The following is a 288,358-nucleotide window of genomic DNA, read 5'->3' on the forward strand; positions in this document are numbered from 1 at the left end:
AGCCATGGCTCATGCCCACCTTTGGAGCTTTCATAGGCAGTGCCTTGCCATCTGTGAACGCAAGGAACAGGAAGCTCCTATGGCAGGCCTGTCCCTCTCCTTGTGCACCCTGCAACAATGGTCTCTTGCCTCTCTGGCAGACCCAGGCATTTTTCCGGACTCCCTCCCAGCTAGCTGTGGTGCACTAACCCCCTCAGGCTGTCTTCACGCAGCCAATCCCAGTCCTCTCCCTGGGGTCTGACCCCAGTCCTCTCCTTGGGGTCTGACCTCTGAAGCCTCAGCACCCAGCCCCCATCCCTCCCAGTGGGTGAGCAGACAAGCATCTCAGGCTGGTGAATGCTAGTTGGCACCAATCCTCTGTGTGGGAATCTCTTCACTTTGCCCTCTGCATCCCTGTTGCTGCTCTCTCTGAGGCTTCACAGCTCCCCCCCACACCCCATTCCTGCCAGTGAAAGGGCTTCCTAGTGTGTGGAAACTTTTCCTCCTTCACAGCTCTTTTCTAGAGGTGCAGGTCTCATCCTGATTCCTTTGTCTCCTTTTTTCTTCTTTTTTTCTTTTGCACTATCCAGTTACATGGAGATTTTCTTGCCTTTTTGGAAGTGTGAGGTTTTCTGCCAGCGTTCAGTAGGTGTTCTGTAGGAGTTGTTCTACATGTGGATGTATTTTTGATGCATTTGTGTGGAGCAAGGTGTTCTCCATGTCTTATTCCTCCGCCATCTTTGAAAAACTCCTTCTAGTATATTTTTCACTTCAGTTATTGTGTTGTTCATCTCTGTTTGTTTGTTCTTTAGTTCTTCTAGGACTTTGTTAAACATTTCTTGTATAGTCTGAATCTGTACCTCCATTCTTTTTCCAAGATCTTGTATCATCTTCAGTGTCGTTACTCTGACTTCTTTTTCCAGTAGGTCGCCTATCTCCACTTCACTTAGTTTTTCTTTTGGGATTTTATCTTGTTCCTTCATCTGGGACATATTCCTCTACCATCTCATTTTGTCTAAGTTTCTGTGGTTGTGGTTTCTGTTCCACAGGCTATAGGACTGTAGTTCTTGCTTCTGCTGTCTGTCCTCTGGTGGATAAGGCTGTCTAAGAGGCTTATGCAGGCTTCCTGGTGGTAGGGTTGGTTCTTGCCCTGACTTTGATTCTTATGATAATCTCTGTCTTCTCTAAGTAGCCAAGGCTGTAGAAACAGGTTCTATCCATAATCAGGAAGTTATGCCTTTTGAAGGAGCCATGTTGTTAGGTCCTTTGACTTATTCTATGTAATGTGGGATTATATACTTTTGTGGTAGGCAGAATTCTGTAATAACCACCAATAATGCACCCTTTTGTATAATCCTTTGAGTTGTGTATAAGGCCTGTGAATATGATGCACAGTGACTCCCATGGTTACTAATCATTTACCTTTTAAACAAGGTTATCCTAAGTAGGCCTGGCCTAATAATGTGAGCCCTTTACTAAAAGGTAAAACATTATAAAGATTCTCCTGCTGATCTTGAAGAAGAAAACTACCATCTTCTGGAGGTGGTGAATAGCTTGTAGAAGATGAGAGTAGCACCCAGTTGCCAGCCAGAAGGAAAGTGGGGACCTCAGTCCTACAACCACATGACACAGTATTCTGCCAACAACCAGTGAGCTGGAAAAAGGACCCTGGGCCTTAGATGAGATTTCAGCCTTGTCAAACTTGATTTCAACCTTGTGAGACCCTTAGGAGGGAATCCAACTACACCATGCCTGGAGTTCCAACCCACAGAAGCTGTAAGATAATAAATGGTTGTTGTTTTGTGGTAATTTGTTATCCAGCAATAGAAAACTAATAATACAACTTTCAACTGTATTTTATTTTCACAATCATGGAGTGTCATAAATTTTTGATCACTTAGATCCATAAACCCAATGAAATGATGGTTAAAAAAGTGAGAGAAGGAAGCTTTCAAAGTTATATTTCAGGAAAGTAGGACTTGCTACAGACCAAAAGAAGAATCCTTTTGCCCTTTCCTTGTCTACATACTGGGAAAAAATGTCTGCTGTTTAATTTTTCAGGGATCCAGAATATCAAGGGTATCTAAACCACTTCAAGTCCTTGGAATCCTTCCTCAAGCAAGTCAGGTGTTGTCTTTCTATTATGTACCCATATATTGGTCTAAAGGGTTAAGACCAGTCAGAAGCATCTGTGTACACACAATGGGGGAATCATTAATTAATAGACTAGCAGCGTTTTAGATACCTTCTCTTATTTACCATTTTTCAATAAAAGATTTATGGCCTCTTCATCTCAAAATTCTACAGTCTAGTAGGGGGAGGCAAGAATAAATATAAAGATTTAACAAAATTAAATAATCAGTGCATAATGTCAGAAGAAAGTATAAAGTACCAGTTGAGTGGTGGAAACTAAGTTTCCACAGAAGGGAAAGATTATTTTAAGCTACATTATTCAGGCAGAGCTTCATGGCATAGCTAGGACTTAATAAGTATAATTGTTTTAATTCAATAAGTATAATTGAATAGAGGGAGAGAAGGAGGAATGATGTTCTGATGAAAGAAAATGATGTGTGAACAATCATGCAGATAAGAAGTAATGTGTGTTTGAGGTCAGTGAATAAATAGACCTGCTTGCCTGGAAGGGGAGAGTATGTTTGTGAGTGACAAGGTTGTAAACGTAGGTTGGTGCCAGATTGTGGAAGACTTTGAATATCAACTTAAAGAGTAAATTCCACAGGCATTACATGCTCTGTCATCTTGAGGAGGACACTATTAATTTTCATTTATACGTCTCTGTAAAATTGAAGAAGGTAGTTGTTATACCTCTCTTCCTCCGTAGCAAGAAAAAGAGAAGAGTTGGGCTTTACCACTAGAAGGAAAGAGTCCCGATGACAGAGATGATATCTCCACTGCTCTGCACTGAGAAGGTCATATCAATAGTACTATTTCACTTCTGGATACTATATTTTAGAAGGGGCACTAACCAAGTAGAGCAAGTCCAGGGAAGACCTCAAAGCAAATTATATCTCTTATGAAAACTTGGGTTTTGGAGGTGAATTGGCATGTCTTGCCTTACGGGATGATTGATTACCCCTTATGTTTTTGATAGGCTTTTAGGAATAATGCCTTACATGGAGGAGACTTCATTGAGTGTTGCCTTTGCAACCTCAACTATGATAACCATTGAACTGCTTTCATTTTTCCTCAAGCATCAGCAAACAGCTATTATAAATGGAACCTGTTTAATATATACTGAGCAAAAACCATTTCTGAACTAGGGGCAGCAGCTGCTGGTGGTGTGTGTGATTGCTTGAGCCCTCATAATTTCAGGCTTAAAAACTACAGATATTATCAGAATCTAATATCACACCTCTTCTCTTAAATAAGACTCCAGAGACATAATTTGATTGTATCACTTGCTAGTTCTACAAAAAACAACAACAAAAATATGCTTAGGTTTCTGTTCTATTCTTAAGGCCACTCTTCACTACATGATTGAGGCTACTTAGTAAAAATTTAGAAACACAGAGTGCTTTCAAAATTAAATGGGAGCAGTGGAGTAGAAGCTTGTTGAAATGGAAAGAGTGCCAAAATGTAAACAAATGATCTAGGTTCTTATCCTCACTCTGCTGTTTTCTTAATTTTTTAAATTGAAGTATAGTTGATTTACAATATTATATTAGTTTCAGATGTAAACATTGTGACAATATTTTTATAGATTAAACTCAATTTAAAGTTAATATAAAATATTGGCTATATTCCCTCTGCTGTACAAAATATCTTTGTAGCTTATTTATTTTATACATAGTAGTTTGTGCATCATAATCCCCTACCCTTATTTTGCCCCTCCCCCCTCCCTCTCTCCACTGGTAAGCACTAGTTTGTTCTCTATATCTGTGAATCTGTTTCTGTTTTGCTGTATTCATTCCTTTGTTTTATTGTTTATATATAAGTGATAACACAGTATTTGTCTTTCTCTGTCTGACTTATTTCACTAAGCATAATATCCTACAGGTACATCCATGTTGTTGCAATTGACTAAATTTCATTCTCCTTTATGGCTGAGTAGTTTTCCATCATATATATATCTCACATCTTCTTTATCCATTCATTAGTTGATGGGCACTTGGGTGGCTACCAAGTCTTGGCTATTGTAATAGTGCTGCTATGAACACTGGGGTGCGTGTATCTTTTTGAATTAGTGTTTTCATTTTCTTTGTATATATATCTAGGAGTGGAATTGCTGGGTCATATGGCAGTTCTATTTTTAGTTTTTGAGGGACCTCCATGCTGTTTTCAATAATGGCTGCACCAATTTACATTCCCACCAACAGTGTAAAAGGGTTCCCTTTTCTCCATATCCTGTCCAACATTTGTTATTTGTAAATAGTTTGATGATAGCCATTCTGACAGATCTGAGGCAGTATACCCCTGTGGTTTTAATTAATTAATTAATTTATTTATTTTTGGCTGTGTTGGGTCTTCGTTTCTGTGTGAGGGCTTTCTCTAGTTGCGGCAAGCGGGGGCCACTCTTCATCGCGGTGCACAGGCCTCTCACTATCGCGGCCTCTCTTTTTGTGGAGCATAGGCTCCAGACGCGCAGGCTCAGTAGTTGTGGCTCACGGGCCCAGTTGTTCCGCGGCATGTGGGATCTTCCCAGACCAGGGCTCAAACCCGTGTCCCCTGCACTGGCAGGCGGATTCTCAACCACTGCACCACCAGGGAAGCCCACCTTGTGGTTTTGATTTGCATTTCTCTGATACTTAGCAAGGATGAGCATCCTTCATGTGCCTGTTAGCCATCTGTATGTCTTCTTTGGAAAACTGTCTATTCAGGTCTTCTGCCCATTTTTTAATTGGGGTGTTTGAGTTTTTTGAGCTATTTATATATTTTGGATATTAACCCCTTGTCAGTCTCATCATTTGCAGATACTTTCTCCCATTCCATAGGTTGTCTTTTCCCTTTGTTGATCGTTTCCTTTCCTGTGCAAAAGGTTTTCAGTTCAGTTAGGTCTCATTTGTTCATTTTTGCTTCTATTTCTTTTGCTTTAGGAAACTGATCCAAGAAAATGTTGCTGTGATTTATGTCATAGAGTGTCCTGCTTATGTTCTCTTCTAGGAGTTTTATGGTTTCAGGTCTTACAGTTAGGTCTTTAATCCATTCTGAGTATATTTTTGTATATAGTGTGAGGAAATGTTCTAATCTCATTCTTTTATAAGTAGCTTTCCTGTTTTCCCAGCACCACTTGTTGAAGAGACTGTCTTTTCTCCATTGTATATTCTTGCCTCCTTTGTCATAGATTAATTGACCATAGACACGTGGGTTTATTTCTGGGCTCTCAATTCTGTTCCATCAATATATGTGTCTGCTTTTGTGCCAGTACCATGCTGTTTTGATCACTGTAGCTTTGTAGTATAGTCTGAAGTCAGGGAGCATGATACCTCCAGCTTTGCTTTTTTTTCCTCAAGATTTCTTTGGAAATTTGGAGTCTTATGTGGTTACCTATAAATTTTAGGATTTTTTTTTCAGTTCTTTGAAAAATGTCATGGGTGTATGGATATTTTAAAAATATTAATTCTTCCAATCCAAGAACATGGTATATCTTTCCACTTCCTTATATCATCTTCAATCTCCTTCATCAATGTTTTTTAGTTTACAGAGTATAGGTCTTTCACCTCATTGATTAAATTTATTCCTAGATATTTTATTCTTTTTGATGTGATTTTGAATGGGATTGTTTTTTTTTTTACTTTCTCTTTTTGATAGTTCATTATTACTGTATAGAAATCTACAGATCCCCTTCTCTACCTTTTAATGTCATCTTTTATATCTTCATGTTTATCACTTCACTGATTATTGTAGTTATAATTGCTTTTACAATCTTTGTCTTTTAATATTCTTGCTAGCTTATTTAAGTGGTTGTACCACAGCCTTTACTATATATTTGCTTTAATAGTGGAATTTTTCCTTTTCTATAAATTCTTACTTCTTGTTCTTGCCTTTTTTTTTCCACATATAGAGGACACTTTAACATTTCTTTTAGGGTAGGTTTAGTATTTGATGAACTCTTAGGTTTTCTTGTCTGAGAAATTATTTATCTCTCCTTCAATTCTATGTGATAATCTTACTGGTTAGAGTTTCCTAACATTGCAGGTTTTTTCCCTTTCATTACTTTAAATATATCTTTCTGCTCCCTTCTGGCCTGCAAAGTTTCTGCAGAAAAATCAGCTGATACCCTTATACAGGTTCCCTTTTATATAACTCTTTGTTTTATTCTTGCTTCCTTTAGAATTTTCCCTTTACCTTATCATTTGCCATTTTAATTATGATTTGTCTTGGGGTGGGTCTCTTTGGGTTCATTTTGTTTGGGATTCTCTGTGCTTCCTGTGCCTGGGCATCTCTTTCCTTCTTCAGGTTTGGGAAGTTTTCTACAATAATTTCATCAAACACATTTTTGGTGCCTTTCTCTCTCTCTTCTCCCTCTGGGTCCCATATAATGTCAACATTGGTACACTTGATGTTGTATTAGAGGTCTCTTAAACTGTTCTCATTTTTTATTTGTTTTTCTTTTTGCTCTTCTTATTGGTTGATTTCCATCATTCCATTTTCCAGATCACTTATTCATTCTTCTGTATCACCTGCTGTTAATTCCTTCTAGTATGTTTTTCATTTAATTTACTGTATTATTCAGCTCTGACTGGTTCCTTCTTATATTGCTAAATGTGTATTATGTTGTTCTGGATGGAATGTTTTATATATACTTATTAAATCTTTCTTGTCTAATGTGTCAATTAAGACCAGTGCTTCCTTATTGATTTTCTGTCTTGATGATCTGTTTATTGGTGTAAATGGGGTGTTTAAGTCCCCTAGTATTGTTGTGTTACTTTCAATTTTTCCCTTTAAGTTTGTTAATATTTGCTGTATGTATTTACATACTTCTATCTTGGGTGCAAATATATTTACAATTGTTATAGCTTCTTATTGAATTGATCCCTTTTTCTTTATGTAATGTCCTTTGTTGTCTCTTGCTAAGTTATTTGTTTTAAAGTCTATTTTTCCTGATAATAAGTATTGCTACTCCAGCTTTCTTTTCATTTACATTTGTATGGAATACCTTTTTCCATCCCCTCACTATCAGTCTGTGGGTGCTTTAGATCTGAAGTGAGTCTCTTGTAGGCAGCATATAGATGGTTCTTGTTATTTTATCCATTCAACCACTCTGTCTTTTAATTGGAGCATTTAGTTCATCTACATTTAACATAATTACATATAGGTATGTAGTTATTGCCATTTTGGTTATTGTTTTCATGGTGTTTTGTGGTTCTCTTTTGTGCCTTTCTTCTTTGCTCTCTTCCCTTGTGATTTGATGACTAACTTTACTGTTATGCTTGGATTATTTTTTCTTCTTCTGCATGTATCTATTATAGATATTTGTTTTTTGATTGCATGAGGTATATATATTTAAGTTGATGATCCTTTAAGTTCAAACACATTCTAAAAACTGCCTTTTCACTCCGCTCTCCACGTTTAATGTTTTTGACATCATATTTTACATCTTCTTGTCTTTTGCATACTTAAGCCCTTATTGTGGGTGTAGATAATTTTACTAATTTTTGTCTTTTAACCTTTCTACTTAAAGAAGGTCCTTTAACATTTCTTGGAAAGCCAGTTTAGTGGTGCTGAACTCTTTTAGCTTTTGCTTGTCAGGGAAACTCTTTATTTCTCCTTCAAATATGAATAATAGTCTTGCCTGGTAGAGTATTCTTGGTGTTAGGTTTTTCCTTTCATCATTTTGAATATACCATGCCACTTCCTTCTGGCCTGCAAAGTTGCTGCTGAAAAGTCCGCTGATTGCCTTATGGGAGTTCCCTTCCATGTAACTAGTTGCTTTTCCCTTGCTACTTTTAAGATTTTCTTTTTATCTTTAATTTTTGTCATTTTAATGACAATGTGTCTTGGTGTGGATCTCTTTGTTTTCATCTTGTTTGACTCTCTGTGCTTCCTGGGCCTGGCTGTCCATCTTCCTTTCCAAGTTAGAGAAGTTTTCAGCTATTATCTCTTGATATATATTCTCTGCCATCTTTCTCTCTTTCTTCTCCTTCTGAGACCCCCTATAATGCAAATGTTAGTATGCTTGATGTTGGCACAAAAGTCTCTTAAACTATCCTCATTTTTTTAAATCTTTTTTTCTTTCTATTCAGCTTAGTTGAGTTCCACTGCTCTGTCTTCCAGTTTTCTGAGCCATTCCTTTGAATTATCTGATCTATTGCATATTCCTTCTAGTTACTTTATTTCAGTTATTCATTGAATTCTTCGTGTCTGTTTGGTTCCTCTTTATGTTTCCTAACTCTATGTGAAATTTTCACTCATCCCAAGTTTGTTGAGCACCTTTATAATCATTAAATTGAACTCTTTATTGGGTAGATTGCTTATCTCCCCTATGCTTAGTTCTTCTGGGATTTCATCTTGTTCCCTCATTGGAACATATTCCTTTGTTACCTCATTTTGTCTAATTCTTAGTTTTTATTTCTATATATTAAGTAGGGCAGTTACTTTTCCCAGTCTTGGAGAACTGGCTTTATGTAAGAGATGTCTTATGGGGCCCAGCATCACACTGCCCTCTGGTCACCAAAACTATATGCTCTAGTGGTTCCCCCTATGTGGGCTCTTCTGTTGTGGCAAGGCTGACTACTGTGGACATGCCAGTAGGTGGAGATGGTCCCTGGCCCAGTTGGCTGCCATCCTCTGCCTCCTGCAGAGGCACTAACCCACTGGTGGTTGTGACCAGTCTCAGGACAGCTGCTTGCAGGGACCAGGGAATTCCTGGGCTGTTGCTGGACCACTAGTAGATGGGGTTGTGTCCCCACATTGCTACCTTCCTGGCCTGGTGTGTCCTGCGACTGGTGTGTCCTGGGACTGGTGCTGACTGGCTTGTGGGTGGGCAATACCCATGTGCTAATGGGCTAGAGTGAGCACTCCAAAATGGCACTTGCCAGCATCAGTGTCTTTGTGGTAGAATGATCTTCAAAATGGCCACCACCAACATCTATGTCCCCATAGGGAGTCCCAGTTGCCTTCTGCCTCTCTGGGAGGCTCTCTAAAATCAACAAGTGTATTGGACCCATATTCCTTTCCACTTACTGCTTCCATGCTGGGCCTCAGAGTGTGTGATCTTTTCCATGAACCCTTTAAGAGCAGAGTCTCTTTTTCCTACAGCCCTCTGGCTCTCCTATATGCAAGCCCCACTGATCTTCCAAGGCAGATATTCTGGATGCCTGTCTTCTAGGTGCAGGATCCTTTAGCTGGGGTGCCCTAAGTGGGGCTTGGACACCTAGATCCTTTGGGAGAAGCTCTGCAATTGTGATTATCCTTCATTTATAGGTCACCTACCCAGGAGTGTGGGTCTGACTATACCACATATCTGCCCTTCTTATCCTTCTTGTTGTGTTTTCATTTTTTTATCTTTTGTCATGGAAAATATTTTTGTGCTAATTTTCAGGTAGTTCTCATCAATACTTGCTCTGTAAATAGTTGTAATTTGCGTGTGCCCATGGAGGAGGTGAGCTCAGGATTTCTGACTCTTCCACCTTGGTCACAACCCCACCTTATCAAGCTTTAAATCAGAAAACATCTGGTGTCTTATTTATCAGGTTCACCCAATGTAAGTCCCAAACTGGGAAGGTGCCCCAAAGGAAGTACAGTTCCTTGCAGTCTTGGCATAGAATCTGTAATTCAATATCTAATATACATTAGAGATTATCCCCATGCCAGTTGTTTATCACTTAATCTCTGGAAGTACTTTTTTTCCTAAGTGTGCACACCCTCAGTTTTTTTCATGGAATCTGGTTGCAAAATAATATTCAGTTTACATGACTAGTGTTCATAACCAAGTGTCTTATTATACAATCTATGACATAAATTAAGACATACATACAATGTGCCATGTTTGAGTATATGCATGAACACATGTACTTGTGTCTTTCAATTCAAGTGTTATATAATCATACAACCATATAATTAATATTTATGTTTTATTATTGCAACATACAAAATAGGCAGATCTGACCCTGAGAAAAGTTTTGAAGCAACAGGTTTGTCTGACACCTCTTATACCTCATTAAAGGTTAATCTTCATATGACATGCCTGCCTGTGCTCCCTTTCAATAAGGCTTTCATTTCAAGATTTCACTCTATACCCATACTGGTGATGGTTTTTATCATAAATGGATGTTGAATTTCTTCAGATGATTTTTCTGCATCTATTGAGATGATCACATGATTTTTTTATCTTTCTGTTTGTTAATGTGATGTATCACATTGATTGATTTGAGGATGTTGGAGCATCTTTGCGTCCTTGAAATAAATCCCCCTTGATCATGATGTATGATCCTTTTAATGTGATATTGAATTGGTTTGCTAATGTTTTGCTGAGGATTTTTCCATGTATGCTTATCAGGGATATTGACCTGTAGTTGTCTTTCTCATGGAATCCTTGTCTAGTTTTGTTATCCAGGTAATGCTGGCTTCATAAAATGAGTTTGGAAGTTTTCTCTCCTTTTCTATTTTTGGTAGAGTTTGAGAAGGATTGGTGCTAAGTTGTCTTTGAATGTTTCATGGAACTCCCCAAGAAAGCCATCTGGTTCTGGATTTTTGTTTGTTGGGAGGTTTTTGATTAGGGATTCAATCTCCTTACTATTAATCAGTCTGTTTAGATTTTCTATTTCTTCATTATTCAGTCTTGGAGGGCTGTATTTCTAGGAATTTATCCATTTCTTGTAGGTTGTTCAGTTTACTGGTGTAAGTCTCTTGGTCCTTTGTATTTCTGTGATATCAGTTGTAACGTCTCCTATTTCATTGCCGTTTATATTTATCTGAGTCTTCTCTTTTTTTCTCCTGGTTTGTCTAGCTAAAGTTTTATCAATTTTGTTTATGTTTCCAAAAGCTACCTGGTAGTTTCATTGATCTTTTCTGTTATCTTTTTAGTCTCTAAGTAATTTCTGCTCTGATCTTTGTTATTTCCTTCCTTCTACTAATTTTAGGCTTCATTTTTTTTCCTTCTTGTTCTGTTTCCTTGAGGTGTAAAGCTATGTTGTTCATTTGAGATCTTTCTTGTCCCTTGATATAGGCATTTATCATTATGAACTTCCCTCTTAGTTTCTTTTACTTCACTGCATACATTTTATGTTGCATTTCCATTTTCATTTATCTCAAGGTATTTTTTAGTTTCTCTTTTGTTTTTTTCTTTGACCCACTGGTTGTTCAGTCACATAGTAGTAAATCTCCACATACTTGTGAATTTTCCAGTTTTCTTTTGTAATTGATTATTAGTTTCATGCTACCATGGTCAGAAAAGATGCTTGATATGACTTAAATCTTAAATTTAATGACTCATTTTGTGGTCTAACATATGATCTATCCTGAAAAATGTTCCATATATGCCAGAGAAGAATGTGTATTCTGTTGCATTTGGTTGGAATATTCTGCACGTTTCTGTTAAGTTTATTTGGGTTAATGTGTCATTTATTGCCAATGTTTCCTTATTGATTTTCTGACTGTATTATCTATCCATTGAAGAAAGTTGGGTATTAATCCCCCCTAAAATTATCATGCTGCTCTCTATTTCTACCTTTATGTCTGTTAACATTTCCTTTATATACTTAGGTGCTCCTATGTTGGGTGCATACATATTTATAAATTTCATATCCTTTTGTTTGACCACTTTATCATTATATAATGACTTTCTTTGACTCTAATTTCAATCTTTGTCTTAAGGTATATTTTGTCTGATATAAGTATAGCTACCCCAGCTTATTTTTGGTTTCCATTTGCATGAAATATCTTTTATCATCCTTCCACTCTCACTCTGTGTGTGTCATTAGATTTGAAGTGTGTCTCTTCCAGGCAGCATATAAATGGTTCTTATGTTTTTATCCATTCAGTCACTCTTTGTCTTTTGATTGGATTGTTTGTTTCATTTACATTTAAATTAATTATTTATAGATATGACCTTCCATTTTGTTAATTATTTTCTGGCTGTTTGCAATTTTTCTGTTCTGTTCGTCTCTTGCTGTCTTACTTTGTGATTTGATGATTTTATGTAATAGTATGTTTTGATTCATTTCTCTTTATCTTTTGTTTATCTACTATACAGGAATTAAAGAGGTTCTCATGAGGCTTATAAAAACAACATATATTTGTAACAGTTTATTCTACACTAGTGACAGTTTATGTTTGAATGCATTCTAAAGCTCTACATTTTTACTCCCCCCCCCCAATTTTTATGTTTTTGATGTCACAAGTTACATCTCTTCATTTATTGTATCCTTTAAATTATTGTAGTTATAGTTATTTTTACTACTTTTGATTTTTAACTTTCATACTAGCTTTATAAGTGATTAATCCACTGCCTTTACAACATTAGATTATTTTTAATTTCATTATACATTTTACCTTTTTTGTGATATTTATACTTTCTTTTGTTTTCCTGTTAGTAATTAATTTTATTTTGTTTCGGCTTAAAGAAACTTTTTAACATTTCTTGTAACTCCAGTCTAGTGGTGATGAATTCCTTTAGCTTTTGCTTGTCTGGAAAATTATTTATTTCTCCTCAATTCTGAAGGACAGCTTTGTTGGGTAGAATATTTTTGGTTGGCATTTTTTTCTTTCTTTCAGCACTTTGAATACATTGTGCCACTCTCTTCTGGTCTGCAAAGTTTCTGCAGAAAAATCTGCTCATAGTCTTTGAGGGTTCCCTTATATGTTACAAGTTGTTTTTCTCTTGCTGATTTTAAGTCTCTCCTTGTCTTTAACTTTTGGCACTTTAATTATAATATGTCTCAGTGTGGTTCTCTTTGGGTTCATCTTATTTGAAACTCTCTGGATGTCTGTTTCTTTTCACAGGTTAGGGGAGTTTTTAGCCATTATTTCTTCAAATAAGTTTACCACCCCTTTCTCTCTTTCTTCTTCTCTGGGACTCATATAATACAATTGTTGGTCTGTTTAATGTGATCCCATAAGTCTCTCCAGCTATCGTGCCTGTTTTAGTTTCTTTTTTTTTCCTTTTTACTGCTTTGATTGAGTAGGTTTTACTGCCCTGTCTTTGGGTTCATTAACCCTTTCTCCTGCTTCATCTAGTCTGTTGTTGAACCCTTCTACTGTATTTTTTAGTTCAGTTAATTTCTTTAATTCTGTGACTTTCTATTGATTATTTTCTTATATTTTCTATGTCTTTGTTGCAATTGTCAGTTTGTGTTTTCCTTGTTCTCCTGAGCTCAGTGAGCATCTTTATGACCATCATTTTGATCTCTTCCTCAGGTAAATTATTCATCTCTATTTCATTGAGGTCTTTTTCTGAGGTTTTATCTTGTTCTTTCATTTGGAACATATTCTTCTCTTTCTCATTTTCCTTGACTCTCTATGTTGGTTTTTGTGCATTAGATAAAACAGCCATTTCTCCTAGTCTTGAAGGAGTAGATTCATTGTAGGCTCTTAACCTTTTCATTCAACCCTGACCTAGCTTTTGGTTTTCCCCAACCTTTAGGATTGTCCAAGCAGCTGACTTTATTTTTTGTTGGTCCCATTAGTTGTGTGTGTGGCAAGACATATCATTGTCTCAAAGGTGAGGATGTCAATCAGCACCTAGCTTTAGGCTGATTGGAAGCCAGATGCTCAGGCAGCAGCTTTAAAGTATGCAAGTATACCTCTTTTAAAGGAAGACTGGGAGATGGGCATTTATGTCTGCTCCCTCTTCCCTGAGGCCTGGGGTAATAGCCAGCTAAGAACTGTTTCTTTCTTTACTACTGTCCCACTATACTTGCGAATATAAACCCCACTGGCCATAAGAGCCAGGCTATCAAAGGATGTGTCCTCTGTGTGGCAGACACAAAAGATGGGCACCAGATGTGTACACAAGCTGCTTTCTCGGAGACACTGACATCCTGGGGTAGGGTGGAGAGAGACCACAAAGATGGTATCCACTAGCCTCTCCAGTTTCTAAAGAGGACTGTAGTGGGCCCCTTACTGTGTGTTTAATTAGAAGCCCATCTCTCAGGCCACAGCTATGAAGATATAAGCATCTTTTACTAAAAGACTGGGTGCCTCAGTCTGTTGCTTCTCTGTTGTATCCTGGAGGTTGTAGACAGTTAAGAACTCTTTCTCCATTTATAATGCTCCTGTGGGACTCATGAGCATATGCCCCACTGACCACTAGAGCCAGGCCATCTAGAGGTGTCCCCTTGCCGGCAGCTTCAACAATTGGGGTATTAGATGAGTGTACAAGCTTCTTTCTGGGAGATGGCAGTGACCTAGAGTGAGGCAGAGGGAGAGTGCAAAATTGGCACCCACCTCTGGAGAGTATTTCAGTAGGCCCCTAGATGTGTGTTAAATTAGATGCCTAGCCATCAGACTGATGATTTAAGATAAGCAAATAAGGCTCTTTCACAGAAAGTCTGGATACTTTTCAGTGGCTGCCTCTGTGCTGGGCCTTGGGGTAAGTGAGTCCGCATAAGCTCTTTAAGAACTGTTTCTCAGTTTGTTATATAGACTTGCAGATCTCCTGGACACAAGGCCTGTTGTTTTTCAAAGGTAGATGTCTGGAGGCTCATCTCTCAGGTGCAGGTCTTAAATGTTAGGGTACCAGATGTGAGGTTAAATCCCTTTGCTCCTCAGGGAGAAGCTCAGAGTTGTGATTTCCCTTCAGATTATGGGTCACTTCACTAGGAGTGAGGTTTATGGAAAGACTGTGTCTCACCCTCTTTTACCTGCTTTGATGTGGGTTTTTTCTCATTTGCTCAATGTATAGGAGTCACTCAGCTTGTTCCTCCCCAAGTCCCCAGAGGAAATTGTTCCATGTGTAGCTGTAGATTCAGTGTGTCCTATATCTCCATCTTGAATGAGAACTTCTGTGTTTTATTTTCTAGTGTAAATATTTCCCTTTAAGAATCATGTGTATTTTCTATTTTGCAACATTCTTTGTTAAGATTTCATGTTGAAATAGGGCTATTTACACACTACCAACATAAATTAATCACAGAGGACACAATTTACCCCATTCAGAGATCTAGAATGCTTTTGCAGTACTTGATTCCAAATAGCCATCCCCTAAATAGATGAGATTTGAAGCTCACTTAATTAAGGAGTAACTCTAGCCTCACCTCACAAAAAAAAGTCAAAACACATTTAAAAACTCAAGAAAGTAACACTTTTGATAGATTTGTAGTTACTCGAGGCATGACAGTTGTCCTACTTCCCATGTCCCTATTCTCATCTGAGGCATAAATCTAAATTTAGTGTTTTCAGTCAATAAACAGATATTTATTTAGTACTAATTGTGTACATAGCTAGGTGCTGTGGGGGAATACTGTGAAAAATAGTTATAATGCATATGAGCTGGGTAGATAAAGCATGCAGAGTTGAAAATAAAACTAACAGTTTACAGCTAAAGAATGTATATGATGGGTGTTAATTGCAATATCAACTGTCCAATATTGGATTAAGGCTCTTCTCTGCAGAGCACAGCTAGCCTTTAGGGAACCTTGATGTGTATTACAAGTTTCCCCCTTTGGGCATTAAGTTAGAAAAAATAGGCTCTCCTGAGCAGACATAAGCCCCTTGGGAGCACAACTTAGAGAACTGACTATGTATGTCTTTAGGTGAAGAAATAGGAGCCATTTCCACCAAAGGAAATATAGCCTTACATGGGCCCATAGCTTAAAAGGCAGAGTACAACTGAATTTTAGTCCCCATTTGTTGTGTAACCTGTTCACCTTTGCTCAATTGCAAAATCATATGTTGTGATGTTGCACTTCTATTCGGCTTTTGGAATGACAGAAATACCTTGAAATAATCTACAAGGTTGTTTACTTCATTTCCTATTTATTTATCATTTTCAGTTAAGTGTCAATGGAAAAAGTGAAAAGAATTCAAACAAAGTAAAAAGGTTAAAGTTATAACTTGGTTACTTTATTAGTGAAAGAATAGAATCTGTGAGCTGAAATGGGATTAGAGTGCTATCTATGCCTCTGTATTAGAGTCAAGAGTAAATGTAAATCTGCTTATGTGTTAGACAGAAATTAAGGACCTTTGCTAATATGCCTGTGTTCAGGATACTTTTAAAATATCATCCTATTTTTTCTTGAAAGTGTTTAGAAGCATAGTTTTTTTCCTATTTTTTCTTGAAAGTGTTTAGAGGCATAGTTTTTTTAAAGTATATAAAAAATTTAACATTAAAGTGAATTTTAGTTGTGAAAAACTGTGAACTTGTCTCCTTTGTGGGAATATATAAACTCTGCAGAACAGAAATTAAGAGTAAATTATTAACATTTGTGACATTGAGGCCAGGATAATGGATTTTCTTTCTAAGTTCATTACTCTATGGACCAGTCAGACTGTATTGAGAGCCTGTCAGACTGTACTGAGGACACCCTGATAGACATCTCAATTCCTCATATTGCACTTCAGGAAAATATAGTGGGCAATTTTCTTGCAGAATTCCTAGATTCCACAGTGACAGCTGAAGTATAAATTGTTGGTATAAGTGGCTCATAGCATTGCAATGTGTGTAGTGACAATTTCATATTGCCAGCTTTAGACCAGTGAAACTCACCTAGTTTCAGACACAAAGTGCTATTTCAGTACACTAAATAACAGTCTAAAAGAACCATTGAAATTCACCTTCATAAGGTGGGCGATTACTAACTGGTTAGAGCATAGTGTTTTTCAAAATAGTTTGAGAAATTTTTTCTGGGAAAAAACAACAAGATGTGCGTGAAAATGTTCTATCTTCTGACCTTCAATAGGGGAATCATAAGATGCCCCCAAGGTTATGGCACAAATGTCTCAATAATATACAAGGTTAGAGAGGTCTACTCTTTATAAATATATAGTTTGTTCTGGGACATGATGTCTGCTGGTGCTTTGTTGTTATTGTTAGACTTTCAGTGCACATGTTCTCTTTCTTGAAAAAGTTCTCTGTTCCTTGGGAACAATCTTTCATTTGTCCCTGCATGCCTCCTCAGTGGTTAATATAGTACTTAAAACAATACTGTAGGTGCTGAGTCCATGTATGGTGATTTATTCATCAATAGAGTAAAGGCAAATGTGTAACAACTCTTCTAGTTTAGAGAGGCTCATGACTTTAAGTTGGATAGTCTCTAATAGTACCAATAATGTCACATACATCTTGAAGTTTTCTATCAGTGTTAACCATTGGTTTCTATGAAACTTTAATTTTTAGGACAAAATTACCATCCAAATATCCAAGAACATAGCCAATGTTTCTAAAGAGGGGGAATGTGGGTGTAGACGGGGGGACAGGAATCTTCCTTCTGAGGGACTGCGCTGAACAGTGCAGACTGTTTAGCATGGCTGACTCCTTCCCACTAAATACCAGTGGTGCTCTACAGTTGTTTTGATAAACAATGATGCCCCTATATATTTCCATACTACACAGTCGGAATTGAGGGCTGCCTCTGGTTGAGATCCACTGACTCAGTGACACATTATTAATTTGCATTTGATTTTCGCTTATGTGTGTATCTACTGTGTTCTGGAACCTGTTCTAGTAGCCAAGAAGGGTGCCAAGATGAATTTTATGCAAAGTCTTTAATTTCCATTACCTTTCATACTAGAAGGGAAACAACATATGTCAGTAAAATAAGCACAACATAAGGAAGATATAAGTGAAAAGAGTGAAAAAAACATAGAAGAGACTGAGATTGGTATTTGAAGGAGGCTTAGGATTTTAAGTGAGAGGAGATGGGGAAGCTTTTGGGTGTGGAACATAGCATACCAAAGGCACAGACATGGGAAAATTCAAGATGTTCACAAGAATGTGAATAGTTTGGTTTATTTGAATAGAGGGTTTCTGGAATTGAAATGAAGCCAGATTATGAAAGATCTTGAGATCCAATTAAAGTTTTAGGTGTTAATTTGTAGAGTGGAGAGCCATTGAAGGCTTTTGAGCAAAGGAGGAAAATTAATCGGAACACAGGCAATTCTTAACGAAACATTACTATTATAGGCTAGGTATGTAAATAAAGACAATAAATTGTTTTAACATCTTTTGTCGAAAGCTTTTTCTCCATCTATTGAGATGAGCATATGCTTTTCCTCCTTCAATTTGTTAATATGGTGTATCACATTGATTGATTTGTCTATATTGAAGAATGCTTGCATTCCTGGGATAAACCCCACTTGATCATAGTGTATGATCCTTTTAATGTGTTCTTGGATTCTGTTTGCTAGTATTTTGTTGAGGATTTTTGCATCTATGATCATAAGTGATATTGGCCTGTAGTTTTCTTTCTTTGTGACATCTCTGTCTGGTTTTTGTATCAGGGTGATGGTGGACTCATAGAAGGAGTTTGGGAGTGTTCCCCACTCTGCTATATTTTGCAAGAATTAGAGAAGGATAGGTGTTAGCTCTTCTCTAAATGTTAGATAGAATTCACCTGTGAAGCCATCTGGTTCTGAGCGTCTGTTTGTTGGAAGATTTTTAATCACAGTCTCAATCTCAGTGCTTTTGATTGGTCTGTTTATATTTTCTGTTTCTTCCTGGATCAATCTCGGAAGGTTATGCTTTACTAAGAATTTGCCCATTTCTTCCAGGTTGCCCATTTTATTGGCATAGAGTTGCTTGTAGTAATCTCTCATGATCCTTTGTATTTCTGCAGTGTCAGTTGTTACGTCTCCTTTTTCATTTCTAATTCTACTGACTTTTGTCTTCTGCCTTTTTTCTTGAGGAGTCTGGCTAATGGTTTATCAATTTGGTTTATCATCTCACAGAACCAGCTTTTAGTTTTATTGTTCTTTGCTACTGTTTCCTTCAATTCTTTTTCATTTACTTCTGATCTGATCTTTATTATTTCTTTCCTTCTGCTAACTTTGGGGTTTTTTTGTTCTTCTTTCTTATTTGCTTTACGTGTTAGGTTAGTTTGTTTATTTGGGATGTTTCTTGTTTCTTGACGTAGGATTGTATTGCTATAAACGTCCCTGTTAGAACTGCTTTTGCTGCATCCCATAGGTTTTGGGTTGTCGTGTTTTCATTGTCATTTGTTTCTAGGTATTATTTGATTTCCTCTTTGATTTCTTCAGTGATCTCTTGGTTATTAAGTAGTGTAATGTTTAGCTTCCATGTGTTTGTATTTTTTACAGATTTTTCCCTGTAACTGATCTAGTTTCATAACATTGTGGTCAGAAAAGATACTTGATACGATTTCAATTTTCTTAATTTTACCAAGGCTTGATTTGTGACCCACAATATGATCTATCCTGGAGAATGTTCCATGAGCAGTTGAGAAGAAAGTGTATTCTGTTGTTTTTGGATGCAATGTCCTATAAATATCAATTAAGTCCATCTAGTTTAATGTATCATTTAAAGCTTGTGTTTCCTTATTTATTTTCATTTTGAGTGATCTGTCCATTGGTGAAACTGGGGTGTTAAAGTCCCCTACTATGATTGTGTTACTGTCAATTTCTCCTTTTATGGTTGTTAGCATTTGCCTTATGTATTGAGGTGCTCCTCTGTTGGGTGTATAAATATTTACAATTGTTATATTTTCTTCTTGGATTAACCCCTTGATCATTATGTAGTGTCGTTCTTTGTCTCTTCTAATAGTCTTTTTTTTTTAAAGGCTATTTTGTCTTATATGAGAATTCCTACTCCTGCTTTCTTTTGATTTCCATTTGCATAGAATATTTATTTCCATCCCCTCACTTTCAGTGTGTATGTGTCCCTAGGTGTGAAGTGGGTCTCTTGTAGACAGCATATATACAGGTCTTGTTTTTGTATCCATTCAGCCAGTCTATGTCTTTTCTTTTTTAACATCTTTATTGGAGTATAATTGCTTTCCAATGGTGTGTTAGTTTCTGCTTTATAACAAAGTGAATCAGTTATACATATACATATGTTCCCATATCTCGTCCCTCTTGCATCTCCCTCCCTCCCACCCTCCCCATCCCACCCCTCCAGGTGGTCACAAAGCACCGAGCTGATCTCCCTGTGCTATGTGGTTGCTTCCCACTAGCTATCTATTTTACGTTTGGTAGTGTATATATGTCCATGCCACTCTAACTTTGTCCCAGCTTACCCTTCCCCATCCCCATATCCTCAAGTACATTCTCTAGTAGGTCTGTATCTTTATTCCCATCTTTTGGCTGGAGCATTTAATCCATTTACATTTAAGGTAATTATCGATATGCATGTTCCTATTCCCATTTTCTTAATTGTTTTGGGTTTGTTATTGTAGGTCTTTTCCTTCTCTTATGTTTTCTGCCTAGAAAAGTTCCTTTAGCATTTGTTGTAAAGCTGGTTTGGTGGTGCTGAATTCTCTTAGCTTTTGCTTGCCTGTAAAGCTTTTAATTTCTTCATCAAATCTGAATGAGATCCTTGCTGGGTAGAGTAATCTTGGTTGTAGGTTTTTCCCTTTCATCACTTTAAATATGTCCTGACACTCTCTTCTTGCTTGCAGGTTTTCTGCTGAAAGATCAGCTGTTAACCTTATGGGGATTCCTTTGTATGTTATTTGTTGTTTTTCCTTTGCTGCTTTTAATATTTTTTCTTTGTATTTAATTTTTGATAGTTTGATTAATATGTGTCTTGGCGTGTTTCTCCTTGGATTTATGCTGTATGGGACACTCTGCACTTCCTGGAATTGATTTACTATTTCCATTCCCATATTAGGGATGTTTTCAACTGTAATCTCTTCAAATATTTTCTCAGTCCCTTTCTTTTTCTCTTCTTCTTCTGGGACCCTTATAATTCTAATGTTGATGCATTTAATGTTCTCCCAGAGATCTCTGAGAATGTCTTCAATTCTTTTCATTCTTTTTTCTTTATTCTGCTCTGCAGTAGAACCATTTTATCTTCTAGGTCACTTTTCCATTCTTCAGCCTCAGTTATTCTGCTATTGATTTCTTCTAGAAAATTTTTAATTTCATTTATTATGTGGTTCATCATTGTTTGTTTGCTCTTTAGTTCTTTTAGGTCTTTTTAAACATTTCTTGTATTTTTTCCATTCTTTTTCAAAGATTTTGTATCATCTTTACTATCATTACTCTGAACTCTTTCTCAGGTAGACTGCCTATTTCCTCTTCATTTGTTTGGTCTGATGGATTTTTACCTTGCTCCTTCATCTGCTGTGTTTCTCTGTCTTCTCATTTTGCTTAACTTACTGTGTTTGGCATCTCCTTTTCACTCGCTGCATGTTTGTAGTTCCCGTTGTTTTTGGTGTCTGCCCCCAGTGCCTAAGCTTGGTTCAGTGGGTTGTGTCAGCTTCCTGGTCGAGGGGAATGATGTCTGTTTTCTGGTGGATATGGCTGGATCTTTTCTTTCTGGTTGGCAGGACCACATCCGGTGGTGTTTTTTGGGGTGTCTGTGACCTTCTTATGATTTTGTGCACCCTCTCTGCTAATGTGGGGTTGTTTTCCTGTCTTGCTAGTTATTTGGCATAGTGTGTCCAGCACAGTAGCTTGTTGGTCATTCAATCGAGCTGGGTCTTGGCGTTGAGATGGAGATCTCTGGGAGATCTTTTTCCATTTAATATTATTTGGAGACAGGAACCCTCTGATGGACCAGTGTCCTGAACTCAGCCCTCCCACCTCAGAGGCAAAGGCCTGACACTTGGCCAGAGCACCCACATCCTGTCAACCACACGGCTCAGAGGAAAAGGGAGAAAAAAAGGAAAGAAAGAAGAAAAAAAATAAAATAAATTTATTAAAATAAAAAATAATTATTAAAAATTTTAAATAATTAAAAAGTAATAAAAAAGGAGAAAAAGAAAGAAGGGAGCAACCAACCAAAAAACATATCCACCAATGATAACAAGTGCTAAAATCTATACTAAGCAATACAGCAAAAAGGGACAGACGGAACCATAGGACAAATGGCAAAAGCAAAGCTTTACAGACAAAATCACACAAAGAAGCATACAAATACACACTCAGAAGAAGAGAAAAAGGAAATATATATATATATATATATATATATATATATATATATATATATATATATATACATCTTTGCTCCAAAATCCACCGCCTCAATTTTGGGATGATTCGTTGTCTATTCAGGTATTCCACAGATACAGGGTACATCAAGTTGACTGCAGTGATTTAATCTGCTGCTCCTGAGGCTGCCTGGAGAGATTTCCCTTTCTCTTCTTTGTTTGCACATCTACTGGGGTTCAGCTTTGGATTTGTCTCTGCCTCTGCATTTAGGTCGCCTGAGGGCATCTGTTCTTTGCTCAGACAGGACGGGGTTAAAGTAGCAGCTGATTAGGGGGCTCTGGCTCACTCAGGCCAGGGGGAGGGAGGGGTACGGAATGTGGGGCAAGTCTGCGGCGGCAGAGGCCAGCATGACATTGCAACAGCCTGAGATGCAGTGTGTGTTCTCCCAGGGAAGTTGTCCCAGGATCACGGGACCCTGGCAGTGGTGGGCTGTACAGGCTCCCAGGAGGGGAGGTGCAGATAGTGACCTGTGCTTGCACACAGGCTTTTAGGTGGCTGCAGCAGCAACCTTAGCATTTCATGCCCGTCTCTGGTGTCTGCGCTGATAGCCACAGCTCATGTCCACCCATCTCTGGAGCTCGTTTAGGCAGTGCTCTGAATCCCTTCTCCTCCCGCCCCTTGAAACAATGGTCTCTTGCCTCTTAGGCAGGTCCAGACATTTTCCCAGACTCCCTCCAGGCTAGCTGTGGTGCTCTAGCCCCCTTCAGGCTGTCTTCATGCAGCCAACCCCAGTCCTCTCCCTGGAATCTGACCTCTGAAGCCCAAGGTTCAGCTCCCAGCCCCCACCTGTCCCAGTGGGTGAGCAGGCAAGCCTGTCCGGCCAGTGAGTGCTGGTCGTCACTGATCCTCTGTGCGGGAATCTCTCCACTTTGCCCTCTGCACCCCTGTTGCTGAGCTCTCCTCTGTGGCTCCGAAGCTTCCCTCCTGCCACCCCCCGTCTCTGCCAGTGAAGGGGCTTCCTAGTGTGTGGAAACTTTTCCTCCTTCACAGTTCCCTCCCAGTGGTGCAGGTCCCGTCCCTATTCTTTTGTGTCTGTTTTTTCTTTTTTTTTTTTTTTTTTGCCCTACCCAGGTATGTGGGGAGTTTCTTGCTTTGGGGGAAGTCTGAGGTCTTCTGCCAGCATTCAGTAGGTGTTCTGTAGGAGTTGTTCCACATGTAGATGTATTTGTGATGTATTTGTGGGGAGGAAGGTGATCTCCACGTCTTACTCTTCCGCCATCTTGAAGGTCTTCTCTGACAATAAATTTAGGTGGTACAATCATAAATAAAGAATGAAAAGAAATGCTGCTTAGGCAGCTGAAACGCCTGCCAATGGCCAACTAGATTGGTATGCAAAAATGAGGAAAATAGCTTTTCTTTAAATCAAGTATAGCAAATAGTTTTCAAGTGTTAATATCCATTGATTGGTTAGTGGCTGTTGGCTGTGTAAAGCAGTATGTCAAAAAGGATTCTATGGTTGAATCCTAGCTTAAGAAGTGTGTGATGAGCAATTAATTATACCTGACATGGGAATGGAGTTGAGGAGTGTAAGAACGAATGCCATATGTTTGCCATCCCTACTTAGAGAAAAGGCTTTTGACCAAACAGGAATCTAGATGGCAGCTACCAGAAAATAGTACGAGGCACTTCAGACACCTGCTACAGTCACTAGACTTTTATAGACTTCATTCAAGCTTAGTATGAAAAGATATATTGGTCCTATGGCTTTTTTCCAGTAATAAATAGCTGCATACATAGATTATAATTCATTATTAAGTGGTGTCTACCAAAGGTAAAGAGCACAATTTATATAGAAAATGTAAATCATTGGGAGTTTCAGAGCCCGATAGAAGAATGGTATGAGTTTGAAATCACAAGAAGCTACATTGCTGATTTATTTACCCGCTTGGTAATGGTAAAACCTGGTTCAAGCTAGTTTGCTCTATTTAAAGCTTTAGTTCTGTCACTGATCTGAGACCTACTTCATTTACATTCCATCTGTTTTCTCTTTTGTCAAATGAATTTCTAATGGCAATGGATTCTGAAGTGCTGTTTAATAATATAGTCTAAAAGCTGCAACCCCTCATCCCTCCAAAAAAGTAAAAAAAAAATCAAAATTGAAATTCATGCAATGACTTCTAACCCCTGAAGTTTATGCCATGTGTTTTGGGGGGAGGTAAGGGGTTATATAGGTGGAGGATAGGGTGGATATTTTGTCTTGATTTACTTCTTTTTCTGGAGTAGGACAGCAACAGAGAACAGGGATTAGGAAAACACCAATTTAAGTAGGGGATTATTTATGGATTCTTTGAATATGTGTTTTCTTTACCTTCTTATTTTCCAATCCTATAGGATCATTGCCATCTAACTTCTCAGTCAGACTTCATTAAAAAGAATCTGGGAAGAAGTAGGAATTAAGATGGTGATCAATAAAGTAGATTTAATTCCAGTCCATCTGGAATTAAACCCATCCAGTCCAGGGTTTGTCCCCTGAGATTCATCCATTTTGTACAATTACTTCAGTTATTTTAGATATTGCATCTTTATACATGCCTTTCACCAAAATAAATTTAAGAAAATGTATTGTTTTATTATTGTTGACTCTTATTTACAAGTTTTTAACACTTGAATTTTCAGAATGCGTGTACGTATTTGTCCCTGTTTTTAAACTTCCTTCTAAGTTTATTTTTTCTGGGCTAGTTTGTCATTTTTTTTTAAAGTAGAAAACAAGTGAGCATTAGTTATTTGTTAATTAAAACACTTTCTCATTGCAATGTCTTGTGTTTCTATGAAAAGATAGTTAAAATGCTTTATATAATGCCTCAATATATGTTAAACATCGAAACAGTATATGGACAGGTGTGAGCTGAAGTATAGAGTGGCAGTGTAAATTCCACAGCTGACAGCAGTAGATATTGAAAGGATTTGCAAAGGACCCAAGATCAGCTTTTCTTATTTTACAATTTTACCTAGGATCTGTTTTGTAAATGACTCATGTTGAGGCAAAGAGGTATCCTCTAGGCAGCAGCAAAATTGGATCTCAACAAGTTTTGTTTTCAACATTTAATATCCACTTTGTGACTAGTTTATGTAAACATTTTAAATCAACCTCCCCAACCCCACCTCGAAATTTGACATTTGATAATTATTTTTTGGCATTCTTAGAAACATCTTTATTACAAGTGTTCTTACACACTATGCTATGAGCATTACAAAATGTGTATAACTACCATTCACTGATAATACACTCTTCTCTAAGTAGTATGAAAGTAGCATTCTTCCAAACATTTTTATTAGAAATGTTCTTAAACACCACTCTACATACATTGCAGAAAATGTATAACTTCCATTGACTGATATAACACTGATCTTTACATAGTAAGCAAGTAGTGTTCTTAGAAACATCTTTATTACAAGCGTCTTAAACACTTCACCACATGCATTGCAGAATGTGTAGCTACCATTCACTGACATTACACTCTTCTCAAAGTATTATGCAAGTAGCAGACATTTGATAAATAACAACATAAGCCATTCAAAAATTAAGAAACGTATCTGCTGCAAAATGCACATATATACATACACACAAATTAACATGCCCTCTTGGATTTTCAGCTATATATTAAATGTCTATTATGCATTTACTTTGAATTACCTATGCTTGTGGTTTCATTAAAGAAGATAACAGTGAGAATTGCCTTTGCGTGTTATTTAAAATAGCTATTTTAAATATAATTCTCAATATTTAGGTAGAGTTTTACCATAGCTTGCTGGTTTTGTTTTGAAATTTCACACCATATGTTTTCCTTCAAGCCAGTTTATTTCTATTATCTTCTTACTGAAATTTAAAATAAGTTCTCTCAGATTTATTTAGCATATTTCTTATGTATGACTGTTGTTCTGTAACATCAAATCAAGGTGACAGTTTTCTGTTGGTGCCTGGTTTATTTTGTACATTTGAAATTCCTGGCTATCTATGGATTCTAATTTTGTAGTGTGCTCATAGTAGTATGTTTAGGTTCTATCACGTACAGTGTTAATGACTTGCTGATTTGAAGAAGCTCTCAGTTAAAATGCTAACAATCATTTGTTGCTTTAAATACAGTAAATGAAGGACTTTTGAAATGCATTTGATGTCTTTTGGGGCCTTTTTTTTCTATTTCACATATGTACACTTCCTTATAAAAATATAGATAGATGGGATTTTCTTAATTGCTGAGTTTCAGAAAATTTGTAATGCTTTTGGCTATACATGCATCTCTTTAATTTTCATTTGTGGTATTGGTTTAAATAATTTAAATTACCAATCTCTGACTAATACAACTCAGCAATATATAGATTTTTCCCTGAATTATTTTAAGTATTTTTCCTATCTTTCAGATAAAGTCATAGCACATACAAATAAGAATCTGAATTAGACTCAAAATAGCATTGTATTAATCCACATACAGTATGGTGGATTGCAGGAACATAAAGCATTGATTGGTTAAACCGGATTACGTGCTGCTTATAGTTGTAGGAAATACTGGGTTGCAATTTCATTGTGTAGGACATGTGTGTGAAGACATTGCCCAGTCACTCAAATTCATTCTGATCTCTCACCTCTCTGATTAACAAATGCCTACCATATTTCTTATTCATTTAACTCTTGGGCATATTTCTTTGTGTGTCATACATTTTATTAATATTTTGTGTGTTTTTGCTTATAAAATTATAAGTTCTTTAAATGCAGAGATTGTGTTGTGTTTCTTCCTGTCCCCCACAATTTTTAACAACTTCTGTTTACATAGAAAGCATTCACTAAATCTTTGCTGAACAAATGAATGAGTGAAATTAGGGAATGATGAGCTGTACAGATGGATTATGATCATTCCAAAACTTCACAACTGTGGATAGCTGGCTGCACTTAGATTATTCTGAGATTGTGATCAGCTGTCTCTTATATCTTCGAGGATGCCATTCTAGAAGATATATTTTGGGGTCTCGTAAAAGCCATTTCCAATCTTAGGTCATCTCAATTACTGAGAGAAGTAGTATAGCATATTGGTTAAGAGCATGGGATCTAGAGTTAATGTTCTTGGATTTAAATCCTGACTCAGCCAATTTACAAGCTTATGTGTCCTTAAGTAAGTGATTTACCTCTCCTCGAGTCATTTTTTTACATCTGTAAAGTGGGGAGAATGATAGTTCCTCTGTCATAGAGTTGTTTTGAGAATTGAGTTAATATATGAAAAGTGCTTAGAATAGTGACAAATATTAGTTATTATTATAACAGTGGGTCTTATAGCTTCTTAAGCTAAAAAATTTCTCCAGTTATTTTTATTGATAAACAAAACACACAGACTAATCTTGATAGCTTATTTCAAACCCCATAAATATACAATGGGGTTACAATTATATTATATTACGCATACACGTGACAAAATAAATTTAAAATTTATATCAATACAAGTGCATGCATGAACATATTCATACACACACAATATTTAAGAATAATACTGTGACCCAAGTTCTAAATCAATACTGTTCATAGTAATTTGTGATGAAACAAAGTGAAATGGATTAAAAATGGCAACTCTGGATAGGGGAGGGTGTGTATGCCATATAAATCAGCTTGAAAGTCACAAATGTTCAGATTGATAATTTAGTATTCAATAATAAAACCCATCCTTGGCAATAATTTGAACATCACCACTATGTCTGCGATAATGTATATAAAAATACAGATGGTTTTAAAACCTAGAAGACTGTGTGACAAATATTGAGAATGAGCTATCTGCCTTTAATCTATGGTCTCATTTTTAAGGGACATGCTGATTGACTGTGGAATTTTAATCAATTCTTAGGCTTCCTAAATATCTCCTTGGATATTTGCAATGGATTTTATGCATCATGGCATTTAGCCTCTTTAGCCTGCATGTTTCCTTAAAGAAATGACCATGTCTCTGTTTAGCAAAGTTTTCATGCTTATAGCCTGACATATGTTAATCAAACAAGCTTGTTATTTATGTCATTAATGGCTCAAAATGTCACATGTATAAATGAAGCCCAAAATGATATGTATGGACTTCATCCAAAATCTAGTGATCCAAGGATGCAGACTATTGGTTAGTGAAACTATGGAACTTGTTTGAGGTCCATAGACATTATCTGGTCCATATCCTTCCTAAGTAAGTTTTAATGAAAGGGTTTGAAAAAGCAAAGGCAAAGTAACCTAGTAGAAATAAGTGACATTTACTATATCAAATACTAAGTCACCTACAGAGAGCAGGTTAGTTTAATAAATTTGTATACGTCACAATTCCTTAATTTATTTTTGCAGTCTTGTTGACAGTATATTATATTCTAGTGCAAATACCTGCTGTGGTTCATAAAACATAATGTGGAACGTGGTGTGTATATAATATTCTGAGCAATATAATTTACTCTCATACATACATGAGGAGTAAAGGAAAGCTAAAATCCTCTCTGATAAGTCATCCAAATTTCAAGTGTAGTTATTACTGAGTGACGTTTCATGTACACATGAGCACCATCCATAAAAACGGTTATCTCATTCTACTGAACATAACTATATAATTTTCCCCTAGACAATTGTTACTATTAAAACTTACCCATACAAATTTCAGTTTATCTTTTTATCATATTTAATCACTGTAATGAAATAAGTTCACTAAAGTCTTCTATAAATTAATAGGAATATTACCGTGAGTAATTTAGCTTTCAAATTTCTTTGACATAGTTACACAGTTTCCCCTTGATATTTCTAATTTAGTAATCAAACATTTATTTATCTTCCTTTAATGAAAGGAAATAATAAACTTGAAAAATAAACTTAGAGAAAGACACTCAAGTTTAGGTAGATACTTTGCACCTGTCTGAATAATATTGCTGGTTATTTTCTACATTGGAGCAGAGGTTTTCTCTATTATGAAGCTCCAAGTGGGGGAAATGGGAAATCTGAAAAATATCTACAATGATAGACGTTGGGTTATTCCAGGTGACTTCACTTCTTTAAATTTAAAATGCAATAAGAAACCTTGCTAATTTATGAGTAATCAAGGGTAAGGCCTGCCTGAATATGTAGCAGTAGAGAATTACACAAATTTAAAATAAAAGAAATATACTTGTATGCCTTTAAAGGGCAGATTATAATGAGAATGAAGCTAACAAAGTAAATTAATAGAGGTTATTAGTAAGCTTTGCTTTAATAAATAGATAAGAATGCAAACATGATTTAATTAGCATATCAGCATAATTAAATATATACTTGTAACGTACTTGACAAGTTTTTAAAAGCAGTTTAAATATTCCTCATGAAATCTTATTTACATTATCTTATTAGTTAGCACATTTTCTAAAGGTGTTGTAAAGGTAAACATTTCCATGACTTAATAATTTTAAAAAAACAAAGTAATGAAATCTGTATTCATTAGCTTATACTATTATTTCCCAGAGTATTAACTAGCCATGCTCACTATCACAGGGATATTCAATATCAAATTTCAAACAAATTATAGGTTAATATTTTACTATTTCCACTATACTCCTACTGTTAATGTGGATAAGCATGATAATTTCATAATTTATTTAGACTTCTGATGATTTGATTCATAGCTCAGCAGCCTTTCATGTCAGGTTATATTAATTTATTTTCTCCATCATATAATACATTGTATCATGTTATTTCTCATTCCTCTAATTTCTTCTCTCTAAATAGATCTAAATAGATACGGCAGAAGCAGTTCACTAAAACATATATCTGAGAAGTTTGGATATTTTTTCTGTTTTGAATATAGTTTTGAAGCCGTTTACCCAAGAGGTTGTACCCTTCCAAAATTGTTCACATATATTAACTATATAGATTTGTTGTTGATAAAATTCCAAATATTAAAGCACTCACAAATCAAAAACTATATTTTATCTCATTTCAATTAAGTCCTTTTTAGGTAGTATTATAACAGATTTTAAATATGTTTCAGTTATCCTCTCTGACTGTACTTGCATATTTAATAGCATCTCTTTTGTTAATTAAATTTTGTACCTAAGCATTTCTGTAAAGACCTACAAAACTTTGTCCTTCCTAAGCCTTTCTCACTAAAGATGCTGAATGTAAAATAGAGTGGTGGAATAGAAAGTGTAAACAGCTCATTGATAACGACAAAAGAGCCACAAGCAAGTCTATTCCAGTAGAATTGTGTAGTTATTGTCACAAGGATGTATAGTCTCTACTTTCCTTGACATCTCCTAAAACTCTTTTGTGTCTTATTTCAGAGTTGGATTATAGTTTTCTTGTATATGGAGAAAACTTTGAAAGAGCAGAAATAAATGGGGAGAAACTACTTAACATCACCCGGCAAAAACTTAATGAACTCGGCATAATCCGGACTGACCACAGGGATATCATATTAAAAGCAGTCGCTAATATTTATAAAAAGGTGAGTATAGCACTGTACTATTATTGCCGGTCTTTCTAGTTCAGAAAAAAGTGAATTAAAGGGAAGAAGTGTGCTACATGGTATACAGTAAATTGCAGGGGTTTTTTTGCCTTTCCATTTCAAAAGTAATTTTGACTGATATGGTCTCTAATTACTCTCCTTAAGAATTCTGTGGGCCCCGCTCATTCCTATATTTGAATCATGGCACTCTCTGAAGTGGTTGCTGTTTCTTGCTCTTCCTTGAGGAGTATGTGTCCCATCGTTCTTGGGAAAACTCAAGGATAATCTTCAAAAAGATACTTTCTCCCAGAAATGAATGTCAGAGATGAAAGTTCTTGGAAATTAGCTCAAAAATTCCTATAAGATCAAAGGATGAAAAAGGCAGCTATATCTACTGAGGCTCACAATGAATCAAAGAATAATGAGGGAGTTATCAAGGCCAGATACGATATTCCAGACAGCTGTTTTTGCACCTAGAAATAGAATTGCCATTTTATATAATAGTCAAGTCAACCAAAAACTCACTAATAAATACAAAGGGCAAACCTATAACTATTTAATAAAGATAAAGAAAGCTTGGAGCTTTTCATTATTTCAGGACTGTGAATATGCTAAAATCCACCCATCAATTCAACAAATATTTATTGTGGACATTTGATTACTTGAGTAACTCAAGCAATGTTATATGCTTAATTGTGTCTAATGAGTTTCATTTGACAGGCTTAAAAACAATTTATTTCTAAGAGATTTTAAAATATTCTAATATGCCATATCTCTTTTGGGTGAATTTTATCCTTCCACTTTTTCTGTAAGCAGAGTGTGTACTCCTTTTAAAAATAAAAAGTCTCTGTGTATCTTTTCCTTCATAGTCTAGTTAGACTTTACAAGACTATGACAATATGTGTATTTGGTTACACTTTGTATCCTATTAAGTTACGAATTCAACTGAGACTATTAACTAACAAACACCATGAGAATCCTTGCACACTGCCTGAACAAACTGCGGGGCAGTCCAAAAAGGGCTCAGTTTTAATAACAATCACTTAGATTATTTAAACACCAGTTTATTTATATATGGAAGGCTTATACTAGAGACTATTGATTATATTGAGAGTTCAAGTAGTTGTTCCCTACAGAGCAGAATACCATTTGAAAACATGTGATGAGGGAAAAACTCTAAAAGTATCAATTTCTCCCTATTAGCCAGCCATTCTCTAGAATACCTTGGCATCAAAACTCAATTGTTCCTTGTTCTTAGAAAATATCGTAAATTAATTTTTGTGATTATGCTACCATATTACCCACCCCCAGCAGCATGTTTCAAAGGAGCTTCCTCTGATGAAAAAGGAAAAGGGATTTGCAATGCATACATTGGTACTTCTGTCAAGTTTTTTGAGATATATATAAACTTGAAGATCTTAAAAAACTATACCCTCTAAATGTTCCATGACTATGTTTATCTTGCATGGGATCTGTCTGACTAAAGATGTTGTATCTAAGTAGCCAAGCTATAAACTGTATTTCATTGAATTTAAGATGCTACTGTTGAGGTGTGCCATGATTTCATTTACCACTATGATAGAAAATAATGCTAACAATTAAGCTAGTCCAATGCTTTCTTTGCACGTGGGTAAGCAATTGTATCCTGATTTTAGAGATATTATAGTACAAAAAACTCTCCTCCTCCAGTGAAATATGGTATTATATAAGTCTATATGGTCCCTAAGGCATGGGTTCTGGTAATATTTTGTAATATCAAACTGAAAAGGAACATAGGTTCTTGGGGTCATAGAGAGATGTGTTTTTATGTAGCTGGTTGAGCAATGACTTTTAGTAGGGCTATTTCTGACCCAAATTCTGAGCCATGTATCATATCATATCTTAACTGGACATTTGGAGATTCCAGGATAGAACAATCATAACTCTGTTAGAAGGAAAGTGTTCAAGAGAATGTGAGCTGGAAATAATCAAACAGAAAAAGTGGTCAGGTGACAGGCTCTGAATAGTAAGTGATTTCTTAGGGGAGAGGAGTATTTTTTTTTTATTTTTTATTTTTAGGCTCTCATGGAAGAATGAAACTTGAAAAAAATGAGAGGAGAAATCAGCAATCGTAAAATATAACTATTATCCTTGGCATATGTTTAATAAAACTCCATCATAATTTCTTTAATGTCAAATGGAAAGTGGATACATGGACCACATGCCTATAGATTTTAAATATGTTGTAAAAGATAAAATTAAGAATTAGAGGCCAATAACACTGATGAACATAGACACAAAAATCCTCAACAAAATACTAACAAACCGAATCTAACAATACATTAAAAGGATCATAAACCATGATCAAGTGGGATTTATTCCAGGGATGCAAGGATTTTTCAATATACACAAATCGATCACTGTGATATACCACATCAACAAATTGAAGAATAAAAAATCATATGATCATCTCAATAGATGTAGAAAAAGCTTTTGACAAAATTCATCATCAATTTATGATAAAAACTCTCCAGAAAGTGGGCATAGAGGGAACCTACCTCAACATAATAAAGGCCATATGTGAAAAAACTACAGTTAACATCATACTCAACAGTGGATAGCTGAAAGCATTTCCTCTAAGATCAGTAACAAGACAAGGATGTCTGCCCTCACCACTTTTATTCAACATAGTTTTGGAAGACCCTAGCCAAGGAAATCAGACAAGAAAATCTGTTGCATTTCTATGCACTAAAAACAAAAGATCAGAAAGAGACATTAAAGAAACAATCACATTTACCTTTGCATCAGAAAGAATAAAATACCTAGGGATAAACCTACCTAAGGAGGCAAAAGCTCCATACTCTGAAAACTATAAGACGCTGATGAAAGAAATTGAAGCTGACACAAACAGGTGGAAAGATAGACCATGTTCTTGGAAGGGAAGAATCAATATTGTCAAAATGACTACACTACCCAAGGCAATATAGAGAGTCAATGCAATCCCTATCAAATTACCAATGGCAAAAAAAACTAGCAATGGCATTCTTCACAGAACTAGAACAAAAATCTTAAAATTTGTATGGAGACACGAAAGACCCCAAATAGCCAAAGCAAATTTGAGAAAGAAAAATGGAGCTGGAGGAATCAGGCTTCCTGATTTCAGACTACACTACAAAGCTACAGTCATCAAAATAGTATGGTACACACACAGAAACAGAAATATCGATCAATGGAACAGGATAGAAAGCCCAGAAATAAACCCACGCACCTATGGTCAATTAATCTATGACAAAGGAGGCAAGACAATTCAATGGAAAAAAGACAGGCTCTTCAATAAGCAGTGCTGGGAAAACTGGACAGCTACATGTAAAAACTGAAATTAGAACATTCTTTAACACCATACACAGAAATAAACTCACAATGGATTAAAGACCTAAATGTAAGACCAGATACTATAAAACTCTTAGAGGAAAATATAGGCAGAACAGTCTTTGACATAAATCACAGCAATATGTTTTTGATCCAACTCCTAGAGTAATGAAAGTAAAAACAAAAATAAACAAATGGGACCTAATTAAACTAAAATGCTTTTGCACAGCAAAGGAAACCATAAACAAATGAAAAGACAACCCACAGAATGGGGGAAAATATTTGCAAACAACCAACAAGGGATTAAACTCCAAAATTTACAAACAGCTCATGCAGCTCTATGTCAAAAAAACAACCCAATCAAAAAGTGGGCAGAAGGGGACACCTCAAGATGGCAGAGGAGTAAGACGTGGAGATCACCTTGCTCCCCACAAATACCTCAGAAATACATCTACATGTGGAACAACTCCTACAGAACACCCACTGAACACTGGCAGAAGACCTCAGACTTCCCAAAAGGCAAGAAACTCCCCATGTACCTGGGTAGGGCAAAAGAAAAAAGAAAAAACAGAGACAAAGGAATAGGGATGGTACCTGCACCTCTGGGAGGGAGCTGTGAAGGAGGAAAAGATTCCACACACTAGGAAGCTCTTTCACTGGTGGAGATGGGGGATGGGCGGGGGGGAAGCTTCAGAGCCATGGAGGAGAGAACAGCAATAAAGGTGCAGAGGGCAAAACAGAGAGATTCCTGCACAGAGGATCAGTGCCGACCAGCACTCACCAGCCTGAGAGGCTTGTCTGCTCACCCACCAGGACGGGTTGGGGCTGGGAGCTGAGGCTCAAGCTTTGAAGGTCAGATCCCAGGGAGAGAACTGGGGTTGGCTGTGTGAACACAGCCTGAAGGGGGCTAGTGAGCCACAGCTAGCTGGGAGGGAGTCTGGGAAAAAGTCTGGAACTGCCTAAGAGGCAAGAGACCATTGTTTCAGGGTGTGTGAAGAGAGGGGATTCAGAGCACCACCTAAACGAGCTCCAGAGACAGGCGCAAGCCGCAGCTCTCATCACGGACACCAGAGACGGGCATGAAATGCTAAGGCTGCTGCTGCAGCCACCAAGAAGCCTATGTGCAAACACAGGTCACTATCCACACCTACCCTCCCGGGATCCTGTGCAGCCCACCACTGCCAGGATCCCGTGATCCAGGGACAACTTCCCCGTGAGAACACAGGGCGTGCCTCAGGCTGTTGCAACATCACGTCGGCCTCTACCGCCACAGGCTCGGCCCGCAATCCGTACCCCTCCCACCCCCTGGCCTAAGTGAGGCAGAGCCCCCTCATCAGCTGCTCCTTCAACCCCGTCCTGTCTGGGCGGAAACAGACGCCCTCAGATGACCTAAACAAAGAGGCGTGGCCGATCCAAAGCTGAACTCCAGGAGCTGTGCATACAAAGAAGAGAAAGGGAAATTTCTCCCAGCAGCCTCAGGAGCAGCAGATTAAAACTCCACAATCAATTTGATGTACGCTTCATCTGTGGACTACCTGGATAGACAACGAATCATCTCAGAATTGAGGCAGTGGACTTTGGGAGCATCTGTAGACTAGGGGTTTGCTTTCTGCATCTATTTTTTTTTCTGGTTTTATATTCATTTTCGTTTAGTATTTAGAGTTCATTATCATTGGTAGATTTGTTTATTCATTTTGTTGCTCTCTTCCGTTTTTTTTAATATACATATATGTATTTTTTTCCCTTTTTCTCTTTTCCTGAGTGTGTATGTGTATACTTCTTTGTGTGATTTTCTCTTTATAGCTTTGCTTTTACCTTTTGTCCTAGGGTTCTGTCTGTTTTTTTTGTTTGTTTTTTGTATAGTTTTTAGTGCTTGTTATCATTGGTGGATTTGTTTTTTGAATTGGTTGCTCTCTTCTTTCTTTCTTTCTTTCTTTTTTATTACCTTTTAATATTTTTTTAATTTTTTTTATTTTAATAATGTTATTTTTATTTTTCCTTTCTTTCCTTCTTTTTTTTCTCCCTTTTCTTTTGAGCCATATAGCTGACAGGGTCTTGGTGCTCTGGCCGGGTGTCAGGCCTGTGCCTCTGAGGTGGGAGAGCTGAGTTCAGTACATGGGTCCAGCACAGACCTCCTGGCTTCACGTAATATCAAACAGTGAAAGCCCTCCCAGAGATCACCATCTCAATGCTAAGACCCAGCTCCACGCAACAACCAGCAACCTACAGTGCTGTACACCCTATACCAAAAAACTAGCAAGACAGGAACACAACCCTACCCATTAGAAGAGAGGCTGCCAAAGATCATAATAAGGTCACAGACACCCCCAAAACACACCACCAGACGTGGACCTGCCCACCAGAAAGACAAGATCCAGCCTCATCCACCAGAACACAGGCAATACTCCCCTCCACCAGGAAGCCTACACAACTCACTGAACCAACCTTAGCCACTGGGGGCAGACACCAAAAACAATGGGAACTACAAACCTGCATCCTGTGAAAAGGAGACACCAAACAGAATAAGTTAAGCAAAATGAGAAGACAAAGAAACACAGCAGATAAAGAAGCAGAGTAAAAACCAACCAGACATAACAAATGAAGAGGAAATAGGCAGTCTACCTGAAAAAGAATTCAGAGTAATGATAGTCAAGATGATCAAAAATCTTGCATATACAATGGAGAAAATACAAGAAATGTTTAACAAGGACCTAGAAGAACTAAACAGCAAACAAACCATGATGAACAACACAATAAATGAAATTTAAAATTCTCTAGAAGCAATCAATAGCAGCATAACTGAGGCAGAAGAATGGATACGTGACCTACAAGATAAAATAGTGGAAATAACTACCACAGAGCAGAATAAAGATAAAAGAATGAAAAGAATTGAGGACAGTCTCAGAGACCTCTGGGACAACAATAAACGAACCAACATTCGAATTATAGGGGTCCCAGAAAAAGAAGAGAAAAAGAAAGGGACTGAGGAAATATATGAAGAGATTATAGTTGAAAAATTCCCAAATATGGGAAAAGAAATAGTCAAGCAAGTCCAGGAAGCACAGAGAGTCCCATACAGGATAAATCCAAGGAGAAATATGCCACAACATATATTAATCAAACTATCAAAATTAAATACAAAATAATACTAAAAGCAGAAAAGGATAAACAACAAATAACACACAAGGGAATCCCCATAAGGTTAACAGCTGATCTTTCAGCAGAAACTCTGCAAGCCAGAAGGAAGTGGCAGGACATACTTAAAGTAATGAAAGGTAAAAACCTACAACCAAGATTATTCTACCCACCAAGGATCTCATTCAGATTTGACAGAGAAATTAAAACCTTTACAGACAAGCAAAAGCTAAGAAAAATCAGAACCACCATACCAGCTTTACAACAAATGCTAAAGGAAATCTCTAGGCAGGAAACACAAGAAAAGGAAAAGACCTACAATAACAAACCCAAAACAATTAAGAAAATGGTAATAGGAACATACATATTGATAATTACCTTAAATGTCAATGGATTAAATGCTCCAACCAAAAGACATAGACTGGCTGAATGGATACAAAAACAAGACCTGTATATATGCTGTCTACAAGAGACCCACTTCAGACCTAGGGACACATACAGACTGAAAGTGAGGGGATGGAAAAACATATTCCATGCAAATGGAAATCAAAAGAAAGCTGCAGTAGCAATACTCAGATCAGACAAAATAGACTTTAAAATAAAGGTTATTACAAGAGACAAAAAGGACATTACATAATGATCAAGGGATCAATCCAAGAAGATATAACAATTGTAAATATTTATGAAGCCAACATAGGAGCACCTCAATACATAAGGCAAATGCTAACAGCCATAAAAAGGGAAATCGACATTAACACAGTCATAGTAAGGGACTTTAACACCCCACCTTCACCAATGGACAGATCATCCAAAAAGAAAAAAAATAAGGTAACACAAGCTTTAAATGACACATTAGAACTGATGGACTTAATTGATATTTGTAGGACATTCCATCCAAGAACAACAGAATACACTGTCTTCTCAAGGGCTCATGCAACATTCTCGAGGATAGGTCATATCTTGGGTCACAAATCAAGCCTTGGTAAATTTAAGAAAATTGAAATCATATCAAGTATCTTTTCCCACCACAATTTTATGAGACTAGATATCAATTACAGGAAAAAATCTGTTAAAAATACAAACACATGGAGGCTAAACAATATGCTACTAAATAACCAAGAGATCACTGAAGAAATCAGACAGGAAATCAAATAATACCTAGAAACAAATAACAGTGAAAACACAACAAACCAGAACCTATGGGATGCAGCAAAAGCAGTTCTAAGAGGGAAGTTTATAGCAATACAATCCTATCTCAAGAAACAAGAAACATCTCAAATAAACACATTACCTTACACCTAAAGCAATTAGAGAAAGAATAACAAAGAAAACCCAAAGTTAGCAGAAGGAAAGAATTCATAAATATCATATCAGTAATAAATGAAAAAGAAATGAAAGAAACAATAGCAAAGATCAATAAAATAAAACCTGGTCCTGGGGCTTCCCTGGTGGTGCAGCAGATGAGAATCTGCTTGCCAATGCAGGGGACACGGGTTCAGGCCCTGGTCTGGGAAGATCCCACATGCCACGGAGCAACTAGGCCCGTGAGCCACAATTACTGAGCCTGCGCGTCTGGAGCCTGTGCTCCGCAACAAGAGAGGCTGCAATAGTGAGAGGCCCGCGAACCGTGATGAAGAGTGGCCCCCACTTGCCGCAACTAGAGAAAGCCCTCACACAGAAACAAAGTCCCAACACAGCCATAAAAAAAAAAAGCCTGTAAAAGTGTGTTTAGTTAAAAAAAAAAAAAAAACCTGGTCCTTTGTGAAGGTATACGAAATTGATAAAAATTATCCAGACTCATCAAGAAAAAAGAGAGAAGACTCAAGTCAGTAGAATTAGAAATGAAAAATGAGAAGTAACACCTGACACTGCAGAAATACAAAGGATCATGAGAGATTACTACAAGCAACTGTATGCCAATAAAATGGACAAGCTAGAAGAAATGGACAAATTCTTAGAAAAGCACGACCTTCCGAGACTGAACCAGAAAGAAATAGAAAATATTAACAGACCAATCTCAAGTACTGGAATTGAGACTGTGATTAAAAATCTTCCAAACAATAATTGCCCAGGATCAGATGGCTTCGCAGGCGAATTCTATCATATATTTAGAGAAGAGTTAATACCTACCCTTCTCAAACTCTTCCAAAATACCGCAGAGGGAAGAACACTCCCAAACTCATTTTCCAAGGCCACCATCACCCTGATACCAACACCAGAAAAAGATGTCATAAAGAAAGAAAACTACAGGCCAATATCACTGATGAAAGTAGATGCAAAAATCCTCAACAAAACACTATCAGAAAGAATCCAACAGCACATTAAAAGGATCATACACCATGATCAAGTGGGTTTTGTCCCAGGAATGCAAGGATTCTTCAATATATGCAAATCAATCAATATGATACACCATATTAACAAATTGAAGGATAAAAACCATATGATCATCTCAATAGATGCAGAAAAGGCTTTTGACAAATTCAACACCCACTTATGATAAAAACCCTCCAGAAAGTAGGCAAAGAGGTAACTTTTCTCAACCTAATAAAGGGCATATATGACAAAACCACAGCCAACATCATTCTCAATGGTGAAAACAAAAACCATTTCCTCTAAGGTCAGGAACAATATAAAGTTGTCCACTCTCACCACTATTATTCAAAATAGTTTCAGAAGTTTTAGCCACAGCAATCAGAGAAGAAAAAGAAATAAAAAGAATCCAAATTGGAAAAGAAGAAATAAAGCTGTCACTGTTTGCAAATGACATGATACTATACAAAGAGAATCCTAAAGACTCTACCGTAAATCTACAAGAGCTAATCAATGAATTTGATAAAGTAGCAGGGTACAAAATTAAAGCAGAGAAATATCTTGCATTCCTATACACTAATGATGAAAATTCTGGAAGAGAAAATAAGAAAACTCTCCCATTTACCATTGCAACAAAAAGAATAAAATACCTAGGAATAAACCTACCTAAGGAGACAAAAGACCTGTATGCAGAAAAGTAAAAGACCCTGATGAAAGAAATTAAAGATGATACAAACAGATGGAGAGATATACCATGTACTTGGATTGGAAGAATCAACATTGTAAAAATGACCATACTACTCAAAGCAATCTACCGATCCAATGCAATCCCTATCAAACTACCAATGGCATTTTTCACAGAACTAGAACAAAAAAATTCACAATTTTTATGGAAACACAAAAGACCCCGAATAGCCAAAGCAATCTTGAGAAAGAAAATTGGAGCTGGAGGAATCAGACTCCCGGACTTCAGACTCTACTACAAAGGTACGGTAATCAAGACAGTATTGTACTGGCACAAAAACAGAAATATAGATCAATTGAACAGGATACAATGCCCAGAGATAAACCCATGCATAGGAGGCAAGAATATACAATGGAGAAAAGACAGCTTCTTCAATAGTGGTGCTGGGAAAACCGTACAGCTACATGTCAAAGAATGAAATTAGAACACTCCCTAACACAATACACAAAAATAAACTCAAAATGCATTAAAAACCTAAATTTAAGGCCAGACACTATAAAACTTGCAGGCAAACATAGGCAGAACACTGTATGACATAAATCACAGCAAGATCCTTTTTGACCCACCTCCTAGAAAAATGAAAATAAAAACAAAAATAAACAAATTGGACCTAATGAAACTTAACAGCTTTTGCAGAGCAAAGGAAAGCATAATCAAGATGAAAAGACAACCCTCAGAATGGGAGAAAATATTTGCAAATGAAGCAACTGACAAAGGAGTAATCTCCAAAATTTACAAGCAGCTCCTGCAGCTCAATATCAAAAAAACAAACAACCCAATCCAAAAATAGGCAGAAGACCTAAAGAGACATTTCTCCAAAGAAGATATACAGATTGCCAACAAACACATGAAAGGATCCTCAACATCACTAATTATTACAGAAATGCAAATCAAATCTACAATGAGGTATCACCTTACACCAGTCAAAGTGGCCATCATCAAAAATCTAGAAACAATAAATGCTGGAGAGGGTGTGGAGAAAAGGGAACCCTCTTGCACTGTTGGTGGGAATGTAAATTGATAGAGCCACTATGGAGAACAGTATGGAGCTTCCTTAAAAGACTAAAAATAGAAATAGCATACGACCCAGCATCCCACTACTCGGCATATACCCTAAGAAAACCATTATTCAAAATAGCCATGTACCACAATTTTCATTGCATCTCTGTTTACAATAGCCAAGATATGGAAGCAATCTACGTGTCCATCAACATATGAATGGATAAAGAAGGTGTGGCACATGTGTAAAATGGAATATTACTCAGCCATAAGAAGAAATGAAATTGAGTTATTTGTAGTGAGGTGGGTTGACCTAGAGTCTGTCATACAGAGTGAAGTATGTCAGAAAGAGAAAAACTAATACCATATGCTAACACATATATATGGAATCTAAAAATAATAATAATAATAATAATGGTTCTGAAGAATCTAGAGGCAGTACAGGAATAAAGACGCAGATGTGGAAGATGGACTTGAGGACACGGGGAGGGGGAAGGGTAACCTGGGATAAAGGGAGAGAGTGGCATGGACTTATATATACTACTAAATGTAAAATGGCTAGTGGGAAGAGCCGCATAGCACAGGGAGATCAGGTCGGTGCTTTGTGACCTCCTAGAGGGGAGGGATAAGGATGGTGGGAAGGAGACACAAGAGGGAGGAGACATGGGGATATACGTATATGTATAGCTGATTCACTTTGTTATAAAGCAGAAACTAACACACCATTGTAAAGCAATTATACTTTAATAATGTTGTTAAAAGAAAAATAACCCAGGTTCTTAACATTCCGGTTTGCGCAAGAATGCTTGAATACATACCACTTCATTAGTCCTATGGGCAAAGGACAGAGCCCTGGGCTTTGCAAGGACCTGTCCTCCTTGTGGGCTTCTCTCTTTTACATGGAGAGCCAGCTTCTCCCTTGTTGATGGGCCAGGGGTAATCCTTCTGCTTATGTAACAAGCCCCCTTTCCTCTACAGAGGAAATGAGCTCTTGGACTCTGCAGTGAGCCTCTGACACTTCTAACTGCACCTCATGTGGGGTCAGAGTCAGGCATCCTCTCTGTCATGATGCTCCCTTGCTCATGACTGGGTCCATGTCCCTCAACTCCAATTCAGGGCTGGCTGGCCCTGTTTATTGCATTTGGAATCTTTCTCCTTACAGATTTTGTTCTGTCCAGCTTTTACCCTCACAATGTTTGCTCTCCACACCCAATGCTCTCTCCAGTTCAGTCAGTATTTGTTTTCTGCATCAGCGCTCTTCCTTTCTAAGTGTTTACCTGATGGCAGTATTTGTCTTTCTTGCTCACTTTCAGTTCTTTTTAATTCTCTCACTGTTGAATTTCTTTTAAAAGTAGCTTTGGAATAAAAGAAGGACAAATTAGGGCTATGGAATCAAGAGATACCAACCAGTGTGTATAAAATGGATAAGCAACAAGGATATATTGTATAGCACAGGGGATTATAGCCATTATCTTATGATAACTTTTAATGGAGTATAACCTATAAAAATACGGAATCATTATGCTGTATATGTGAAACTAGTATAATATTGTAAATCAGCTACACTTCAATAAAAAATTCTATCTCCCTGGGGAAAAAAAAATGGGCAGAAGACCTAAATAGATATTTCTCCAAATTAGTTATACAGATGGCCAAGAAGCACATGAAAAGACACTCAACATTGCTAATTATTAGAGAAATGCAAATCAAAATGACAATGAGATATCACCACACCCCTGTTAGAATAGCCATCATCAAAAAGTCTACAAATAATAATTCTGGAGAGGGTGTGGAGAAAAGGTTAACCTTCCTACATCATTGGTTTGGTGGGAATGTAAGTTGGTACAGCCACTATGGAAAGCAGTATGGAAGTTCCTTAAGAAACTAAAAATAGAGTTACCATATGATCCAGCAATCCCACTCCTGGGCATATATCCAGATAAAAACATTGTTCGAAATGATACATGCACCCCAATGTTCATTTCAGTGCAGTTTACAGTAGCAAAGACATGGAAGCAACCTAAATATCCATCGACAGATGAATGGATAAAGAAGATGTACTACAGGGCTAGAGGAGAAGATGGTGGAAGAGTAAGACGTGGAGATCACCTTCCTCCCCACAGATACATCAGAAATACATCTACACGTGGAACTGCTCCTATAGAACACCCGCTGAACGCTGGCAGAAGACCTCAGACTTCCCAAAAGGCAAGAAACTCCCCACGTACCTGGGTAGGACAAAAAAAAGAAAGAAAAAACAGAGACAAAATAATAGGGTCAGGACCTGCACCAGTGGGAGGGAGCTGTGAAGGAGGAAAGGTTTCCAAACACTAGGAAGCCCCTTTCACGGGCGGAGACTGCTTGTGGCAGAGGGCGGAAGCATCAGAGCCGTGGAGAAGAGTGCAGCAACAGGGGTGTGGAGGGCAAAGTGGGGAGATTCCCGCACAGAGGATTGGTGCCAACCTGCACTCACCAGCCCGAGAGGCTTGTCTGCTCACCCGCTGGGGTGGAGGGGGGCTGGGAGTTGAGGCTCGGGCTTTGGTCGGATCTCAGGTAGAGGACTGGGGTTGGTGTCGTGAACACAGACTGAAGGGGTTAGTGCACCACAGCTAGCCGGGAGGGAGTCCGGGAAAAAGTCAGGAGCTGCCGAAGAGGCAAGAGACATTTTCTTCCCTTTTTGTTTCCTGGTGCGCGAGGAGAGGGGATTAAGAGCGCTGCTTAAAGGAGCTCCAGAGATGGGCGTGAGCCGCGGCTATCAGCGCGGACCCCAGAGACGGGCATGAGACACTAACGCTGCTGCTGCCGCCACCAAGAAGCCTGTGTGCGAGCACAGGTCATCCACACTGCCCCTCCCGGGAGCCTGTGCAGCCTGCCACTGCCAGGGTCCTGTGATCGAGGGACAACTTCCCCGGGAGAACGCACGGTGCACCTCAGACTGGTGCAACATCATGCTGGCCTCTGCCACGGCAGGCTCGCCCCGCACTCCGTACCCCTACCTCCCCCCGGCCTGAGTGAGCCAGAGCCTCTGAAGCAGCTGCTCCTTTAACCCTGTCCTGTCTGAGAGAAGAACAGATGCCCTCAGGCGACCTACATGAGGAGGCGGGGTCACATCCAAAGCTGAACCCCGGGAGCTGTGCGAACAAAGAAGAGAAAGGGAAATTTCTCCCAGCACCCTCAGAAGCAGGGGATTAAAGCTCCACAATCAACTTGATGTACCCTGAATCTGTGGAATACCGGAATAGACAACGAATCATCTCAAATTGAGGAGGTGGACTTTGGGAGCAAGATATATTATTTTTTCCGCTTTTCCTCTTTCTGTGAGTGTGTATGTGTATGCTTCTGTGTGAGATTTTGTCTGTATAGCTTTGCTTTCACCATTTGTCCTAGGGTTCTGTCCATCCGTATTTTTTTTTTTAATTAAAAAAAATTTTGTCTTAAAAATTATATTTTTATTTTTTAGTTTAATAACTTTATTTTATTTTATCTTTATTTTATTTTATCCTCTTTCTTTCTTTCTTTCTTTCTATTTTTTCTCCCTTTTATTCTTAGCCGTGTGGATGAAAGGCTCTTGGTGCTCCAGGCATCAGGGCTCTGCCTCTGAAGTGGGAGAGCCAACTTCAGGTCACTGGTCCACAAGAGACCTCCCTGCTCCACGTAATACCAAAATCTCCCAGAGATCTCCATCTCAACACCAATACCCAGCTTCACTCAACAACCAGCAAGCTACAGTGCTGGACACCTTATGCCAAACAACTAGCAAGACAGGAACACAGACACATCCATTAGCAGAGAGGTTGCCTAAAATCATAATAAGGCCACAGACACCACAAAACACCCCACCAGACGTGGACTTGCCCACCAGAAAGGCAAGATCCAGCCTCATCCAGTAGAACACAGGCACTAGTCCCCTCCACCAGGAAGCCTACACAGCCCACTGAACCAACCTTAGCCACTGGGGACAGACACCAAAAACAACAGGAACTATGAACCTGCAGCCTGCGAAAAGGAGACCCCTAAGATAAGCTAAATGAGAAGACAGAAAAACACACAGCAGATGAAGGAGCAAGGTAAAAACACACCAGGCCTAAAAAATGAAGAGGAAATAGGCAGTCTACCTGAAAAAGAATTGAGAATAATGATAGTAAAGATGAACCAAAATCTTGGAAATAGAATAGACAAAATGCAAGAAATATTTAACAAGGAACTAGAAGAACTGAAGAGGAAACAAGCAACGATGAACAACACAATAAATGAAATTAAAAATACTCTAGAAGGGATCAATAGGAGAATAACTGAGGCAGAAGAACGGATAAGTGACCTGGAAGATAAAATAGTGGAAAAAAACAACTGCAGAGCAGAATAAAGAAAAAAGAATGAAAAGAATTGAGAACAGTCTCAGAGACCTCTGGGACAACATTAAACGCACCAACATTTGAATTATAGGGGTCCCAGAAGAAGAAGAGAAAAAGAAAGGGACTGAGAAAATATTTGTAGAGATTATAGTTGAAAACTTCCCTAATATGGGAAAGAAAATAGTTAATCAAGTCCAGGAAGCACAGAGAGTCCCATACAGGATAAATCCAAGGAGAAACACACCAAGATACATATTAATCAAACTATCAAAAATTAAATATAAAGAAAACATACTAAAAGCAGCAAGGGAAAAACAACAAGTAACACACAAGGGAATCCCCATAATGTTAACAGCTGATCTTTCAGCAGAAACTCTGCAAGCCAGAAGGGAGTGGCAGGACATATTTAAAGTGATGAAGGAGAAAAACCTGCAACCAAGATTACTCTACCCAGCAAGGATCTCATTCAGATTTGATGGAGAAATTAAAAGCTTTACAGGCAAGCAAAAGCTAAGAGAATTCACCACCACCAAACCAGCTTTACAACAAATGCTAAAGGAACTTCTCTAGGCAAGAAACACAAGAGAAGGAAAACACCTACAATAACAAACCCAAAAGATTTAAGAAAATGGGAATAGGAAGATACATATTGATAATTACCTTAAATGTAAATGGATTAAATGTTCCCACCAAAAGACACAGACTGCTTGAATGGATACAAAAAAAAATACAACCGTATATATGCTTTCTACAAAAGACCCACTTCAGTCCTAGGGACACATACAGACTGAAAGTGAGGGGATGGAAAAAGATATTCCATGCAAATGGAAATCAAAAGAAAGCTGGAGTAGCAATTCTCATATCAGACAAAATAGACTTTAAAATAAAGACTATTACAAGAGACAAAGAAGGACACTATATAATGATCAAGGGATCGATCCAAGAGGAAGGTATAACAATTGTAAATATTTATGCACCCAACACAGGAGCACCTCAATACATAAGGCAAATACTAACAGCCATAAAAGGGGAAATCAACAGCAACACAATCATAGTAGGGGACTTTAACAGCCCACTTTCACCAATGGACAGATCATCCAAAATGAAAATAAATAAGGAAACACAAGCTTTAAATGATACATTAAACAAGATGGACTTAATTGATATTTATAGGACATTCCACCCAAAAACAACAGAATACACATTTTTCTCAAATGCTCATGGAACATTCTCCAGGATAGGTCATATCTTGGGTCACAAATCAAGCCTTGGTAAATTTAAGAAAATTGAAATCGTATCAAGTATCTTTTCCGACAAAAATGCTGTGAGACTAGATATCAATTACAGGAAAAGATCTGTAAAAAATACAAACACATGGAGGCTACACAATACACTACTTAACGAAGTGATCACTGAAGAAATCAAAGGGGAAATCAAAAAATACCTAGAAACAAATGACAATGGAGACACGACGACCCAAAACCTATGGGATGCAGCAAAAGCAGTTCTAAGAGGGAAGTATATAGCAATACAATCCTACCTTAAGAAACATGAAACAACTCAAATAAACAACCTAACCTTGCGCCTAAAGCAATTAGAGAAAGAAGAACAAAAAAAACCCAAAGTTAGCAGAAGGAAAGAAATCATAAAGATCAGGTCAGAAGTAAATGAAAAAGAAATGCAGGAAACTATAGCAAAGATCAATAAAACTAAAAGCTGGTTCTTTGAGAAGATAAACAAAATTGATAAACCATTAGCCAGACTCATCAAGAAAAAAGGGAGAAGACTCAAATCAATAGAATTAGAAATGAAAAGGAGAAGTAACAACTAACACTGCAGAAATACAAAGGATCGTGAGAGATTACTACAAGCAACTCTATGCCAATAAAATGGACAACCTGGAAGAAATGGACAAATTCTTAGAAATGCATAACCTGCCAAAATTGAACCAGGAAGCAATAGAAAATATGAACAGACCAATCACAAGCACTGAATTTGAAACTGTGATTAAAAATCTTCCAACAAACAAAAGCCCAGGACCAGATGGCTTCACAGGGGAACTCTATCAAACTTTTAGAGAAGAGATAACACCTATCCTTCTCAAACTCTTCCAAAATATTGCAGAGGGAGGAACACTCCCCAACTCATTCTACGAGGCCACCATCACCCTGATACCAAAACCAGACAAAGATGTCACAAAGAAAGAAAACTACAGGCCAATATCACTGATGAACATAGATGCAAAAATCCTCAACAAACTACTAGCAAACAGAATCCAACAGCACATTAAAAGGATCATACACCATGATCAAGTGGGGTTTATCCCAGGAATGCAAGGATTCTTCAATACATGCAAATCAATCAACCTGATACACCATATTAATAAACTGAAGGAGGAAAAACATATGATCATCTCAATAGATGCAGAGAAAGCTTTCGACAAAATTCATACCCATTTATGATAAAAGCCCTGCAGAAAGTAGGCATAGAGGGAACTTTCCTCCACATAATAAAGGCCATATATGACAAACCCACAGCCAACATCATCCTCAATGGTGAAAAACTGAAACACTTTCCATTAATATCAGGAACAAGACAAATTTGCTCACTCTCACCACTATTATTCAACATAGTTTTGGAAGTTTTAGTCACAGCAATGAGAGAAGAAAAAGAAATAAAAGGAATCCAAATCGGAAAAGAAGAAGTAAAGCTGTCACTGTTTGCAGATGACATGATACTATACATAGAGAATCCTAAAGATGCTACCAGAAAAGTACTAGAGCTAATCAATGAATTTGGTAAAGTAGCAGGTTACAAAATTAATGCACAGAACTCTCTTGCATTCCTGTACACTAATGATGAAAAATCTGAAAGTGAATTTAAGAAAACACTCCCGTTTACCATTGCAACGAAAAGAATAAAATATCTAGGAATAAACCTACCTAAGGAGACAAAAGACCTGTATCCAGAAAATTATAAGACCCTGATGAAAGAAATTAAAGATGATACAAACAGATGAAGAGATATACCATGTTCTTGGATTGGAAGAATCAACATTGTGAAAATGACTCTACTACCCAAAGCAATCTACAGATTCAATGCAATCCCTATCAAACTACCAGTGGCATTTTTCACAGAACTAGAACAAAAAATTTCACAATTTCTATGGAAACACACAAGACCCCGAATAGCCAAAGCAATCTTGAGAACGAAAAATGGAGCTGGAGGAATCAGGCTCCCTGACTTCAGACTATACTATGAAGCTACAGTAATCAAGAGAGTATGGTATTGGCACAAAAACAGAAATATAGATCAATGGAACAGGATAGAAAGCCCAGAGATAAACCAATGCACATATGATCACCTTATCTTTTTTTTTTTTAACATCTTTATTGAAGTATAATTGCCTTACAATAGTGTGTTAGCTTCTGCTTTATAACAAAGTGAATCAGTTATACATATACAATATGTTCCCATTTCTCTTCCCTCTTGCATCTCCCTCCTTCCCACCCTCCCCATCCCACCCCTCTAGGTGGTCACAAAGCACCGAGCTGTTCTCCCTGTGCTATGCGGCTGCTTCCCACTAGCTATCTATTTTACATTTGGTAGTGTATATATGTCCATGACACTCTCTTACACTGTCACATCTCACCCCACCCCCTCCCCATATCCTCAAGTCAATTCTCTAGTAGGTCTGTTTCTTTATTCCCGTCTTGCCACTAGGTTCTTCATAACCTTTTTTTTTTTTTTCCTTAGATTCCGTATATATGTGTTAGCATACTGTATTTGTTTTTCTCTTTCTGACTTACTTCACTCTGTATGACAGACTCTAACTCCATCCACCTCATTACAAATACCTCCATTTCATTTCTTTTTATGGCTGAGTAATATTCCATTGTATATATGTGCCAAATCTTCTTTATCCATTCGTCTGTCGATGGACATTTAGGTTGCTTCCAGGTCCTGGCTATTGTAAATAGAGCTGCAATGAACATTGTGATACATGACACTTTTTGACCTATGGTTTTCTCAGGGTATATGCCCAGTAGTGGGATTGCTGGGTCGTATGGTAGTTCTATTTGTAGTTTTTTAAGGAACCTCCATACTGTTCTCCATAGTGGCTGTATCAATTTACATTCCCACCAACAGTGCAAGAGTGTTCCCTTTCCTCCACACCCTCTCCAGCATTTATTGTTTCTAGATTTTTTGATGATGGCCATTCTGACCGGTGTGAGATGATATCTCATTGTAGTTTTGATTTGCATTTCTCTAATGATTAATGATGTTGAGCATTCTTTCATGTGTCTGTAGGCCATCTGTATATCTTCTTTGGAGAAATGTCTATTTAGGTCTTCTGCCCATTTTTGGATTGGGTTGTTCGTTTTTTTGTTATTGAGCTGCATGAGCTGCTTGTAAATCTTGGAGATTAATCCTTTGTCAGTTGCTTCATTTGCAAATATTTTCTCCCATTCTGATGGTTGTCTTTTGGTCTTGTTTATGGTTTCCTTTGCTGTGCAAAAGCTTTTAAGTTTCATTAGGTCCCATTTGTTTATTTGTGTTCTTATTTCCATTTCTCTGGGAGCTGGGTCAAAAAGAATCTTGCTGTGATGTATGTCATAGAGTGTTCTGCGTATGTTTTCCTCTAAGAGTTTGATAGTGTCTGGCCTTACACTTAGGTCTTTAATCCATTTGGAGTTTATTTTTGTGCATGGTGTCAGGGAGTGTTCTAATTTCATACTTTTACATGTACCTGTCCAATTTTCCCAGCACCACTTATTGAAGAGGCTGTCTTTTCTCCACTGTATATGCTTGCCTCCTTTATCAAAGATAAGGTGATCTATAGATCAATGGAACAGGATAGATAGATCACCTTATCTTTGATAAAGGAGGCAAGCATATACAGTGGAGAAAAGACAGCCTCTTCAATAAGTGGTGCTGGGAAAACTGGACAGGTACGTGTAAAAGTATGAAATTAGAACACTTCATTACACCATACACAAAAATAAACTCAAAATGGATTAAACACCTAAATGTAAGGTCAGACACTATCAAACACTCAGAGGAAAACATAGGCAGAATACTCTATGACATAAATCACAGCAAGATCCTTTTTGACCCAGCTCCTAGAGAAATGGAAATAAAAACAAAAATAGACAAATGGGACCTACTGAAACTTAAAAGCTTTTGCACAGCAAAGGAAACCATAAACAAGACCAAAAGACAATCCTCAGAATGGGATAAAATATTTGCAAATGAAGCAACTGACAAAGGATTAATCTCCAAGATTTACAAGCAGCTCATGCAGCTCAATAACAAAAAAAGAAACAACCCAATCCAAAAATGGGCTGAAGACCTAAACAGACATTTCTCCAAAGAAGATAAACAGATTGCCAACAAACACATGAAAGAATGCTCAACATCATTAATCATTAGAGAAATGCAAATCAACACTACACTGAGATATCATCTCACACCGGTCAGAATGGCCATCATCAAAAAATCTAGAAACAATAAGTGCTGGAGAGGGTGTGGAGAAAAGAGAACACTCTTGCACTGTTGGTGGGAATGTAAATTGATACAGCCACTATGGAGAACTGTATGGAGGTTCCTTAAAACCTAAAAATAGAACTACCATATGACCCAGCAATCCCACTACTGGGCATATACCCTGAGAAAACCATAATTCAAAAAGAGTCATGTACCAAAATGTTCATTGCAGCTCTGTTTACAGTAGCCAGGACATGGAAACAACCTAAGTGTCCATCATCGGATGAATGGATAAAGAAAATGTGGCACATATATACAATGGAATATTACTGAGCCATAAAAAGAAACGAAATTCAGTTATTTTTACTTAGGTGGATGGAGTTAGAGTCTGTCATACAGAGTGAAGTAAGTCAGAAAGAGAAAAATAAATACAGTATGCCAACACATATATATGGAATCTAAGGGAAAAAAAAAAGGTTATGAAGAACCTAGTGGCAAGACGGGAATAAAGACACAGACCTACTAGAGAATGGACTTGAGGATATGGGGAGGGGGAGGGGTGGACTGTGACAAGGTGAGAGAGTGGCATGGACATATATACACTACCAAACGTAAAATGGATGGCTGTTGGGAGGCGGCCGCATGGCACGGGGAGATCAGCTCGGTGCTTTGTGACCACCTAGAGGGGTGGAATGGGGAGGGTGGGAGGGTGGAGATGCAGGAGGGAGGAGATATGGGAACATATATGTATGTATAACTGATTCACTTTGTTATAAAGCGGAAACTAGCACACCATTGTGGGACAATTATACTCCAATAAAAATGTTTAAAAAAAAAATTAGGGCAGAAAGCAGGAGACCACAAAGCTCAGAGGCACTATGCTCAATGAACTTAGTAGAGAAATAAGCAAACTGCAAACTACACTTGTCTTTGTGAATTTAGGGGGATTCTTAATGACACAATATTCACTATTAAATATCAATTATTATTTAAAAACAGGAAAATAAAAAAATAAATAAATAAAATAAAATGATATTTTGCCTTACAAAATATGAGAGGATTATTTCTTCTACATCCTTGACAACATTGTTTATAACTAATCTTTCTAATTTTTGCCTATCTAATAAACATAAAGTGACATCTCAAAAAAAAAAAAGAAGATGTACTACATATATACAAGGGAATATTTTTCAGCCATAGAAAAGAATGAAATAATGCCATTTGCAGCAACATGAATGGACCTAGAGATTGTCATACTGAGTGAAGTAAGTCAAACAGAGAAAGACAAATATCATGTGATATCGCTTATATGCAGAATCTGAAAAAAAAAATACAAATGAACTTATGTACAAAACAGAAACAGACTCACATACTTAGAGAATGAACTTATGGCTACCGGTGGGGAAGGGTGATGGGAGGGATAGATTGGGTGTTTGAGATTGATATGTACTCACTGCTATATTTAAAATAGATAACCAACACCTACCTACTGTATAGCACAGGGAATTCTGCCCAATACTCTGTAGTAATCTAAATTGGAAAAGAATTTGAAAAAGAATAGATACATGTATATGTATAACTGAATCACTCTACTGTACACCAGAAACTAACACATTGTTAATCAACTATACTCCACTATAAAGTAAATATTTAAAAAAATAATTATAGATAAAAAGAAATGATAATAAATAACCAGATTTTTCAGCACACTTTTTATTACAATTTTGTAGGACTCAAATATGGTTTATATATGTTTGGAAAGTGAGAAATCAGGTTTAGAGATATAATTTTGAAAGCTAACACCATATCAGCTGATAGCAGAAACCCTGGGAATTGTTGCTGAAGAAGATCAGAAAGCTCAATTTGGAGATTTTGAGATAATAATCTTGATAATACTATTTGACTTTATGTAGCAAGGAATCATTTATAAACTACTATCCCATATTCTAGTCTGATTTTAACAACTTTGAGAGATAAGAAAGAATGCTAGACATTCTATATCACACACAAAATTAAAAAATTTTTTTAAATGATGTGGTGAAAAAAAAAAGGAACATCAGGGATAGATGCTATCATACCCATTTTATAGTTGAAAAAACTAAGGATCATAGAGTTTAATTGTCTTGCTCCATGATTGCTCGATGAATAAACCATGAATATGGATCTAGAATTCAGGTCTTCTGGCTCAATATTCTTACCACCTTATCGAAGCAGGAAGCAAAGAAAGGACTAAGAGGGGTGAAGGAGGGAATGAATGAGAGGGATCTAGAGGCTCTCAGAAGAACCAGGAAATCACTAGAAGTTAAGGAAGATATATCTGAGGAGGGCATTGTCATCAGAGTCAAATGTTAACAGAGAGGTAAAAGAAATTTTTATCACAAATTTCTGGGCAGTAAAGTTTGAGGCAAAATAGTTTACTACATTAAAAATGAAGTATACCATGTGTAAAATAGATAGCTAGTGGGAACCTGAGGTATAGGACAGGGAGCTCAGCTCGGTGCTCTGTGATGACCTAGATGGGCAGGATGGGAGGGGGGAATGGGAGGGAAGTCCAAGAGGGAGGGCATATATGTATACATATAGCTGATTCACTTCGTTGTAAAGCAGAAACTAATGCAACATTGTAAAGCAATTATACTCCAATAAAATATGTTTGACAGGGAGATATAGGTCAACCAAATATAACAAACTTGTTTGTGTTACTTCTGTTTGGGCCTTTTAAAATATATCATTTGCTTCATGGGCTATTGTTATTATTAGGTTTGCATATTTTAAATCAGCTAAACAAAAGAATTATTGAATTTTCATACTTACCCATATTCATCTTTTCTCGGTTAAGAAAATAGTACCATGTATTACTAAAAACCTCAGTAGGACTTTTATGTCCCTGGTGGAAGGTCCTTCCTTCCTAGAAAGACAAAGAAGCATTTACTGTCAGATGCTGATGTATAATCACATTTTTTATTTTTTACTGTATAGCCCCATGCAGTCAGAAAATATTTAATGGATTTGTCATCAAAGCATGAAGTTGCAAAACTTTCTTTAGTGGATTTACCATTTTTGCTATTGGGTTTTCTCTTCTCTTTAATTACAAAGAACAGTACTAGGCAAGAACAGTATCGAAGGAAACAGGAGATTTTTGATGTTATGTATGTTTACAGATATGTTCATACTCATTTAGCAGTGTGGACACAGTAAATTAATTTGGATATACATCAAAAGGTAACCACTGAGGTTTTATACCAGTTAATAAAATAAATGAAAATTGGGTTTCATATAATTAAAGTTTAAGTTATGCGAAGATACTTACTGACAAGTACGATAAGGTTATATAAGTAGAAATTCAGCTCTGGGACAGCAAGGACTATGTCTCTCAGAGGAGTAGGGATGTTTCTTTTTCTGGAATGAAATAATAGGAATTAATTGAACTACAACTCTCCAATATGTCCCCTTAAGATAACAGATCACCATATTTAACTATCAGTGCCATTTAGAGAGACTGGAGAACTTTTCGAGGATTTACAATTAATCTTCTACTCTAGTAAAAATAGCAATTGGTAAATAATCAGTAGAATATAATTTTTGCAAAAATAAAAAATAGAAGGAATGGTGACAGTCATATTTCACAAAGTCCATATTGTAATCCATTTTTTTTTTCTTTTTGGCCACATCGTGTGGCATGCGGGATCTTAGTTCCCTGACCAGAGATTTAACCCGTGCCCCTTGCATTGGGAGTGTGGAGTTTTAACCACTGGACCACCAGGAAAGTCCCTGTAATCCACTTTATTACATGAAAAATTAATTTATTTCTGTGTTGTTTTTTGAATCTGTCCTCAAGCCTAGTTCATGCTTAAATCTGAGACAGAATGCATCACTCTATAATAAGAAACCTAAGTTTTGACTTCCTGTCTCCAGCTTTTCAGTACAGAAAATGCTATCAAGTGTGGGTTAATAGTTTATTTTATGGGTTATTTTCTTGTATCTGGGAAATTCTGAAAAAAGATAAAGAAAAGCACTCTCTTTTCTTTTTGCCACCATTGCTCACTTTTATGTATAATCTCATGTACTTTGAAGTTTGGAATAGAACACTACACATTCTGAAAGTTATTCATATATGACTCTTCCTGAAATATTGAGTAAAGGGATATAAAAAATGCCTGCCTTTACTTCCATGGTAGAACTAATTCTTAAAGTACACTTTAAAAATTCCAGTGAAATCAGACTACCAAGCAGTGTTTTCATATACTCAGGCTATTGTTACCTCTTTCAACCCTGTGAAATATCAAGGCTACTGTACAGCTTCCTTTTAAACATATCCCGTTGCCTCTTAGTCCCACGTTGCTATGGCAAATAGTTGTAAGTTATTAACTATGTTAGAAGAATGGAATGTGATTTAAATAATGACAAAGCAGATGGTTTCCTGCTCAGCAGTTAGAAGGAAAGATCAGTAACTGACTTCTTGGCTTCAAGACTTAACTCATTCATGTTAATTTTACCTGCAATGACCTTCTTTGAAGCTTATCTAAAAACAAAATCTAAAAACCTTTGTTTCCCATCTCAAAACATAAACCTTTCTGGCATGCACAAATTTTTCATTAAAATGCCCTTTATTCCTTCTTCTTTTCAAGTACAATGAAGTTAGATTTCAATAGCTTTAAACAGATTAAATAGGAAAGAAAAAAACCATCAGTTAATTTATTTACCAAGTAACCCAGAGCAATGTGTGTTAATGAATAGCAACATTTGAGGAACTTACATTATTAATGAAAGATCCTTAAGTGTACTGGTAAAGAAAATACCTAGATGTGAAAATAATTGGGACTGCTTATGAATGTAAACTAGACATAGTTTTACTCTGCTTTCTGTGATACCACTGTTATGGATAAGTAATTGTATGTTCTAAAACATTATCACTTTTTCTATTTTCTTTTCATTCACTATGTTATAATTATATTGAAGTTGATCTAAACTCAGTACTCAAATACTTAAGCCTTTTCACCCAGAGATAAATGGATGGCTCTCTGTTCTGTGAAGGGAGACTATGCAACTAATTTTCATATCTGTTAACTTCTACAGTTCTTGCTTTGCCTTACCATCAGTATATGTTCAAAATTGAAGTTCATCTTCCTGTCTTTCTATTCTTCAGCATTCCAAGGGGGGGGGGGAACCTTAAATAATTATAAAGCTATGCAATTCAAATAACCTTCTCTTTTTGGTCTTTCTTCTACAATCTCATTTTTCTAACCCTATCAATAGAAGTTAAAGTTAAATATAAGGACTAAAGACGTGTAATTTAAAAATTAGTTCCTGGCCAACTGTTTGACTAGATGTCTGGCTCCATAGCAGCAGATTGCATGGTAAGCTGAAAGTTAGGGAAATTATGTTAACTCTCTCACTAGGTAATTTATCACTTACATAGCCTATAGAGCAGGAAGTTCCTCAAGTTCACTCATAGTTAAATTCCAGAATTCGTAGCTGGTTGACTTTTATATTGACTCTGAGGTAAGTTACAGTTGTGATGGGGTACTTGAATTATTTGGACAGCTGCTGGAAATGTCATTCTATTAATAGCAAGACATGTGTCTGACTATGCCTACCATTCCCTTCCTTCATCACTACTTACTAACTATAAGATAACATGGTCACTCTCTCCCAAGGCTTCTGTAACTTCTAAATATTTCTTCTTTCATAGTCAGAATTTGGATCAAAGAAATAGTTTTTATCATGGTTTTCTTTTCTGAGAAATGAAATTGACAAGAGTGCAAGTCTCCAGACTCAGGTGAATTTTATCTCAGGCTATGGGGATGGGAACTAAATACATATACATGTTATTTCAGAAGACAAATCAGTAATCTTGAATGGGAGAGGTGCCAGAAGCTTGAGAGATGACATTTTTGATCTTAAAGATCTTAGTTTCAAAGTTTCTCCAAACATAAATATTTTATAAGATGTAGAAATGTTGCTTGGTTATAAATAGAGTCAGATCAATTTGTAGATGATTAAATAACTGCAGTAAGATAATATCATTTAATGCATTTAAACAATTCCCACAGAAATAGAATTAAAATCCAATGTGCAGTAATTACCCACATAATCCATCTTATCTTTGCTTTTTTAACAGCTTAACTTCTTTTTGAAAGTTTTGATTTTCTTTTCCTTTGCTGTATTTTCTTCATGAATTATTATTATTTTTCCCTTTAGAACAAAGTTGAAGAGCAAGCTATGCAAGGAGAAGATCAGGTAAGAAAACAATTGTAACAACAACAACAAAATCTATTGAGGAGGATTACATCAAAAAATAATTTGTTGAAACACTAACGACCTAAATATGATGAGATGGATATACACAGCTTTATAATTTCATGGTTCAAAGTATAGTTACTAAATTGCTTTGGAATTGCTGCTATTAACAGCTGCCTATAATGTGGGAAAAAAGTGAGTCAAATGGGATCTTTTCATTTCCGTACACTAAATATCCAGCTGGAAACATCTGGATGACTAACTGGTTCACTTTGCATGGGGACTATTTAATTCTGTTACTGTAAAAGTTTTAGCACCTGATCGCTTTTGGCTCTGGGCTTTTGGATGTCCTCGTCGTTGTATACATTGTCCTTTCCCTTCTCTTCTGCACTGTTTAAGCTGTGTGCTTGTGTGTGTGTGTGTGTGTGTGTGTGTGTAAGATATGGTGTATAATGTCCAAGTTATTGCTGGACAATTATGTTATTTTGTGTTTTTACTAGTGTGTAAGAGTTATTAAGCAGTGGGAATTTTCTTTTTTCTTTTTTCCATTTTCTTGTAGGGGGTATATCTGTTTACCAGAGAGTTTCTTATGATTGATTTACCATTGTACTAAAGATGTGTTTTGCAAATGAGAAAAGTTTGCAAGTGAATATATAGAGGGACTATTAAAACATGGATATATTTCGTCAGAGAGACACTGATTTATCCATTTTCAGTCACAAAATTTAACAGAAAAGAATCATTAAATATGGTTAGCCATGGCAAGTATGGAAAGTACACTTACTCATTTGTAAATTTCCTTGTATGTAATAAGCTTAGTTTAGGTTGTTTATGTACGATTGTTTATGGATGCTTAAACATATGTCATTATCATCCTTGGTGGGATATGTAAACACTCAATTAGAAAACTTGATGATCCCTTATTAACAGTGAATAAGACTGATATCTAGAACCTAACCTTGATTGTAAAGAGTTTCTGTTTAGCTACTTTTGAGGATTGATATAAACTCTCTCCTGAGTTCTGAGATTCTTGGGGATTTCCATATTTTCTGGTTTTAATCCCTTTCAACCTACTGTTATAGTACATAGTTTTAGTGTCTATTGTAGTGCCCAATAGGAACATACAAATATATTTGCAACTGTAAACTAAGTGTTGTTGAATTTAGAGTCCTAAAGTGAAATTTTATCAAAATACTGTTTGAGTTCATCTCATCTTGGGCCATCGTGAGTGTATAGGAGCCTCAAAGAAATCACATCTCTAAATTATTCAACAGAGTGTGTCTTCGAATTTAGGCTCTAGAATCAAGCTGCCCGGATTTATATTTCAGATAAAACTTATCAGCTGTGCCCTTGTGCACACTACTCAGTGCCTCAGAGCTTCTGTTGCTTTATCTGCAAAATGGAGATAATGCTAATGCTGAAAATTGTAAATGTTGCCAGAGATAATTATTTTTAGTATTTTTGTATATAATGTTTGGTAAATATTAACTACAGATGCTATTTATCTCCCTCCTCTTTCGCTTCCTTCCACTCCTCTGCCAACTCCTCCACCTCCTCCTCATTGTTGTTATTATGATTATTATTATTGTTATTTGATAGCTCTATCCTATTGTTACATAGCTCTCTGCTCCAATCCACATTGCATAGTTCAGCCAGAATAATCTTTCCTCGGCCTGATCTTCAAACACTCCCTTGTGCAAAAAACTGATTAAAATCAGACTGCCAAATCTACCGTTAATGGTCCCTTGTGAATATAATGGCTATCTGTAATGCCAGCTCTCCAATTCATTTATCAGCATTCCTAACTTTCCTAATTTATTTCAAGGAATTAAATCCTCTTGCTGTTGTGAGTCAAAAACAACAGGTGGTAATAATGAAGAGGAAAGGAGGCCAGTCATTTTGAAAACTTATGATGGTAACAATAAAAGCAATAATGTTAACAGTTTACATTTGTAAGCTTTGCCATCTGTAAAACACTCACATATATATATATGTATTATATATGTATAACTATATATAATTTTATACATAATTATATAACTATGTAACTATATATGTATAAATATATATACATAGTGATATGCATATATAACATACTGATTATATATTATATATATGATATATATAATATATATAGCACTACATAAATTATACAGTGATATATATATATACAGATATATATATACACACACACACATATATATAACATACTTTCAGGCTTACAAAATGCTTTGGGTATTAGAACAAAACATGAGGAGTCTTTTGAGAATACCATCAGCCTTCTTAGAACAGATTAGTGGATTCCAAACTGATGGTTAGTCCTAGTGGTGTACTGGGGATAAGACTCTTCAACTAGGAGTTTGTGAGGAGGGGTCATACCAAATGAAAAGAAGAGTTTGAGGAGAGGGACAGAAATTAGAAAGCACAATGTATGTTTGGGGGATAAGGAAAGACCATAGCCTTTCCTATAGGGATATAAAGGAAGATTAGACTGAAGAGTCGATGTGGACAACTGTAATGCTTTGGCTTTCTAAGAATAGAAGATGTGGAGAAGTCAAATTCTAATATAGGGTCCTAACCCCTTGACTCGTAAGATGCAAAGAGACTACCTTGGGCTTTGTGTACAGAGTCATTTTATAGGTTCCTTTTCCCTCAAATTTTGGTAATACTGTACTTCATAGATAAGAAAAATGACACAGTTACCTTTGCGTTTGTCACATGTCAAAACAGTTAAGATTCTTATTACTCTTGGATATTATGCCTTTTTTAGATGGCAGGAGTTTGTGTTTACTCTTTTCTGCATCTGTATACCAAAGTCTAAATTTTTAGGCACAATGAATGGAAATTAATATAAAAAGTGAAATGATGAGACAATGGTGTGCTGGTAAATGTTTAACAACTCTGGCTGTCTGGAAGAAACAGGCATGAAATATAAGTATACATATAGATATAGAATATTTTAATATATATGAACAAGTATTATATATATTTTACTGATACTAGAGATATGTAGCACCTAATTTACAAATAATAATAAAATAGGCAGTATCCTTTATTGTAAATTCCTTATAGCCAATTGATTTTCAGGGAATGCTTTCATTGATTTTTGATGAATTCTTATATTGTAGCCAACTATGTTTGCAATTAACAAAATAATGAAATTTTGCCATGAATGTTAGGTGATATTTCTGTTTATGTTAGTGACTTAAACAAACTGGAATAATGAATATGTGTATTCAAAGTTCATTCTTTCATCAGTAATGTGAGTTCCTTCTTTGTTGATTCAAATGATAGTTTTGAAACTCAGAAGAATATTCAATTTTTTGTGACATTCACCAATACAATGGCTATAGACCTGACAGTCACACTCCTAAGTTTAATCTGCATTATTAACATTTCTCCATCACTTTCATAAATCTAAACAGTGAACAAAACAATTAATCAAGATGATTTGTAGAATCAGAAGTTTGTCAATTTCCATTGTGTGACTACTATTCCCTCTATGGCTCAATCTACCAACATGATGGAGTTGGGAAGAAATGTACAGTAGCACACCAACATACACATACAATACAGTAGATATAAATGGCTCAAGAGGACAGATAATAATAAATGTGGTAAAATAATAAAGTGATGGTGAATTTTGAGCGTTTATTCCTTTGTTTTTTAACATTATTTATTTAATTATAAGTTTATTTAATTTACTTATGCTTAACCATGGCTGTGTTTAACAACCAGCTTGCAGAATTCCTGACAATTTACAAATTGCCTCTAGCAAGCCAGCTTTAGCACACCACTGAAAAACAGAGTCATTGATTCATTAGAAATCTGTAAGGTATCCTGGGTGTTATCAAGCATGTTTTTTTTTGAGATATAATTAACATGACATTGTGTAAGTTTAAAGAGTACAATGTATTGATTTGATACATTTATATGTTGATATATAATTACCAGTGCAGTGTTAGCTAATACCTCTATCATGTCAGACAATTATTTGTGTGTGTGTGATGAGAACATTTAAGATCTAGTCTTTTAGCAGCTTTGAAGTGTATAACACAGTACTGTTAACAATAATCACAGTGCTGTACATTAGATTTCCCAGAACTTACTCATCTTCTAACTGCAAGTTTGTACCCTTTGACAATCTCTCTAATTTCCCAACCCACCACCCGCCCCAACTCCTAGTAACCACCATTCTAATCTCTGTTTCTGTGAGTTCAGCTTTTTTTAGATGCAAATCAAAACGACAATGGGATATCACCTCACACCTTTTAGAATGGCTATCATCAAGAAGACAGGCGATAACAAGTGTTGACGAGGATGTGGAGAAAGAGGAACGCTTGTGCATTGCTGGTGGGAATGTAAATTTGTATAGCCACTATAGAAAACATTATTGAGTTTTCTCAGAAAATTAAAAATAAAACTATGATCCAGCAATCCCATGTTTACTGTAAGATTATTTACAATAGCCAATATACGGACTCAACCTAAGTGTCTATGAATGGATGAATGGATTAAGAATGTGTGGGGCCTATATATATATATATATATATATATATATATATATATATATATATATATATATATATATGCAATGAAATGTTATTCAGCCATGAGAAAGAATGAAATCCTGCCATTTGTGAGAACATGGATGGACCTTGAGGGAATTATGCTAAGTGAGATGTCAGAAAGAGAAAGACAAATACTGTACAGTGTCACTTATATGTGGAATCTAAAAAAGCTCAACTTGTATCAAGCATGTTGAGGCACTGAACATTGTTAATCATACAGAGGAGCTCACTGTAGGAAAGTAGCAGTTGTTAAAATGATTATTACCTATAAATCCTGCAAGAACCCAAAGTCCTGCATATTGAAGAGTATCTTTAATATTGATTATTTGTGGTATTTTTATAGCATCTTTCTTTAGGAAACTTTCAATAGATTTTAAACAATAAATGCACCACCAAGTATTACAGGAGTAGGAAACATCAAGTTGGGAAAACAAATGAAGAAGAATGGGGAGTCTGAATTGGAAGAGGAAGCAGGAGGCATCTATCTCAATAGTAACACTGAAATAAGTATATCCAGGTGTGTTAGTTTTCTAGTGCTGCCATAATACATTATACAAACTTAAGGGCTTACAACAACACTAGTTTATTATTTTAGAGTTTTGTAGATCAGAAATCCAATATGGGTCTCAGTGGGCTAAAATCAAGGTGTCTGCAGAGCTGCTTTCCTTTCTTGACTTACTAGAGGAGACTGCATTTCCTTGTTCATTCAGGTTGTTGGCAGATTTTAGTTTCTTACTGTTGTAGGGCTGAGTTCCCTTTTGCCTTGCTGGCTGTCAATTAGAGTAATTCCCAGCTTCAAGAGGCTACCAACATTCTTTGCCTCATAGTCCCCTTCCTTCATCTTCAAAGCCAGTAATGGCTGATTGATCTTTCTCATGCTTTGAATCTCTCCTGCCTCTTCCCCTATTGTGACATCTCTGTGACCTCCTTTTCTGTCTTCCTCTTCTGCTTTTAAAGGTCCATGTTATTGCACTGTTCCCATGCAGATGATCAAGGATGTTTTCCCCATTTTTAAGGTCAGCTGCTAAGCAACCTTAATTCCACCAGCCACCTTAACTCCCCTTTGCCACATGATATAACACATTCACAGATTCCAGGACATTTTTGGCAAGGGGTGGGGTATTACTCTGCTTACAAAATCAGAGCTTTACTATCAGTAAAATTTTAAGTCACTGATCTTTATTTCTACTTTCATTCCTATTGATTTTAAAGAATGATGGCCTACCACTCTTTTCTTTCCATTTATCCCCTAGGAATGCCTGTTCTTAGACATTTTATTCGCCCATAAGTGTAAATGGATAAAAGTTCACTGTTAGCAGAAAGGCTACATTGTATTTAGATTAAAATCTCTCCATCTTTTACCACAAGCAGAAGATTTTTAATTTTGCGTGATTTCGGACAAGTTATTTAACTTCTCTGGTCTTCAGTTTCTTCATACACTGAATAGAGATACCTGTTATTATGATTAGAATCCATTATTTCATTAACTACTTTCCATTTGAAGTAAATTAAGTCCTGGGTCATCAATTTTGTACCATGTCTATAATGCATACTTACAGCCAAGTGATTATATATCACAGTAAAAAAAAAAATCTTACAAAGCATTGCTTTCTTCAATTAATGGATCTAATTTACACAATTGACATATCTAATCTAGTGTAATAATTTTAAGAATAAATTAATATATCCTTGCAACTGTTAATGAAGACTTTTCATTGGTTATCAGTAACAGCTAATAAGGGGTTTTCTTGAACAAAGACAGTATTTACATTATGGTATATTTGGTTATTTAGCCATGTAAAACTTTAGCTTATAATAAAGGATAAGCTTTAATTTTACTTGGACCATTTAATCTCACTCTCATTTTTAAAAAATTTTTTATAGGAGTAGAGCTGATTTACAATGTGTTAGTTTCAGGTGTAAAGCAAAGTGAATCAGTTATACATATACATATATCCACTCTTTTTTAGATTCTTTTCCCATATAGGCCATTACAGATTATTGAGTAGAATTCCCTGTGCTATACAGTAGGTCCTTTTAGTTATCTATTTTATATATAGTAGTCTGTATATGTCAATCCCAAACTTCCAATTTATCCCTCCTCCCACCTTACCCCCTGGTAACCATAAGTTTGTTATCTACATCTATAACTCTATTTCTGTTTTGTAGATAAGTTCATTTGTGCCCTTTTTTTAGATTCCACATGTAAGCGATATCATATAATATTTATTTGTCTTTCTCTGTCTGACTTACTTCACTCAGTATAACAATCTCTAGGTCTATCCATGTTGCTACAAATGACACAATTTCATTCTTTTTTATAGCTGAGTAATATTCCATTGTATATATGTACCACATCTTTTTTATCAATTCCTCTGTTGATGGACATTTAGGTTGCTTCTATGTCTTGGCAATTGTAAATAGTGCTGCAATGAATATTGTGGTGCATGTATCTTTTCGAATTATGCTTTTCTCCAGATATATGCCCAGGAGTGGGATTGCTGGATCATATGTTAGCTCTATTTTTATTTTATTAAGGAACCTCCATACTGTTCTGCATAGTGGCTGTACCAGTTTACATTCCTACCAACAGTGTAGGAGGGTTCCCTTTTTTCAACACGCTCTCCAGCATTTATTGTTTGTAAATTTTTTGGTGATGGCCAATCTGACAGGTGTAAGGTGATAATTGATTGTAGTTTTGATTTGCATTTCTCTAATGATTAGTGATGTTGAGCATCTTTTCATGTGCCTCTTGGCCATCTGTATGTCTTCTTTGGAGAAATGTCTATTTAGGTCTTCTGCCCGTTTTTTGATTGGGTTGTTTATTTTTTTGATATTGTGCTGCATGAGCTCTTTGTATATTTTGGAGATTAATCTCTTGTCAGTTGCTTCATTTGCAAATATTTTCTACCATTAGAAAGGTTGTCTTTTCATTATGTTTATGGTTTCCTTTAGTGTGCAAAAGCTTTTAAGTTTGATTAGGTAATATTTGTTTAGTTTTGCTTTTATTTTCATTACTCTAGGAAGTGGGTCAAAAAAGATCTTGCTGTGATTTATGTCAAATAGTGTTCTGCCTATGTTTTCCTCTAAGAGTTGTATAGTATCCGGTCTTGCATTTAGGTCTTTAATCCATTTTGAGTTTATTTTTGTGTATGGTGTTAGGGAGTGTTCTAATTTCATTCTTTTACATGTAGCTGTGCAGTTTTCCTAGCACCACTTATTGAAGAGACTGTCTTTTCTCCATTATATATTCTTGCTTCCTTTGTCATAAATTAGGTGACCATAGATGCATGGGTTTATCTCTGGACTTTCCATCCTGTTCTATTGATCTATATTTCTGTTTCTGTGCCACTATTATACTGTTTTGATGATTGTAGCTTTGTCGTGTACTCTGAAAGTCAGGGAGCCTGGTTCCTCCAGTTCCATTTTTCTTTCTCAAGATTGCTTTGGCTATTCATTGTCTTTTACGTTTTGTTACAAATTGTAAATTTTTTGTTCTAGTTCTGTGAAAAATGACATTGCTAATTTGATAGGGATTGCATTCAATCTGTAGATTGCCTTGTGTAGTATAGCCATTTTGACAATATTGATTCTGCCAATCTAAGAACATGGTCCATCTTTCCATATGTTTGTGTCATCTTTTATTTCTTTCATCAGCATCTTAGTTTTCTGAGTACAGGTATTTTGCTTCCTTAGGTGGGTTTATTCCTATGTATTGTATTCTTTTTGATGCAATGGTAAATGGGATTGTTTCCTTGATTTCTCTTTCTGATCTTTCATTGTTAGTGTATAGGAATGCAAGAGATTTCTGCGTATTAATTTTGTATCCTTCACCTTTACCAAATTAATTGATGAGCTCTAGGATTTTTCTGGTAGCACCTTGAGGGTTTTCTATGTATAGTATCATGTCATCTGCAAACAGTGACAGTTTTACTTTTTCTTTTCCAATTTGGAGTCCTTTTATTTCTTTTTCTTCTCTGATTTCCATGGCTTGGACTTCCAAAACTATGTTGAATAATAGTGTCAAGAGTGGACTTCCTTGCCTTGTTCCTGATCTTAGAGGAAATGCTTTCAGTTTTTCACCACTGAGAATGATGCTTGCTGTGGGTTTGTGGAAATCATCTTTAACTTTAAAAATTCTACTACTTGAAAACTCCATATGCAATTAGTTACAAAGCCCTGCTGGTTTTTCCTTTGTTGCTCTCTTTGAATCTGTCTCTTCTTTTCCATTCTTACTGATGAGGTACAAAATGTGTCTGTGAAAGCTAAAGGCTCATGAACAGAGATGGGAGTCATAATCAGGAAGGCTGAGGAGTAATAAGATCCTGTGCATCAGGTGATGAGGTCCAGGAAGTGAGATGTATATCCAAGGAGACGAATAGTGAACATAATGGTGTTTTTTAAAAGCATGGTATTTGTTGGATAGATTGTGTTTCTGGTGACAAGGAACAGGAAGTTAAGTGTTTGAAATTTGTTTGCCAGGATCTAGGATTAAGGAAAATGCTCACCACGTATGCCTCTGTTCTTTGAGACTTATTCCAGCCTTAGAGCTTTGGGAAATAAGATAGTTATAAGGAAAGTAAATATACAGGATGTGAGACTGCATTCCTCTATAACTCTGCTTAGCTCTTCTAAAGATGTATGAAAATTTCCTTTGCTTTATTAAAAGAAATATTACTTTTGCCCTTTAATGATACTGACATTTGAACATATATGAAGTATAGTAACATTTCTATGTAAAATATTTAGCTATTGCTAGGCAGTTCATCCCCATAGACCTGGATATTTTAGGCCATTCTACCTCTCACATGTTATCTTTTGGCAACCATTTAATGGCACAACTACACTTTTGGAGCATAACTGATCCTTTAGAAGTAATATATTTTCTGAAGTACAGTGTAATGATTAAGTGTACAGTGTCCAGAATCAGACAATCTGGATTTGAATATTTCTAATAGCTTATTTTTGTGAGCTTGGGAAGCATTAATTATTATTTTAATCTAATATTTGTTGACTAATTTTTATGTGTCAGGCACTGTGCTAAATAACATGAGTTATTTTATTTAATTCCATTTGCTTTTTTTGCCTCAGTTTCCTGCTTTGTAAAATGAAGTTACTCATAGTTTGTATTTCATTGAATTATAATGAGGATTATATGTGTTAATGTAATGCAGAGTGCCTGACTCAAAAATAGCACAATATTAGCTGTTATTATTATGATGATTATTATTAGTCAATTCCAGTCTTCTTTCATTTTTCAAATTTGGTAGCAGCTAAAAATCCTTTTTGAATGTTCTGGTGCCTACAAAATTCAGCAGGTGCTGACCACATGTTGTTAACTGATCCTGATAAACAGAATAAAGCATGCTACTTTTTATATACATAAGGTCGCAACCTCCCTCTTACCTAATGGTCTGTCTGAGTTCGTAGGAACTTATTTTTATATTACTCTACTTTCAGATTGTTCTAAAAACCTTGGTAGCTACTCCAATGGCTCTAACTTTTTTCCAGATAAGGTAAAATGAGAAGGTGTGACCTATGAAATTTGCTTTGTTTAAAAAATTAGATCACATTAGGTTCATTTGTTTCTTATTCGGCCTCCGTGTTTATGAACCCATAAGTATTTATTTTCATTGTTTAATTAAAAACTGTAAGATTTTCCCTACTGTAAAGTGGCAACTGACATTTCATGAATTACAGCTGATACAGGTCTTCCTTAGGTAGGCTTTAACTATATCTTAGACTTCTTAAACATTTCATTAAATTTTTAAAACTTGCATATTAATGTAATGGTAGTTCTATTTTTACCATTCAAAGAAAATAACCAGTTTTACATCAGAAGCTCTCTAGGGTGTCCTTTTTTTCCAGTATTATTGGACTTTTCCCTATTAAGTCCAAATCCATCCAAATATTAATGATTTTTGTGCTCTCATTTCCTATTTCCATCCCCATTCACCTATACTGCAAGCCCCACCATCCCAATACTTCTAGTTTGGATAGTGGGGTGGCAGCTATTAAAAAGAAAATAGCCTTTCCATGAGTTTCCTGTCAAGAAAGCACACATTAGAATAGATACATGGATTCACCCAGCTTCTAATGCCACTTATCCACATATGACACCTCAAGAGGAAGACAATAGGAGGTGAGTAGTTCATGTCCCTTAACACATGCTGCCAAACCCAGAATTTGAACACTTATCACTCAGTAGTATAAGTCATTCATAATCACAAACTACCTGAAATCAAAAGATCCACACTATATTATGTGTGTCACTGAGATGTTACTGGAAGCCAACTGTGATCATATGAAATCTTCCATCCCCAAATAACTTCCAAAGCACTCCATCATGAGTAGACTTGAAATATTGCAAGGCTCAGCTTTTACTTTTTATATATGAAGTTTGTTCTCTTTACCTTAGTTCAGTTGGTTGTGGCTCAACTTCTTCTGTACAGTTATACCCTTACTTGCTGTTCTTTAAATGCACGTTGTGACAAAGATTATTGAAATGTGTGAGATCGTGTCATCAGAGTTCATTGCTTGATTAATTTGTTTCCTATGTGGATAAAAAAACTCTTAGTTTTCCTATCTCCATACAGAAGTGAAAGGGCTTTTTCAGTATGCTTTCTCAACCACATACTCTATTATTATTAAATAGTTACTTTTTAAAATCTCTATTTTATTTGAAAATAGAAATGTGTCATTGCACCTAAAATCATCTAGTACCTGGCAGTTCAGTCTTATGACGTGATAGTTTGAGTGCCTTCCAGCTTCTGTTTTTATTAAGTTCATAATGTATCTTTGGAGGTACAATTAGTATAGACATTTTGTAATTAGTTTTATCACTTTCTCTGAACAATGTGGAATCTTACTCTGACATATGGAAAAATATAGCATGGATGATAAATTATTAAAAATACAATTTAAGAAAAATACAGTGGAGTGTGCTATTCTGAAGTCCTGTTACTTGATTTGAAGTATTTTATTTTAAATACAATTGACTATTCATGCATGTATTTCTATCTGTACTACATTTGTGGGAATAGCATCCCCAATCATAACTATAGAATTAGGGAACTAAATACATAAATGCAATAATAAAATCAATCCTTGTCCTGAAAGGCTGATCTGTGTTGAATATCATCTTATTATTTATAAAGTTAGTGTTGTTCAGAAGGACTTAGCCATTTCTCACTGTTAGTCTTTGTACACACTGTTACCGTGGTTTTCAATAATCTGCCTTAAGGGACTGATGCCATCAAGATGGTTGAGTAGGAGACCCCCGCCTCCATCCTTCTACAAAGACTAACAATTAGACACATCCACAAACATAAACATCTCTGGGAGAGCTCTGGAATCCAATTAAGAAATTTCAGCAACACACTAGAACAAAAAATTTGAGAATAATTACACAAAAAGGTAAGGAAAACTGCTTCATTTTGCCTGTATCATCTGATTACCAATCTGCCATTACTCAGCACCAAGAAGGAACTCCCCAGCTAGAAAGAGTTCCCCTTGCATGGAAAGGAAGAGTGGGGTGAGACAACTACTTCCTCAGTCTTTCAAGAATGCTTAGTGGGGAAAGGTAGTCTCTTCAATAAATGGTATTGGTAAAACTGGATATTCGAATAAAAAGAATGAATTGTGGCCTCTATCTTATACCATTCACAAAACTTAACTCGAAATGGATTAAAGACTTAAATTTAAGACTTTCCTAGAAGAAAACATAGGAAAAATGCTCCTTGACATCAGTCTTGACAACAAGTTTTTAGATATGACACCAAAAACACAAGCAACAAAAGCAAAATAAACAAGTAGAACTACATCAAACTAAAAAGCTTTTGCACAGCAAACTGAATAATCAACAAAATGAGAAGGCAACCTACAGAAAGGGAGAAATATTTACCAACCATTATCAGATAAGAGGTCAATGTCCAAAATATATGAAGAACTCAGATAACTCAATTGCAGGAAAACAAATAACCCCACTAAAAAATAGCAGAAGACCTGATAGATATTTTTCTAAAGACTACATACAAATGGCCAACATGTACACGAAAAGATGCTCAACATCACTGATTATCAAGTAAATGCAAATTGAAACTACAATGAGATATCACTTCACACATGTTAGAATGGCCATTATCAAATAGAAAAGAAATAACAAGTGTTGATAAGGGTGTGAAGAAAAGGGAACCCTTGTGTGCTGTTGGTGGGAATGTAAATTGGTACAGCCACTATGGAGAACAGTATGGAAGTTCTTCAAAAAATTAAACATGAAACTACCATATGATCCAGGAATCCCACTTCTGGGTATATATCCAAAGAAAATGAAATCACTACCTTGAAGATATATCTGCACCCCCAGGTTTATTTCAGCATTATTCACAGTACTCAAGACATGTAAACAACCTAAATGTCCATTGACAGATGAATGGATAATGAAAACGTCACACACACACACACACACACACACACACACACACACAGTAGTATTATTCACACATGTAAAAGGAGGAAATCTTGCTATTTGGAACAACGTGGGTGGAACTTGAGGACATTATGCCATGTGAAATAAGTCAGACGTAGAAAGATAAATACTGTGAGATCTTACTTACATGGTGAATCTAAAAGAAGCCAAACTCACAGAGTAGAATGGTGGTTAAAAGGGGCTTGGAGGTAGAGAAAAGGAGATGTTGGTCAATTAATACAATGCTGATTAAGTTCTGGGGATCTAGTACACAGCATGGAAACTATATTTAACAATACTGTGTCCTATACTTGAAAGTTGCTAAAAGAATAGATCTTAAATGTTCACAGGACACACAAAAATGTAATTATGTGAGGTGATGAATGTGTTAAGTAACTTTAGGGTGTTAATTGTTTCACAATATATACATGTATCAAATCATCATTTTGTATACCTTAAACTTGCACAATGTTACATGCCAATTATATCTCAATAAAGCTGGGGGGAAAAAGAGAAGGAGAGTTGATGGTAAGAATGTCTGTTTAACATAAATAGCCTTAGAGTGACTTTGTCATGTGCACTGTATATAACAAATCTCTTCAATTATGCATAGAAATGCTTTCTTTTAGGAGTAAATTATTAGGATGATAACACTATTGAATAAATGATATTAGCAAGTGGAAGCTCTGCATTTAAAATAACTGCAGGCAAAGAGGTAGAGACCTAGGTGAAATAAGTGTAAATAAATTCATTTGTATTATTTTTTATACTCTACATATTAGTGGTATCATGTAATATTTGTATTTCTCTGTCTGACTTACTTCACTCAGTATGCTAATTTCTAGGTCCATTCATGTTGCTGCAAATGGCAGTATTTCATTCTTCTTAAGGTTGAGTAATATTCTATTTTATATGTATACCACATCTTTATCCATTCGTCGATAGACACTTAGGTTACTTCCATATTTTGGCTACTGTAAATAGTGGGGCTATGAATATTAGGGTGTGTATATCTTTTCGAATTAGAGTTTTTATCATTTCCAGTTATATGTCCAGCAGTGGGATTACAGGATCATATGGTAGCTCTAGTTTTAGTTTTTTAAGGAACCTCCATACTGTTCTCCATAGTGGCTGAACCAATTTACATTCCTACCAACAATGTAGGAGGGTTCCCTTTTCTCCACACCCTCTCCAGCATTTATTGTTTGTAGACTTTCTGATCATGACCATTCAGACCAGTGTGAGGTGATACCTCATTGTAGCTTTGATTTGCATTTCTCAATTAGTGATGTTGAGCATCTTTTCATGTGCCTCTTAGCCATCTGTATGTCCTGTTTGGAGAAATGTCTATTCAAGTTGTCTGACCATTTTTTGATTGGGCTGTTCATTCTTTTGGTATTGAGTTGTACGAGCTGTTTGTGTATTTTAGAAATTATCCCCTTGTCAGTTGCATCATTTGCATATGTTTTCTCCCATTCTGTGTGTTGCCTTTTTGTTTGGTTTATGGTTTCATTTGCTGTGCAAAAGCTTATAAGTTTGATTAGGTCCCATTTGCTTACTTTTGCTTTTCTTTCTTTTGCCTTGGGAGACTAAGAAAATATTAGTACTATTTATGTCAGAGTATGTTTTGCCCATGTTCTCTGCTAGGTGTTTTATGGTGTCATGTCTTATATCTAGGTCTTTAAACCATTTTGAGTTTACTTTTGTATATAGTGTGAGGGAGTGTTTTAATTTCACTGATTTACATGAGGCTGTCCAGATTTCGCAACACCACTTGCTAAAGAGACTGTCTTTTCTCCATTGTATATTCTTGCCCCCTTTTGTCAAAGATTAATTGACTGTAGGTGTGTGGATTTATTTCTAGGCTCTCTATTCTGTTCCATTGATCTATATGTCTGTTTTTGTGCCAATACCACCCTGCTTTGATTACTGTAGTTCTGTAGCATTGTCTGAAATGTTGGAGGGCTATTTTTTCCTCCAGGTTTGTTCTTTTTCCTCAGGATTACTTTGACAATTCTGGATCTTTTGTGGTTCCATACAACTTTTAGGATTATTTGTCCTAGTTCTGTGAAAAATATCATGGGTAATTTCATAGGGATCACATGCAATCTATAGATTGCTTTTGGTGGTATGGCCATTTTAACAATATTAATTCTTCCAATCCAAGAGCATGGGATAACTTTCCATTTCTTTGAATCATCTTCAATTTCCTTTATCACTCTTTTATAGTTCTCAGCATATAGGTCTTTCACCTCCTTATTTAGGTTTATTCCTAGGTATTTTTGTTTGACTTGATTTTTACAGGGATTGGTTTTTTACTTTCACTTTTTTCGTTAGGATAAATTCTTTCTCTTTCTTAGTGTAAATTGTTAGTGTAAATTTCATTGTTAGTGTAAAAATTACAACGGATTTCTGTATATTAATTTTGTATGCTGCTAACTTGCTTAATTCATTTATTAGTTCTAATATTTTTGTATGGAGTCTCTAAGGTTTTCTATAGCCTATCATGTCATTTACATATAATGACAATTTTACCTCTTCCTTTCCAATTTGGATACCTTTTATTTCTTTTTCTTGTCTGATTTCTGTAGCTAGGACTTCCAGTGCTATATTCAAAAGAAGTGGTAAGTGGGCATCCTTGTCTTGTTTCTGAATTTGGTTGGAAGGCTTTCAGCTTTTTACTGTTAGGTATTATATTTTCTGTAGGTTTGGAGAAAACGGCATTTGTTATGTTGAGGTATGTTCCCTCTATGCCCACTTTTTGGAGAGTTTTTATCATAAATGGATGTTGAATTTTGTCAAAAGCTTTTTCTCAGTCTCCTGAGATGATCATGTGCTTTTTATTCTTCAGTTGATTAATGTGGTCTATCACATTGTTTGATTCGCAGATATTGAAAACTCCTTTCATTCCTGGGGTAAATCGCACTTGACCATGTTGTATGATCTTTGCAATGTATTGTTGGGTTTGACTTGCTAATATTTTGTTGAGGATTTTTGCATCTATGTTCATCAATGATATTGGCCTGTAATTTTCTTTTTTTTCGTGATATCTTTCTCTGGTTTTGGTGTCAGGGTGCTGCTGGCCTCATGGAATGAGTTTGGGAGTTCCTTCCTCTGCAGTTTTTGATAATAGTTTGAGAAGGATAGGTGTTAACTCTTCTTTAAATGTTTGGTAGAATTCACCTGTGATGCCATCTGGTCCTGGACATTTTTTTGCTGAGAGTTTTTTATTTTATTTTTTAACATCTTTATTGGAGTATAATTGCTTTACAATGGTGTGTTAGTTTCTGCTTTATAATAAAGTGAATCAGCTATACATATACATATATCCCCATATCTCTTCCCTCTTGCTTCTCCCTCCCTCCCACCCTCCCTATCCCACCACTCTAGGTGGTCACAAAGCACCGAGCTGATCTCCCTGTGCTATGCAGTTGCTTCCCACTAGCTATCTATTTTACATTTGGTAGTGTATATATGTCCATGCCATTCTCTCACTTTGTCCCAGCTTACCCTTCCCCCTCCCTGTGTCCTCAAGTCCATTCTCTAGTAGGTCTGCATCTTTATTCCCATCTTGCCCCTAGGTTCTTCATGACCTTTTTTTTTTAGATTCCATATATGTGTGTTAGCATACGGTATTTGTTTCTCTCTTTCTGACTTACTTCACTCTGTATGACAGACTCTAGGCCCATCCATCTCACTACAAATAAATCAATTTCGTTTCTTTTTATGGCTGAGTAATATTCCATTGTATATATTTGCCACATCTTCTTTATCCATTCATCTGTTGATGGACACTTAGGTTGCTTCCATGTCCTGGCTATTGTAAATAGAGCTGCAATAAACATCGTGGTACATGACTCTTTTTTGAATTATGGTTTTCTCAGGGTACATGCCCAGTAGTGGGATTACTGGGTCGCATGGTAGTTCTATTTTTAGTTTTTTAAGGAACCTCCATACTGTTCTCCATAGTGGCTGTATCAATTTACATTATTTGCTGGGAGTTTTTTAAATTACTGATTCAATTTTGTTACTGGTAATTGGTCTGTTCATACTTCCTACTTCTTCCTGGTTGAGTCTTGGGAAATTGTGCACTTCTAGGAATTTGTCCATTTCTTCTAGGTTTTCCATTTTGTTGGCATATAGTTGCCTGTAGTAGTCTCTTATGGTCCTATGTATTTTTGTGGCATCGGTTGTGACTTCTCCTTTTTCATTTCTGATTTTATTGATTTGGGCCCTCTCCCCTTTTTCCTTGATTAGTCTGGCTAAAAGTTTATCAATTTTGTTTATTTTTAAAGAACCAGCTTGTAGTTTTATTGATATTTTCTATTGCTTTTTAGTCTCTATTTTATTAATTTTTGCTCTGATTTTTATGATTTTGTTTCCTGCTACCTTTGGGTTTTGTTAGTTCTTCTTTCTCTAGGTCCTTTATATGTAAGGTTAGGTTGTTTATTTGAAATTTTTCTTGTTTCCTGAGGTAAGCTTGATTGCTATAAAATTCTCTCTTAGAACTGCTTTTGCTGAGTCCCATAGGTTTTGGATTATTGTTTTTTTCATTTTCATTTGTCTCTAGGTAATTTGTCATTTCCTCTTTGACTTTTTCAGTGATCCATTTTTTGTTTAGTAGCATACTGTTTAGCTTCCTTGTGTTTGTGTTTTTTGCAGCTTTTTTCTTGTAGTTGATTTCTAGTTTCATATCATTGTCATCAGAAAAGAAAATGCTTGCTATAATTTCTATTCTCTTAAATTTGTTGAGGCTTGTTTTTTGGCCTAGCATGTGATCTCTCCTGGAGAATGTTCCATGTGCACTTGAAAAGAATGTGTATTCTGCTGCTTTTGGATGGAATGCTCTCTATATATCAATTAAGCGCATTTGATCTAATGTGTCACTTAAGGCCAGTGTTTCCTTACAGATTTTCTGTCTGGATGTTCTGTCCATTGATGTAACTGGAGTGTTAATGTCCCCTACTATTATTATATTACTGTCAATTTCTTGCTTTATATCCGTTAACATTTGCTTTATGTATTTAAGTGCTCCTATGTGGGGTGCATATGTATTTAGAATTGTTATATCTTCTTGGATTGATCCGTTGATCATGATGTTGTGTCCTTTGTCTCTTGTAACATTCTTTATTTTAAAGTCGATTTTGTGTGATATAAATATTGCTACCCCTGTTTTCTTTTGACTTCCATTTGCATGGAATACTTTTTTCGTCCACTCACTTTCATTCTGAATTTGCTTTTAGATCTGATTTGAGTATCTTGTAGGAAGCATATATATGGGTCTTGTTTTTGTATCCACTCAGCCACTCTATGTCTTTTGATTGAAGCATTTAATCCTTTTACATTTAAAGTAAATATTGATATGTATGTTCTTATTGCCATTTTGTTAATTGTTTTGGTTTTGTTTTTATAGTTTTTTTTTTCATTTCTTCTTGTATTCTCTTCTCTTTTGATTTGATTACTGTCTTTAGTGTTATTTTTTGATTCCTTTTCTTTTTGTGTGTGTGTGTGTGTATGTATATATGCATGCATGTGTATGTATGTGTGTGTGTGTGTGTGTGTATATATATATATATATATATATATATATATATATATATATATATATATATATAGTAGATTTTTGGTTAGTATTTACCATGTTGTTTCAATATAGCCATATTAAATCACATACACACACACAGACTAATGCATTTTAAAAACCCTGCATTTGTATTCTCCTCCCCTCATGATTACTATTTTTGACATCATATTTTACATCTAATTGTTCTGTGTATTCCTTAATTGCTTATTGTGGATATAGATGACTTAATAATTATTTCTTTCAACCTTCCTAATAGCTTTCTGTGGGGATGATTTCCTACCTTACTGTATGTTTGCCTTTACTGATGAGCTTTTTCATTTTGTAATTTTCATGTTTCTAGTTGTTGCCTTTTGTTTCTTGCTAGGACATGTTCCTTTAACATTTCGTGTAAACCTGGTTTGGTGGTGCTGAACTCTTTTAACTTTTGATTGTCTGTAAACTTTTGATCTCTCCATCAAATATGAGTGAGAACCTTGCTTGCTAGAGTATTCTTGGTTATAGGTTTTTCCCTTGAATCATTTTAAATATATTGTGCCACTCCTTTCTGGCTCATAGGGTTTCTGCTGAAGAGTCAGCTGATATAGCCTATGGGTATTCCTTTGTAGGTTATTTGTTGCTTTTACATTGTTGCTTTTAATATTCTCTCTTTATCTTTAATTTTTGTCATTTTAATTACAACATGTCTTGGTGTGTTCCTCATTGGGTTAATCCTGTGTGGGACTCTCTGCACCTCCTAGACTTGGATATCTGTTTCTTTACCCAGGTTAGGGAAGTTTTCAGCTATTATGTCTTAAAATATGTTCTCTGAACCTCTCTCTTCTCTTTCTGGGACCCCTGTAATGTAAGTATTAGTGCACTTGATGTTGTCCCAGAAGTCTCTTAAACTGCCTTAATTTCTTTTCATTCTTTTTTCTTTTTTTCTTTTTTTTTGGTTCAACTTCAGTGATTTCAACTTCTCTGTCTTCTAGCTTGATGGTCCATTCCTCTGTATCATTTAGTCTACTGTTGATTTCTTCTAGTGTAGTTTTCATTTCAGTTGTTGTATTCTTCATCTCTGTTTGGATGTTCTTTATATTTTGTAACCCTTTGTTAAAAACTTCTAACTTCTCACTGTGTATGTCCATGCTTCTCCTGAGTTTTTGGTCACCTTTATAATCACTACTCTGAACTCCTTCTCAGGTAGGTTTCCTATCTCCACTTCACTTAATTCTTCTGGGGTTTTATCTTGTTTCTTCATCTAGAACATGTTTTTCTGCTGCCTTATTTTGTCTAATTTTCTGTTTTTATTTTTATGCGTGTGGTAGGTTAGTTACATTTCTTGACCTTGGAGAAGTAGCCTTCTCTAGGAGATGTCCTATGCATTCCAGAAGCACACTCCCCTGCTAGTGGACAGGGCTGGGACCCAGCTGGTCCCAGGGTAAGGTCTAGCCTACTCTGAGCATACTGGATCTGTAGGCTGTGGGACTGTGGTTTTCTTGCATCTGGTGTCTGTCCCCTGGTGGGTGAGGTTGGTCCAGAGGCTAGAGCAGGCTTCCTGGAGGCAGGGTGGGTGCCCAGGTTATTCTGAAGCTTGTGCCTGCCCACTAGTGAGTGAAGCTGGGTCCTGGCCCCTCTGCTGGGCAGAGTCATGCCTAGAGGCATGTCTAGAGGCAGCTGTGAGTTCAGGAGGTCTTTAGGTAGCCTCTCTACTGATGGGTGTGGCTCTGTCCCCACCCAGTTAGTTCCTTGGCCTGAGGCATCCCAGCAGTGGCACCTACAGGCTGTTGGTTAGGGCCAGGTCTTGGCACTAGTGAGCTAGAGGGAGGATTCCACAATGGTGTCTGCCAGCACCAGTGTCCATGTGGTAGAAGGTGCTCCCAAGAATGGCTTGCATAAGTGTCTATTTCCCCAGGGTGAGCTGCAGTTGCCTCCTGCCTCTCCAGGAGACTCTCCAAGGCCAGCAGATAGATCTCACCCAGGTTTAAAGCAAATTACTGCCTTTGCCCTGGATCCTGTTGTGTGTATTTTGTGTGCACCCTTTAAGAGTGAAGTCTCTATTTTCACCATTCCTGTGGGACTCCTAAAATTAAGCCCCACTGACCTTCAAAGCCGAATGCTCTGTAGGCTCATCTTCCTGGTGCAAGACCCCTAGGCTGGGGAGCCCAATGTGAGGCTCAGAGTTCTCACTCCTGTAGAGAATCTGTGCAATGTAATTATTCTCCAGTTTTTGGGTTGCCCACCCAGGGGTATGTGACTTGACTATATCATGAGTCTGCCCCTCCTACCCATCTTGTTGTGGTTCTTTCTTTATGTCTTTAGTTGTAGAAAATCTTTTCTGGTAGGTTCTGGTCTTTTTCATCAATGGTTGTTTTGCATATAGTTGTGATTTTGGTGTGCTTGTGAGAGGAAGTGAACTCAGGATCTTTTGCCATCAACTTGGCCGATCTCCTCCTCTGTCAGCTTTGATGGGATAAAATGTGTTTCTCAGAGCTAAAGGATGTGCACATGGCATTTCTTTCTACTATTATTATTGTCATCAATTCTTGAAAGCTCTATACTCTCTAACTACTGAAGATCATATACTAACAAAAAGTAATTAACTATCAACTAGACAAAAGAATTGACTTATTTCATTTCATGAGTGATAATAGCATCTGAAAAGTCTGTAGTTCAAACTTTAATAGAAACATGAGGGGCTGTGTTTTTTGGTTCTCAGCATGCTTATAAGATCACAAAGAGTTGAAGTAAATAAATATTTCTTGTGGCACACTATGACCTTCATAGTTTCAAAGGAAATTCAATATCGTAGGGCAAGCTAACACTTGAGAAACCCTTTTGTCAGACACCTTTATTACTTTTTTCATATGTTTAATTAATAAAGAAAATTTCCCATTAGTGTGCTATTATATATGCCTTTAAAATTTTGAAACAAGAGCCTCTCTTTCACAACTTAAATGGCATTATTTGCTATTACTCTGCATGCTAAAATAATTACCAGTTTGGCAATCCTGGTGTTTCATTTATCAATTCTAGACATTCCCAAAGTATAAGTTACTTGACCTAGTTGTATTGGACTTACTGAAAAAAAGGTTTGCTCTCTGTAAAATGATTTTTAAACCAAAAAAAAAAAAAAAAGAAAACATATATCTGATATGATTTTCACTCTTTAAAGGAGGTCTAGTGTAGGATCATACAAAAAAAGAATACTATTTATCAATTGTTTAATCTTAACAGAATTTTCAAAAACTACATTTGAAAAGTCAATTCAAATTTACTTAGAATATCAGAGGGGCTAGCTGTTTGATTTCTTTGAAGTTTCCTTAGGACTGCAATTAGATAAGCCACCATTTAGAATTTGGTGGTTAATTCCTAAAATATTGTGATTCTTTTTGGCATATACTAATTGTATATAAACAATAGTTCTTTTATGCATAATATTTGATATCTTTAACAATACTATACATGGATAAAGCAGGTGTTATTATTATCCACATTTTAGAGAGAAACAAAAAAGAAACCAAGGCTCTGAGACATTTAAGTGATTTGTACAAACTCAGATCTCACACCAGACCTAGATGTCTTTCCATTTCACCACACCAACAAATGGCATGCATCAAAAAATTCCCATCTTTCCCTGTCCCTCCAGGACCAAATACACTTAATAATGTAGTAGAAGGGGAGCACTGAGCATCAGGAGACCTCTGTTTCCAGGATAAGTTCTTCTAATAATTAGCCATGTAATTTTGGGAAACCATTTATGTAAGTTGGCAAATTAAAATATTCTTAACACATTTTTTACTGGAGATGTATTACAGCCACAGGCGTTAGTTTCTGCAGAAATCCCCCAGTCAATAATGTGTTACGACTACAAAGTCAGGAAATAAATCCCATTAATTCTTTAAAATTACTGGAAGATGTGTTTCAGCTGACCAAAGATGAATAAAAATAAATAATTCAAGAACAGAGAGGCTGTGGTATAAAAGAACTGACAATGAGGAATGAAACTAGTAAAGTGTAGTTTGTCAAAATAATCTTCATTAATATGGTTATAAACTTAACAGAAAATTTTGAAAAAAATCTTGAAAGATAAAGTATACACCTCAAATAACATTAATTTATTTTAACATTAATGATAATAGTTTGTATTTAAAATTCAAGATTGTAGCAATAGAAGATGAAGAATGTTGGGAAGCAGAAGATGAAAGTAAAAGCATACTTATGTTTATATGTTAAATGTTGGCATTGATACTTTCAATCTGACATCCATAAGTAAGAAAACCAGTAGCCATAATTTTCTGTTACTTTCTTCTTCATATGCTAAAACCATTTGAAAAAAGGAAAAATGCCCAAATACACATATTACTTTGCCAATCAACAAATGTAAAGCAAGCTTATGTGCAGGCAGTGGATACTACCAAAACAAAGCTATTCATCAGAAATCTGGAAGATGACCTATGATTAGGTTGGTTCGCAATATTTAGAGTGAAACACTAAGGTTGAACATCTGAACATATTACATGACAAACTTTACATTAGAATGAGAAGTTATATTAATATGATATTTTCACATAATATCTTATTGGACCCAGGCCAGAAATACTTATAAACTTATCTCTTCCATAATTGAATAAAATTTCCCTGAACCTCAGAATTTCAAAGACTAAAAGGGTAAATCCTTTTTGCTAGGTGTCCTCACTACTTAGTAAATCACAAATTATTTCCTGACCATTAAATATGGAAGCTAGAGTAACTTCTTCCAAAGAAGAGGCTACATGGCGCTATTATTGCAATTCTGTGGTTATTTCTGATAGCCATTTGATGAGACTCTGGACAAAGTGTGATGAAGGGGAGTGTATGTATACACGTTCGTGCAAAGATGAAATAGGTAAATGAGACAAGTGTCTAATCACTTGAAGTGGTACATTTAATACCCAATTAATAATCTTACAGCTTCTGTATGTTTAAATTAGATAGGACTACACACATTTTACAGGGCTCTGAGATAAATGAAAAGTAAGGATTCCCTTTCCTATCTCTTAGATCTATACACAATCCTGTCCAGAATACAAAGTAGTGTGGGTTTTCCCCTTACAAGATTATACTCTAAAAAGAAAATGAGGTAGGTGTACTAATAAGGCAGTACCAGAATTAACATGTCCTAATTATGGACAGGTAATTTTTGCCACATTCTAAAATTACATACCTCAGTATTTCCATGGATGAATCTTACTGTTTTCATACACTTTAGATAATTACTACCATGAGTGATATAAGTATTACCAGAAACAATATGTAAATAATGAACAGTGTCTGATGGTAATTTTGCATCCCTCTTACATGACTTTGGCTAAATGGTGTTGCTGTTGAACCTATTCCATATTTATAGTGTGTTAGATAAGTGCTGCCTTATATCTTTCCCCCAAACTCCCACTTTAATTTCAGAATGACAAAAAGATGCCTACCAGATTCAGAAAACAAAGTGAACATCTTGAGCATGCTATGGACCGTGTTCTTTTCATGATATCGGAAAGAAGAAGGGCACGTACTCTACATGGCACTTATGAACAACCGCCTTATAACATTCTTACTGCTGCTCTTGAACTGATTAATATGGTCAAGATGATACTAAACATTCTGGAAAGGTAATTCCTAATATGTGATCTATAAAGCTTTAAGATAGTTGCATTTTCCGCTCTTTTTCCCCTCTTAAGAAAACTTCTGAATGAATTGGATTTTATTTCCACAGTATCTTTCAAAGACAGTTATAGATTTTTATTGATCCTCTGAATATTTCCCTAGAATGAAGAACACTGTTATATAAGTCCCTTTAAATGATCCAATATTTGATCATCTGACTTTTTATAGAAAAAAATCATTTTACAGAAAAGTTATTTATTTTACAAAGGATTCACTTTTCTACTGCTTCATTAGAAAGAGAGCTTGTTTCTCTACAGTCTTTCAGGGATGCATGAAAGTTACAACAGAGTTTTAAATTACCACATCTGGGCAAAATAGTTTTTTTTTCATATATATATAAATTACATTAGGGATATTTTATAAACGAGTCAATCCTATTCTTAAAACTCTGTATTACTAAGAGAAGGCTACAGAAATCAAAAGCTAATGATTTCTAATCTTGTTTTGATAATAATCTGCAGGTAGTCTATTAATATTTCAATTTTGAAATTGTCGTTTTTCTCAAAGACTATAGTCAACTCTATATCCTACACACAAATGAAGCATTATATGTATATTTATTTCTAGGCTTTTTGCTTCCCCTATTGGAAAGTATTACATCCCAAAGATAGAGAAATTAGATAGTAAAAGAGGGAAGCATGCTTTTATGATCAAGCAGAGAGGTATAAGAGGGAGAAGTAATGACACTTTTCTCCTCCCTCTTTGTTACTTGCTCTCTTACTGATTATCATTTCTTTTCATTGCAATTCATACTTGATTGACAAACCCATTTTGTTCACATAAAGAAGGGATGAAGTGACTGACCCACTTGTTCAAAAAATTTCAAATTGAATGTTAGAAGAAATTTAGGACATTCATCAGTTCCTCTACTTCCTCTCTTCTGAGAGCCTTACAAATATCTATCTGGTAACAAGCTTAGACAAAGGAAATAATGGAATCCTTGGAATAAATTCAACATAAAGAGAATAGGGAAAAGGATAATGGGCAGACAGCAAAGATAGCTGCAGGACTGGGTAGTGACAACAAAAAGACCCCCAAAATGAATATAATCTGCTTCACTGATGTTTGATAATTCACAGTATTAAATTTTCTCATTTAATTAAAGTAGTCTCATTACAAAATTCACATCATGGTCTCAGTATTAAGAAGCACTCTTTGGTACAATTTCACTACATCACCAATTTGAGAGCTTTTTTACTTTCATCACTGGAACCAGGGAAGACTAAACGGGGCTTATATTGCTCCTGCAGTATTTTGTATTGAGTAGTCCTTCAGACAATTAGTCAGATTCCTCTTTCATAAATTATATAATCTATACAAAGTGACCTCATATAACAGCTTTTGAATATGGCAGATTTATGGATCATCTTAGCATCTTCTTTTTCCAACTGCTTGAAGATTTTAAACTTCAATTTACAACATAACAGATTCTCATGGTTCTTGCTTAAGAACTAGTGACTATTAATAAGAGTTATTCAAACTAACCATTTTACTAAGCTGAGCACTTATTGAACATTCTATATATTATCTTTGAACACATAAAATATTATGAATGAAATACATTAAAAAAACCAATGATGTGTTTTGCACTGGTCGTGGTTGCTATGAAACACCTTAGTACTTTTAAATTTCTTAGCTTTAATTGCTTTTGATTTTCCAAAGCCCTCCTAGGAAAGTCCAAATACCTTGAAAATTGTGTCAGGGACTCATCTGGCTCATTTCTGATCAGAGAGTCACATGGATTTTAAGAATTGTTGGGGCTCAGCCTAATTGCATTTCCTATAGATTAATTAAATTTCCCTTATCTGTGTGTCAAGTGGAGGAATTGGAGTATCAGTTGGAGGAATTGTTCCTTCTTTTCTCTCAAGTAATCAAGTAATTGTGTCAGTGGGAAAAATTATCTCTATGGTTTACCCTAAAATTGGCCTAATCTCTGTGTTTCTAAAAGAAAACATGGGAAAGATTCTGTTAAAATGTAAATTTTCCATTATTAGCATTAATTTTTTTTTCAAATTGTAATCCAAAATAGTAATTTATTTGATTTAATCAAATATATGATTTCAGGCCTAAAATTTATTTCAACTTTATTAGAAAGAAGGATATAAATCTGGTGAGTCACCTTGGTGATAGAGATAATAAGTATTTTTCAGAATTGAAATGAATTCAGGAGTTTAATCAAGATGTCATCATGGTAAAAGAGGGAAATGTACTTATATGACCTCTTTCCAGGAACAGTTTCCTCTTCGTTGAGTTTTCCTAAAAGATATTATCCTTTTTTGTGAATTACTAGAACTTTTCAACTGAACTACAGTGTACAAAAAATTGACTTTACCAGCATTATAAGCTTAGATACAGATGAGAGAGCTACATTTAAGTTCTGCTTTATTAGTAATAGAATAAACATTTTAAGATTTATTAGAGAAGTTATGGGTATTAAAACGTTCTTAATTATGGTACTACATAGAAATCTTAATCTGTTCACAAGGATTTCTCTCATTATGTTATATTTCCATTAGTCATTAAAATTTTAAGTGGCTTACTTATTTGAGGTAAACAGATTTGTGACAAAATTTATTGAGGAGGGTAACGTAGTAACTCAAGACCACTTATCAAAGCATAACTACCCAAGATTCTACTTCTAAGGAAATATAAATTGAGCATGTTTCACGTTAAGAATTAAGGGATAGTGTGGGGTGAGGTGGTAGGTGGGTGACCCAATATTTTCTTGCCTATTTGCTCATTTTTTTGGTCCAGAAATAAATAAGATGGAAAAAACTGCCTAGGGAATTTTGCTCACATGTTTCATATCCTGGACATAGTTACAGGAGATTATCCTATGGATCTGGCAGATACTTTTGCCACATAAATTTATAAACTTATTATAAGAACAGATTTGAATCATTGCCCATGCTCTTATGTGTTTTATAGATAGACCTCCAGAAAATGGCACTTTCATGTAAAAACCAGGGATTGTAATCTCCTAGGAATTTGGGGAAGGAGTTATAAATTACTTTTTCTTGCTAATTCTTAAAACTAAAATTTCACTTCCCATGTGAGAGTAAATACGATTTCAGCATTTTAATGCTTGTTAATTTATTTTACAAATGACATTCTGAAAATTGTTCTCCATTTTTAGATTATAATGCTGATTATTTTCCAAAAAAGTTATGTAGGTTTTATCACCTAATTCAAATTATTACTTGTGATTACATGTCCTCCAAATCACAGAAGTCTAAGAGTTATGCTAGACAAAAGTAATAAACCCAAAAGTTTTCAATTGATTATAGTGCCCTAAGTAAAATATATCTTTTTTTTTTATTTGTGGCAAATAAAATGAATTGCCAGATACAGCCAATCTATTTTTCAAGGGGTAGATAATCTACTTGTGGATTACATACTTAATTAATATTTGATACTTTTCCTTCTTCCTTTTGTTCTTTTCATGTAATCCTTTGTATAGTAAGCTAGCCAAGGAAAGTAAAAAATTAAAAAGTTACCTACTCTGCCTTCCACCTATTGATAGCAACTTGAAAACAGGAATAACTGCTGTAAATTGTGCACCTATCATCCTACCACTTTATCGAGGCCATAGATATATTACATTGATCATCTTCCGTGTAAGCTTTCTGTTATTTTTTGATGTAACTTTGTGATGTTTAGAATTTAGATGACCCTTGGCACTTTTACAAAGTGATCTAAAGCTCTACATATTGTGGATTATAATTTTCACTTTCCTAAGGTATAAAGCTGTGGTACTCAGTGAAACTGAGATTGATGGAATCTCTTGTCATCTTTCCCTGGCAGCCCTCCATTTGATTGCATGTCAGAATTTTCCAGTCTGAAAAACCACCTCATTAAACGTATTACATTACTGAAACATTTCTCTGAACAGGTAAGACATAGATTTGTTGTACTGTTCTCCATATACCCCCATATACATTTATTCACCAAATCTTGTAATTTTATAGTTATATAAAATATAGATATACAGTTATGTAAAATTATAGATATACTATCTCCAATAGTACCTATATAACTTTTCTTTTCTTTAACATTTCCAGTGCCAACACTGAAATTCAGATCCATATTTTTTTTTAAAGCACTTTTCTTTTTTATAGCTACTTTATTTATTTATTTTTATTTTATTTTTGGCTGTGTTGGGTCTTCGGTTCATGCGAGGGCTTTCTCTAGTTGAGGCAATTGGGGGCCACTCTTCATCGCGGTGCGGGGACCGCTCTTCATCGCGGTGCGCGGGCCTTTCACTATCGCGGCCCCTCCCGTCGCGGGGCACAGGCTCCAGACGCGCAGGCTCAGTAGTTGTGGCTCACGGGCCCAGCTGCTCCGTGGCATGTGGGATCTTCCCAGACCAGGGCTCGAACCCGTGTCCCCTGCATTAGCAGGCAGACTCTCAACCACTGCGCCACCAGGGAAGCCCCCATATTTTTTTTATATAGAGGTAGAATATTAGTATAGCTACTAATGGATTTGTCAACTCAAATCTCTTTTCTATTCAACTCAAATTTACCACTATTGCTTCATTATTCTAAAATAACTATTAAACTGATCAGAAACCTTCAGACTTTCACCATTGTCCAGGGAGTGTAGGCTAAACTTGTTAAACTACCATTCACAACACTCCTTAGTCCATACTCATCTATTGTCTTATCCTTCTCTTTTATGTGATCCCTGTACTACCAGTAGGATCTTTTACTCATTCATCCTTAAATGTTTCATGTATGATTCCATCTTTATTCTTTTTATCATAATATTTTCTCCACCTCAAATTTACTACCATGACTTCTTATCAAAGTAACACACTTCTTTTAAAGAGTGGTTAGTTCATTCATTTATTTGTTCATACTTCCATTCATCCATTCATCAATCAAACAAGATGACTCCATTCTTTTGTAGTTACTATTTTCTAGAATTTAACATTGTAAGCTTGATTTAATTCCATAATCATTTGAGGGTTGGCTATATGCAGATACATGTTCTAGGCTTCATTGAGGAGTCATGAGTGAATAAAATAGAATTCTTTCCCTCAAAATTTAGTAGAACAATGAGATATTTAAACAAGTAATGTTTATTTTTTAATAAATATATTGTATCTTAACAATTAGATTTTAATTCTTTTGAGATCAGGGATTATCCTACATTATTTTACATTGATTGTTCAACACAACCTTTTGTACATAGTGTCTAATAAATATTTCATGATGATTAAACATACCAAGGAATCCTGAAGCAGTATTCATTAACACAGGTATTGTGTCCACGTGAATTGAATTTCCTTTATCAGAAATGACTTCAAAGACTGGTTATGTGTGGGAATTTTTAATAATAATAACTAATACTTACATAGCAATTATTACTTGTCAGGCACTTTTCTAAGCATTAGATATAATAACTTTTTAAAATCTTCAAATCTTCATTTCAAGCCTGTTGACTGGCTGAAATTTCTTCAGGTCACGGTGAATATAATGAGAAGACTAAGAAGAATGCAGGTCACAGAGGTCCAACTATTTTCTGCATTAATCTGCAGATGGGTTTTTTGGTTCAAGGGGCCTTTTCTCAGATCAGTGTCTACCATTTCTTGTTTTACTAAGGGAGAAAGAACCATGGGGACTTTTATATCTTACGAGAAGCCACAAAATTAGACTGATGCTTTCAGCAGTCGCTCCAGATTCTTTTTTTTTTTTTTTCAGGCCAACCATCCCACTGAGAAAAATTAGAAAATATGGACAAAATAAACTCTTCTCTTTGAGGGCATCAAAGAGTTTAAGGCAAAGTGCACACATAAATACAAGGCTATGGCAACAGTGAAAACAAAGGGATGGAAAAAGATATGCCATAAAAACAGATTTAAAAAAAAAACAAACCTGGCCTAGTTCCTAGTTATACTAATATATATATATATATATATATATATATATATATATACACACACACACACACACATATACAAAGTACTTACATGTATGTATGTACTTGATACATACACATATATACATATATATGTGTATATATATATACATACATATATGAAGTAAATTTTAGAGCAAGAAACATTGTAAACTAATACTGTATCGCATAATTAAAATTTGCTAAGAGAGCAGAACTTAAGCGTTTTCAACAACAAAAAAGTAATTATATGAAATGATGGATGTGTTAAATTACTTGATTGTGGGAATGCTTTCACAATGTATATGTATACAAATCATTACGTGTATGCTTTGAATATATTACACTTATTTATCAATTAGACCTCAGTAAAGCTGGGGAAAAGGAAGGCAAGAGAAATCACAGTGAGAATTTTAAAATATTTTGAACTGAATCATAATGAAGACATGACATGGCAAACTTTTGACATGAAGTTTAACTTGTATTTAAGGAGGATTCATACCTTTCAATGTATTTAATAGAAAAGAAAAAGAGCTAAAAATCTATAATCTAAATATTCATCTCACAAAGCTACTACAAGAACAGCAAATTAAATCCAAAATAAATATAGAAAGAATAAAACATACTTAAAATAAATGCAGAAGGTAATGAAATAGAAAGTAAACAGTAAGCTAAACCCCTCAAATTTTATTATTTGAAAGTGAAAAACTCTGACCAAATTTTTAAAAACCCACAAATAAAATATTAGGAATGAAAAGGGGATACCACTAGAGATTCTACCTACATAAAGTAGTACATAATACTCTTTTTATATCTTGTATGTGGAAAATTTGACAATGTGCATGAAATAGAAAAATTCCTAGAAAAACATAATGGAAAATTGACATAAAAAGAAACAGAAAATCTGAATTGTCATATACAATAAAATCTTACTAATTAATTGTCATCCCTGCACCAGCAACATTACATCACTGGGATCTTGTTAAGACGGCTGACCCAGGTCTCACACCAACCTACTGAATCAGTATCTAAATTTTAACAAGATCCTCACGTAATTCATATATACATGTATATATATAAATGTTTGGGAAGCATTGTATTAAATACATTGAATCCATAGTTATAAACCTTCACAGAAAGAATGCTCTTGCCTAGATAACTTCATCTATGAATTCTTCAAAACATTTAAGAGTGAAATAGCACTAAACCTATTCAAACTCTGCCAGATAACAAAAAGAGTGAGAGCACTTTCCAACTAATGTTATGAAGCCATTGTAACGTTATTACCAAATTTTATAAGGACATTACAAGAAAGGAAATTTATAGATCAATCTCTCCCATAAACAAAGAAACAGCAATCTCAAAAAATAACAAATTGAGTCCAGTGATACATAAAGATTATAATATATCACAGACACATTAGCATTATTCCAGGAATGCAAGGTCAGTTGAACATTTGAAAACCAATTAATGGAATTAACCAGAGTAAAAGAATAACAGTGAAATATTATATAGCCATCTGAAAAGATGTAGAGAAAGCATTGAGTAAAATTCATCATCTATTCATGATAAAAACTCTCAGCAAGCTTAGAATAAATGGGAATTTCCTTTATTTGATAAACGTTATCTACAAATAAAGTATAGCAAATATCATACTTAATGGTAAAATATTGTAAACCTTCTTCCATGAAATTAGTGATGGTATAAATATGTCCACCATTATTATTTTTATTCCACATTGTATTCCAGGGCCAAGAATATGCAATAGGACCAGAAAAGGAAAGGAAATGTTTAAGTGTGGGAAAGGAAGAAATGAACCTATCATTGTTCTTACATGACAGAACTGTGTACTTGGAAAATTCAAATTATTCTGAAGGTTAAATATTAGAATTGATCAGTGAATTCAGCAAGATTGCTGAAAGTCAAAATACTAAAATCAGTTTCACTTCTATATACTAACTTCAAATAGTTAGAGATGAAATAAAAATCACAATATGCCATTTTCAATAGCATACAAAACATCAAATACCTAGGAAAAATATGCAAAATATATGGAAGATCTCCTTATTGAAACATATAAAATATTATGAGAGAAAGTAGAGAAGGCCTTAATGAATGAAGGAATGTCTCATGTTCATGGATTGGAAGATTCAGTATTTTAAATATATTGGTTCTCTTCAGAATGATCTATAGATTAAATGCAATTCAAATCAAAATGCCAACAGGATTTTTCTGTGTAGATTGACAAACTGATTCTAAAATGTGTATATGAATTCAAGAAATCAAGATATAGCTAAGTTAATGTAGAAGAATTAGAAGTTGGTGGACTTATACTACTGCATATCAAGACTTATTATATATCTACATTAAGACAGTTCCATATTGGCAAAAGACAAGCACATAGACCAATGAAGCTGAATAGAGTATAAAGAAACATCTGACACTTATATGGATACTTGATTTATTATTACATGCACTTAGGAGCAGTGGGGCGAGAATGGTCTCTTGATTTCTACCTCACACCATAGTAAAAAATCAGTATTAGGTGGATTGTAAATCTAAATGTCAATGATAACATATTATGGTAGTTTAACAACTCAAACAATACACAAAAAAGTATCAATACTAACCATAAAAGAAAAGATTGATAAATTGGACTTCTGTTCTGTTAATAAAAAGAACTTCTGTCCGTAAATGATATTGAGAGAGTAAAAACACTGGCTACAAAATGTGAGATGGTACTTGCAATCAATATAACCAAGAAAAGATTTAAAACTTGAATTTACAAAGAGCTTTTACAAAGCAATAAGAAAAAAAACAACTTACTGAGAAAATGAGAAAAGACCTGAATGAACACTTCACAAAAGGATATACTGAAATAACAAAAAAAATATGTGGAAAGGTCTTCAATCTTAATCAGGGAAAATGAAAATCAAAACAATGTAGGTAGCACCACACACAAGAAAGACTAAAGTTACAAAGACTGACAATACTAAGTGTTATGGAGGATGTGGAGTAAAAAGTTCTCATACACCGTTTGAGGGAGTATAATTTGGCATAACCACATAGGAAAACAGTTTCAGAGTATCTATTAAATGTGAACATACACATTATATCATACAGCATTTCTTTCCTACGTATATACCCAACATAAACATATACATTTGTGCACCAAAATTTACATTCAAAGCAGGATTATTCATTATAGTCCCAAACTGGAAACAACCCAAAAGTACCTCAACAGTAGCATGGATAAATAAATTATAGTATATTCATACAATAGACTACTAGATGCAATGAAAAAGAGCAAATTATAAATCTTAAAAATGTATTCAATGACAGAAGCTAGACACAGATGAACATATACTGTATTATTTCAATTATATGAAGTTCAATACAACAAATCTAAACCATAGTGTTGGAAGTCAGAGTAGTGGTTACCTTTGGGAAAGGGAGGGTGGTAGTGACTGGAAAGGGCATGAGAAGGGTTTTTACAGTGCAAATTATTTTCTATTTCGTGATCCAAGTGATGGTTTTACGTGTGTTCTCACTTTGTGATAATTCATTTATCCATACAATTAGGATTTGTATACTTTTCTGCATATAGCCTGTATTTTAATAAAACTCCGTATTAAAAGATTTTGCATGTGTATTCCTCAAAATAGTCCATGTCTCCTTTTGGATGTAACTTATCCTTATGTTATTCGTGAGAAGGACACCCCTATAAAGAGGTTTATTACATGCTAGCTTGCCAGAATACATGAAATCCCAATATCAGTAATCATTTTGGGGGGACTCTGGTCCCTGATTTTGCCTAGATTTCATGGTATGCAAATTAGAAGATTTACTTAAACATTATTTTTTGGTCTTGATTTTGAATGGAAATTTTTCCTTAAATATTCGTGAAAATATTTGATTATGTTGTCTAAAGCTTTCCCATAATCTCATAATCATGTTATTTAAAAAAATATAATTTGTAGGAACCTTTCACCTAGGAGATATAACAGAAGGCATTTCTTTTGCATAGATAGGAGTCTAATTTTTCAAAGACCAGTCGTGTTCACAAAAATAAAAGTACTGATTTTTTTCCTAAAATTTCTAAATTTATTTTTGTATTTTCCTTCTGAATACTGATGAATGGCATTGAATACTTAATTGAGGTGGTGATAGTTTTCCAGACAGCTTTGTCTCTTTATTCTTCAAGGAATGTTACAGGGAATATTATTCTATATGTCATAACTACTGTCATAAAAATAGCTAAGTACACCTGGCTATTGTTATACTTGTGCATTCTGATTTATTGTGCTTTCAAGTCACTTTTCATTGATGAAGGGAGGGAAGAAGCAGAAGAGAATAAATTAATTAAATAACTTTTGTTAGGATCATGATTTTAATCTGTGTGGCGAATATTTTATCATCCTTAATGAATCACATTATATTCCAGTGTTAAATTTACATCGTATTCTTCAATTAAAATAAGCAATTTTCTTTTCATTGTATTGAAAGGCAGGAAAGAACTTTACAAATTTTCAGGTGTTTCAAAAGTAATTGTTATCACATAGTAGCAGTGTTCAGAGTTGCCTAGTTGGTGAAGAATCAGGTTCTCTCACTAAAAATACTTTAAACTATTTCCTGATATAGTTTTTAATATGGAACATTCTTTTTAAAACACAGCTTCATTGAGATAAAATTTATATACCGTACAATTTACCAATTTAAATAGAACAATTATATGCCTTTCAGTAGATTCAAAGTTCTGTAACCATCACTATACATTTTAGAACATTTTTACCATTCTTCAAAATACCCAATCCACATTATCAGTCACTCCCCATCTCCCCATACACTACCACCATCATGACCAACCCAGCCCTAGGCAACCACTAAGCTACTTTTTAATCTCTATAAATGTTCCTGTCATGCACTTTTCACATAAATGAAATTTTATGTTTGTTTTTTTGTGACTGGCTATTTTCAATTAGGATAATGCTTTCAAGTTTCATACATGTTCTATCATGCATCAATACTTCGTGCCTTTCATTAAAAACTAAATTTTATTTATTCATTCATCAGTTGATAGACATATGGGTTGTTTCTACTTTGTGGCTTCTATGAGTAATGCTGCTGTGAACTTCATATACAGGTTGTTAGGTCATGTGTTTTTATGCCTTTTGGACATATACCTAGGAGAAAAATTGCTAGGTCAAATGGTAACTCTGTGTTTGACTTTTCGAGAAAGTGTTAAATTGTTTTCTAACGTGTCTACACCATTTTACATTCCCACCAACAGTGTATCAGGTTCCAATTTCTCCATATCCTGGTCAACATTCATTGTTGTTGTTGTTTTTTAAATTAGTTATCTATTTTATACATATTAGGGTATATATGTCAATCCCAATCTCCCAATTCATCCCACCACCACACCACACTCCCTCTTTCCCCCTTTGGTGTCCATACGTTTGTTCTCTACATCTGTGTCCCTATTTCTGCCTTGCAAACACTCATTGTAATATGACATTTTTATTATAGCCATCTCACTGAAGGTGTGAAGTGCTATGCCATTGTGGTTTTGATTTATTTCCCTGTTGGCTAATGATAAGGGCACTTTTAGCAATTTTTATATTTTCGTTGGAGAAATGTCTGATCACATATTTTGCCCATTTTATAATTGGCTTGTCTTTTCATTACTGACTTGTAAGGGTTCTTTATATATTCTGGATACAGATCCCTTATCAGATATATGATTTGCAAAATTTTTCTGACATTCTATAGGGTTTCTTTCACTCTTGATGGTGTTCTTTGAAGCACAGAGGTTTTTAATTTTTAATGTTCAATTTCTTTGCTTTTTTCCTTTGCTGCTTGTGTTTTTGGTTTTTCATATTAGAAACTATTTTCTAAACTAAGGTCATAAAGATTTATGCTTATATTTTCTACTAACAGTTTTACAGGTGTAGCTCTTATATTTAAATTTATGATCAATTTTGTGTTTATTTTTTGTATGGTGTGAGGTAGGAGTCCAGCTTCATTCATTTGCATGTAGAACCCAGTTCTCCTAGCACCATTCGTTGAAAAGACTATTATTTCTTCATTGAACTGTCTTGGTACTATTGTTGAACATCTATTAACTGCAAATGTAAGGATGTACTTCTGAACTCTCATTTCTGGGCTATTAATCCATGTGTATACCTGCATGCCAGTACCACACTATCTTGGCTACTGTAGCTTTGTAGTAAATTTTAAAATTGATTAATTATGAGTCCACCAACTTTGTTTTTCTTTTTAAGGATTGTTTTCACTATTCTATATATTTTGCATTTCCACATGAATTTTGTGACTAGCTCACCAATTTCTGCCCCCCCCAAAAAAGAAGTAGCTAGGATTTTGGAAGAGATTGCATTGAATCTGCAAGTCAATTTGAGCAGTATTGCCATCTTACCAATATTAACCCTTTCATTCCATGGACAAGAAATATCTTTCCATTTATTTAGGTCTTATATAATTTCTTTTAACAATTTTTGTATTTATTGGTATACAAGTCTTGTACTTGCTTGTTAAATTTATTCCTAAGTATTTTGTTCTTTTTGGTGTTATATTAAATGGAATTTTCTTCTTAATTTCATTTTCATATTGTTTATTGCTAGTGTATGAAAATAAAATAAATTTTTATATATTGATCTCGTATCTTGCAACATTGCTGAACTCCTGTACTAGTTCTTATACTTTTTTAGCAGATTCCTTAGGATTCTCTATATACAAGATCATGTCCTTATTCATGGTTTATAATCTGTTTAATTATTGTGGGAATTGGTTTGCTAGTATTTTATTGAAGAATTTTATGTCTATATTCATAAGGGATACTAGTCCATAGTTTTCTTATTATATCTATGTCTGATATTACTATCAAGATAATTCCAGCCTCATAGAATGATTTGAGGAGTGGGTTTTTTTTCTCTTATATTTTTTGGGACAGTTTGTAAAGGAGTGGTATTAATTCTTTTTTAAACATTTAGTACAGTGTACTAGTGAGCCATCTGGTGCAGGATTTTTCTTTCAGTGACTCAATCTCTTTAGTTGTTATAGATTGTTCATATTTTCTCTTTCTTCTTGAGACAGATTCTATAGTTTGTATCTTTCTCAAATTTGTCCATTTTATTTTATTTACCTAATTTGTTGGCATACAGTTCTTAATATTTCCTTATAATGCCATTTACTTCTGTAAGGTCAGTAGAAATAGCCTCTTTTTATTTCCAATTTAGTAATTTCAGTTCTCTATCATTTTTTTTTGATCAGTCTAGCTAAAGTCTTGTAAATTCTGATGATCTTTTCAAATACTCAAATTTTAGTTTGTTGATTATCTGTATTGTTCTTCTCTTCTCTCATTCATTAATTTCTTTATTTTCCTTTCTTTTTATTGAAATATAGTTGATGTACAATATTATGTTAGTTTCAGGTGTAGTGCATAGTGATTTACCTTTTTCATACATTATGAAATTGATCACCATGATAAGTCTAGTAACCATCTGTCTCCATACAAAGTTATTACAATATTATTGACTATATTCTTTATTCTGTGTATTACATCCCCATAATTTTATAACTGGAGGTCAGTATCTCTTAATCCCCATCTCCTATTTCACCTCTGCCATCAGCCTCCCCTCTGGAAATCACTAGTTTGTTCTCTGTATCTATCAATGAGTCTGTTTTCATTTTGTTTTGTTTGTTTGGTTATTTTGTTTTTTAGATGCCACATATAAGAGAGATCATGAGGTATTTTTCTGTTTCTGTCTGGCTTATTTCATTTAGCATAATACCCTCTAGATGCATCCATGTTGTTGCAAATGGCAAAATTTAATTCTTTTTCATGGCTGAGTAATATTCCATTATATAGATATAGATAGATAGATAGGGAGTAATATCTCATTTTATAAAGATATAGATACACCTCTCTCTCTCTCTTTCTCTCTCCATATATATATATATTTATATATATATCACACTTAGGTTTCTTGTTTCCATATCTTGGCTACTGTAAATAATGCTGCAATGAACATACGGATGCATATTATCTTTTCAAATTAGTGTTTTTGTTTTCTTTGGATCAGAAGTGAAATTGCTGGATCACATGTCTGTTCTAGCTTTAATTTTTTGAGGAAACCCCATACTGTTTTCCATAGTGTCTGCATCAAGTTACATTCCCACATACAGGGCACAAGGGTTCCTTTTTATCTACATCCTCACCAACACTTGTAATTTGTTGTCATTTTGATAATAGCCATTCTGACACGTGTGAGGTGGTATCTCCTTGAGGTTTTGATTTGCATTTTTCTGATGTTAGCAATGTTGAGCATCTTTTCATGTGTCTGTTGGTGATCTGTATGGCTTCTGTGGAAAGATGTCTATTCAGGTCCTGTGCCCATTTTTAAAATTAGATTGTTTATTTTTTGATGTTGAGTTGTATAAGTTCTTTGTATATTTTGGATATTAAACAATTATTGGATATATCATTTGCAAATGTTCTCCCATTCTTTAGGTTGCCTTTTCATTTTGTTGATAGTTCCATTCAGTGTGCAAAGGCTTTTTAGTTGGATGTAGTCCCATTTGTTTATTTTTTCTTTTGTTACTCTTACCTGAGGAGACATATCCAAAGAAGTATTACTAAGACTGATGTCAAAGAACATACTTCTTATGTTTTCTTCTAGGAGTTATATGGATTCAGGTCTTACATTTAAATCTGTAATCCATTTTGAGTTTATTTGTATATGGTGTGAGAAAGTAGTCCACTTTGATTCTTTTGCATGTAGCTGTCCAGTTTTCCCAACACCATTTATTGAAGAGACTGTCTTTCCACAATTATAATATCTTGCCAGTTTTGCTGTAGATTAATTGGCCATCAAAGCATGGGCTTATTTATGTACTGTCTATTCATTCCATTGATCTATGTATCTGTTTTTGTACCAGTACAATACTGTTTTCATTATTGTAAATTTGCAGTATAGTTCGAAATCAGGGAGCTTGATAACTCCAGTTTTCTTCTTTGTCAAGATTGCTTTGGTTATTCAGGGTCTTTTGTGTTTCCAAACAAATTTTAGAATTATATGTTCCAGTTCTGTGAAAAATGCCATTGGTATTTTGATAAGGATTGCATTGAATTGACAGATCACCTTGGGTAGTATGGTCATTTAAACAATATTAAACCTTCTAGTCCATGAGGACAGTATATTTTTTCATTTGTTTGTCTTTTCTTCAGTTTCTTTTATCAGTATTTTATAGATTTCAGAGAACAAGTCTTTTACTTCTTTCATTAGATTTTTTTCCTATGTATTTTATTTGATGCAATTGTAGATGTGATTGTCTTCCCAGTTTCTCTGTCTGAAAATTCATTATAAGTGTATAGAAAAACAGATTTCTGTATATTTATTTTGTATCCTGAAACTTTATGGATTTTATTTATTAGTTCTAATAGTTTTTGATAGCTTCTTTGGAGTTTTCTATATAGAACCATGTCATCTACAAACAGTGACTATTTTACTTCTTCCTTTCCAATTTGGATTCCTTTTATTTCTTTTTCTTTTCTGATTGCTGTGACTAGGAAATCCAATACTTTGTTGAATAAAAGTGGGCAGTATAGGCATCCTGATGTTAGATGAAATGCTTTCAGCTTTTCACCATTGAGTACAATGTTGTTGGTGGGTTTGACATATATGGCCTTTATTATGTTGAGGTATGTTCCCTCTATAACCACTTTGTTGAGGGTTTTTATCATGAGTGGCTGTTGAATTTTGTCAAAAGTTTTTTCTGCATCTATTGAGATGATCATGATTCTTATGCTACAGTTTGTTAATGTGTTGTATCATGTTGATTCCTTTGTGGCTATTGAACCTTCCTTGAATCCCTGTGATAAATCTTACTTGATCTGTAGTATCCTTTTAATGTATAGTTGAAATCAGATGACTAACATCTCTTTGAGGATTTTTACATCTATGTTATCAGTGATATAGTCCTCTAATTTTTGTGTGGTGTCCTTGTATTGTTATGGTATCAAGGTGATATTGGCCTCATAGAATGAGTTTGGAAGAGTTCCTTCCCCTTCAATTTTTGGAATAGTTTGAGAGGGATAGGTGTTAACTCTTCTTTAAATGTTTGGTAGAATTCATCCATGAAGCTGTCTAATCCTATATTTTTGTTGCTGTTGTTGGGTGATTTTTTTTTTATTGCTTATTCAATTTCATTACTGGTAATCAGTCTTTTCATATTTTCTATTTCTTCCTGATTCAGTAATGGGAGATTCTATATTTCTAGGAATTTATCCATTTCTTTTTGGCTATCTATTTTATGGGTATATGATTGCTTCTTGTAGTCTTTTATGAGCTTTTGTATTTTTGTGGTGTCAGTTGTAAATTCTCTTTCATTTCTGATTTTATTTATGTGGGCCCTCTCTTTTACTCGATGAGTCAGGCTAAAAGTTTCTCAATTTTGTTTATTTTTTCAAAGAACCAGCTATTAGTTTCTTTCTTCTTTTCTATTGTTTTTCTTAGTCTCTATTTCATTTATTTCTGTTCTGATATTTATGATTTCATTCTTTCTACTAACTTTGAGTTTTGTTTGTTCTTTTTCTGATTCCTTTAGGTATAAGGTTGATTATTTATTTGAATTTTTTTAAATTTCTGAGCTAGGCTTATATTATTATAACCTCAAGTCTTGGAACTGCTTTTGCTGTGTCCCATAGATTTTGGATCGTTGTGTTTCCCTTTTCATTTGTCTCCAAGTAAATTTTTTATTCCCTCTTTGATTTCTCCAGTGACACATTGGTTGGTTAGCCTCCATTTGTTTGTGTTTTTTGCAGTTTTTTTCTTGTAGTTGATGTCTAGTCTCATAGTGTTGTGATCAGAAAAGATGCTTGATATGATTTCAGTCTTCTTAAATTTACTGAGATTTGTTTTGTTGCCTAGAATGTGATCTATACTGGAGAATGTTCCAAGTGCAGGTGAAAAGAATATGTATTTTGCCACGTTTGGATGCAATGTTCTGTACATATCAATTCGTTTCATCTGAACTAATGTGTCATTTATGCCACTGTTTCCTTATTGATTTTCTGTCTGAATGATGTGTCCATTGATGTAAGTGAAGTGTTAACATCACCTATTATTATTGTGTTACTGTCAATTCCTTCCTTCATATTTGTTAATGCTTGCTTTATATATTTAGGTGCTCCTATGTTGTGTGTGTATATGTTTACAATTGTTATATCTTCCTGTTTGATTGATGCCTTTATCATTATGTCTCTTGTTACAGTCTTTGTTTTAAAGTCTGTTGTGTCTGGTATAAGTATTGCTACCCCAGCTTTCTTTTCATTTCCATTTGCATGGAATACCTTTTCCTTACCCTCACTTTCAGTTTGTGTGTGTCTTAAGATCTAAATTGAGTCTCTTGTACGTAGTATGTAGGTGAGTCTTGTTTTTGTTTTTTGTTTTTTAAAATTCATTTAGCCACATTATGTCTTTTGACTTGAGCATTTAGTCCATTTACATTTAAAGTAACTACTGATGGGTAGGGTATAGACTTTCTGCCATTTAAAAATTATTTTCTGGTTATTTTTGTAGTTCTTTTTATTTCTTTATTCTTTTGCTCTCTTCCCTATGTTTCTCTTTAGTGCTATTTTTGGATTCTTTTCTCTTTTTTGTGTGTATCTATTTTATAGTTTTGGTTTGTGGTTAACATGAGTTTCATATATAACTATATATATGAAATAATCATATAATCATATAATATACATATGATTAAGTTGATGATATCTTAAGTTTGAACACATTCTAACAACCTTGCATTTTTATCCCCTCCCTCATTTGACATCATATTTTACATCCTTTTGGCTTTTGTTTCACTTAAGTACATATTGTTTATATTGATGATATTACCACTTTTGTCTTTTAACCTTCCTACTAGCTTTATAAGTGGTTGAACTGCTACCTTTACTGTATGCTTGCTTTTTCAGTGGGAATTTTCTTACATAATTTTCATATTTTCCAGTTGTGGCTTTTTTTTTTTTTTTTTTTTTGCTTAAGTAAGTCCCTTTATCCCTTCTTATAGAGCTGGTTTAATGGTACTGAACTCTTTCACCTTTTGCTTGTCTGTAAAACATTTTATCTTTCTTTCGAATCTGAATGGTAGCCTTGCCAGGTAGAGCATTCTTGGTTTTAACTTTTTTCCTTTCATCACTTTTAATATATAGTGCCACTCCCTTCTGTCATGCAAAGTTTTTGCTTTAGAACCAGCTGTTTTTATTATGGAAGTTCCCTTGTTTGTAACTATCTGTTTCTCTCTTGATGATTTTAAGAGTCTGTCTTTATCTTTCATTTTTGCCATTTCAATTATAATGTGTCTTGGTGTGGACCTCTTTGGATTTATCTTGTTTGGGACAGTCTGTGCTTCCTGGACTTGGAAGTCTGTTTCCTTCCCCAGGTTAAGGAAGTTTTCAGCTATTATTTCTTCAAGTGGATCCCTTTCTCTCTCTCTTTTCCTTCTGAGACCCCTATAATGTGAATGTTAGTGTGCTTGATGTTGTCCCAGAAGTCACTTAAACAGTTCTCATTTTTTGAAATTCTTTTTTTCTGTTCAGCTTAGGTGATTTCCACTACTCCGTCCTCCAGTTTGCTGATCTATTCCTCTATATCATCTAATCTACTGTATATCCCTTTTAGTGTATTTTTTAAAATTTCAGTTATTTTATTTTTCATGTCTATTTGGTTCTTCTTTATATTTTCTAACTCTGTTAGCTTCTCAGTGTGTTCATCTATTCTTCACCCTTGCTTATTTGCATCTTTATGATTATTACCTTGAACTCTTTCTTAGGTAGAGTGTTTATCTCTCCTTCATTTAGTTCTTTTTCTTAGGTTTTTTCTTGTTCCATAGTTTGGAACATATTCCTCTTTCTTTTCATTTTGCCCAGTTCTCTATTTTGATTTCTATGTGTTAGGTAGGTCAGTTATGTCCCTGATCATGGAGAATTGGCCTTATATAGTTGATATTCTATGGGACCCAGGAGTATGCTCCTTTCTCATCATCAGATTTATATATTCTAGGGGTATTCCCTACAATATGTAGGGGTGCATGTGCCCTTTTGTTGTGGTGGAGCTCCCTACTGGGGGCACACTGGTAAGTGGGGCTGACCTCCAACCTTGTTGGCTGTGAGATTGTGCCTTGTGAAGTGGATGTGTGCCAGCTGGAGGGTGGGACCAAGTCCCTGCATGACTTGTGTGCAGTCTGTTGGGGCATGGAGCTGGTGTTGTCCCTGCTGGTAGGAGGGGCCAGGTTACTTTGCTACTGTTTGTGTCACCTGGAGGGGCACAGGGCTGGTGCTAGCCCCCTAGAGGGCAGGGTTTTGTCCACACACAGCTCTCACATATGGTCTGGGTAGTGGGGGAGGCTCAGGGCCTGGTCCCTGGCACTAATAGCCTAGAGGGAGGATTCCAGATTGGAGATTTCTAGTGCTGGTGCTATCACGGTAGAATGAGCTTCCCAAAATGGCTGTTAGCAGTGTCTCAGTCTCTGGGGGCACTGTCATTTGCCTCCTGTGCCTCCAAGAGGCTCTCCAAGATCAGCAAGTGGGCCTGACTGAGGCTTTTTTCAAACTATGCCTCTGAAATGGGACCTGGAGTGTGTGAGACTTTGCACATGCACTTTAAGAGTGGAATCTCTGTTTCCTATAGCCCTTTGATCTCCCAAACTTAAGCCCCACTGGTTTTCAAAGTCAGGTGTTCTGGGGGCTTGTTTTCCTGGTGCAGGACTCCTGGGCTGGGGTGCCAATGTGGGGCTCAGAACCCTATCTCCTTGGGGAGGACCTCTTCTATTGGGCTATTCCTCTCATTTGTAGATCAGCAACCCAAGGGTGTGAGTCCTAACTATACAGCATCTCTGCCTCTCCTGTCTCCTTGTAGTTCCTTCTTTATGTGTTCCACTGTATATAACTTTTTTTACTAGTCTTCATGTAATTCTTATAGATAGTTGCTCTGTAAGTATTTGTAACTTTGGTTTGTCCAGGGAAGGAGGTAAGTTCAGGTACTTCCTACTCTGCCATCTTGACCATCTTCCATTATTTCATTAATTTTTGCTCTAAACACTATTAATTATGAGACATTCTTAACTGCTTAAGTCAATCAGTCAATCAATACATGTGCTTCTTGAATGCAACATGCATGTATATTCCCATTTTAAGTATTATGAATATAGATTCATCATGACTCTTGATTTCAGGAATTTTGAAGCATGAAAGATGTATTCAAAGGAATTTGCTTATATTATAGGCATTTGCAGGAATAAAGGGTAAGGGCTCACAGTTATGAGACTTCTATAAGACTGTACATTGGGTAGTAATTGTACCAATTCCTCAGGATGTTTGTATTTATGTATTAATTTAGGTACATCACATGTTCTATGCTATTTACTTGAGGGTGTCAGTGGACAGACATTGAGTGCCACGTGGCACAACCACAGTCTGTAGGTGGATTATTTTTTTTTTTAATTTTCCACATGCTGAAAACATTTGGAATGAAAATCAGAATGCCTTCAGCTGAACTTGAGTAATTTTATAAAGCTGTTGGTGCTTGTAAGTATAGGAAGAACAGAAATTTAAGCATGTGCTTAAATATTAATAAAATAATGTTTGTACTGTGCTCATAGTATGATGGAAAAAAGATGCCATATATGTGATATATAGTCTACTATAAGAACTGTGAAATGGTAAAAGGAGGAGGGACATAAGAAGAGACTGTGTTTTATTCTGGATCCTATGAGTAGCAGAGAAAGGGAGGGAAGAAGGAAGGAAGGAAGGAAGGGAGGAAGGAAAGGAGGGAGGGTGGGAGGGAGGAAGAAAAGTAGGTTGGAAGTTCTAAAACTGAAGTACAGTTCTCAAAAAATTTTGTCAATGCCAATGGGGAGTCTACAATCCAGTCACCTGTCAGAGATGTCCTGCATCTTCTATGAATGGAACTGTGTTAGTATCCCTGTAATGCTCAGACATTGCCTGGGGGAAGCCTATAAGAATAATGACCTCAACTTTAACTGGATGATGGATTTCAGAGTGTAGCAGCTGAGGCTATTTGTCAGTTATGCTCCTTGAAGTAGGAGCTCTGAGAATCATGTTTTCATAGCCACCATACAGTGGCTACTGGCAAAGACATTATTGTTCTCAGGGACTAATGACTTTACTTAGTATCTACCAAAGTGAGCCAACCATGGTAAAACTTTTATGTAAAGTCTGAATATGAATTGTATTTCGTGAGAGCAGATATGGCCTCTGAAACAGGCCATTAAACCTTCTCTAGAGCCCTAATTCCTCAGAAATCCTTGACTTTAGCAATTCCATTTAACTGATAGGATCATGATCTAGAAATCAGTGTCATTATACCTCACACACATATGCTAGCATGATCCTGTTGAATCAGCCTTTTCTCAGAAAAGGGGAGGGGAAGCAGAATTAAACCCCTTGTGGAAATAAAGTACAATATTCCCCAGGTTCATTTGTATGATTGTCTGTCAAAGAGAGAGGGACCCAGAATGAAAACGACCTAGGATATAGTTACTTCTTCCTGCCATATTTTTGTTCTTTTCTGCTCATGCCTTGGAGGATTTGTGTTCAGTTTAAGTACAGGTGCTTTCTTTTCATATTCTAAACCTGGATTTACCTTGCATTCGTTTTTTGGACAGTGTCCCAATTTAAGCCAAGGAGACATTCTCAAGGGCCCATAGGAGCATGCAGTAGTTTATCTTTTATCTTGGACAAAAAATACTAGAAGGAGAGACCAAATGACTGGAACCAGTTCTAGATGATCCCATGGTAAAATCTCTGTTTTACTTGTGTATTCATGATTCTTCTCTCTATATATGGTATACCTGTGTAAGTAAGCACTGACACTAAAAATATACCTGACAAATCAGAAAAAAAATAGAATTGTAGAAATACCTGATAAGTGCAGAAACTGAAAGGTGACCTTCATTTTGAGAGGAACATCTGATATCTGCCAATAGCATCTGAAAGTTTTGAACTGGTCTTTACATCATTTTTTCTTTTTTTTAACATCTTTATTGGAGTATAATTGCTTTACAATGGTGTGTTACTTTCTGCTTTATAACAAAGTGAATCAGTTATACATATACCTATGTTCCCATATCTCTTCCCTCTTACGTCTCCCTCCCTCCCACCCTCCCTATCCCACCCCTCTAGGTGGTCACAAACCACCGAGCTGATCTCCCTGTGCCATGTGGCTGCTTCCCACTAGCTATCTATTTTACATTTGGTAGTGTGTATATATATATCCATGCCACTCTCTCACTTCATCCAAACTTACCCTTTCCACTCCACGTGTCCTCAAGTCCATTCTCTACGTCTGTGTCTATATTCCTGTCCTGCCCCTAGGTTCCTCACAACCATTTTTTTTTTTTTGGATTCCATACATATGTATTAGCATGCGGTATTTGTTTTTCTCTTTCTGACTTAATTCACTCTGTATGACAGACTCTAGGTCCATGCACCTCACTACAAATAACTCAATTTCGTTTCCCTTTATGGATGAGTAATTATCTATTGTATATATGTGCCACATCTTCTTTATCTATTCATCTGTCGATGGACACTTAGGTTGCTTCCATGTCCTGGCTATTGTAAATAGAGCTGCAATGAACATTGTGGTACATGATGCTTTTTGAATTATGGTTTTCTCAGGGTATATGCCCAGTAGTGGGATTGCTGGCTCATATGGTAGTTTATTTTTAGTTTATTAAGGAACCTCCATACTGTTCTCCATAGTGGCTGTATCAATTTACATTCCCACCAACAGTGCAAGAGGGTTCCCTTTTCTCCACACCCTCTCCAGAATTTATTGTTTGTTGATTTTTTGATGATGGCCATTCTGATGGGTGTGAGGTGATAACTCATTGTAGTTTTGATTTGCATTTCTCTAATGATTAGTGATGTTGAGAATCCTTTCATGTGTTTGTTAGCAATCTGTCTATCTTCTTTGGAGAAATACCTGTTTACGTCTTCTGCCCATTTTTGGATTGGGTTGATTGTTTTCTTGATACTGAGCTGCATGAACTGCTTGTAAATTTTGGAGATTAATCCTTTGTCAGTTGCTTCATTAGCAAATATTTTCTCCCTTTCTGAGGGTTGTCTTTTCATCTTGTTTATGGTTTCCTTTGCTGTGCAAAAGCTTTTAAGTTTCATTAGGTCCCATTTGTTTATTTTTGTTTTTATTTCCAATTCTATAGGAGGTGGGTCAAAAAGGATCTTGCTGTGATGTATGTCATAGAGTGTTCTGCTTATGTTTTCCTCTAAGAGTTTTATAGTCTCTGGCCTTACATTTAGGTCTTATTCTAGTTTGAGTTTATTTTTGTGTACGGTGTTAGGGAGTGTTCTAATTTCATTCTTTTACATGTAGCTGTCCAGATTTCCCAGCACCACTTATTGAAGAGACTGTCTTTTCTCCATTGGATATTCTTGCCTCCCTTATCAAAACTAACGTGACCATAGGTGCATGGGTTTATCTCTGGGATTTCTAACCTGTTCCATTGATCTATATTTCTGTTTGGGGGCCAGTACCATACTGTCTTGATTACTGTAGGTTTGTAGTATAGTCTAAAGTCAGGGAGCCTGATTCCTCCAGCTCCATTTTTCTTTCTCAAGATTGCTTTGGCTATTCGGGGTCTTTTGTGTTTCTATAGAAATTGTGAAATTTTTTGTTCTAGTTCTGTGAAAAATGCCAGTGGTAGTTTGATAAGGATTGCATTCAATCTGTAGATTGCTTTGGGTAGTAGAGTCATTTTCACATTGTTGATTCTTCCAATCCAAGAACATGGTATATCTCTCCATCTTTTTGTATCATCTTTAATTTATTTCATCAGTGTCTTTTAGTTTTCTGCATACAGGTGTTTTGTCTCTTCAGGTAGGTTTATTCTAGGTATTTTATTCTTTTTTTTGCAATGTTAAGTGGAAGTGTTTCCTTAATTTCTCTTTTAGATTTTTCATCATTAGTGTATAGGAATGCAAGAGATTTCTGTGCATTAATTTTATATCCTGCTACTTTACCAAATTCATTGATTAGCACTAGTAGTTTTCTAGTAGCATCTTTAGGATTCTCTATGTATAGGATCATGTCATCTGCAAACAGTGACAGCTTTACTTCTTTTCCGATTTGGATTCCTTTTATTTCTTTTTCTTCTCTGACTGCTTTGGCTAAAACTTCCAAAATGATGTTGAATAATAGTGGTGAGAGTGGACAAGCTTGTCCTGTTCCTGATCTTAGAAGATATGGTTTCAGTTTTCCACCATTGAGAATGATGTTGGCAGTGCGTTTGTCATATATGGCCTTTACTAGGTTGAGGTAGGTTTCCTCTTTGCCTACTTTCTGGAGGTTTTTTATCATAAATGGGTGTTGAATTTGTCAAAAGCTTTTTCTACATCTATTGAGATGACGATATGGTTTTTCTCCTTCGGTTTGTTAATATGGTTTATCACATTGATTGATTTGTATATTTTGAAGAATCCTTGCATTCTGGGGATAAAACCCACATGATCATGGTGTATGATCCTTTCAATGTGCTGTTGGATTCTTTCTGCTAGTATTTTGTTGAGGATTTTTGCATCCATGTTCATCAGTGATATTGGCCTGTAGTTTTCTTTCATTGTGACATCTTTGTCTGGTTTTGTTATCAGGGTGATGGTGGCCGCATAGAATGAGTTTGGGAGTTTTCCTCCCTCTGCTATATTTTGGAAGAGTTTGAGAGAGTAGGTCTTCACTCTTCTCTAAATGTTTGATAGAATTTGCCTTTTAAACCATCTGGTTATGGGCTTTTGTTTGTTGGAAGATTTTTAATCACAGTCTCAATTTCAGTGCTTGTGATTGGTCTGTTTATATTTTCTAATTCTTCCTGGTTCAGTCTTGGAAGGTTGTGCTTTTCTAAGAATTTGTCCATTTCTTCCAGGTTGTCCAATTTAATGGCCTGTAGTTGCTTGTAGTAATCTCTGATGATCCTTTGTATTTCTGCATGTCAGTTGTTACTTCTCCTTTTTCATTTCTAATTCTATTTATTTGGGTCTTCTCCCTTTTTTTCTTGATGAGTCTGGCTAATGGTTTATCAGTTTTGTTTATCTTCTCAAAGAACCTGCTTTTAGTTTTATTGATCTTTGGTCTTGTTTCCTTCATTTCTTTTTCGTTTATTTCTGATCTGATCTTTATGATTTCTTTCCTTCTGCTAACTTTGGGGTATTTTTTGGTTATTCTTTCTCTAATTGCTTAAGGTGTAAGGTTAGGTTGTTTATTTGAGATATTTCTTGTTTCTTAAGGTAGGATTTTATCACTATAAACTTCCCTCTTAGAAATGCTTTTGCTGCATCCCATAGATTTTGGGTTGTTGTGTTTTCATTGTCATTTGTTTCTAGGTATTTTTTTATTTCCTCTTTGATTTCTGCAGTGATCTCTTGGTTATTAAGTAGTGTATTGTTTAGCTTCCATGTGTTTGTATTTTTTACAGATTTTTTCCTGTAATTGATATCTAGTCTCATAGCGCTGTGGTCAGAAAACATACTTGATAGGTTTTCAATTTTCTTAAATTTACCAAGGCTTGAGTTGTGGCCCAAGATATGATCTATCCTGGAGAATGTTCCATGAGCACTTGAGAAGGGAGTGTATTCTGTTGTTTTTGGATGGAATATCCTATAAATATCAGTTAAGTCCATCTTGTTTAATGTATCATTTAAAGCTTGTGTCTCCTTATTTATTTTCATTTTGGATGATCTGTCCATTGATGAAAGTGGGATGTTGAAGTCCCCAACTATGATCGTGTTACTGTTGATTTCCCCTTTTATGGCTGATAGTATTTGCTGTATGTATTGAGGTGCTCCTATGTTGGGTGCAAAAATATTTATAATTGCTATATCTTCTTCTTGGATTGATCCTTTGATCATTATGTAGTGTCTTTCTTTGTCTCTTGTAATAGTCTTTGTTTTAATGTCTATTTTGTCTGATATGAGAATTGCTACTCCAGCTTTCTTTTGATTTCCATTTGCATGGAATGCCTTTTCCCATCCCCTCACTTTCAGTCTGTATGTGTCCCTAGGTCTGAAGTGGGTCTCTTGTAGACAGCATATATACGGGTCATGTTTTTGTATCCATTCAGCCAGTCTATGTCTTTTGGTTGGAGAATTTAATCCATTTACATTTAAGGTAGTTGTTGATATGTATGTTCCTATTACCATTTTCTTAATTGTTTTGGATTTGTTATTGTAGGTATTTTCCTTCTCTTGTGTTTCCTGCCTAGGGATGTTTCTTTAGCATTTGTTGTAAAGCTGGTTTGGTGGTGCTGAGTTTTCTTAGTTTTTGCTTGTCTGTAAAGATTTTGATTTCTCTGCCAAATCTGAATGAGATCCTTGCTGGGTAGAGTAATTGCTTGTAGTTTTTTCCCTTTCATCACTTTAAATACGTCCTGCCACTCCCTTCTGGCTTGCAGAGTTTCTGCTGATAGATCAACTGTTAACCTTATTGAGATTCCCTTGTATGTTATCTGTTGTTTACCCCTTGCTGCTTGTAATATTTTTCCTTTGTATTTAATTTTTGATAGTTTGATTAATATGTGTCTTGGCGTTTTTCTCCTTGGATTTATCCTGTGTGGGACTCTTTGCCCTTCTTGGACTTGATTATCTATTTCCCTTCCCATATTAGGGAAGTTTTCAACTATAATCCCTTCAAATATTTTCTCAGTCCCTTTCTTTTTCTCTTCTTCTTCTGGGAACCCTATAATTCGAATGTTCATGTGTTTAATGTTCTCCCAGATGTCTCTGAGACTGTCCTCAATTCTTTTCATTCTTTTTTCTTTATTCTGCTCTGTGATAGTTATTTCCAGTATTTTATCTTCCAGGTCACTTATCCATTCTTCTGCCTCAGTTATTCTGCTATTGTTTCCTTCTAGAGAATTTTAAATTTCATTTGTTGTGTTGTTCATCATTGTTTGTTTGCTCTTTAGTTCTTCTCAGTCCTTGTTAAACGTTTCTTGTATTTTCTGTATTCTATTTTCAGGATTTTGGATCATTTTGACTATCATTACTCTGAATTCTCTTTCAGGTACACTACCTATTTCCTCTTTATTTGTTTGGTCTGGTGGGTTTTTACCTTGCTCCTTCATCTGCTGTGTGTTTCTCTGTCTTCTCATTTTGCTTAACCTACTGTGTTTGGAGTCTCCTTTTCACAGGCTGCAGGTTTGCAGTTCCCGTTGTTTTTGGTGTCTGCCCCCACTTGCTAAGGTTGGTTCAGTGGGTTATGTAGACTTCCTGGTGGAGGGGAATGATGCCTGTGTTCTGGTGGATATGGCTGGATCTTGTCTTTCTGTTTGGCAGGCCTGCATCTGGTGGTGTGTTTTGGGCTTTCGGTGACCTTATTATGATTTTAGGCAGCCTCTCTTCTAATGGGTTGTGTTGTGTTCCTGTCTTTCTAGTTGTTTGGCATAGGGTGTCCAACACTGTAGTGTGGTGGTTGTTGAGTGGAGTTAGGTCTTAGCATTGAGAGGGAGATCTGTGGGACAGCTTTCACCATTTGATATTACATGGAGCCGGGAGGTCTCTGTTGGACCAATGTCCTGAACTTGGCTCTCCCACCTCAGAGGCACAGGCTTGACACACAGCTGGAGCACCAAAACCCTATCAGCCACACGGCTTTTGGGAAGTCTGAGGTCTTCTGCCAGCATTCAGTTGGTGTTCTGTAGGAGTTGTTCCACATGTAGATGTATTTCTGATGTATTTTTGTGGAGGAAGGTGATCTCCACGTCTTACTCCTCCACCATCTTGAACATCTCTGGAACTCTTTCTAATTTTCTTTCATGATTAATTCTGGATCATCCCTTACTATTATGCCTCTCAGTTTGCTTACTTGGAAACTAACATGTCACTCTCAACAGTGAAAGCTTGAGGGAAGATTGTGAAGTAAAAATACATACTGCTGCCTAGAAAGGCCTAAGAAGTTTGTCATTTCTCAGATGAAATTGCATTTCAGCAAGGTGAAGTTATTATTTTTTTTTAATTTTGAAAGTGTTAAGTCACAGAATGAGTAGCAGAAACTAGGTCTTTTAACTACAACTCACCATCTAGTGCTCTTTCCTACCACCAGGTAGGAGGTTTTTCATCAGTGTCTTCCGTTTGAAACCCTCCACATGACTGGAAGACTTTTCACATGACTACTTCCCTGAGGTGCTGTCCTGCCTACAAGAGTTTCCCAAGGAAGCACATCACCTAAGCTTGTTCTTTTTAGAAGGCAAGACCCATACTTATTTTTCTACAATCCGCCCCTTTACATATCTCCTCCCACCGCAATTTAAAATGTTTTGTGCCCCATTAACTTGGGGCTCTGTATTTGAATTCCAAAAATGATAAGGGCTAATCTGAAATAATGTATTAGTTTCCTATAAAAGGAATCTAACACAAAGGAATTATTCTAAAGAAAGAAGTTCTCAGGTAAGCCTCTAGATGAGATATTTTAGAGGGTGGATTTTGTGAAATTCCATTTACCATTTTATGTAATATAGCCCTTAATATATTTGATCCATGTTTTCCTGCCTAGCTCAATGAAAATATTATATTTTTACAATTCCTCATCCTTAATCCTTTTCTCTAAAAGGCTTGTCTTGCAAGGAATAAATTGTTTATATAACAGTTATGTGTGGCCTGTCTAAAATACTCTTATATCTGGATTTCTAAGTTCTTGAAGTTCATTAATTTAAGTTTGGAGGAGTAAACTTATTAGTTGCCTTTATTTATTCATTCATTCAACAAATACTGGTTGCATACTGTGAACAAAGATTGTGGAGGATATAATGTAAGTTGAATTTGGATTCTTCCTTCAAGGAACTTATTGTGTAGTAGAGGCTATTTTAGATAACATTCACACAAGATTTTTGTAGATATTATTGTAATCCTTTGCCTAAACTATTTTTCTGTCTTGTTTCTCTAATTTACTTTCAGACCAGCTGCTTCACATAAAAATGTTTCTGCAACTCCTCAAAATTGTACTTTTTACTCTAAATCTAATTTATCTTTAAGATATAAAAGTGGTAGCATTGTTTGCAATTAAAAAGATTCTCATTAAACATACTTCCAGTAATTATTGTATGTGTGACAGCCTTTCATATGGTTACCCTATCAACACCTTAATATTAACATTTCCAAAATTAAATGGAAAATGTTCCACCAAACTTTGATATTCCTTTGCATGCTATCAACCTCCTCCTATTCATCTCTTAGACTGTAACATTTGAATTACTCTTTTCTTATACCCTATATATTTGATGAGATTTTAATTCATATGTGTTTTTCCTCTGCATCATGTCTCATGTCTTCTTTATCTCTTTTGTACTCTAGTCAGGATGTAACTAGATTATCCTGCAGTAATAAAGGAACACCAAAATCTCAGTGGCTTAAAGCAAGTGTCAGCATACTTTTTCTGTAAATGGCCAGATAGTAAGTATTTTAGGATTTATGAACCAATTGGCAAAATTGAGGATATTATGTAAGTACTTATATAAGAAGAGAGAAAAATTTTCACAACTTTTATTGAAAAAATTCAATATACAATTATTATTGAGTACAATGTTTTATAATACAGGTCTACCAATAAGAAGAATGTAATTCTTTTTACACAGATAACATTTCACTTAATAGGGATTCAAAGTTGGTGTTCTTTACCATCAACATTTATTGCAAATGTTCACTGTTAGTGCTGATGTGTGATGAGATTTTACATATTTCATCTAGAAAATGTGTTTTCACAGAGATAGGTATTACCTAATATTGATATTAATCCAAAAGCATATGATTTTAATTGAGCATACTAATTACTGGGAAGATATTTATAGAATTCCATTAGATTTTTCTCTCAATGTTTATTATGGCATAAAATTACATTGCAGACTAATCACTTCCAATTAAAGGTTAGATGGAAGCTCATTAATTGCACAGTTAAATGGCTTTTGAAATGCTGAAATTTCCTTTGCACTTACATCAAGATCCAAAAATGTTGCTGGGACTGCAGTTTGGATGCATAAAATACATCTACTGCAAATTTGCATGAGAATAAACATTTCATTTTTGTTTTAAAAATTAACAATACTGGAAGCATATGAAGTGACTTGATATTACTTGTGATTCAAACAATATTAATTGGCAGTAAGTGACTTTAATGTTTCTCATGTAAGTGCTCTTTTGGCTTGCACTTTTAAGTTGAGTTTACTAAGAAATATTATGAAGTCTACAGCAAAAGCTAATTTCCAAAGTCATTTAGTGTTTGATAATAGTAGTTGGGTGCAGTTCTCCTCACTCAGAAAAATCTCAATCTTGGTCCAGAGTTTTAAAAATCACAATAAAACTTTACTACTGCTAATCCATCAAACTTCTGTGTAGTAGCACAAGTCCGGATATTCAGCTCATATTTCTAACAAAAATTCACAAACCTGATGATGGTGAAGTCCATGAGAGTTAATGAAATTCACTCTTGACACTATTGGTTCAGTAACACACAGTATTTTTAATTATTTTCTGTAAAGTGTCATCTAATGGGTAATGTGATAAATAACTGTAGGTTTTAAACATTTTATTTACATTTTCACAAGCTTTGTAAGTTTACCCAACTAGTCTTTTTTTTCCCCCACACATTTTTATCACCATCACATCTTACCAGATTCCACTTCAGGTTTTACTGAATTAGTGTTTTCTTAACTTGTTTGAAAATATTCTTGCCTATGGTAGTTCTATGCAGACTATTCATAGAGACTAATTATTCATTAGTCTCAAATTTGACTCCTTAAGTCAACAGCAACAACTGAGCAGTATCACTAACATTTGTCAATACATCAAGAGCCAAGGAAATGTACTTTAACCATTGTTGCTGTCAATGATTTTCTTTCTTTTTTGTGTGAATAAATTCTGTTGTGATAAAATAGTCTGTTTTAAATTTTCTAATTTCTTGACTATTGCTTTCCTGTGCATTGAGAATACTGTTGTAAGTACTAAGTCTGGTAATATCAAAATACATTTTATTGTTTTAGCACCACTATAGTGTCATTGCCTAATAAACAAAATGCCTTGCCATATAATTTGATAACAGAATAATTCATACTCCAAAAGCATGACTTTCAAAGACTACTTTTCACTTTGTTGCTTGTTTTAACATGATGGGTATCCACTAGTAATAAAAATGAAATGAAATGAAATGCCATAGTACAATAATACACACTGCACTTGAAACATGGTCAATTTATAACTGCATCACTGTGATTTGTAATATGCCAAGCAGCAGTGCAAAACAATGATAATGCTACATATGGTCTCTATTGCAGCTATTCACTTGTTTAGAGTGTGAAAACAACAATAAGTAATACATGAACAAATGCACATGGCTCTGTTTCAATAAAATTTTATTTATGGACATTGAAATTTGAATTTCATATAATTTTCACTTGCCATGAAATATTACTTTTCTTAATTTTCGAACATGTACAAATTTGAAAAACATACTTAGCTCATGGGCTGTACAAAAACAGGCATTGTGCTAGATTTGGTTCACAGAATTTAGTTTGCTGATCCCTGGCTTCAAGTATCACTGGTTTGTTTCTTCCTCTTGCTCTACAAATAAAACACTGGTTGGCAGAGGGTTTCTACTCACTGTAGTTACTTAGAGGTCCATGCTTGTGGAAGCTCCTTCTCAGCACATGCTTACGCAATCACGAAGGCAAGAAAAGGGAATATGTTGAATTGTACACTAAAGCTTTCAACCAGAAAGGATACTCACTGCGTTTGTTCACATTTTATTAGTCATAGCATGTCATATAGGCTCTCTTACCTTCAAATGGAGCAAGTAAGTGTGGAAGTGCAGCCCTATCATTTGCCTAGATGGAGGAGAAACTATCATAATAGGTCATGCCTTTGCTTGTTTGTTTTTTCAGTTTTAAGCCACTGAAATATCAATAGCATGTTTTTTTTTTAACATCTGTATTGGAGTATAATTGCTTTACAATGCTGTGTTAGTTTCTGCTTTATAACAAAGTGGATCAGTTATACATATACATATGTCACCATATCTCTTCCCTCTTGTGTCTCCCTCCCTCCCACCCTCCCTATCCCACCCCTCTAGGTTGTCACAAAGCACCGAGCTGATCTCCCTGTGCTATGCGGCTGCTTCCCACTAGATATCTATTTTATGTTTGGTAGTGTATATATGTCCATGCCACTCTCTCACTTTGTCCCAGCTTACCCTTTCCCCTCCCCATATCCTCAAGTCCATTCTCTAGTAGGTCTGCCTCTTTATTCCCGTCCTGCCCCTAGGTTCTTCATGACCTTTTTTTTTTTTTTTTTTTTTTTTTTTTTTAGATACCATATATATGTGTTAGCATGCGGTATTTGTTTTTCTCTTTCTGACTTACTTCCCTCTGTATGACAGTCTCTAGGTCCATCCACCTCACTACGCATGTTATCTAATCTACCATCCCTGCTTCCTATCTTACTCTATTCTAACTTAATCTTCACACTGGCACATCGATTTTCTTAAAGCACAGCTTTAATTATATCATTGGCTTCATAGTGCCTTCAGATAAAAAAGTTCTGATTATATCATTTAGGGTCTTCCATAAATTGGGTCTAAGGAGCATTTCAAGTTATATTACACATTTACTGCTTAAAAAATACTCTTTAAGTAAAATTCCATTTTATCTAGAATGGTGCCCATTACTCAAACATACCCCCCTTGTAATTCATTATACTACATTCTTTACCTGGAATTTCTAATGGAAGTGGGTACCCTGACCAAAAATGGGAAACCTACCATCTGTAAGTCCATTGAAATTTAAGAACCCTGAAAAAAAGTAAAATGAAGTATTACTCATACTCTGGCCTAAAGTGAACAATGGAGAACTCAGTGAGAAATGAGCAACTAAGATTTAAATAAGTAACTGTTGCCAAATAAGCATCCCCTACCACTGCTCCACCACCTTCCTCCAGCACTTATCAAAAATATTACTTAAGACATTGCTTACAGTACATGGTTCTCAGTAGCTACAACCTCACATATCACTCTCTTGTGCTTATAGAAGGAAACAAAGACTTATAAACACTCAGTATATGCTAGGCACTGTATTAGCCATTAAGGATGCTGAGATGAAACAGTCCTTATCCTAAAATAGGGGTAGGTAATCTGTGCAGCATGAGAACATCAACTTTGGGGACAGGAGGTATAGAAGTAGGAACTTGGGACTATTGAAGACAAGATTTGTGTATCCAATCCCATGAACTCAGACCTGAAAAAGTCCCTAATGAATGCCTGTCTAGTTTGTCTGCCTCACTTTACGTGTGGAAAAGAGAGACCTGGATAAGGGAAGTTACTTTCCCAATATTACTAATCCACGATAATTACTGAAAAAGTATAGGGCACCTAATTCTCAGAACAATGCTCATAAATAGCTATATGATTCTCAGGTAACATTAATGACTTCCAGCTCCATTTCACCAGTGGTATATTCATCAGCATATTGGTACTCTCAATGAGATTACATACACACTACTTGCAAGGTCAAATCCCACTCCAAATATATTGGCAAAGTAGAGATGCAGATAAATCATGAGAGTTGCTTGGAGTCTTCTTTAAGTCCTTTCCATGTACTGACTAGTCAACCAGTGGCAGTCATGCTTTAGCTCTCTTACCAACTGGCTGCTACATAAACACTTTATACTACATGACAAGCACTGTGTGTATGTTAATTTATTTAATCTCCATGATAGCTCTATGAGATAGGTATATTATCCTAATTTTACAAATTGTGAAACTAAGGCATGAGGAGTTAAGTAATTTGCCTAAGGTCACACAACTGTTACATAGTGGGACAAAGATTTTGAACCCAGGTGGTCTTGCTTTAGGTCAGGGATTTTCAAACTTGGCACTAATGATATTTTGGGCCAGATAGTTCTTTGGTGTTGGGGAGACTGTCTTGTGCATTGTGGGATGTTCAAAATGTCTCCAAACATTACCAAAATTTCCCTATGGAACAAAATTACCTCTGACTGAGAATCATTCTACTAGAGTCTGAACTCTCAACCATCATTGCCTTTAGACAGTATTTCAAAATCCTTTACTTTGACGGATATTTACTCAATGAAATACTGCTAAAGCTGTGAACATATATTTATAAAATACAAATATTTAAGTTGATATTTTTTGTATTCATTGTTAACTGTTGTTTTCTATTATTCTGAGTTCCTTCTAGAGATTGAATAACTAACTTTGCATAGTCTTCATTTAACCTGTTCAGTTTGGTTTATGTGAGAGTGAAATAATCTCTATGAACATCTACGAGTAGTTTTATTCTTTTCTCAATTCATAAAATTACTTAGCTTTAACTCAAACTTTGTTTATCATGTATATAAGAATATTTTAATTTGTCTCTTTCATTCCATCTTACCTCCATTTCAAACATAGTAATGGAATAGCAGCAAGACTTATGTGATTTTGCCTACTGATTTCTTTTTCTCTATCAAGATTAATTTTTTTTTAAAGGTGGGAAAAGGATAAAGTACAAAGGCTTTATCTCACTCAAAGCTTAACAACAAAAAAAGGGGGAATAAGAAAAACCTACCCTTTCTGTGTTGTTTACGTTACTTCCCACTTTTTTCCTTCCCCTCTCTCAGTCTTGCTTCCTTTCCCTCCTTTCTCATTTCACCAATATTAGGGCAATAGTTCTGAAAATATTTACAGACATTAATTTGATGCTTAGATCCCCAGTCTTCAAACACAGTTTCAGAGCAGACCTAAAATAAGAACAATAAAATCTGGTAAATTATTTGAAGATCACATAGCTTCATTTATCTTTGAGTAGGACTATGCTAGTATGAAGTCTTCAAATAGCTCTAATTTAGGGTTCAAAATAATGGAAATATGGAGAGTTTAGGAGTGAATTACAAAAAATCTAATTATTTTTATCTCATTTTCAACTTCTATAAATCTTAGAAAATAACTTGTTCAGATCTGCTCTTGACAAGGACTCTGCACTGTCTGGAAAGTGTTCATACCTTACCTTCTCCTTCTGCTCCTAATTTCCTCTTTCCATAATCATCCCTTTATTTCTCTTACACATGAGTTTTAAAATTTTAAGTCAGTCAGGAATGTCATCAGAGACCAGTTTCTCTTAAGTATCAATTTATCTGTTATTGTAATCTCTACAGAGATTAGATTAAAATGACTTTAAAAACCTAGCACACAGGGGAAACAATGGTTAAGTTCTAAACAATTCTGTAGTCTGCCAGGTGGAAAAAAAGAGTAGAGATAAATTCATTTATCAAAGCAAAATGGAGAGCTAGGTCAATGAGGTTTGGTGACAGCCATTTCAAAAATAACAACAGAACCAAGTTTTTGGCTGTATGAATAAGCACAATCCACAACAAGCCTAGAAGAGGAGATTCTAAGTCTCTGTAATGAGAGTGTAAGCGGTGAATAAACATGATCGAAGCCACAGTTCTTGATTAATCAATATTGACTTTGAAGAAAAACCAAGACAACTTGATTGAAAAATGATCTCTCATGTGATTTCCAGAAAGATGTATCTGCAACTAAAAGATCATGAACTTTTCAGCATCTCTGTTGAGCAATAAAAATTAAAAGTAGGGTAATATTTGGATCAATCAATCATCTGTGAAGGACAAAGCCTTTTTCACAGAAAGAGTCAGGACCTTCTACATCAACTGTCCTCAAACCATAAAGTGGGAAAGTATCACCTAGGGAGCTAATACAGCCTACTTCCTAGGTCTCACCCCACAGGTTCTGATTCACTGTCAGTGGTTTTCAACTTTACCTCATGTTATAATTACCTGAGGATCTTTTAAAAAATGCTGATGTTCATCCCCAGCCCCAGATATTTAAGATTTAGTTGGTATGAGATGGAGCCTGGCTTTCGTTATTTTCTAAAAGCTCCTCAAAATTATAATGTGCAGCCAGGGATGGGCACCAGGCTTTTAGTTGAGGCCTACAAATCTACTTTTAAAATAACATCCACTAATTGAGTCTGATGCATTGACTATACTTTGTATACTGCTAGGCAATTTTGTGTACCCACCATATCACGAACCTGCTATTCTAAGCAGCACATTTACTAGGTGCTGTGTGGTTTGTGGCCTCCAAACAAGCCTTTACTATTCATCATAATTCCTAGTTGTCATAATGATGAAAAGCAGCACATATGATCCAAAGCAGTCATCAATCCAGAACTATTTTAATTTTAGGTGTCATACTTCCCCTTCTATCTCACATTATTATACAGATATATATATATATATATATTTTAACATCTTTATTGGAGAATAACTGATCTACAATGGTGTGTTAGTTTCTGCTTTATAACAAAGTGAATCAGTTATACATACACATATGTCACCATATCTCTTCCCTCTTGCATCTCCCTCCCTCCCACCCTCCCTATCCCACCCCTCTAGGTGGTCACAAAGCACCGAGCTGGTCTCCCTGTGCTATGCGGCTGCTTCCCACTAGCTATCTATTTTACATTTGGTAGTGTATATATGTCCATGCCACTCTCTCACTTTGTCCCAGCTTACCCTCCCCCCTCCCCGTATCTTCAAGTCCATTCTCTAGTAGGTCTGCGTCTTTATTCCCGTCTTGCCCCTACGTTCTTCATGACCATTTTTTTGGTTTGTTTCTTAGATTCCATATATATGTGTTAGCATACGGTATTTGTTTTTCTCTTTCTGACTCACTTCACTCTGTATGACAGACTCTAGGTCCATGCACCTCACTACAAATAACTCAATTTCGTTTCTTTATATGGCTGAGTAATATTCCACTGTATATATGTGCCACATCTTCTTTATCCATTCATCTGTCGATGGACACTTAGGTTGCTTACATATCCTGGCTATTGTAAATAGAGCTGCAATGAACATTGTGGTACATGACTCTTTTTGAATTATGGTTTTCTCAGGGTATATGCCCAGTAGTGGGATTACTGGGTCACATGGTAGTTCTATTTTTAGTTTTTTAAGGAACCTCTATACTGTTCTCCATAGTGGCTGTATCAATTTACATTCCCACCAACAGTGCAAGAGGGTTCTCTTTTCTCCACACCCTCTCCAGCATATATTGTTTGTAGATTTTTGATGATGGCCATTCTGACCGGTGTGAGATGATATCTCATTGTAGTTTTGATTTGCATTTCTCTAATGACTAATGATGTTGAGCATTCTTTCATGTGTTTGTTGGCAATCTGTAGATCTTCTTTGGAGAAATGTCTATTTACGTCTTCTGTCCATTTTTGGATTGGGTTCTTTGTTTTTTTGATATTGAGCTTTGTGAGCTGCTTGTAAATTTTGGAGATTAATCCTTTGTCAGTTGCTTCATTTGCAAATATGTTTTCCCTTTCTGAGGGTTGTCTTTTCGTCTTGTTTATGGTTTCCTTTGCTGTGCAAAAGCTTTTAAGTTTCATTAGGTCCCATTTGTTTATTTTTGGCTTTATTTCCATTTCTCTAGAAGGTGGGTCAAAAAGGATCTTGCTGTGGTTTATGTCATAGGGTGTTCTGCCTACGTATTCCTCTAAGAGTTTGATGGTGTCTGGCCTTACATTTAGGTCTTTAATCCATTTTGAGTTTATTTTTGTGTATGGTGTTAGGGAGTGTTCTAATTTCATTCTTTTACATGTAGCTGTCCAGTTTTCCCAGCACCACTTATTGAAGAGGCTGTCTTTTCTCCACTGTATAATCTTGCCTCCTTTATCAAAGATAAGGTGACCATATGTGCATGGGTTTATCTCTGTGCTTTCTATCCTGTTCCATTGATCTATATTTCTGTTTTTGTGCCAGTACCATACTGTCTTGATTACTGTAGCTTTGTAGTATACAGATATAATTTATATGACATATTTTGAAGTACAAATAACTATACAAACTAAAGACACTTTAGTATTTAATATTAATAATTGTGACTTAATACCTGCTTTGCAGGTGGAAGCAGTTCGGTGTTGATGGACACGGAAAACATACCAATAAACTTCAAGATGTATTCTGAAGTGGTGTGTTTTATTTGCTCATCATTAATTTTGCAAACTACCATGGCAGCAGAAATGTTTTTCCAGAAAGAAGAGTTCTACTCATAACATAGAATGTATAACTGTCTCCTTTGTGTCTTGCTTTCCTGAATATACATATGTTTGATTCAGGGATTCTTTTTAACTTCTCCATAGAATGATTGTTTCCTTCAAAATTAAAGCTGTATAAAAGAGAAGCCCCAAAATGATACTTTAATTAGTTAATCTTCATCAAAATCTGAAATTTGTCTTGACATAAAACCAAATGATACTAGCCTTTTGCAGGTTTCCATCTGATGTTAGGGTAGAATTTGGTTCTCTTTCATTTTTTGCTTGTATATTCTTACCTTTATACCCATAATAAATATTCCATAGTGATGAAACTTGAATTTGTGACTATGAGATCTGTTTTATGAGTGTTCTGTACTATTTACATGTTTGTTTTAGGACTCAAATTCTTGTCTTCACTCTTTTACCTTTTCGATTCTAAGGTCTTGGCAGTCAGCTTTCAACCTGAAAATGCCATTCATCATCTAATAGCATAAAAGGGTTAATACACAGAAATGTTGCAGTGGGAATTCCAACTCAAATATACATGCCAGTCAACTCTGCTTCAGGAGAAAGTTACTATAGAAATTCATTTAATATATATCATTTGCATAATACCTAGACAATTAGATATTCCTAAGTCTCAGAAATGTGGAGTAACAAAATGTAAGGTTGAAAAAATAGCTTTTTCATAAAATATAGAAAGCTAACACATTTTTATATTAGTTAAAAGAGCATTAGGGGCTTCCCTGGTGGCGCAGTGGTTGAGAATCTGCCTGCCAATGCAGGCAACACGGGTTCGAGCCCTGGTCTGGGAAAATCCCACATGCCGCGGAGCAACTAGGCCTGTGAGCCACAACTACTGAGCCTGCGCGTCTGGAGCTTGTGCTCCGCAACAAGAGAGGCCGCGACAGTGAGAGGCCTGCGCACCGCAATGAAGAGTGGCCCCCGCTCGCTGCAACTAGAGAAAGCTCTCGCACAGAAACGAAGTCCCAACACAGCCAAAAATAAATAAATAAAGAAAGAAGCTTTCATTTAAAAAAAAAAAAAAGAGCATTAGTAAATGTCATTTAAAACATGGAAGAGACTGCTTTCCTGAAAGAAAATTGCTTGTTTGATTATGGTATACATATAGTATATAGAAGAAATATTGATCCTTCTTCCAAGAATACGTTTTTTTACATTTTAAGCCATCACCAAAAAGCTATCAAAGGGAAATTTAATGCTTGAGGTGACTGACTTAGAATGGAAGATTATTTAGACTAATGTTTTAGGGGAGAAGTACATTTTTGAGTAACAACTTCAGTGAATTGGTTTATTAAATATCAAAGTAGTTAAGATAGCAGCTCTAGCAAATGTATGAGTGCAATAAATTCAGTGGACCAAATCTTCTCATTAACAATGTGTGGAAAAAGTATTCAGAGTAGTTATAATTTCATCATAAATGATATGCTTGTTTTCATGAATATGGTCTCAAATTTGAAATTTTAACAATGATGCTCTAAGGTAGTAGTTCTCATCAGCATTACCTGGCAACTGGCAAGTTGTGTGGCCTTGCCAGAAACTAAATGAAACTCTGAGGATAGAGCCCAGAAACCCTCCAGATGATTCTGATGCAGACTAAAGTTTGAGAGCCACTGCATTATGGTCTTTTCTTTTTTTCTTTTCATCTAATTTAATGTTGTTTGAGAGAAAGTTAAATAAGTTTAAAATGGCAGCAATTGGTCAAGATTCCTTCATTCATTTCTAAAGCTAATTTGGCACAAGATTTATATTTGTTATTATTTGTTGATGAATAAACTACTCTCTATTGAAAAATTTTACAAACATTTTTGCTCATTTAAAGAATATACAGTCAATAACAAAATTTGTATCTTGCATTTTATGCATTGGAAGATAGAGGTCATTAAACAATATATTACTTCATCCAACAGAATTAGAAAATTGGTTTAACAAAACAATAATGATGTGCCATGCACTGTGCTAATTATTTTTCATGCTTAATTCTTACTTTCACAATAACCTTGCAAAGCAGATATTATTATCTCCCTTTAATAGATTATTAAATTGGAGTTCAAGCAACATAACATAGTTAGTCACCAGATTTGTCTGAGCCTACTGGTTTTTCTCATAAAAGGATGATTTTTCAGATTTCAGCAGCTTGCTGCTTTGAATTTCAACACATTTGAGATGATGTAAACATACTGCCCATCATATAGTTTATGGAAACTTGCTTTTAAACAGGCCAGTTGAAGATACCTCATCTAAAGGAAGAATCCTTATTTTCCTTTTTATTTATTAATTGAGATAAAATTCACATAATATAAAATCAATCATTTTTAAAGTGTATAATTTAATTGCATGTAGTATATTCACAATGTTGTGCAAACATCACTTCTATCTAATTCCAAAACATTTTCATCACCCCAAAAGGAAACCCTGTACCCTTTTCCCCCTCTCCCCAGCCCCTGGCAACCCACTAACCTACTTTCTATCTCTATGGACTTTCTTATATTCTGGATATTTCATATAAATAAATTTATGCAATATATGATCTCTTGTGTCTGGCTTCTCTCACTTAGCATAATATCTTCAGGCTTATTCATGTTGTAGCATATATTCATTCCTTTTTATGTCTGAATAATATTCCATTGTATATATATGCCACATTTTGTTTATCCATTCATTTGTTTATGGATATTTGATTTGTTTCTACATTTTAGCTATTGTGAATAGAGCTACTGTGAACATTAGTGTACAAGGTTTTGTTTGGATATCTGTTTTCAATTCTTTGGTGTATATACCTAGAAGTAGAGTTGCTGGGTCATATGGTAATACTATGTGTAGATTTTTGAGTAACTGACAAAGTGTTTTCCACAATGGCTGTACCATTTTTTTCTTCTTTTTATTAGTAGACTTTATTACTTAGAGCAGTGTTAGGTTTATAGAAAAATCTAACAGAAAGTAAAGGGAGATCCTATGTACTCCCTCCCCTCCAAAATTTCCCTGATTATTAACAACTTGCATTGTTGTGGTATATTTGTTACAGTTGATGAATTAATATAGAAAACAGTATTATTAACTAAAGTCCATATATTAAGGTTCACTCTTTGTGTTGTACATTTCTGTGGGTTTCACCAAATGCATATATCAGGTATCCACTGTTACAGATTCATATAGAACAGTTTCACACCCCTAAAAATCCCCTCTACTCCACCTATTCATCATTCCCTCCTATCCTCTCCATGGCAATGTCTAAAACATTTTACTGTTTCTATTGTTTTGCCTTTTCCAGAATGTCATATAGTGGAATCATACTGCGTGTACATTTTCAGGCTGGCTTCTTTTACTTAGCTCTATGCATTTAAGGTTCTTCCATGTCAATTTAGGGTTTGATCAATTTTTTTTTTACTACTGAATAATATTTCATTGTATGTATGTACCACAGTTTTTTTTTAAAACCATTCACCTAAACAAGGTCATTTTTGTTGCTTCTAATTTTGGGCAATTATGAATGAAGCTGCTATTAAACATCTGTTTAAACATTTTGTGTGAATAAAAGTCCTCAGCTTATTTGGGTAAATACCAAGGACTATGATTGCTAGATCGTATGGCAAGATTATGTCTAGTTTGTTTTTTTTTAAGAAACTTCAAACTGTCTTCCAAAGTAACTACATCATTTTGCATTCCTACCAGCAATGAATCAGAGTCTCCATTGCTGCACATACTCACCAGCATTTGGTAGTGTGTTTTTTTGAATTTAAGCCATCCTAAGAGGTATTTAGTGGTATCTCCTTGTTGTTTTAATGTTCAATTCCTTAATGATGTATCATTTTGAACATTTTTACAGATGCTTATTTTCCATCTGTAAGTTTTTTAGGTGGGGTGTCTGTTCAGATCTTCTGTCCACTTTTGATTGAGTTCCTTGTTTTCTTATTGTAGTTTTGAGTTCTTTGGATCATATATGTGTTTTGTATATACTTTCTCCAAGTTTATGGCTTCTCTTTTCATTCTTTTAACAGTGTCTTTTCCACAGCAGATGTTTTAAATTTTAATGAAGTCTAATTTTTAACTTTTTCCTTTCACTGATCATGCATCTGGCGTTGTATCTATGAACTCATTGCCAAACACAAGGTGACCTAGATCTTCTCCTATGTTATCTTCTAAAAGTTTTATAGTTTTGGGTTTTACATTTGTATCTGTGATCTATTTTGAGGTAGTTTTTGTCAATCTCTGGATTCATTTTTTAATTTTTTTGTAGGTGGATGTCCAGTTGCTTTAGCTTGTTGAAAAGACTACCCTTTCTCCATCGGATTATCTCATTCTTTGTCAAAGATCAGTTGACTGTATTTGTGTGGGCCTATTTCTTGGCTCTCTATTCTGTTCCACTTATCTATTTGCTTATTATTTTACCTTTTCCACACTGTCTTGATTACTGTAGCTTTATTGTAAGCCTTGAAGTTGGATAGTGTCAGTCCTTTGACTTTGTTCTTCAGTATTGTATTGGCTACTCTGGACCTTTTTTGCCTTTCCATATGAGCTTTAGAGTCTGTTTTTATCCACGAAGTACCTTGCTGGGATTTTTATTGGATTGTGTTGAATCTATAGATCAAGTTGGGAAAAACTAACATGTTTACAATACTGTGTCTTCTTATTCGTGAACATGGAATATCTCTCCAGCTATTTAGGTTTTCTTTGATTTCTTTAATTAGCATTTTGTAGTTTTCCTCATATAGATCTTGTATATATTCTGTTAGATTTATGCCTAAATACTCACTTCTTTAGTGCTAATGTAAATGGTTCTCCCTTTTAAATTTCAAGCTGCAATTGCTCATTTTTGGCATATAGGAAAGCAATTGACTTTTGTGTATTAACCTTGTATCCTGTAACATTGCTATAATTGCTTATTAATTCAAATAATTTTCTGTCATTTTTTTCTACACAATCATGTCATCTGTGAACAAAGAGTTCTATTTCTTCATCTCAAACTGTATACCTTTTATTTCCTTTTTCTTCTTTTATTGCCTTGACTAAGACTTCCAGTACAACGTTGAAGTGGAGTGGTGAGAGAGGACATCTTCACCTTATTCCTGATCTTAAAGGGAAAGCATCTACTTTCTTGCCATTAATATGATGTTAGCTGTATGTTTTTGTAGATTTTCTTTATGAGGTAGAAATAGAAAAGTATCCCTCGTTTCCTGAGAGTTTTTATCATGAATGGATGGGTGTTGAATCTTTTCAAGTGCTTTTTCTGCATCTATTAATATGATCATATTATTTTTCTTCTTTAGCCTATTGATGTGATGGATTACAATAATTGATTTTCAAATGATGAACAGTCTTGCCTACCTGGAATAAATTCCACTTGGTCATGGCATATAATATTTTAGTACATTTTAAATTCAATTTGCTAATATTTTGTTGAAAATGTTTACATCTATATTCATAAGAAGTATTGGTCTGTGGTTTGTTTTATTTTTTTTCTTGCAATCCATCTGTCTGGTTTTAGCACTAGGGTAATGCTGGCCTCATAGAATGAGAAGGGAAGTATTTCCTATGTTTCTGTATTCCAGAAGAGATTGTAGAGAACTGGCATATTTTCTTTCTTAAAAGTTTGGTAGAATTCACCAGTGAAACTATCTGAGCCAAGTGCTTTGAGTCATTAATTACTGATTCAATTTATTTAATAGACATACCTCTACTCAGATTATCTATTTTTCCTTATGTGAGTTTTGGTAGACGGTATCATTCAAGGAATTGGTCCATTTCATCTCATTTATCAAATTTTTGGGCATAGAATTATTCATACTATTCCTTTATTATTCTTTTCATGCCCATCGGATCTGTAGTAATGTACCCTATTTCATTTCTGATATTAAATTTGTGTATTTTTTTCTTAGCATGGCTAGAAGTTCACCAATTTTATTGATTTTTTTCAAAAAACCAGAGTTTGGCTTTATTGATTTTCTCTAATGACTTCTTGTTTACAATTTCATTTATTTCTTCTCTGATTTTTATTAGAGAGCAATGTACATATTTCAAAATGGTTACTTTTCTTTTCTCCTCCCTGAAATTCAAGGGGAATTTTCTCAGATCATCACAGTGAGAACCTGGTGGGGCTCCTGGAGGTAAATTCACAAAAGTGGGTTTCCCTTAAGACTGGGCCCCATCAGAAGTTTAAACTCTCAAGCTAGCCTACACTAAGCCCCTAGCATTTTGTCAATTACAGTTTAAAATGTTTCTACTGATACTGACTCCAGTTGAGGTTCTGCTCTCAGTAAGCTGTGAGTCTCTGTACCTACTTGTCTGTCTCTCCAGTTTGAGGGGAAGCATTTGCTATGTGACCTCAATTCTTTGATCAATGTAAGAAAAGTTGTTGATTTTCAGTTTGTTCAGCTGTTATGCTTGTTGTGAGGATGGGAATAATGACTTTGTAGCTCTTTACATGTTAGACCAAAAAATGAAAATGTCCCTGCTGCACTATTTTACATTCCCACCAACAAGGTATGAGGGTACCAGTTTCTCTAAATTTTCACCAATACTTTCTAATTTCCATGTTTTTGATTACAGTCATCCTAATGAGTGTGAAGCAGTATCTCACTGTGGTTTTAATTTTTATTCCCTAATGAATAATCATGTTTAGGATTTTTTCATGTGCTTCTGGGCCCTTTCTATATCTTTTTAAGGGAAATTTCTATTTAAGTCCTTTGCCTCTTTTTTAATAAGGCTGTTCCTCTTTTATGGTTTTGTTGTTGAATATTATATATTTTTTTTTATACTGAGCCCTTTAGAATGGGATTAACAACTTGATCATTTAGATTGAACAGTCCCAATGACTCACCACTATTCCATGAATAGAGACCCTTTTTTGATGTAATGATGATAGTTCAGTTTTTTCTGCCATTCAGTACCCTGAGATGGGAAACATATGAGTATTAATGCTATTTTTATTATCTTATCATTATATTATCTTTGGCTACTGACCATCTGGGGTGATCTGAGGTGCTCTTAGGTAACAATGCAATCTAAGCAAAGTTTTAATTATCTTTACCTTTAAACCTGCACCATCTGTATAATCATTATGGAAATAAGCTGTAGCACACTACCATATTTCACTTTAACTTCCATTTCACTGCTATCTAGCAAACGTTCACTATTAACAGCAAATATATTTCTTGATAACTATTATGGATGCACATTAGCAGTCTATAAGTTCTTTTACAGCATTAGCTATGATTTATTGTAGCAATCCTTTCCCTACCAACACGTACAGATTTCTCATTTGTCCCATTCATCTGCTAAGCAGTTTTGTGTTTGCCTATTCTTATATTCTCAGATAATTTCAATATTACTTTCTCAAAAATCTAGATGTTCTTAAACATATAACCTTCTGTCTGAGTTCCTTTATACTTTCCACCACATATTCTAGTATTCGTCAGGGACTTGTTGTTTGGTCAACTCATGCAAATGAATACCTTCTACAAGGCCTCCCTCACGACATATGTTTTTGCTTTATCACTCAGGTGACCATTATAAGCACAAGTTATTGTGCTATACTACTGAGATAATATCAAGATCTTTAACTTTATTCTAAATGGCCCAACATTGCTCTTATTTTATATTTTCTTTCTGTGGTCACCTATCATATATCATTGACTATTTATTGTGGCTTTTATTCTGCTGCCATGTTTTATACATAGTAGTATGGCTTGAGTGCTTAAGTGTGGCTCCGTTTCTCAAATTGGGTGTGAATTTATGATTACTTTCACATTACAAGAACGTTCTATAGAAACTACTGGTGCCTCTAGCTTTAATTTAGCTAGCTGCCAATGACCTCCTTCCCAGGACTTCCAATTTTCTAGCAAGCATAGATGGTTGGAAACAATTTGGTGGTTACAGAAACCAGAGAGAGGGGCTGAATAGTACTCCTAGAATGGTTTGTTCCTAGTGTATATCTACAAGGAAATATGAATTTTCTGAAATATTTTCTGAGATGATGAAAGAGAGTGCATGACTTTCACTATCCATATCTAACAAAGAATAAGGAAATTGAGGTTCAATCCAGTAGAGAAGTGAAAAAAAACTTTTTTTTGTTCTAATTTTATATGTGATGATCAAGAATTACATAAAACAAAAGTTACTATGTATTCAGTAGTGCTATTAAATTAATCTTTATTAATTATAAGAGCATCTACATATATTTGGTAAGGGTAACATGAAGGAAGAGTAGCAGACATACGTTGAACCAGCACACAATAAATAGAGAATACAATTTTTTTTCCAAGCACAACTAAGACATTTTATAAAAGCTGACTGACCATGTACTAGACCACAAAGGAAGTTTCTACAAATTTCAAAGTATGTGTATCATACAAATCACAAGGCAATAATATATAAATCAATATGAAGATAATAGAAAATAAAAACAAAATAATCCACTTGATTTTTGGAAATTTTAAAAAACACAATAAGAGAACTTCTAAATAATTGATGACTAAAAGAAATTAAGAAACAGAGACAAAAAGCAGTTAAAACTCTATATTTTAAAGCATTAAGATGAACTAAAGTGATTCTTAGAAGAAAATTTCTCCTGTGAGAAACTCATATTCAAAAGCAAGAAATATGGACAATAGTGAGCATTCAATGAAAGAAGTTACAAAAAGAATAAAGTAAATCCCAAAAGGAGAAAACCAAAGATAAAAACAGTAATTAATGAAATAGTAAACAAGTTATAGAGCTGATAAACCAAAAAATCCCAATGAAATAGAGAAATCTCTGGAAAAATATTTTTGTAAAATGCACAATATAATCTATGTGAAAAGCTCATACACTCAGATTATGTAAGAACTAGAAATGTTTTTGGAAAACATCTATTTCCTATCCTACTATTTTTCTTATGAAAAAACTGTTGCTCAATATAGCAAATAGAAGTGCACAAAGCGAGATGTCTATCTGATGACTGAACCAGCAGCAAAACTTAGGTCCAGTAAATCCTAGTACAGCACTTTAAAAAAATTACACTACAGTTTATCTTATGCCCTTTGAGTAAAGTAGTGTAAGGTCTTATACAAATGTTAGCTTTAACTTGAGTCAAACAAGTAAATTGGACAGATAAATTGAGTCCAATTTATATGTCAAATGAGGATATCAATACATACTTTCATACATATTAGGTTGGTTGTAAAAATAAGATGTGAAATTATATTATTTTAGTATTATTTTTATGGCTCAGATAAATTTGATATCTGCTTATATCAGGATCATTTATTAGTTATTTTCATAACAATTCCTATCTCTGGGACTTTACAGGGTTCTAGAAATGATGAAATGATACCTTCTTAATGGATGCCATTGCACTGTGTTATTTCAAAATTTCTATGCATTCTCCCTTGCCAATGTCATCTTAGCACTTACCACTAACTTAGGTCGGCCTTGATTCGTCCCCCCGAAAGAGTCAGAGAATTTTTGGCATCACTAAAGGTAGTACAGAAAGCCATAAAATATATATTGGGAGGCAATGGGAAATTTTAAATATAGATTGAATATTAGATATTAGTTGAAATTACTATTGTTATATGTGATAATGGTATTGTGGTTAGTAGGAGAATGTTTTTCTTCTTAGGAGATGCATGCCAAGCTACTTAATAGTGAAGTATCATGACGTCTGCAACTTAATTTGAAATGACTCAGCAAACACACATGCACGTACAAGCATATTAACATACATATAGAGATAATGCAATTATCACAAAACATTAATAATTGGTAAATCTATATGAAGAGTCTCCAAATACCCTTCACCCAGCCTTTACTAATGTTAACATCTTACATAGTCTAGTATAATTGTTAAAACCAAGAAATTAACATTGGTACAAACTATGAAACAAACTATAGGCCTAATTTGGATTCTACCAGTTCTTCAACTAAAGTCCTTTTCCTTTCCAGGATGCAATTCAGTATACCACATTGTATTTACTGTTTATTCCTCTTTAGTCTCTTCCCATATGTGATAGTTTCTCAGTCTTTCTTAGAATTTCATAATCATTGACAATTTGAAGAATACTGGATATATATTTTATGGAACATCATCAATTTGGATCTGCTTGATGTTTCCTCATGATTGGATTGAGGTTATACATTTTATGTGAGTTTTTAATTTATTTTATTTTAAATTTACATGCACTAAAATAGATTCTTGTGTAATTATATGAATTTTAATACATATATAGATTTATGTAACCGTCAGACCTCAAGATACAGAACAATTCCATCACCCCTCAAAATTCCTACATACTATACTTTGTAGTCACAACCTATCTAACCCTAACCCTTGACAACCACCGAATTGTTCTCTATTAGATTTTTTTTTTCCTTTTAAAAAGTCAAAATAATGGAATCATAAAGCTTTTACTCTTTTAAGACTGACTTCTTTCACTGATCATAATGCCTCTGAGATTCATGCATGCTATTGCATGCATCAACAATTCATTCATTTTTATTGCTGAATAGTTTTCCATTGTGGGAATATACCAGAGTTTGTTTATCCAGTCACTTGTTGAAGGACATTTGTGTTGTTTCCATTTCTCAACATTATAAAAAGAGCTGCTATAAACATATGTGTACAGGATTTTGTGTAACATGAGTTTTTGTTTCTCTCAGATAAATACCTAAGTATGGGATTGGTAGGTTATAAGGTAAGAGCTTGCTTAACTTCATAAGAAACCACCAAACTATTTATCAGAGAGACTGTACCATTTTTCACTCCCACCAGCAATGTATGAGAATTCTGGCTGCTTCCCATACCTTTCCAGGACTTGGTAACATCATAATTTTAAATTTTATCCATTCTAATAGGTGTATAGTAATATCTCATCATTAATTTACATTTTCCTAATGGCTAATATGTTGAAAATCTTTTTATCTGCTTATCTCAAACCATATATCCTCTTTCATGAATTGTTTTCTTAGGCCTTTGGCCTTTATTTCAATTGGGTTTGTTTTCTTACTCTTGAGTTTTGAGAGTTCTTCATATATTCTGAATACAAGTCCTGTTTTTGAATTTGGATTTTCAGTAGGTAGCTTGTCTTTTTATTTTCTTAACATGTGTCTTTCATAGAGCAAAAGTTTTACTTTTTATGGAGTCTAATTTATCATCTTTTTTCATGTATCTTGTTTTCTATGTTTTCTTTCAAACGTTTTATACTTTTATGTCTTACATTTATATTTATGAACTATTTTGAATTAATTTTATGTGAGGTCTGAGCTTTAAATTGAAGTTCATATTTTTGCATATACATGCTCAATTTTTATAAAATGATTTTTTGAATATATTACCTTTCTCTTTCTCTGTCTGACTTACTTAATTTAGTATGATATTCTCTAGGTCCACTCAAGTTGCTGCAAATGGCAACATTTCATTCTTTTTCACAGCTGAGTAACATTCCATTGTATATATGTTCCACATCTTAAGTCAATCACCTATTGATAGGCACTTGGGTGTTTCCATGTCTTGGCTATTGTAAATAGTGCTTCTATGACTATTGGGTTCATGTATCTTTTCGAATTAGAGTTTTCATCTTTTCGAGATATATGCTCAGGAGTGGGATTATTGGATCATATAGTAGTTCTATTTTTAGTTTTTTTAAGCACCGTATGTTTTAACCTCTGTACTGTTTTCCATAGTGGCTGAATCAATTTACATTTTCACCAACGGTTTAGGAGGGTTCCCTTTTCTTCATACGCTCTCCAGCATTTATTATTTGTAGACTTTTTGGTGACAGCCATTCTGACAAGTGTGAGGTGCCACCTCATTGTGGTTTTAATTTGCATTTCTCTAATGATTGGTGATGTTGAGCATCATTTCATGTGTCTGTTGGCCATCTGTATGTATTCTTTGGAGAAATGTTTATTTAGATCATCTGCCCATTTTTGGATATCACATATGTCAAATCTAAAAAATAATAAAAATGAATTTATACAAAACAGAAACAGACTCACAGACATAGAAGACAAACTTATGGTTACCAAGAGGAAAGGGAGGTGGGGGAGGGATAATTTAGGAGTATGGGATTAAGAGATACAAACTACTCTATGTAAAATAGACAAGCAACGAGGATTTCCTGTATCACACAGGGAACTATATTCAATGTCTTGTAATAACCTATAATGGAAAATAATCTGAAATATATATATATATAACTGAATCACTTTGCTGTATAACCTGAAACAGAGTATTGTAAATCAACTATATTTCAATAAAAAATATTGTCTTTCTCCATTGATTTGCCTCTGCGCCTTATGAAAAATCAGTTCACTGTATTTGTGTGTGTCTATATCTGTAGTGTCTATTCTATTACATTGAACTTTGTACTTAACCTTCACCATTACTACACTGCCTTGACTATACTACCTTTGGAATAAGTGTTAAAATCATGTAGTGTGGTTCTTTCAACTGAATGCTTTCTCAAAATTTTTCGGTTCTTTTAATTAATTTTTCTTTTCCTATAAATTTTAGAATCAAATTGTCTATATTTACAAAAGTTATGCTGGATATTGATTGAAATTGCATGCAAACTTTAGGTAAATTTGAGGAAAATAGACATCATTACTACAATTGGGTCTTTCAATCTATGAACATAGATATTTCTCCATTTATTTAGGTTTTGTATAAAATGTGATAAATTTTTTGCATGTGTTTACTTGTGTCTTACAACCTTGATAAACTCATTTATTAATTCTAGGAGTCTTTGTGTGGATTCCTTGATGTATTGTATGTACACAATCATGTCATCTGTGTACAGGGATTTATCTGAAAAGGTGTTGTGAGAGTGTGAATCCTTGCCTGGCTCCCCATCTGAAGGGGAAATCTTTCAATCTTTCACTCACTATTAAGTATGGCATAAGTCATAGGTTTCTGGTAAATGTTCTTTATCAGATTGATGAATTTCCCTTCCAGTCCTAGTTTTCTAAGAGAGATACTACCATAAAAAGGAGTTGTATTTTGTTAGGTATTTTGTGCATCAACTGATATGATCGTATAGATTTGTTTCTTTAGCCTGTTAATATAGTGGATTACATTGATTAATTTTTGAATATTGAATCATACCTCAATTCCTGGAATAAAAACAGCTTGGTCATATAGTATTATTCTAGATTATTGCTGAAATCTATATATTAATATTTTATTGAGGATTTTTCATTTATTTTCATGAGGGCTATTGGTCTATAGTTTTTTCTTTTCTTGATTGTTTTCATTTGGTTTTGGTATCAGAAAATGCTGATGTGAAATGCTGACTTCATCAAAGGAGTAATGAACTATTCCTCTGCTTTATGTTCTGGAAGAGATTATATAGAATTGGAGTTATTTATTTTTAAACTTTTGGCACAATTTACCAGTGAAAGCATATTGGCTTGAAATATCTTGGGGGAGATTTTTAACCAAGAATTTGCTTAATATTATCCAATTAGATCATCTATTTCAATTTGAGTACGTGTGTGTTTTCAAGGAATTTCTCCATTTCCTATAAGTTGCTATACTTATGTGTATTTGATTGTATGCCAAATTTCCTTAGTCCTTTTAATGTATGCATAATATGTAGTGATATTGAAAGTCTCATTGTTAATACTGATCATCTTCTCTCTTTTAACCAATCTTTGATCTTTTCAAAGATCCAGCTTTTGCTTTTATTGACTTTATTTTTATTTTTCTGTTCTCATTTTTTTAAAATAAATTTATTTATTTATTTATTTATTTTTGGCTGTGTTGGGTCTTCGTTTCTGTGCGAGGGCTTTCTCTAGTTGCGGCGAGTGGGGGCCACTCTTCATCGCAGTGCGCGGGCCTCTCACTGTCGCAGCCTCTCTTGTTGAGGAGCACAGGCTCCAGACGCGCAGGCTTGGTAGTTGTGGCTCACAGGCCTAGTTGCTCTGCGGCATGTGGGATCTTCCCAGACCAGGGCTCGAACCCATGTCGCCTGCATTGGCAGGCAGATTCTCAACGACTGCGCCACCAGGGAAGCCCTGTTCTCAATTTTAATTATTTTTTGTTCTTATCCTCAGTTATTTCTTCCTGCTTGTTGTGAATTTTATTTTGTTCTTATTTTCTAGTTTTTTTTTAGTTGTAAGTTCAATTTATTGATTGGAAATATTTTTTCTTTTTTGAAGTAGTAAGACCTATGTGTGTTTCTATGATGCATAATAAAGTCATTAAAATGCTGTTTTTTAATTCAGTTTTTTGAGATATAAGTAACAGATTAAACTGTAAAGTGCTTAAAGTGTGCAATGAGATGATTTGATATATGTATACATTGCAAAAGGATTCCCACAATCGAGTTAATTAACACATACATCTACTCACATATTAACCTTTTTGTTTTATGAGAGCATTTAATTTCTACTCTCATAGCAAATTTCAATTATGCAATACAGTGTTATCAACTATATTAACCATGTTATACACTAGATCCTCAGACCTTATTCATCTTATAACTGAAATATTTTACCTTTTTGCCAACACCTCCCTATTTCCTCCAACCTGCAGCCCCTGGTAACCACTTTTCTACTCTCTGTTTCTGAGTTCAAAATGTTTTCCTTTTTTTAGATTCCACATATAAATAATACCATGCAATATTTGTCTTTCTGTCTGACTTATTTCACTTAGCATAACACCTTCCAGGTTGATCCATATTGTCAAAAATGACAGGATTTCCTTGGTTTTTAAGGCTGAATGATATTCCTGTGTGTGTGTGTGTGTGTGTGTGTGTGTGTGTGTGTGTGTGTGTGTGTGAGTGTGTGATAATATTCTTAATCTGTTCACTGTTGACAGACACAGGTTGTTTCTATACCTTGACTATTGTGAACAATGATGCAATGCATGGGAACACAGATATCTCTTTGAGATACTGATTTCATTTCCTTTGGATATATACCCCAAATTGGGATTGCTGGATCACATGGAAGTTCTATTTTTATTTTGTGAGGAACCTCCATACAGTTTTTCATACTGGCTGTACCAGTTTACATTCCCACCAGTAGTGTACAAGGGTTCCCATTTCTCCACATCCTCACCAACACTTGTTATCTCTTGTCTTTTTGATAATAGCCATCCTAACAGGAGTGAGATAATATTTCATTGAGGTTTTAATTTGTGCTTCCCTGATGATTATGATGGTGATCACCTTTTCATTGTCTTCTTTGGAAAAAATGTCTATTCAGGTCTTTTGCCCATTTCTTAAATGGGATATATATATATATATATATATATATATATATATATTCTATAGAGTTTTATGAGTTTGTTGTATACTTTGGATATTAAACCCTTATGGGATATGTGGTTTGCAAATATTTTCTCCCATTCCATAGGTTACATTTTCAGTTTATTAATGATTTCCTTTGCTGGAGATTTTTAACTTGATGTAATCTAACTTGTTGATTTTTGGTTTTGTTGCCTTTGCTTTTTGGAGACAAATCCAAAAAATCATTGCCAAGACCAATGTCAAGGAGCTTATCCCCTATGTTTTCTTCTAGGAATTTTACAATTTCACATCTTACATTCAAGTACTTATTCCCTTCTGAGTTGATTTTTGTGTATGATGTAAGAAAAGGTTTCAGCTTTATTCCTTTGCATTTTGCTACTCAGTTTTCCCAGAGCCATTTACTGAAGAGACTAACCTTTCCCCATTACATATTCTTGGCACCCTTGTCAAAGTTCAAATATGTGTGGGTTTATTTCTGGGCTCTTGATTCTGTTCCATTGGTCTATGTTTCTGTTTTCATGCCAGTATTAATACAATGCTGTTTTGATTACTATAGTTTTGTAATATAGTTTGAAATCAAGAAGTGTGATATCTCCAGTTTTGTTATTCTTTCTCAGGATTGCTTTGATTATTTGGGATCTTTGTGTTTCCATACAACTTTTAGGATTGTTCTATTTTTTTGAAAAAAATGGCATTGGAATTTTAATAGGGATTGCATTGAATCCATAGATCATTTGAGTAGTATGGACATTTTTAACAATAGTTATACTTCCAATTCAAGAACATGAGATATCTTTTCATTTATTTGTGTCTGCTTCAATTTCTTTCATTGATGCCTTATAGTTTTCAGTGTAGAGATCTTTCACTTCCTTGGTTAAATATATTACTAAGTATTTTATTGGTTTTAATAATATTGTAAATTGAATTGTTTTCTTAATTATTTTTCAGATAGTTCATTGTTAGCGTATAGAAATGTACCTTATTTTTGTGTATTGATTTAGTATCCTACAAATTTACTGACTTATTAGTTTTAACAAATTCTTAGTGGAACCTTCCATATATAAGATTATGTCATCTTCATAGACAATTTTTACTTTTTCCTTTGCAATTTAAATGCTTTTTATATCTTTTTGCTTGGTTAATTACTCTGGTTAGGACTTCCAGTACTATGTTAATTAGAAGTGCTGGTAGTGGGCACCCCAGTCTTATTCTCAATTTAGAGGAAAAGCTTTCAACTTTTCACTATTGAGTATGATATTAGCGGTGGGATTAATATTTATGGCCTTTATTATGTTGAGGTACATTCCTTCTATATCAAATTAGTTGAGAATTTCTATCATGAAGCAATATTGACTCTTTCAAATGATTTCTCTGCATCTTTTGAGGTTATTTTATGATTTTTATCCTTCATTTTGTTAATGTGGTACATCACAATTATTATTGTGTAGATGTTGAACCATCCTTGCATCCCTGAAATAAATCCCACTTAATCATGGTGTATGATCCTTTAAACTTATTGTTGAATCCAGTTTGCTAATATTTTGTTGAGGATATTTGCACCTACATTAAACACTGATAATTGACCTATAATTTTATTTTCTTGTAGTGTCTTGTCTGGCATTGGTATCAGGGTAGTGCTGGCCTTGTAAAATTAGTTTGGAAGTGTTCCCTCTCTTTCCTATTTGTTAAAAACTTGAGAAGAATTTGTATTAGTTTTTCTTTAAATGTTAGGCAGAGTTCACTAGTGTATCCATCTGATCTTAGAATTTTCTGATTAGAGGTTTCTGATTACTGATTTAATCTCCTTACTAGTGCTTTTTCTGTTCAGATTAGTTCATGATTCAGTCTTGGTAGGTTGCATGTTTCTAGGAAATTATCAATTCTTATTAGGTTGTCTAATTTGTGGCCTTATAATTGTTCATAGTAGTCTTTTATGATCCTTAGTATTTCTGTGGTATCAGTTGTAATTTCCCTCTTTTGTTTATATTCCTTATTATTTGAGTACTACTTAATCTTTTTATTGCTTAATAATATTCCACTGTATGGATATATTATGTTTTATCAATACTTATCCATTCATTTGTTGTTTAGACATTTGTATTGTTCCTACTGTTCAGGTATTATAAACATGCTGTAATGAATTTCGAGATACAAGTTTTTTCATGGACATGTTTTCATTTCTGTTGGGCATATAAGTGGAAGTAGAATTGCTAGGTCATATGAGAACTCAATGTTTAACTGTTTATGTAACTGCCATAAACTTTTTCAAACTGGCTGTGTTTTAATTTCTCCACATCCTTACCAACACTTTTTCTTTCTTTCTTTTTTATTATACCAATGCTAGTATGTGTAACATGCTATCTCATAGGTTTTTTTTTCCCTGAGGCCTAATGATGTTGCGGATCTTTTCATGTGCATATAGTGTATTTGTATATATTCATTGAAGGACTATCTGTTCACCTCCTACCCATTTTTAACTGAGTTGTCTTTTTATTATTGCATTGTAATGGTTCTTTATGTAATCTAGGAACAAGTCATTCATCATATATATGATGTGCAAAATTTTCTGCCTTTCTGTGTGCTTTCTCTTCCCTTCACATTTTTTAGTACAATTTTTTAAAAAATTATTTTTATTTTGATGTTGTCTAGGCTACCTATTTTTTTTTCTTTTGTTACTCGTACTTTTGTTATCATATCTAAAAAACCATTACCTAATCCAAAGTCACAAAGATTTACACCAAAGATTTCTTCTAAGCATTTTATACTTTTAGCTCTTAAATTTAGATTATATATCCATTTTGAGTTAATATGTGTATATGGTATAAGGGTAGGGGCCCAAACTCATTTTTTTTTGCATGGGGAAATTCAATTTAACCAGCATCATTTTTTGAAAAGAGTTATTATATCCACATTGAATTACCTTGGTACCCTTGTTGAAGAACAGTTTACCATAAATGTGAAGATTTATTTCTGATTTCTCAATTCTATTTCATTGATTTTTATGTCTGTCTGTAAGCCAGTGCCATGCCATCTTGATTATTGTAGTTCTGTAGTAAGTTTTGAAATTAGGAAGTGTGAATCTTTTAACTTTGTTTTTCTTACTGAAGATTATTTTGGCTATTCTGGGTCTCTGAATTTCTATATGAATTTTACAATCAGCTTGTCAATTTCTTCCAAGAAGTCAGCTGGGATTTAACAAGTTTTGTGTTGAACTTATAGATCAGTTTGGGAAGTATTGCTGTCTTCTAATAATATTAAGCCTTCTGAACCATGAACATGAGATACCTTTACATTTATTTTAGGTGTCTTTTAACATCTTTCAACATATTTTGTAGCTTTCAGATTATAAGTATTTCACTCCTTGTGTTAAATTTATTCCTAATTATTTTATTATTTTCAGTGGCATTATTAGTGGAATTACTTTCTTGATTTTATTTTTGGTTTGCTTATTGCTCCTGTATAGAAATATGCTTGATTTTTTAATAATGATATTGTATTCTCCAAACTTGCTTAAATTGTTTATTAGTTCTAATAATGAAATTTTACTTTTTTCTTTACAATCTCAATGCATTTCATACCATCTTCTTGCCTAGCTCCTCTAGCTAGAACCCTCAGTAAGAAGTTGTAAGAAAGCACATCCTTATGTTTTTCCTTATCTTAGGGTAAAAGCATTCAGTTTTTCACCATCAAGTATGATGTTAGCTGTGGGATTATTGTAGATGCCACTTATCAGATTGAGGAAGCACCTTTCTATTCCTAATTTTTTTAAATTGAGGTATAGTATATTTACAATATTATATTAGTTACAGATGTGCAATATAGTGATTCAAAATTTTTACAGATTATACTCCATTTAGTTATTACAAAATATTGGTTATATACCCTGTACTATACAATATACCCTTGTAGCTTATTTATTTTATACATAGTAGTTTGCACCTCTTAATCTTCTATCCCTATTTTGCCGCTCCCACTTTTCCTCTCCTCTCCCCATTGGTAACCAGTAGTCTGTTCTCTGTATCTGTGAGTCTGTTTCTGTTTTGTTATATTCATTCCTTTATTTTTTAGATTCCACATATAAGTGATAACATATTTGTCTTTCTCTGTCTGACTTATTTCACTAAGCATAATACCCTCCAGGTCCATCCATGTTGTTGCAAACAGCAAAATTTCCTTCCCTATTCCTAATTTCTTGAGTGTTTTGTTTTTTACTAAAATGAAGGAATGTTGAATTTTGTCTAATTCTTTTCCTGTATCTTTTCAGATGTTCTGTGGTTTTTTTTGTGTGTGTGTTTTCTTTTTGTACTTTATTATTTTGATGTGGTTCATTACAGTAATTGACTTCTGTATTTTTTTTTTTTAAAGACTGTCAACCCCCTGTCAGACGCTACTATATTTTTATTTTTTATTAGCTACTGAGTTAACTTTTTAAATTCCTGATGTGTATTTTTCAAAATTCCATACATAGTCAAAGCCTGCAGTGACCACTTGGGGTACATACATCTGTGGGGGTTTGATTTTTTTTTTTAAACATCTTTATTGAAGTATAATTGCCTTACAATGGTGTGCCAGTTTCTGCTTTATAACAAAGTGAATCAGTTATACATATACATATGTTCCCATATCTCTTCCCTCTTGCATCTCCCTCCCTCCCACCCTCCCTATCCCACCCCTCTAGGTGGTCACAAAGCACCGAACTGATCTCCCTGTGCTATGCGGCTGCTTCCCAATAGCTGTCTATTTTACATTTGGTAGTGTATATATGTCCATGACACTCTCTCACCCTGTCACATCTCACCCCTCCCCCTCCCCATATCCTCAAGTCCATTCTCTAGTAGGTCTGTGTCTTTATTCCCGTCTTGCCACTAGGTTCTTCATGGCCTTTTTTTTTTTCCTTAGATTCAATATATATGTGTTAGCATACTGTATTTGTTTTTCTCTTTCTGACTTACTTCACTCTGTAGGACAGACTCTAACTCCATCCACCTCATTACAAATACCTCCATTTCATTTCTTTTTATGGCTGAGTAATATTCCATTGTATATATGTGCCACATCTTCTTTATCCATTCATCGGTCAAAGGACATTTAGGTTGCTTCCATATCCTGGCTATTGTAAATAGAGCTGCAATGAACATTTTGGTACATGACTCTTTTTGAACTATGGTTTTCTCAGGGTATATGCCCAGTAGTGGGATTGCTGGGTCGTATGGTAGTTCTATTTTTAGTTTTTAAGGAACCTCCATACTGTTCTCCATAGTGGCTGTATCAATTTACATTCCCACCAACAGTGCAAGAGGGTTCCCTTTCCTCCACACCCTCTCCAGCATTTATTGTTTCTAGATTTTTTGATGATGGCCATTCTGACTGGTGTGAGATGATATCTCATTGTAGTTTTGATTTGCATTTCTTTAATGATTAATGATGTTGAGCATTCATTCGTGTGTCTGTTGGCAATCTGTATATCTTCTTTGGAGAAATGTCTATTTAGGTCTTCTGCCCATTTTTGGATTGGGTTGTTCGTTTTTTTGTGATTGAGCTGCATGAGCTGCTTGTAAATCTTGGAGATTAATCCTTTGTCAGTTACTTCATTTGCAAATATTTTCTCCCATTCTGATGGTTGTCTTTTGGTCTTGTTTATGGTTTCCTTTGCTGTGCAAAAGCTTTTAAGTTTCATTAGATCCCATTTGTTTATTTGTGTTCTTATTTCCTTTTCTCTAGGAGCTGGGTCAAAAAGAATCTTGCTGTGATTTATGTCATAGAGTGTTCTGCCTATGTTTTCCTCTAAGAGTTTGATAGTGTCTGCCCTTATACTTAGGTCTTTAATCCATTTTGAGTTTATTTTTGTGCATGGTGTCAGGGAGTGTTCTAATTTCATACTTTTACATGTATCTGTCCAATTTTCCCAGCACCACTTATTGAAGAGGCTGTCTTTTCTCCACTGTATATGCTTGCCTCCTTTATCAAAGATGAGGTGACCATATGTGCATGGGTTTATCTCTGGGCTTTCTATCCTGTTCCATTGATCTATATTTCTGTTTTTGTGCCAGTACCAAACTGTCTTGATTACTGTAGCTTTGTAATATAGTCTGAAGTCAGGGAGCCTGATTCCCCCAGCTCCATTTTTCATTCTCAAGATTGCTTTGGCTATTCGGGGTCTTTTGTGTTTCCATACAAATTGTGAAATTTTTTGTTCTAGTTCTGTGAAAAATGCCAGTGGTAGTTTGATAGGGATTGCATTGAATCTGTAGATTGCTTTGGGTAGTAGAGTCATTTTCACAATGTTGATTCTTCCAATCCAGGAACATGGTATATCTCTCCATCTATTTGTATCATCTTTAATTTCTTTCATCAGTGTCTTATAATTTTCTGCATACAGGTCTTTTGTCTCCTTAGGTAGGTTTATTCCTAGATATTTTATTCTTTTTGTTGCAATGGTAAACGGGAGTGTTTTCTTAATTTCACTTTCAGATTTTTCATCATTAGTGTATAGGAATGCAAGAGATTTCTGTGCATTAATTTTGTATCCTGCTACTTTACCAAATTCATTGATTAGTTCTAGGAGTTTTCTGGTAGCATCTTTAGGATTCTCTATGTATAGTATCATGTCATCTGCAAACAGTGACAGCTTTACTACTACTTTTCCGATTTGGATTCCTTTTATTTCTTTGTCTTCTCTGATTGCTGTGGCTAACACTTCCAAAACTATGTTGAATAATAGTGGTGAGAGTGGGCAACTTTGTCTTGTTCCTGATCTTAGTGGAAATGGTTTCAGTTTTTCACCATTGAGGACAATGTTGGCTGTGGGTTTGTCATATATGGCCTTTATTATGTTGAGGAAAGTTCCCTCTATGCCTACTTTCTGCAGGGCTTTTATCATAAATGGGTGTTGAATTTTGTCGAAAGCTTTCTCCGCATCTATTGAGATGATCATATGGTTTTTCTCCTTCAATTTGTTAATATGGTGTATCACATTGATTGATTTGCATATATTGAAGAATCCTTGCATTCCTGGGATAAACCCCACTTGATCATGGTGTATGATCCTTTTAATGTGCTGTTGGATTCTGTTTGCTAGTATTTTGTTGAGGATTTTTGCATCTATGTTCATCAGCGATATTGGCCTGTAGTTTTCTTTCTTTGTGACATCTTTGTCTGGTTTTGGTATCAGGGTGATGGTGGCCTCGTAGAATGAGTTTGGGAGTGTTCCTCCCTCTGCAATATTTTGGAAGAGTTTGAGAAGGAGAGGTGTTAGCTCTTCTCTAAATGTTTGATAGAATTCACCTGTGAAGCCATCTGGTCCTGGGCTTTTGTTTTTTGGAAAGTTTTTAATCACAGTTTTAATTTCAGTGCTTGTGATTGATCTGTTCATATTTTCTATTTCTTCCTGGTTCAGTTTCGGCAGGTTGTGCATTTCTAAGAATCTGTCCATTTCTTCCAGGTTGTCCATTTTATTGGCATAGAGTTGCTTGTAGTAATCTCTCATGATCTTTTGTATTTCTGCAGTGTCAGTGGTTACTTCTCCTTTTTCATTTCTAATTCTATTGATTGGAGTCTTCTCCCTTTTTCTCTTGATGAGTCTGGCTAATGGTTTATCAATTTTGTTTATCTTCTCAAAGAACCAGCTTTTAGTTTCATTGATTTTTGCTATTGTTTCCTTCATTTCTTTTTCATTTATTTCTGACCTGATCTATATGATTTCTTTCCTTCTTCTAGCTTTGGGGTTTTTTTGTTCTTCTTTCTCTAATTGTTTAAGGTGCAAGGTTAGGTTGTTTATTCGAGATGTTTCCTGTTTCTTGAGGTAGGCTTGTATTGCTATAAACTTCCCTTTTAGCACTGCTTTTGCTGCATCCCATCGGTTTGGGGTCATCATGTCTCCATTGTCATTTGTTTCTAGGTATTTTTTGATTTCCCCTTTGATTTCTTCAGTGATCACTTCGTTATTAAGTAGTGTATTGTGTAGCCTCAATGTGTTTGTATTTTTTACAGATCTTTTCCTGTAATTGATATCTAATCTCATAGTGCTGTGGTCGGAAAAGATACTTGATACGATTTCAATTTTCTTAAATTTACCAAGGCTTGATTTGTGACCCAAGATATGACCTATCCTGGAGAATGTTCCATGAGCACTTGAGAAAAATGTGTATTCTGTTGTTTTTGGGTGGAACGTCCTATAAATATCAATTAAGTCCATCTTGTTTAATGTATCATTTAAAGCTTGTGTTTCCTTATTTATTTTCATTTTGGATGATCTATTGGTGAAAGTGGGGTGTTAAAGTCCCCTACTATGATTGTGTTGCTGTAGATTTCCCCATTTATGGCTGTTAGTATTTACCTTATGTATTGAGGTGCTCCTATGTTGGGTGCATAAATATTTACAATTGTTATACCTTCCTCTTGGATCGATCCCTTGATCATTATATAGTGTACTTCTTTGTCTCTTGTAATAGTCTTTATTTTAAAGTCTATTTTGTCTGAGATGAGAATTGCTACTCCAGCTTTCTTTTGATTTCCATTTGCATGGAATATCTTTTTCCATCCCCTCACTTTCAGTCTGTATGTGTCTCTAGGTCTGAAGTGGGTCTCTTGTAGACAGCATATATATGGGTCTTGTTTTTGTATCTATTCAGCCAGTCTGTGTCTTTTGGTGGGAGCATTAATCCAATTATATTTAAGGTAATTATCGATATGTATGTTCCTATTCCCATTTTCTTAAATGTTTTGGGTTTGTTATTGTAGGTGTTTTCCTTCTCTTGTGTTTCTTGCCTAGAGAAGTTCCTTTAGCATTTGTTGTAAAGCTGGTTTGGTGGTGCTGAACTCTCTCAGCTTTTGCTTGTCTGTAAAAGTTTTAATTTCTCCATCAAATCTGAATGAGATCCTTGCTGGGTAGAGTAACCTTGGTTGTAGGTTTTTCTCCTTCATGACTTTAAGTATATCCTGCCACTCCCTTCTGGCTTGCAGAGTTTCTGCTGAAAGATCAGCTGTTACCCTTATGGGGATTCCCTTATGTGTTATTTGTTGTTTTTCCCTTGCTGCTTTTAATATGTTTTCTTTGTATGTAAATTTTGACAATTTGATTAATATGTGTCTTGGCGTGTTTCTCCTTGGGTTTATCCTGTATGGGACTCTCTGTGCTTCCAGGACTTGATTAACTATTTCCTTTCCCATATTAAGGAAGTTTTCAACTATAATCTCTTCAAATATTTTCTCAGTCCCTTTCTTTTTCTCTTCTTCTTCTGGGACCCCTATAATTCGAATGTTGGTGTGTTTAATGTTGTCCCAGAGGTCTCTGAGACTGTCCTCAGTTCTTTTCATTCTTTTTTCTTTATCCTGCTCTGCAGTAGTTATTTCCACCATTTTATCTTCCAGGTCACTTATCGTTTCTTCTGCCTCAGTTATTCTGCTATTGATCCCATCTAGAGTATTTTTAATTTCATTAATTGTGGTTTTCATCGTTGCTTGGTTCCTCTTTAGTTCTTCTACATCCTTGTTAAATGTTTCTTGCATTTTGTCTATTCTATTTCCAAGATTTTGGATCATCCTTACTATCATTATTCTGAATTCTTTTTCAGGTAGACTACCTATTTCCTCTTCATTTGTTAGGTCTGGTGTGTTTTGACCCTGCTCCTTCATCTGCTGTGTGTTTTCCTGTCATCTCATTTTGCTTATCTTACTGTGTTTGGGGTCTCCTTTTCACAGGCTGCAGGTTTGTAGTTCCCGTTGTTTTTGGTATCTGTCCCCAGTGGGTAAGGTTGGTTCAGTGGGTTGTGTAGGCTTCCTGGTGGAGGGAACTAGTGCCTGTGTTCTGTTGGATGAGGTTGGATCTTGTCTTTCTGGTGGGCACGTCCACGTCTGGTGGTGTGTTTTGGTGTGTTTGTGGCCTTATTATGATTTTAGGCAGCCTCTCTGCTAATGGATGGGGCTGTGTTCCTGTCTTTCTAGTTGTTTGGCATAGGGTGTCCAGCGCTGTAGCTTGCTGGTCGTTGAGTGAAGCTGGGTCTTGATGTTGAGATGGAGATCTCTGAGAGATTTTCGCTGTTTGGTATTACATGTAGCTGGGAGGTCTCTTGTGGACCAGTGTCCTGAAGTTGGCTCTCCCACCTAAGAGGCACAGCCCTGATGCCTGGCTGGAGCACCAAGAGCCTTTCATCCACACAGCTCAGAGTAAAAGGGGAGAAAAAATAGAAAGAAAGAAAGAAAGAGGATATAATAAAGTGAAGTAAAGTAAAGCTATTATAAAGCAAAGCTATACAGACAAAATCTCACCCAGAAGCATATACATATACACTCACAAAAAAAGGAAAAGGGGAAAAATTAATATATCCTGCTCCCAAAGTCCACCTCCTGAATTTGGGATGATTAGTTGTCTATTCAGGTATTCAACAGATGCAGGCACATCAAGTTGTTTGTGGAGTTTTAATCTTCTGCTTCTGAGGCTGCTGGGAGAGATTTCTCTTTCTCTTCTTTGTTTGCACAGCTCCTGGGGTTCAGCTTTGGATTTGGACCCGCCTCTGCGTGTAGGTCACCTGAGGGCGTCTGTTCCCCGCCCAGACAGGACGGGGTTAAAGGAGCCGCTGCTTCAGGGGCTCTGGCTCACTCAGGCCGGGGGGAGGAAGGGGTACGGAGGAGGCGGGGTGAGCCTTCGATGGCAGAGGCGTCGTGACGTTGCAGCAGTCTGAGGTGCGCCGTGCGTTCTGGGGAAGTTGTCCCCAGATCCCAGGACCCTGGCAGTGGCAGGCTGCACCGGCTACCGGGAGGGGCGGTGTGGAGAGTGACCTGTGCTCACACACAGGATTTTTGTTGGCGGCTGCAGCAGCCTTAGAGTCTCACGCCCTTCTCTGGGGTCCGCGCTGCCAGCCACGGCTCGCGCCTGTCTCTGGAGCTCGTTTATGTGGTGCTTTGAATCCCCTCTCCTCCCACACCAGGAAACAAAGAGGGAAGAAAAAGTCTCTTGCCTCTTCGGCAGCTGCAGACTTTTTCCGGACTCCCTCCCGGCTAGCTGTGGTGCGCTAACCCCTTCAGGCTGTGTTCACGCCGCCAACCCCAGTCCTCTCCCTGCGACCAAAGCCCGAGCCTCAGCTCCCAGCCCCCGCCCGCCCCAGCGGGTGAGCAGACAAGCCTCTCTGGCTGGTGAGTGCTGCTCGGCGCTGATCCTCTGTGCGGGAATCTCTCCACTTTGCCCTCTGCACCCCTGTGGCTGCGCTCTCCTCCGTGGCTCCGAAGCTTCCCCCCTCTGCTACCCGCAGTCTCCGCCCGTGAAGGGGCTTCCTAGTGCGTGGAAACCTTTCCTCCTTCACGGCTCCCTCCCACTGGTGCAGGTCCCGTCCCTATTCTTTTGTCTCTGTTATTTCTTTTTTCTTTTGCCCTACCCAAGTACGGGGGGAGTTTCTTGCCTTTTGGGAGGTCTGACGTGTTCTGCCAGCATTCAGTGGGTGTTCTGTGGGAGGAGTTCCATGTGTAGATGTATTTCTAATGTATCTGTGGGAAGGAAGGTGATCTCCGCGTCTTACTCTTCTGCCATCTTCTCTGGGGGGGGCTTGATTTCTGTATATTAAACCACCCTTGGACATGGTGGGCAATCTTGTTATATTTTGCTGGATTCAGTTTGCTAGTATTTTTCTCAGGGTTTTTGCATTGATGTTTATAAGTTTTTATTCATTAGTTTTCTATTCTACTTGCTATTTTATGGTTTTGACATAAAATAAATAGTGATTGGGAAATATTCCCTGTTCTGTTTCTTAGAAGAGTTTATGTATAATTAGTGTTAATTATTTCTTAAATATTTAATAGAATTCACAAGTGAAGCCATCTCATCCATTTTTTTGTTCAGAGATATTTGGTCACTAATTCAATCCCCTCATTCATTATTGGTTTCTCATTATTGATTACTCATTCAAACTCCATATTCGTTATGTATATCTATCTATATCTATGTATCTATCTATTTATTTATCTCTCTGATACAACTGTTATATCCTCTTGATGACTTGACCTCTTTATCATTATATAATGACTTTTCTTCTCTTATTACAGTTTTTTACTAAAAGGCTATTTTGTTTGATATAAGTATAGCCACTCTTGCTCTATTTTGGCTTCCATTTGCATGGAATATCTTTCTATCCCTTCAATTTCAGCCTATGTGTATCCTTTAAACTCCAGTGTATCCCTTGTAGGTAGCATACTTAGATCTCATTTTTTTAATCCATTCAGTTACTCTATGACTTTTGATGGGATAATTTGTTCCATTTCTGTTTAAAGTAATTTTTGATAGTAAGTACTTACTATTGCCATTTGTTAATTGCTTTCTGAATGTTTTATAGTACTTTTGTTTCTTCCTCTTATACTGTCTTCCTCTATTATTTGATGATTTTCTGTAATAGTATGCTTTAATTTATTTCTTTTGTATTTTTTTCTTATATAGATTTTTGCTTTTTTGTTACCATAAGGCTTACATAAAACATCTTGTAGTTATAACTGTTGTTTAAGCTGATAACCTTAATTTCATACGAAAGCTCTACCCTTTTATTCCCTCACACATATTTTATGTTTTTGATGTCAACTTTTATATTTTAATTATTAGCAAATTACTGTAGCTATAGTTATTTTTAATACTTTTGTCTTTTACATTAAATCTACAGTTTAATTTTATTCACACACTACTCTTTCCAGTGTTACTCTGAATCAGACTGCATACTTGCCTTTATTAGTGAGTTTTATACTTTCATCTTTCATATGTTTTCATGTTATTGATTAGTATCCTTTCATTTCCTTGAAGAAATCCCTTTAACATTTCTTGTAAGGCAGGTCTAGTGGTGATGAACCTCATTAGATTTTACTTGTCCAGGAAAATATCTCTTCATTTCTGAAGGACATCTTTGCCAGGTAAAGAATTCTTGGTTGCCAGGTTTTTTTGTTTGTTTGTTTTCTTTTAGCACTTTGATAATATCATTCCAGTGTCTCCTGGCCTGCCAGATTTCTGATAAGAAATCCGCTCATAGACTTATTGGTTTTCTCTTGTATGTGATAAGTCTCTTTTCTCTTTTTACTTTCAAAATTCACTCTTTTTTTTGATTTTTTTACAGCTTAATTATAATGTGTCTTGGTGAAGTCTTCTTTGGGTGGCACCTGGCTGGGGATTTTTGAGCTTCATGAACTTGTATGTCCATATCCCTCCCCAGATTTAGAAATTTTACAGCCATCATTTCTTTAAATAATCTTTCTTCCCCTTTCTTTATTCTCCTTCTGGAACTCCAGTTACATGTATATTAGGTCTCTTGATGGTGTCCCATAAATCTTTTAGGCTTTTTCCATTTCTTTTCATTTTTTCTTTTTTTCTTCTAACTATATAATTTCAAGTGATCTGTCTTCAAGTTCACAGATTCTTTCTTCTGCTTGGTCAAGTCTGATGTTTATACTCCCTATTTCTTTATTCATTCATTGTGTTCTTCAGCTCCATAATTTCTGTTTGTTCTTTGCTATGATTTCTATCTCTTTGTTAAACTTTTTGTTTTGTTCATGTATGGTAATCCTGATTTTGTTGTCTATATGTATTCTTTTATAACTCACTTATATTCCTTACAATACTTATTTTGAGCTCTTTGTTAGGCAATTCATAGATTTCCATTTTTTTAGAGCCAGTTATTGGAAAATTATTGTGTTCCTTTGCTGATGTCATGTTTCCTTGATTTTTCATGTTCCTTGAAGGCTTGTGTTACTGTGTTTGTATTTGAAAAAGCAGCCACCTCTTCCAGTCTTTACTGACTGGCTTTGGGAGAGAAATACCTTCAGCAGTCAGCCTTGCTGGGGATTCTGAAGCTCTCTCAGACCTTTTCTGTGGAAGTTCCTGCTCACACCTCTTATTCACACTTGGTGAGGAATTCTTAAGATTGTGTGTTCTTTCTTGGGCCCACACAACCAGGTCATGTGTTGAGAGCCTTCTATTTGTTTTCCCTAGGATGGTGCCCTGAAATGCTCAGATTGTTGTGTTTTTTTCTAATACTGCAGAGTTGAGCCAGGTTTCTGTGCATTCTTGTGAGCCACTTACAAAGGCTCACACTTAAACACCATGGTGGCACAGCAGGACGTCCATGGGGGAGGAGAATGGGGATAAGGTGCAGAGGAAAGGCATCCCAATGAGCTCATGGGCAGGCTTCCTGTAGACCATGAAGTGTTTAGTAAGATCTGCAGCCTTTTGATGAATTCTGAACCCTGGTTGTTGTGTTTCCAGTCTTTCCCAACCCTTCAGCTGTACTTATTACTTCAGTGTCCTGGGTGGGCTGAGAAAAATATGGGCCTCTTAGACAGTGTCCCACACAACTGGGGAAGCTGGGAGCTCACTCACTATACTGTCACTTTCCTCCGTGGTAGAAATCACAGTCCAAGGGAGTCTCTCTTGGCACTGAGCTATGTCACCTTGAGGGAGGTGTGGGTAATGTGAAACTATTCTTTTTTACCTTCTTTAATGCATGTAGTGCTGGATTCTTTTGCTCCAGCAGTGTGCTTGAACTTCTCCTCTGGACTTCTAGACTTCCACAAAGGTGTTCTTGTCCATGAATGATTGTCAAAATTTATTTTCTGTGGGGAGATGATGGTTGAAAACTTTTATTCCATCACCTTTCTAGTGTCATTCCTTTTTTTCCATTTTAATATAGCCATATACAGCTGTAAATATCCCTGTAATCACTGCATTAGCTACATCTCATAAGTTTTGGTATGTTGTGTCTTTATTTTTATTCACCTTAAAGTATTGTTAATTTGTTCTGTGATTTCTTCATTTGTTATTTAGTGATGTATTGTTTAATTTCCAAATATTTGTGAATTTTACAAATTCTCTTTTTACATTTAGCTCTAATTTATATCTATTGTGGCTAGAGAATATATTTCCCTGATTTTAATTCTTTCAAATTTAGTCAGACTTTTTATGGTCTAGCATATGTTCTATCATGGAGAATATTTCAAGTGCATATGAGACAAATGTATATTCCCCTCTTTTTTGGTGGAATGTTCTACACATATCTGTTAGATCTACTTTTAGTATAGTGTTGTCCAATTCTCCCATTTCCTTTTTGTTCTTCTATCTAGCTATTCTGTCCAATATAAAAAGAGGATTATTGAAGTCTCCAAATAATTGTTGAATTGTCTATTGCACTTCCCCATTGTGTCAGCCTTTGTGTTGAGTATTTTAGTTTCTGTTCTAAGGTCATATATGTTTATAATTTTATAACTATCTGACAAATTTACCCTTTTATCATTATACAATATTCCTCTTTATTTCCAGTAATGGTTTTTGTTCCAAAGTCTATCTGATGCATTAATTCATTCCTCTCTGCAGGGATAGTTTTTGTTTTTGTTTTTAATATTTATTTATTTGGCTGTGCTGGGTCTTCACTGCAGCTTGCAGGAACTTCATTGCTGCATGTGGGATCTTCATTGCAGCATGCGAGATTTTTTTTAGTTGTGGCATATGGGCTCTTTAGTTGCAGCATGTGGGCTCTTTTTTTAGTTGCAGCATGTGGGCTCTTTTAGTTGTGGCATGTGGGCTCTTAGTTGCAGCATGCAGGATCTAGTTCCCTGACCAGGGATCAAACCCAGGCCCCCTGCATTGGGAGCATGGAGTCTTAACCACTGGACCACCAGGGAAGTCCCTCTGCAGGTATAGTTTTTTAAGGCCAGTTTTTGAAGTTTGTTCTGACCACAGGAGAGGTCTTCTTTGCTATTGTTTCCCTGGGTACTCTCTGAAACTAGAGTTGACCGCCTCCTTTTATTTACTTACCACTAAAATCTTGATTGTTTTTGAGAGTGCCCTTAGGCTCAAACTTCCCCATAGTCTGTTCTAAGTAAATTCAATCCCTTTAGAGGGAGCTTTGGAGCTGTCTGTTCTTACATCGTGTCTCTCTCTTTGAGCAAAATATCTGAGGCACAGCTCTGGATCTAGGGACAGGGACCATGGCTTATTTCTCATGGAGTAATAGTCCTATTTTATGAGCAAGTTACTGAATGGGAAGTATAGCCTCTGTCTTCTTGGTTTGCATCTCCCAGGATGGAGCTCCTACCCTAGGAATGAGCTATGGTGAAGGATGACTTGGTCCCCAGTATTCTCTGCCTGCCACATATGAGGTATTGCTTACACTCTATAAATGGAGGCTGGGTAGAGAAAGGGAATATTAGCTTCTTTGGTACAGTCACTTGGAATTTAGCCTTTGCCATATGGAGCTGGGGAGGATGAGAATTGCTGGTGGCCAGTTCCTCCAATGGGAAATACTGTAGCCCTTGATTAAGAGCTGGTGGTGAGGGAGCCTAATTTTCATGATAATACTCACCTGGATTGGAACTTCCATCACACTAAGCTGGGAGGTGGGTGGAGGAGGGAACATACCATAGCTCAAGTGCCACTGACTATCCTCTTTCTTACCAAGATTTGGTAGATTTTCTAAAATAAATAAATAACTACATTTATTTATTTTTTTACTTACTTACTTACTTACTTACTGAGTTGGCCAGAAAGTTCATTTGGGTTTTTCCATAACATCTTATGGAAAAAACAGAATGAACTTTTTGGCCAACCCAATACTTAATTACTGTATGCCCTTAGGACAATTTCCAGAAATTTAAATTGTTGGTTTGTTAAAAAATAATTTTCAATAGGTGTATATGTTTCACTGTGGGCCTGGTCCATGGAGCTCCTCACACTGCCATTTCAGAAATAGATTTCTATTTTGGGATTTTTGAACATTATATTGTGTGACTCTTGGTCTTTTTGAAATTATATGGCATTTTTGTGTTAGTATACAATTATTCATGTTGTACTCAAGTGACACATTTTGAACAGCTTTATGTAGGTAGTGGCTCCAATATAAGTTCAACTTTAAAAAGTTTTGCAGTGTTGCCCTATCTGTTTCATGTTTGCACTGCACAGTAGCCATTATGGGTATAGGGCAGTGGTCTCTCCCATAGTCCAGTACCCACAATCTGTGCATGCTCTTTAGGGTTATATCTATAAATATGCAGTTCAAAGATCAGCTCCAGAGTTTATAAACAACTTTAATAGGTAAGTTCCCTAAGCCCTTCTCTCTATGATCTTCCCAGAACTTTTTGGTTCCCTGAGGTTCTCCTTTTCTGATTCTCTGGCCAGAGAGCTGAGACTTTATTTACCTTCCTCTACTGCACATTTTCCGAAAGTATGTCCTCATCAGGGGCAGCATGATGAGAAGAAATAAAACAACATGTGTTCACACCTCACTCTAGGGACCAAAAACCTCTGATGAAGAGCAAAATGCCCTCTGTTAGAGCTTTAGGTTCTTGCTGGCCCTTGTCGCTGCTGCCACTGCCACTACAGGATTTGCTTGCATGCTAGAGTGTAAGAGAATGAAGAAAAGGAAAAAAGAGAGAAAAATATCCTTGTTATTTCCATATACTCTCTGAGAGCTAGAAGATTCCATTTCCCACTCCTCTAGCCTTCCTGGAGCTTCCTTTGTCCACAGTAATTCACACTTCTCAGTTTAAGTCTGCATTGAGTTCAGACCAGTTATTGCTAGAGGAAAAACATACTAAATTTGTCAATGGTTCTGTGGTACATTAAAATATAGCCTTCTTTTCCAATCCACCTGTTACTATTTTTTTTCAGAGTCATCAAATAGCTGATCCAAGCATTCTGTCCTAAGTTAATTATTTCATAGTGGGATAGACAGAAAGGAGTCCACTTACTCCATATTATCTAGACCAGAACCTCATAGATTTTCAAAAAATTCATTGTTATAATCCCTTACTACATCATTGCTTTATTTGTCCAAAATTTCGTCAGTGGGAACCCATTCAAGCCAGTTCCTTTGTCTTTCTGACATGATCATATTAGTTTCTGATCATTTCCTTGATTTCTGGAATAAAAATACTTTCCAGGCTTATTTTTCCCCAGACTTGAAATAAAACATTTGTTCAAAGATCTCTGGTTCACTTTAGTTGGGAATGGTATTAGTGGCAAAAACCTGGGCATGAAGTTTGTTTTTTGATACAGAGGTATCATCGTTTATAGGCCTTTTCAGTAGATAGATTTAGCATGGAGAGAGAAGGAAGAAGAGGGGGAGGGGTAGGAGGGAGAAGAAGGAGGGGAGAGGAGGAGAGGGGAAGTAAGGGAGTATTAGACATATTTCTAATCACATCTTCATACTGATCCTTCCAACTAAAACCAAACTCAATAGGGCTCTTTCTTACCTTCCTTTATTTTATATTTCATGTCATTTTACTCATAGCTAGGAGCCTAGCACCCACAACCTTAATATATTTGCTCATTTGCTCTATTCTATTGTACAAGCCACTAAAATAATTTAGAATTACGACCCCAATGCCACCATGAACAACAAACTTAAGTTCAAGATTTCTTTGAAGTTCTTTATGAACTTGGAATATATGCTACTAACTGTGTTTTCTCAGTGTACTTGGAATATATTCTACTAAGTGTGAATTAATTAGCAAGCAATAAACCTGGTTAGGCTCAGACCACAATTTCTCTCATGCTTAGCTCAGGGGCAAGCCTGAAATTTTTGAGTATTCATACACAGACTAGAGAACCTTTCTCCAACTTTCTCTAAACAAAGATTATTTCCTCAATCTTCAGCTCCCAGGGCTTTCTATTACTGCTTCCTCTGAACAAGAAGACTAGGTATCTAACAATTTTAGCCTCCAGAACTGCCTCAACTGCTTTGCTTCTCAGCAACTGAATCTTACCCTCAGGGCAAAGTCATGAGCGATAAAACCAAAAAACTAGGAAACTCAACTGTATGGAGTCATATATCAAAATATTGACTCCTATACACATTTTACTTGCTTTTGTTTACTATTCAGAATCCTTATGTAGTTTTTATTTTTTTTTTATTGTGGTAAAAGTCACATAATATAAAACATACGTTTTTAACCATATTTAACTGTACAGTTTAGTGCTACTAAGTACATTCACATTGTTGTGCAGTTCTCACCATCATCCATCTCCCGAATTTTTCACCTCCCTAAACTGAAACTCTGTCTTCATTAAACACTAACTCCCCATTCCCCTTCCCTACCCAACCCCAGCCCCTGGCCCCTGGCATCTACCAATGTACTTTATGACTCTATGAATTTGATAATTCTAGGTACCTTGTATAAGTGGAATGAAACAGTATTTGTCTGCACCTAATGTATATTGGAATGCATTTTTAAGGTTAACAATATATGTCCTGCAAACAGATTGTACTGTCTTTTTTCCCCCTGTGCTATACAATAGGCCATCATCAGCCATCTACTTCATACATAGTAGTGTACATATGTCAATCCCAATCTCCCAATCCATCCCACCCCTCCTCCCCCTTGGTGTCCATACGTTTGTTCTCTACTTCTGTGTCTCTATTTGTGCTTTGCAAATAGGTTCACCTGTACCATTTTTCTAAATTCCACATATATGCATTAATGTAAAATATTTGTTTTTCTCTTTCTGACTTACTTCAGTCTGTATGACAGTCTCTAGGTCCACCCATGTCTCTGTAAAAGGCACAATTTTGTTCCTTTTTATGGCTGAGTAATATTCCATTGTGTATATGTACTACATCTTCTTTATCCATTCCTCTGTTGATGGGTATTTAGTTTGCTTCCATGTCTGGGCTATTGTAAATAGTGCTACAATGAACATTGGGGTGCATGTATCTTTTGGAATTATGGTTTTCTCCGAGTATATGCCCAGGAGTGGGATTGCTGGGTCATATGGTAGTTCTATTTTTAGTTTTTTAAGGAACCTCCATACTGTTCTCCATAGTGGCCATATCAATTTACATTCCCACCAAAAGTGTAGGAGAGTTCTCTTTCCACCACACCCACCCCAGCATTTATTGTTTGTAGATTTTTTGATGATGGCCATTCTGACCAGTGTGAGGTGGTACATCATTGTAGTTTTGGTTTGCATTTCTCTAATAATTAGCTATGTTGAGCATCTTTTCATGTGCCTCTTGGCTATCTGTATGTCTTCTTTTGAGAAAAGTCTACTTAAGTCATCTGCCCATTTTTTGATTGGGTTGTTTGTTTCTTTGATATTTAGCTGCATGAGCTGTTTGTTTATTTTGGAGATTAATCACTTGTCAGTTGCTTCATTTGCAGATATTTTCTCCAATTCAAAGGGTTGTCTTTTGGTCTTGTTTATGGTTCCCTTTGCTGTGCAAAAGCTTTTAAGTTTAATTAGGTCCCATTTGTTTATTTTTGTTTTTATTTTCTTACTCTAGGAGGTGGGTCAAAAAATATCTTGCTCTGATTCATGTGAGAGAGTGCTCTGCCTATGTTTTTCTCTAAGAGTTTTATAGTGTCCAACCTTACATTTAGGTCTTTAATCCATTTTGAGTTTATTTTTGTGCATGGTGTTAGGGAGTGTTCTAATTTCATTCTTTTACATGTAGCTGTCCAGTTTTCCCAGCACAAATTATTGAAGACACTGTCTTTTCTCCATTGTGTATCCTTGCCTCCTTTGTCATAGATTAGTGCCCACAAGTGCATGGGTTTATGTCTGGACTTTGTATCCTGTTCCACTGATCTATATTTCTGTTTTTGTGCCAGTACCATACTGTCTTGATTACTGTAGCTTTGTAGGATAGTCTGAAGTCAGGGAACCTAATTCTTCCAGCTCCATTTTTCCTTCTCGAGATTGCTTTGGCTATTCATGGTCATTTGTGTTACCATACAAATTGTAAAATTTTTTGTTCTAATTCTGTGAAAAACACCATTGGTAATTTGAGAGGGATTGCATTGAATCTGTAGGCTGCTTTGGGTAGTATAGTCATTTTCACAATATTGATTCTTCCAAACCAAGAACATGTCTATCCCTCCATCTGTTTGTGTCGTCTTTTATTTCTTTCATCAGTATCTTATAGTTTTCTGGGTACAGGTCTTTTGCCTCCCTAGGTATGTTTATTCCTAGGTATCTTATTCTTTTTGTTGCAATGGTAAATGGGATTGTTTCCTCAATTTCTCTTTCTGATCTTTCACTGCTAATGTATAGGAGTGAAAGAGATTTCTGTGCATCAGTTTTGTATTCTGCAAATTTACCAAATTCATTGATGAACTGTAGTAGTTTTCTGGTGACATCTTCAGGGTTTTATATGTATAGTGTCATGTCATCTGCAAACCGTGAGAATTTTACTTCTTCTTTTCCAATTTGGATGTCTTTTATTTCTTTTTCTTCTCTGATTGCTGTGGCTAGGACTTCCAAAACTATGTTGAATCATAGTGGTGATAGTGGACCTCCTTGTCTTGTTCCTGATCATAGAGGAAAAGCTTTCAGGTTTTCACCATTGAGAATGATGTTAGCTGTGGGTTTGTCATATATGACCTTTATTATGTTGAGGTGGATTCCCTCTATTACCACTTTCTGGAGAGTTTTTAATCATATATGAGTGTTGAATTTTGTCAAAAGCTTTTTCTGCATCTATTGAGATGATCATATGGTTCCTATTATTCAGTTTGTTAATATGGAGTATCACATTGATTGATTTGTGTATATTGAAGGACACTTGCAGCCCTGGGATAAATTCCACTTGATCATGGTGTATGATCCTTTTAATGTGTTGTTGGATTCTGTTTGCTAGCATTTTGTTAAGGACTTTTGCATCTAATTTCATCAGTGATATTGGCCTGTAATTTTCTTTTTTTGTGGTATCTTTGTCTGGTTTTGTTATCAGGGTGATGGTGGCCTCATAAAATGAGCTTCAAAGTGTTCCTTCGGCTGCAATTTTTTGGAAGTGTTTGAGAAGGATGGGTGTTAGCTCTTCCTTAATTGTTTGGTAGAATTCACCTGTGAAGCCATCTGGTCCTGGACTTTCATTTGTTGGAAGATTTTTAATAACAGTTTCATTACTTGTGACTAGTCTGTTCATATTTTCTATTTCTTCATGGTTCAGTCTTGGGAGTTTGTACCTTTCTAAGAATTTGTCCATTTCCTCCAGGTTATCCATTTTATTGGCATATAGTTGCTTGTAGTAGTCTCTTATGATCCTTTGTATTTCTGCAGTGTCAGTTGTAATTTCTTCTGTTTCATTTCTAATTTTAATGATTTGAGTCCTCTCAGTTTTTTGATTGATGAGTCTGGCTAATGGTTTGTCAATTTTGTTTATCTTCTCAAAGACCCAAAAGAACTTTGATTTAATGTTTGTATATTGTGTGAGGTAGGGATACAACTTAATTCTTTTCCATATGGCATTCCAGTTGTTCAAGAACCATTTGTTGAAAAGACTATTCTTTCCTGATGGATTTGGCCCCCTTGTTGGAATCCAATTAGACAGAGATTTATGGGTTTACTTCTAGACTCTCTCAACTCTATTCCATTGACCTATGTCTATCTATATGCCAGTACCACACTGTCTTGATTACCACAGTAGTTTAAGTTTTGAAACCAAGAAATGTGAGGTTTTCAGATTTATTCTTCTTTTTCAATATTATTTTGGTTATTCTTGAGCCCTTGCAATTTCATATAGCTCTAAGGATCTGTTTTTCCATTTATTTGAAAAGGGTAGTTGGAATTTTGATAGAGTTTACATTTAATATGTAGATCACTTTGTGTAGTATTGACATCTTAATTGTATTTCTTCCAATCTGTGAACATGAATAAAAGACAAAGAAGGACATTACAAAATGATAAAGGGGTCAGCCAAGCAAGAAGATATAACAATTGTATTTATATATATGCCACCCCAATATAGAAGCACTAAAATATATAAAGCAAATATTAACAGATCTAAAGGGATAAATTGACAGCAACACAATAGTTGTAGGAGACGTTAACATCCCACTTACATCAATGCATACATCATCTGGATGGAAATCAATAAGGAAACATAGACCTTAAAAAACACATTAGAGCAGATGGAGTTGATGGATATATACAAAACATTCCATCCCAAAGCATCAGAATACACATTCTCCTCAAGTGCACATGGAACATTCTCCAGGATATGTAACATGTTAGGCTACAAAACAAATCTCAGTAAATTCAAGAAGATTGAAATCATATTAGGCATCTTTTCTGATCATGGTGCTATGAAACTAAAAATAAATTACAAGAGGAAACAGGGAAAACCACAAAAAAGTGGAGATAAAACAACATGCTATTGAACAACCAATGAATCATTGAAGAAATTTAAAAAGAGATTCAAAAATTTGTAGAAACAAATGAAAGCAGAAATATGACATACAAAAATCTATGGTATGCAGCAAAAGCAGGTCTAAGAAGGAAGTTCATAGCAATACAGGCCTACCTCAAGGAACTAGAAAAATCTCAAATAAACAATGTAACCTTACACCTAAAGAAACTTGAAAAAGAAAAGCTAATGGAGCCTTAAGTTAGTAGAAGGAAGGGAATAATAAAGATCAAAGAGGCAACCTGTGAACATGGATGTTTTTCCATTTACTTAGGTCTTTAATTTTTTTCAGCCATATTTTGTACTTTTCAGTATAAAAATCTTTCACCTCTTTGGTTAAATTTGTTCCTCAGCATTTGATTCTTTTGGATGCTATTGCAAGTGGAATTGCTCACTTAATTTCCTTTTTGAATAGTTCATTGCTGGCAAAATAAAACTGATTTTTTATGTTGATCTTAAACCCTGTAACTTTCCTGAATTTTTAAAGTTATCTGATATAGTTTTCCTCTGGGTTCTTTAGATTTTTTATATGTAAGATCATATCATCTGAGAAGAGATACTGTCTTTCTTCTTTCCAATGTGGATGACTTTTATTTCTTATTTAAGTCTAACTGCTGTGGCTAAAACTTCCAGCAATTGTTAAATAGAACATTCAACATAGGTGAAACAGGTAAAGAAGGTGAATGTGGTCATCTTTGTTTTATTCTTGATTCTAAGACAAAAACCTTCAGTCTTTCACCGTTAAGTATAATGTCAGCTGTGGGTTATTCATAAATGGCATTTATCATTTTGAAGGTGTTCTCTTCTATTCCTAGTTTTCTGAGTGTTTTTGTCATGAAAATGTGTAGGATTTAATCAAATGCTCTTCCTACATCAATTGTTATGATCTGTGGTTTTCCCTTGCATTATGTTAATGTGGTATATTATGTTGATTGGTTTTCTTATGTCGAATCCCACTTATTCATGACATATCCTTTTAACATGCTGTCAGATTCAGTTTGCTAGCATTTTGTTAAGGATTTTTCCATCTATATTTATAACAGGTATATTTTTGGCAACTTTATTTTCTTTGATGTGTTTATCTGGCTCTGATATAAGGGTAATACTGACTTCATAGAATAAGTTAGGAAGTGTTCCCTCCTCTTCAACTTTTCAGAAGAGTTTGAGAAGGATTGGTGCTAATTCTTGAATTTTAATAGAATTAACCAGAGGAGCTATCTGAACCTTAGACTTTCCTTTGTCCAGAGGTTTTTGATTACTGGTTCAAACTCTTCTCTACTTAACATTCTTTTGATATTTCTATTTCTTTTTTAGTCAGTTTAGATAATTTGTGTGTTTCTAGGAATTACTTTATCTTATATAGGTTATCTAATATTTTTGTACAGTTGACCCTTGAATAACACAGGTTTGAATTGTGAGGGCCCACTAATATGCAGATTTTTTTTCAAAAAATAAATACTACAGTACTATACAATCCACAGTTGGTTTGGATCTTGGATGTGGAACTGCAGATATGGAAGGTCATCTGTAAAGTTATATGTGGATTTTTGACTGTATGGAGGGTCAGCAGCCCTAACCCCTGACTTGTTCAAAGATCAATTATATACAATTGTTCTTATTATACATTATTTTTTTCCAGTAAGGTTGGTAGTGTTGTCCTCACTTTTGTTTCTGATTTAGCTATTTGTGTCTTTCTTCTTATATTCTTTATCAGCTTAACTAACAGTTTGTCAACTTTATTGCTCCTTTCAAAGAATCAACTTTTGGTTTCATTAGTTCTCTATTGTTTTTCGATTCTCCATGTCCACTCTAATCCTAATTATTTTCTTCCTCTGCTAGCTTTATGTTTAGTTTGTTCTTCTTTTCCTAGTTCTTAAAGATGTTGATTCAGATTATTGATTTGAGACCTGTCTTCTTTTTTAATATAGGTATTTATAGACATATCTATTACCTTGATCATTGCTTTCACTGAATCACATAAATTTTCATATGTTGTGTTTTTATTTGCATTTGTCTCTAAGTATTTTGTGATTTCCCTTATGAGTCTTACTTGGAACTATTTGTTCTTTAAGAGTGTGTGGTTTAATTTCCATATATTTGTGAATTTTCTGGTTTTCTTTCTGTTATTGATTTCTAATTTATCCCATTGCAGTTGTGAGATCTTTTGTATAATTTTACTCTTTAAAAATGTATTTAGACTTGTTTTGTGGTCTAACATATGATCTTCCTGGAGAACTTTCCCTGTGCACCTGAGAAGACTGTGTATTCTGCTGTTGATGGGTAGCATGTTTTTTATATGTCTGTTAGGTCTAATTAGTTTATATTTATCTTCAAGTGTTCTATTTCTTTATATACCTTGTGTCTAGATGTTTCATCCATTATTAAAAGTAGAACATTGAAGTATCCAGCTATGATTGTTGAACTATCTCACCCTTCAATTCTGTCAATGTTTTTTTTTATTCTTCATATATTTTGGAGGTCTGTTGTTCAGTACATACATGTTTATCATAGTTATATTTTCTTGGTGAATTCAACATTTTAACAATATATTATATAATATCCTTCTTTGTCTTTTATAACAGCTTCTGACTTAAAGTTTATTTTCAATGATATTAGTATAGCCACCCCAGTTCTCGTCTGCTTATTATTTACATACAATGCATTTTTCCATCCCTTCACTTTAAACCTATGTGTCTTTGGATCTAATGTAAGTCTTTTTTAAGCAACATATAGTTGAATTTTTCCTTCATTCTACAATCTCTGCCTTTTGACTGTAATGTTTAATCTATTTATATTTAAATTAATTAAAGATAAATTAGGACTTACTTCTGTCATTTTGCTATTTACTCTGTATGTCCTATAGACTTTTGTCCCTCATTTCCTCCATTACTAACTTCTGTTGTGTTCATTTTTGCAGTGATATATTTTAATTTCTTTCTCATTTCCTTTTATGTATACTCTATAGATATTTACTTTGTGGTTATCTTGTGGATTGTATATAATATCGTAAAGTTGAAACAATCTAATTTGAATAAATACCAACTTAAGTGCAATTGCATATAAGCATCCCACTCCTAAACAGCTCAGTCTCCCCTTTCTGTTATCAAAGTAACAAACTAAATCTTTATACATTTTGTGCCCAGTAACATAGGATTTAGATAGATTTTAATTATTTTATTCATTTGTTTATTTAATCCTGTGGGAAATGTAGAGATATGAACCAAAATAACACTAATACTGCATTTTCTCTTTGCCCATGTATTTACCTTTATTGGAGAGCTTTATTTCTTTATATGGATTCTATCTCTGTCTAGCATACTTTTGGTTCTTTTTTTTTAACATCTTGATTAGAGTATAATTGCTTTACAATGGTGTGTTCGTTTCTGCTTCATAACGAAGTGAATCAGTTATACATATACATATGTCCCCATATCTCTTCCCTCTTGCAACTCCCTCCCTCCAACCCTCCCTATCCCACCCCTCTAGGTGGTCACAAAGCACCGAGCTGATCTGCCTGTGTGATGCAGCTGCTTCCCACTACCTATCTATTTTACGTTTGGGAGTGTATATATGTCCAAGCCACTCTCTCACTTTGTCCCAGCATACCCTTCCCGCTCCCCGTATCCTTAAGTCCATTCTCTAGTAGGTGTGCATCTTTATTCCCGTCTTTCCCCTAGGTTTTTCTGACCTTTTTTTTTTCTTTCTTTCCTTTTTTAGATTCCATATATATGTGTTAGCTTACGGTATTTGTTTTTCTCTTTCTGACTTACTTCACTCTGTATGACGGTCTCTAGGTCCATCCACCTCACTACAAATAACTCAGTTTCGTTCCTTTTTATGGCTGAGTAATATTCCATTGTGTATATGTGGCACATCTTCTTTATCCATTCATCTGTTGATGGACACTTAGGTTGCTTCCATGTCCTGGCTATTGTAAATAGAGCTGTAATGAACATTTTGGTGCATGACTTTTTGAATTATGGATTTCTCAGGGTATATGCCTAGTAGTGGGATTGCTGGGTCGTATGGTAGTTCTATTTTTAGTTTTTTAAGGAACTTCCATACTGTTCTCCATAGTGGCTGTATCAATTTACATTCCCATCAACAGTGCAAGAGTGTTCCCTTTTCTCCACACCCTCTCCAGCATTTACTGTTTGTAGATTTTTTGATGATGGCCATTCTGACCAGTGTGAGATGAAATCTTATTGTAGTTTTTATTTACATTTCTCTAATGATTAATGATGTTGAGCATTCTTTCATGTGTTTGCTGGCAATCTGTATATCTTCTTTGGAGAAATGTCTATTTACATCTTCTGCCCATTTTTGGATTGGGTTGTTTGTTTTTTTGATATTAAACTGCATGAGTTGCTTGTATGTTTTGGAGATTAATCCTTTGTCAGTTCCTTCATTTGCAAGTATTTTCCCCCATTCTGAGGGTTGTCTTTTATCTTGTTTATGGTTTCCTTTGCTGTGCAAAAGCTTTTAAGTTTCATTAGGTCCCATTTGTTTATTTTTGTTTTTATTTCCATTTCTCTAGGAGGTGGGACAAAAAGGATCTTGCTGTGATTTATATCATAGAGTGTTCTGCCTATGTATTTCTCTAAGAGTTTGATGGTGTCTGGCCTTACATTTAGGTGTTTAATCCATTTTGAGTTTATTTTTGTGTATGTTGTTAGGGAACGTTCTAATTTCGTTCTTTTACATGTAGCTGTCCAGTTTTCCCAGCACCACTTATTGAAGAGGCTGTCTTTTCTCCACTGTATATGCTTGCCTCCTTTATCAAAGATAAGGTGACCATATGTGTGTAGTTTTATCTCTGGGCTTTCTGTCCTCTTCCATTGATCTATATTTCTGTTTCTGTGCCAGTACCATACTGTCTTGATTACGGTACCCTGTAGTATAGTCTGAAGTCAGGGAGCCTGATTCCTCAAGCTCCGTTTTTCTTTCTCAAGATTGCTTTGGCTATTCTGGGTCTTTAGTGTTTCCACACAAATTGTAAATTTTTTTGTTCTAGTTCTGTGAAAAATGCCAGTGGTAGTTTGATAGGGATTGCATTGAATCTGTAGATTGCTTTGGGTAATAGAGTCATTTTCACAATGTTGATTCTTCCAATCCAAGAACATGTTCTATCTCTCCAAATATTTGTATCATCTTTAATTTCTTTCATCAGTGTCTTATAATTTTCTGCATACAGGTGTTTTGTCTCCTTAGGTAGGTTTATTCCTAGGTATTTTTGTCACTTTGTTGCAATGGTAAACGGGAGTGCTTTCTTAATTTCACTTTCAGATTTTCACCATTAATGTATGGAAATGCAAGAGGTTTCTGTGCATTAATTTTGTATCCTGCTACTTTACCAAATTCATTGATTAGCTCTAGTAATTTTCTGGTAGCATCTTTAGGATTCTCTATGTATAGTATCATGTCATCTGCCAACAGTGACAGCTTTATTTCTCATTTTCCAATTTGGATTCCTTTTATTTCTTTTTCTTCTCTGATTGCTGTGGCTAAAACTTTCAAAACTATGTTGAATAATAGTGGTAAGAGTGTGCAGCCTTGTCTTGTTCCTGATCTTAGTGGAAATGGTTTCAGTTTTTCACCACTGAGGACGATGTTGACTGTGGGTTTGTCATATAAGGCCTTTATTATGTTGAGGAAAGTTCCCTCTATGCCTACTTCTGGAGGATTTTTATCATAAATTGGTGTTAAATTTAGTCAAAAGCTTTCTCTGCATCGATTGAGATGATCATATGGTTTTTCTCCTTCAATTTGTTAATATGCTGTATCATGTTGAATGATTTTCATATATTGAAGAATCCTTGCATTCCTGGGATAAACCCCACTTGATCATAGTGTATGACCCTTTTAAAGAGCTGTTGGATTCTGTTTGCTAGTATCACGTTGAGGACTTTTGCATCTATGTTCATCAGTGATATTGGCCTGTAGTTTTCTTTCTTTGTGACATCTTTCTCTGGTTTTGGTATCAGGGTGATGGTGGCCTCGTAGAATGAGTTTGGGAGTGTTCCTCCCACTGCTATATTTTGGAAGAGTTTGAGAAGGATAGGTGTTAGTTCTTCTCTAAATGTTTGTTAGAATTCCCCTGTGAAGTCATCTGGTCCTGGGCTTTTGTTTGTTGGAAGATTTTTAATCACAGTTTCAATTTCAGTGCTTGTGATTGGTCTGTTCATATTTCCTATTTCTTCCTGGTTCAGTCTCAGCAGGTTGTGCATTTCTAAGGATCTGTCCATTTCTTCCAGGTTGTCCATTTTATTGGCATAGAGTTGCTTGTAGTAATCTCTCATGATACTTTGTATTTCTGCAGTGTCCGTTGTTACTATTCCTTTTTCATTTCTAATTCTATTGATTTGAGTCTTCTCCCTTTTTTTCTTGATGACCCTGGCTAATGGTTTATCAGTTTTGTTTATCTTGTCAAAGAACCAGCTGTTAGTTTTATTGATCTTTGCTATCGTTTCCTTCATTTCTTTTTCATTTATTTCTGATCTGATCTTTATGATTTCTTTCCTCTGCTAACTTTGGGAATTTTTTGTTCTTCTTTCTCTAATTGCTTTAGGTGTAAGGTTAGGTTGTTTATTTGAGGTGTTTCTTGTTTCTTAAGGTAGGCTTGTATAGCTATAAACTTCCCTCTTAGAACTGCTTTTGCTGCATCCCATAGGTTTTGGGTCATTGTGTTTTCATTGTCATTTGTTTCTAGGTATTTTTTTATTTCCTCCTTGATTTCTTCAGTGGTCTCTTGGTTATTAAGTAGTGTGATGTTTAGCCTCCATGTGTTTGTATTTCTTACAGACTTTTTCCTGTTATTAATATCTAGTCTCATAGTGTTGTGGTCGGAAAAGATACTTGATATTATTTCAATTTTCTTAAATTTACCAAGGCTTGATTTGTGACCCAAGATATGATCTATCCTGGAGAACGTTCCATGAGCCCTTGAGAAGAATGTGTATTCTGTTGTTTTTGGATGGAACGTCCTATAAATATCAATTAAGTCCATCTTGTTTAATGTATCATTTAAAGCTTGTGTTTCCTTATTTATTTTCATTTTGGATGATCTGTCCATTGTTGAAATTGGGGTGTTAAAGACACCTACTATGATTGTTTTACTGTCCATTCAGCCAGTCTATGTCTTTTGGTTGGAGCAATTAATCCATTTACATTTAAAGTAATTATCAATATGTATGTTCCTATTACCAGTTTCTTAATTGTTTTTGGTTTGTTATTGTAGGTCTTTTCCTTCTCTTGTGTTTCCTGCCTAGAGAAGTTCCTTTAGCATTTGTTGTAAAGCTGGTTTGGTGGTGCTGAATTCTCTTAGCTTTTGCTTGTCTATAAAGGTTTTAATTTCTCCATCAAATCTGAATGAGATCCTTGGTGGATAGAGTAATCTTGGTTGTAGGTTTTTCTCCTTCATCACTTTAAATATGTCCTGCCACTCCCTTCTGTATTGCAGAGTTTCTTCTGAAAGATCAGCTGTTAACCTTATGGGTATTCCCTTGTGTGTTATTGGTTGCTTTTCCCTTGCTGCTTTTAATATTTTTTCTTTGTATTTAATTTTTGATGGTTTGATTAATATGTGTCTTGGCATAGTTCTCCTTGGATTTATCCTGTATGAGACTCTCTGTGCTTCCTGGATTTGATTAACTATTTCCTTTCCCATATTAGGGAAGTTTTCAACTATAATCTCTTCAAATATTTTCTCAGTCCCTTTCTTTTTCTCTTCTTCTTCTGGGATCCCTACAGTTTGAATGATGGTGCATTTAATGTTGTCTCAGAAATCTGTGAGACTGTCCTCTATTCTTTTCATTCTTTTTCTTTATTCTGCTCTGCTGTAGTTATTTCCACTATTTTATCTTCCAGGTCACTTATCCGTTCTTCTGTCTCAGTTATTCCGCTATTGATCCCTTCTAGAGAATTTTTAATTTCATTTATTGTGTTGTTCATGATTGTTTCCTCTTTAGTTCTTATAGGTCCTTGTTAAATGTTTCTTGCATTTTGTCTATTCTATTACCAAGATTTTGGATCATCTTTACTATCATTATTCTGAATTCTTTTTCAGGTATTCTGCCTATTTCCTCTTCATTTGTTATGTCTCGTGGGTTTTTGTCTTGGTCCTTCATCTGCTGTGTGTTTCTCTGTGTTCTCATTTTGCTTAACTTACTGTGTTTGGGGTCTCCTTTTTGCAGGCTGCAGGTTCGTAGTTTCCATTGTTTTTGGTGTCTGTCCCCAGTGGCTAAGGTTGGTTCTGTGTGTTGTGTAATGTCTAGCATACTTTTGTTTCATCCTGAAGGATTTCCTTTAAGGTTTTTTTTATATAGTAGGTCTACTTGCTTTTCTGGGAACTTCCTGTTTTCTACTTCTTTTTTTTTTTTTTCTACTTCATTTTTGAAGAACTGTTTTACCAGATATAGAATTTTGGCTAACAGATTTTACTTTTTTCTTTCAGCAGGTTAAATATATCATCCCATTACCTTCAGACCTCCATGGTTCTGATGAGAAATAAACTATTAATCTTATTGAGAATTCCTTTTACTCATGATTTGCTTGCTGCTTTCACAATTCTCTATTTGCCCTTGGTTTTTGACATTTTGTTTACATCTCTTTTGGATCTCTTTGGGTTTATCCTACTCAGAATTTATTGAGTTTATTGAATGTGTATATTCATATCTTTCATCAAACTTGGGAAGTTTTTGTAACTTATTTCTCATATATTCTTTACATCATTCTATTTTTCTCTCTAGTCTCCTTCTTGGACTCACCTATGTTGGTTTGCTTGCTGGTATCCCACAGGTCTCTAGTTCTGTTCACTGTTCTTCATTCTTTTTTTCTTTCTGATCTCAGACATGATAATTTCAATTGTCCTACCTTGAAGTTTACTGATTATTTCTTCTACCTGATCAATTCTGTTGTTAAACCACTCTGGTGAATTCTTCACTCATTTATTTTACTTTTCAGCTCCAGAATTTGTTTGTTCCCTTCTATAATTTCTATTTTTTTATTGATATTCTTATTTTCTTCATATATCATTTTTCTGATTTCCTTTAGTTTTTTGTCAATGTTTTCTTTAAACTCTTTGCACATATTTAAGGAGGTTGTTTTAAAGTTTTTGGTTAGTAAGTCGAAAGTCTGCTTCCTCAGGGATGGTTCTTGTCAACTTATTTTATTCCTTTGAATGTGTCATACTTACCTGTTTCTTTGTATGCTTTATGATTTGTTTTGCAGGAAAATGGACATTTGAGTGTCCTAATGTAGGTAATTCTGGAATCAGACTCTTCTTTACCAGGGTTTGCTGTTTTTATTTTATTGCCTAAGCCTGTTGTGGTCTGTTTGTATTTGAATTTTTCAAATTATTTTTACCAATACTATATTCCTCTTCCTGTGTTGCCATTAAAGTCTTTATTCATTTAGCTTGTGTTCAGCTAGTGTTTTGACAGATTTCCTGAATACCACGAGATAAAAATAGAACAAAAAATTCCACCTCTACAAGTCTTTACAGATAACTGTGCTAGGACTCTTCAACACACAGCTAGGTTTGTACTAAAACTAGAGTACAACTCAAGGTGAAAGCTTAAAGTGTTCTCAGGATTTTTTCTAAGCATTTATCTTGCCCTGGGCATGCATGTCACTTTCTAACTTCCCTGTATACGTGGGTGATTTGAATGTGCTAATTCCTAAAGAAACTTTCCTCAGATTTTCCTACCAGACTCTAGGTGGTCTATTGTATGCCTCAAATGTAATCTTTTCCCCCAGGCATCTGCAGTATTTTTTTCATCTTTAAAATATTTTTGAGCAATGCCTGCCACTTTTTCAGCCTGAGTCTGTTCTAAGTTTGCAAAATGGAGATAAGTACCTTCCATTAGTTCTTCAGGTAGACTCCAGACATGTTAGAGGAGATATACACAATAGTTTCTGATTAGAGTCTGTTCTGTTCCCTCTGAAACCAGGGACCAGGGTCTCATATTGGGAACAGAGATTGCTCTCTTCAAGACTGCCACTAAACTAAAGAAGGTGTGGGGCAAATGTATTAAAATTGCCACAACACTTTCTTACCATTTGAAAGTTGCCTTTATATTGATTCAGCATTTGTCTGGTTACTTTAAATATTTAATTGTTTTCATAGTTCTGAAAAAGTTGGTTTTCACAATTTCTGCATGTTTTAAATGTTTCTTTGGGGAGACAGAATCTTGGACCTACCTACTCTGCCATTTTGCTTACCTACACATTAATATTTAAATATTCCATTAAAAATATTTTCTGTTATTTGATACTTTTTGGATCAGCTTTTCTGAATTGAAATGTCCAGAGTTTAATAAAGCATTTAACATGACAAATAGTGTAAACCAAATTACTTCTTGATAATAAATATTGTGTTCAATGTTTAATAACACACATAGGGACTTCTGGTTAATGTGGTAGCCTGAGCTAGTGCTGAAGATATTCCCATCCTATCCATACACATAGAAATTCCAGATAAAATATATCAAAAATTTATATATATATATATATATATATATATATATATATATATATATATAAGCTCAAAATGAGGAAAGAAATCCATAGGTGCCATATAAAAATAGTGAATTCAAAATGAGAATAGTAGAGTTCGTTTAAATGTGCAGTGGCTAAGTGTATCACATATAGATCTTAGGCAGTTAGGGCAGGGTTTTAACCCATAAATATAGAAGATTATAGAACATATGAAGCCTTAATTGGGGATCTAGAAAAGAAATCTCTACATAAGTTGACAGACCTCAAGGTACTTCCATGTTCATGTAATTAGCCTGAAAAATATTTTGCCCATCATCCCTGGAAAGCAGCAGAGAAGCTTTTTATTTGGCTGCACAGCATGGCTTATGGGATCTTTGTTCCCCAACCAGGGATTGAACCTGGGCCCTCGGGCCTGAAAGCACAGAGTCTTAACCACTGGACCACCAGGGAATTCCCAGCAGAGAATTTTGATCCCCTTTGAGATATTAGTGGAAAAATATTCATAAGAAGTTACAAATCCAAGCCTGTACCTTTTTCATATGTACTATCTGAACTATACGACTAGTGTGGTGAGAGAACAGAAAGCTGAGAAATTAACACAAAACACATCCATAACCAGCAAAACCTGTTGGACCCTTGCAGAGATAAAAATGAAACCAGTCTTTAAGGAAACCCTCAAAATGTAAGACATATCAGTTAGATTGAAGGGTGCTTGAAAGTTTGGGAGAACCACACTGGGGTGTTTTCCTTTGTGAGGAAGGTACCAGGTGTGATCATGAAAGACAAAGATTATTGACATCTCTTCCTCTCCTGTGCCTCCTGGTGTCTGAGGTACTTCCTCCCTGAGTTAAAAGTTGTTGCTCTCCTTCCACTGCTACAAAACTGGTGTTTCATATTCCAATAGTTATAACGTCACTTTTTTCCCCAGAAATGAAGAAACATTTATTGCCTATTTGACTATGAAACTTAGTTAATAAGTTTGCAACCTATTCTCATGGACTTCCCTCAAGTACCACTAATTGATTTGCATTCTTACTGTCCCAGAAAACCGTGTCTCTATTAGTGACCCAACCTTGTCATCAAAACTGTGAAGAAACCGTCAGATTTTAACCTACAACAGCTGCAAACTAACAGTTTAACCTGCCACCATTTTATAGATCCCAGAAAATATAAGACTCCTTGTCAGAGACAATGGACTTCATTACTCACAGCAGTAACAGTAGCCAGAGCATCATTATTGTCTTAGGCAAGTTCCCTGAGCCCCAATTATCACAAGATGATGTGAAAAGAAGTAGGTGACACCTGCACACAAAGTGGGTTGTGTTACAGAAAAAAATAACCTGAATTTAGAGAACCAGAATCTTTTTTGATGGGAAGTAAGCAGGCTTGCCCTTCGTGCCAGAGTTATAGACTATCTGTATCATGAAAAGTTATTTGCTATACTAGCATCCTTGAGAAGATCATTCAGAGTAAAGGCAGTCAGAGCCCCTCCTCACAAAAAATAGACACATGAGAAACACATGGAGAATTGTCTCACAAAAATTGACATCCCAACAAATAAAAATAATATAACATGAAAGTCATTATAAATAAAATATCCTTGAAATTATTAAAAAGAAGAAATAATTTGTTTTAAAAACCATAATATAAGTAAGTAGAAGGAAATATGGAAAAATAAAAAGGGGATCTTAAAAATAACCAAAATAGAATTTTGAGAAAAGAAAACTTTAGTAATTGAAATTTAAACACAGGATGATTTAAACACATACTAAAAGCATCTAAAGAGGGAAATAATCAAGAATGTATAATATTATATAGAAATAGATAAAATAGGAAAAAGAAGTTAAAATGTGTATGGTTTAATAAGAAAATTCAACATATACCTAAATTAGAATTCCCAAAGGAGAAAAGGGAGATAATGGAATTGAAGCAATATTTGAAGGTAGACTCATTAAAAATTATCCAGAACTGATGAAAGGTATGAATCGTTGCATTCAGGAAATTCAGCATATCCCCAACAGAGTAAAGCAAAACAAAATAAAGAACTACATACATACCAATATATATAATAGTGAAGTTGATTACCATCAAAGATAAAGGAACAATCTTAATATCTATCTCAGAAAAAAGACAGATCAACTATAATAGTCTTCTCATCACCAAAACTAAATGCCAGAAGATAATCAAATACCTTCAATTCTGAAGAAAATATCCTTTAAGTTGGAATTCTTTAACTAAAGAGAGAGGGCAAAATAAAGATATTTTAAGAAAAAGATTGCAGAAGTTTACTATTCACATGCCCTTACTGAAAAAATAATTAAAGGAATCTTGAGGGAAGGAATGAGAAGTAAGAAGCTATGGTAAGGTAACAAGCTATGGTGAGTGATAGCCAGTATCAGAATTATCCTTCTGCCATAAAAAATCTATAAAACCTGGATACAATATATAAAATAACTGTTTGTAAGCATTGGAAAACAAGCAAGGTTAAAACATTGAGAGAAGGAAAATATGTGGAGTGAGTCCAAAAATTAGCCTGGGTTTCCCCCCAAGGGTGGTTTTCAAAACCAGTGTGGAGAAACAGATCACAAGGATAAAATAGCAGCCCCACTGGGAAGATGATCCGGGGCCACCATGGTAGTTGGGCCCTAGGGAAGGGATGATTCCCAGAGAGGAGAAAACCACAGAGAAAGAGTTATAAATATCTGAATAAAATTTCCATTGGTTATTTAACCTATTTCTAGGCATTGCATTTTCAGAGTAAGACTCTGGTAGGTGTATCAGAAAATAGCTGTGGGGAAGCTAGAATGCTAGGTAAATATTTCAGAGGCTGCACAGTTCTTGGGATATGGAGGTTTGAGTTTAGACAAAACCAGGGTGAAAAGATGTGTTTGAACACTCAGAGCCTTCAGTTGAGACCTCAGAAAGGCCTTATCCTATGGTTAAAGACCATGCTCCAGAAGAACTATCTTAATAAAGTCTAAAACCAAGTCTCAGCAGGATCAAGGTGATTCAATTTAACTGTCTGCCACGATATTATTTAATATACTTTAGAGGAAAATAGCATAATCCAGAGCCTCTGCAGTGTATTATCCACAATATCTAAAATATAATACAAATTACTAGATTTGCAAAGAGAAAATTATTAATAAGAAAGTAAAACAATAGTTAGTAGCAGTACACCAGAAATTATCCAGATATTGGTGTTAGCAGAGAAGAGTTTCAAAATAATTGTGATTATTATATGTTAAAGTACCATGGACTGAATTTTTGTGTCCCCCAAAATCCATATCTTGAAGCCCTAACCCCTAATATGGTGGTGTTTGGAGATGAGATCTTTGGGAAGTAATTTGGTTTACATGAGTTCATGAGAGTGGAGGCCCCATGATGGGATTTGTGCCATTTTACGGGGGTGAAGAGACCAAAGTGCTCTCTCACTCACTCTCTCTCTGTCTTCCATGTGACGATACAAAAAGAAAATGCCATTGTCACACTAGGAAGAGGGCCCTTACCAGGAATGAAGTCAGTTAGTACCTTGATCTTAAACTTCCCAGCCTCCAGAACTATGAAAAATAAATGCTTGTTTTTTGAGCCACCCAGTCTAAAGAATGTGTTATTGTGGCCCTAGATGATGAATATATAAATAAAATAGAGGGAAAACAATGATAAAATGGATGAAAAGATGGATAATTCCAAAAGTAATTAACATGTATAAAAATAATTGTACACTCTAGAACCACAAAATATAATATCTGAAATTAAGAACTATTTGGATAGATGGGTTCAACTGCAGGCAGTATATGTGCATTTGAAGATAAGTCATTTGCAAATATCCAAACTAAAGCACTGGGAGAAAAAAAGAATGGAAAAATGAGAACAGAGCATGTATGACTTACTTAAATGTTCCAACATATATAGAATTAGTAATCCAAAAGGAAAAGATAGAGAGAATGGGACAGGAGCAATATTTAAAGCAATAATGGCCAAGAATATTTTTTCAAATGTGATGAAATGCATAAATCCACACATTAAAGAAGTTCAGCAAGGATATAAACAAACAAAACTTCATCTACACACATCACAGTAAAATCATTTCAGTTATTAAAAAAATCAAAGACAGAAAAAATAGCAGTCAGAGAAAACAAAACATTCTTCAGTGGAGTCACAATAAAAGTGATAGCTGACTTTTCAGCAGAAGCAGTGGAACCCAGCAGTAGGATAACAAACCATTTCTTCTGGACTGAGATTTTCCAGGAAGCCAGACTTTCAATGATAAAATTGAAACAGTTCTAGGCAAACCAGTATGGTTGGTCACCCTATCCAGAATATAATTTTGTGATATCTTTAAAGTAGTGAAAGGGGAAAATCCCTGTCGATGTGTTTTATTCTTCATAATTGAAAGCAAAAATGAATATATGTAAATATCCTTCAAAAATGAAGGCAAAATTAAGAGGTTTTAACTAAAATAAATGCTAAAAAGATTTGTCAAGGTGACCTGCACTATAATAAAGGGAGTTCTTCTGCCTGAAAGAAAATTATCTCAGAAGGAAGTATGAAACTGAAGAAAGGAATGAAGCATCCCAGAAATGGTAAATTTGTGGGTGAAATATAAATGAATATTGCCCATTTATCACAAGAGCAATATTAATGTCATAAAATGTATGACATTCATAAAAATAAAAAAAATGACAACAATATTCCAGCCCTTTTGTAAAATTCTAGGCTTTAAGAAGTGGTGAAATTACTAATTTAATGTGGATTGAAATAAATCAGACACATAATCTGTAGTGCAGCAGCAGTTATAGAAGTTTTTGATCTCAGGAACAATTTACACTCTTAATTATTTTTGTACTCCAAAGAACCTTTGTTTTTGTGATTTAAATCTATTAATAGCTACCATATTAAAAATTCAAACTGATAAATTGTGAAAATATTTATTAATTCATATAAATGTTGCAATAATGAACCTACAACTTGGTAAAATAAATAGCATACTTTTATAAGAATAACTCTTTTTTTAAACAAAAAAATAAGAATAGTTACATCTTTTATTTTTCCAAATCCCTTTTATTATAGTTTAACAGAAGATAGCTGGATATTCATATTGCTTCAGCATTTAATATATTGTGATATCAAATGGCATGACCCTCTGGAATACTCCACTCTATACGAATGAAAAAGGGAATAAAATAGGCAAATACTCTCAATATTATTATGAAAGTAATTTTGACCTTATAAATACCCCTGAAAGATCTTGGGGACACACAGATTTTCCCAAACCACATTTTAAAAACCTGCTTTACAGTAACCATGGAAAGAATACTAAGATAGCATAAGCCAAAACCTAATAGATGAGGAAAAGTGGAATAATGCAAATATTTAATCCAAAAAAACCCCCCAAGAAATTGGAATAAAGAAGCAAAGAATAGATGAAACAAAAGGCAAACAAATGCTATACAATTATAGATATAAATGCAACTATATCAACAATCACCTTAAATATAAATAGCTTAACCTTCCAATTAAAAGATGAAGATTTTAAAACTGTATTAAAAATAGATCTAAATGGTTTTTGTGAGTTACACATTACATATGAGGACACAGAGATTAAAACTAAAATGATGGAAAAGATACATCATGTAAAACTGACAGTAAGTGGTGTTCAGCAACCTGGATGACTCTTACAGATAGTATGGTTACTGAAAAAAAGCCTGAGACAAAAGACTATGTTCTGTATGTTTTCACTCACATGAAGTTCAAAGCAGACAAAAAATTGATTTTGAGATAGAATATTGGTTACCACTTGGGGTATAGACTGGGAGGGAGCATAAGAGAACCTTATGGGTTGCTGGAAAGTTTCTATATTCTTACTCGTGTTGTGATTATGCAGGTATATACATATGTAAAAACATCACCAAGCTATATATTTATGATATTCATGCACTTGTGTATCATTTGTTATAAAATAAATAAATTTCTTAAAATGAAGCTGTGGTGGTCAGGAAAATCATTAAACATGTCATTTATCTATAAAAGCTTTGGCAGTTAAGAAAAACTAATTTTGTCATCTGAAGAAAAAAGGGAAGTAAAATCTTGGACAATGATAACAAAAAAAATTGAAGAGAGGAGATTGGAGTACAAGTGTTTAAGGTGATTGTATGGATCCAAGGAGGATATAAGTTTTGATTGTCTGCTATGCATATTAAAGATTTTAGGTTAAAGGAATATATAAAATGTGTAATGTCTTGACCAGTAGAGTAGGAAACAAAGAAAATTAAGAAAATTGGTTTTAATAGAGTGCAGGGAAAATGAAGGAAAGGAGCCAAGAGAAAAACATAGCACATAGAAGATAAAATAAAATGGTAGAATAAGTCCGAATGTATCACAATCACAATAAATATAGATGGATAAAATCCATCTGTTACAAGACAGAGACCTCTCAGATTGGTGCTAGTCCCTCAGATTCTGGAGGATGCCTTTTTATAACTTGGAAATGAATAGATTATTTGAAACACACTAGTATTATTATTTAATACTTATTCCATGCCCTTAAAAAAGAAATAAATAACAGATTTTATACCAACAATTATACACTAACTTCTGTATTCCTTTTTCTTGTAGTCTGATCTCAGCCATGAAATGGAATCTGATATGATAGATGTGGTAAGTTGCCTCCCAAGATTTTGTTTTATAAAATAAAATATTTAAAATATACTATAGTCTTTTTAATACTAGAGTACCCAATAATTATATTTCCTTTAGTACACTGTAGAAAAGTATAGACACACACACACTGTATATAGTGAATGTTTAAAGCATATTTGTTTTATATTTTGTGTTACACAAATTAAATTGGATGAAACAATAAAAAATTAAATATTTCTTATAGAAGATAGTATTCTAAATTGTGAGACAGAAAAAAACTATAAAAGGTATAACTGTAATTGGCAAGTATAAGCAGTATCTTTTCAGCATATTCTGAAACAAAAACAAAACATAGTTCCTTTATTCACATTTCCGATTTGGAATATTCTTCCTCTGATAAATAATTTGTTTGTGTGCAGTTTTCTTTTGGCAGAGACTATAACTGTTCTTTGGTGTTTATAAGAGAACAGGCCTTAATATACTTAATAAGTCAAAGTTATATGAAATTATTCATGTCAAATATTAGCATAGATAAATTCACCTTCATAAAACTCCACTGTTGGGGAAATATTTTTTCTTCAATAAGTCCCAGTGAAAGAAACCTTTCACCTACACCTACTGCCTTGGGTACCTATGTTTGTTCTTTATTTAGAAAAAAACTATGATACTAGTCTCTAGAATTATGGATTGCCTGAAGTATTTCAGATATGGCTGAAACAATTAGAATTAATTAATTATATTTCTTCCTTTCTAGATCAATTTAATATTCATTTGAAGCAAGTTTAATAGGTTCACTCATAAAACTGTAAATATTTAAGAGTAGTTTTTTAGCTTTTGTGTTTTGTTTTGTTCGTTGCTTAGCAGTTGTTTCATACCAAAAGAAAGCATTGAATAGTAATTCCCGTTTTTAACATAATATATGGCACAAAGGAAAGACCCTTCTGCCTTAAAAACTACCTCCTTTTACAGTTTGCTGATGTTTGAATGTAATTTATTTGGCTTTACGACTTGCTCCTTGTCAGAATGAAAAATTCCCTGTCGTATATACAATGTTAAGCAAGTTCACGTTTTCCTTTTAAGTGCAAGAATGTTTTGGGTGTCCTTTCTGAAAAACGGGTTTTTGGTGAAGTCAAGTCGAAATAAAGCATGAGGACATTGAGTCCATAGAGGGGAAAACTAGAGAAGAAGAGGAGGAAAACAGGCTACTTGACACTTTTTTCCTAGGGACAAGAGACTTTGCTCTTGAAGCATTTTTTTTTTTTTAGTTGAGTATAAACTGAATTCATCTTCAGTAACAAACTAGTAATCACCAAAGATATTGTTGAAAATGAAATGGCTCAGTATTCTGTATCTGCCATAAAGCATAATTACATCTTTCTCATTATCAGCTCAGACTGAAAGTCTGTAGGAACAATATTTTGCACAGATGAAAGAAATTTTGAGATTTATAATAGATATTACTTCTTAAATGTAGAGAAATAGATTTAAATGTTTTTTGATAATATTTTAATAAACATGCAATATGGTACCTAATGTTTTCTTTATTTTTCACCCTGTTTTCTATAAGCATTTACCTTGCTCTCCTCTTCCGTTATATTTTCTGTTATCATTCAGATTTTCTCTTGCTAACCATTTTTATTTTCTCTTGCTCTGTTTTTCTCTCTCACTGCTCCATATGGGACCTGAAAGTAAAGTATTTATGTGAAATACAGGAGATGTTCATAGACTTGAATAAAGCACATGATATTAAAACATGTCAGCTTTTGGAGACTAATAAAAAACACTTAAAATCTAAAGGATATTTTGGGCCACACTGCTCAGGCATAATAATTATAGCAATGTCTTCTCTCTGAGACATGCTTCTTCATCAAAAATCGTACTGACATTACAGTGATGGATGGACATGCAGGAGAAAGGAAAATTTTATCCTTGTCTTTCTCTTTGGCATAATCTGTTTTAAGACTTCCTAAGTGCCTAATATCTGATACTAATATTTGGTTCTTTGTAAAAAAGCATAACTTGATTACATATTGTCTCAGATGTCATCTTTGGGATCTAATTTTCATATACTTCAAGTAAAATTAAAAATATCATGGAATTCATATATTGTTAGACTTGGAAAACACTTTAGTTTTGGTCCAACCATCCATTCTAGTATATGAATCAATTCTCATATATGAAAGATGGCCAGATATATGCCAAATACTGTGTTCATTGCTTAACATTTATTTTATTTTATTTTATTCTCATAATCCCTTTCATGTGAAGTACATTTTACAGATAAGGAAACTGAGGCTGATGGAGTTTAAGTTACTTGTTCAAGGTCACACAACTAATAAGTTGCACAGATGGAATGTGGACTCAGGTTATTGTAACACCAAAACCCATGCTCTTTTCTTTATACCACATATCTATATAGCCTAGGCTCATATACCTTCAGCTAGGAATCCTATATACCTGGGAAGTTCATTATAGACCTCACTGTTGGAAAATTCTCTCTTACAATTATATAAAATTGTCTATTCTGTGGGTGTCCACCCATTGTTCTTACTTCAGCTCACAGAAATTGATAGAACTAATTATTCTTCTATTCTATTTTTTTTGTACTTTTAAATTTAATTTTTAAGGGTACATTTAGAAAGGTAGTGATAAGGGTATAATAAAAGTAACAAAATATAAATCTGAATCCCCCTGTTCGAATTTCAAACACATATATAATTTCCCCAAGTCTCCAAATATTATTTTTGTTAGTTTCTGCTTTATAATAAAGTGAATCACCTATACATATACATATATCCCCATATGTCCTCCCTCTTGCATCTCCCTCCCACTCTCCATATCCCACCACTATAGGTGGTCAAAAAGCACCAAGCTGATCTCCATGTGCTATGTGGCTGCTTCCCACTAGCTATCTATTTTACATTTGGTAGTGTATATATGTCCAGGCACTCTCTCACTTCGTCCCAGCTTACCCTTCCCAATCCCCGTGTCCTCAAGTCCATTCTCTATGGCTGTGTCTTTATTCCTGTCCTACCTCTAGGTTCTTCAGAACCATTTTTATTTTTTAATTTTTTTTAGATTCCATACATATACATTAGCATACGGTATGTGTTTTTCTCTTTCTGGATTAGTTCACTCTGTATGACGGACTCTAGGTCCATCCACCCCATTACAAATAACTCAATTTCTTTTATTTTTATGGCTGAGTAATATTCCACTCTATATATGTGCCACATGTGATTTATCCATTCATTGATCGATGGACACTTAGGTTGCTTCCATGCCCTGTCTATTTTAAATAGTGCTGCAATGAACATTGTGGTACATGACTCTTTCTGAATTATGGTTTTCTGAGGATATATGCCCAGTAGTGGGTTTGCTGGGTCCTGTGGTAGCTCTGTTTTTAGTTTTTTAAGGAACCTCCATACTGTTCTCCATAGTGGCTGTATCAGTTTGCATTCCCACCAACAGTGCAAGAGGGTTGCCTTTTTTCCACACCCTCTCCAGCATTTAATGTTTGCAGAATTTTTGATGATGGCCATGGTGACCAGTGTAAGGTGCAACCTCATTGTAGTTTTGATTTGATTTCTCTAATGATTAGTGATGTTTAGCATCCTTTCACGTATTTGTTGGCAATCGGTATATCTTCTTTGGAGAAATGTCTATTTGGGTCTTAGCCCATTTTTGGATTGGGTTGTTTGATTTTTTTGATATTGAGCTGCATGAGCTGCTTGTAAATTTTGGAGATTATTCCTTTGTCAGTTGATTCATTTGAAAATATTTTCTCCCATTCGGAGGGTTGTCTTTTTGTCTTATTTATGGTTTCCTTTGCTGTGCAAAAGATTTTAAGTTTCACTAGGACCCATTTGTTGATTTTTGTTTTTATTTCCATTTCTCTAGGAGGTGGGTCAAAAAGGATCTTGCTGTGATTTAAGTCATAGAGAGTTCTGCCTATGTTTTCCTCCAAGAGTTTTATAGTGTCTGGCCTTAAATTTAGGTCTTTAATCCATTTTGAGTTTATTTTTGTGTATGGTGTTAGGGAGTATTATAATTTCATTCTTTTACATGTAACTGTCCAGTTTTCCCAGCACCACTTATTGAAGAGGCTGTCTTTTCTCCATTGTATATTCTTGCCTCCTTTAGCAAAGATAAGTTGACCATAAGTGCGTGGGTTTACCTCTGGGCTTTCTACCCTGTTCCATTAAGCTGTATTTCTGTTTTTGTGCCAGTACCATACTATCTTGATTACTATAGCTTTGGAGTATAGTCTGAAGTCTAGGAGCCTGATTCCTCCTGCTCCGTTTTTCTTTCTCAAGATTGCTCTGGGTATTCGGGGTCTTTTGTGTTTCCATACAAATTGTGAACTTTTTGTTCTAGTTCTGTGAAAAATGTCATGGGTAGTTTGATAGGGATTGCATTGAATCTGTAGATTGCTTTAGGTAGTAGAGTCATTTTCACAATGTTGATTCTTCCAATCCAGGAACATGGTATATCTCTCCATCTGTTTGTATCATCTTTAATTTCTTTCATCACTCTCTTATAATTTTCTGCATACAGGTCTTTTGTCTCCTTAAGTAGGTGTATTCCTAGGTATCTTATTCTTTTTGTTGCAATGGTAAATGGGAGTGTTTCCTTAATTTCTCCTTCAGATTTTTCATTATTATTGTACAGAAATACAGAGGATTTCCATGCATTAACTTTGTATCCTGATACTTTACCAAATTCATTGATTAGCTCTAGTAGTTTTCTGGTAGCATCTTTAAGACTCTCTATGTATAGTATCATGTCATCTGCAAACAGTGACGGCTTTATTTCTTCTTTTCCAATTTGGATTCCTTTTATTTCTTTATCATCTCTGGTTGCTGTGGCTAAAACTTCCAAAACTGTGTTGAATAATAGTGGTGAGAGTGGACAGCCTTGTCTTGTTCCTGGTCTTAGAGGAAATGCTTTCAGTCATTCACCATTTAGAACGATGTTGGCTGTGTGTTTGTCATATATGGCCTTCGTTATGTTGAGGCAAGTTCCCTCTATGCCTACTTTCTGGAGGGTTTTTATCATAAATGGGTGTTGAATTTTGTCGAAAGATTTTCTGCATCTATTGAGATGATCATATGATTTTTCTCCTTCAATTTTTCAATATGGTTTATCACATTGATTGATTTTCATATACTGAAGAATCCTTGCATTCCTGGGATAAACCCCACTTGATCATAGTGTATGATCCTTTTAAAGAGCTGTTGGATTCTGTTTGCTAGTATCATGTTGAGGACTTTTGCATCTATGTTCATCAGTGATATTGGCCTGTAGTTTTCTTTCTTTGTGACATCTTTGTCTGGTTTTGGTATCAGGGTGATGGTGACCTCATAGAATGAGTTTGGGAATTTTCCTCCCACTGCTATATTTTGGAAGATTTTGAGATGGATCTGTATTAGGTCTTCTCTAAATGTTTGATAGAATTCGCCTGTGAAGCCATCTGGTCCTGGGCTTTTGTTTGTTGGAAGATTTTTAATCACAGTTTCAATTTCAGTGCTTGTGATTGGTCTGTTTCTATTTTCTATTTCTCCCTGGCTCAGTCTCAGAAGGTTGTGCTTTTCTAAGAATTTGTCCATTTCTTCCAGGTTGTCCATTTTATTGGCATATATTTGATTGTAGTAATGTCTCATGATTCTTTGTATTTCTACAGTGTCAGTTGTTACTTCTCCTCTTCCATTTCTAATTTTATTAATTTGAGTCTTTTCCCTTTTTTTCTTGATGAATCTCTCTAATGGTTTATCAATTTTTTGTATGTTCTCAAAGAACCAGCTTTTAGTTTCATTTATCTTTGCTATTGTTTCTCTAATGTCTTTTTCATTTACTTCTAATCTGATCTTTATTAATTCCTTTCCTTCTGCTAACTTTGGGTTGTTTTTTTGTTCTTCTTTCTCTAATTGCTTTAGGTGTAAAGTTAGGTTGTTTATTTGATACGTTTCTGGTTTATTGAGTTAGGATTGTTTTGCTATAAACTTCCGTCTCAGAACTGCTTTTGCTGCATCCCATAAGTTTTGGGCCATCGTGTTTTCATTGTCATTTGTTTCTAGGTATTTTTTTTTTATTTCCTCCTTGATTTCTTCAGTGATCTCTTGGTTATTTATTAGTGTATTGTTTAGCCTCCATGTGCTTGTATTTTTTACAGATTTTTTCCTGTAATTGATATCTAATCCCATAACATTGTGGTCAGGAAAGATACTTGATACAATTTCAGTTATCTTAACCTTACCAAGGCTTGAGTAGTGACCCAAGATATGATCTATCCTAGAGAATGTTCCATGAGCACTTGAGAAGACAGTGTATTCTTTTGTTCTTGGATGGAATGTCCAATAAAGAAAGTCTGTATGGGTTCCTAGGTCTGAAGTGGGTCTCTTGTAGACAGCATATATATGGGTCTTGTTTTTATATCCGTTCACCAGTCTATGTCTTTTGGTTGGAGCATTTAATCCATTTACATTTAAAGTAGTTATCAATATGTATGTTCCTATTACCATTTTCTTTATTGTTTTGGACTTGTTATTGTAGGTCTTTTCCTTCTCTTATGTTTCCTGCCTAGAGACGTTCCTTTAGCATTTGTTGTAGGGCTGGTTTGGTAGTGCTGAGTTTTCTTAGCTTTTGCTTGTCTGTAAAGGTTTTGATTTCTCCGTCAAATCGGAATGAGATCCTTGCTGGGTAGAGTAATCTTGGGGTTGTAGGTTTTTCCCTTTCATCACTTTAAATATGTCTTGCCACTCCCTTCTCGCTTGCAGAGTTTATTCTGAAAGATCAGCTGTTAACCTTATGGAGATTCCCTTGTACGTTATTTGTTGTTGTTCCCTTGCTGCTTTTAATATTTTTTCTTTGTATTTAAGTTTTGATAGTTTGCTTAATATGTGTCTTGGCGTGTTTCTCCTTGGATTTATCTTGTATGGGGCTCTCTGTGCTTCCTGGACCTTATTGACTATTTCCTTTCCCATATTAAGTAATATTTCAACTATAATCTCTTCAAATATTTTCTCAGTCCCTTTCTTTTTCTCTTCTTCTTCTGGGACGCATATAATCTGAATGTTGTTCAGTTTAATATTTTCCCGGAGGTCTCTGAGACTGTCCTCAATTCTTTTCATTCTTTTTTCTTTTTTCTGCTCTGTGGTAGTTGTTTCCACTATTTTATCTTCCAGGTCAACGATCCGTTCTTCTGCCTCAGTTATTCTGCTATTTATTCCTTGTAGAGGATTTTTAATTTCATTTATTGTGTTTTTTGTCATTGTTTGTTTGCTCTTTAGTTCTTCTGTGTCCTTGTTAAATGTTTCTTTTATTTTCTCCATTCTCTTTCGAAGATTTTGATCATCTTTGCTATCATTACTCTGAATTATTTTTTCAGGTAGACTGCCTATTTCCTCTTCATTGGTTTGGTCTGGTGGGTTTTTACTTTGCTACTTCATCTCCTGTGTGTTTTTTTGTCTTCTCAGTTTGCTTAACTTACTGGATTTGGGTTCTCCTTTTTGCAGGCTGCAGGTTCGTAGTTCCTGTTGTTTTTGGTGTCTGCCCCCAGTGGCTAAGGTTGGTTCAGTTGGTTGTGTAGGCTTCCTGGTGAAGGCGACTGGTGCCTATGTTCTAGTGGATGAGGCTGGATCTTATTTTCTGGTGGGCAGGACTGCATCTGGTGGTGTGTTTTGGGGTGTCTGTGACCTTATTATGATTTTAGGCAGTGTCTCTGCTAGCAGTAGTGATTGTGTTCCTGTCTTGGTAGTTGTTTGATGTAAGGTGTCCAGCACTGTAGCTTGGTGGTTGTTGAGTGGAGCTGGGTCTTAGTGCTGAGATGGATATCTCTGGGAGAGCTTATGCTGTTTGATATTACATGGAGCCGGGAGGTCTCTTGTTGACCAATGTCCTGAATTCGGCTCTCCCACCTCAGAGGCACAGGCCTGACACCCAGCCGGAGCACCAAGATCCTGTCAGCCACACAGCTCAGAAGAAAAGGTAGGGAAAAAAAAAGAAAGAAAGAAAAAAAGAAAATCAATTTAAGTTATTAAGATAAAAATCTTTAAAAAACTATTAAAAATTAAAAGAATTAAAAAATAATTTAAAAAAAGAAAGGAAGAAAGAAGAGAGCATCCAAACCAAAAAACAAATCCACCAATGATAACAAGCACTAAAAAAGTATACTAAAAAACAAAAAGAAAACAAAAAACCGACAGACAGAACCCTAGGACAAATGGTAAAATCAAATCTGTACAGACAAAATCACACAAAGTCCACCACCTCAATTTTGTGATGATTTGATGTTGATTCATGTATTCCACAGACGCAGGGTATATCAAGTTGATTGTGCAGAATTAATCTGCTGCTCCTGAGGCTGCTGGGAGAAATTTCCCTTTTTCTTCTTTGTTTTCACAGCTCCTGGGGTTCAGCTGTGGATTGGCCCTGCCTCTACATGTAGGTCGCCTGAGGGCATCTGTTCTTTGCTCAGACAGGACAGGGTTAAAGGAGCAGCTGATTAGTGTGCTCTGACTCCCTCAGGCCGGGGCCAAGGAGGGGTATGGAATGAGGGGCGAGCCTGCAGCACAGAACCTGGTGTGATGTTGCAACTGCCTGAGGTGAACTGTGTGTTCTCCTGGGGAAGTTGTCCCTGGATCCTGGGACCCTGGCAGTGGCGGGCTGCACAGCCTCCTGGGAGGGGAAGTGTGAATAGTGACCTGTCCTTACACACAGGCTTCTTGGTGGCTGCAGTGGTAGCCTTAGCATTTCATGCCCATCTCTGGTGTCTGCACTGATAGGTGTGGCTGGTGCCTGTCTCTGGAGCTCGTTTAGGCAGTGCTCTGAATCACCTATCCTCACGCACCCCAGAACAATGGTCTCTTGCCTCTTAGGCAGTTCCAGATTTTTTCCAGGGCTCCCTCCTGACTAGCTGTGGTGCACTGGCACCCTTCAGGCTGTGCTCACACAGCCAGCCCCGGTCCTCTCCCTGGGATCTGAACTCCGAAGCCAGAGCCTCAGCTCCCAGCCCCCACCTGCCCCAGTGGGTGAGCAGACAAGCCTCTCAGGCTGGTGAATGCTGGTTGGCACCGATCCTCTGTGCGGGAATCTCTCTTCTTTGCCCTCTTCACCCCTGTTGCTGTGCTCTCTTTGGCTCCAAAACTTCCCCCCACCCTTCGCCCTGTCTCAGCCAGTGAAGGGGCTTCCTAGTGTGTGGAAACTTTTCCTCCTTCACAGCTCCCTCCCAGAGGTGCTGGTCCCCTCCTTATTCTATTGTCTCTGTTTTTTTTCTGTTTTCTTTTGCCTTACCCAGGTACGTGGGGAGTTTCTTGCCTTTTGGGAAGTCTGAGGTCTTCTGCCAGCATTCAGTAGGTGTTCTGTAGGAGTTGTTCCACATGTAGATATATTTCGCATGTATTTGTGGGAAAGAAGGTGATCTCCACGTCTTACTCCTCTGCCATCTTGAAGGTCTCGCCCCCCCAGAATTTTATGAATAAAGTGTTTTGAATTGTATTTCTTATGTGAGGATTGTGATTCTTTCATTGTTTCATTGTGTTTATAGATATGAAATACAAAGCCATGGTTTCACTGATGCCTTACATTTAATAAGAATAGATTTTTAGTAGTAATGCAGGAGGCATTGTGAAATTTGGCCTTTGATTTTCATTGGTCATTTGGTGCTTCCATAACATGAATTTCTTACATGGCAAGCTGGATTTTAGAGTGTACTTCTTTATATTCGTATGCATTTATATTTTGAGCTGTGGTGTGTTTAGGGGTGCATGGTATGTACTGGCAAGAAATCCTTTAGCTTAATCATGACTTTTAAAGGGGTTTTAAAATGACACTATTATTTCGTAGCAAGAAAAATGTTACTTATAAATATCTACCTCACTTCTTCATATTTCATTTCTAAAGATTTTATAATTTAAAATTCATATAGTACAGAGGTGTAAAATATGAAAGTCCCCATTGCCTCTGTTCCTCCAAGAAAATCACACCCTCCCCCAGAAGTAATTATTATTAACTGTTTGGTGTTTTTCTTGAAGCTTTTTCTTCCTATGCTAATTAAATATAATATAAACACACATAAGATATCATATTGTGATTTTTAAAAGCAAAAATGGGATTTCATTATACCATTTTCTTTGCAAATTGCTGCTTAAATATTTTAACATATGGAATATACTTTCTTTAAATTTTACTTTAGATTTTAAAAGTAGGTTTATAATTAATAAACTAATGAATACCCATAAACCCCCAAATCTCCCCTATTTCATCCCATATGCCTCTCCCCTAACTGAATATTTCTGTCTTTTTAAAAATAATTTTAAGGAGTTCCCTGGCTGCCTAGTGGTTAGGATTCCAAGCTTTCACTGCCGTGGCTTGGGTTCAATCCTTGGTCGGGAAACTGAGATCCCACAAGGCGTGCAGTGCAGCCAAAAAAAAAAAATAATAATGATTCAGTGATTTAAAAAAATTAACAATTTTATCATATAAGTATGTATAGCTAAATAATATAATGTTTAGCTTTGATTATGCTGTAGCAATTTTTAAAAAGGTACTAAAATGTGTGTAGCTTTCTGGTACTTGCTTTATCCTCACAATATTATTATTCTAAGATCCATTCATCTTATTTTATGTGACTAAAGTGCCTTCATTTTCGCTGCTTTATAATATTCCACTGTGAGTATGCCATAGTTATTTTTATAATTCTCTTATCAATGGATTCTTAGGTGACTTGTAGTTTTTCTTTTTTTCTTTTTTTGGTATGTGCTAAATCGACAGTGCTGATTATGGGTATTTTACTATATATTTTCTGTTATACTGCACAAGTATCTTTAGGAGGAAGATTAATAAATTGCTGGATTGTAGGGTATACAGATGTTCAACTTTCAAAATGATGTTTAGTTATTTTCCAAATCAGGTGTACCAATTCATATGCTCCCCCAGCAATGTAAGAGATCCTATTGATCTACTTTCTTCAATATTTTGCATTGTCTGACATTACAATTTTTGCCAGTTGAGTGATGTAAAATGGTATATTATTGTGTACTTAACTTGCATTTCCCTGATTATTTTTGAGGTATAATTGACAATATTATATTAGTTTCAGGTGTACAACATAATGATTTGATATTTGCATACATTGTGAAATGATCACCACAATAAGTCTAATTATCATCCATCACCTTACATAGTTACAATTATTTTTTATGATGAAAACATTTACGGTATGCTCTTTTAGCAACTTTCAAAATGTAATACAGTATTATTAACTATGGTCAACATGCTATACATTACATCCCCATGACATTTATTTTATAATAGGAAGTGTGTACCTTTTGACTCCCTTCACTCATTTTACCCCCATCCCCCCTTCCCTCTGATAACCACCAATCTGCTCTCTATACTTCTTAGTGAGATCATATGGTATCTGTTTTTCTTTATTCTGACTTATGTCACTTAGCATAATGACCTCAAACTCCATCCATGTTGTCACAAATGGTAAGATTTCATTCTTCTTTATGACTAAATAGTATTTATATATATATATATATATATATATATATATATATATATAGAGAGAGAGAGAGAGAGAGAGAGAGAGAGAGAGAGAGAGAGTATACTATATATCAGTACTATATACTATATATATATATATATCACCTATTTGTAATTCATTCATCCTTTGAGGGAAACTTAGGTTGTTTCCATATTTTGGCTAATGTAAATAATGCTGCAGTGAACATGGAAGTGCATATATCTTTTCAAATTAATGTTTTTGTTTTCTTCAATTAAATCCCCAGAAGTGGAATTTCTGGGTCACATGGTACATCTATTTTTAATTTTTTGAGAAACCTCTATAATGTTTTCCATAATAATAATGCACAAGGATTCCCTTTACTTCACATCCTCACCAACACTTGTTATTTCCTGTATTTTAGATAATAGCCATTCTAATGGGTATGAGGTCATATCTCACTGTGGTTTTGATTTGCATTTCCCTGATGATTAGTGATGTTGAGCATCTTTTCATGTGCCTGTTGTCCACCTGAATGTCTTCTTTGGAAGAATGCCTATTCAGGTCTTCTGCCCATTTTTAATTGGATTATTGGTTTGTTTTTGCTGTTGAATTTTATGAGTTCTTTATATATTTTGGATATTAACATCTTATCAGATATATGATTTGCAAATACTTTCTCCCATTCAGTAGATTGCCTTTTCATTGTGTTGATGATTTCCTTTGTGGTGCAGAAGCTTTTTAGTTTGATGTAGCCCCACTTATTTATTTTTGCTTTTGTTGCCTTTGGAGTCAGATCCAAAAAATCATTTCTAAGAGTGAAGTCAAGTAGCTTACCACCTAGACGTTTTATGATTTCAGGTCTTACATTCAAGTATTTAATCCATTTTAAGCTAAATTTTGTGTATGGTGTAAGATAATGGTCAGTTTTATTCTTTTTTGTGTGGTTGTCAGGTTTACCCAAACACATGTATTAAAGAGATAGTTCTGTCCCCATTATGTATTTTTGCCTCCTTTGTCAAAATTTAATTGACTATATATGCATGGGTATATTTCTGGGCTCTCTATTCTGTTTCTTTGAGCTATATGACTGTTTTTATGCCAATTCCAATTTTGATTAGCATAGCTTTGTAATGTAATTTGAAATCAGGGAGCATGGTGCCTCTAACTATGTTCTTCTTTCTCAAGCTTGCTTTGACTATTCAGGGTCTTTTGTGGTTCCATACAAATTTTAGAATTGTTTGCTCTATTTCTGTGAAAAATGCCATTGGAATATTGATAGGGATTGCACTGACTCTGTGGATTGCTTTGGGTAGTATGGCCATTTTCATAATATTAATCTTCCAACATATATGCATGGAATATCTTTCCATTTATTTGTGTCTCCTTTAATTTATTTCAACAGTGTCTTAGAGTTTTAAGTGTATGTCTTTCACCTCCTTGATTAAATTTATCACTAAGTATTTTATTATTTTTGATTTAATTGTAAATGGTATTTTATTCTTCATTTCTTTTCTGATAGTTCATTGTCGGTCTATAGAAACACATAGACTTTTTCAAATTGATTTTGTATCCTGCAGCTTTACTGAATTTGATTGTAAGTTCTAACACTTATTTGGTGGAATTTTTAGGGTATTCCATATATAAAATCTTGTCATCTGTCAATAGTGACAGTTTTACTTCTTTCTTTCCAATTTAGATGCCTTTTATTTCTTTTTCTTGCCTAAATGCTCTGCCTAGGACTTCCAGTACTATTTTGAATAAAGGGAACTAGAGCGAGCATTCTTGTCTTGTTCCTGACCTTAGAGGAAAACTTTCAGCTCTTCACTATTGAGTACCATGTTAGCTGTGGGCTTGTCTTATATAGCTTTTATTTTGTTGACGTAGTTCCCTCTATACCCAGTTTGTTCAGTTTTTATCATAAATGGATGTTGAATTTCTTCAGATGCTTTTCCTGTATCTATTGAGATGATCATATATTTTTTGTTCTTCATTTTGTTAATATGGTGTATCACGTTGATTGATTTCCAGATGGTGAACCATCCTTTCATCCCTGGAATAAATTCTACTTGATCATGGTTTATTATACTTTTAATGTATTGTTGAATTTGGCTTGCTAATATTTTTTGAGCATTTTTGCATCTGTGTTCCTTGGATATTGGCCTGTAATTTTATTTTCTTGTGGTGTCCTTTTCTGGTTTTGGTATCAGGGTAATCCTGGCCTTGTAAAATTAGTTTAGAAGCATTTCCTCCTCTTCAATTTTTTGGAAAAGATTGAGAGATGTTGTTATTAATTCTTTTTTGAATGTTTGGTAGAAGTCATCGGTAAAGCCATCTGGTCTGGTCCTGAAATTTTAACATTGAATTTTTTTTTGATTACTGTTTCAATCTCCTTACTAGTAATAAGTCTATTCAGGTTTTCAATTTCTTCATGATTCAGCTTTGTAGGCTGTATGATTTAGCTTTGTAGGCTGTATGATTTTAGGAATTTATCCATTTTTCTAGGTTGTTCAATTTTATGGCATGTAATTGTTCAGAATCTCTTATTATCCTTTGTATTTTTTGGAAACAGTTGTAATATATCCTCTTTCATTTCTGATTTTATTTTTTGGAGCCCTCTATTTTTCTTGGTGAGTCTAACTAAGAGTTTATCAAATTTGTTTATCTTTTCAAAAAACAAGCTGCTAGTTTTCTTGATCTTTTTAATTGTCTTTTTAGTCTCTATTTGATTTATTTTCACTCTCATCTTTGTTATTTCTTTCTTCTAACTTTGGGCTTCATTTTTTCCCCTAGTTCCTTGAGATGTAAAGTCCGACTGTTTATTTGCTATTTTTCTTGTTTCTTGAGGTAGGAATATATTGCTATGAACTTACCTCTTGGAACTGCTCTTGCTGTATCCCATACACTTTGGTATGTTATATTTCCATTTTCATTTTTGTCAAGGCTATTCTTGGTTTCTCCTTTGAATTCTTCATTGACCCATTGGTTGTTCAATAGTATGCTGCTTAATTTCTACATATTTGTAAAATTTTCAATTTTCTTATCGTATTTGATTTCTAGTTTCATAAGATTGTGGTCAAGAAAGATGCTTGATGTGATTTGAATCTTCTTAAATTATTAAGATTTCTTTGGTGGATATGTTAGGCCACATATGATCTATCCTGGAGAATATTTCATGTGCACATCAGAAGAATGTGTATTCTGCTGCTTTTGGATGAAATATTCTGTGTATATCTGTTAATTTCATCTGGTCTAATGTGTTGTTTAAGGTCAGTGTTTCCTTATAGATTTTGTTGTCTGGATGATCTATCCATTGATTTAAGTGTGGTATTAAAGTCCTCTACTATTATTGTATTGCTCTCTATCCCTTTATGTCTGTTACTTTTTGCTTATATATTTATGTGTTCCTATGTTGGGTGCATAAATACTTACCAGTGTTATATACTCTTGGTGGATTCACCCCTTTATCATTGTGTAATGCCCTTCTTTGCCTTTTATTACAGTCTTTGTTTTAAGGTCTATTTTGTCTGAGATAAGCATAGGTACCTCAGCTTTCTTTTGGTCCCCTTTTGTATGGAACATCTCTTTCCATCCCTTCACTTTTAGTCTGTGTGTGTTCTAAAACCTTAAGTGAGTCTCTTGTAGGCAGCATATAGATGTGTCTTGTTCTTTTATCCATTCAACCACAAAGTCTTTTGATTGGAGCATTTAGTCAATTTACATTTACAGTAATTATTGATAGCTATATACTTATTGTCATTTTGTTAATTGTTTTCTGGCTGTTTTGTAGTTCCTCTCTGTTCCTTTCTTCTTCTCTTGTTCTCTTCCTTTGTGGTTTGATGACTTTTTGTGACATATACTGAGATTACTTTCTCATTATCTTTTGTGTGTCTACTATTGGTTTTTGCTTGTAGCTACCATGGAGCTCACATAAAATAACCTACATTTATTAAGTCTACTAACAACTTAAGTTTGAATGCATTCTAAAACAATACATTTTCCTCCCCCCCTACCTTTTATGTTTTGATGTCATATTTTACCTCTTTTTATCTTGTGTATCCCTAATGATTGTAATTATAGTTATTTTTACTACTTTTGTCTTTTAACTTTCACACTATCTTTATAGGTGATTAATCTACTACCTTTACTATATATTTACCTTTACCAGTGAGATCTATACTTTCATGAGTTTCTTCATTACTAAGTAATGCCTTTTCTTTTTCAGGTTAACAAATTCCCTTTAACATTTCTTGTAAGACTGGTTTTATGGTGATGAACTCCTTTAGCTTTGCTTGTCTGGAAAACTCTTTATCTCTACTTCAATTACGAATGATTATTTTCCCAGGTAGAGTAGTCTTGGTTGGAAGATTTTTCGTTTCAGCACTTTGAATATATTGTGCCACTCTCTTTTGCCTTGCAAAATTTCTGATGGAAAAATCTGCTCATAGTCTTATGGAAGTTTCTTTGTACATAAAAGTAGTTTTATCTTTCTGCTTTTAAGATTATATCTTTATCTTTAGCTTCTGCCATTTTAATTATAATATGTCTTGGTGTGAATCTCTTTGGGTTCTGTTTATTTGGAACTCTCCTGGCTCCTGGGATCTGATGTCTGATTCCTTCTTTGTGTTAGAGAAATTTTCAACCATTATTGCTTCAAATAATTTTTCTTCCCCTTTCTCTCTCTATTCTTCTGGACCCCCTACAATGTGAATATTGTTATGCTTGATGTTGTCTCATAAGCCTCTTAAGTATCTTCACTTTTGAGTTTTGTTTTCTTTTTGCTATTCTGATTGGGTGAGCTCCACTGCCTTATCTTCAACATCAGTGATCCTTTCTACTGTTTTATCTAGTCTGCTGTTGAACCCATCTAGTGTATTTTTCAATTGAGTTATTGTATTATTCATTTCTGATTGGTTCTTTTCTATATTTTCTATCACTTAAAAAAATTCTCGTTATATTCATCCATTCTTCTCCTAAATTCAGTGAGCATCTTTATGACCATTTCCTTGAATTCTTTATCAGGTAAATGAATGATCTCCACTTCATTAATGCTTTTTTTCTGAGGTTTAACCTTGTTCTTTTGCTTAGAACATATTCCTTTGTTCCCTCATTCTGCTTGCCTCTCTGTGTTTGTTTCTATGTATTCTATGAACCAGCTAGCTAGCTCTCCCAGTCTTGAAGAACTGGCCTCATGTAGGAGATAAACTTTATCATTCAGCCTTGCCTTAGCCCTTGATAGTCTCATGAACTTTTGTGATTGTCCAAGCAGCCTATTTTATTTTATTTTAAATTGCTTTTAGTTTTTGAGGGTGTGCCAAGACCTGTCAGTGTCCCAAAGGGAAGTTTCTTAGTCAGTACCTATTTTCAGCCTGATTGGTAGCCCAATTCTCAGGCAGCAGCTTTTGAAGTATGCAAGTATATATAGACATGTGGGACCACACTTGTAAACCCTGCTGGCCTCCATACCAGGTGGGCTGTTAAAGTCACCTACTATTACTGTGTTACTGTTGATTTCCCCTTTTATGGGTGTTAGCATTTGCCTTATGTATTGAGGTGCTCCTATATTGGGTGCATAGATATTTACAATTGTTATATCTTCTTCTTGGATTGATCCCTTGATCGTTATATAGTGTCCTTCCTTGTCTCTTATAATAGTCTTTATTTTAAAGTCTATTTTGTCTGATATAAGTATTGCTACTCCAGCTTTCTTTTGTTTTCCTTTTGCATGGAATATCTTTTTCCATCCCCTCACTTTCAGTCTGTATGTGTTCTTATGCCTGAAATGGGTCTCTTGTAGACAGCATATATATGGGTCTTGCTTTTGTATCCATTCTGCCAATCTGTGTCTTTTGGTTGGGGTATTTAATCCATTTACATTTAAGGTAATTGTCAATATGTCTGTCCCTATTACCATTTTCTTAATTGTTTTGGGTTTGTTTTTGTAAGTCTTTTCCTTCTCTTGTGTTTCCTGCCTAGAGAAATTCCTTTAGCATTTGTTGTAAAGCTGGTTTCATGGTGCTGAATTCTTAAATTTTGCTTGTCTGTAAAGCTTTTGATCTCTCTGTTGAAGCTGAATGAGATCCACGCTGGGTAGAGTAATCCTGTTTGTAGATTTTTCCCGTTCATCATTTTACATATATCTTGCCACTCCCTTCTGGCCTGTAGAATTTCTAGTGAAAGATCAGGTGTTAACTTTATGGAGATTCCCTTGTATGTTTTTGTTGCTTTGCCCTTGCTGCTTTTAATATTTTTTCTTTGTGTTTAATTTTTGTTAGTTTGATTAACATGTGTCTCGGCATTTTTTCTCCTTGGATTTATCCTGTATGGGACTCTCTGTGCTTCATGGACTTGACTAACTATTTCCTTTCCCATGTTGGGGAAGTTTTCAACTGTAATCTCTTCAAATATTTTCTGAGACCCTTTCTTCTTTTCTTCTTCCTCTGGGATGCCTATAATTCGAATATTGGTTCATTTAATGTTGTCCCAGAGGTCTCTGAGACTCTCCTACATTCTTTTCATTGTTTTTTCTTTATTCTTCTCTGGGGCAGTTATTTCCGCCATTCTATCTTCCAGCTCACTTATCTCTTCTTCTTCTTCAGTTATTCTGTTATTGATTCCTTCTAGAGTATTTTTAATTTCAGTTATTTTGTTGTTCATTACTGTTTGTTTGCTCTTTAGTTCTTCTAGGTCCTTGTTAAATGCTTCTTGTATTTTCTCTATACTATTTCCAAGATTTTGTATCATCTTTACTCTCATTACTCTGAATTTTTTTTCAGGTGCATTGCCTATTTCCTCTTCATTTATTTGGCCTTGTGTGTTTTTATCTTGCTCCTTTACCTGTAAGATTTTTCTCTGTCTTCTCATTTTGTCTATTTTACAGTATTTGAGGTCTCCTTTCCCTAGGTTGAAGGGTCATAGTTCCTCTTGCTTCTGTTTTCTGCCCCTGGTGATGGGGTTGGTCCAGTGTCTTGTGTAGGCTTCTTGATGGGAGGGATTGGTGCCTGCGTTCTGCTGGGTGGAGCTGAGTCTTTTCCTTCTGATGAGCAGGGCCTTGTCAGGTGGTGTGTTTTGGGGTGTCTGTGAGCTTAGTATGACTTTAGGTTGTCTGTGTGCTGATGGGTGGGTTTGTGTTCCTGTCTTGGTTGTTGTTTGGTGTAAGGCATCCAGTGCTGGGAGCTGCTGCCAGTAGGGTCTTGGATTCAGATAGAGGCCTATGTTAGAGCTCTCAGTGACTAATCTTCCATGAGGCCGAGAATTCTCAAGTGGTCCAGCATCCTGGACTTGGTGCTCCCATTCCAGAGCCTCAGGCCCAACTTCTTGTCGAGGGACCAAGACCCCAAAAGTCACTCATCCTGGCAATAAAGGGGATTAAAAAAAAAGAAGACTAACAAAACCCCAGACAAGTGGTAAAAAGTAAAATCAAACAAACAGAAACAAGGAAACACACACAAAAGAAACAAAAACAGAACCAAATAAATGAAATAGCAAGAGAACAACCAGACAAAAAAAAGAACCCAAGAACGAAATCAAACAATTAAGAAGAAAGTTGACAAAAAACGCAAAACCAAAAAACAAAACCAAAGCAGAGTGCCAACTGAAGAATGAAGCAAAGAAACAAAACAAACTGACAAAAATGATATAAAAAAAGAAAAAAGTAAAAGAGAAACGTGATAGAAGACTGAACAACACAAAAGCAATGTAGAAACAGAAATATTAAAAAAAATAAAATAAGAAACATATTAAAGAAAAAAAAAAGACAAACAAAACCCTGCAGAAATGGTAAAAACAAAATCAAACAAGCAAAACCAGAAACTAGGAAACACACACACACATGTAAAAGAAACAAAAACAGAGCCAAATAAAACAAAAAGCAAGAGGACAACCAGACCAATAGAAGAACTCAATAGTGAAATCAAACAATTAGGATTAAAAATAACAAAAACACATAACCTAAAAACAAAACCAAAGCAGTGTGCCAACTGAAGAATGAAGCAAGGAAGCAGAACAAAAAATAAGAATGATTAAAAAATAATAATAATAAAATAAAATAAAAAGGGAAGAAAACACAGGACAACAGAAAAGCAAAGTAGAATGGGAATATTAAAAAAAGAAAAATATATTAAAGAAAAAGAGGAAGAAAAAATAAGGGAAAAGAACCCAGAAGAACAGAAAAGCAAAGTAAAAATAGAAATATATATTAAAAAAATAGAAATATGTTATAAAACATGGAGATCCCAAAAGACTAAATTTTAAAAAACCTAAAACAACAACAAGAAACAAACAAAAAATAGAAAAAAAAAAGAAACCACAAAAAAAAGCTAGAACCAACAACAGAATGAATCAAAACATAATAAAATTAATAGTAATAATTATGTTTCCCTGGGGTCTCTGCTGTAAGTGTCCTTGCACACACCGTGAGCCACAGTCCACCTCTGCCTCCCCAAGAGGTCATCCTCTGCCTCTGGGCTGGTCTCTAGACCTGCTGTGGTCCTTCTGGGCACCACTCAGACTCTGATCTGGCCAAATTCCTATGTGTGCTTGCCCCCAAAGTCCACAGCTGCCAGAGCTAGACCGTTTTTATTTGTGGGAGCACTTATTGTCTACTCAGATATTACATAGACACAGGGTCTACCTAGCTGATCACGGGGATTTAATCTGCAGCTTTTAAAGCTGATGGAAAGATTTTCAATCTTCTTCCTTAGTCATCCCGTCCCTGGGGCTCAGCTCTGGTTTTATCCCCACCTCTGCGTGTGGTCCACCCACAGGAGTCTGGTCCTGACGCCGTCTTGGAGCTCTTGGGTCTGTCTCTGTGAGAACCGGGCACAGAAGTGGTATGACTGTTTAGATTGTAGGAGCCTAGGCGGCTCCAAATGCTCAGGGAATCTGGCAGCAATGGCACAAGAGATATGGCCCTAGTGAGGTCCTTTTCTGGCACCCAGCATAAGGCACGTGAGGGCCAGCCCTGGGTGGGGTTTTTCTGGCACCCAGCAGCAGGCATGTGAGGGCCAGCCCTGAGAGGGCTTTCTTTTTTTTTTTAAAGTGCCCTGCAGCCAGTGCATGAGGCCCAGATCTGAGGGGGCTTTTTTTATTGCTCAGCAACCCATGCACAAGAGCCAGCCCTGAACAGGCTTCTTTTATTGTTGTCAGCAGGCACCGGCATGTGGGGAGAGAGAGATTACAATAGTGGCTCCTCCCCCTGCGTGTGACTCAGCAGTAGCACCCTGCTTCCACGGCAGTCCAGTCTTCCTCCATAGGCATTCCCTGCTGCTGATTTCCTCCCTCCTGTCCCCTCAGTCCTTCTCCCCACAGCCCACAGCAGTTCTTGCTCTGGACTTGTTCTCCAATCCCCACGTACCAGCTCCCAGCCCCTTGCACACCTGTGAACACATGTCCCAGTCCAGGGCATGTAGGGCCATGGTATGGACAGTCTGTGTATTTCTCACTCTGTCCTGTCTGCCACAGATCGGCCACTTCACCTTCTTCCGACGGCTTCAAATGCTTCCCTTCTGTCCCAATTGATTTCCCCGTTGGAGAGGGTGTTTCCCCGTCAGAGAGGGTGTTTCCCTGAATTCAGGAATCTCTCCTCTGCTTTAGCTTCCCCGCCCCGGGGTGCACGTCCCATCCTGCTTCCTCTCCTCCTCCTTCTCCCTTTTTTTTTTTTCTGTTCTACCCAGTTATGCAGGGATCTTTATAGTCCTTTCCATGTCCAAGGTCTTCTGCTAGTTTTCAGCCAGTGTTCTGTGAGAATTGTTGCATCTATAGATGTACTCCTGATGCATCCGTGGAGAGAGATAAACTCCACGTCCACCTACTCCTCCACCTTCTTGAATCTCCCTCAGCTATTATTTCTTTAAATAAGCTTTCCACCTGTTTATTCTCCTTCTGGTACTCGCATGATGTAAATGTCCACTCATTTGATGTTGCCCCATAAAGCACATAAGCTTTCTTCACTCTTTTTCATTCATTTATTTATTTATTTATTTATTTTTATTTATTTATTTATTTATTTATTTATTTATTTATTTATTTATTTCCTCCAACTGGCTAATTCCAATGACCTATCTTTAGGTTCACTGATTTCTTTTTCTGTATGATCAAGTCTAATATTGAAGCTCTCTATTGAATTTCTCAGTTCTGTCACTGTATTCTTCAGCTCCAAGATTTCCATTTAGTTCTTTTTTTATTATTTATCTTTTTAAATTAAATTTCTCATTATATCCATGCATTGTTCTCCTGATTATGTTTAATTGTCTATTTGTGTTCTCTTGCATTTCACTGAGTTTCTTTAAGATGATTAGTTTAAATTCTTTGTCATACAAGTTGTGGATCTCCTTTGGTTGGGGGAGGCTGTTACTGGAGCTTCATTAGTTTCCTCTGGTGGTGTCATTTTGCCTGATTCTTCATTGCACATGTAGCCTTGTGTTGTTGTCTGTGCATTTGAAGGAGCAAACATCTCTTCCAGTCTTCAGAGACTTGTTTCAACAGGTGAAGATCTTCTCTTGTTGATTAGCTGGACTGTTGAGATTACCTCCAAAATCTCAGTCATGCTGGGTTGTAGCCAGGTAATGAAGCTCTTGCTGGATCTGCCTTTGGGTACACATGTGGGAGGCTTGGATCCTGTCTGGTCCCCAGGTGGACAGGACAACATCCAGGACCTTGTTCAGTAGAGTGGTGCTCCATGGACTTGGATCAGCATGTCTCTTGGTGGATCTCTCAGTGAGAAAACTGTTCATGGACCATGGCTGTGAGGGTTTGGAGCCAAATCACAGATTCATATCAGGATTGCTGTCAGACTGAGGCTGGCTGACCTACCACCTGGGGTATTGACAGGGGCATGTTTTACATGGGGCCCTGGAGTACCAGGAATGCTGAGGACTGTGGCTGAGAAGATTCACAGACACAGTGTCTCCATTGGGTCCCTGGGCCAGCAGGACTTGTTGCAGACTGCATGTTGTAGGGCCTGTAGCCCAGTTATAAAGCTGTTTCAGATTCTACAATCAGACCATGTTTGGTGGACTTACCTCTTGTGGCTCCCACACCATGTCTGAGAAGGTCTGGAGCTGGATAATGGGTCACTGCAAGGCCTACAGCTGGGACCAACGTATGCAAGCCTATAACCCAAGGCACAGTTGGGCTCTACTCCTCTTGAATCCCTTGGTGTATGGTGCTGTTAGCAAGACCATGGCCAAACAAGACTATAGCTGAGTCCATACAGGGGTGCGGAACTGTTTCTGGGTCAGCAGCTGGGACCATGGTCAACAGATTGGCCACCTCGGTGCATGTAAGCCTGCCTTCTCAAAATAGCTCTCTGCAGTCTTGGACTCCAAGACTCCAAGTCCAATCCTTGGACTTGGGATTTCACAATTTCCCACCTTTACCGCAAAGATATCCTAAAGGCACTTTTGTCTATGGATGACTGCCAAATTTTTCTTGCAGAGAGGAGATATAAGTGAGGGACCACTTATTCTACCATTTTTCTGATGTCCTGCAATTCACCATATTTTCATGTTTATTGGCTATGTATGTTTACTCTCTTGTGAAATATCCAATCAAATCTTTTGCACATTTTTTTCTTTTTTTCTGTTGGTTTGTACTTGTTCTTTGTGTTAATATATTCTAGGTACTATACCTTTGAGGTTACACATGTTTCAAATATCTTCTCCCAGTTTATGGCTTGTCTTTTTACTTTCTTCATGGTTATCTTTATTTTGACATAGAATTTATCAATCTTTTCCTTTCTGGCTAGTGCTTTTAGTGTATTGTTTAAGAGATCCTTCATTATCCCAAGGTCAGAAAATTGTTCTCCAGTGTTTTATTCAATTTTTTTTTTAAATTTTGCATTTCATATTTGTTATTAATCCATTTGATTGTTTTTCATAAAATAGGGCAGATATCTAATTTTACTTTTCTCCAAAAGGATAATCAATTCTTCCAGCACCATTTATTGAGTAGTTGCTGTTTCTCCACCTTTTTGCAATGCCACTTCTATCATATATCAAAGTTCCATGTATGCATGTATCAGTTTTTGGATGCCCTATTTTGTTGATTAATTTGTCTATCATTGTACCTGTTTAAGAAAACAGGCACTTTGAAATGCCTGAGCCTAATAGAACACTTTAACTGTACTAAGAAATAAGATTAAATTTCTACAGATGTTGTTAACTGTAAATAAAATCATCCTCCAGCATAGAGGCTTGATTTCTGTCCTAAATGCTACTACCTACTCCATACCTCTCATTAGCCATTCAGGTGCTGTAAGTAAGATACATATTTTTGTAAGGTATTTTGCGGGTACATTTAAATTTGCTTCCACTTAATGCTTAGAAGGGAGATCCATTTGAGCAGTGATGACATGAAAAAAAGCTAACTCAGCAGAGTTGAGACTGCTATTCTTAGAAAAACCTTCTTGCAAGGTTGGGGCTTGGCTGAAATCTGGGAACTTGACTTACCTCTGTTCACTAAGTGATCGTGAGTGGCTCATTGTACTTATAGTGTTTATACAAACGGTGTGGTTTATACCAAACACCTGATTTCCTTCTGGAAATCTGGAATTTTGATATGGGCTAGGCAGAGAATGGCTACATAACCAATCCCCAATAAAAACCCTAGTAGGCTGAGTCTCTAAAGGGCCTCTTTGGACAGAAACATCATATACATGTTGCTGCATTTCTGTTGCTGGTGGAGGAGTGTGCTCTGTGTGATCCCTCACAAGAAGAACATAAGAGCATAAGGAAGCCTGCACATGGATTCCTCCAGAATCTGCTTGTGTCATTTTATTTAATAATTCTGCTGTGTATTCTTACTACTTTAATAAATCTTAGCCATGAGTACAACTATATGCTGAGCCCCATGAATCCTAGCAGGACCCACAACCCCAACACAGGTGGTATCACTCCTGCTTCTTATGCTGCTGCTTGGATCAATATGATGCTTTGCTTCTTTTCCTGAGAGCCACATTATAGCACAAGGTGCCAGAGTTTCTCTGGTTGTACTGAATAAGCTACACAAAATGTTGATTTTGTCATTTTCAACTAAATTTTTTTGAAAAATATAACTGAATTATTTTCTATTTAATTTTGGAATACAAATATCTACATAATGTGGGAGGATAGATTTGATGATTTCTCAATTCTTTATTGTCCTAAGATTTTGAAGTTCTACAATTATAGTGAGTCAATGTTGACTCCTCTGGGGTTTGGCCCAGATAGTATTAGAAGACACATGCTTTGTGTCATAAATGAGATCAAACAGTAAAGAATATGGACTTTGCCCTCATTCCTTGATCAAAAAACAAAGAGATAGATGGCTTACAGAAATAATTATTTCTATATTATAATAATAAGATCACATAGAAAAACAGATAATTATACATATCAAGCTAGAGACTTACAGAGCTTAAAAGAGTCATATCATATCATATGATATCACTTACATGTGGAATCTAAAAAAAGGTACAAATGAACTTATTAACAAAACAGAAATAGTCACAGATGTAGAAAACAAACTTATGGTTACTAAGGGAGGGGAAGAAGGGGTAGGACAAATTGGGAGATTGGGATTGACATATACACACTATTATATATAAAATAGATAACTAATAAGGACCTACTGTATAGCACAGGGAACTCTTCTCAATACTCTGTAATGACTTATATGAGAAAAGAATTGTAAAAAGAGTGGGTATATGTATATGTATAACTGATTCACTTTGCTGTACAGCAGAAACTAACACAACATTTGAAGTCAACTATACTCCAATAAAATTTTTTTTTTTAATTTTTAAAAAAGAGTCATATCATCCAGTCCAGTGATCCTGCCTAATTATCTCCACTGACTAGACAAACTGCATTTTTATTTATCTGAGGTTTAAATATAATAATGATGATACCACCTTATATTGTTGTGTTATTATAGTTTTAAAGGCACTTTGTTGTACACCAAAAGAAACAGTATTGTATGGTAATCAAGGTATAATCTTTGAAGTCCAGCAGATACAGGGTCAAACCCTGCCTCTACCTCTTATCACATATATGACTTGGATGAATAATTTGATATCACTTGATTTCCCCATCTGCTAACTGGGGGCTAATAATACCAAACTCGTAAAGTTATTGTGAATTTAAATTAGAACATTCACACAATCACACACACACACATACTCATTGCTTCTCATAAAGCAGACTCTCAATGAATAGTCTTTGATGTAGGATAGGCAGCTATTATCTTTCCTGTTTTACAGATTAGTAAACCAGAAAGATTAAGTTATTTGCCTAAGATTAGGTAATAAAGTTGAATTTACTATGCTGCTACTGGATTGCAAATTTTCCATCTTTTCATAAAAGTTTCTATTAAATCAATGATAAGCGGATATTTGAATTATTTTGTGTGGGGTGTTTTATTCTTATAATTTTTTTTTAACAGGTGTGTTAAGTGGTCATTTCAGTACCAACATCCATGACTCACTTAGCTCCTGAGTGGTCCATAATGAGCATTCTTCAGTATAATCAAGTCTTCATTCCTTTTAAGTTGTGACAGAGAATAATCATTTTGGTTTAGAGATTTTTTGGTGCCTCTAGATATGTACCTCTAAGCTGATAATTGCATTTGAAATTTTTAATTGAAGCAGATCTTTCATGTCCCATGATGAGTGCTTGGGAGATCTGATCCATTCTCCATAGTGGATATGTTCATAGGCCTGTGGTAAATGGTAGTTTCACCTTTGAAACTCTGATATGGGAAGGATAAACAGAGAAAAGAATATAAAGATGAATGAAAAGTTGTTTCAGATCAGATTTTGCCTTTTCAATATTGATCCATATTACTGGTCTTAGACTTGGGAAATATATTTTGTTTTGGTTTCAATTAGATGAAGAAACTGTTTGATGTAAGAAAATGTGTCTCAACCTTAGAATTTGTTTTAAAAGTCTAACATTTGGTTTCAGCTCAGGATTCATCAAATGAACTTTGTACATTTTTGTCCTTGGCTCTTGGTTCAGTTATGTTCATATCCTTGAGGTAATAAAACTTTCCTGTACTTTGAAAGCTTACAAAATACTAGTATTTTATTGGATCCTAAAGTGGTACATTCCTTTGATCATAAAGCTACCTACCCATATCAGCACCCATAGAGTAACCACCATTGCTTTTAAGATTAACGTAATCTAAATATCTTGGAAAAATAACGTTTCCTTGAATTTAGTTAATTAATAGTCAGAAAGGTAGAAAATTACTCATTCAACCGTAAAATAAACAGTCTAAAATCAACTGACAACATGTTTCTTCTCTTCCTTTCACTATAATTCCTCTAAAATGATAGTGACTTAATGCATAGTGAGCCACATGTATCATAGCCACAACTCATTTGCAAAAAGGAACATTATTGATATAATAAATTTTGTCCTCATACTACAGGATGCTTGTGTTAATATTCTCATTTTGTTTCTCAGGTCTGACCTTAGGGTATAGTCTTAGGTATAGGAAATATTTTGTGTGCTTCTTGCCACATATTCTTCTCAGAATTCCTTATCTTTGTCTCTTCTACCATTCTGTCCTTATCCTTATATTTGCTATATTAGTCAGGCCTTGAAGGTTATATTTTTCATTATCAATGAATTTTAACACTTCACCTAGCCAACATAGTAGCACAGACTCCTCTTAGTTGTGCCAAAAGGAAATGTGATTTACATGTTAATAAATAATTTTTCTTGGGTTTTTATTGGTCCCTTCCTTTAAAGTGTTGGTAGATATAGGCTACGGGAATTAAGGTGTGACTGATTTGATACTCCTTAGCTGCAAGGAGTTGATGAACTCTTCATATGCCTGATATTTCTTCCTAAATGGAATAATTTATATGGCCCACAGAGAAAGATTACAGGCCCACAGGAGCTGGAGTGGGGGCCCTTGACATTGTGGATGTGTTATGAAAGTACTGTACCTCAGTGTATACAGGGAGGAGTAAAATAGTTTAAGACATTACCTTCTGTTTAACAATTTTTTCTGAAGCTTGCATTCCATCACTCTAGAATCACAATTTCCCTAAGGCATTGACATATATTTTTAAATGAAATAAAGCCTCATTTTCAGTGTCATTGGGAAAGTAAGTTAAATAAATCACCTTATTAATTAAAATAATGATACTTAAAATTTTGTGGCATATTTATTCCAAGAGGTTCAAATTGTTTCATATACCTTTAAACATTTATTTATTTATTATTATTATTTTAATGTGTTATTATTTTATTTTATTTTTATTTATTTTATTTATTTTTAAAATTTTTTAACATCTTTATTGGAGTACAATTGCTTTACAATGGTGTGTTAGTTTCTGCTTTATAACAAAGTGAATCAGTTATACATATACATATGTTCCCATATCTCTTCCCTCTTGCATCTCCCTCCCTCACACCCCTCCCTATCCCACCCCTCTAGGTGGTCACAAACCACGGAGCTGATCTCCCTGTGCTATGCGGCTGCTTCCCACTAGCTATCTATCTTACGTTTGGTAGTGTATATATGTCCATGCCACTCTCTCACTTTGTCCCAGCTTACCCTTCCCCCTCCCCGTATTAAACATTTATTTTTATACTTTCTCCTTGCAAAGTAAATAATAGGCTTGCTTTAAAACATAGATGATATGAGATAAATTTTATTACTAATCTTTTACTACCTTAGGTATATATTCTAGATTGTGATTTACAAAGTGCAGTTCATATATAAATATAGTCTCATTTAATCATGACAACAACCCAGGTCAATATTATTATCCTCATCTAATAATAAAGGTCATAGAGATTGAGTGATTTTACTAAGATTGCAACTTTTAAAAGGGGCAAACTGACCCTCAAATCTATGACTTCTGAAACAAATTTCAGTTCCCTTTAGTAAACAACATTTACATCCTGCCATCCCTGCTTAAGAAATAAGAAAGTTGTCACAGAGAAGTAGATTAATACAAGAGGACCACTCAGGGGGCTTCCCTGGTGGCGCATTGGTTGAGAATCTGCCTGCCAATTCAGGAGACACGGGTTCGAGCCCTGGTCTGGGAGGATCCCACATGCCGCGGAGCAACTAGGCCCATGAGCCACAATTACTTAGCCTGCGCGTCTGGAGCCTGTGCTCCGCAACAAGAGAGGCCGCGATAATGAGAGGCCCGCGCACCGCGATGAAGAGTGGCCCCCACTTGCCGCAGCTGGAGAGAGCCCTCACACAGAGGCGAAGACCCAACACAGCCATAAATAAATAAATAAATAAATATTAAAAAAAAAAAAGAGGACCACTCAGAACATAAATTTTGGAACTCAGCCCAGGTTCTAAAATGGTCTTGCTTGAGATCTGCAATCTGCTTGTGCTTAAAATTCACATGTTCTATAATCTAAGAAGCTAGTGGGGCAAGTAGGAGGGGGTCACTCTCAATGAAAGTATTTATTTTGTTAACAATAGAAGATGAACTTTTGAAATGGTTAGATTAATGGATATAAAGAAAACTCTGTGAGTTGCTGAAGGGAGCTGTTAGATTGTGTTCTAGGTAAATCCAGGTCTACCATCATAGCTGTCTCATTGGCATAAGCCATTGTAGAGAGGCAAACTAATTTTTATCATTGTTCATCCAAATAATATATGTAGAATGATTATCTTGTTAGCAGTTGTCAGCTTCTCAAGTAAGAAGGAAAAGTGACATTTTCTAAATAATAAATAATAGAAGATCCAGAGTAAGTTGGATCAAAGTTTTTTATTGACTGTTTTTCTTCCTTACAGAGTATCCAAAATCATCAATTAGTTTCCAACTTCCTTTCACTGACCTGAGTGAGATAGTGGAAAGGTATAAATTTGAAATTTCAGTTCAGCTCAGTATTGAGTAAATGAACTCTGTCCATTCATTCCTGTATCTCATCTCCCGATTAAATTAAAGGGAGATGAGAATGGCATATCAAAGCCAGCCTTAGTGCTTTTCTAATCCCATTACCCACATTGCTATCAGGAGCACAACAAAGGCCATACTGTAAAACAAATGTTGGTGATTACTGAACTAATTTAATAGCATAAATTATGTCTTGACTAAAAAACATTAAAGAAAATACAGACCACATTCTGACTAGTATTTGTGTTATTATAATTGATTTATCTGGAGCATGGCTCAATCTGTTTAGTTTAGTGTTTCAGGACAAAGAGAGGACCATTTAGCCATGACAAATACCAGGAAAAAGAGTCCATTGTTTTGTTCCTTATTGTTATCCAAAAAGTGCTACCATTGAGAGAAAACCAATCTGACAGAGTTCTAATAAAGATTGTCCTAGGCAGAACAGCTTTCTATACTCTCCCCCTCTGATGTATCTTTAGAGGTCAACCTGACTACTGTCTATGGGACTTTTAAGGGATCATGCTACTTATCACTTCGATTCTTTACTGTGTTACTTTTTATTACCCTTTACAGTAAGCCATTGATTTTCAATTAAAGGTTTTTTCTTCTTTATTTACCAAGAAGAAAATAGAGCTGTGGGGAGAAAAAGACATTAATTAAAATTAGTACGCTGTAAACTTGAAACTAGTTTTAATACACTTTTATGCAGGACAAGAAACATATTAAGTATTTATGTATGTTTGTGGCTTTATTTGCAATTAGCCAGTGTTCATAATGCTATCTTGCATTGTCATGGTAAACTAAGAATGGAGGCTAGTGTTTCCAGTAAGATGGAAAGAGTGATGGAGACGGCTCATGCCTTGATTATTTTTACTTATCTCTAGGTCATTGTTCTCTAGCGAGTTGCAAAATGTACAGTAACCCTTATGTTGGCAAAAAGAGTGTTGAAGCAGGGGGAGAAGAAGGGTGAGAGTGAGATAAAAGTACACCATTTCAAAACTCACCAGAAGGAAGTTAGAACATAAAACATGTGCCACAAAATCCTGCACACACAGCAGAAGAAAGCCCAAATTTTGATTCTCAGCTTCTTAGTTGCCAAAGTGGAGACCATCAGTTACTTGATTCATAGCCCCAGATGAAAAATTCTTGAATTGCCTGGAGTTGGAGATTTTTTTTCATGATTCTTAGTGAAGAGGATACTTCATGATGTAATAAAAATGTATCCTCAACACACTCCTTAAAATAAACATGGTGATAAGTTTCATATAACTGTTTCACATAATTAACCTTTCAAAAAATGACAGATAATTATAAATATTTTAATAAATATAAAAGAAGGAAGATAAAAGGAAAAGCTGCAAGAGCAAATCTTGGTATAGATATAAATGTAAATATATACACCAGATATATATATATATATATATATATATATATATATATATATACACACACACACACAAAATAATACACATAGATATAACATTTTACCAAACCTCCACTTTTGTACACAACACTTTCACTGTCTTTATAATTCATTATCTTTGCATTATACTAAATACTCTTCTAAGCAATAAATAAAGTTTCTGAATAATATTTAAACAAACAAAAAAACCCACAAAATTCACCAGAAGGTAAGTGAGGAAATATGTTTTAACATTTATTCTAACAATAGCAGCAATACCCATGCCATATTTTTTCAGGATGAATTTATCCCATTCCCCAAGCCCAGCCACCACGTAGTCATTTTTCTTAGAGGCAAATAAACATAGTCCTACAATAATTCTAGCTGTAATTACTAGCTGTAATTAGGATGCTGTACAAACACGATTTGTGGAATATCATTAAAACATTTTTATTTCCTACTATTTCTTTAACCTTCAATAAGATGAAAAATTGGGTACTTCCAAGACTTTTCTGCCCTCTCTTAACTGGTATAAATCCTTGAAATTACTTAGAATGTCTAATTCTATGTAGAAGTCAGAGCTTCAACTTCATTCAGTGTTGCACTTAATCCCCTCTAATAGCTAAGGCCTCTGGAAGCGACAACTTGCAGTTTGGTAAGGGAGATTTGTTTCTTCTTTCTTTCCCCACTCCTCACATCTCAGTTTGCTAACTGGTTTCTGATCTCTCCAGAATCAAAGTGGAGGTAGGAGAGTGAGGGGCTAGAGCTGGGAAGGAAAAGGAGCCAGGAAAGCTCCTACTTAATTAGTACTGTCAGTTGTCTTTATGCTTTCTGGGCCTGCCTGATGTTTATTAAAGTTATTCTGTATACACTGTTAGAGGGATTTGCAAATTGCAAAAAATGTTCCTATACCCTTAGAGAGTTTATAACTTAATTTAGAAAAGAAGGCCTGATAGCCTAATTGGGAAAATAAGACATCCAAAGAAATGAATCAGATGAGGCTGTGTTTTGTTTTATCTACCAACACTGCCCAAACATAGGTTTATAAAATGATGAAGCAACTTAACACTATCTCACTACTGTTCCTTGCCTCATTCTTAATACAATCATGAAAGTTCTGCTTTGTTCTTTTCCTCCAATTTTCTCTCCTCACCCATGTGGTCCAAGTTAAGGATTTAGATGGTACATTGCTCTGCAAAATAATTTGAGTGGGAAGATAGTCATAGTGTGTAAAGAAGGCTAAAATTACCTATAAGATTTCACAGATGAAATTAAAATTGGAATGCAGTTGAGTTCTAAAAACTGGAAACAATTTAGTTAGACAGAGGCAAAGGTAGGGACACTACAATCAAAAGGAAAAATATGGAAACAAGAATGAGCATGGTGCATTGGTATAACAATTAAGAAACTGGCTGGCTGAAGCATGAAGTTCTGGTTGGGAATAAATTTAATTGATTTAGAAAAAATTTAATGAACATCTACTATGTTCCAGACACAAGATTTAGGTGAAAGAGATACAAAGAGCATAAAGACATAGTCCTTGCCCCTTGGACCTCAACTCTTATGTTATAACAGCCTCAGTTTCCCCATCTCAAAATGAAGGGACTGGACTATAGATGTTGTTTAAGGTAATATCCAACCTATATATTCTCTGATTCAGCTTTAAAAAATCAACCTAGGCAAATGTGTATAACTTATGCCACATTTATAACTTTACACTTTAAAGGTACATATCAAATTGAAATATTTACCAGGAATAAAATACACATTTGGTACCAGCATGGATATGGATTTTTATCTATAGGTCTTCTCAAGTCATTAAGATTGTAAGAGATTTTGCTCTTTAACCATTTAAATCACTGTATTTTTCCATGACCCTTTGACCTCAAAACAAAGTTAGACTTAATCATTTTACATATTCTTTGGAAAAGTTTGAGAATTTAGTTTATGTCCCCATACTCATCAGCAATAAATATCTATGTAGCTCTACTATATACTTAGAATTGTGCTAAATGATGGGGATTCTGATAGGTAAGTAGGTGGCTTATCAGCTCTTATTTTAATTTTTTTTTTTTTTACTTAAAGTTTTCATTTCCTTTCTTAACTCTTACTGACATTTTAGAATCAAATTCTATGTTAATTTCTAATTTTATCTGTTAAAAGATAAAATTCAACAGAGTAAATTGTAAAGATTTTATTGGCTTTATTCTTTGTGAGACATTAGACAAAGTCATCCTAAGAATTTTTTTTTCACTGACAAATTTTATAACGTAGATAACATGAACTTATTTGACTAATAAACCTAGGAAGAATAAAAGTTGTATGTATGAATTATTTTTAATGTTGACAACTCTAAAGACATGTCTATTTTAATTACATTAACAAACCTAAGCTACTTTTAATACTGAATATTTTCCCAGGCCACATGAACTCGAAAAGCACTTGGGTTACTTTCTATTATATTTCCGAGAATTTTAGGACTACTTAATTCATATAAGCTCTTAATTTTCTTTGAGCCAATTTAAACAGAGCTCTCTTATAAATTACTTTGGCAATACCATCTAGAGGCAGAAAAATACTGCACATTTACAACATGCATATGCAGACACACAAAAACAAACAAACACAAGTGAAGATCTTATAGCTTTTATTTTAATGTTTTCAGCAATGATAGGGGTATCTGCTCAAATGGCTAAAGCTTTTTTTTAAACTATTATCTGTGAGAAGACACTTAAGATTTGTATGTAACCTTGACAAGTAATCTTATGGAAGCTGTGGACTAGATTTGAGGCAAGGGAACTTCTCTAGCAGTTTATATTTTTAAAAATCCTCCCCTCTTTTAGTATTAAGAATCGAGGATGGTAAAGATAGGTGGATTTTGAATTGTTTCTAGAGCAGCATTTCTGGTTTTGTAAAGATTTATAAGATAAGGGCATTTGCTTTTAATTCCTCAAAGAGTTGATTTGCAGCCTAAATGTTATCAAGGGTCTGGTCCATTCATCCCACCACATCTCTTCAATTTGCTTTTTTTACAACAGTAGGACGATTTACAACTAAGATGGAAATCAAAAGATTTCTATGCTCTGGACATAAAGCTGTTTGTCTTTAGAATGTTTTAGTAAATCCTTTCACAAAGGCTTCAGAAGATTTTTCTTTCCCTCTAGATGCATAGTTTTATTTTAGCTTGAGAGAGAAAGCCTAAAAATAAATCCTATAAGGCTTTGAATATCAACTTCCAATCTGGCCAACTTCTGCCCACAGAGCTACTTAAAAAAAAATCCTTTCAAATATCTTGTCAGGTTTCAGCCAGGACAAACAGTAAATACTCCTGGCAGTATTGAACAACCCCTTGGACTCAAGAGGTGTTCCCAAAGTGGGTGCAAATTATATATTATTTTCCTCTCTCTACTGGGTACTAAAAGAGATCTGGGATAGCTGAATCTGGTAAGAATTCTCACACTTAGCCAGCTTTTGCCAGTTTTCCCAGGATTCCATCTGCAGGCTCTGAGTGAGGTTTATAGCAGACAGTGTGGTTCCATTATATACCAGAATTTGGCAAAATTTTCCATTAATTTTAATTTCAGTTCCCCCTAGCTGATTAAGTTAATATTGTAGCAGTTTACCAGAAAATCCCTGAGTCCCATAATATGGGGGCCCTCCTTCAAAGGTAGATATGGAGGTTTCTGTAAGGTTACTAACTTGGTGGACTTTTGCTTATGGTCATGTAATCTCTTCATAGTGGAAAGATAATTCAGGCAGAGGATTACTAGAATGAGTACTCAAGTAAAGGATGATAAGGAGTAGTAGTGTTATGTCAGTCAATTTTTTTTTTTAGGTACTTCTTTTGTCTTTAAGTTTTTATTAGATTTTTCAAATGATTCTTTCAATGAAACCATTCTGGAATTTTGAAGCCTTTTGGAATACTTATTAAAATAAATATGCCATTCTGTTTGTTTCATTTTGGAGCCCTTGCTTTCAAGTGCACTTCTTAAATGATCTTATCTAATTGCAATGTTCCTCATAATGGCCGTTGTAATCCTCTTGAGGACTGGCAGAAGTTTGGTAGGACCCTAGCTGTGAGTGTATTTCAGTGCACATTCCTGTCCAGCCATATCTAACTGCAAACAGGGTGTAACCCACATTTGTGTCTGGCCATAATTTGGAGCACCCAACTTGGCAGTTACAAGACCAAGTTCTCAGGACACAAATCAAACTTAGTAAGATTTTGCCATTTTCATAAATTCTTATAGCTTCCAAGATCACAGTTTTTAAATATAAAAGAATCAGGTGTGCTGAAAAGTGGCGTGCTGAACTCTGGAATTTAAGGATCCCTTTTTTGGCTAAGCCTTTGGGTCTCTTAGAGCCAAAGCAATGACTAAGAGGGATATGCTGCTGGGTTAGGATGGTGTGATGTTTTACAATGTACCTAGTTGCATGGAAATTTTCTCGAGGTTGGTGGGTGACCTAGTGTCACTGTAACCTATTCCATGACCAACTTATTCTAACAAGGGATTCTTAGAGTTAGGTGCTGTACTCTCTAACAGCTCTTAAGTACTCAATCTATGCCCGCCAATGTTGTGGCTTTTAGCTTCTGAGATTCCCATTAGCAATAGCCTTTACCTACACAAAACAGGACAAATAAGCATGTGCATATTAACATACTGGCAGTAACCAAAGAGATGTTACTGTGGACTGGCCAATAGAAGGCCTTCTGTGAACTACCAATAATTCCTAAGGTAGAACTGGGGACTGGGGAAGGGACTGAACCAGCAGACCACAACAAATGGGGAATGTGGACTGGAATAAACTGCTTGTTCAGCTTTAAAACAAAATTTTATTCACCCAATGCCTCACACTGGACCTGGTCCAGCTTAAGCCATACCCATTCCGACTTCGGCTAGTAACCACCAGCAGTTCCCAACGTGGAATATGAGTAGGGATTCTAAACAAATGGGAACTATGGCCTAAACCTAGGGCTACGGACTCAGACTCTGGGTGGAACTGTCTACAAGCTACAAGTTGACTTGCTAACCCCTGAACTGGAAAGGCAATTATATCGGAAGCTCTAAACAAAGAGAGCAAAGCTCAGACCGAGAGGAAATTACCCATGGTCCTTGGAAATGGTGAGAAAGACAGAGAACTCAAAGGGCTTTTGGGTACCATGACTGTGTTTCTCTTGTTCCCAAAGTTCTTGGAAGTCTCCTTCAGATTCTGATACTGTCACGAAATCTGTTAAAAAACAAAATTCAACTGAGTAAATTTGAAAGATTATATTGGCTTTATTCAATGATTCATGAATAGGACAGTATCCCATCTAGCTAATAGAAAAGAGCACCAAAGAACTGTACAAAATGAAAGACATTTATAGACAGAAGGGGGTGGGACACGGAAGCTACTAGCAAAGAGTGGATTGTTTCAGGCAAGATATTCTTCCTTTGGAGGATGGCAGGGTTCTATAAGGCAGATTACCTCACTAGTGCTGACCAAGTAACTCTAGATTAACTGGTTTAACATTCCACTCCTGGGAGAGATTAAAACCATAATTAAGTTAGGTATTAATTCTCAGTTTGGTGTTGTGGGCCTAGCACGAGTGACTTCATTTTAAGCCTATTGTAGCTTTCTTAACATATCAAAATATTAAAATTTACACAGTTCAAATTTTCTTTAGAGAGTTTGCCATATTTAAAGGAAATGACAATATGGTCTCTGAAAACGTATATACAGAAATATAAAAAATCCCTGCCAAATGTGCATTTGAAATAAATCCATAGTAAATAGATATTTATGGAGATCAGGATAAGTAAATTTAATATTTATCCTGTTTCTATGTGGGTGGGATTCCGGGTGATAGTTAATATCTTCTTAGGCTCCTCTGCTTTTTCTAAAATTTCCATGAATATATATATATATTTTTTTTCAAAAATAAATTAACATTTAAAATCTGTTTTTACTTCTCACTCATCTGCACTTTGCCTATAACACAATTGAGAGGACCTAAAAGATTAAGTCCAGTTTTATGCTTTGATAATGCACAGTTGACTCACTCTGGAAACATATAAATATATTTTTCAACTTGTTGGTGAGTCATGTAGTATCTCCCCCTGAATATAAATAGGAATATATATATATATATATATATATATATATATATATATATATATATGTATATTCATTTTTTGAAAACTGAGGATTATGGCAATTACACATTAGAACTGAGATAATGATGCTGATATGAGTTTCATACATTTTTTTTCTTTGTTTCTTCTTTTCTAGTGCAAGGGTGTGACTAAAATCTGTCATTACATAATTGCTCTGCCACCTGATCTTACAGAACCAGAAACACAAATTCCAGAATTTATTACCTCTGAAGAGAAGTCACCTAATGTGCAAGTGGTAAGCAATTTTTTAAAAAGATTTATCTTTAATAGAAAGCATTTAGTAAAGATTTGTAAATATCAATCAAATCCTCTCTGATTTAACACAGAAATCATTTATCGGTTTTTTGGTTTCCTTCCAATGTTTCTCAATGTACAGTTGACGCTTGAACAACACCAGAATTGGGGTACCAACCCTCCACACAGTAGAAAACCCACATATAGCTTTACAGTCTGTCCTCTATATGTTCAATTCCACATTCACAGATTCAACCAACCATGGATAGTGTAGTACTTATTTACACAAAAACATTTGCATATAAGTGGACCTGTGCAGTTCAAACCCATGTTCAAGGGTCAACTGTATACAGTATATAAGATGATGTGATCACATCTTGCTTTTCCATATAGTCATTATATTAATTTTAAGTGACTGCATTATATACCATTGAATTTATATACCATGACTTATTTAATCATTCAATTATAGTTGGATTATTTAGATTGCCACCAGTTTCCAGGTGTTAAAAGTAAAACTGACATAATGATCTTTTTAAGTATAATGTATTTTTAACCATTCAAATAATTTATTTGAATATATTTCTATGATTCTGATTATGGTAACAGAATATACAGTTGTTTTAGGATTAATCATAATATGAAATTACCTACCAGAAGAATTCTACCAAATTAAACCCTGTATTTTCACAGTATTGGATTTTATCTCTTTTCCTTACCCTTCCTAGAAGTGTAAAATCAAACCTCACTTTTGTTTTAGTATGGTTTTAATTGCTTGGGCATTTTTCTTATATGCTATATGTTTCTCCTACTTTCTCCATTTCTTTATTATTTAAATTAATTTTTCTAACTTGAAAGTACCTGTTCATTATTATAAAATATAAAAAAATAGAAAAACATTTAATTGTTTTAACCATTAATAATATATGTATATTTTCTTCCAGTGTTTCTTCTACTCATATTTTACTTATATAATTTGACATATACACATATAAAACTTGATCATATGAGCATATCATAATTTACTTGATATCTTTTTCATTGCTGGCATTAAAATTACTTATATTTCTTGCTATGTTACTATTACATATACTGCTTTGACATACATAATTGTGCATCTTTGTGCATAAAGCTCTTCTTCACGCTTAGTTGCTGAGGCATGCAATTACTGGTCCAAGGGTTATGAACAGTTTTAAGTTTCTAATATGTATTGAAAATTTGCCTCTCTAAAGGATTGTGTCAGTTTACACTTCTATCAGCAACATACATGCATAACCATTTCATTATGCTTTTACTATTTAAACAAATAGAATTATCCAGGTAAGAAATAGTCATAATCATAATCCTAGTCATATCTTGTTTCTTTTACAATTAATGAGGTTAAATGCTTTCCATTATATTTATTAGCCATTTTTATTTCCTTTTAGCTGAATTGCCTGTTCATAACCCTTATCTACTTAACCACTGGGATCTTAGTGGTAATTTATGTGCATTTTATATTACTTATATGCGTATGTCCCAAATTTATTGTAAAGATTTGCATGATGAATTGAGATATGGAATTTTTAAGTTCAGAAATAAGAAGCTTAGTAAAGTTAGTTTGCATATTTTAAGTGCATTATCTTGGCCCACTTACAATATGATTGCATCTGTCATAGTATTTAGTGAGTTTCCAGTACTTTTAAAAAGTGATTAGTTATGACTTAAATCTCCTTAAACCAAAGGCAAAATAACTTCAGATTTGCTCCAACAGAAGAAATGATTTAGTATGAATTTTTTAAAGCTATCATTTGAAGTGATACTTCAAATGTCATGCTTGTATTTTCAGAATCATTTTTATCTATTGTCTTACTTTATTGTTATCCATGTAAACAAAACAAAATCATTATTATGGTTGAATGGAAAACCTTATCATAGCATAACAATTTAATGAAAGAAAGAGAGTAGAGATTTTTAATACAGAATTGTTTGGCTTGAAATAGCTAATTACCTGAAAAAAAAGGAATAGGCCTTTGGAATGGAAGCTGTTATCTTATTGTTCAGTTGGATCAAGGATGTCATTAAACTGTAAACTGCATGCAAAAAGAATATGACATTATATGCTGATGGTGAGGTACACAAAGTAATGATCTAGAATATTAAATAATAATTTGGCTCTCAGTTGTAGAATCAGATAGAATTTTAACTTTATTATGCAAACTATACAAATCCAAAACATGTTAGGAAATAAATTTCATAAACGAAGAAGTAAATAAATTGGAACAACAGTAGAAATTAGTATAAGGGTTAAATAGCTTTTTTTGAAATCCCTGCTTTACCACTAATGGCCTAGATATGAACTTGAACAAGTCATATTTCCTTTGTAAACCTCACTTTCTGCTCTGTAAATTGCAGGGTTTGGGTGAATGATGACTGAGGTCACATATAGCTATGTGAATCTAATATAGTTCCACAGGCCCACAATTTTATATTTCCCATAGTGGCCTTGTAAAAAAATCATTAACTAGTACACATATTCTGTCTAATGATTAATTAATTCCTAACATGGAAATGGATTAAATATTATTGACTTTTATCAAAAAAATTTTGGGAACTATAAACTATACATTCTGATGTATTGGGGACAGAGGGAGGATATTAGGAGTTTGAAGGATATGTAGTCAAGTTCTTCCAGCTGACTATTGGTGAGGCACACTTAGCAGGGTAAGAACCAGGTTTTGAAGAGCCTGAACCTTATACAGTTTGAGGGTGCCTCTTTAAAAATAAACGCAAAATAAAATACAAATAGAAATTTGGAATGAGAAAAATCACAACAAATTATAAATTTTAAAATCTGATAAATATTACAAATGTAAAATACTCTCAGTGCCTTGGAAGGGGCCTGTACAAGTGAGGGGTCCTACAACTTAAGCTTCATTGGCTTCACGGTAAATCTGTCTCTGGGATTAGGCATGTTTTTTCTTCTGCATACTTTTCTCTGGCTCCACTCCTTATCTTTAGCAGTTCTAACTCCATGGACACAAGTAACGTGAAAGAAGAAAACAGCATTGGAGGTCAAACAATAAATACTATATAGATATGGCTTTTGTGTCAGCAAGGAATGTACAAAGCCAGTATGCTTCCCTCCGTGTCAACTGCCTGAAATATTCTTGTCATATTGCTTTCATTTAGATGGCTAAAAAACCTACCCACAAAAGTGGGCCTCTACCAACCACAAATAGAATAACCAATAATTTTCCTATCCAGGACCATTATTTCATGCCCAGGGAAGTGTACTGGCACATTGGCATCATCTTTACCAACATCTCATCACACTCATCTTTCATCTAAGATGCCTGGCTCCCTATGCTTTTCGTGCACTTGGCGTGTGGATAATTATGATCATTGATTTGATTAAGGATTGTGACGACCCAAATGTTTTCATTGTCATAGCCCATAAATTCTTGTACAATCTGAGATTTGTATTATATGCTATGGTTTTTCAATCACAGTTTCCTCTGTTTTTGGCAACCATTTAAAATATAGTCTTTGAAATATTGCAATGCTGTGAGTAGTCAATGATACCATAATCAATTCTGAGATTTATCATGTTTCAGGAAATTGTGACATCTATGTCAACTCTTGGTTATTAGCATCAGCAATCCGAAACAAAAATTAAAAACATAAAATTTCACTGTACCTTTGGAATATAATATACTACATTCTAATTAATAGATGTGGGTATAAAACGATATGCCTTAATGAGGAAACTGACTAACAGTAGAAGAAAGCTATGCAGAATGATGAAATGACAGGAAAAATCAGCTTTAATGCTCTACAAAGGGAGAAAACCAAGAAGTGACTGTAGTTATCTAATTCAATGGAAAATTTATGAAATTTTTTTTAACATTTAAAAATCCAATAGACTACTCTATGGGCTTTCTGTTTTAAAATAAATCAATAGTGGAATCATTTCCAAGTGTAAGAAAAGTCAGAACAGAATCACAAAATACATGTTTGTATGTTGAAATACTGCATGGCTACAAGATATTTTCATTGTAAACATGCATCATCTAAGAGTAGTGTTTTGTGTTCCCAAAATGTATCATTACAAAGCATTCTGAAAATCTTCATTTAGCTCAAAAAAGTGGCTCTGCCCTGTACCCTCAGAAACGAAGTTTCAGATTCTATCCATTCAAAGAACTATGCTACAAAATTGTCCAGCTAAAATGGTTCACCTCTGCTCAGGAGGAGAAGCCTAGAACTATTTGGCTGACTTCTTGTTCCATTCAAGTGGCAAAATCCAGGAGATAAAAACCAAGAGCTTACAACCATACACTAGGCTTGCTGTGTGTTCTTGACAGACATTTCTGCAGTAACCCTTTGACCAATGACCCTAATAGGCTTCCAGCAGTAGCTAGTCTGTGTGAGATAGCTGTGCTAAATTACAGTCACCATGAAGAGGCTTTACAATATTTCAGATTTAAAGAAGGAAGTATAGATTTGGAACTCACAAAGTACCTGCCTGTCTTTTTGCTTCCCTTCTTTCTTCCATTCCATCTCACTTTCCCTCCACCCTCTTTCTCATTTGCTTCAAGTGTGATATGATCAGTTACTTGTCTACTCACAGCCTTCCTCCATGAATATTTCCCTCAGTGCTATGGGAATGCGTCAGTAAATGCCAGTTCTATGAATGAAAATTTAAAGGTTGTCCATCATCCTAAACATAAACCTTAGAAGACACAATATCATACATTTTGTTCTTTTGAATAAGAAAAGATTATTTCAAATTTAGTATGTTTTATTCAATTTTTAAATATCTGCCTGTGTATAAATAGCCAATATTTGTACCACCTCATAGTTTACTTTCACATTTATCATTTATTTTGAAATGCATACCATCATCTCATTTGGTGCTCAAAATGACTGTGTGATAGGGCAGGAACTATTTTCATACTCATTTTAAAAAATAAGAAATTGAGGCTCAGGTAACTTTATACCACTCTCTATCCCTGCTTGTCACTGCTATCTATCAAGTTCACTTGGATTGTCAATATCATTTATTTAATCATCTGTGGTCGGCTGTCGTCTCAGAAACTAAACCAAAATATCACCACTGCCAAAAAAGTTTCCCTATCCAACCCCAGCCTTACCTTCAATCTCAGCTTATGGCCTCACCACCCCCTTCAGCAAAAATATTGGGCCAATCAGTTATGAACTTCCTGGGAATACCTTCGATAATGGTGGACTTTGTATTTTGTGTCAAACTTTTGGCTGAAAACAAACAGAAAAGCTTGACAATGTTTTTAAAAATTTAAAGTCTTTAGAGAACTAAAAATCAGTGGAAAATTAAAAAGATGAGACCAAGATCTGGAAGAAGAAAACCTAGACTGTAAAGCAATGAAAGTCAGAAGAAAATGGATTTCTGTTTTCAAAAGGTGAACTGAAAGTGCTGAAAAAAAATTGACAACTTAGAATTCAATTTTCCATAAAAGTATTCTTCAAAAATGAAAGTGAAATTAAGACTTTTTGGACAAACAGAACTGAGAATTTGTTACCATCAAATTTGTTACTCCCAGCTGAATGTTGTTCTGTGGTGGAAGAAAATGATCCCAGATGGAAGCTCAAGGATGCAGGAAAGAATGAAGAGCAACAAAAATGGTAAATATGTATGTAAATATGAATGATTATTGACTGGGTAAAATAATAATAGTTGCAATAATATGGAGTTTTAAATATCTAAAATTTAAACTTGCTACAATAGTAGCAAAAAAGGAGGGAGGAGGGTAAATAAAGTATTGTAAGGTCCCTGCACTATCCAAGAAGTGAAAATTTACTTTGATAAGGCATGGATGCTTGTAGTAACCACCAAAAGAATAATAAAATAATGTATAACTATCAGCAATAGAGGGGAAAATGGGGAGTAATAGTCCAAAAGAAAGCAAGAAAGGAGAAGCAAAGGGAACAAAATATAGGCAGGAAAAATGGAAATCAACTAGTAACGTGGTAGGTTTAAACCCAAATATATCAGTGATAATATTCAATGTAAACAAACTAAATCTCAAGTATAGGCTGCTTACAAAGGCATGCCTAAAATATAAAAATATGGATTGTTTCAAAGTAAAATGATGGAAAAATATATAACATGCAAACAATTACCAAAACAAATTTGGAATATTAGCGTAAGTAGATTTTAAGGTTAAAAAGCATTACTAGAGATAAAAATGAATATTTCACAAGATAAAACGTTATTTTTCTCAGAAAGGTAAAACAGTTTTAAATTTGTATGCATATAATTATAACATAGCCTCAAAATAAACAAAGCAGAAGGTGTGAAACTCTTCACCTTCCAGCACTCCCACCTTCAAAATGATTCTTATCCACAGGCAAACTTATTTCCTCCCCTCCAGGTGCAGAGAAGGACATGTTTCTCCTTATTCTAAATATGGCCCCTTATATTTTCATGTCCTTCTGCACCTTGTTTCCTTTCATTTTCACTTACCTCTTAACTTTCCTCCTCATCTGCTCTTTCACTCAATCTACAGTCACACACAAATCTCGCCTATCCCCTCTCCCCACAAAATAGTCCTTGATTCTGCATCTTCCTTTAGCTATTTCATTTCCTTTCTCCTTCACTGATAAACCAAGATTCCTAAAAGGACAATAAATTTTATGAATCCCTTACCCCCTCTTCACTACTCAATTTGTAGAAACCAACCTTCTGCCCCCATTCCTCTAATGAAACTTCAATTCTCATCTTACTTTATTTATCTGAAACATTTCACAAAATCGAGTGCTGCTTCTTTGAAACTCTTTCTTTCACTATCTCTTTTTTTCTTTTTGGACCAGAGGGTGCTTTTTAATGATAAAATCATTCTATCTTTTTCTTGTTATTTACAGAACTGAATAAAAAAGCCTACCTAATTTCCCAAGGTATTATATCACAATATCTGAATTTATGCCTATGTTCAAAATGGCTTCACAAGCTTTTAGAGAAAGACATCAATGTCAGTGGGGGGTATGATTCACTACTTTAATATGTTCTCTTTATGGATTTCAAGACAAACAAAACATATATGATTTCCAGTAAGCAACTGGGTAAATAACAGTTGAAATAAAGTGGCTAAGAGAGAATTTCACCCTACTCTCCATGACTCTGATAAACTCATTGCTGGAAACGATGTTCATTCTGAGGAAAATAAGAAACAAATGAGGAAAAATTTGAGAGATAAGCACAAATAATACTTAAGGATTTCTCTGAGAAAAAAAAAAGAGAAAAAAAACATAGATGAAGTAAAACTAAAACACTTGACCAAACAATAACCAAGCAAATGTGTACATTAAAGACTATGATTTCTTGATAGGCACAAACACCAAAGGGGCAAACAAAGTATTTAGCAGACTGCATGGAATCTTAAAAGGAAATAGCTGAATACCAAATGGTTTTCTAAACAAATGTTTTTTAACATCTTTATTGGAGTAAAATTGCTTTACAGTGTTGTGTTAGTTTCTGCTGTATAACAAAGTGAATCAGTTATATGTATACATATATTCCCATATCCCCTCCTTCTTGTGTCTCCCCCCACCCTCCCTACCCCACCCCACTAGGTGGTCACAAAGCACTGAGCTGATCTCCCTGTGCTATGCAGCTGCTTCCCACTAGCTATCTACTTTATATTTGGTAGTGTATATACGTAAATGCTACTCTTTCACTTTGTCGCAGCTTATACTTCCCCCTCCCATGTCCTCAAGTCCATTCTCAATGTCTGCGTCTTTATTCCTATCCTGTTCCTAGGTTCAACAGAACCTTTTTTGTGTGTGTAGATTCCATATATATGTATTAGCATATGGTATTTGTTTTTCTCTTTCTGACTTACTTCACTCTGTATGACAAACTCTGGGTCCATCCACCTCACTACAAATAACTCAATTTTGTTTCTTTATATGGCTGACTAATATTCCATTGTATATATGTGCCACATCTTCTTTATCCATTCATCTGTGTTGGACACCTAGGTTGCTTCCATGTCCTGGCTATTGTAAGTAGTGCTGCAATGAACATTGTAGTACATGACTCTTTTTGATTTATGGTTTTCTCAGGGTATATGCCCAGTAAGTGGGATTACTGGGTCGGTCATATGATAGTTCTATTTTTAGTTTCTGAAGTAACCTCCATAATGTTCTCCATAGTGGCTGTATCAATTTACATTCCCACCAACAGTGCAAAAGGGTTCCCTGTTCTCCACACCTTCTCCAGCATTTATTGTTTGTAGATTTTTTGGTGATGGCCATTCTGACAGGTGTAAGGTGATAATTCACTGTAGTTTTGACTTGCATTTCTCTAATGATTAGTGATGTTGAGCATCCTTTCATGTGTTTGTTGGCAATCTGTACATCTTCTTCAGAGAAATGTCTATTTAGTTCTTCTGCCCATTTTTGGATTGGGTTGTTTGTTTTTTTGATATTGAGCTGCATGAACTGCTTGTATATTTTGGAGATTAATTTTTTGTCAGTTGCTTTGTTTGTAAATATTTTCTCCCATTCTGAGGGTTGTCTTTTGGTCCTGTTTATGGTTTCCTTTGCTGTGCAAAAGCTTTTAAGTTTAATTAGGTCCCATTTGTTTACTTTTGTTTTTATTTCCTTTTCTCTAGGAGGTGTGTCAAAAAGGATCTTGCTGTGATTTATGTCATAGAGTGTTCTGCCTATGTTTTCCCCTAAGAGTTTTATAGTGTCTGGCCTTACAGTTAGGTCTTTAATCCATTTTCAGTTTACTTTTGTCTATGGTGTTATGTAGTGTTCTAATTTCGTTCTTTTACATGTAGCTGTCCAGTTTTCCCACCACTACTTATTGAACACACTGTCTTTTGTCCATTGTATATTCTTGCCTCCTTTGTCAAAGATAAAATGACCATACATGCGTGGGTTTAATCTCTGGACTTTCTATCCTGTTTCCATTGATCTGTATCTCTTCTTTTGTGCCAGTACAATACTCTCTTCATTACTGTAGCTTTGTAGTATTGTCTGAAGTCAGGAAGCCTGATTCCTCCAGCTCCGATTTTCTTTCTCAAGATTGTTTTGGCTATTCGGGCTCTTTTGTGTTTCCATGCAAATTGTAAAATTTTGTGTTCTAGTTCTGAGAAAAATGCCATTGGTACCTTGATAGGGATTACACTGAATCTGTAGATTTCTTTGGGTAGTATAGTCATTTTCACAATGTTGAGTCATCCAATCCAAGAACATGGTATATCTCTCCATCTGTTTGTATTGTCTTTGATTTATTTCATCAGTGTCTTATAGTTTTCTGCATACAGGTGTTTTGTCTCCTTAGGAAGATTTATTCCTAGATATTTTATTCTTTTTGTTGCAGTGGTAAATGGGAGTGTTTCCTTAATTTCTCTTTCAGATTTTTCATCATTACTGTATAGGAATGCAAGAGATTTCTGTGCATTCATTTTGTATCCTGCTACTTTATCAAATTAATTGATTACCTATAGTAGTTTTCTGGTAGCATCTTTAGGATTCTCTCTATATAGTATCATGTCATCTGCAAACAGAGACAACTTTACTTCTTTTCCAATTTGGATACCTTTTATTTCTTCTTCTTCTCTGACTTCTGTTGCTAAAACTTCCAAAATCATGTTGAATATTAGTGATGAAAGTGGGCAATCTTGTATTGTCCCTGATCTTAGAGGAAATGGTTTCAGTTTTTCACCATTGAGAACGATGTTGGCTGTGGGTTTGTCATATATGGCCTTTATTATGTTGAGTTAGTTTCCCACTAACTCATGCCCACTTTCTATGCCCACTTTCTGGAGAGTTTTTATCATAAATGGGTGTTGAGTTTTGTCAAATGCTTTCTCTACATCTATTGAGATTATCATATGGTTTTTACGCTACAAATTTTTAATATGGTATATCACATTGATTTGCATATATAGAAGAATCCTTGCATTCCTGGGATAAACCCCATTTGATCAAAGTGTATGATCCTTTTAATGTGCTATTGGATTCTGTTTGTTAGTATTTTGTTGAGGACTTTTGCATCTATGTTCATCACTGATATCGGTCTGTAATTTTCTTTTTTTGTGACATTTTTGTCTGGTTTTGGTATTAGGGTGATGATGGCCTTGTAGAATGAGATTGGGAGTGTTCCTCCCTCTGTTATATTTTGGAAGAGTTTGAGAAGGATAAGAGTTAGCTGTTCTCTAAATGTTTCATAGAATTCACCTGTGAAGCCATATCATCCTGGGCTTTTGTTTTTTGGAAGATTTCTAATCACAGTTTCAATTTCAGTGCTTGTGATTGGTCTGTTCATAGCTTCTATTTCTTCCTGGTTCAGTCTTGGAGGGTTGTATTTTTCTAAGAATTTGTCCATTCCTTCCAGGTTATCTATTTTATTGGCATATAGTTGCTTGGAGTAGTCTCTCATGATCATTTGTATTTCTGCAGTGCCAGTTGTTACTTCTTTTTCATTTCCATTTCTGTTGATTTGAGTCTTCTCCCTTTTTTTCTGGACGAGCCTGGCTAATGGTTTATCAATTTTGTTTATCTTCTTAAAGAAACAGCTTTTAGTTTTTTTGATCTTGGCTATCATTTCCTTCATTTCTTTTTCATTTATTTCTGATCTGATCTTTATGATTTCTTTCCTTCTGATAACTTTGGAGTTTCTTTTGTTCTTTCTTTAATTGCTTTAGGGGTAAGGTTAGGTTGTTTATTTGAGATATTTCTTGTTTCTTGAGGTAGGATTGTGCTGCTATAAACTTCCCTCTTAGAACTGCTTTTGCTGCATCCCATAAGTTTTGCCCATCATGTGTTTGTTGTCATTTGTTTCTAGGTATTTTTGGATTTCCTCTTTGATTTCTTCAGTGATCTCTTGGTTATTAAGTAGTGTATTGTTTAGCCTCCATGTGTTTGTATTTTTTACAGATTTTTTCCTGTAATTGATATCTAGTCTCATAGTGTTGTGGTCGGAAAAGATACTTGATATGATATCAATTTTATTAAATTTACCGAGGCTTGATTTGTGACTGAAGATGTGATCTATCCTGGAGAATATTCCTTGAGCACTTGAGAATAAGTTGTATTCTGTTGTTTTTGGATGGAATGTCCTATTAATATCAATTAAGTCTATCTGGTCGAATATGTGTTTTAAATCTCGTGTTTCCTTTTTTATTTTCATTTTGGATGATCTGTCCATTGGTGAAAATATGGTGTTAAAGTCCCCTACTATTATTGTGTTACTGTCGATTTCCCCTTTTAGGGCTGTTAGCATTTGCCTTATGTATTGAGCTGCTCCTGTGTTGGGTGCATAAATATTTATAATTGTTATATCTTCTTGTATTGATCTCTTGATCATTATGTAGTGTCCTTTTTTTCTCTTGTAATAATCATTATTTTAAAGTCTATTTTGTCTGATATGAGAATTGCTACTCCAGCTTTCTTTTGATTTCCATTTGCATGGAATATCTTTTTCCATCCCCTCACTTTCAGTCTGTATATGTCCCTAGGTCTGAAGTGGGTCTCTTATAGACAGCATGTGTATGTTTCTTGTTTTGGTATCCATTCAGCCAGTCTCTGTGTTTTGGTTGGAGCATTTAATCCATTTAAATTTAAGGTTATTATCGATATGTATGTTCCTATTACCGTTTTCTTAATTGTTTTGAGTTAGTTATTGTAAGTCTTTTCCTCCTCTTGTGTTTCCTGCCTAGAGAAGTTCCTTTAGCATTTGTTGTAATGCTGGATTGGTGGTGCTGAATTCTGTTAGCTTTTGCTTGACCGTAAAGCTTTTAATTTCTCCAACAAATCTGAATGACATCCTTGCTGGGTAGAATAATCTTGGTTGTAGGTTTTTCTCTCTCATCACTTTAAATATGTCCTGCCACTCCCTTCTGGCTTGCATAGTTTCTGCTGAAAGATCAGCTGTTAACCTTATGAGGATTCCCTTGTATGTTATTTGTTGTTTTTCCCTTGCTACTTTTAATAGTTTTTCTTTGATTTTAATTTTTGATAGTGTAATTAATATGTGTCCTGGCATATTTCTCCTTGGATTTGTGCTCTATGGGACTCTCTGCACTTCCTGGACTTGATTGACTATATCCTTTCCCATATTAGGGAAGTTTTCAATTATAATCTCTTCAAATATTTTCTCAGTCTCTTTCTTTTTCTCTTCTTCTTCTGGGACCACTATAATTCGAATGTTGGTGCATTTAATATTGTCCCAGAGGTCTCTGAGACTGTCCTCAATTCTTTTCATTCTTTTTTCTTTACTCTGCTCTGTGGCAGTTATTTCTAGTATTTTATCTTCCAGGTCACTTGTCTGTTCTTCTGCCTCAGATATTCTGCTAGTGATTCCTTCTAGAGAATTTTTAATATCATTTATTTTCTTGTTCATCATTGTTTGTTTGCTCTTTCATTCTTCTAGGTCCTTGTTAAACGTTTCTTGTATTTTCTCCGTTCTATTTCCAAGATTTTGAATCATCTTTACTATCATTACTCTGAACTCTTTGTCAGGTAAACTGCCTATTATCTCTTCATTTGTTTGGTCTGGTGGGTTTTTACCTTTCTCCTTCATCTGCTGCATATTTCCTCTGTTTTCTCATTTTGTTTAACTTACTGTTTTGGCATCTCAATTTTGCAGGCTGCACGTTTGTAGTTTCCATTTTTTTGGTGTCTGCTCCAGTGGGTGAGGTTGGTTCAGTGGCTTGTGTAGGCTTCTTGGTGGAGGAAACTGGTGCCTATGTTCTGGTAGTTGGGGCTGTATCTTGTCCTTCTGGTGGGCAGGGCCATGTCCGGTGGTGTGTTTTGGAGTGTCTGTGAACTTAGTATGACTTTAGGCAGCCTTTATGTAATGGGTGGGGTTGTGTTCCTGTCTTGCTAGTTGTTTGGCATGGAGCATCCAGCACTGGAGCTTGCTGGTCATTGGGTGAAGCTGGGTCTTAGTGTTGAGACGAATATCTCTGGGAGATCTCTCACTGATTGATATTACATGGGGCCAGGAGTTTTCTCATGGTCCAATGTCCTGGACTCGCCCACCCCCTCGGAGGCTCAGGCATGACACTTGGCCAGAGCACCAAGACCCTGAAAGCCACACTGCTCAGAAGAAAAGGAAGAAAGAAAACAAAACAAAACAAAACAAAAACCCCCCAAAAAAACAAAAACAGAAAAACGGACATGCAGGACCCTAGGAAAAATGGTAAAAGCAAACCTATATAGACAACATCACACAAAGAAGCATATACATACACACTCACAAGAAGAGAAAAATGAGAAAAAAAAAATATATATATATAAAGGAAGAGAGCAACCAAACCAATAAACAAATCCACCAATGGTAATAAGCACCAAATACTAAACTAAGACAAGCATAAAACCAGAAACAAATTAGACACAGACAGCAACCCCAAGTCCCCAGTTGCTCCCAAAGTCCACTGCCTCAATTTTGGGAACATTTATTGTCTATTCAGGTATTCTTCAGATGCAGGGTTTATCAAAGTAATTGTGGGGATTTGATCTGCTGCTCCTGTGACTGCACAGAGAAATTTCCCTTTCTCTTCTTTGTTCACACAGCTCCTCAGGTTCAGCTTCAGTTTTCGCTCCACCTCTGCATGTAGTCCTCCCTCAGGCATCTGTTACCTGCCCAGACAGGAGGATGTTAAAGCAGCAGCTGATTAGTTCTCTCTTGCTCACTCAGGCCAGGGGAAGGGAGGGGTATGGTAGTCATAACTGGAACGTGTGGCGAGCCTGAAGCAGCAGAGGCTGGTGTGACGCTGCAACATCCTGAGGCACACCGTGTCTTTTCCCGGGGAAGCTGTCCCTGGATCACGGGTCTCTGGCAGTGACGTGCTGCACAGGCTCCCGGGGTGGTGTGCATAGTGACCTGCACTTGCACACAGGATTTTTGGTGGCAGCAGCAGCAGCATTAGCAGTTCCTGCCCTTCTCTGGGGTCTGAGCTGATAGCCGTGGCTCACACCCATCTCTGGAGCTCATTTAGGGGGTGCTCTGCCTTATGTGGGCACACTGGGAAGGAATCCCCTCTCCTCGTGCACCCCAAAACAAAGGTATCTTGCCTCTCTGGCAGGTCCAGACTTTTTCCTGGACTCCCTCCCATCTAGCTGTGGCGCACTATCCCCCTTCAGGCTGTCTTCATGCAGCCAACCCCAGTCCTCTCCCTGGGGTCTGACCTCCAAAGCCTGAGCCTCAGCTCCCAGCCCCCACCTGCCCTGGCAGGTGAGCAGACAAGCCTCTCAGTGTGGTCAGTGCTGGTTGGCACCAATCCTCTGTGTGGGAATCTCTCCGCTTTGCCCTCTGCACCCCTTTTGCTGCACTCTCCTTCTTGACTGTGAAGCTTCCCCCCTGCCCACCCCCTGTTCCTGCCAGTGAAGGGGCTCCGTAGTGTGTGGAAACTTTTCCTCTTTCACAGCTCCCTCCCAGAGGTGTGGGTCCCATCCCTATTCTTTTGTCTCTGTTTTTTCTGTTTTCTTTTGCCCTACCCAGGTACTTGCCTTTTGGGAAGTCTGAGGTCTTCTGTCAGCATTCAGTATGTGTTCTGTAGGAGTTGTTCCACATGTAGATGCATTTTTGGTGTATTTATGGGGAGGAAGGTGATCTCCATGTCTTACCCCTCTGCCATCTTGAAGGTCTCTCTTTCACTATCTTTTGTGACACCATACTCTCTGTATTCTTCTCCCAATTATATGGCCAATTTTCTCAGTCTCAGTCTTTGATTGCATTCAGTTTTTTTATTCCATAAATGTTACTTTTTTCCCATACTATGTCCGAGAATTTTTGTTTTTCTTGGCTCCCTCTGCCTCACTGTTACCCAAGGTACTTTTTTACTACATACATCAGAATTACTTAGAGGTACTTGTTAAAAATGCAGATTCCTGAACTGCATCTCCACACCTTCTGTATCAGAATTCACAGGGATGGGGCTCAAGAATGTTCAATTTTTAACAAACTGTCAGTAATTTTGATGCAGGCCAATGTTTGAGAATCACTGTCTTTCCCTTTACCTAAGGAAATTCCCCATGGTTTTTAACTATTATTCATATGCTGATAACTTACAATCTATATCTCCACCTGGACTTCTCCCCCAAGTCAAAGCTCAGTTATGATTAAACCTGTCTAGAGAAAGAAGGAGGAGGGGATTTGTCTAAAATATGCAAAGTTCTAAAATAGAGGAATAATGTGAAATGTGATTATTCAAATTGCAAAGAGTACTTCACTAGGAATCATGAAACTTATGTTGTACTCTTGGTTCTATCAGTTACTAGCTTTGTGACCTTTATCAGTTAAACTGAAACCCACACAACTTCAAATCCTCATTTGTAAAAATAGAGGGGTTGTGACAGATAAACTTTAAGCCATGTAACGTCAGAAAAGTTATTTAACTGTTCTTAGTTTCCTTAGATGTATAATGGAGTTAATGATACCCAATAAGGTTTTTGTGAGGATAAATTGATTTATGTTTAGCATATAGGAAGTGCTCAGTAAAAACAAGAGATAGAACTATTAGTTGCTATAAAAAGATTCCTAGTAAAAATTCTAATGTTTTACCTCTTAATAGGCTATTATAGTACATTCCAACAAATTATTTATATTCTTACTTTCCCATATTAAACTAGGAATACAAATGAAATTACACAAGATCTTATTTGCAAAAATGATTTTTAAATGAGCAAATACTGTAGAGAAATAATTATGCTTTCTGAAGAATAATGTAGTTAAGTGTGACTTAAATGTCTTTGAAATAGAAATTTACTGTAAATCTATAAATATTTAGATTAGATAAACAAGCATGATGAGCTTGTACAGAAGTAAAAATAAAATTGTGAGGTGGAATTAAAAAGAAAGAAATATTTTGCCTCAAATTAGTGTACTCCAGAGAATGAATAGAGCAACTTTTTTGCTCATTGACTGATTCATTGATTTATTCAGTAATTCCGTTTTGAGTATCTACTATGTGTCAGGCACTCCACTTTGTAATAGCAATGTGCCCCATCTCTCAAGGAGACATAGTCTAACAAAGGACTGTGAAATTAAAAAGTTGTTACTTTAGCCAGGAGAGAAAAAAAAAAGTCAGACTTTGATGCCTTGATCATGGGGTTATTCTAAATGAATCTCTCATGGACTACTTTAGATGGTAAAAATCATAACAGACAATGAAAGAATTATTTTGAGGGTAGATGACCCAAATGAGTACCCAATAATTAATCTCAAAAAGTGGGCAATTAGTAGTAGTTTGCAGAAGACAACATTCTATGTAGTTATTATAGTTTATCTGACCTTTGATGCTGTGGTAGCTCCACTCTTTCTCCAGCATTAATAAATGTTTACCAACAACAACCAAGAAACTTCAGTAGATCTCAATAATGAAGTTATATTTCTGTACCCTATAATAATTTTTTAACAAATGCTTCAAGTTCTAAGTAAACATACTTATGTAGCTGATTCTGAAACAGTTATTTTTTGTCAGATAATTTTATTTTAAATAAAATGAACAGATGCCTTAATAATCCTGAACCATCTTAAACTGGGGGCTGTGAACAGGAACTGTCTTCCTGGTGCAAAAGAGAAAACTGATTTTACTTATTGTGGACAATAATGAACTAGAAGAAAGCATATTGTTGTCTCAGAGGATTTTATTTGGTTGACTTCCCAGTCACCTCTAGATTTTAGAAAAAGAAACAAAACATACACATGGATAAATGCAATATTGCTCTTTCTTCATGAATCTAAAACAAAGATTGAGAGAGTTTTATTTTCTTTTTTCTTTTTCTGCATATGTGGAAATCTAGAAAATAGTTTTTAAAAATATCATCCACTCATCCACTGCTAATTTTTCCCTAAAACCTACGTTTCCCTAGGGTTTTGGTTGAGATGAAAATGGGAGAAAGGATGAATAACCCATGCTATCAAGAAGTTTCTTTACAAATTGTATAATGGCCAGCCACTTCAGATGGCATTTCAAAGTAAATGAGCTTTTAGTTTTAATTTTAGTCATATACTAGTTTTATAATTAATTATACATTCTCAGCACACTATGTTGTTCTGGAGCCCATCATGCCAGTCAACATTTATTTTCTTAAAATATATTATCTTAGAATTTACCAACATATGAAGTGTTCTTATAATTTTGAGGCAACCTGCATATATCAATTTTCAGCTATTAAATGCTTTGAACCAACAGAAGTGATTCATGTAATACTATGGAGGATGCTAATGGACTGAGTTAGGTTACTATAGGTAATTATCAGACAAGATAAAGCACAAGATGTATTGTTGGCAACATAGTCTATGTTTAAATTATGTTGGGCTTCACTTTTGCTGTGTATACTTGAAATTTTCAGAACAAATCTTTGTCAGTGCAAGGGTTTTAACTTAAGTCAATATTTACTGGCAGTGCTAGTGATTCCAAAGATAATGATAATATAAATGTTTTCTTGAAATACTGTTCAAAATAGAAAATTTGGAAATTATTTCCTGAGCTACCATGTTCCAAGAAAATAGTTATAGTGTCGAAGATAAACAAAGCCAGGCAGTTGTTAAAGGTGGTAAAGGCAGATTTTATTCGGTAATAACTATCACAGTAGGGGAGAGACCTCAGTGTAAACTGAGCTCAACTCTGCCAAAACAAGAAGCAAGAGATTTTTAAAATGCTGATGATGTGCTAATGGAAAGACACTGAAGGGCATTAAGAAGGGTTTGGTCCAGATGACTAGGCCATCTGGGTTTGCTAATCGGCACTTATCCAAAGGAGAAACAAGCTTCTCATATCTTTATGACAGAAGTAGTGGCACAAGTTGGAGAAAGAGTCTCACTGAAGTTAGGCCCTTTCCCTCCCACGGGGACTGGAAGTAAGAGCTATCTCCTTGAATATTTGCACTTCAAGGGTATGGCTCCCAGGTCCTTTGGAAAAGAGTTCTGGGTGTTAGAATATTTACATTTCAAAGGACAGAGAAAGGATTTATAATTGCAACCTTCTTAAAGTAACTGCTCTAGTAGGGGGTTCAGGGGCCTACCAGCCTAACACCAAGTTTTTGCTGGAACAAACCATAAAGATTCTCCTGGCAGTGTTGAGCTTTCTCAGGCAGGCATTTTGAGGGATGCTGGGGTCACACTAGGGACATGGGCTTAAGCTGTTAGAAGCCATGCTAGAGTTTGTTCAAGTCTCTTAGAAGAGGGGTTGGGTGGAGTTGTTTTGTGCCCAGTGTTTTTTGCATTTCTCAGTGGTAACTTTCCACTTACTGAAGATGCTACAATTTAGAGCTCTAATGACAGAAGTTTTCTATTATTTTTCAGTAGCATTCACTTCTGCAATTTATACAGGAAACTTACTATTAATGAATTAAAACTTCTTAGAATGTTTTGTTTGACAACTTAAAAATACACAAACCAATCTTCTTGTAGTGGAGATCCACAATCAACAGGACGCACATATGTACTGTCCATTATTGATTAGTTGAGCATGAAGGTGGAGAATAACAACAAAGATTTAAGCTGTGTTCATGTGGCACAAAATAACTACTTTGGCAGAGTTTAGGTTTAAATTGATAGGTTGTTTTTGTATTATATAGGAGCAATAGCTCAATCATAAAATTTCAGGAGATATCTCATAGAATTCAAATATTTGTGTGGACCTGACTTAGGAAAAATGTCATGAAATGGTAAAGCAAGAAAATGGATCCAGAGTCTTTGATCTTCCAAGCAGAAAACTGCATTTCATATCTTTATAAATCCTCTTTTTAAATGAAAAGTCATCTTACCTTGGTCCTATTCACAGATAATATGATAATGAATTCTAAATCTTTGACTAAATATTTGTATTTTTTAAATATAAAGTGTTTCAGATATGTTGTTTTATTCTAAAGAAGTACGTATGGTTTGGAATTTTATTCTCTGTACTAGCCAAAAGGAAAGAGTTTTGATGATCAATAAAAGGACTTTACATCATACCATAAAAGTAGTAGATTGTCTTGCTTATATTCAGAGCTATGAAAAAAGAGTAATGGAAGAAAAATGAAAGCTTTCAATACTGTCTATATTGGCAATAGCAGATTAGATAAGGTTTGAAAAATCTAGCCAATCTCCTTGATGAGCCCATGTGAACTTCTGGACAAGCTATTTGCAAATTTTTCTAACTCATTTTTTAAATATTATTATGATCTTCAAGGTTGATCAGTGTCCTAAATGGGAAAACTCAGTTCTCAAATGTCAGGTTAAATAACCTACATGTATATTGTTCAATAACTTTAAATTTTTTCACAATTCTTATGAGAACATTAATGTGGATGTTTGAATTTCATTTTTTACTGCTATTTAACCTCAGAATCCAATTAAATTACTTAGATTGTCTTTCATTCTGACAATGATAGTCTTAAGAGAGACCAAATTTGTATTTTTCTTTGGGATCAAACAAGAAGAAAGCATATTAGAATATTATTTTGGAGTTTATACATGAATGGTCATTGGAGGTGATCTTTAAAACACTTTTGACCCTGTGGAGTTGTAGTTGTGATTGCACCAACAACAGATAAATAAAGGAAGTAAAAAAAGCCCACTGTGTCTATTTATATGCAATAGCCATTTTGTCATACAAAAGCTGTTTCTCCTTGGTACAAATAACAGATCTATCGTTTATTCATTTAGTTTGAGAAAAAGGATTAGTCCTAACTCAGAGTGAATTTGGAGGTGATGGGAGGCTCCTAATTTATTTTTTCTTTTTATTTATTTTTATAGAAGTATAATTAATTTACAATGTTGTGTTAGCTTCAAGTGTACAACAAACTGATTCAGTTGTATATATATATATATATATATATATATATATATATATATATATATATACATATATACATATATACATATATATTCTTTTTCAGATTCTTTTCTGAGGCCGTTAACTTATTAATATAGAAAATACAATTCAGTAATTAACAGGCCTAGAATGGGAGTGGATTGTAATAAAAAGCCTGTAGTATTTTTACTGGTTTAAATGTTAACTAATCCCTTTATCATGTACATTATATATAACATTCATTTCCCTGTTATAAGCTCTTTTTCTAGCTCCACCACCAATTTTATTTGTTTCAATTATTTCCCAACATAACTTGGACCTTCTAAAATAAATATTCTGATTTTGCCTGTTACACAGAAAAGATATAACTAATTTTCTTTAGTGAAAGACAAAAATAATGAAAATCTTTAACAAAAGCTATGTGTCTTTAATGTTTCATAGTTGATTAGAATATCTTGGAATCTGTATAAAAACACCATAATCCACCAATTAGCAGTGGTGTTCTATCTTATTAGCCTCTGAGACCTGTATGATATTAAGTATCCATTAAATAAACAGTTGTTACATACACTTGGTTTAGATATTACCAAAACTGTGAGATTAGTTTCCAAATGTACGTATTTACCCTGTTTTCACCTACACAAACTATTCTATTGTTTTGCATATAAGATGAATATTTAATATGTTGCAATATTTTTTACACTAAGTTCCATTATAATTTCAAACACTGAGTCCTACAATGTATCGATATTTCATTGAAATGAATCTTGCTAGTTACTACAAGTAGCAGTATGTCAATGCATAATCTATTGTATTTAATTTCATACATAATACCTAGTAGAGGTTAGCCAAAATGATTGCTAATCCGGATGACCTAGTACACTAAGTTTAAATCACTTATATATTATACTCTAGTACATAGTTAACTTCTATCATATTGAAGGTTGCAAGTTACTCTCTGGAATTTAAATATTTAAATAGCCCCACTCCAATAATGTAGTGGAACATCCCAGCTGGAAGAATCACTTGATGATACTTTTGTATATGCTTTGATTCAATAAAAGCCAATAATTATTTTTTTGCTTTAATAATAAAACTGTTTTAAATAGTATTTAGCATGTTCATAGAAGTTTATTCTCATCACTTATTCTCAGATACTGGTTAATCAAATATTTTAACTTGATTGTAGATTTATTGGGAGTAAAACTCAAATGTGTTACTGAATCAAATTTCTCAAATCATAGTAGATGCTCAATACATTCTTTGACATCTAATAAATCCTATGGTTCAATAAGGTGAAGTAACTTATGACATAGAATTTGTTCCTGACTGCAAACAGATGTTTGCTCCTCATTAAAAACAAGATAAATTTTAAAGATGACAAAATTACTTTGTGAGACTTTCTTAGGAATGGATACTAGTAGGTAGTGTCAATGAATCTGAATAATTCATCAGTATGAAGATAAAATCACAGTAAAGACTTTATCCAATGTGTAAATACCTAACCAGATTACCTCCTCCCCAAAATATTTACTTCTATTTATAAAAGTACATTTCCTGAATGTTTTCCTGCTATTTTTTATCCTCAAATTATTTTGACAAAATATCACCTTTTGTTGTCTGCCACTTGTGTTTCTCCAATCAATTCAGATATAATTAATATTTTATTTGTTAAATCTGTGCCCCTGGTTAAATTTTCCTTAGGCTCCATTGGAAGTACCAATAATCCAGTATGGATTAAGAGGGCATATGCCCCATCTGCTTTGACCCTAATGTATCAGTATTCCAAATGCCCTCTGCTTTCCTTTCCAATTTTTCAACTCATGGGACATTTACAAGTCTTTCTTTCTCCATGCTGCCACTGAGGAAGGAGAACATGGAGGCAGAGCAGAGATGGTAAATAGGGGTCCATGTCTGTGTGAGAAGGAAATTTTAACTCTCTTTTGTGAAGAGAGATATTGACTCCTGTCAGTAAACTGCTGTCTGTAGATACGAAGGTCAAAAGTTAGTCAAGACTTCCATGTAATGCCATACAAATGGTGCTCCACCAGTGTACTGATCCTCAACTACTCAAGTAGATTATATTTATTACATACCTATTTGTGCTCAGGCAAATAAAGCCTTGGATAACAAAGCAGCTATTTGTAATGCCACTTCCAGAAGAACCCTCAGTAATATACCTTCTCTGACTGACTCCTATGGAAAATTCAAGTAAGCTTTAAAAGTTCCAGACATTCACAAGGGGAAATTAGTCCCATATTTGAGTCCCTTTATTTTCCAAATACGGTGTTTATTGCAAAAGCTCCACTGGAGATAAGAAGTGTCTGTGTGTGTGTATGCGTGTGTGTGTGTAATGAAAAACATAAGTAAAATGATAATTAGAATAACATTAATGTTCAGATTTTTTCCCATTGAAACTACTTTTTTTAGAACCTTTCCTGATTAATATATTTACTAGTAAATAGGCTTGATTTCTCCATCCTTGCATCTTCCAGAAAAATATCCAAGTCCTGGATTTTCATAAAGAACACTCTTCAATTAAAATTTTTGGTTTAATGGGTGATGTCCTCTGGTGGTTATGGTATCTATGGCCCAACATAACTGTAGAAGGACTACCTTATCATTCTGTATTCTTTATTTATTTATTTATTTATCATTAACTGAGTACCTACAATATGTTAGGAACTGTTCTACGTGAAGCAGTGAACAGAAATGGACACCCTCTCTAAAAAAAACTTATGGAGTTCACATCTTAACAATTCATAATGTTTATTCATAGAAAGGAAGCATTTCTCTCTTCCTTCTCCTCATTTCCCTTGCTGTTGCCCTCAATATATTTTCTTACTTCAAAGAAAAGCCCAAAAGTGAATGATGAGTGTATTCCTGCTCAAAATAAGTAGTGTTTATCAATATTTCCTCTAAACTCATGAAACTCATTCTCTAGATGCTTATGAATAACATCATGATTTGGTGGAAGAATTTTCTTTTCAAAGCCAGCAATATTTATAGCAGTACTTAATGTTAGGTAGATTGGGTTTCCACATTTTCATACTCAGAGAATCACAAAATACATTACTAAGACATGATTTATATGTCAATAGCACAATGAATTATATAGATAATTAAAATAGATATTGGGGCATTGTTGACTCTACAGTATATCAATACAACCAAGAGCTGGGGAGACCATGGGATCTAAAATTTCATTTCAAGTTTTTGCATTCAGTTTTTAAAGTATCTTAGTTCCAACAAGAAATTGAAATGATAGTAACAATCATAATAATAATTCTAACACTCATATATTCCATAATAAGTTCCTAGCACCATTCTAAGTGCAGTGCATATATTAGCATCTTTAAATATATGCAAAGGCTCTATGAAATAGGGACTGTTATTATCCTAATTTTACTTATTAGGAAACTGAAGAAAGTTTAAATAACTTGCCCCCAAAAGCAATTTGGTATCAAATTTAAAATCACCTTTTAAGATAAAACAATGCCATTACATTGTACTATTTACCAAGATCTTTCCATCCAAGGTATGACATATTCATCTTCCAACTTTCCTGCCCAAAATAAAAACCTTTACAATAAATTCTGATTAAGAGGGCTCAGAGAATCGATTGTTGTGTTCTTTATAGTTGAATAGAGCTAGTTAATATTTAAATATGGGCCACTATTTTTTTGCAAAAGAGTAAGTACCCTTGGTCCCAAAGTGCAGCTTTCTTTATCACAATTTCAGTGCTTTGCAAAAATCTATACCAAATCAAATTAATTGGGTGTTTCTAATGAAAAACTGCATAAAACAGTTTCATTATTACTTTCATTCTTAAGAAATCTCCAGGATAAGATTTGTGTTTTCTTGTATGTATTCAAAGAAAATGATAAAAGGAAACATGTCATTTACTGGCTCTGAATAAGTTTTACTTTTTATTTCATTTTAATATGCATATTATATTCAATCATGAACTCTTACAACCTGCTGAAATTCCAAAGAGCTTAATCCAGAGTAAGTGTTCTTTGAGCCCTATTGTACAAACATATTTTACTTATTTATACATTGCAATATTTTTTAAATTAACTTATTTATTTTTGGCTGCATTGGGTCTTTGTTGCTGCGCGCGGGCTTTCTCTAGTTGTGGCGAGTGGGGACCACTCTTCATTGCGGTGCGCGGGCTTCTCACTGTGGTGGCTTCTCTTGTTGTGGAGCACAGGCTCTAGGCGCACGGGCTTCAATAGTTGTGGCATACAGGCTCAGTAGTTGTGGCTCACGGGCTCTAGAGTGCAGGCTCACCAGTTGTGGCACATGGGCCTAGTTGCTCCACGGCACGTGGGATCCTCCCAGACCAGGGCTCGAACCCGTGTCCCCTGCATTGGCAGGCAGATTCCCAACAACTGTGCCACCAAGGAAGCTCCTACATTGCTATATTGAAAGGAGCTTTTTGTGTAAAATTAACCACCCATATATACTAAATTTCCTGCTCTTTCTTCAAGGGATTGCTAAAGAAACAACTATTCATGACACTTGTTAAAATGGTAAGGCAGACTTTATTCAGGACTATTGCAATTGGTGTAGTGACTACTGCAATGGAGTTTCAACTCCAAATACAAGGAAAAGTGGGAATTTATAGTCCAGGAACAGAGTGGGAGGGGTTGGTGGATGGAAAATTAAGGAGGAGGTAATTCTTGCTAAATTGACCTAACAGGATTCTTACTGTAGGCAGGTTGAAGTGGTCAGACATTACCCAGGGACTGTGAGGGTTGAGACGGGTGATTAAATATCAAAAGTGATCAAATATCAACAGTAGGGGTTTTCTAGCTAAACTGGCTTAGCTGGGTTCTTGCTAAAATTGGGCTCTTGTGCCCAAGGATGGGACCTAATCTAAATATAGATTCAGAGGAAGCTGATTAGAGTTTGGTCAAAGAGAGAGTCTTTGTCAGGATATATTAAATCAGCATGTGACAGGCTGCATACAATCATTCAGAGTGTAGTTTTCCTAGGGTATGTTTTCATGTGCAATTGACTATTCTACTACATTGCATATATTGCCTTTACAGATTTAATGTAGGGATTCTGCTTTTCCCTTTTTTATCTTCTCTTAAATTAACTCTATTATATTTGTTTAAGGAAACTAAGGATAAGAAACAGACGAGAATTAATAATTTTTAAAAACGTTTATCAGCAATAATTTTCAAATAAATATTTCTCAAAAACCATGTTTTCTAATTTGAATACAAAACCTGTTTTGTGTGTGTGTGTGTCTTAAAATTAATTTAAATTAATCAATATCAACTTCCCTTTAATGATGTTTATGATTCCACCAAATAATTGAATTGAATCCTGATCTTATGTGGCACAATTCTGAGGAGTGGCATTAGAAACGTGTTCAGAATTTATAAGTTAGGTGTCTGTCTTATCGCTACTGCCATCATCAGCCTTCATGCATTTTAGTATTTTATGTCCACAAAATGTCTTGACATTTATTAGTTTATGTAATTAACTCTACATCAACTCTGTAAAGGAGGTAGAGGAGGTATTTTGGGTTTTATTTTGCAGATGAAGAAGTAGAGGCTCAGGTTTGTTCAAGGTAAATCAGCCAGTAAATATATACATATATAATTTATATATATTCATATACATATATTAATATATAAACATTTATAATATGTATTAATATTTACATAAATATATATGTTTATTTTATTTATAATATATACTTATTTGTTTATAATTATTTAAACAATTATTTTGTGATTATAATTATATTACACTTAATATAAATTATATAATATAATTATATAACAAAATATTTTATATACTTGTATATAAATATGATTTTATATATATATATATAAAATATCCTTTACTGGCTTAGTCACATTGGAAAGACCTGAGCCTCAAATTCTTATATTTATATAAAATAATATTTTCTGATAAAATAAGCTATTAAATATATTTTACAGTGCTAGGGCAGAGTTTCTCAGGCTTGGCACAATTGATATTTGTGGCCAGATAATGCTTTGTTTGTGGAGGGCGATATTCTCTCTGTGATTTTAGGATGTTTAGCAGCATTTCTGGTCTCTACCTATTAGATGCTAGTAGCATCTCCCCAGTTATGACAACCATAAATTCTCCATACATTACCAAATGTCCCCTGTGGTGAGGGGGTGGGGTCAAAATCACAGCAGGTTGACATAAACATAATCATTGTCAAAGGATGGAAAGATCATTAATTTACCCAGGAAATTACCTTTGATGATAAAATGCTCAATTGAAACCCCAGCTGTGGTGTAAACAGCATATTGAAGTGCTAATGGGAGTAATCCTTTAACTAGGCAGAATGGATTTTTTTATTATTTGAGACCAATATGTGTTCCCCCTTTGCACCACAAAGAATAAGACAAAGGTCCGACTTTGAAACTATTTCATAGAGATACCTGAAACCAAATCAAAATTAATTTTAAGTGGACATTAGATGAGAGCTAAACATTTCAACCTTTTCATCTACATTTAGAGAAAACCTTGGTATTAAATCATCAAATTTGAAATGTGTTACTATAACCCATTAATATATTTACTAAATATCTAACTTGGCCCTTTGAAAATTAAGCATAAAACTTTCATGTACTAAACATTAGTTAATTCAGAAAAAGTTTGTTTGCAAAACTCTAAATGGATCATATTAGAGTTTAGATTGCATGTGCATACTTTATACTCTGGCATTGTTTTTTTATATTTTCCTGGACCCAGCATTTTGTGTGTTTTCATCTTCATTTTGTAGTGAACAGAAGATAAAGGAGAAGAAAGTGAGTTGAGTACATCCCCAACTAACAGTAGAGACCTAGATAACTTTTTCAGTATTAATGTTCTGTTCAAACAGTCTTCTTAGTTTCTTGACATTGAACAAAGGACACGTTCCATAGTAATGAATTAGAAAACTTGTTTGGTTTGATTCCTGGTAAAAAAGAGTAGAAGAATTTCATAATAGAATAAGATTGAAAATTCAGGTTTTTTTCTGAATATATTTTCCTTTAGAACATTTTTATCATTGACTTTATATTCAAATTTTTCTCATGGCAAAGCCATATGCTAATCTATCTACTTAAAACAACATAGAGCTCAAATTGAAAAAAGGAGTTAGTGATCCGAACAGACAGTTTTGTAAAAGTAAGATATCTACTGCACTTCCCATAGTGATTGTCAAACATTTATTATATAGAGAATTATAAAAACAACTTTGGAAAAAGAAATGAATTACCAAAAAAATCTATGGATCTTTCCAACTTTTGTACAATCAATAATTTCTTGAAATTAGTTGATCTATTGATGGGGTACTTGGTTAAATATTTTTAGTTTATAGCATTTCCTGTTATGGGAATTGATGTGCTCTTTATTTAACAAAGCCATTTAAACACTTTTTTCATTTTTGTTACCTTGACTAACTTTCAAAATAAGTAATTATAATTTAAACACTAAATTTACTAAATAAATATAATAACTAAATACATTTTATATTTAGTGAATTCGGATCTCTCACATTTGAAAGGGTTGATATGGTATAAGGGTGGCAAAAGTAAGGAAGAAATGGTGATTTTAATTTTTTGCACATTTCCCTGATTACACACCACCTCAAATTAAGAATATGCAAGTTTCAGAATTGAAAACACAAATTAATCTATCATTCAGGACTTTAATCAAATTGACTTATTTGCTTGGTATTTTATGTAAAAATATTGAGAAGAAGTACTGAACTTCAAGCCCTATCCCTTTCTTTGGCAGCTAATTTACTTTATGGGTGTTTGAAACTTAGTTTGCTTAATTTATATTCCTTTCCCAAGATTGGAGTAAGGGGTGAATAAAGCTGTTTGATATCTGCATACTCTTTGGTAAATACTGAGAAAATATTTTCCAGATATACTATAACAAAGCAAAGGTGATAGTCCTTTTTGGCTTTGGTGGAATTGATTTCTAACTTTTTTCTAGGATTGAAATCTAATTATATCTCCAAGGTACATACAGAGAATTATATAAAATTAGAAATCTCTTAGAATGTATTACCACTCCAGTATTTTCCCATCTAGTCTCTCATTTGATCATCACTACAACAGGATGTAATAATCTGAGTCAGAAGTATTATTTCATTTACAAATATGCCAACTAGGAATAATTAGAGCTAATGTTTGATGAACACTATACACACTTCATATGCATTATGCCATTTAATCCTCACAATGACTGAGTGAGATGTTAATACCATTACAGATAAGGGAACTGAGCTTTATAAAATGTTGTATTTGCTTCCTAGGGCTGCCATAACAAATTGCCACAAATTGAAATATTTAAAACAATAGAAATTTATTCTCTCACAGTTTGAGGGGCTAGTAGTCCAAAATCAAGGTGTTGGCAAGGCTATGCTCCTTCTGAAGGCTCTAAGGAAGAATCATTCCTTGCCTCTTCTAGCTTCTGGTGTTTGAAACCAATCTTTACCATTCCTTGACTGTAGTGGCATCACTCTAGTCTCTGCCTCTGTCATCACATGGCCTTTTCCCTGTATGTCTGTCTGTCTCTAAATGTTTCTCTTCTTGTAAAGACACAGTCATTGAAAATTTAGGGCCCACCCTAATTCAGTATGACCTCATCTTAATTTGATTACATTGCAAGGACCCTCTTTCCGAATAAAGTCACATTTACAGGTATGAAGGATGAGGACCTTAACATGCCTTTCGGGGGGAAAAATTCAACCCACAACAGATGCTAATGAAATTACCCAAGGTCACGGAGCTGGTAAATAGCAAAGTAAAGAACTGAACTTAATCTGACCACAGAGCCCATGTTCTTAAATACTATGCCCCAATGTCTCTAAACATCAAACTGATTAGAAAGCTTACCCTATGTTGCAGAGCAACTTACATGACAAGGCTGAGACTAAAGCCAGTTTTCCTGACTTCTAACCTAGATTATTAGGTTCCATGCATAGTGCCCTTTCCATTGCAAGATGCTACCTTGAAAAACTCTTGAAAGTCCTCTTAGGTAAGGTTTTATTGTTAAGATATTTTCAATAAATTTATTTGCATATTGGAAAATCAGACAATGAACTTAGTACAGTGTTTTTGCTTATTTACAAAGACAGAGGGAACTTCTCATGATTCAGTGCTTCTCACATTTTCCCCCAAAAATGCCCTTAGGTAGATGGAAGTAAATATATCTCCTCCACCCCAAGTCTTGGGGTATCATGAAAGGTTTCCAGGAATCATATCAAAATTTCTTTACTATAATGTTATTATTAATTAATGCCAATTATATGTCCAAATAATATACATCATATAAAAATAATATTGTGACTTACATGAAATAAAAATGACTCTCCAGGAGGAAGGAAAATTTTTTCCCTGTGTCTTCAAGTACCCCCAGGCACACCACCATCTACAATAGGTATCAATAAAGAGTCTGGAAGTTTCCTGGTTTAAACAAATTCAAAGAATGGTAGTATTTAAATTCTAGGCCCAGAGATCACCGAAAATATGTAACAGTTCTTTCAGTATGTCTGATACTTTCCTCTACTCTTGGCAAATTTTTCCCCTATTTAAGGCAAAATAGGGAGGAAACTAACCACATAGCTAGATGAGACTGAAAATAATACAACTACTTTTACTAAATCTTTCAGTCATCCTGATATTATGAGAACTCACACTTCCAGATGGAGGGCCTGGTTTGAATTTTTAAGTGTTTGAACCAGTTTTTTAGAACAGATAGCATGATATCACCTGATGAATGCAGTGTCAGCTTAATATCCTGAGTGTTGCTTTAGTATTTTTCTGCTACTGAATTCTATTTTGAAGCCTATTTTGATGTATATCATCCCAGCATCAACTTCCATCAGAAAATTTTGATGACCTACAAATTCTACACAATTCATACAAATCTATCTAGAATATTATATTCATAGTTTCAATGACTATTTAAAAATGATTATGACGTGTTAAAAATTAGCTCCACTAGAAAATGTGAACAAGTTGATGATGCCTTAAAATATATTATAAAAGGAATTGCATTGTTTAACTTTCTTTTAGTTTGGTAAACAGGAGACCACATATTTACATCATGGGAATTACTGAAATAGCTCTGATTTAATACAGTACATATATTTTAACAATGTAAAATGTAACAAAGAATCTCTTTCGTGAGGCTGTTATGTCCACTTAAATATCAAACTGCTAAAAAACAATATAAAATATTAAAATAGAGATAGTACACGCATCCAAGGCAGGATGAAGATACTGAAGATTATAAGGGGTAATTAAAAAGCTGGCATAAATTTACTCTGTTTAAAAAGAGTTTACTCATGACTCTACTATATCTATAATCTCTCCGTTTATTTATTCACTGCATGTTAGAGTTTTCCTATATTTACTGCATGCTTAGTGGGAATTACATTCTGTGAGAAATCGTTTGTTTTTTATTCCTCCTTTTTTACTGAGATGTGTCATTTTGTTTGAGAGCAACTATTTATTATTATTTTTTAACATCTTTATTGGAACATAATTGCTTTACAATGGTCTGTTAGTTTCTGCTTTATAACAAAGTGAATCAGCTATACATATACATATCTCCTCCCTCTTGAATCTCTCTCCCACCCTCCCAATCCCACCCCTCTAGGTGGTCACAAAGCACCGAGCTGATCTCCCTGTGCTATGTGGCTGATTCTCACTGGCTATCTATTTTACATTTGGTAGTGTATATATGTCGATGCCACTCTCTCACTTCGTCCCAGCTTACCCTTCCCTCTCCACGTGTCCTCAAGTCCATTCTCTACGTCTGCGTCCTTACTCCTGTCCTGCCCTTAGGTTCTTCAGAATCATATATTTTTTTGTAGATTCCATATATATGTGTTAGAATAGGGTATTGGTTTTTCTCTTTCTGACTTACTTCACTCTATGACAGACTTAGGTCCATCCACCTCACTACAAATAACTCAATTTCATTTCTTTTTCTGGCTGAGTAACATTCCATTGTATATATGTGCCATATCATCTTTATCCATTCATCTGTCAAAGGACACTTAGGTTGCTTTCATGTCTTGATTATTGTAAATGGAGCTGCATTGAACATTGGGGTACATGACTCTTTTTGAATTATAGCTTTCTCAGGGTATATGCCCAGTAGTGGGATTGCTGGGTCGTATGGTAGTTCTATTTTTAGTTTTTTAAGGAACTTCCATACTGTTCTTCAGAGTCGCTGTATCAATTTACATTCCCACCAACAGTGCAAAAGGGTTCCTTTTCTCCACATCCTTTCCAGCATTTATTGTTTGTAGATTATTTGATGATGGCCATTCTAACAGATGTGAGGTGATACCTCATTGTAGTTTTGACTTGCAATTCTCTAATGATTAGTGATATTGAACATCCTTTCATGTATTTGTTGGCAATCTGTATATCTTCTTTGGAGAAATGTCTATTTAGGTCTTCTACCCATTTCTGGATTGGGTTGGTTTTTTTTTTGATATTGAGCTACATGAGCTGCTTGTAAATTTTGTAGATTAACCCTTTGTCAGTTGCTTCATTGGTAAATATTTTCTCCCATTCTGAGGGTTGTCTTTTTCTCTTGTTTATGGTTTCCTTTGCTGTGCAGAAGGTTTTAAGTTTCATTAGGTCCAATTGTTTATTTTTCTTTTTATTTCCATTTCTCTAGGAGGTGGGTCAAAAAGGATCTTGCTGTTATTTATGTAACAGAGTGTTCTGCCTATGTTTTCCTCTAACAGTTTTATAGAGTCTGGCATTACATTTAAGTCTTTAATCCATTTTCAGTTTTTTTTTGTGTATGGCGTTAGGGAGTGTTCATTCTTTTACATGTAGCAGTCCAGTTTTCCCAACACCACTTATTGAAGAGGCTGTATTTTCTCCATTGTATATTCTTGCCTCCTTTATAAAAAATAAGGTGACTATATTTGTGTGGGTTTATCTCTGGGCTTTCTATCCTGTTCCATTAATCTATATTTCTGTTTTTGTGCCAGTACCATACTGTCTGATTACTGTAACTTTATAGTATAGTCTCAAGTCTGGGAGCCTGATTCCTCCAGCTCCGTTTTTCTTTCTGAAGATTGCTTTGGCTATTCGGGGTCTTTTGTGTTTCCATACAAACTGTGAATTTTTTTGATCTAGTTCTGTGAAAAATTCCATTGGTAGTTTAACAGGGATTGCATTGAATCTGTAGATTGCTTTGGGTAGTATAGTCATTTTCACAATGTTGATTCTTCCAATCCAAGAACATGGTATATCTCTCAATCTGTTTGTATCATCTTTAATTTCTTTCATCCATGTCTTTTAGTTTTCTGCATACAGGTCTTTTGTCTCCTTAGGTAGGTCTATTCCTAGGTATTTTATTCTATTTTTTGCAATGGTAAATAGGAGTGTTTCCTTAATTTCTCTTTCAGATTTTTCATCATTAGTGTACAGGAATGTAAGAGATTTCTGTGCCTTAATTTTGTATCCTGCTACATTTCCAAATTCATTGATTAGCACTAGTAGTTTTCTAGTAGCATCTTTAAGATTCTCGATGTATAGGATCATGTCATCTGCAAACAGTGACAGCTTTACTTCTTCTTTTCTGATTTGGATTCATTTTGTTTCTTTTTCTTCTCTGATTGATGTGCCTAAAACTTCCAAAACTGTGTTGAATAATAGTGATGAGAGAGGACAACCTTGTCTTGTTCCTGATCTAGAGGAAACGGTTTCAGTTTTTTCACAATTGATAATGATGTTGGCTGTGGGTTTGTCATATATGGCCTCGACTATGTTGAGGTAAGTTCCCTCTATGCCTACTTTCTGGAGGGTTTTTGTCATAAATATGTGTTGAATTTTGTCGAAAGCTTTCTCTGCATCTATTGAGATTATCATATGGTTTTTAACTTTCGGTTTTTAATATGGTTTATCACTTTGATTTATTTGCATATATTGAAGAATGCTTGCATCCCTGGATAAACCTCACTTGAGCATGGAGTATGATGCTTTTAATGTGCTGTTGGATTCTGTTTGCTAGTATTTTGTTGAGGATATTTACATCAATGTTCATCAGTGATAGTGGCCTGTAGTATTCTTTCTTTGTGACATCTTTATCTGGTTTTGGTAGCAGGGTGATGGTGGCCTTGTAGAATGAGTATGGGAGTTTTCCTCCCTCTGCCATATTTTGGAAGACTTTGAGAAAGATAGGTGTTAGCTCTTCTCTAAGTGTTTGATAGAATTCGTCTGTGAAGCCATCCGGTCCTGGGCTTCTGTTGGAAGATTTTTAATCACGGTGCCAATTTCAGTGCTTGTGCTTGGTCCATTTATATTTTCTATTTCTTCCTGGCTCAGTCTCGGAAGGTTGTTCTTTTCTAAGAATTTGTCCATTTCTTCCAGGTTGTCCATGGTATTGGCATATAGTTGCTTGGAGTAATGTCTCATGATCCTTTGTATTTCTGCAGTGTCAGTTGTTACCTTTCCTTTTTCATTTCTAATTCTATTGATTTGAGTCTTCTCCCTTTTTTTCTTGATCACTCTGGCTAATGGTTTATCAATTTTGTTTATCTTCTCAAAGAACTAGTTTTTAGTTTTATTGATCTTTGCTATCATTTCTTTCATTTCTTTTTCATTTATTTCTGATCTGATCTTTATGATTTCTTTCCTTCTGCTAACTTTGGGGATGTTTTCTTCTTCTTTCTCTAATTGCTTTAGGTGTAAATTTAGGTTGTTTATTTGAGGTGTTTCTTGTTACTTAAGGTAGGATTGTATTGCTATAAACTTCCCTCTTAAAACTGCTTTTGCAAAACAAAAATAAACAAATGGCACCTAATGAAACTTAAAAGCTTTTGCACAGCAAAGAAAACCATAAACGACACCAAAGGACAACCCTCAGAATGGGAGAAAATATTTGCAAATGAAGCAACTGACAAAGGATTAATCTACAAGATTTACAAGCAGCTCATGCAGCTCAATATCAAAAAACAAACAAACCAATCAAAAAATGGGCAGAAGACCTAAATAGACATTTCTCCAAAGAAGATATACAGATTGCCAACAAACACATGGAAGAATGCTCAACATCATTAACCATTAGAGAAATGCAAATCAAAACTACAATGAGATGTCATCTCACACCGGTCAGAATGGCCATCATCAAAAATCTATAAACAATAAATGCTGGAGAGGGTGTGGAGAAAAGAGATCCCTCTTGCACTGTTGGTGGGAATGTAAATTGATACAGCCACTATGGAGAACAGTATGGAGGTTCCTTTAAAAACTAAAAATAGAACTACCATACGACCCAGCAATCCCACTACTGGGCATATACCCTGAGAAAACCATAATTCAAAAAGAGTCATGTACCAAAATGTTCATTGCAGCTCTATTTACAATAGCCAGGACATAGAAGCAACCTAAATGTCCATCATCGGATGAATGGATAAAGAAGATGTGGCACATATATACAATGGAATATTACTCAGCCATAAAAAGAAATGAAATGGAGTTATTTGTATTGAGGTGGATGGAGTTAGAGTCTGTCATAGAGAGTGAAGTAAGTCAGAAAGAGAAAAACAAATACAGTATGCTAACACATATATATGGAATCTCTGGGATTAAAAAAAAGTTCATGAAGAACCTAGTGGCAGGACAGGAATAAAGACACAGACCTACTAGAGAATAGACTTGAGGATATGGGGAGGGGGAAGGGTAAGATGTGACAAAGTGAGAGAGTGGCATGGACATATATACACTACCAAACGTAAAATAGATAGCTATTGGGAAGCAACCGCATAGCGCAGGGAGATCAGCTCTGTGCTTTGTGACCGCCTTGGGGGGTGGGTTGGGGAGGGTGGGAGGGAGGGAGATGCAGGAGGGAAGAGATGTGGGAACATATGTATATGTATGACTGATTCACTTTGTTATAGAGCAGAAACTAACACACCATTGTAAAGCAATTATACCCAATAAAGATGTTTAAAAAAAAAAAAAAAACTGCTTTTGCTGCATCCCAAAGGTTTTGGGTCATCGTGTTTTCATTGTCATTTCTTTCTACATATTTGTTCATTTACTCTTTGATTTCTTCAGTGATCTCTCGTTTATTAAGTAGTGTATTGTTTAGCCTCCATGTGTTTGGATTTCTTACAGATATTTTCCTGTAATTGATATCTAGTCTCATAGCGTTGTGGTCGGAAAAGATACTTTATATGATTTCAATTTTCTTAAATTTACCAAGGCTTGATTTGTGACCCAAGATATGATCTACCCTGGAGAATGTTCCATGAGCACTTGAGAAGAATGTCTATTCTGTTGTTTTTGGATGGAAAGTCCTATAAATATCAATTAGGTCCATCTTCTTCTTGGATTAATCCCTTAATCATTGTGTAATGTCCTTCCTTGTCTCTTGTAATAGTCTTTGGTTTAAAGTCTATTTTGTCTGACATGAGAATTGCTACACCAGCTTTCTTTTGCTTTCCATTTGCATGGAATATCTTTTTCCATCCCCTCACTTTCAGTTTGTATGTGTCCCTATGTCTGAAGTGGGTCTCTTGTAGACAGCATATATACGGGTCTTTTTTTTCTATCCATTCAGCCAGTCTATGTCTTTTGGTTGGAGCAATTAATCCATTTACATTTAAGGTAATTATCAATATGTATGTTCCTATTACCAGTTTCTTAATTGTTTTTGGTTTGTTATTTTAGGTCTTTTCCTTCTCTTGTGTTTCCTGCCTATAGAAATTCCTTTAGCATTTGTTGTAAAGCTGGTTTGGTGGTGCTGAATTCTCTTGGCTTTTGCTTGTCTGTAAAGGTTTTAATTTCTCCATCAAATCTGAATGAGATCCTTGGTGGATAGAGTAATCTTGGTTGTAGGTTTTTCTCCTTCATCACTTTAAACATGTCCTGCCACTCCCTTCTGTCTTGCAGATTTTCTTCTGAAAGTTCAGCTGTTAACCTTTTGGGTATTCCCTTGTGTGTTATTGGTTGTTTTTCCCTTGCTGCTTTTAATATTTTTTCTTTGTATTTAATTTTTGATGGTTTGATTAATATGTGTCTTGGCATATTTCTCCTTGGATTTATCCTGTATGAGACTCTCTGTGCTTCCAGGACTTGATTAACTATTTCCTTTCCCATATTAGGGAAGTTTTCAACAATAATCTGTTCACATATTTTCTCAGTCCCTTTCTTTTTCTCTTTTTCTTCTGGGACCCCTATAATTCAAATGTTGGTGCATTTAATGTTGTACCAGAAGTCTCTGAGACTGTCCTCAATTCTTTTCATTCTTTTTTCTTTATTCTGCTCTTCAGTATTTATTTCCACTCTTCTATTTTCATGATCACTTATCCGTTTTTCTGCCTCAGTTATTCTGCTATTGATCGCTTCTAGATAATTTTTAATTTCATTTATTGTGTTGTTCATCACTGTTTGTTTGCTCTTTAGTTCTTCTACATCCTTGTTAAATGTTTCTTGTATTTTCTCCATTCTATTTACAAGATTTTGGATAATCATTACTATCATTATTTTGAATTCTTTTTCAGGTAGACTGCCTATTTCCTCTTCATTTATTAGGTCTGGTGGGTTTTTGCCTTGCTCCTTCATCTGCTGTGTGTTTCTCTTTCTTCTCATTTTTCTTAACTTACTGTGCTTGGGGTCTCCTTTTCACATGCTGTAGGTTCGTATTTCCTGTTGTTTTTAGTGTCTGCCCCCAGTGGCCAGGGTTGGTTCTGTGGGTTGTGTATGCTTCCTGGTACTGGGGACCAGTGCTGTGTTCTGGTGGGTGAGACTGGATCTTGTCTTTCTGGTGGGCAGGTCCACGTCTCGTGGTGTGTTTTGGGGTGTCTGTGATCTTATTATTATTTTAGGCAGCCTCTCTGCTAATGGATGGGGTTGTGCTCCTCTTTTACTAGTTGTTTGCCATATGGTGTCCAGCACTGTAGCTTGCTGGTCATTGAGTGGAGCTGGGTCTTGGCATTGAGATGGAGATCACTGGGAGATTTTTGCCATTTGATATTACTTGGACCTGGGAGGTCTGTTGTGGACCAGTGTCCTGAACTTGGCTCTTCCACCTCAGAGGCATAGCCCTGATGCCTGGCTGGAGCACCAAGAGCATCTCATCCACACGGCTCAGAATAAAAGGCAGAAAAAAAAAGAAAGAAAGAATAAAGATGATAAAATAAAATAAAGTAAAAAAATAGTTATTAAAATAAAAAATAGAAAATAATTATTTAAAAAAATTTTTAAGTAATAAAAAAAAAAAGAAAGAAGAAAGCAACCAAACCAAAAAACCAATCCACCAATGATAGCAAGTGCTAAAAAGTATAGTAAAAAAAAAAAAAAAAAGAAAAAAGAAAATGGACCGACAGAACTCCAGGACAAAAGGTAAAAGCAAAGCTATACAGACAAAATCACACACAGAAGCATACACATACACACTCACAAAAAGAGAAAATGGGAGAAATATATATACATCATTGCTCCCAAAGTCCACCTCTTCAGTTTGGGATGATTCGTTGTCTATTCAGGTATTCCACTGATGCAGGGTACATCAAGTTGATTGTGGAGATTTAATCCGCTGCTACTGAGGCTGCTGATAGAAATTTCCCTTTCTCTTCTGTGTTCGCACAGCTCCTGGGGCTCAGCTTTGTATTTGGACCCGCTTCTGCATGTAGGTTGCCTGAGGGCATCTGTTCTTCGCTCAGACAGGGTGGGGTTAAAGGAGCAGATCATTTGGGGGCTCTACATCACTCAGCCTGGGGGAGGGAGGGGTACGGAATACGGGTCGAGCCTGTGGCGACAGAGGCTGGCATGACATTGCACCAGCCTGAGGCGTGCCGTGCATTCTCCCGGGGAAGTTGTCCCTGGATCATGGGACCGTGGCAGTGGCGGCTGCACAGGTTCCCAGCAGGAGAGGTGTGGATAGTGATCTGTGCTTGCTCACAGGCTTCTTGGTGGCTGCAGCAGCAGCCTTAGCATCTCATGCTTGTCTCTGGGTTCCACGCAGATAGCCGTGGCTCACGCCCTTCTCTGGAGCTCCTTTAAGCTGCGCTCTTAATCCCCTCTCCTCACGCACCAGGAAACAAAGAGGCAAGAAAATATCTCTTGCCTCTTCAGCAGATCCAGACTTTTCCCTGGACTCCCTCCCTGCTAGCTGTGGTACAGTTGCTCCTTCAGGCTGTGTTCACACAGTCAATCCCAGTCCTCTCCCTGGTATCGTACCGAAGACCGAGCCTCAGCTCCCAGTCCTTACCCGTCCCAGCGGGTGAGCCAACAAGCCTCTCTGGCTGGTGATTGCTGATCAGCACCGATCCTCTGTGTGGGAATCTCTCCTCTTTGCCCTCTGCACCCCTGTTGCTGTGCTCTCCTCCATGGCTCCGAAACTCCCCTCCCTCCGCCATCAGCAGTCTCCGCCCGTGAAGGGGTTTCCTAGTGTTTGCAAACCTTTCCTCCTTCACAGCTCCCTCCCACTGGTGCAGGTCCCATCCCTATTCTTTTGTCTCTGTTTTTTCTTTTGCCCTACCAAGGTACGTGAGGAGTTTCTTGCCTTTTGGGAGGTCTGATGTCTTCTGCCAGTGTTCAGTAAGTGTTCTGTAGGAGTTGTTCCACATGTAGATGTATTTCTGATGTATTTGTGGGGAGGAAGGTGATCTCCAAGTCTTACTCTTCTGCCATCTTGAAGCTAACTCCTATACAGTTGTCTTAAATCAGAAAGAGAGAAAATTTACACACAAAAAATACATTAACGGCATCTTTTATGTTTACCTGTTGCCATTAAATGTTCTCTTTTTTATTTTTATACAATTTTTAAAGGTTACTTTCCATTTACAATTATTACAAAATATTGGCTATATTCCCCATGTTGTACAATATATCCTTGAGCCTATCTTACATCCAGTAGTTTGTACCTCCCACTCCCCTGCCTCTATATTGCCCTTTCCCCTTCCCTCTCCCCACTGGTAACCACTAGTTTGTTCTCTATATCTGTGAGTCTACCTCTCATTACAGATGTTCTTTACTTCTTTGTGTAAATTTTAGTTATTGTTCAGTGTCCTTTCATTTCCGCCTGAAGGATTTTCATTAGTATTTAATAAAGGATAGATGATTCTCCCACTTTTTGTTTATCTTGGAAATCTTAATTTCTTCTTCATCTTTAAAGGAAAGCTCTGTAATATACAATACTTGACTATAGTCTACTTCATTCAGCACTTTAAATATGTTATCCCATGGTCTTCTGGCCTCCATAGTTTCTGATGAGAAATAAGATGTTAATCTTATTGAGAATCCCTTGTACTTATGAGTCTCTCTTGTTGCTTTTCTACATTCTCTCTTTCTCTTTGGTTTTGACAGTTTAATTATGATATGTTTTTGTGGGAGTCTCTTTTGTCCTCCTTAGAGTTTATTGAGCTTCTTGGATGTGTATATTAATATTTTTCATTGAACTTTGGAAGTTTTCAGTATTATTTCTTCAAATATACTTTCTTCCCTTTTCTTTCTTCTAATTCCAGGACTCCTATTATGTGTATATTATACACTTAGCATTGTCCCACCAGTATCCAGGGCTTTGTTAATTTTTAAAAATACTTTAAAATTTTTCTTTCTCAGAATTGATAATATCAATTGACTATCTTGAAATGCACTGATTCTTTACTCTGACTATTCAAATTTGTTATTGAGCCACTCTAATAAATTTTTCATCTCAGTTGCACTTTTCCACACCACAGTTTCTATTTGGTTCTTTTAAAATAATTTTAATATCTGTATAGATAGTCTCTATTTGGTGGGAAATCATTTTCTTTCTTTCCTGTAGTTCTTTAGAAATAGTTTATTTTAGTTTATTGAACATATTTAAAACATCTGATTTAAAATCTTTGTCAAGTAAGTCCTGGGCTTCCCCAGGAAGAGTTTTTATTAACCACAATTTTCCCCTGTGTGTGGGCCATATGCTTTTGTTCTTTCCATTTCTCATAATCTTTTTAGAAACTGGATATTTTTAAAATAATATAATGTAACTACTCTGGAAATAAGATTCTCCTCCCTCCCTAGGGTTTGCTATTTTTACTGTTTGTTGTTTGTTTGTAGTGACTATTCTGAAATATTCTTTAAATCTATATCTTTTTCATATGTCATCAGTCAAGTTTCTGCTTATTTCGTTTAGTGGTCAGCTAATGATTGCACAGAAACTTCCTTAAAGTCTTGGAACCAATTCTTCTCTCAGTCTTTTCTGAGAGCCTCTGTGTGTGCTGGGCATGCCTTTAACACACAGCTAAGCAGTTGACAACTCTGCCTTAACCTTCATTTCATGTTTTCCCAGAGCCTTAATGTCAGCCAAAAGTGAGAGCTTAGGGGCTTCTCAGATATTTCCTGAGCATGTTCACAGTCATGGGCATGCACACAACTATATGCATACCCATGGCCTTTTAGATTCCTCATGAATATGTTGAGGTTTATCAAAGCCCCTATGAACATATAATTCCTTAGCTTTTCCTTTAAAGCTCTTTGGTTAGTTTATCATTTGCCACAACTCTCATCTACCACCTTCAGCAGTCAAAATATTAAATATTGCTTCTAATTGTTTTCAACAAATACCCCACAGAAACAGTTTCACACTGACTGAACTCCTAGTCAGGTTGAATGAAGATAGTCTTGTGAGTGAGATCTTGCATAGAACAATCAGACAGGTCAATTAGTGACAGTTCTTTGGGAATGGGGCTTTGAAGGAGCTCCATCCTTGTTTTGCCTCCTCTAGACGGTACTAGGATATTGGTTTCACCACGATTTCAGGCTGTTAGTTTACCATAGACAGATGAAATGAGACTAGGACAAGTGAAAATGCCACAGAGCTTGCTGTTCTTAGTGAGATTCCACTGTTTTTCTTGAATAAATTCTTTGTGATTGCTGCAAACCTTTGGTTATTTTCCAGAGTTTGGAAAAAAAAAAAAAAGGATTCTGATAATTTTTCTAGTTTTCTCATTGCTTTTTTGGAGGCAGGAATTTTTGTCGATCCCTACTCTGACAGATTCACTGATGTCAGTCCCAACCATATTAACTGAAGAAGAGCAGCATTCCAAATCAAAGTTATTAACGAAGTCACTTAGAAGAAGTTCAGACACAAAGCAACCTGCACAGCCAAATTTGAAAGATTTTTTAATAATCTATTGCTTAGTTTGAGATTTTGAAATAACATTAAACCCATGGTATCTAATATTCTACTTATTTAAAGTGAAATAGTTCTTTATTGTAAATATAGATTTTTGGACAAAGTAGGGTGCTGACATTTGAGAAATTTTAAAAAATTATATCAGATTCATTAGCAGAAATTGGGTCAACCAGGTGCCTTCTTTTCATTGTATATGAATGATTTCAGTTGCAGTTGTAAAGCTGTTAGAAATGTTAGATTTTAAAATGAGATAAAATTGTGAAGGAAATTAGAGAAATTTCTTTTTTCAATACTACGGGAACCATACAATCCAATTAACAAAAGTAGATGTGGGATATTTAAAGTCCTGAGAAGGAAAGAAAATAACCACATATGGCTCAAGAATTTTCATGTTTGTTTACAATGTAGGTCTATTACCTTTTGACTTAATCTTTGCATAATGCGATAGCAACCCAAACAGGCTTCCCCATTAGTATTTTTACCAAATACGGGTCATTAAACAAAATATGGGTGTTTATTCATTCATATTCTTCACATAGTAAGACATACTATTGAATCAGCAAAGATTATGTTAGTATATCTTCGCAAAGCATGGCCATGTTCTAAAAGTGAGTGGTGGGAGTTGTTTGGGTGGCTTGAAAAGAGGAGTAAAGGATTGGAATGGCTTTTGAGGGGCTGGGAATAAGGCATAAAAAAACTGGCTGTAAATGTAAAATCGATAGCTAGTGGGAAGCAGCTGCATAGCACAGGGAGATCCGCTCGGTGCTTTTTGACCACCTAGAGGGGTGGGATAGGAAGGGTAGGAGGGAGGGACATGCAAGAGGGAAGAGATATGGGGATATATGTATATGTATAGCTGATTCACTTTGTTATAAAGCAGAAACTAAAACACACCATTGTAAAGCAATTATACTCCAATAAAGATGTTAAAAAAAAACAACAACCAAGTATTGCAGAGATTGTAGAGCAATAGGTTCTTATACATTGTTAATGAAAAAAAAAAAAAAAGGAAAGACTGGCTGCACTGAAAGTCCAATTGAAATTGCAAGAGGAAAAATCAGTAATTAAAAGTTGGATAAGGAGCTAGAAATCTGGGAGGTATGTAGTGGAGAAGGAAAATATTGGGTATTTGAATTCTTCTGTGATTAGAATTGGAGGGATGGAAACTTGTTGATTTGTTTTTTACTTTGTTTATTCAAGTTTGTTTTATGTATCTAAATATCTGATATTTCTGTCTCTGGATCCCACTTAAGTTATGCATTTTAGATTTAGCTAAATTGGCAAAAGTTTAATGATTTGCAAATTTGCAGAAAGATTTAAAGTAAATAGCTCATTTTGACAATCTTGAAGTCAAAGAAAGTCCTGATATAGCACATGAAATAGTATCAGTACTAACAGAACAGTAATATTACCTGGGTCTACAGTAAGCCAATAAAATACCTTGAAAAATGAAAAAGTCATATATTTTATCTTTTTTCAGAGACTAAAAGAAGTTTTGTTAATTTCCATCATACAGTTCAGGACTGACTTACATTCCTAATATCATACCCCATAGATTTTTTTCCCCAGCTGGGAAATAAAATAAACTCACCATCCTTAGTATACTACTGCATTTTCCATCTATGCTGTTGTTCATGCTGCCTCCTCCTGAAACCATTCTCAGCAATTTCTACTTCTTTAATTTCTTACCATCCTTTTAAGTCCAGTTAATAATATCTTTCATGAAACATTTCCTAATCATCCCTTGTCAAGAATAATAATTACTAACACTTACTGAATAACTGCATTTTTGCTATACCATATATGTGTTGATTTTACAAAAATAAAAGAAACCCCTCATATTCTACATAATTTCTCATAAAAATAATAGAATTATAGGAAAAATAAGGTTGGGGTAGACCATACAAAACCTATGGAACTTTATAACCATAATCCCAACAGTAACAACAATATTCCTAATAAAAATATTAACATCATCTTTAACAATTTTATACCTTGGGTCTCATACTTTCTCTTTCAAAATATTGGGTAACTGAAGAAATTGGCTTTTAAATACTGGTTTTATCTACATTAAAAATATGATCCAAGAGGAACCTGCTACAAAAAAAAATTAGGTTTCTTTTTTCTTAACACAAGGGAAAGTGTTGCTTCCAAATTCCTCGATACCTTAACATAGAGGAAAATGTATTGGTTTTTGAAGACCCTACTGGCAATAAAGGAAGGTAATTCTGTGGTACTTCTAGCACTTTCATAATGTCTTCATATAATGCTAAAACTTTCTCTTTAATTGTGATAAAGTTTGTTCCTGATAACTTCAAAAACTTAACATACTGAAGAAAATTGTGTATCACAATTTCAAATTTATTCTGATACCATTCCCCTTTTACCAGTTGCATATGAGCTAATTTTCAGTAAAGAAACATAACTTGTATCAGAACAAGCTATATTTACCATAGACCAAGAACTATTCTAAATTCTATACATATATTAACTAATTTAATTTACATCAATATGTGCTATTATTATCCCTATTTTATAGACAAGAAACTTGATACACAGACATTGAATAACTTGCTCAAGTTTACACAGCAAAATGTATCTGAGTGGGATTTGAACGTCAGGGTAATGGTTCTAGGTTCCTTATTCTTAACTACACTATATCACTTCTCTGAAAAGAATTTGCTTTTGGTTTGAGCCTTGTAACATTGTATTAGTTCCTTTTTTGGTACTTATCACATCCTGTCTTTTGTGTAGTATACATTTATCCTTTGTCAAACCATGTGTCATATTTGGTTCAGAAAATGTAGTAACTAAAGGTTTGATCTTTGTAATATCTTTTGTTATGTGACCTTGAATGATTTTCATATTATCTCTGTGTCTCCTTAACTGCAAAGAGAAAAATTTAGGTTGTTATCTCGTGTCAACTCTTACATTTTATTTGGATATCATACTCATATTCACATATATTAACATTTGGCACTTTCTATGGGCCCATGTGGCATTAGGGCCCTCTTCCAGATTTCAATGAAAGATTATTTTTTTATGTTTCCATTATTATAAGTTCTTGTAGTATTCCTGACTCTTATGATTCATTTCTTTTACACCAGTGCATCTTCAGTTCTTTGACTTTATTATTCAGTTTAGTTCAACAAACATATATGGAGCTCCTACTATGTGCTAGGAATAAGGTACAAAAGTAAATACCACATGGTTTTCTGTCCTTGAGATAACTGGCAATCTAATTAGTGGTTGCTTTGTGAAAACTTGGCTAGTGCCTAGACTCAAGAAATGGCTTGTTCTTTTAAAAACATTTTCTGTGTCTTTTCACTTAACATAAATATCATCAATACTAATTTCCAAAGTGTCTCTTAAAGTACGTTTTTGTTAACTGATTATATCTCACGTCTGTTAAGATTCAGAAACTAACCTTGGAACAAGCTATTAAGAAAAAAAATGTCTGAATTCTGTTGACTGTTTTGTTAGTACTATGATGTATATATTAGTTAACATAATAGATTTAAAGCAAAGAGGAAACAACCAGCTTTTTTAAAAAAGGAAATATTTGTCAGCTAACCAAATGAAAGCCACAAACTTTTAAGCACTCATTTGTAGTCTTAAAATTACGCTGCTAATATAAAGGAAAAAAACATATCTGCTTATTTTTGTAGTTATAAACAAATTGTATATATTATATGATTGTATATACTATTGTATTATATGATATAGTATATGGAATAAATATATAATAGCTAATATACTACAATATGCAACTATATTGTAAAATATATGTTTAAAGTATAATATGCAATATTGTATATTATATAATATATAATAGTATGTAGTTACATATGGTGCACTAAACAGGATTTAAAGTGCTTTGTTTCTAGACTGGATATGAATTCTTTTTTTCCTTATCAAATAAAATTAGACTTCAGGATTTATTTTCAAATGATTTATTGACTGACTTGGTTTACCACAACTTTTTTTTTAAGTTGTGTGAAGTAAAAAAATGTAAGTCCCTCCCCCGGAGGTAGTCACTGTTAACCATATAATACATAACTTTCCTGACTTTTTCCAATTCGTACACAGACCTGAAACTTAATTTTAAAACCATATTATTTATTTCAACATAAAGTAAACTAGAAGAAAAATGAAGAGCAGAAAGACCCTTTTGTACTGAGCCGAAATAAGATAAAATGTAGTCCACTCCAATATTTAAAGGTATTATTCCTTTCTTGCATCCACCTGCATTTTACTGTATTATTTTCAGTACTCAGCCTTGGAGTAGTAAAGACTGTGAATTGCTGTTTTCAATTCTCCCACTATATTTTAGTGAATTAATTAGTACATGGCTTCAATTTATTAAACGTGATAAAATAATAGTTGAAATCCTTACTTTCTCTTTCTGAGATTTCTTTGTCAAAGCTATAACCCATAAATTTTAATTTCAGCTGATTAAAGGGTATTCAACCTATAAAATTATCTCTAATCAATCCACACTTGGACTTTCTCTTGAGAAACCCTGCTAAGAATGTAAAAGGGGATATTAGATCACTATAACTATTAAAGTCAACAAGTGTGATAGAATTAAAGTCATTATGCTAAATGGGTGAGGATACTTTTAATAACTAAGCTGAAAGCACAATACTAGCTAATGTGCATACTAGGAAAGAATCAACAAATTTTAAAATTATTTTTTACACATACATTATGGTTGTGTTAGTCTTAAATGAAATACTCTAATTAATGCCATGGGTACCCACCCATCAAGGAAAATGGACTTGAATTCCCAAAAGCATGTTTAAATTTTACCCCTCAGTTTTTACAGTAGGGAACTCCACCAACATTTTTATTACTTGACATGTGATACATGGTGGTATTTTTCATATTCTAAAGACAAATACTGATAAGCATTAGTTTGTGGCGCCTACATGCAAAACACTTTATTTGCATTATCTCATTCACTCTACACAACAGCCATGTGAGGAAGGTATTAATAGTATTCCTATTTTACAAATGAAGAAACAGACTTAAAGAGTTTAACTTGACCAAATGTACACCGCTTACAAATGTCAGAGACAGGACTCAAAACCACTGGCTCCAAATGCTGTGCATCAAACAAGGCTAAAAGACATAGGAAATTAATATTGGAGAAAGTGAAAAGAAAAAGTAATTGGAAATTACCTGAGACAAACATTATCTGCTTCATAATATTATCATTGACTTGTTTTAGTGCTGTTAATTCTGATATGAACTGATATAGTCAGACTGTGTTAAGGTCAAGGCTTTTCATATAATCTTAGATGCTAATATCTTAAACTCAGCTTTGAAGTGGTAATAGATATAATCTAATCTAACACTATACCCTCTAGTTGATTTTTCACACATACAAATGCCCCGTTTTTGACAAGTTCTTCTTTCCACTTGTATCCACTTTTTGAAGTGTACTAATTTTGCATTTTTCCCCCAGGAATATAATGGAATTTAAGATTATCCAACATATTTATACATAGTATATTTCTCCAAATGTCCATATTAAGTGAGGCAATATTATTATGACACTAAGCCATACTAAGTGAGTTAATATTTATAAAGAACTAAAAACAGAGCCTAGCATGTAGTGTTACATAAGGATTGTTAAATAAATCCATTTATATCTTTATAATACAAATTTAGACTTCTATATTTATTAGTCTGGTTTAGTGATGAAAAGTGTGGACTCCAGAACCAGACTACTTGAATTCAAATCCCAACTCCATTACTTACTAGCTGTGTGACTTTGGCCAAGTTAATTAGTTCCCTGGCCTTGGTCTCCTCATCTGTTAAATGTGCATAGGAATAGTACCTAACTCAAAGTTGTTGTGACAATTAAAGGAGTTAACGTAGAATAATGCCAGACATATAGGAAGTACTCAATAAATGTTAACTGTTTATGTAATCATCATTGTACATGTGCACGGTTTATAATCTGATGTTTTTTTCATAAATATATTAAAAGGCTAATAAGGATGTCTGAGCCTTTTTATAATAACCATGGTTTCATTTTTGTAGCACATTAGGCCTTATATTTAATGGGCTTTTCACTTTTGCTTTTAGCCAATTGCCATTGAACACGAAGCAATGAGTTTCTCAATGGAACAGGCACCTGGCTATGTGTCTCCAACTCAACATCTATCAGTGGTGAGTGGGTTGAATTCTCCATTGTGAACATTGAGAAGTTAACTATTGGGGGAAGAGATACAGAAACTTCACCACTTAAATAATATTCCATATGTAGTTTGAATTCAAGGATCTAGATAGAATTTGTTTTATTACAGTATTATTTGAACTCAAATATAATCATGCTACCATGGACTATAGTTAAGATTCCCTTTCAGTAATCTTACAAGAACAACTCAATATTTATTTATTCATTCATTCAATAATTTATTGAACAAATAGCCTAAATCTTATTGATGACTATCTGTGCTCTTTACTTCCTTCCCACATAAACATGGGCTAATATTCAACATTTGACTCTGTTGACTCTTCATTCCTAGAAAATTCATGTAACAATTATTTTTTCTGTAACATTCTTATTTTTTCTAACTTCTCTGATTCTCAGTTCGTTTTTCCAGCTCTTACTCCTTAGCATGGTATATACAGTCCTTAAGAATATGATATCAACCAAATTTCCCACATGGACTCCTGCAACTCCTTGTCCTAGACTCTACTAGCCATATCAGACTACATCTACATCCTTAAATATTTCATATGCTCTCACTCTGTGCTTTTTGTTCATATTTTTCTCAGTGCTCAGATACCCTTCTCTCCCTTCTCTGAGTAATTTATTTTATTGAAGTATAGTTGATTTACAATATTATATTAGTTTCATGTGTATAGCACAGTAATTCAGTACTTTGACAGATTATACTCCACTAAAAGATATTAAAAGACAATTGCTATAATTCCTTGCACTATACAATATATCCTTGTTGCATGTCTATTTTATATATAGTGGTTTGTATCTCTTAATCCCATACTCCTAATGTACCCCTACCCCTTTCCCTCTCCCCACTGATAACCACTTAGGTTGTTTTCTATATCTGTGAGTCTGTTTCTGTTTTGCTATATACATTCATTTGTATTATTTTTAAGATTGCACATATAAGAGATATCATACAGTATTTGTCTTTCTCTGCTGGGCTTATTTCACTAAACATAATATACTCTAGATCCATCCACCAAAAAACTCCTAGAAAGGCAGAACACTCTCTGACATAAATCATAGCAATATTTTGAGGATCAGAGGACCTTCAAGATGGCAGAGGGGTAAGACGTGGAGATCATCTTCTTCCCCACAAATACATCAAATATACATTGACATGTGGAACAACTCCTACAGAACACCTACTGAATGCTGGCAGAAGACCTAATATTTCCCAAAAGGCAAGAAACTACTCACATACCTGGCCATGTGGCTGACAGAGTCTTTGTGCTCTGGCCGGGTGTCGGGCCTGAGCCTCTGAAATGGAAGAGCCAAGTTCAGGACGTTGGACCACCAGAGACCTACTGGCCCCACATAAAATAAATCAGTGAGAGCTCCCCTAGAGATCTCCGTCTCACTGCTAAGACCCAGCTCCATTCAACGACCAGAAAGCTCCAGGGGTGGACAACACATGCCAAACAACTAGCAAAACAGGAACACAACCCCACCCATTAGCAGAGAGGCTGCCTAAAATCATAATAAGTTCGAAGACACCCCAAAACAAACCACGGGACATGATCCTGCCCACCAGAAAGACAATATCCAGCCCCATCCACCAGAACACAGGCACCAGTCCCCTCTATCAGGAAGCCTACACAACCCACTGAACAAACCTTACCCACTGGGGGCAGACACCAAAAACAACAGGAACTATGAACCTGCAGGCTGCAAAAAGGAGACCCAAACACAGTAAGTTAAACAAAAGGAGAAGACAAAGAAACACACAGCAGATGAAGGAGAAAGGTAAAAACCCACCAGACCAAACAAATGAAGAGGAATCGGCAGTCTACCTGAAAACGAATCCAGAGTAATGATAGTAAAGATGATCCAAAATCTTGGAAATAGAATGGAGAAGATACAAGAAATTTTTAACAAGAACCTAGAAGAATTAAAGAGCAAACAAACAATGGTAAACAACACAATAAATGAAAATAAAAATTCTCTAGAAGGAATCAATAGCAGAATAACTGAGGCAGAAGAACAGATAAGTGATGTGGAAGATAAAATAGTGGAAATAACTACCACAGAACGGAATAAAGAAAAAAGAATGAAAGAATTGAGGACAGTCTCAGAGACTTCTGGGACGACATTAAATGCAACAACAATTGAAATATAGGGGCCAAAGAAGAAGAAGGAAAAAGAAAGGGACTGAGAAAATATTTAAAGAAGTTATAGTTGAAAACTTCCTAATATGGGAAAGGAAATAGTCAATCAAGTTGAGAAAGCACAGCGAGTCCCATACTGGACAAATCCAAGGAGAAACATGCCAAGACACATATGAATCAAACTATCAAAAACTAAATGCACAGAAAAAATATTGAAAGCAGCAAGGGAAAAGCAACATATAACATACAAGGGAATGCCCATAAGCTTAACAGCTGATCTTTCAGCAGTAACTCTGCAAGCCAGAAGGGAGGGGCAGGACATATTTAAAGTGATGAAAGTAGACTGGCTGAATGGATACAAAAACAAGACCTGTATATATGCTGTCTACAATAGACCCACTTCAGACCTAGGGACACATACAGACTGAAAGTGAGGGAATGGAAAAAGATATTCCATGCAAATGGAAACGAAAAGAAAGCTGGAGTAGCAATTCTCATATCAGACAAAATAGATTTTAAAATAAAGATTATTACAAGAGACAAAGAAGGACACTATATAAGGATCAAGGGATCAATCCAAGAAGATATAACTATTGTAAATATTTATACACCCAACATAGGAGCACCTCAATACACAAGGCAAATGCTAACAGCCATAAAAGGGGAAATCAACAGTAACACAAAAATAGTAGGGGACTTTAACTCCCCACATTCACCAGTGGACAGATTAAACAAAATGAAAATAAATAAGGAAACACAAGCTTTAAATGACACATTAAACAAGATCGACTTAATTGATATTTATAGGACTTTCCATCCAAAAACAACAGAATACACTTTCTTCTCAAGTGCTCATGGAAAATTCTCCCGGATATTTCATACCATGGGTCACACATCAAGCCTTGGTAAATTTAGGAAAACTGAAATCGTATCAAGTAATGTTTCCAACCACAATGCTATGAGACTACATATCAATTACAAGAAAAAAAACTTCAAAAAATACAAACACATGGAGGCTAAACAATACACTACTAAATAACCAAGAGATCACTGAAGAAACCAAAGTGGAAATCAAAAAATACCTGGAAAGAAATGATAATGAAAACATGGCAAACGAAAACCTATTAGAAGCAGCAAAAGCATTTCTAAGAGGGAAGTTTATAGCAATACAATCCTACCACAAGAAACAAGAAAAATCTCAAATAAACAACCTAAATTTACACCTAAAGCAATTAGAGAAAGAACAACAACAACAAAAAAAACCCCAAAGTTAGCAGAAGGAAAGAAATCATAAATATCAGATCATAAATAAATTTAAAAAATGATGGAAATGATAGGAAAGGTCAATAAAACTAAATCTGGTTCTTTGAGAACATAGACAAAATTGATAAACCATTAGCCAGACTCATCAAGAAAAACAGGGAGAAGACTCAAATCAATAGAAGTAGAAATGAAAAAGGAGAAGTAACAACTGACTGCAGAAATACAAAGGATCATGACACATTACTACAAGCAACTATATGCCAATAATATCGACAACCTGGAAGAAACGGACAAATTCTTAGAAAAGCACAACCTTCAGAGACTGAACAAGCAAGAAATAGAAAATATAAACAGAACAATCACAAGCACTGAAATTGAAACTGTGATTAAAAATTTTCCAACAAACAAAAGCCGAGGACCAGGTGGCTTCACAAGCGAATTCTATCAAACATATACAGAAGATCTAACACTTATCCTTCTCAAGCTCTTCCAAAATATAGCAGAGGGAGGAACACTCCTAATTTCATTCTACATGGCCACCATCACCCTGTCACCAAAACCAGACAAAGATGTCACAATAAAAAGGAAACTGCAGGCCAATATCGCTGATGAACATAGATGCAAAACTCCTCAACAAAATACTAGCAAACAAAATCCAACAGCACATTAAAAGGATCATACACCATGATCAAGTGGGGTTTACCCCAGTAATGCAAGGATCCTTCAATATACGCAAATCAATCAATGTGAAACACCATATTAACATATTGAAGGATAAAAACCATATGAGCATCTCAATAGATGCAGAAAAAGCTTTCAACAAAATTCAACACCCATTTATGATAAAAACACTCCAGAAAGTAGGCATAGAGGAACTTACCTCAACATAATAAAGGCTATATATGACAAACCCACAGCCAACATCGTTCTCAATGGTGAAAAACTGAAACCATTTCCACCAAGATCAGCAAAAACACAAAGTTGTCCACTCTCACCACTATTATTCAATATAGATTTGGAAGTTTTAGGCACAGCAATCAGAGAAGAAAAAGAAATAAAAGGAATCCAAATTGGAAAAAAGAAGTAAAACGGTCACTGTTTGCAGATGACATGATACTATACATAGAGAATCCTAAAGATGCCACCAGAGAACTACTAGAGCTAATCTATGAATTTGGTAAAGCAGCAGGATTCAAAATGAATGCAGAGAACTCTCTTGATTTCCTATACACTAATGATGAAAAATCTGAAAGAGAAATTAAGGAACCATTTCCATTTACCATTGCAACAAAAAGAATAAAATGCCTAGGTATAAACCTACCTAAGGAGACAAAAGACCTCTATGCAGAAACTTATAAGACACTGATGAAAGAAATTAAAGGTGATACAAACAGATGGCAAGATATACCATGTTCTTAGATTGGAAGAATCAACATTGGGCAAATGACTATACTACCCAAAGCAATCTACAGTTTCAGCACAATACCTGTCAAACTACCAGTGGCATTTTTCACAGAACTAGAACAAAAAATTTCACAAATTGCATGGAAACACAAAAGACCCTGAATATCTAAAACACTCTTGAGAAAGAAAAATGGAGGTGGAGGAATCAGGCTCCTGGACTTCAGACTATACTACAAAGCCACAGTAATCAAGACAGTATGGTACTGGCACAAAAACAGAAATATAGATCAATGGAACAGGATAGAAAGCCCAGAGATAAACCCAGGCACATATGGTCACCTTATCTTTGATAAAGGAGGCAAGCATATACAATGGAGAAAAAACCTCTTCAATAAGTGTTGCTGGGAAAACTGGACAGCTACATGTAAAAGAATGAAATTAGAACAGTTCCTAACACCATACACAAAAATAAACTGAAAATGGATTAAAGACCTAAATGTAAGGCTAGACAATATAAAACTCTTAGAGGAAAACATAGGCAGAACATTATGCCATGAATCACAGCAAGATCCTTTTTGACCCACCTCCTAGAGAAATGGAAGTAAAAACAAAAGTAAACAAATGGGACCTAATGAAACTTAAAAGCTTTTGCACAGTAAAGGAAACCAGGAACAAGACAAAAAGACAACCCTCAGAATGGGAGAAAATATTTGCAAAGGAAGCAAGTGACAAAGGATTAATCTCCAAATTTTACAAGCAGCTCATGCAGCTCAATATGCAAAAACAAACAACCCAATCCAAAAATGGGCAGAAGACCTAAATAGACATTTCCCCGAAGAAGATATACAGACTGCCAACAAACACATTAAAGATGCTCAACATCACTGATCATTAGAGAAATGCAAATCAAAACTACAATGAGATATCATCTCACGCCAGTCAGAATTGCCATCATCAAAAAATCTACAAACAATAAATGTTGGATAGGGTGTGGAGAAATGGGAACCCTCTTGCACTGTTGGTGGGTATGTAAGTTGATACAGCCACTATGGAGAACAGTATGGAGGTTCCTTAGAAAACAAAAATGGAACTACCATATGACCCAGCAATCCCACTACTGGGCATATACCCTGAGAAAACCATAATTCAAAAAGAGTCATGTACCACAATATTCATTGCAGCTCTCTTTACAATAGCCAGGACATGGAAGCAACCTAAGTGTCCATCCACAGATGAATGGATAGAGAAGATTTGGCACATATATACAATAGAATATTACTCAGCCATCAAAAGAAACGAAATTGAGTTATTTGTAGTGAGGTGGATGGACCTAGAGTCTGTCATACAGAGTGAAGTACGTCAGAAAGAGAAAAAGAAACACCATATGCTAACACATATATATGGAATCTAAAAAAAAAAATTGTTTTGAAGAACCTAGGGGCAGGACAAGAATAAAGATTCAGATGTAGAGAATGGACTTGAGGAAAGGGGGAAGGGGAATGGTAAGTTGGGACGAAGTGAGAGAGTGGCATGGACATATATACCCTACCAAATGTAAAATAGATAGCTAGTGGGAAGCAGCTACATAGCACAGGGATATCTGCTCGGTGACTTGTGACCACCTCGAGGGGTGGGCTTGGGAGGGTTGGAGGGAGACACAAGAGGGAGGGGATATGGACATAAAAGTATACGTATAGCGGATTCACTTTGTTATACAGCAGAAACTAACATAGCAATATAAAGCAATTATACTCCAATAAAGTTATTTTAAAAAAATTGAGATTAAGATTTGCCTTAGTTAATTCCCCATCTAGAGCATCCTCCCAGGAATATTTATGAGTTACCTAAAATTTATATTGATGTAAAGAATTAGTAAAATTGCAAGAGAATAAATCAGAATTTTAAAATTTTCTTTTAATTTGTATTTTATACTTTTTCTAACAGTTACACTGGTTTTTTATTTAATAATCTGATTTTCCTTGTAAGAATGTAAACAAAAACTAAAAATAAATGTAAAAATTTTGAAAAATATATTTTGAGGATCTGTCTCCTAAAGCAAAGGAAATAAAAGCAAAAGTAAACAAATGGGACCTAATTAAGCTTAAATGCTTTTGCACATCAAAGGAAATCCTTGAGAAAATGAAAAGGCAACCCAAGGAATGGGAGAAAATATTTGCAAATGATGCAATTAATGAGGGGTTAATATCTAAGATATGTAAACAGCTCATACTACTCAATACCAAGAAACCAAACAACACAATCAAAAATGGGCAGAAGACATGAATAGACATTTTTCCAAAGAGGAGATACATATGGACAACAGGCACATGAAAGGATGCTCAGCATCACTAATTATTAGAGAAATGCAAATCAAAACCACAATGAGGTGTCACCTCACACCTGTCAGAATAGCTATCATCAAGACATCTACAAATAACAAATGATGGCCAGGATATGGAGAAAAGGCAACCCTGTATACTCTTGGTGGAAGTGTAAATTGGTGCAGCCACTATGGAAAACAGTATGGAGGTTCCTCAAAACACTAAAAATAGAACCACCTTGTAAGCCAGCAATTCCACTCCTGGGCCTATATCTGGAAAAAAAAATGAAAACACTAATGTGAAAAGATGCATGCATCTCACCTTTCATAGCAGCACTATTTACAATAGCCAAGACATGGAAGCAACCTAAGTGCCCATCAACAGGCAAATGGATGAAGATATGGTGTATATATATATATGAAGTAATATTCCATTATATATAATAGAATATTACTTAGCCATTAAAAATTAAATTCTGCTATTTGCAGCAATGTGGGTGGACCTAGGGAGTATTATGCTTAGTGAAATAAGTCAGATGGATTAATTCTTATTTAATCTTCAACATTCAGTTCAAATGTCCTATCTCTTGTGATATCTTGCCTGACACCTGGGGTTAGAATTAGTTTCTTCTTTTTGGTCATGTGGCACTTTGTAAATAATACTTTCAAATAACTCATCACACTGTATTGTAGTCAGTCTGTGCCATGTTTTGTTATTGATTTTTGTAATTACAGCAAATACCATAGTACTTTTCACAACGTAGGAATTTAATGTTTGTTGACTGGATGAATATGTGATTGAATGTATGTAGGTACAGATGCATGGATGGATGTATGGGTAGATGAATGGATGAATGGATGGATGGCCAGGGTCCTAGAGTAAGGCCAAGCCAGAAAACCATGAACAAGTGTGAGTAAGCCAAAGGTACTATATCATCCACTAGGTTTAGAGAATAGAAAAACAGTAGTGCAATCAAATTCTGATAAACACAGTGGGTTCTGATGTTTTTATTCTGCTAAACCCACTCCTTCTGCCCAAGGAAAGGAGACCTCAGAATCCAGTCCTAATTATATGGAATCATTTACTCTTCCAGGACACAAATACACAAGGACAACATCCTATAATGTTTCTGGCCCCTCTGACAAGATTATAAAGTAATTAAATTATTCCAACCCCTAATCTCACATTCCCAAAATCAGTTTATCACATTGACATACTTATTCTCTTACCAGAATCCTGTTATTTAATTATTTTGGAAACATGTTTATCAAATAATATATAAGTACAAGAAAAATAAAATTGTTTAGCTAATTTAATAGCAGCAACTGTGTAGATGATATCCAGAAATTTCTCACTTCCATTCCCATAAAACATGAACTGAAATATAACATATTAAGGAATAATAAATTATTCTGTCTAACCATCTCAGTCTTCAATTGAGACACATAATCACATATTGGCAATTTTCTCATTATATAAATTATAACATTGATTTATTAGATAACAAAAACACAGTTGATTATAGTTACATAGGAACCTCATATTATCAGTGTTATAATAAAATATTTGAAAGATAGAAATAAATCCTAAATTCTTCTTGCAAAATGAGAGCTATGCAATGCCAAGTAGCCACCTTTAAAGGGAAAATATGGATAAAGAAGTCCTAATTTGTTTTATTAATCTTTAAAAGCTAAGTTATGAAGACCAAAAGGGGCACTAATTAACATCAAATTCAGAAAACATTACCATCAGTCATTTTCTGGTCATTTCAAGTCCTGGATATTCCACACGTTTTAGAAGTGCTTTTTGCTTGGAAGCTGATAACTGTATGTGTCTAAATGAGTATGAAAGTAAAAGCCCATACACACGTGATAATGACACCTTTGTTGTCTGCCTCCTTACAGTCGCTTCACAAGAGATGTGAAATAATTGATCTAACCACTAAATCTGTCACTAGAACAATGAGAAAAAAATTTACTTTTCAGAGGCACTTAAAGTCCCTATTCCATATACTTTGTGAGTGTAGTTACATGAGCTGTCATCTGTTGCCAAAGAAACACTCAATGAAATGTAGGTCTAAGTGTTTACTATGTACTGTACACTATTATAATCACTTTATAAGTGATGATTTGTTTAATCTTTTTGCTAAAATAATGGATTACATATTATTTTTCTCCATTTTATAGATGAAGAAACTGAACCACATAGAGTCTAAACAACGTGCTGGAAGTCACACAGCTATTAAATGGCAGGCACCCTGACTCCAGAGCTCATGCTCTTATTCAATATGCTATACTATTTCCATATTGCCTAGCATTTGCCTACAGAATTGCTACAATGAGCTCACTCCAAAACGAAGTTCCACTTGGTTTCCCTGTTCTCTTGACAGAAAGGCTTGTAGGGATTGGCATATTTTATATCAAGACAAGGCTATGGGATTACTGGCAATGTTAGACTTATCTAGGTTTCTGAATGGCCAAAGTACAGTTGTAAATATTAAACACATCCTTTTCAGAGGCCCTTTTCAATGAGAAAGTTTGTATAGTCTCTTCACTGAAAAATAACAACCTTTAAAATTCTACCTTTACATTTTGTGATTCTTCCCGATGAAAACAATTTTCGTCATTTCTCATTGCATTATATTGTTATTAGTCTCTGTAGTGCCAATTGAAAAGCTGTTGTTACCTGGTTTTGCCTTATAATATGCATAACTTTTCAATTAAATATAAAAATGATAAGTAACAACACATTACTAGTGATGAGAATCAGCTTGTGAGATGTCAGAAGGCATCTGTCAAATTCAATCAGTGCATTCTCAAGGGTTTTGTTCTTATTTAAAATATAAACCATACTTTGACAGTTTACTTCTGTCCATATGTTGGTTGTATGCCTGTATACTCTTTCTATGTGTGTCCTTTTTCCTCCCAAGACAGGCTTACATAATCTATTATGGCTTATTTGAGTTTTCAAACTATACTTCCCCTTGAGTGTGAATCATCCTTTGTTAGGAAACCAAGTTTTGTTGTTGCCATCGTTGTTATTGTTGTTGTTGTATTACACAAAACATTGACCACACCCAATTAATTTTATAAGTTATTGGGAAAAGAAGTACTCTGACAAGGTCATGGGGTGGGTTTATAAATTTAAAGCTCCATAGTCATTGTTCACAGGTTTTTTTTAACATCTTTATTAGAGTATAATTTCTTTACAATGGTGTGTCAGTTTCTGCTTTATAACAAAGTGAATCAGTTATACATATACATATGTCCCCATATCTCTTCCCTCTTGCATCTCCCTCCCTCAGATTTTTATACTATTCTTTTTATCAATATTGATGATTTTCAAGTCCATTTAACTTCTAAACTGATGATCCATTTTATGCACTGCAAAGAGATTATTCTTTCTATAAACACTGCTTCATGATACAGTGTCATTACCCTACTCAAAACCTTTCATGACTCTCCATTACCTGCAAATTAACTCCAAATGCCTTTGCTAGTACATCCAAACCATCTACTAAAATGATCACAATGTTCTTTCAGTATCCTATTACTGATTTTTGGTTTTTTGTTTGCTTTGCTTTCTTTTGTTTTCTGCTCCTACCATAATGGGTTTCTTACTTTCCTTGGAAGTCACAATATGTATTCTTAGCTTTTTGCCTATGCTCAAATCACTTAATCTCTCTGAAAAAGTCAAACTCTGTTATCTCTGATTATCTGAATGTTCTTTCTCAAAAACAGATCTTTACCTTTTCCATGAGGTTTTTTCTGACCTTTCCACCTCTTATACATTGTCACAAAACTTTATATTCATACATTACTTTGTATTATTTCTCTTTGTTAACCAAATTTAACCTCCTTCAGGGAAAATACTTTATCTTACCAATGTAAGAGAATGCCTAGAGCATACTAAAGATAAATATTTGCCAATTTATTCACTACTCTAGTAGATTATTTTTTTGAATTTTATTTTATTTTATCTTTATACAGCAGGTTCTTATTAGCTATGTATTTTATACATATCAGTGCATATATGTCAATCCCAATCTCCCAGTTCAAACCACCACCACCACCACCCCCTGATTTCCCCCCTTGGTGTCCATACGTTTGTTCTCTATATCTGCATCTCTATTTCTGCCTTGCAAACTGGTTCATCTGTACCATTTTTCTAGATTTCACATATATGCGTTAATATAGGGTATTTGTTTTTCTCTTTCTGATTTACTTCACTCTGTATGACAGTCTCTAGGTCCATCCACATCTCTACAAATTATTCTAGTAGAGTCTTATCAACCACTTTAGGCATTACAGTGGAAAGAATAGCCAATTAGGAGTTAAGATATCAGGATCATGGTCCTGACTTGGTCACAAATTAACACATCTTACATAAAACAGATATCATTCAGCTAAATCTTATTTTTCCCTCTCAAGCACCTCATCAGTGAATGGTGGTAATGATTGCTATTCTACTTCATAGTTTTGAGGTTAGGCTTGAATGTAGTTATTTATGTGAAAACATTTTGAAAAAATATAAAGTATTATACAAATACAAGAGATAGTTATACATAAGATGTATTTGCTGAAAATCATCTTATTGACCAAAGTATTTGAAGAAAACTTGTACTTATTGTAAGTATTTTCTGTTATATAACTTTTCTCAGAGTAGCAATACTGAAGTGGAACTACCAGGACTTTGGAAAGCCTCAATGCAAGGCATTTTCTTACCTACTAGTTTACCAGAAAGCAAAGTAGGCATGTGCATTTACCAGATTTCCATGTTGAGATCCACAACGTTTTACCTCTAATACAATTCAACCATAACTTACTGTAAATTGAGAACTAGTCTTGAGTGAACTGAGTCTATAAGAGTTAGTAATGTTGTAAGAACAGGGCTTGGCAGAATCTGTATTAAGAAAATTTCCTTATAAGGCATATCAAATATCAATATTTTGTTTTCTTTGTCTTGCAATTGAATTAAGGAACATTCTGGAAGTCTATAGTAAATAAAGGAATCAGTATCCAATGAAAGGACCAGAAAAGTTTAGTGAAATTATATGTAGAAGAAGCACAAAGTAAAGCATATTAAACAAATATATATCAGAAAAACTTGGTAATAATTCAAGTGTCATAGTTATTATCAGTGAATGTACCACTTCATACACACTCGCTTTAGCTATATAGTAGTATAATTAGAGATAATTATTTTACAATGTCTCCATATCACTTTAGACCCCAGACTATTCCTGAATTAGTCTATTGTCAATACGGAACACACCAGAGTGTGAAGAGCAAGAATGATTTAATAATCTGGCAGTTGTACTTACTTGAAGTGTTTATCAAAGAAGAAAAAAGAGAAGTAAAATGTTAAGGGGTCTTTATTAATGAAAATCTGTATATAAATGAGGCTTTAGTAGAAAATATGAGATAGGTCAAAGATGCTAACCGCAGTTTGTTTTCAAATGGGTTTGGAATATTTTGGCCAGTCACAGTGAATTTGTGTTGAATGCCTACATCAAAATTTGTAGTTTGGCAATCTGCTGGCCACATTCATCTATAATTTTTTTCCATTTGGATCAGTTGTCAACATTTTTATGAGGAAAACTTTCATTAATTCTGGATGCCTAATTCCCTTGAAAAGTCAGAACACCTGGCAACACTAGGCTCTTGTTTCTGCATGATAGCAATCCATTGGAATACTGCCTGCCGCCTTAAGAATGGAGGATGCATTCTTTAGTTTTCCACAGCCCCTACTTGTTCCCTGTTACATTATACCAAGTTCGTATTCCTTATATAGGTTATTTATTTGGGCCCTATAGCCTTGAATTTGTAACCCATGGCCTACTTGTGGCAATACTGTGGTGACCACTTTACATATCTTATCGCAATCCTCATAATAACACTAAATAGTACATATTAAAAACAGGCAGAGGCATAGAGCTGGAATACAAAGGCATGCTTGTGGGTCAATGGGTGGATCCATACTGCAAGAAAGTATTCATAAGGCAGTGGAGTAGTAGATAGGAAATTTTGTGTAAATTGTATTTTGGTATTTGTTTTAGTGAGTATTTCTGCATTTTGGTTTTGATATGTAGAACTTAAGCCAACAACTCTAAATTTATTCCTTCAGAATACTGAACATGCTCTATTTTTTTTTTCTTCATTCAATATACATCTCCCCATCCTTCTGTGAAATGTTATTGCATAGTTTCTGTGGAAGCTAGCTGGATTACCACAACTTTTCAGCTGTATGCATCTAAACAAAGTTACACTATTTTAATAATTTTTATCAGCTTTATTGAAATATAAATCACATACCATAGAATTCACCAACTGAATGTATACAAGAAAATGGTTTTAGTATACTAGGAGAGTTCTGCAACCATCACCACAATTTTAGAAAAATTTCATCACCCCAAAAAGAGATCACATACCAATTATGTTATTCCCCATTCTACCCTCTCTTTAGCCCCTAGGAAACAGTAATCTACTTCCTGTCTCTACAGATGTGCATATTCTGGACATTTCATATAAATAGAATAATACAATATATAGTCTTTTGTATTTGGCTTCTTTCACTTTACACAATGTTTTCAAGATTCATCCAAGTTGTAGAATTTATCTCTACTTCTTTCCTTTTTATTGTTAATTAATTTTCTATTATATGGATATATCCATTCATCAGTTGATGGGCATTCGGGTTGTTTCCACTTTTTGGCTATCATGCTAAACATGTGTAGACATAAGTTTTCATTTGTCTTGGGCATATACCTAGAAGAGGAAATTCTGAGTGATATGGTAACTCCATGTTTGACCATTTGAGGAACTGCCAGACTGTTTTCTAAATTGGCTGCACCATTTTAAATTCCCAACAGAAATGTATGGGGGTTCCAATTCCTCCACATCCTTACCAACACTTCTTATTATTGGTCTTTTGGATTATAGTCATTCTAGTGTGTGTGAAGTACTATCACATGTGGTTTTGATTTTCATTTCACTGATGTATAATAATATTGAACATCATTTCATATGCTTATTGATCACTTTTATTTCTTCTTTGAAGAAATGTCCATTCATATTTTTTGCCCATTTAAAAACTGGGTTGTCTTTTTTATTACTGAGTTGTAATAGTCCTTTATATATTCTAAATACAAATACTTTGTAAGATATATGACATGCAAATATTTTATCCTATTCTATGGATTGCCTTTTTGCTTTCTTTATGGTGTCTTTTGAAGTGAAATATTTAAAAATTTGCTCAAGTCCAATTTATCTATGTTTTGTTGCCATTTGTGCTTTTGTTGCACGTCTTAGAAGGCTTTGCCTAACCCAGGGTAACAAATATTTGCTCCTACATATTCTTCTAAGAGTTTTATAGTCTTAAAACTATAGTATGGATGTTTTTATTTCAATTTTTTCCTAATTTCCCTGGCTCTTACACTTAGCTCTATTTTAAGTTAATTTTGTGTATGGAGTGAGGAAGAGGTCCAATTGCATGTGGATATCCAATTGTCTCAGGACCATTTGTTGAAGACTATTCTTTTTCCCACTGAACTGTCCCAGTATGCTTTCAAAATGAATTGACTCTAACTGTAAGAGTTTACTTCTGGACTCAATTCTATTTCACTAGTTCTTATATATATCTTTATTCCAGTAAAATACTGTCTTGTCTTGATAACTGTAGCTTTGTAGTAAGTTTCAAAATTAAGACGTACTAGACCTTCAACTTTGTTCTTCTTTCTCAAGATTTTACTTATGCTATTCTGGGTCCCTTGCGTTTACATATGAATTTTAGGATCACCCTACCAATTTCTAAAACAAAAAAGCCGCCTGGAATTTGGATAGGGATTGCATTGACTCTATAGACCAGTTTTAGACATATTAACATCTTAAAATAGTAAGATCTATGAACAGTAGATGTCTTTTCATTTAATTAGACTTAATTTAGTTTCTTATAACTATATTCTATGGTTTTCAGAGTACAAGTTTTGGGCCATTTTGTTGAATTCATTTCTAAGTGTTGCATTATTATTGCTGCTATTATTAATCGATTGTTTCTTATTTTACTTATCAGACTATTCATGGTCAAAGTATATAAATAAAGTTGATTTTGTATATTGATCTTGTAACCTTTACCTCTCTGAGCTTATTTACTAGCTTTAATAGATTTTTTAGTGGATTCCATTGGAATTTCTGTATACAAGGTCATGTCCTTTACAAATAGAGATAGTTTTATTATTTTTAAGTATGGATTTTTTATTTCAATTTTTTCCTAATTTCCCTGGCTAAAATCTTCAGTACAATGTTCAAGAGAATGGCAAAATCCGATGTAATTCTCTTGTTCCTGATCATAGAGAGAAAGGATCCAGCTTTCAACATTAAAAGTGAAGTTAGCAGTTGTATTAGAGTTCTCAAAAGGAACTGAATCAATAGAAAGCATATATATATATATGGAGAGAGAGAGAAATAGATTTTTTTCTTCCAGTTTTATTGAGATATAATTGACATACAGCACTGCATAAGTTTAAGGTGTGAAGCATAATGATTTGATTTATATACAACATGAAATGATTACCACAATAAGTTCAGTGAACATCCATCATTTCATATACATATAAAATTGAAGAAACAGAAAAAAATATTTTTCCTTGTGAGGGAAACTTTAAGATTTACTCTGTTAACAATTTTCATATATAATGTATAGTAGTGTTGATTATAGTTATCATTTTGTACAATACATACCTAGCATTATTTATCTTATAACTGGAAGTTTGTACCTTTTGACTACCTTCATCCAATTCCATCTTCCCCACCCAGCTGCTCTGTTAACCACAAATCTGATCTTGTTTTCTATCCATTTGTTTGTTTGCTTGTTTTTGAGGTATAATTGACCTACAATCTATGTTAGTTCCTTGGTATTCAACTTAGTGATTCTATATTTCTATACATTTCAAAATGATCATCATAAGTCTAGTTAGCATCTGTCATAATACAAAGATATTAAACAATTATTGACTGTATTCTCCACACTGTACATTTCGTACCAGTAACTCATTTATTTTGAAACTGAAAGTTTGTGCCTCTTAATTTCCCTGACCTATTTTTCTCCCCTCACCAAACCCCTCCTCCTTGGCAACCATCTGTTTATTCTCTGTATCTATAATTCTATTTCTGTTTAGTTATGTTTGTTCATTTGTTTTGTTTATTAGATTCCACATATAAGTGAAATCATACGGTAGTTGTCTTTCTCTGTCTGACTCATTTCACATAGTATAATTTCCTCTAGGTCCATAGGTCCATCCATGTTGTCACAAATGGAAAAATTTCATTCATTATTATGTCTGAGTAATACTCCATGATATATATACACACTACATCTTTTTATCCATTCATCTATTCATGAGCATTTGGATTGCTTCCCTATCTTGGCTATTATAAAGAGTGCTGCTATGAACAATGGGGTGCATGTATCTTTTTGAATTGCTATTTTCATTCTCTTTTTACAAATAGCCAGGAATGGAACTGTTGGATGGTATGGTAGTGTTATTTTTGATTTTTTGAGGAATCGCTATACTGTTATCCATATGGCTGCACCAATTTACATTCCCACCAACAGTGCACAAAAGTTCCCTATTCTCCACATCCTTGCCAACACTTGTTATTTGTTGTCTTTTTGATAATGCCATTTTGACAAGTTTGAGGTGATATCTCACTGTGGCTTTGATTTGCATTTCCCTGGTGATTAGTAATGTTGACCATCTATGCATGTTCCTGTTGGCCATTTGTATGTCTTCTTTGGAAAAATGTCTATTAGGGTCCTTAACTCATTTTTAAATTGGCTTTTTTGATATTTTTTCCTTCAAGAGTATAAAATTAATTTTATTTTATTTTATTTATTTTTATTGAAGTATAGTTGCTGTACAATATTATATAAATGACAGGTATAAAATATAGTGATTCAAACATTTTAAAGGTTACTGTCCATTTATAATTATAAAATATTAGCTATATTCCCCATGTTGTACAATGTACCCTTGTAGCTTATTTTATACCTAACAGTTTGTACCTCTAAATCCCCTACCCCTATATTGCCCCACCCCCATTCCCTCTCCCCACTGATAATCACTAGTTTGTTCTTTATGTCTGTGAGACTGCTTCTTTTTTGTTATACTCACTAATTTGTTGTATTTTTTAGATTTCACATATAACTGATATCATACATTATTTGTCTTTCTTTGGCTAACTTATTTCACTTAGCATAATGCCCTCCAAGGCCATCCATGTTGCTGCAAATGGCAAAATTTAGTTCTTTTTAGTGACTGAGTAGTTTTCCATTATATATATATATATATATATATATATATATCTCACATCTTTTTTATTCATTTGTCTGTTGATGGACACTTAGGTTGCTTCCATATCTTGGAAATTGTAAATAATGCTGCTATGAACATTGGAATGATGTATCTTTTCAAATTAGTGTTTTTGTTTTTTCAGATATACCCAGGAGTGGAATTGCTGAGTCATATGGTAGTTTTATTTTTAGTTTTTTGAGAAACCTCCATACTGTTTGCCACAGTGGCTGCAGCATTTTACATTCCCACCAATAGTGTATGAGTGTTCCCTTTTCTCCATATTCTCACCAACATTTGTTACTTGTGTACATTTTGATGATAGCCATTCTGAAAGGTATGAGGTGATACCTCATTGTGATTTTAATTTACATTTCTCTGATGATTAATGATGTTGACCATCTTTCCATGTGCCTGTTGTTCACCTGCATGTCTTCCTTGGAAAAATGTCTATTCAGGTTGCCCACTTTTTAAATTGGGTTTTCATTTTGTTTTTAATGTTGAGTTGTATGAGCCATTTATATATTTAGGATATTAACCCTTTATCGGTCACATTATTTGCAAATATTTTCTTCCACTCAATAGGTTATCTTTTCATTTTGTCGATGGTTTCCTTGTTGTGCAAAAGCTTTTAAGTTTAATTAGGTTCCATTTATTTATTTTTGCTTTTGTTTCCTTTGCTTTAGGAGACCAACCCAAAAATTATTACTATGATTTGTGTCAAAGAGTGATCTGTCTACGTTTTCTTCTAGGGATTTTATGGTTTTCAACCTTACATTTAGGTCTTTGATCAATTTTGAGTTTATTTTTGTATATGGTGTTAGAGAATGTTCTAATTTCATTCTTTTACATGTAGCCGTCCAGTTTTCCCACTACCACCTATTGGAGAGACTGTCTTTTCTCCCCTGTGTATTCTTGCCTCCTTTGTCATAGATTAATTGACCTTAAGTGCATGGGTTATTTTCTGGGCCATTTACTCTGTTCCATTGATCTGTGTGTCTGCTTTTGTGCCAGTACCACATTGTTTTGACTACGGTAGCTTTATAATATAGTCTGAAGTCAGGTAGTGTGATTTCTCCAGTTCTGTTCTTCTTTCTTAAGGTTGTTTTTCCCACCTTCTTTTGATTATCATTAACATGATATATCTTTCTCTACCATTTACTTTATTTTTTAATCTTTTTCAGTTTTATTGATGTATAATTAACAAAAATTGTGTATATTTAATGTGTACAGCTTGATGGTTTTTATATAAATATACATTGTAAATAGATCACCACAATCAAGCTAAGTAGCATTCACTACTTCACATAGTTACCACTTCTTTTTCTTTTCACCCACTTACCTATTTTTTGATGTTGAATTCTATGAGTACTTTGTATATTTTGGATATGTTATCAGTTAAATAGTTTGCAAATTTTTTTTACCATTCAGTAGACAGTTTTTTGTTTTGTTGATAGTTTTCTACACTGTGCAAAAGCTTTTTAGTTTGATGTAGTTCCTTTTTTTTTTGCTTTTGTTTCTCTTATCTGAGGAGATATATCTAAAAACATATTGCTAAGACCATTATCAAAGAGCATACATTCTAGGTTTTCTTCTAGAACTTTTATGGTTTCAGGTAATATATTTTAGTCTTGGATCTATTTTTAGTTTATTTTTGTAAAATGATGTGAGAAATAGTCCAGTTTTTTTTTTTTCTGCATGTAGCTGTCCAGATTTCCCAACACTATTTATTGAAGAGGCTGCCTTTTCTCCATGGTATATTCTTGCCTCATTTGTCTTACATTAATTGGCCATACAGGTGTGGGTTAATTTCTGGGTTCTGCCTTCTGTTCCATTGATTTGTGTGTCTGTTTTTGTGCCAGTGTATTGATTGCTGTAGCTTTGTAGTAAAGTTTGAAATCAGGGAGTGTGATAACTCCATCTTTGTTCTTTCTTAAGATTGTTTTGGCTATTCAGGGTCTTTTCTGTTTCCATACATATTTTAGAATTATATGTTTTAATTCTGTGAAAAATTGCATTGGTATTTTGGTAGAGATTACATTGAATCTATAGATTGCCTTGGGTAATATGGTCATTTTGACAATACTAATTCTTCCATTCAGTATCTTTCAACCTGTTTGTTTGGTTTTTGTATTTTGTTCATTTAAATGGACCACATTTTCCTGTTTCTTTGTATGCCTTGTACTTTTGTTGTTGAAAATTGGTCATTTGATTATTATAATGTGTTATTTTGGGGTATCTGATTGTCCTTCCCCAGATTTTGCTGTTTTTCTTTTTTAATTTCTGAAGACTATAATTGCCTATTTTAAACTTTTTCAAACTTTTTGCAAAGACTATTCTTTGTCATGTGTGATCCCTGAAGTTTCTGTTCCTTTAGACTGGATTCATCTGATAGTTTGACAGAGATTTCCTTGAATACCAGGGTCTGAAACATACAAACAAAAAAGCACACACACACATACCAAAAAGTAAGAGAAAAGCAGAAAAAAACAGCAAAACAAAATGAAAAAACCCACCTCTCCCAATTTTTGTAGATTGGCTCTATGTTGGGGCTGCCCTTCAATACTTGGTCAGTATAGCTTGCTCTGAGCCTAAGGATTAGTCTAAAGTGAAAGTTAAGGTCTTCTCAGATCTTTTCTGAGCATGCATCTTCCCTGGCTCCATGAGTGCCTTTCTAAATTTCTCCATTACACCTGACTGCTTTTAAATGTCCTAATTTCCCTAAGAATCTCACCCAGCTTCTCTGTGCCTCAAATGGCCTATTGTATGTCTCTACCAATGATCATTTACCCCATGCACTTGTGGACCTGTAGTACATCTTTCAGCTTTCATGAGCCATACCCACTGCTTTTCCCTCCTGAGATCTAAGTTAGGCACAACAGATGTGAGCACCTTGTGTCAGTCCTTCAGGTAGCCCCCAGATATATTATAACAGACATAAACAATAATTCTCAAATAAGATTTTCTTGTACTTAACTAGTTTGATGGAGGAAACTGGCAAGTGGACATTTTTGATGATGTGTGATTTTAAGGAATTTTTTCATTTCATCAAATTAACAAATTTTTTGGCACAAAATTGTTCATAATTCTTTTATTATATTATTCCTTATTACTCCTTATGCTAATAATTAGTTTTTCACTTTTTTATTATTCTTACAGTGGAGCTGTCAATTTTATTAATCTTTTCAAAGAACCAGGTTTTGCTGCATTTATTTTTTTCTATGTTTAAGTTCTGATTATCTCATTGATTTGTGCTTTTTTCTCTTTCATTTTTTCTCCTTAAGTATAGTTTGCTCTTTTTTCCTAGTTTACAAAGATAAAAACTTAATTAATTTTTGTAAACTTTCTCCTTTTCTACTATAGGTGTTTACAGCTATAAATTTCCCTTTAAGCACTGATTTAACTGTATCACACAAATGCTGATATATTGTGTTTTAATTATCATTCAGTTCAAAATATTTTATAAATTCTCTAATGACTTCTCTGACCTATGGGTTTATTAAATGGGTTATATACTTTGCAAATATTTAGTGATTTTCTGCCTACCTTGTTGATTTCTAATTTAATTCCATTGTGGCCAGACATTCAAATATTTTGTAATTTATCAAAACTTATTTTGTGGCCCAGCATATGATCTACCATGATGAAAGTTTAATGTGTACTTGAGAAGAGTGCATACTCTGTAGTTGTGTATAGTGTTCTGTAAATGTCTTTCATGTTTTTAATTCTTTGAACATATTTCTTATAGCTGTGTTGAAGACTTGGACTATAATATAAGGCTTTGATTCCTTCTTGACTGTTCGTCAGAGATTTCCCTCAGTTCTTTGCCATGATTACTTCTCCATAGGACTTACAAAATGGTAGCTAGCTTCCCTCAGAGTGATCAAACAAGAAAGGGAAAGCAAGATGGAATCCACAGTCTTTCTGGAACTTTATCTGAGAAGTGATATTTCATAATTTTGTCATATTCCTTTCATTAGAAGTAAATCATGATGTGGTAATTGCACAAGGACATGAATAGCAGGAGATGAGGACCATTGGTAGCCATCTTAGAGGTTGCATACTACAATGACTATCCTATCTGGGAATTTTTGAAGATCATTCCCTTCCCATATGAAAACTGTGACTTTTGTTCATTTATTGTAAATTAGATAGTATAAAGTAGTAAATCACATTCATTTTCATAATTATTTAAAATGTATTAACAGCTAGCTGTCTCTTTGATGTTTACTATTCATACAGGCTATACCTTACCCAAATGCCTACATAGACTCTCACTCAGTATTTTCTCTGGACCTTATTCCCTCCTTGCAGCACAGCAAGTTCTTTGTTTTTTCTTTCTTATATTTCTCTGACATACTTTCCCAATTTGCTCATGGCATTTTTTTTAACACTTTTTACTTCTCAGCTCCTCTGCCATCTCATTAGTTTATAACAGTCTACATCTTAAATCCTTAAAGAATGGACAGGAAGGGAAAAGTAGAAGAGGAGTGGAAATACTGATTATTTCTCCAATGCTTCTCCATTGTCCTTTAATAGTCTTTCAGTGGTCTTTCCTCTTATATGACAAAATCAATCAATGGATATTTATTGCTATGGAAAGTGAGGATATTCTCCAGAATTCCTTCCATTCTAAAAGTCTAGGGTTCTGTGAGTGGTACACTGTGTTAACTGTTGTGGGAAATGCAAAGAAATACAATTAACTGGCAATTTTAATATTTTTCTTATTTTAGAGTACCCTGAGTTCTATAGTTTAGTAGAATTTCAGCATAGTTTAATATTTTCATTTAGAGTATATAAATGCCCACAGTGGATTTCAAACTTACAAAATTTACACTCACATCTGTGACAACAAATAGTATTTTCTGAAGTTATTTTTATATTTTTATTTTTAATAATAATCTTTCTATTTTAGTATTGTTTAAGATTTACAGAAAAATTTGGAGACAGTACAGAGTCCCCATTTACCCTACACCTAACTTCCCCTATTGTCTTTTTGTTTTATTTTGTCTTAAAACCACATTATTAAGGTGTAGTTTACATGTCAAAAGCCATACATGTTTAATGTATACAAGTCGATGACTTTGTGGATACATTTTCACTCTTACAATCATCACCACCATCAAGGCTTTAGCCTATCCATCACCTCCCAAAGTATCCTCCTGCCCCCTTTATTATTATTGTGTGTTTCTGTTAAGAACACTTAACATAAGATCTAACGTTTTAGGAAATCTTAAATGTAAAATACAGTACTGTAAGCTATAGGCACTATACTGTATAGTAGATCATCAGAACTTACGCATTTATCTTGCATAATTTAAATTTTGTCCCCTTTGACCATCACCTCTCCATTTCCCACTCCCCCTAGATCCTGGAAATCATCATTCTACTTTGTGCTTCTATGAGTTTGACTATTTAGATTCCACATTAAGTGAAATCATACATACGTAAGTGAAATACTGTCTTTCTTTGACTTGTTTCACTTAGCATTGTGTCCTCCATGTCCAACCATGTTGTCACAAATGGCAGGATTTCCTTCTTTTTTAAGGCTGAATAATATTCCATTGTGTGCACACACCAAATTTTGTTTATCCTTTCATCCGTCAATGGACATTTAGGCTGTTTCTGTGTCTTGCCTATTGGGAATAATGTTGCAATGAACATGGGAGTGCAGATATCTCTTGAAGATTCTTATTTCAATTTCCTTGGATAAATACTCAAAAGTGGGGTTGAAGGATCTATTTTTAATTTTTTGAGGAACCTCCGTACTGTTTTCCAAAATAGCTGTAACAATTTACATTCTCATCACCAGTGATTAAGGGTTCCTTTTTCTCCACATCCTCACCAACACTTGTTATCTTTTGACTTTTTTATAAAAGTCATTGTAACAGGTGTGAGATGATATCTCACTGTCGTTTTAATTTTCATTTCCCTGATGATTAGTGACATTGAGGGTCTTTTCAGACAGCTATTGGTCATTCATATGTCTTCTTGGGAAAAATATCTATCCAGATCCTTTACCCATTTTTAAGTTGTGTTATTTAGGTTTTTGTTCTTGAGTTGTATGAATTGCTTATATTTCTGTAAATTAACCCCTTATCAGGTATATGGTTTGTAAATAATTTCTCCTATTTCCTATGTGAAATTTTGTATTATTGATTGTTATTTTCTTGTGCTGACACTTTTCAGTTTTATGTAATTCCTCTTGTTTATTTTTGCTTTTCTTTCCTGTGATGTTGTGTTGTATCCAAAATATTATGGCAAGACCAATTTCAAGAAGCTTTCTCCCTATGTTTCTTCTAGGTGTTTTAGAGTTTCATGTCTTATGTTTAAGTCTTTAATCCATTTTGAGTTGATGTTCCTGTATAGTGTAAGATAGTCATCCAATTTCATTCTTCTGTATGTGGATATAAAGTTTTCCTAATACCATTTTTTGAAGAGACCCTCCTTACCTTATTTTGTAGTCTTGGAGCCCTAGTAGAAAATATTTGACCAAATATGCATAGATTTCATTCTGAGCTCTCTATTCTATTCTCTTTGTCTATATATCCTTATTATGCCAGTACTATACTGTTTGATTACTATAGCTTTGTAGTTTAGTTTGAAATCAGGAAGTGTCATAACTCCCACTTTGTTCATCTTGCTCAAGATTGCTTTGGCTATTCAGGGTCTTTTGTGGTTCTATATGAATATTTTTTTTTAAGTTTTCAGTAAAGTAATGCTGTTCAAAATAGCTTTTGTTTTTTTAACATTTTTATGGGAGTATAATTGTTTTACAATGGTGTGTTAGTTTTGGCTTTGGAACAAAGTGAATCACTTATACATATACATATATCCCTATAGCTATTCCTTCTTGCACCTCCCTCCCTTCTACCCTCCCTATCCAACCCCTCTAGGTGGTCACAAAGCACCGAGCTGACCTCCCTGTGCCATGCGGCTGCTTCCCACTAGCTATCTATTTTACATTTGGTAGTGTATAAATATTCATGCCACTCTCTCACTTTGTCCAAGCTTAGGCTTCCCCCTCCCCACATCCTCAAGTCCATTCTCTAGAAGGTCTGCATCTTTATTCCCATCTTGCCCCTAGGTTCTTCATGACCATTTTTCTGTCTTCTTTTTTGATTCCATACATACGTGTTAACATATGGTATTTCTTTTTCCCTTTCTGACTTACTTCACTCTGTAGGACAGACTCAATGTCCATCCACCTCACTACAGATAACTAAATTTCGTTTCTTTTTATAGCTGAGTAATATTCCATTGTATATATGTGCCACATCTTTATCCATTCATCTGTCGATGGACACTTAGGTTGCTTCCATTGTCCTGGCTATTGTAAATAGAGCTGCATTGAACATTGTGGTACATGACTCTTTTTGAATTACGGCTTTCTCAGGGTATATGCCCAGTAGTGGGATTGCTGGGTCGTATGGTAGTTCTATATTTAGTATTTTAAGGAACCTCCATACTGTGCTCCATTGTGGCTGTATCAATTTACACTCCCACCAACAGTGCAAAAGGGTGCCCTTTTATCCACACCCTCTCCAGCATTTATTCTTTGTAGAATTTTTGATGATGGACATTCTGACCGGTGTGAGATGATATCTCATTGTAGTTTTGATTTGCATTTCTCTAATGATTAGTGATGTTTAGCATTCTTTCATGTGTTTGTTGGCAATCTGTACATCATCTCTGGAGAAATGTCTATTCAGGTCTTCTGCCCATTTTTTCATTCAGTTGTTTGTTTTCTTGATATTGAGTTGCATGTGTTGCTTGGAAATTTTGGAGATTAATCCCTTTTCAGTTGCTTCATTTGCAAATATTTTCTCTCATTCTGAGGGTTGTCTTTTGGTCTTGTTTATGGTTTCCTTTGCTGTGCAAAAGCTTTTAAGTTTCATTAGGTCCCATTTGTTTATTTTTGTTTTTATTTCCATTTCTCTAGGAGGTGGGTCAAAAAGGATCTTGCTGTGATTTATGTCATAGAGTGTCCTGCCTATGTTTTCCTCTATGAGTTCGATAGTGTCTGGCCTTACATTGAGGCATTCAATCCATTTTGAGTTTATTTTTGTGTATGGTGTTAGGGAGTGTTCTAATTTCATTCTTTTACATGTAGCTGTCCAGTTTTCCCAGCACCACTTATTGAAGAGGCTCTCTTTTCTCCATTGTATATTCTTGCCTCCTTTATCAAAGATAAGGTGACCATATGTGTGTGGGTTTATCTCTGGGCTTTCTATCCTGTTCCATTGATCTATATTTCTGTTTTTGTGCCAACACCATACTGTCTTGATTAGTGTAGCTTTGTAGTGTAGTCTGAAGTCAGGGAGCCTGATTACTCCAGCTCCGTTTTTCTTTCTCAAGATTGCTTTGGCTATTCGGGGTGTTTTGTGTTTCCATACAAATTGTGAAATTTTTTGTTCTAGTTCTGTGAAAAATGCCATTGGTAGTTTGATAGGGATTGCATTGAATCTATAGATTGCTTGTGTAGGGTAGTCATTTTCTCAGTGTTGATTCTTCCAATCCAAAAACATGGTATATCTCTCCATCTATTTGTATCATCTTTAATTTCATTCATCAGTGTCTTATAATTTTCTGCATACAGGTGTTTTATCTCTTTAGGTAGGTTTATTCCTAGATATTTTATTCTTTTTGTTGCGATGGTAAATGAGAGTGTTTTCTTAATTTCACTTTCAGATTTTTTATCATTAGTGTATAGGCATGCAAGATATTTCTGTGCATTAATTTTGTATCCTGCTACTTTACAAAATTCATTGATTAGCTCTAGTAATTTTCTGGTAGCATCCTTAGGATGCTCTATGTATAGGATCATGTCATCTGCAAACAGTGACAGCTTTACTTCTTTTCTGATTTGCATACCTTTTATTTGTTTTCTGTGTCTGATTGCTGTGGTTAAAACTTCCAAGACTATGTTGAATAATAGTGGTAAGAGTGGGCAACTTTGTCTTTTTCCTGATCTTTGTGGAAATGGTTTCAATTTTCCACCATTAAGGACGATGTTGGCTGTGGGTTTCTCATACATGGCCTTTATTATGTTGAGGCAAGTTCCTTCTATGCCTACTTTCTGGAGGGTTTTTATCATAAATGGGTGTTGAATTTTGTCGAAAGATTTTTCTGCATCTATTGAGATGATCATATGGTTTTTACCCTTCTGTTTGTTAATATGGTGTAACACATTGATTGATTTGCGTTTATTGAACAATCCTTGCATTCCTGGGATAAACCCCACTTGATCATGGTGTATGATCTTTTTAATGTGCTGTTGGATTCTGTTTGCTAGTATTTTGGTGAGGATTTTGCATCTATGTTCATTAGTGATATTGGCCTGTAGTCTTCTTTTTTTGTGATATCTTTGTCTGTTTTTGGTGACAGTGTGATTGTGGCCTTGTAGAATGAGTTTGGGAGTGTTCCTCCCTCTGCAATATTTTGGAAGAGTTTGAGAAGGATAGGTGTTAGCAATTCTCTAAATGTTTGATAGAATTTGCCTGTGAAGCCATCTGGTCCTGGCCTTTTGTTTGTTGGGAGATATTTGGTCACAGTTTCAATTACAGTGCTTGTGATTGGTCTGTTCATATTTTCTATTTCTTCCTGGTTCAGTCTCGGCAGTTTGTGCATTTCTAAGAATCTGTCCATTTCTTCCAGGTTGTCCATTTTATTGACATACAGTTGCTTGTAGTAATCTCTCATGATCCTTTGTATTTCTGCAGTGACAGTTGTTACTTCTCCTTTTTCATTTCTGATTCTATTGATTTGAGTCTTCTCCCTTTTTTTCTTGTTGAGTCTGGCTAATGTTTTATCAACTTTGTTTATCTTCTCAAAGAACCGGCTTTTAGTTTTATTGATCTTTGCTATCGTTTCCTTCATTTCTTTTTCATTTATTTCTGATCTGATCTTTATGATTTCTTTTGCTCTGCTAATTTGGGTTTTTTTTTTTTTTTTGGTTCTTCTTTCTCTAGTTGCTTTAGGTGTAAGGTTAGGTTGTTTATTTTAGATGTTTCCTGTTTCTTAAGGTAGGATTGTATTGCTATAAACTTCCCTCTTAGAACTGCTTTTGCTGCATCCCATAGGTTTTGGGTCATCTTGTTTCATTGTCATTTCCTTCTAGGTATTTTTTGATTTCCTCTTTGATTTCTTCAGTGATCTCTTGGTTATTAAGTAGTGTATTGTTTATCCTCCATGTGTTTGTATTTTTTACAGATTTTTTCCTGTAATTGATATCTCGTCTCATAGCTTTGTGGTCAGAAAAGATATTTGATATGATTTCAATTTTCTTAGATTTACCTAGGCTTGATTTGTGACCCAAGATATGATCTATCCTGGAGAATGTTCCATGAGCATTTGAGAAGAATGTCTATTCTGTTGTTTTTTGATGGAATGTCCTATAAATATCAATTAAGTCCATTTTGTTTAATGTATCATTTAAAGCTTGTTTTTCCTTATTTATTTTCATTTTGGATGATGCACCCATTGGTGGAAGTGGGGTGTTAAAGTCCCCTACTATGATTGTGTTACTGTCGATTTCCCATTTCATGGCTGTTAGTATTTGCCTTATGTATTGAGGTGCTCCTATGTTAGGTGCATAAATATTTACAATTGTTATATCTTCTTCTTGGATTGATCCCTTGATCATTATGCAGTGTCCTTCTTTGTCTCTTGTATTAGTCTTTGTTTTAAAGTCTATTTTGTCTGATATGGGAATTTCTACACCAGCTTTCTTTTGCTTTCCATTTGCATGGAATATCTTTTTCCATCCCCTCACTTTCAGTCTGTATGTGTCCTAGGTCTGAAGTGGGTCTCTTGTAGATGGCATATATATGGGTCTTGTTTTTGCATCCATTCAGCCATTTTATGTCTTTTGGATGGGGCACTTAATCCATTGGCATTTAAGGTAATTATCGATATGTATGTTCCTATTACCATTTTCTTAATTGTTTGTGGTTCATTATTGTAGGTCTTTTCCTTCTCTTGTGTTTCCTGCCTAGAGAAGTTCCTTTAGCATTTGTTGTAAACCTGTTTTGGTGGTGCTGAATTCTCTTAGCTTTTGCTTGTCTGTAAAGGTTTTAATTTCTCCATCAAATCTGAATGAGATCCTTGCTGGGTAGAGTAATCTTGGTTATAGTTTTTTCCCTTTCATCACTTTAAATATGTCCTGCCTCTTCCTTCTGGCTTGCAGAATTTCTGCTGAAAGATCAGCTGTGTACCTTATGGGGATTCCCTTGTATGTTATTTGTTGTTTTTCCCTTTTTGCTTTTAATATTTTTTATTTGTATTTAATTTTTCATAGTTTGATTAGTATGTGTCAGCATGTTTCTCCTTGGTTTTATCCTGTAGGGATTCTCTGTGCTTCCTGGACTTGATTGACTATTTCCTTCCCCATATTAGGGAAGTTTTCAACTATAATCTTGTCAAATATTTTCTCAGTCCCTTTCTTTTTCTCTTCTTCTTCTGGGACCCATATAATTCGAATGTTGGTGCATTTAATGTTGTCCCAGAGGTCCCTGAGACTGTCCTCAATTCTTTTCATTCTTTTTTCTTTATTCTGCTCTGCGGTAGTTATTTACACTATTTTATCTTCCAGGTCACTTATCCGTTCTTCTGCTTCAGTTTTTCTGCTATTGATCCCTTCTAGAGAATTTTTAAGGTTATTTATTTTGTTGTTCATCATTGTTTGT

General features: G+C 35.1%; 1 long non-coding RNA gene across 3 annotated transcripts; it reads left to right on the forward strand.

The window, feature by feature from the left end:
- The first annotated feature begins 50,274 nt into the window (after positions 1 to 50,274).
- Positions 50,275 to 214,359, forward strand: LOC309620775. Of its 3 annotated transcripts, XR_014239616.1 has the most exons (4): positions 50,275 to 56,556; positions 56,979 to 57,017; positions 174,878 to 174,919; positions 211,940 to 214,359. It is a non-coding gene; the product is annotated as an uncharacterized lncRNA (long non-coding RNA). The 3 variants fall into 3 exon arrangements; XR_014239618.1 differs by lacking the exons at positions 174,878 to 174,919; positions 211,940 to 214,359 and adding an exon at positions 81,061 to 85,404; XR_014239617.1 differs by lacking the exons at positions 174,878 to 174,919; positions 211,940 to 214,359 and adding an exon at positions 81,061 to 85,404 and having other exon boundaries at positions 50,275 to 57,017.
- Positions 214,360 to 288,358: the final 73,999 nt, after the last annotated feature.

The sequence above is a fragment of the Balaenoptera borealis genome (assembly GCF_965194805.1).
Source record: "Balaenoptera borealis genome assembly, chromosome: X".
NCBI lineage: Eukaryota > Metazoa > Chordata > Mammalia > Artiodactyla > Balaenopteridae > Balaenoptera > Balaenoptera borealis.